The 275,754-nt window shown below is 40.2% G+C and overlaps 1 protein-coding gene across 2 annotated transcripts; it reads left to right on the top strand.

Annotated features, from left to right (window-relative positions):
- On the top strand, nt 88,208–269,619 carry LRP2 (LDL receptor related protein 2). Of its 2 annotated transcripts, XM_018064156.1 has the most exons (79): nt 88,209–88,453; nt 123,163–123,270; nt 125,296–125,418; nt 128,364–128,480; nt 140,046–140,156; nt 140,461–140,574; nt 141,296–141,415; nt 142,521–142,673; nt 143,953–144,072; nt 148,317–148,445; nt 150,016–150,185; nt 151,179–151,402; nt 153,144–153,350; nt 155,123–155,325; nt 157,388–157,528; nt 158,895–159,098; nt 167,723–167,915; nt 169,442–169,567; nt 170,607–170,737; nt 172,916–173,050; nt 173,420–173,701; nt 174,648–174,890; nt 175,922–176,041; nt 176,644–176,760; nt 178,772–179,149; nt 180,296–180,544; nt 181,625–181,833; nt 182,714–182,898; nt 183,900–184,128; nt 184,759–184,933; nt 186,534–186,656; nt 191,252–191,418; nt 192,142–192,285; nt 195,382–195,491; nt 197,746–197,923; nt 199,923–200,136; nt 200,917–201,153; nt 202,165–202,353; nt 203,330–204,250; nt 204,384–204,549; nt 204,922–205,080; nt 206,147–206,433; nt 207,389–207,592; nt 208,167–208,406; nt 211,321–211,446; nt 212,533–212,652; nt 215,255–215,386; nt 222,856–223,063; nt 223,702–223,997; nt 225,614–226,130; nt 228,912–229,064; nt 229,573–229,743; nt 231,017–231,243; nt 232,505–232,682; nt 233,726–233,922; nt 234,826–235,071; nt 235,910–236,038; nt 236,944–237,063; nt 237,640–237,756; nt 238,320–238,436; nt 239,285–239,422; nt 241,813–241,935; nt 243,367–243,495; nt 246,623–246,754; nt 247,642–247,773; nt 249,388–249,531; nt 251,037–251,202; nt 252,778–252,906; nt 254,156–254,376; nt 255,271–255,447; nt 256,937–257,056; nt 258,573–258,663; nt 259,553–259,620; nt 259,806–259,923; nt 260,415–260,541; nt 262,016–262,123; nt 263,502–263,606; nt 267,885–267,956; nt 268,129–269,619. In XM_018064156.1, exons 1-79 carry the CDS (start codon nt 88,375–88,377, stop codon nt 268,288–268,290), a joined length of 13,950 nt encoding a protein of 4,649 aa, XP_017919645.1. In that variant the 5' UTR covers nt 88,209–88,374; the 3' UTR covers nt 268,291–269,619. The 2 variants fall into 2 exon arrangements, with proteins under 2 accessions (XP_017919654.1, XP_017919645.1); XM_018064165.1 differs by lacking the exon at nt 263,502–263,606 and having other exon boundaries at nt 88,208–88,453.

The raw sequence follows: 275,754 nt of genomic DNA, 5'->3' as shown, positions 1-275,754 counted from the left end.
TGGCCGTCTGCTGGTTAAGACTTTGCGCTTCCAGTACTGAGGGCCCCGGGTCTGATCCCTGATCGGAGACCTATTAATAAGATGTTGCAAGCTACAGGACGTGGCAAAAAAAAAAAAACAACTTTTTTTTTTTTTTTTTTACTCACCTGTAAACATGTGCTACATTTAATGAAAAAGCAAGGATAACGTAGAAAGTCTGAGAGCCCTGGAAGATTATTCCCAGATCTTAAAACTTAAGCAATAAAACCCCAACATTTGCACAGGTGGATGTCAGAATTGTTATATGCCCGTCCTTCACTTGTACCTTCCGCTCTAACCCCCTGTTGAAGTGGAATGTCTCTGTTCTCCTCTGACTGCCCCACCGTTGTATGATGGGAGTCTTGGGAGCGCTGGTGTCTTAAGTTTCACAGGTCACCAAGGGGAATTGTGCTTCAAGGAAATGTACTTAATGGCTTATAGCCAGGAGCTTCATTTATTGTTATTGTCGTTCAGTCCATGAGTCCTGTCTGTGTCTTTGTGACCCCATGGACTGCAGCATTCCAGGCTTCACTGTCCTTCATTATCTTCCTTAGTTGCGCAAACGTATGTCCATTGAGTTGGTGATGCCATCCAACCATCTTTGTTCTGTCACCCTCTTCTCCTTTTGTCTTCAATTTTTCCCAGCATCAGGGTCTTTTCTAATGAGTCGACTCTTCACGTCAGGTGGCCAAAGTATTGGAGCTTCAGCTTCGGCATCAGTCCTTCCTGTGAATATTCAGGAGCTTCATTTGCTCAGATGTAAATGATTTCGAGGATGAGATCCTGGATTTTTCTTTCTTTTTTTTTTTTTCACTTTACAATACTGTATTGGTTTTGCCATACATTGACATGAATCCGCCACAGGTGTACATGAGTTCCCAACCCTGAACCCCCCTCCCACCACCCTCCCCATATCATCTCTCTGGGTGATCCCAGTGCATCAGCCCCAAGCATCCTGTATCCCACATCAAACCTAGACTAGCGATTCGTTTCTTACATGATAGTATACATGTTTCAGTGCCATTCTCTCAAATCATCCCACCCTCTCCCTCTCCCGCAGAGTCCAAAAGTGTGTTCTTTACATCTGTGTCTCTTTTGCTGTCTCGCATACAGGGTTATCATTACCATCTTTCTAAATTCCCTATATATGTGTTAGTATACTGTTTTTTTTTCTTTCTGGCTTACTTCACTTTGTATAATCGGCTCCAGTTTCATCCACCTCATTAGAACAGATTCAAATGTATTCTTTTTAATGGCTGAGTAATACTCCATTGTGTATATGTACCACAGCTTTCTTATCCATTTGTCTGCTGATGGACATCTAGGTTGCTTCCCTGTCCTGGCTATTATAAACAGTGCTGCGATGAACATTGGAGTACATGTGTCTCTTTCAATTCTGGTTTCCTCGGTGTGTATGCCCAGCAGTGGGGTTGCTGGGTCATAAGGCAGTTATATTTGCAGTTTTTTAAGGAATCTCCACACTGTTCTCCATAGTGGCTGTACTAGTTTGCATTCCCACCAACAGTGTAAGAGGGTTCCCTTTTCTCCACACCCTCTCCAGCATTTATTGCTTGTAGACTTTTGGATCGCAGCCATTCTGACTGGTGTGAAATGGTACCTCATTGTGGTCTTGATTTGCATTTCTCTGATAATGAGTGACGTTGGGCATCTTTTCATGTGTTTGTTAGCCATCCGTATGTCTTCTTTGGAGAAATGTCTATTTAGTTCTTTGGCCCATTTTTTTTATTGGGTCATTTATTTTTCTGGAATTGAGCTGTAGGAGTTGCTTGTATATTTTTGAGATTAGTTGTTTGTCAGTTGTTTCATTTGCTATTATTTTCTCCCATTCTGAAGGCTGTCTTTTCACCTTGCTTATAGTTTCCTTTGTTGTGCAGAAGCTTTTAATTTTAATTAGATCCCATTTGTTTATTTTTGCTTTTATTTCCAGTATTCTGGGAGGTGGATCATAGAGGGAGATCCTGGGTTTTGAACTGATGCTGTAATGTGATGAGAGAGAAACCCTGGGAAGGAGAGAACATTTTTTGTTGTTGTTGTCTTTTGTTTTCCTTTGCGAGAGGCATGAATTGTTGAGGGCCATAGGCATAGTCCCAGGTGGCCTCTAAGATTCCCACTCCTGGTATACATACCTTATGTAATCCCTCCCCCTTGAATGTGGAAGAACGCATGAATATGAAAGGGTATCAGTTCTATGGTTAGACTGATGTAGCAAAGATGAAAGAGTTTTGCAGACGCAATTAATGCTCTTTGAATTAGGAAAAAGGGACACTGTCCTTGGTGGGCCTGAACTTATCAGGTGAGCCCTGAAACTAGATTTTCTTGCTGGCTTTAATGAAATAGTCTCCAAGTTGTGATAAATCTACATAGCTAGGAGCTGAGGGCCACCTTTAAGAGCTAAGAGCCAGCAAGAAAACAGTAACTCCTGTCATCCACCCACAAGGAACCAATTCTGCCAAGGAACCTGAATAAGCCCCGAAGAGGTCCCCAAACCTCAGATGAGATCACATCCCTGCTGACATATGATTTCAGGTAAGACCCTGAGAAATAACTCTGCCAAGATTCTTGACCCACAGAAAACACTGTGAAACATTATGTTTGTATTGTTTTAAACATCTAGGGTGGTGACAGTTTATTATAGCACTATTAAATTAATACACTGACATCTCAGTAGGACCTTTGAAATGAAGTTTGAAATGACTATTTTTTGGTCCTTTTAACTGGACCCTCATATTCTTTGTTTCCCAGACTCTTTTTTTCTCCTGCCTTCATAAGTAAAGTTTCTTTTGTGTGTTTTTACGTTTAAAATCAATTTTATTGAGATATCATTTACATATAATAAAATGTACCTATTTTAAGTGTACTCTTTGATGAATTTTGACAAGTGTATGCATCCATGTAACCACTTCCATTATGAAGCTACAGACCATTTCCATCACCCTGAAAAGTTTTTTCTTGCCCTTTTGAAATTAACTTCAAATCCTGGAAACAAGTTGTTTGCTTTCTATCACAGCAGATTTTTTTTCATTATTTTTGTTTTGGTTAAAAAATATAGATATAGATATAGATATTAACTTCTTATTGGTTATATCTCTGAAAATATTTTCTCCCATTTCATAGATTGTCTTTTTGGTTTTTGGATGGTTTCTTTTACTGTGCACGAGCTTTTAAGTCTAATTAGGTCCCATTTGTTTATTTTTGCTTTTGGAGACAGATTCACAAAAATATTGCTATGATTTATGTCGATCAGTATAAATGATAGGAGTTTTAGGAGTTTTATTGTTTCTGGTCTTAAATTTAGATCTTTAATCCATTTTGAGTTTATTTTTGTATATGGTGTTAGAGAACGTTCTAATTTCATTCTTTTACACGCAGCTGTACAGTTTTCCCAGTGCTACTTATTGAAGAGACTTATGTTTCTCCATTGTATAGTCTTGCCTTCTTTGTTGTAGATTAATTGGCTGCAGTGTGAGTTTACTTCTGGGCTCTCTATTCTGTTTTGTTGATCTATGTGTCTGTTTTTATAATAGTACTATACTGTTTTGATAACTGTGGCTTTGTAGTATAGTCTGAAGTCAGGGAGTGTGATTTTTCCAACTCTGTTGTTCTTTCTCAAGATTATTTGGCTATTCAGTGTCTTTCATGTTTCCATACAAATTTTAAAATTATTTGTTCTAGTTCTGTGTAAAATGTCATCGTTATTTTGATATGGATTGCACTGAATTGGTAGATTGCCTTGGGCAGTATCTAGCACCATTTGTTGGACCACTCTTGCCTCCCTGCTCCTTTTAAAAATACCTATTAAGGCCTTAGGGGGAAATGTGTAACATTAGAGCCTAGTGAAACAATGAATATTCTGGATAGCAAAGGAGCACAGAAGAGTCAAAACAAGAATAAAAAACTAGTTGTTATCCGTATGTCACTGAGTCATCTCTTCTCCCTACTCCACCCATCTCCTTTTAAAAATGGTTGCCTTTATTAATGTTGAAAGTTCATGGGTAATAAAAAGAAATTTTCCTCTGAGGCAGGGATACCCAACCTTCAGGATCTAATGTCTGATGATCTGAGGTAGAGCTGAAGTAACAGTGATAGAAATAAAATGCACAATAAATGCAATGTGGTTGAATCATCCTGAAACCTCCCCCCACTCCTGATCCATGGAAAAATTGTTTTCCACAAAACTGGTCCCTGGTGCCAAAAAGGATGGGGACCACTGCTCTAAGGTGTCAGCTTTCATCTTCATTGAGTGTCTACAGTATTTTAGATGTCCTAAGATGTTGTCTTTTCTTTTGTAAAGAAAAGATACAACTTATTAGGAAGATATTCACTAAGCCAAAATATACTTTATAATCTTAAGATTTAAAAAATCTAAAATCTAGATTTTACATAGCATAAAAATATGCTTCAGTGCAAACATTTTACTCTTTGTTCAGTTAAATAGCAATTGATGTTATTGAAATATATTCCTATCTTGAAGCAAAATTATTGCACTTAGCAACAACTTTCCAAGTACAACTACTAGAAAATTGATCTTAAGCAAAAAGGCTTTAAGGAGAGGAATAATTATATTTGTCCTATTCCAAGTGTTTGATTTATTCCTTAACTCTGCCTTTTCCTTAATTTCTGTGTGAAGACAATTATTAGATACATGTCACAAGTTCCTGAGCAGTGTTTATTATGCTGCTGCTGCTGCTGCTGCTAAGTCACTTCAGTCGTGTCCGACTCTGTGCAACCCCATAGACGGCCTCCTACCAGGCTCCTCTGTCCCTGGGATTCTCCAGGCAAGAACGCTGGAGTGGGTTGCCATTTCCTTCTCCAATGCATGAAAGTGAAAAGTGAAAGTAAAGTTGCTCAGTCGTGTCCAACTCTCATTGACCTCATAGACTGCAGCCTGCCAGACTCCTCCGTCCGTGGGATCTTCCAGGCAAGAGTACTGGAGTGGGGTGCCATTGCCGTCTCCATTAATTTACTTTAAAATATAGAGGAGCTATAAGAGAGTTTTAATGTTACTATATAACATTTTATTTTAAAATATTTAATCTGTATACTGAAATGTTGAATTTATGGACTCCTTTGTTCTTTGTTGAGCAAGGATTTTCTTATCATAAAGAAGTTATGGAGTCCACTTCAGATTTCAAGCTTATGCAAAATAAAGTGAAACATTATGGCTTATATACAAGATGTTCTGTAGGATGTTTTCCTAGGCATCATAAAGAATGCATTATTAAATGATGTTTTATTCTGTCACTGAAAAGGATAACGCTGCTCATGTAACCTAGTGAAACACAAAAATTCTCAATTTGTGACTAGACTCATGAGCAATTAATCTATGCCATTAGGAATAGTATGCTATCCTCAAAAAAAGTTCATTTTCTTAAGGTATCACATCCAAACTATATGCATTCTTGCTCGATTGGATTGAGCTGATGTTTTGTATATGAGTTTGGCAGCGGATTATGCGAAGTGGGTGAATCCCAGTTTTGATGGGGACGGCAAAGGTTAGTGGGGCGTGAGAGGAAGGCTATGTACCCATCACCTCATGTCTTCCTACTGAGACGCCTAGATTTCTTTGTAATAGCTTTGGCCCCTGTGTTTTGACGGTAGTCATGGGAGAAATCAGGTCACTTTTCTTCTCAATGACAACAGCTCCACTGGTCTCCAGTCAGATCAAATTAGAAACAAACTGATGACTCCTAAGTGTATCACTCTGGTTACATTTACCTTACTTCAGTGTCTCTTCCCTAAACTTTAAAAGACTTCAGTATCATTATTGCTGCTGCTGCTGCTAAGTCACTTCAGTCATGTCCGACTCTGTGCGACCCCATAGACGGCAACCCACCAGGCTCCCCCATCCATGGGATTCTGAAGGCAAGAACACTGGAGTGGGTTGCCATTTCCTTCTCCAGTGCATGAAAGTGAAAAGTGAAAGTGAAGTCGCTCAGTCGTGTCCGACTCTTCATGACCCCAACAAAGCCAGGTTACCCCAGAACTCTAATGTTATATTGCGTTATTTGCCAATGGTCAGGAATTCTGAACTACTGAATTCTTGATTCCCAATATGTGTTCATGCTTTTCTTTTTTCTTTTTTCTTCATGATTTTCTTTATGCTGTTCTCTGCCTGGATAGAACCACCTCCCTAATCTAAACCTATTAGACTATCAAGTTATACTCCTGAATTTGTATATATATTACTTCAAACCTCCACTAAAAAATGTGCAAGCTTTTGCGTATTGGTCATCATTGACAAAATGATTGACATTTCTGTGACAATAACCATACCAACAGTAAGTCAGTCATTTATATGTATATTATATTATCATAATATCCATTACACTCAACACATTGTATGTCCTTGATCTAAGTTGATCTACATCATGGCTCCTGTGTATCTTCTGTATAAAAAAGGACAAAGAAAATGTAATTATTTATATTTCATTATTAGTCATTTTTATAAAACCTTTTACAAACAATTTAAACTCATACCTGCAAAGTAAATCTACTGTGATGCCCAAAATTATTTTAATAGTATGCCATTAATAGTACTAGTAACACATTTGGAAGGTTATTATTTTGTTTTACAGTATGATTTATATACTCAAATTGAGGTTCAGTGCTCAATGGGCTGATAAAATTGCAACTCCTCACAGCATTAAACATAAACATTATGAATGGAATGGATTTAATCATTATTGTTCTTTCATGCAAATCTAAAATACAAAAACAATCTGATGATATTGAACTATTTACAGTACATTAACCACTGGGTTAAATTTTAAAGATTAAAGACGTTATAGAAAGAAGAAAATAGTTATTGTCTATTTCTTAGAATTTCTATTATCTGCTGATTGCAACATAACTAGTAAAGCTTAGAAAATCCATTTTAACAGCTATAATATTATCTGTACTAATAAAAAAGCAAATAGTACTAAAAATATTTTCCAGAGGCTCTCAGGTTATATACTTTTAGAATGTTCATAATGTGAGGGGAGGAGGAAAGTGAGGGAGAGAAGGGGTGAGGCCTGGAGGTAGGCTGAAGTGGAAATGGCAGTTTTAGTATAATGGCAGAAGGTAATTTGAATGGCATGGACATCTAACTCTGTATTTTAAGTTACCTGTAGAATTGTGAAGTAAACACCATTCATCTCCAACACAAAGCCTTTGTGGGAATGTTTTCTCCCCTGTAGAAATTAGAAAGTGGTGCTAAATTTCATGGTTCAGAACAGGGTCAGGGAGGTGTGCAAATACAACAATGCATAATGTGAACCCCTTAGTTCAGGGAAAGTGAAAGCTCAGAGCTGTTGGTAACTGTGAGAAGATATCCCTCTGGGATATCAGACATCTTGGGTACATGGTTGGATATTGCAGAAAACCTGGAGTAATGTTTTAGCCAGTCTTATCTCAATGTTATAGGCAAGGTGATACAGCTGACATCTGAGGTTCATATAGATTAATACCTATTTTCATATATGAGTATAATGATATCTTGGAAATTCAATGAAGAGGTAGGATGGTCTTTCCCCTTATAGTTATTCTCATAGGTGTCATATTCTAGCTATAGTGATTCTTTGGTCTGTAAGACGTTTGCTTGTTTTTTTCCCTTACTTGGCTGCCCCACATGGCTTGCAGGGTCTCAATTCCATGACCAGGGATTGAATCTGGGCCATGGCAGTAGAAGTGCCAAGTCCTAACCACCAGACCACTAGGGAACTCCCCTGGTCTGTAAGGCAGTATTCTCTTCTTCACATACTTGCTGCTTGCATCAGCTGGGAATGGCAAAGATTAGGACTTGGACTCCTTGCGAGTGCCCTGGGAGTTCCTATTTATCTTTTCCAATAGCATTTGCCATATAACACTATCTTGCATTCAGTGCAGTATTATTTTTCAGTTAATTAACATATTTATTCAGCTTTGTGAAAAAAAATAGCCAAAAATTCTATCCATATGACATTAGAGGGAAACATAAATTCACACTTTACCATCTTGACATTGAGAGACTTTGATGTTATATAATCACATATAACACAATGTGTCATTTATAGTTCACTTTTCTTTCATTTGACATTATTTAGATCTTAGGTACTTCAACATCTGATGTATATCGGTGCCTCATCCTGGATTTGCCAAAAGAGGCCTGTAGAGCAGTTTAGACATAGGCACTTTCTACCTAACTAAGCCTTAATATCCTTGGTAGAAAAAACATTAAAATTTATACTTGTGAAATGAACATTCAGATTTAAAAGTACCATTAAAGTGTGTTGGTGGGAGTCAGGGGTTTTGAAAATAAGTGAAAGTAAAGAATGACTAATCGGGAAAGATCTTCAAAAGATCCTTTATGAGAGAATTTCTTCATACTTAGGCGGGAACAGGAGATAATAGAGTAAAAAGTTGCAAACTCCTCCACAGAACTCACACTCTCTCTTTGAGAACACCTCTATTTTTTTTTTAATTAGTAAAAATGGCAAAAATGATTGCTCCAACATCATAAAACAATACAGAAAGGTAGAGAATGAAGAGTAAAAGTACTTCTTCATCTGCCCTCTTTCTTCCAATAGCACTTTTCGTCCCCAAAGTAACCATTGTTAATAGTTTGGTCTATTTCCTCCCAAAACTCTTTTATATATTCCTGAATATTCTTACACATACATATCCCTAAACTGAGGCAAGTATATAGATAAAGAGAAGGGGTCATACTGCATATACTGTTCTCTGTGTAGGTATCAAATCAGAGGGAATATAGATATCAACCTGACTTATTACTAGTAATGTCAACCTTGATCACTAGGTAAGGTGGTATCTGGCCCAGGTTTCTCCACAGCAAAGCTACTATTTTTCCATGCTGTCTTCTTTGGAAGTGAGTTGCTAAGTCCAGCCCACACTTAAGGGAAAGAGAAGTAAGGTCCATATCCTGGAGGAAAGTGTTGTTAGTTGCTCAGTCATGTCTGACTCTTTGTGATCCCATGGGCTGTAGCCTGCCAAGCTCCTCTGTCCATGGAATTCTCCAGGCAAGAATACTGGAGTGGATTGCCATTTCCTTCTCCAGAGGATCTTTCCAACCCAGGGATCTAACCTCAGTCTCCAGCACTGCAGGCAGATTCTTTCCTGATGGAGCCACCGGGAAGCTCCTATCCTGGAAGAGGAAGTATCTAAATATATTACTTGGAATTCTGTAAGAAAGATTTTCCTTCTATTCCATTTATTTGATTAGCCAATAATTTATATGTGTCAATATGGACACATGGATACTTAATTTATTCTTTGGAGTATTAACAATCCTGTAGAGGTTTATTTTGTTGCTCAAATTCACATGCATTTAAGTTCATTCACTGTCTCACTCACTCTCTCTCACTTTCTTCAAAGATATATTTAAAAGAGGAGCAGTCATAATAGGATTCTATTTATGGTTTTAGCTCCTTACTCATTCCTTTCTCAGTGAGTCACTGGTTTTTAATGTCTGCCTCCTAATGGAGTGAGAGTCAGGTGGATGATGAGCTGTGTGTGAGGCCACAATCTAGGCTGAGCGGAGGCAGCTTAGTGAGGGAGGGATTGGAGCTCTGTGTTCCTTACCAGCTCATACCAAACACCTATTATTGACAATATTAGTGACTTTTGGACCCTTCAGCACTGTCCATTCCTAATCAAAAGTCAGAAATAACCAGGTTCCCAGAATTAACTAGGATTAATTTATAAAAAATTCCTCTCTCAAAGACTGGACTGGAGTAACCAGTGAGTTATATGTTTTTACTGGTTTGGATGAAATTGAAAAATTGACTAAAAAGGAATCTACAAGTTTTGGCAAAAATTACCATCGCTTTCTTTAATTAGATTAATTATAATGTTTATTTTAAAAGCATTTTTAAAAAAGACAAATTCAACTCAGGCCATATTTGATTTTTATTTATTTTTTATTTTTCTATGTTTGATTTTTAGATGACCAAGGGATTGTAAATTTTTTTTAATGTACATCTTTATCTCAGGTAAGAATAGGCCTTATTGGGCCTTGCTTGGTGGTGTAGTGGTTAAAAACTCAAGACTTGGGAACTAAGATCCTGCATGCCATGCATAGTGCCGCCAAAAAAAAAGAAGAAAAGAAGAAGCCTTATCAGCCTCTCATGTTTTCAAGTGAAACACTTTCACTGCAGTTCAAGACTATGCGTGTGTGCATGCTCAGTCATGTCTGATTCTGCAACTCTGTGGACTGTGTCAGGCTTCTCTGTCCATGGGATTTCCCAGGCAAGAAAACTGGAGTGGGTTGCCATTTCCTCCTCTTTGGGTTGCAAAGAGTCAGACACAACTGAGCAACTTTCACTTTCATAGTTGATTTACAATGTTGTGTTAGTTTTAGGTATACAGCTCATTGATTCAGTTTTTGGGATTCTTTACCATTATAGGGTATTATAAGATATTTAGTATAGTTTCTTGTACTACAAAGTACATCCTTGTTGGTTATCTTTTCAAAACTGTATTTTAATTGAATCCATGTTTGGGAATGTATTTCAGATAACTATTGAGCAGTGTTTATTTATTTATTTATTTGTTTATTTTTGGCTGTGCTGAATCTTCATTGCTACATATGGGCTTTCTCCTGTTGTGGTGACGGGGTCTGCTCACTGTAAGGGGGCTTCTCAACGTGGTGGCTCCTCTTGTGTGGCTCTCAGGCTCTAGAGCACGGGCTCAGTATTTGTGGCAGAGCGGCTTAGTTATTCCACGGCCTGTGGGATCCTCCCTGGCCAGGGATTGAACCCAAGCCTCCTGCTGTTTTCTAAGTTTATCGTCAACCTCTTTCTTCGGATTATCTCTGAACTTGGATAATTATCAGGTTCCTTTCAGTTGAGATTATAAGAAAGTTAACAGTCACTATTTCATGCCCACTTAGGAGACCTGCCTTGGAGGTTTGAGTTGGGATTGTCTAGCGTAATTCATGGATCATGGGGTGTGTAGAAAATGAAAATTCACTTGGTCATGGAGGGATCTCTGAGAAAATCTGAAAAAAATGTTCCATAACAGCTGAAACTAAGGCACGACCAGAGGTTGTGTGACTGCCAACTGAACATTGGCTCTCAAACTCAGCTATCTATAACTCTGGAGTCTTTAAAATTCCTAAGATCCAAGCTGGACCCTGGACAAATGGAGTGAGAATCTCTGGGGACACAGCTCAGGCATCAGTGGTTTTTAAAGCTCCTCGTGTGATTCCAACGTATAACCAGGGTTGGGAATTCCTGCAACAGAGGGATGCCCTAGGTAGTTACAGAATAGCTGGGTACTTGGAGAATGATGAAACAGAGGGTTCAAATGTGTAGTCACAGTGGCAGGTGTTCAAAATTGTAGGTAGTCCACTGTTAAAATGAGCTTCTATTTAAATGATCAATCCCGAACAGCAGCACTAATGTTATAAACAGCAGGGATTTATTTGCTTATCACTATTAATTCTCCAGAATGATCCCGTGGAGGCAAGCAGGCAATTATACAGATAAAGAGATAATGCAAGTTACTAAGAAAACTTAAAATTCAAGTTTCAGATGTTGTCTGGCACGTGAACAGGGTGGCACCACCAATGTGCTCACTGCACCAGGCCAGGACCGGCTGAGATTCCACATCCTGCAGCACTACCAGATCAGCTCAGGCTACAGGCCGCCTCAGCCACCTTTTAAACTGGCAAGAATAGAGGGTAAGCATGATCAAGGTCAAGGACTTTAAATCCAGGCAAATCTGGATTCTAATAACAGTTACTACTTATATAGGGTTTTCCATATGCCAGACACTGTACTAAGTGCTTTAGGTATTAACTTATTTGAATCTTACAATCTCTCTAGAAGGTAGGTATTAGCATCCGTTCCTTACAGAGGTGACCTGAAGCACAGAGAGTTTAAGGAACTTGTCTGAGGTCTTACAGGTAGTGTGTTACAGAATTCAGGATTTGAACCCAGAAAGGGTGGCTCTTGAGTCTGTACTTTTATCTGTTACTCAACACTTCTGCATACCAGGGAGGCAGCCTGCCTTCGGTATGTTATTGAGTCTCGCTGTCTCATTTTAATACTTATGTTACAGGATTGTTGGGAGGAAAACAGCTGGTATCATGCTTGGCACAGTTTTCTTTCTGTTGATGTTATTCTCCACTGCCAGGCAGGTTATTGTCAGCTCCTTCTGCCCTGTGGGCCTGGGTGGAGAACTTATATGTTTACTTAATGATTAACTAAGAGAGACTAGCAGAGCTTTGCAGTTAATTTTTCTCGTCTCTACTTCAGAATACAAGATAATAGATACTAGTATTGTACCCAAACAAATTCCACATTCTCGCAGACCACACTTAAGGCGTAATGATTTCATTTTTGCACCTTGTTTTATGTTCCTGGATATGTTTCAGTGTCTCCTGGTTTACAGTCTGTGGGAACTTGAATCGCATTTGTATCCTGCTGTTGTGTGAATCATGGTGCTGTTCAGGCCTACTTTTTTTTCAGGTCTCCTTTTGCTTTTCTGTGTATTCATTCTATTGATTTTTGAGAGTTTGATATTGAAACTCCAACTAAAAATCTTAATTTCTCTGCTTAAAAAATCATTGTAATATATAGTGAAACTATATGTAACTTTGTTCTGTATTTTCCAAGCCTCCTGTAAATATGGTATCATACTTTCATAATTTAAAAAATAAAAACTAAAGAGAAAAAAAGAACTAATGATTTCAGAAGATGATTAATTTCAGCCACTTTTGTCCTGAGTAAAATCAGCTTCACTACAACTTGGCTGTCCAGTTTAGCTAAGTTAAGAAATCCACTCCGCCTTCTCCTGCCACCGAGGGAGTCATTACGTATTGGGCACTACTCTTTAAACACTTTTCTGGAAGCAGAAATCCAAAAATCCAGTCTTGGTAGTTGAAGTGGAGACGAAAGAATTGCTTTCCTTTGCCATTTAAAAAGTTTACATGTTATGGCGCCATTTACATGAAATTTCCAGAATAAGGGAATCCGCAGAGACAGAAAGGAGAAAGACTGAGAATGGGGAGTGACTGCTAGTGGGTGTGGGTTTCTTTTTGATATGAAAACAATGTTCTGAAATTAGATAGTGATAATGATGGCACAATTCTGTGAACATACAGAAAAAGAAACTGACTTGTACAATTTAAATGAGTGAATTTCACAGCATGTAAGTATCTTAAAAATGCTGTTATAAAACAAAATCATTCATGTGAATGGTGTTCACTTTGTCTCGTATGCCTTCAGTGGTGCCGAGAAGGAGGAAGGCACCAGCTAGATGGATGTTTTACAGATGACTGCTGCTCACCTTAGCAGTGATAGATGGATAGCACTGCTCACAGAATGTAGGATTTTGAGGACAGTTTTCAGGTTGAGTAACTGAGAGGCTATTTGGGGTGACCAAGTTCTCTGCAGGGATTCTAAGCCAAATTCCTAATCTACTGCTATCCTAAGCAAAGCCTGATTATCCAGAGCTATGATGAGAGTGATCAGGTATGTCCAAACCTCTTGCATATTGTGATTTGCATGGTACCTATCACATGGTCATTAAATCTGTGATAAATGAATAAATGAGTGAGACTCCCTAAAAGCTGGCTTAAAACTCAACATTTAAAAAGCGAAGATCATGGCATCTGGGGAAACAATGGAAACAGTGACAGACTTTATTCTCTTGGGCTCCAAAATCACTGCAGATGGTGACTGCAGCCATGAAATTAAAAGACTCTTGCTCCTTGGAAGAAGAGCTATGACCAACTTAGACAGCATATTGAAAAGCAGAGATATTACTTTGTCCACAAAGGTCTGTCTAGTCAAAGCTGTGGTTTTTCCAGTAGTCATGTATGGATGTGAGAGTTGGACCATAAAGAAAGCTGAGCACCAAAGAATTGATGTGTTTGAACTGTGGTGTTGGAGAAGGCTCTTGAGAGTCCCTTGGACTGCAAGGAGATCAAACCTCTCAATACTAAATGAAATCAGTCCTGAATATTTATTGGAAGGACTGATACTGAAGCTGAAGCTCCAATACTTTGGCCACCTGATGCAAAGAACTGACTCATTGGAAATGACCCTGATGCTGGGAAAGATTGGAGGCGGGAGGAGAAGGGGATGACAGAGTATGAGATGGTTGGATGGCATCACCAACTTCATAGACATGAGTTTGAGTAAACTCGGAGAGTTGGTGATGGAGAGGGAAGCCTGGTGTGCTTCAGTCCATGAGGTCGAAAAGAGCTGGACATGACTGAGCGACTGAACTACTGAACTGATGGATCCTTTGGGTTGGAGTTAAGTCTCTGAACACAAATAGTTCTTTTTTTTTTTAACACCTGGGACAACTGCAGTGTGCTCTGAATTATATTGATACAGTATTTAGAACATCTATACACAATGAATTATATTAATATATTTACCTTCTGAAAGACTTCAGGATACAAAAATAATGCCCTATCCCTCTCTCTCCTCAGTACTTAGGCATTACTTAGTCTTTTAAAAAAATTGTTTTAATTGAAGTATAGTTGATTTACAATGTTGTGTTACAATGGTTGTTTCAGGTGTACAGCAAAGTGATTCAGCTATACATATACATACAGACATATATGTGTGTGTATACGCACACACACATAGTCTTTTTCAGATTCTTTTCCATTATAGGTTATAATAAGATAAAGAATATAGTTCCATGTGCTATACAATAGGACCTTGTTTATTTATTTTTATATATAGTTGTGTATATCTGTTAATCCCAAGTCCCTAATTTATCTCTTCCCTCCTTTCCCTTTGGTACTCATGTGTTTTTTGAGTCTGTGAGTCTGTTTATGCTTTGTAACCAGGTTACTTTGTATTTTTTAGATTCCACATATAAGTATAATATCATATGATTAAAAGGAGGTGAGGGTGTGGGTGTGGGTGGATGGGTTGCGGGGAAATGATTCTATTAAACTATTCCTTAGAGCAATAGTGACACCCTGTGGTAAATTCATATTATAGGCTATAGTATACAGTGGATGGGTGTGGGTTCCCTACTTGTCTACTTGAAGGCAGAAAGTACTGTCAACCAAACTAATCAGACTTCAAATTAAATGAGAATGTACTGAGTGCCTCCTATGTACAGGAACTATGCCAGTGCCTTCATAGATATTATTTCTTTCTAGTATTCATCCAGATGACCAGATGCTAAACTAATTTTATATATATCTGTGTTTCAGCTGGCTAAGTGGTAAAGATCTACCTGCCAATTCTGGAGATGTGAGTTTGATCCCTGAGTTGGGAAGATCCCCTGGTGAAGGAAATGGCAACCCACTCAAGTATTCTTGCCTGGGAAATCCCATGGACAGAGGAGCCTGGTGGGCTATTGCCCATGGGGTGGCAAAAGAATTGGATACAATTTAGCAATCCAGAACTCCTAAAATTGTGTGGAAAATATGTGTATATGTATTTCTAGGGAAATGGACTCTTACCTTTAGTAATACACTCCCATGGGTTCCTTGCTCCCATAACACTTGACATTGCTCCCTTAGAGCATGTCTCTAACAATGCCATTATGATATCTTTGAACTAGCTTCATCAATCTCTTTTTCTTTGTAAGCTGCCATTTCTTCCAGCAAACCGTGCTCACCCTAGGCTTAAAAGCCAACTTAAAAAAACTTCAAAGAAAAAGGGAAAGAGAGGCAGAAAGAAAAAAGGCAAGAAGAATAAGGCTAGATAGCAGCACAACAGTGTAGAGTGAAAAGAGCCCTGGAATCTGTCAGTTTCAAATCCGTCACTTCTGCCCATTTGAGCTTAGCCACGTTAGTTATTCTTTGAGTCTTAATTTCTTCATCTGCAAAATGGAGAGAATAATGTCAGAGAATTATTCTAAGAATCAATAGATGGCGACAAGTTTTTAGTAACAATTAAATGTATAATCCATGAGAGAAAAAAGTGATAAAATGAACTTTATTAAAATTTAAAACTTCTGTTGTGCAAAAGAGACTAAGATAATGAAAAGATTCTGGTGGTCCAGAGGTTAGGACTCAGCTCTTTCACTGCCATGGCCCCAAGTTTTTATCCCTAGTTGGGGAACTAAGATCCCACAAGCTGCGCGGAGTGATCAAAAAACAAAAAGCCCCAGACTGAGAGAAAATACTTGCAAAACAGATGTCTAATAAAGGATTTGTATTCAAAATATATAGAGAATCCACTGAGAAAACTTATGCTTTTAAATTTGAAAGTGATAATCTATTATACAAACATACATTTTTATTTATAACACATATTTTTCTGATTATAAAATAGTGCAATCGGCATAGAAAACATAAAAATGAGTGAAAAGGATAAAGAAAAAAAGTTAGTGTATCCTATATCTCAGCAATAACAATTGTTAACATTTTGATGTTTTTCTTTCCTTTTTTGCAAAGCATTCATGCATATATTCATGTGGTATTATTAGTTAACTGATGTTTAAAGTTATCCTGTTTGTTCCACCTGTGGGCAAGAGGGGTCTGGATTTCTATGGAGAGGAGGAGTGCCTTTCCAACACAGAAGTATAGAGTGTCCAATCCTGGTTTATTGGGTGACATCAGCTGAGCTCTGGAGCTGCATCCGGGTCAGGGTTGAGAAAAGGTAGATGTTCTCCTCAGGTATGTGCTTACTGCCTCTTCTGTCTCTGAACAGATGCAGTCTGTGTTTGAGTGTGCATGTGTGAGCATGCACACACAGGGAAAGGAAGAAGGTAGAGAGGGCAGGGCTGACCCTGAGTGCTTGCCCTGCTGGCTGCTCATGGGCTAGGATGGTTTCAGAAAGCCCCTTCTCAAGGACTTTTTCCTTGAGAGCATTTCTGTCGAGGGATAATATAAATACAGAAGTGTGCAAGTCATAAGTATACAACTAGAATTTTTAAAAAAATGTCGATGCACCGAGATCTAGAAATACAACCAGCACCCCAGAACTCCTCCTAGTATTCTCTCTTCCAGGGATTATCTGCCACGTAATTGACCTGACTTCTAATACCATAGGTCATTTTTGTCTGCCAAACAGATTTTTTTGATTCTTTAATGGATTCATAAAGGGAACTATTGTATCTTCATAAACACTCCGAAAAGAGTAAAGTTGCACTAATGTCGATAATTTGGAACCAGAGTTTCGCTAAGGCAAGGAAGCCAATCAGATGATAGGCCGGTGGCCTCTGATGCGGGAAGATATCACAGCCTTGTTTACTAGGCTATCACGGAGCCTGTCTAACCTGTGCCTGATCTACTGCTTTCAGTCTTTCTCTTCCAATTTCAGATGGTACCAGTACCATCCAGCTGCCCTGACTCATGCCCTGCCAGACAAAACTAACCCCCATAGCCTTCCTCTTGTCCTAATCCTTGGCAGCTTGATATCTGCTAAGCCTGCTATTTTGCCCAGTATGACTTTAACCAGGCATTCTTGCTCCTCCTTTTAGGAGAATTTGGAAAGATCTAGGCCTAGGTAATACTGGAGAAGGAAATGGCACCCCACTCCACTGTTCTTGCCTGGAGAATCCCAGAGACGGGGGAGCCTGGTGGGCTGCCGTCTATGGGGTCACACAGAGTTGGACATGACTGAAGCGACTTAGCAGCAGCAGCAGCAGGCCCAGATAATACAGACTGAGAAAACAAAAGAGTAAAATATAAAGAGTAAGTTCAAAGAATTGAAAAGAACAGGAAAGAATAGAGGCATTTTTTTTCTTTTGTTAAATTTTATGACATAAAACTTGCTAGAAGTCGCCTGTTTGTTCTCTGTGCAGGTTTAGTTTTTGTTTGTTTGTTTGTTTGCTTGTTTTTACATGTTCTGCACATCTTCCCTGTTGCTGGTTGGAAATCATTACAACATCCTGGAAGTCTGTTTTGGGACCGTTGGTGTGAGCAGGAGGCCACAGAGATTTTGTGAGCACTCTGTATGTAATGTACAATGTAATGAGTTGTAGGGAGTTGGAGATACAAACTGGGTGATGGTGAGTTACAATACCCTTTATAATTTAGAATAAAGAACGTGAGTTTGGAGAGACCTTAGAGATTAAAGAGATTAATCCTTTACTCAGTGAAGTAGTCCCTTTGACAAAAACCTTGATAGATGATTATTTAACATCTGCCTAAACATTTTCAATGATTTCCAGTGACAAGAAGCTCACTGTTTTTCTAGGCAAGTCATTTTATTTATTCCCATCTTGAACTATCATAAAGCTTCTCTGTATAATGATTTGAGGTCTCCCTTCTTGCAACTGCTTCCTAGGGAACCCAGTTATTTCCTCAGGAGTAATAAAGAATTAGATTTAGTAATCTAGTGGGCAGTTTTCCTATGGTGAGAGAGTTACCATGTCATTCCTTCCGGTTTTCAAGTTAAATATCTCAGTTCTTTCCACCATCCCGTAGCCATCTTGGTCTCCTTCCTCAAGACGGTGTTAATTTTATCAATGTCCAACTAGAACAGAATACCACAGACGTGGTCAGATCAGTGTAGGGTCTAATGGGTCTATACGTTTCTCTGATTTGTATTCAATTCTCCCATTAATGTAGCCAAAGCTGGGTTTTTTGTTTGTTGGCTGGTTGGTCTGGTGTTGGTCCTCAAGTCACACTTCTGGCATATATTGAGCTGTAATCAATAAAAATGGTCATATCTTATTTTTTAAATTTATATAGTTAAAAAATTAGCATACAGTGAAACTAACATTTTCTGTGAACAGTTCTGTGACCCTTACACATGTATAGATTTGTGTAAGCACCATCACACTCAAGATACAGAACAATTTCACCCCCACCCCACCCCTAATTTCCTCCTATTACACCTTTGTAATCACACCCTCCTCTCGCTCCTAAGCCCTGGAAAGTACTAGTCTGTTTTCCATCAGTTATAGTTTTGTCTTCAAGAATGCAGTATAAGCAGAATCATTCAGTATATAACTTTTAGACTGGGTTTTTTCACTCATTAAACTGCCTTTGTGACTCATTCAGTTTGTTGCATGTATCATTGGTTCGTTCCTTGGTGCTGAATAGTATTACATTGTATGACTGTACCATTGTTTGTTTATCTATTCACCGGTATGAAGATATTTAGTTGTTTCCAGTTTTGGACAATTTTTATAGAGTTACTATAACCGATCATGTACTAGTTTCTATCATAGGTAGTTTTCATTTCTCCTAAATACTGAGATGTGGGATTGTTGAGAAACACCTTTAAAAAAAACCCATGAAAACCTTCAAATGGCTTTCCAGATTAGTTGCACCATTTTGCTTTTCCATCAGTGATATTTGAGAGTTGCAGTCGTTCTGCATACATGCCAGCACCTGGTATTGTCAGTATGTAAAATTTTTTAGCCATTCTAATATATGTTTACTGATATTTCATTCTAGTGTTAATTTACATTTCCCTATCAAGGCAAATTGGAAGTGGTCAAACGAGATGGCAAGGGTGAACGTCGACATTCTAGGAATCAGCAAACTAAAATGGACTGGAATGGGTGAATTTAACTCAGATGACCATTATATCTACTACTGCGGGCAGGAATCCTGAAGAAGAAATGGAGTAGCCATCATGGTCAACAAAAGAGTCCGAAATGCAGTACTTGGATGCAATCTCAAAAACGACAGAATGATCTCCGTTCGTCTCCAAGGCAAACCATTCAATATCACAGTTATCCAAGTCTATGCCCCGAGCAGTAACACTGAAGAAACTGAAGTTGAATGGTTTTATGAAGACCTACAAGACCTTTTAGAACTGACACCCCAAAAAGATGTCCTTTTCATTATAGGGGACTGGAATGCAAAAGTAGGAAGTCAAGAAACACCTGGAGTAACAGGCAAATTTGGCCTTGGAATGCAGAATGAAGCAGGGCAAAGACTAATAGAGTTTTGCCAAGAAAATACACTGGTCATAGCAAACACCCTCTTCCAACAACACAAGAGAAGACTCTACACATGGACATCACCAGATGGTCAACACTGAAATCAGATTGATTATATTCTTTGCAGCCAAAGATGGAGAAGCTGTATGCAGTCAACAAAACAAGACCAGGAGCTGACTGTGGCTCAGATCATGAACTCCTTATTACCAAATTCAGACTCAAATTGAAGAAAATAGGGAAAACCGCTAGACCATTCAGGTATGACCTAAACCAAATCCTTTATGATTATACAGTGGAAGTGAGAAATAGATTTAAGGGCCTAGATCTGATAGATAGAGTTCCTGATGAACTATGGAATGAGATTCATGACATTGTACAGGAGACAGGGATCAAGACCGTCCCCATGGAAAAGAAATGCAAATAAGCAAAATGGCTGTCTGGGGAGGCCTTACAAATAGCTGTGAAAAGAAGACAGGCAAAAAGCAAAGGAGAAAAGGAAAGATATAAGCATCTGAATGCAGAGTTCCAAAGAATAGCAAGAAGAGATATGAAAGCCTTCTTCAGCGATCAATGCAAAGAGATAGAGGAAAACAATAGAATGGGAAAGACTAGAGATCTCTTCAAGAAAATTAGAGATACCAAGGGAACATTTCATGCAAAGATGGGCTCGATAAAGGACAGAAATGGTATGGACCTAACAGAAGCAGAAGATATTAAGAAGAGGTGGCAAGAATAAACGGAAGAACTATACAAAAAAGATCTTCACAACCCAGATAATCATGATGATGTGATCACTAATCTAGAGCCAGACATCTTGGAAAGTGAAGTCAAGTGGGCCTTAGAAAGCATCAGTATGAACAAAGCTAGTGGAGGTGATGGAATTCCAGTTGAGCTATTTCAAATCCTGAAATATGATGCTGTGAAAGTGCTGCCCTCAATATGCCAGCAAAGTTGGAAAACTCAGCAGTGGCCACAGGACTGGAAAAGGTCAGTTTTCATTCCAATTCCAAAGAAAGGCAATGCAAAAGAATGCTCAAACTACCGCACAATTGCACTCATCTCACGCGCTAACAAAGTAATGCTCAAAATTCTCCAAGCCAGGCTTTAGCAATACGTGAACCATGAACTTCCTGATGTTCAAGCTGGTTTTAGAAAAGGCAGAGGAACCAGAGATCAAATTGCCAACATCTGCTGAATCATGGAAAAAGCAAGAGAGTTCCAGAAAAACACCTATTTCTGCTTTATTGACTATGCCAAAGCCTTTGACTGTGTGGATCACAACAAAGTGTGGAAAATTCTGAAAGAGATGGGAATACCAGACCACCTGACCTGCCTCTTGAGAAATCTGTATGCAGGTCAGGAAGCAACAGTTAGAACTGGACATGGAACAACAGACTGGTTCCAAATAGGAAAAGGAGTACGTCAAGGCTGTATATTGTCACCCTGCTTATTTATCTTATATGCAGAGTACATCATGAAAAACGCTGGACTGGAAGAAACATAGGCTGGAATCAAGATTGCCGGGAGAAATATCAATAACCTCAGATATGCAGATGACACCACCCTTATGGCAGAAAGTGAAGAGGAACTAAAAAGCCTCTTGATGAAAGTGAAAGAGGAGAGTGAAAAAGTTGGCTTAAAGCTCAACATTCAGAAAACGAAGATCATGGCATCCGGTCCCATCACTCCATGGGAAATAGATGGGGAAACAGTGGAAACAGTGTCAGACTTTATTTTTGGGGGCTCCAAAATCAGTGCAGATGGTGATTGCAGCCATGAAATTAAAAGACGCTTACTCCTTGGAAGAAAAGTTATGACCAACCTAGATAGTACATTCAAAAGCAGAGACATTACTTTGCCGACTAAGGTCCGTCTAGTCAGGGCTGTGGTTTTTCCTGTGGTCATGTATGAATGTGAGAGTTGGACTGTGAAGAAAGCTGAGCGCCAAAGAATTGATGCTTTTGAACTGTTTTGTTGGAGAAGACTCTTGAGAGTCCCTTGGACTGCAAGGAGATCCAACCAATCCATTCTGAAGGAGATCAGTCCTGGGTGTTCTTTGGAAAGACTGATGCTAAAGCTGAAACTCCAATACTTTGGCCACCTCATGTGAAGAGTTGACTCATTGGAAAGACTCTGATGCTGGGAGGGCTTGGAGGCAGGAGGAGAAGGGGACGACAGAGGATGAGATGGCTGGATGGCATCACGGACTCGATGGACGTGAGTTTGGGTGAACTCTGGGAGCTGGTGATGGACAGGGAGGAGTGCTGCGATTCATGGGGTCGCAGAGTCGGAGACAACTGAGTGACTGAACTGAACTGAATGACTAAAATGTTAGACTATACTAATTTGCCTTCTGTATATCCTTTCTAGTGAAATGTCAGCTCACATTTATTTTTTTTCAATTTTTAATTAAGTAGTTTTATTATTGAATTTTGAGAATTAAAAATATCTATATCTCTCTATCTCGATATGTATTTATAAATATATGGACTTCCCTGGTGGCACAGTAGATAAGAATCTGCCTGCCAATGCAGGGGACACGGGTTTGATTCCTGGTCTGGGAAGATCCCACATGCTGCAGAGCAACTAAACCCGTGTGCCACAGTTACAGGGCCTGGGCTCAAGAGCCTGAGAGCCACAACTACTGAGCCTCAGAACCTAGAGCCTGTGCTCCCCAAGAGAAGCCACTGCAATGAGAAGCCTCCGTACTGCATCTAGAGAATCAGCCCGTGCACAGCAACAAATAAATGCAACCCAACACAGCCAGAAATAAATAAATAAATACAGCAATGTGTGCATGTCAATGAATAAATAAATATAGCGGTATGTACATGTCAATCTCAGGCAAGAGTTTAAAAAATTAAAAAAATATATATATATATTCTAGACACAAGTTCTTTATCAAACGTATAACTTGCAAGTAATTTCCCCCAATCTGAAGGTTGTTTTTCATTCTCTTCACAGTGAATATCTTTTATAGAGGAAAAGTTTTTAACTTGGATGAAGTTCAATTTATCAGATTTTTTCCTTCTAGAGATTGTGTTTTTGGTGTCATTCATGTCCAAGAACTCTGCCTAAACCCAGGTCATGAAACTTTTCATTTGTCTCCTTCTAACTATTGTATAGTTTTGTTTTTTTACAGTTAGGTCTATAACATACTTTGATTAATTTTTGTATATGATTTAAGATATGGGTTGTTGTTGGTTTTTTTTTGGATGCCCAATTGTTCAAACACCATTTATTGAAAAACATCATCCTTTCTCCATTGAAATGTGTTTCCATCTTTGTCAAAATTAATATATGTGTGATTTTATTTCTGGACTTCATTCTATTCTGTTAATTTATGTCTATTCCTTTGCTAATAATATACTCTCTTGATTATTGTAGCTTTGTAGTAAAACATAAAATAGAGTAGTGTGATTCCTCCAAATTTAAATCTCTTTTTTAAAAGTACTATGGCTATTCTACTTCCTTGGCTTTCCCATATATTTCCTATATTTATGATAAAATCCTGCTAGGGGAATTCCCTGGAGGCCTAGTGGTTAGGACTGCAGCAGGTACAGGCTAGATCTCTGGTCGAGAAACGAAGATCCCACTTGCTATGTGATACGAACCAAAAGAAAAAAATCCTGCTAGAATTATGATTGGAATTGCATTAAAAATTTTTTGAAAAAGATAGTTGATGTAAGATCAGTTGACATCTTTACTGTGTCAAGTCTCCCAATCCTTGAATGTAGTATGTATCTCCATTTATTTATCTATTTTAAACCAGTGTTTTGAGGTTTACATCATATAGTTCTTACAAACATTTTGTAAGATTTATACCTAGATACTTCATTTTTTGGAGCTACTGTAAGTGGTAATGTGTTTTAAATTTCAGTATTCAATTGTTTATTGCTCCCAAATGAAAATATGATTGGTGTTTTTCTTTCGGTTTTGTAGCCTGTGATCCTGCTAATCTGGGAGGTTTTTTGTCAACTCCCTTGGGATTTGCTACACATTGTCTGTGAAACAGTTCTATTTTTTCTTCAAATCTGTATTCATTTTATAGTTTTTCTTGCTTTATTTCACTTGTTAAGCATTCTACTATGATGTTGAATTGGTGTGGCGAGAGTGAATATCCTTGTCACGTTTCTGACCTTAGAGGGAACACATTCAGTATTTTATCAGTTAGTATGATGTTAGCTGTAGGTTTATTTGTTTTGAGGGTGCCTTTCTCAATAGGTTGAGAAAGAACTCATCTGTTTCTAATTTGTGGAGACTTTTTATCTGGGATGGAAGTTGAATTTATCAAATGTTTTTTCTATATCAATTGAGATGATCATGTGGCTTAAAAAAATTTTTTTAGGCTATTGATATGATGGACACATTTCTTTTTTCCTAATATAAATCGTTATATAATTACCCATAAATACTGCTTCCACTGTATCCCACAGTTTGTTGTATGTTAGTATTTTGTTTCATTCAATTAAAAATATTTTCTATTTTCATTGTCTTTGAATATATACCCAAAGAGTGGAATTGCTAGATCAGAGGGTAGTTTTATTTTCAGTCTTTTGAGGAACCTCCACACTGTTCTCCATAGAGGCTGCACCAATTTACATTCCTACTAACAGGGTATAGGGTTCCCTTTTCTCCACATCTTCGCCAACATTTGTCATTTGTGGTCTTTTTGATGAGAGCTGTCATATCTTTTTGCAAAGTAAATTACTTCATGTTAGGAAGTAATAGTAACCTCCTCTCCTTTTGTGCATTGTTTGAATTCACTGGTGGCACAGCTGATAAAGAATCCACCTGCAATGTGGGAGACCTGGGTTCGATCCCTGGGTTGGGAAGATCCCCTGGAGAAGAGAAAGGCTACCCACTCCAGCATTCTGACCTGGAGAAGTCCATGGACTGTATAGTCCTCGGGGTCCCAAAGAGTCGGACATGACTGAGCAACTTTCACTTTCAAACTTTGTCATGTAGGCATTGACCCATGTCCTTTCTGTCCATTGTATTTCATGGATTTGTTGTGCTCCGTTGCTTCAGTCGTGTCCGACTCTTTGCTACCCCAAGGACTGTAGTTGCCAGGCTCCTCTGTCCATGGAATTTTCCAGGCTAGAATACTGAAATGGGTTTTCATTTTCTTCTCCAGAGGATCTTCCCTACCCAGGGATCGAACTGGTGTCTCCTGAGTCTCCAGCACTGCAGGTGGATTCTTTACCACCTGAGCCACTGGGGAAGCCTCTTTGTTGTTTTAATGTGTACAGTTGTAATTAATCCCTTATTTTGTTGTATCTTCAACCAATTTATTCTTTAAAATATTGACTAGGTTAAGACTAAGAAAAGAACTTTGTAAGAATATTATAAAAGACCTATAGGTTTATTCATTTATCTGTTTCATTTTATTAAATGCCTACTACCATATACCAGGTACTTTCTAATGTCCTGGGTACATGGAGAAAAAATAAAATCTGTGGACAGAGATTCAGAAAACAATGTGCTCTGATACATCAGTGGATAAACTTAACTAAGTCAATGCAGATTTTTTGAACCTGAGTCAGGTTTTTGGTGCACAGAGAAGACATCAGTTCAGTTCAGTTGCTCAGTTGTGCCCAACTCTTTGCGACCCCATGAATCGCAGCACACCAGGCCTCCCTGTCCATCACCAACTCCCGGAGTTCACTCAGACTCATGTCCATCGAGTCAGTGATGCCATCCAGCCATCTCATCCTCTGTTGTCCCCTTCTCCTCCTGCCCCCAATCCCTCCCAGCATCAGGGTCCTTTCCAATGAGTCAGCTCTTCGCATGAGGTGGCCAAAGTACTGGAGTTTCAGCTTTAGCATCATTCCTTCCAAAGAAATCCCAGGGTTGATCTCCTTCAGAATGGACTGGTTGGATCTCCTTGCAGTCCAGGGGACTCTCAAGAGTCTTCTCCATCACCACAGTTCGAAAGCATCAATTCTTCAGTGCTCTGCCTTCTTCACAGTCCAACTCTCACATCCATACATGACCACTGGAAAAACCATAGCCTTGACTAGACGGACCTCAGTCGGCAAAGCAATGTCGCTGCTTTTGAATATATTGTCGAGGTTGGTCATAACTTTTCTTCCAAGGAGTAAGCGTCTTTTAATTTCATGGCTGCAGTCACCATCTGCAGTGATTTTGCAGCCCCCCAAAATAAAAGTCTGACACTGTTTCCACTGTTTCCCCATCTATTTCCCATGAAGTGATGGGACTGGATGCCATGATGTTCATTTCCTGAATGTTGAGCTTTAAGCTAACTTTTAATGACAATCCCTTCCATCTTAAAGTTGTCAATCTTATCTATCCTATCACATTGCTTTGATTTCTCCATTTTGCCTACAAGACTATCATGAAAACCCTTTGACACATGACTTTCTGAAATCCCTAACTTATATCAGATATCTATCTCTGATCTACCAATATAGACATCTTATCAGAAAAAAAAGAAGATAAATTTGTGAGCCTTGCTCCAGTTTCTTTTCTAAATGCTAATCAACTCCTTTAATCCACTTTATATTTTCTGGAGCTTGACATCAGCTAATGGACAGAATCTAGAGCCCAGTTTTTCCCTTTCAGAAAGCAAGCTGAAGACTTCCCTGGTGGTCCAGTCAATGCAGAGGGCCGGGATTTGATCCCTTGTCAGAGAACTAGATTCTATATGCTGCAGCTAAGAGTTTGCATGCCACAACTGAAGATCCCGTGTGCTACAACTAAGACCTGGTAAAACCAAATAAATAAATGAATAAAATTTTAAAAAAGCCAAGCTGTTTGTCTATATTAATTCCTCTCTACCAACCTAAAAGTCATCCAACGTCATCCAACGATGGACCATCCTCTGTTTTCTATGATCAGACTCTAACTCCTCCTTTTCCTGTGGTTATATTTTCACTTACTTCTCTTAGAAGCTTTCTGGAGGGAGGAGATGGGTAATCACCATCAGAGCAATTGATCTTTAGAGAGAGTGGAGGAGAGCGAGCCCAGAAGATGATGAATCCTGGTGCTGTTGTCTGTGCTTAGGCCTTAATTTGGAAGGCACCTTTGCTCATCACTATATCACCAGTGCTAGGCCTTATTTTGAATGTAGATGTTTGGAATTAGAGTGATATTCACTGGTGGTATATTCATTACTATAAATCAGTGATATTCACTAGTGGTTAGTGATATTCATTCACACTCTTGATTTGACAGTATTTCAAGGATAGGAACGGAGAAGACAATGGCACCCCACTCCAGTACTCTTGCCTGGAAAATCCCATGGATGGAGGAGCCTGGTAGGCTGCAGTCCATGGGGTCGCTGAGGGTCGGACACGACTGAGCGACTTCACTTTCACTTTTCACTTTCACGCACTGGAGAAGGAAATGGCAACCCACTCCAGTGTTCTTGCCTGGAGAATCCCAGGGGCGGGGGAGCCTGGTGGGCTGCCGTCTATGGGGTCACACAGAGTCGGACACGACTGAAGCGACTTAGCAGCAGCAGCAGCAGCAGCAGCAAGGGTAGGACAAGTGGATGCATATGGCATTATTAGCAGAAAGGATTTATTTCAAGACACAGAATGATTTAGCAGACATTATTTACATTTTCAAAATATGATTGTGCCTGTTCCTATTATGGGCACTTTCTCAGCACCCCTGAAATCCAGGTAACACTAATTTTGGAAAAGTAGTTACTGTTAAAGCCAAAAGCTCTTCTTTTCACCTCTCATAATGATAGCATGATAATTTGTATACAGGAGACCTGATTAATACCTTCTACTGTTGGAGTCCAGTAAATCTTGTGATCCAGTCTCTTCCATGACAAATATAACTATTGCCTTACTACCAGATACTTTAAAACAACACAAACAACAGCAATAAGAGCAAGAGAAGCAGCGACAAAACTGCTCTTGCAAAATCCTGATTCAACATCTAAGTTGCACAGATTCAATACTTCCAAATAATTGCCTTACGCTGCCCCCCTCCTCTTGCTCTCTCATTTCCCAATACAGAACTTTCCCACTAAAATCAATCATTCTTTGTCTTGGCTCTTATTTTCCTATGTACGGGAGTTAGAATGATTCTAGACAGTTAATTAGCCATAAATTGTTCTCTAAAACATAGAACATGTCAGCTGCTTTTGTAAACCTCCTATGTTCCATTTTCCTTCAGTGCTTTTTAAAAAAATAAACCTAATTGTATTAATGCAGTGGCATATTTATTACTCACCTTTTCACTCTTTATGCTGATCCCTGGCTGCCCATGGGGTCCTTTGAATTGACCAAAACCACAATCCCCTTTGTAAGAAACCACAATCCCACATTTACTCTAACAATGGGAACCCATAGCCATGTGTTGCTTCAACGTGGGTCACCAGGAGCACATCAAAGCAAAAGCTGTGACTTGCTTGGGTCCCTCTTGAGTTTTCACTTTCCCAGCTTCAGAGGCACAGGAGTGACTTTAAAAAAAAAAAAGACTGCCCCCCTCATTCTCATTATGTGTTTTAGGAGGGAAAATGGAAAATCTTATTAAAAAGAAAAAGATATCTCTTTTCTCCACTCAGACCAGAATTTTTCTGAACATGTCCCAGGACAAGAAAAGAATAGAGAAGGAGAATGACTAGATATGAGAATTGAGCTGTCAAGCTCCCTGGAAAGCAGGAGTTATGTGAAAGATGTGAATTTTGCCACATGTTAGGTTAAAGTGAAAGTCTCTCAGTTATGTCCAACTCTTTGTGACCCCATGGAATTTTCCAGGCCAGAATACTGGAGTGGGTAGCCACTCCCTTCTCCAGGGGATCTTCCCAACCCAGAGATCAAACCCAGGTCTCCCGCATTGCAGGCAGATTCTTTACCAGCAGAGACACCAGTGAAGCCCAAGAATACTGGAGTGGGTAGCCTATCCCTTTTCCAGTGGATCTTCCCAATCCAGGTATTGAACCAGGGTCTCCTGCATGGCAGGCAGATTCTTTTTAGGTAGTTTGTTCATTTATCTTTCCATCCCTCCCTCCATCCATCCATCCATTCATCCATCCATCCATTCATCCATCCATCTGTCCCTTAGAGATGTTAGAATCAGAGACCATGATCTCAAACACCTTCAGAGTATGAACAAGGTTTAAAGACTGAAAGATGGGAATGTGGGTGAACTGGAAAACACACATCTCATCTTAAAGAAGGAGTTAAAGCCTTAGCATTTAGGAAGAATACAACTGCAGTGTGAACTGAATTCAGTCAAATGTAAACTGAATTTTCAAGAAAAGCAGGAAACCCAAGTTTTTATAAAAAAATCTTCCAACTTCTTTCCTTGATTTGTACATCTTTTTTAAATAACTCTTTTGAACTTTTTATTTTATGCTGGAATATAGTTGATTAATAGTGTTGTGATAATTTCAGGTAAACAGCAAAGGGGGTTGACCATACATATACATGTATCCATTAAAAATCCTCCAACTTTTAAATGTTGAAATCAGCTATCTCATAATCTTAAAATCACTGTACAAAATTCTGAATTTAACTAGCACTTCAAGACATCCAAAGCTCCACTGTCCTTTTGATGTTTAGAGACGAAAGAGGTCAGAAGTGATTATGCTACAAAGCATATATATTAAATATTTTGTAATAACCTATAATAGAAAATCTGAAAAAAATATGCATCTATATCTGTTTCTGAATCACTTTGCTGTACACCTGAAACTAGCTCAGAATTATAAGTCAGTTATAGTTCGATTTAAAAAAGAACAGAAAATTAATATTGTAGCTATAATAAAGAAAAATATCCTGAATTCAAAAAAAAGTTTTTGCTCTGTCTTTGATTCTAATTTCCCAGTTGTTCCCTCATCAGGAGCAATTTCCATTACCAGTTTGTTTTTTTTTTAAATACTTACTTGTTTATTATTTGGGCTTCCCAGGTGGCTCAGTGGTAAAGAATCCACCTGCCAATGCAGGAAACGCAGGTTCAATCCCTGGATGGGGAGGATCCCCTGGAGAAGGAAATGTTAACCCACTCCAATATTCTTGCTTGGGAATCCCCTGGACAGAGGAACCTGGTGGGCTGCAGTTCATGGGATTGCGAAAGAACTGGACAAGACTCAGCAACTAAACAACAACAACATTTTTTATTTATTTGGCTTTGCTGGATCTTAGTTGCAGCAGGTGGGATCTACTTCCCCTACCAGGGATGGAACTCAGGCCTCTTGCATTGGGAATGTGGAGTCTTAGCCCCTGAACCACCAGGGAAAGTCTCATCAGTTTCCTATGTATGTTCCAAGATATATCCTATATGCATATATATATTCTTTAAAAACAAGCACAACAATAAAGGGATAAACATTGTTTTGCATTTTATTTTCCCATTTACGACTTTTGGATATTACTTTTAATCAATATGTATTGGTTAAATATATATTAATATTTTATAAATATGATTAAATGTTTTATATGTATCATATATAAAAACTCATTATTTCCTTGCTATGTAGTACTTTATTATATGGTAGTACCATAATTTATTTAATTCTCCTGAGTGATTTTAGTATTTTTTTCTATTCAAGCAAAATCATGAATGTCCTTGTATATGAGTCTTTGAATATAAATAAAAGCGTAACAGTAGAATAAAAGTTTAGATGTGAAATCGCCAGGTGAAAGAGTATATGCATTTAAGTTTTGACATATTTTACTTACTTTATTTCAAAGAGATTGCCGACCTACGGCACTTCCCACGTGGGCTACCTGTAACAGTGTAGTCTTGCTGACAACACAATGTATTATCAGATTTTTAAACTTTTCATTTGATAATTCCATTGATATTTTCACTTTTATTTCTTATCTATGAGCAAGGGCGAACATCTTTTGAAAATCACTTGCTTTCCTTTTTTCAGTTATTCATTAAACATTTATTGACCATGTACAGTATGCTATGCATTGTGCGAGGTACTGAAAATCTGAACCAAATACACACAATTTGTGATTCATGGAATAGATTGTCTACTAGGGGTGACAGCCATGAAACAACTAATTACAGAAATAACTATTTGAGTACTGTTGTGATGAGGGTATGGTGTTCAGAGGGTGTGTAACAGGGCGCCTATCCTGGTCTAGGAGGATAAGGGGAACTTCTGGGAGAATTAAATTGAGACTGGAAGAAGGACAGGAGTTAACAGGATGCTAATAGTAACATCACAATGCCTTGGTCTCCCTCTCCTGACCCTCCCAGGCACTGGGGAGTGACTGCACTTTCTTTTTATTTCAGACTCAGGCCCACCTAAGAGGTAAGCAGAGAACAGAACAGGAAAACAAACCTGAATTAGTTTATTTTCATTATTCTGGTGAAAAGTGTGGTGGCTGAAATCACTGACCAAATTTTATCATTTTGAAATAAGTGTTATATATATATTTTTTTCCTGCTGTGCCATTTGGGATTTTAGTTCTCCAACCAGAGATCAAACCTGTGCTCCCTGCATTGGGAGTGCAGAATCTTAACCATTGAACAGTGAGGGAAGTCCCTGAAAGACTTGATAATTTTAATATCCTATTTGTTAGTCAAAAATCAAGAGATAAAATAATTGAGATTGTTTGGGATATTTGACAGAATGACAAGTTTTGCACCCCCTCCAAATCTTGGACTGGTTACCAAAAATTGGATTCCTTTACCTAAACTTAATTCTGTCTAACAATTGTTAAATCATGAAAGTTTGCTAAAAAGATCTTTTCTCAATTATAGCCATTTATAATATTGAGACCTTGACAATAAAATTTCATATTAAAAAAAAAGAAATTAGCAGTCAGCAAATAACTTGGGGAAAGACTACTTGGAATTCATGTGACCTCAGCCTAGACCTCATTGTGTCACCTTGTTATCATAATATCGTCTTATTTTAATCCTGTCTGAAACTATCTGAGGTTGGTATTATTGGGAATTTGCTCATGGTTCCGTAGTTAGGACTCTGCGCTTCCACTGCTAAGGGCACAGTTCTGATCCCTGGTTGGGGAACTAAGATCCCCTATCCCATATATTGTGTTGCATGGACCAAAAAAATGAGAATGGCATTATACTGATAAGATTCAGGTTGCTTTCTATATTTGAGCTGTTGGTACCCTCATACTGTAAAGTCTGTATGGTTGTGATAATTCCATAGGCATAATTCAAAGATATTGTAGGTTTGGCTCCAGACCACCACAGTAATGCAAATATCACAATAAAATGAGTCACACAAAGTTTTTGGTTTCCCAGTGCATATAAAAATTATGTTTACTTTTCTATAAAATCTAGTCTCAGTTCAGTTCAGTCACTCAGTCGTGTCCGACTCTTTGCGACCCCATGAATCGCAGCACGCCAGGCCTCCCTGTTCATCACCAACTCCCGGAGTTTACTCAGACTCACGTCCATCGAGTTCGTGATGCCATCCAGCCATCTCATCCTCTGTCGTCCCCTTCTCCTCCTGCCCCCAATCCCTCCCAGCATCAGAGTCTTTTCCAATGAGTCAGCTCTTTGCATGAGGTGGCCAAAGGACTGGAGTTTCAGCTTCAGCATCACTCCTTCCAAAGAAATCCCAGGGCTGATCTTCAGAATGGACTGGTTGGATCTCCTTGCAGTCCAAGGGACCCTCAAGAGTCTTCTCCAACACCACAGTTCAAAAGCATCAATTCTTCGGCACTCAGCCTTCTTCACAGTCCAACTCTCACATCCATACATGTCTACTAGTGTGCAATAATATTATGCCAAAAAATATGTATATACCTTAATTAAAAGATAACATTGTTAAAAAATGCTAACCATCATTTAGGCTTCCAGCAAGTCATAATCTGCTGGTGGAGGGCCTTATCTCAGTGTTGATGGCTGCTGACCGGTCAGGGTGGTGGCTGAGGATTGGGGCAGCCGTGGTAATTTCTTAAAACAGCAATGCCATTTGCCACATTGGCTGACTCTTCCTTTCAGGAACGATTTCTCTGTAGCATGCAGTGCTGTTTGATGGCATTTTACCACAGTAGAACTTTAAAAATTGGGAGTCGATCCTCTCAAACTCTGCTGCTGTTTATCAGCTAAGTTTATGTACATTCTGGATCCTTTGTTGTTATTTCAATAGTCTTCACAGCCTCTTTACCAGGGGTAGATTCCATTTTCAGAAACCACTTTGCTCATCCATAAGAAGCAATTCCCCATCCTTTAAACTTTTATCATGAGGTTGCAGCATTACAGCCACATCTTCAGGCTTCATTTCTAATTCTAGTTTTCTTCCTTTCCCCATCATATCTGCAATTACTTCCTTCACTGTAGTCTTGAACTCCTCAAAGTCATCTATGAGGGTTGGAATCAACTTCTTCCAAATTCCTGTGTATGTTAAGATTTTGACCTCTTGATACGAATTGTGGATGTTCTTAATGGTGCCTAGAATGGTGAATACTTTCTAGAAGGTTTTTGGTTTACTTTTCCCAGATAAATCAGAAAAATCTCTTATCTATCACAGCTTATAGCCTTATGAAATATACTTAAATAATGACTTGAAAGTCAAAACTACTTCTTGATTCATGGGCTTCAGAATGGGTGTTTTTTTTTTTCTGTGCAGTAGGACCCAACTGTGGGCTTAAAATAGTCAGTAAACCCACAGTAAAGCTGTCATCCATGCTTTGTTGTTCCGTTTATAGAGCAGAGGCAGAGTAGATTTAGCATAGCTCTTTTTTAAACAATTTTTATTTATTTATTTATATATTTTGTTGTGCCACGCTGCATGTGGGATCTTAGCTTTCTGACCAGGGATTGAACCCATGCCTTCTGCACTAGAACTTGACATCTTAACCACTGGACCACTTGGGAAGTCCCTAGCATGGTTCTTAAGGGCCCTAGAATTTTCTGAAAAGTAAATGAATGTTGACTTCAACTTAAAGTCACCAGCTGCATTAGCCCCTAACTAGGGAGCCTGTCCTTGAGGCTTTGAAGCTTGACATTGTCTTTTCTCTGGCTGTGGAAGTCCTAGATGACCTCTTCTTCCAATATGAGGCTGTTTCTCCCACACAGAAAATTCCTGATTAAGAGTAGCCAACATCAGTAATTATCTCAGCTAGATCTTCTGGATAACTTGCTGCATAACTTGATAACTTCTATATCAGCACTTGCTGCTTCACCTTGTACTCTTATGTCAGGGGGATGGCATCTTTCCTTAAACCTCATGAACCAACTCTGCTAGTTTCAAACTTTTCTTCTGCAGCTTCTTCGCCTCTCCATCTTCACTGAATTGAAGTAAGTTAGGGCCTTGATCTGGATTAGGCTTTGCTTTAAAGGAATGTCGTGGTTGGTTTGATCTTCTGTCCAAACCACTAAAACTTTTTCCATATCAGCAATAAGGCTGTTTCACTCTCTCATCATTCATGTGTTTACTGAAGCAGCCCTTATAAGTACCTTCAAGAACTTTTCCTTTGCAGTCTCAACCTAGCTAACTGGTACAAGAGAGCTAGCTTTTGGCCTTTTCTTTTTTCTTTTGACATGCCTTCTCTCTTAAGTGTAATCATTTCTAGCTTTTGATTAAAGTGAAAGACTCTCCTTTTCACTTGAATACTTAGAAACCATTGTAGGGTTATTGGCCTAAATTTTAATATTTTGTCTCAGGGAGCAGAGAGGCCTGAGGGGAGAGAGGACAGAGACAGAGAGACAGAGAACGGCCAGTTGGTGGAGCAGTCAGCACACACACAACATATTGATCAAGTTTGCTGTCTTACATGGGCGTGGCTTGTAGCACCCCTGAAACAATTGTAATGTCACAGATCACTGTAACAAATATAATAATAATGAAAAATTTGAAATATTGTGAAAATTACCAAAATGTGTCACAAAGACATGAAGTGAGCAAATGCTGATGGAAAAATAGCTCTGTTTGACTTGCTGGAGGCAGAATTGCCACAAACCTTCAATTTGTAAAAAATAAAATCTTCGAAGCACAATAAAATGAGGTAAGCCTGTTAGTAGCTTCTGGAAGAGTAGTTGGTTAGTTTTGTAGGGTCATAAAGTCAATAGCCTTATGATAACCACATGGGGGAGCTCAACCTTTCTTAACAGTTACCTTAGAAAATCACATTCTTTGTTTTTGTTTGCATATTTATTTATTGCAATTACTTTTTATTTTTATCAATCACCCACAAAATTAAAAATATTCAGTTGGTGTTACCTCCCTTCTCTGCAACTTTTAGTCTTATTCCCTAGAACCACTATTTTTTTTAGCTGTTTTCACAAGTATTTGGCTCTCTGTTTCTAAATGTGGACTTAAGACTATTGTATCTTGATTTAACAACTTTAGATAGTATATTATATATGTTCTGTTATGGTAGATGTGGATTTACAGTCAAGCACTCTAACCACCAGGCTACACCAAGCTCCCCCCCACCATCTCCCATCCCATCCCCCTCCCACCCCTGCCCTTGCCACACAGACACACAGCAGTTGTGTAATTAGAATGCTTTCAAGTGAGAATTACAGAAAACCTTGATTCTACTGGCTTAATAAGGGAATTTGTTATCTCCACTTAAGTCTGAAAATTGTGTTTTTCAAGGTTGCACAAAAGGTTGCACAATTCAGTGAAGCATTGAAACCTGAGAGCTTTTGTTCTTTGCTCTGCTGTCCTTGAGGTGTTGACTTTATCTTCAGGTTGACTGCCCTCATGATTGATAGATGGTAGAAGCATATTTATTTGTCTTTTCCACATGTCCAGAGGAACATGGACAGGGCAGTGTCTTTGTCCTTCTGTTTAAGAAGCCTCTCAACAGAATCAGATCTATGTTTCTTCCTAAAACTATCACAATTAAAGGCATTGGGACTAACTAGATTTACCCTTTAGGACTGGTGTTGGGATCAGCCTCCCCTTAAGCACATTGCCAAACAGAAAATGGTAGATACTAGAACAAAGTCTAGGTGGAGGAAGGTGGGAGATGGAGGGAAGGGATGTTGGAGAGGCAGTAACACTCTGCCATAATAATAGAATTATGTCATAATTTTTGGTTCAATTGATAGTCATGCATAGATCATATATTATTCACTTCTGGGCCAAATAATGTTTTATGGTTTAATTTATGTGCTTTTATTGTTGTCATGCTTGCTTTTCTGAAGTTGATGATTATAATATTCATTTTACTTATATACTTTTCAGTACTCCTCCTTATTTTTTTCCTATGAGATTTGTCCAACTCCCCTCAATACTTTCCCAAATGCTGAGCAAGTCAGATAGTTTATTAACTTCATACCTTTTTCTGGGAGCTTATCTCCAGGAAGCTCCCTGGGGATCACTCTGGACTGGTTGTTCTCTAGGTCAGTTGTCAAACTGTGGTTATTCTGTAACTCATTCTTAAATTTGACATTCTGTTTTGGAGATCCACAAATTTTCTTTTTCTTGATTCATTTGGTTATTTTTCTGAATTCTTATTAGCTTTCTAAGGAAGGAAGTTTGTATAACTTTTGTGTATCTGTAAATGCTTTTCGTTTACTCTAAACCTTGACCAGGTATAAAATTCTAACTTGAATTTCTTGCCTGGGGCACAGGTCATGAAATCCTTATTGCAAAATTCAGACTTAAATTGAAGAAAGTGGGGAGAACTACTAGGCCATTCAGGTATGACCTAAATCAAATCCCTTAGATTATACAGTGGAAGTGACAAATAGACTCAAGATTAGATCTGATAGACAGAGTGCCTGAAGAACTATGGACGGAGGTTCGTAACATTGTGCACGAGGAGGGGATCAAAACTATCCCTAAGAAAAAGAAATGAAAAAAGCAAAAATGGTTGTCTGAGAAGGCCTTACAAATAGCTTACACAAGAAGAGAAGCAAAAGGCACTGGAGGAAAGAAAAGATATACCCATGTGAATGCAGAGTTCTAAAGAATAGCAAGGAGAGATAAGAAAGCCTTCCTAAGTGAACAATGCAAAGAAATTGAGGAAAACAATAGAATGGGAAAAACTAGAAATCTCTTCAAGAAAATTAGAGATTTCAAGGGAATATTTCATGCAAAGATGAGCACAATAAAGGACAGAAATCGTATGGACCTAACAGAAGCAGAAGATATGAAGAAGAGGTGGTAAGAATACACAGAAGAACTATATAAAAAAGATCTTAATGACCCGGATAACCACAATGGTATGATCACTCACCTATAGCCAGATATCTTGGAGTGTGAAGTCAAGTGGGCCTTAGGAAGCAACACTAGGAACAAAGCTAGTGGAGGTGATGGAATTCCAGTTGAGCTCTTTCAAATCCTAAAAGATGATGCTGTGAAAGTGCTGCGCTCAATATGCCAGCAAATTTGGAAAATTCAACAGTGGCCATAGGACTGGAAAAGGTCAAAATTTATTCCAATCCCAAAGAAGGGCAGTGTCAAAGAATATTCAAACTACTGCACAATTGCATTCATTTCACATGCTAGCAAAGTAATGCTCAAAATCCTCCAAGCTAGGCTTCAACAGTATGTGAATCAAGAACTTCCAGATGTTCAAGCTGGGTTTAGAAAAGGCAGGGGAACCAGAGATCAAATTGCCAACATCCATTGGATCATAGAAAAACCAAGAGAATTCCAGAAAAAAATCTACATCTCCTTCATTGACTATGCCAAAGCCTTTGACTGTGTGGATCACAACAAACTGTGGAAAATTCTTAAAGAGATGGGAATACCAGATCATGTTACCTGCCTCCTGAGCAATCTGTATGCAGGTCAAGAAGCAAGAGTTAGAACTGAACCAGTTAGACTGGTTCAGTATTGAGAAAGGAGTACATCAAGGCTGTATATTGTCACCCTGTTTATTTAACTTATACACAGAGTATATCATGCGAAATGCTGGGATGGATGCAACACAAGCTGGAATCACTATTTCTCCAACACAAGCTGGAGAAATATCAATAACCTCAAATATGCAGATGATACCATCCTTATGGCAGAAAGTGAAGAAGAACTAGAGAGCCTCTTGATGAAGGTGAAAGAGGAGAGTGAAAAAGCTGGCTTAAAACAACATTCAAAAAATGAAGATCATGGCATCCAGTCCCATCACTTCATGGCAAATAGATGGGGAAATAATGAAAACAGTGACAGACTTTATTTTCTTGGGCTCCAAAATCACTGTGGGCAGGGACTGCAGCCTTGAAGTTAAAACGCTTGCTCTTGAGATTAACTTGCTCCTTGGAAGAAAAGCTATGACCAACCTCAGTTCAGTTCGGTTCAGTTGCTCAGTCATGTCTGACTCTTTGCGACCCCCTCAATCACAGCACGCCAGGCCTCCCTGTCCATCACCAACTCCCAGAGTTCGCTCAAACTCACGACCATCAAGTCAGTGATGCCATCCAGCCATCTCATCCTCTGTTGTCCCCTTCTCCTCCTGCCCCCAATCCCTCCCAGCATCAGAGTCCCAATGAGTCAACTCTTCGCATGAGGTGGCCAAAGTACTGGAGTTTCAGCTTCAGCATCATTCCTTCCAAAGAAATCCCAGGACTGATCTCCTTCAGAATGGACTGGTTGGATCTCCTTACAGTCCAAGGGACTCTCAAGAGTCTTCTCTAACACCACAGTTCAAAAGCATCAATTCTTTGGCGCTCAGCTTTCTTCACAGTCCAACTCTCACATCCATACATGACCACTGGAAAAACCATAGCCTTGAGTAGATGGACCTTAGTCGGCAAAGTAATGTCCCTGCTTTTAAATATGCTATCTAGGTTGGTCATCAATTTTCTTCCAAGGAGCAAGCGTCTTTTAATTTCATGGCTGCAGTCACCATCTGCAGTGATTTTGGAGCTCAAAAAAATAAAGTCTGATACTGTTTCCACTGTTTCCCCATCTATTTCCCATGAAGTGATGGGACCAGATGCCATGATGTTCATTTTCTGAATGTTGAGCTTTAAGCCAACTTTTTCACTCTCCTCTTTCACTTTCATCAAGAGGCTTTCTAGTTCCTCTTCACTTTCTGCCTTAAGGGTGGTGTCATCTGCATAACTGAGGTTATTGATATTTCTCCCGGCAATCTTGATTCCAGCTTGTGCTTCTTCCAGCCCAGCGTTTCTCATGATGTACTCTAGATGCATATTAAAAAGCAGAGACATTACTTTGCTGACAAAGGTCCATCTAGTCAAAGCTATGGTTTTTCTAGTAGTTGTGTATGGATGTGAGAGTTGAACCATAAAGAAAGCCGAACGTCAAAGAATTGATGCTTTTGAACTGTGGTGTTGGAGAAGACTCTTGAGAGTCCCTTGGACTGCAAGGAGATCCAACCAGTCAGTCCTAAAGGAAATCAGTCATGAATATTCACTGGAAGGATTGATGCTTAAGCTGAAGTTCCAGTACTTTGGCCATCTGATGGGAAGAGCTGATTCATTAAAAAAGACCCTGATGCTGGGGAAGATTGAAGGCAGGAGGAGAAGGGGATGAAAGGATGAGATGGTTGTATGGCATCACCGACTCAATGAACATGAGTTTGAGCAAGCTCTGGGAGATGGTGAAGGAATGGGAAGCTTGGCTTGCTGCAGTCCATGGGGTCGCAAAGAGTCAGACACGACTGAGTGACTGAACAACAGCAACAATAACAACTATAAAAACAACAACAAGGTCATTACTGAGAAGTTCAAGTCATTCTCATTCCTGTTCACTTGTGTGTGATCTTTTATTCTCTCTTCTGAAGACTTAAAGGATTTTCATGTTATTCCAAATGATCAGTAACTATAGGATGCTGTCCTTGGAGTGAGACATCTGAAATTAATAGTCCTAATCATTTGGTGAGTCTTTTAAAGCTATAGATTTGGGTCCTTCAGCTCCACTGAAAAGTGAAGTGAAGTGAAAGTTGCTCAGTCATGTCCAACTCTTTGTGACCCCATGGACTGTGGCCCACCAGGCTCCTGTCAGTGGAATTCCCCAGGCCAGAATACTGGAGTGGGTAGCCTTTCCCTTCTCCAGGGAATCTTTCAACCTGAGGGATCAAAATCAGATCTCCTGCATTGCAGGCGGATTCTTTACCAGCTAGCCACCAGGGAAGCCCTGAGCTCTGCTAGTTATCTTGAATTATTTCTTAGATTATCACTCTTTAATTTTTTTTCTTTTCTTCTCTTTCTGGCACTTAGAATGATCAGATTCCATAATCTGGACTAATATTCTGATTTTCTTATCTTTTGTATTTTTCATCTTTCCCTTATTCCCCTGATCTCTTTTTTTCATACTTTCTGGGAAGACTATTTTCCAACCTTTCTATTTAATTACAACTTTTTCAGTGTATAGATTTTAAGAGCTCTTTCTTGTTCCTGGATTACTTGTTTTTGATGCATTGTTTTTAAGGATACCTTCTAGCTAAGGTTATTCTCTTTGTAAGTTTTTATCTCTTCCCTGTATTGTTTATCCCCTTTTCCCTTTCCACTCCTTGAATTTTTCTGTTGTTTCTCCCTTTCTTTTCATGCTTGCTTGTTGTGAATTCTCTCTTCCATGTTGTTGTCTTCCAGAAATAGCTGTTTAAAATCTGATAGAGCATTCAGTTATATTTAAGGATGGAATCCCAAGCAGTTGGTTGGAAGTTTGTTTGTAGCCACTTCTCCTATGGAATCTTTCATGATTCCTCTAACCTCTGCGCTTTTAGTCTTTTAATCCCCAAAGCACTCTGAATCTCTCTTATGGCATTCACTTTCTGCTTTATATCAGTTACCTCTAACCTAGTCTTATACATGTAAACTCTTCTATGAGATATGGATTCATTCTCCTGGGATAAGTTGCATTAAACCAGCCTGGATAACTTTGGAACATTTTCTTTCTTCTATTTCACTGTCAATGCTATTTATTATTGTCAATTCTTGTTAATCAGGAACATGGTTGAAATTCCTGGACTAACTCTGCACAATCTGGGAAAAACAGCCATAGAATTGTTTGACAAATTTAATAAGTAAAAATTATCTATCAGTATTTTAGTTTTGTATTTTCACTGATTTGTGGGCAGCATAGTTATCCTCCAAGGTGTCGGGTCTGTCAGTCATCAGGGAGATGATACCCCAAGAACTCACAAAGAATAGCTTGGTAAAACCTGGAGTGATTTGTAAACATCTACTGAATCAAAGAGTGATGTGTAATAAATGACTCTCAACTCAAACTAAAGTGTGATTAGAAAAGGAATATTTATTTTAAAGATGGTGAAGGGCTTCCAAGAAGTATAGTGAAAGTGAATACGTTTTTGTCAACTTCCTTAGCAATAGTCATTGTTTAATTAACTATCAAGAATATATAGTTTTTAAGAAGATAATTATTTTAGTGTTAATAGATTATATATTTTACATCTCTGTTATGAACTAAAAAGAACATTTACCTTGAAACATTGCCATATAATTATATATCATGAAACAATTGCTAGTGTGCAAAATGATGATTTTAAAAAAATCAAGTGAACTGATATAAAAGAGTTGATGCAAAGCTTACTAAAATTTCTGAAAGGTGTAAAAATTGAAAGCTTAATTTATGTTGATGGTGAACAAGTCACAGTTTGTTTCCCTTTGCAAGTAAACAAAAAAAAGTTGACTCTGACAATTTTCCTAAATCTTAAGTGTAACAGAGATTTGTTTGCTTAGTTAATTCCCTGAAGGGCTTCCCAGGTGGCACTTGCTAGTTACTCAGTCATGTCCAACTCTTTGTGACCCCATGAACTATAGCCTGCCAGGCTACTCTCTTCATGGGGTTTTCCAGGCAAGAATACTAGAGTGGGTTGCCATTCCCTTCTCTGAGGGGATCTTCCCAAACCAGGGGTTGAACCCAGGTCTCCTGCATTGAAGGCAGATTCTTTACTATCTGAGCCACCAAGAACCTGCCTGCCAATGCATGAGACATAATAGACTCGAGTTTAATCCCAGAGTTGGCAAGATCCCCTGGAGGAGGGCATGGCAACCCACTCCAGTATTCTTGAGAAGATGAATTCTCCTTATTCTGGAGAATCCCACAGATAGAGGAGCCGACAGATAGAGGATGTGGCAGGCTACATCTATAGGTCACACGGGTTGAACACAACTGAAATGACTTAGCATGCAAGCACGGACAATTCCCTGAAATCTGTGGTGAGTGAGTATGTATGTTTCTGTGCTTGTGTGTGTACTTGGCTTGGTGAAGTGGTAGAAGGGGAAGAAAGCAGGGTGCTTGATCCCAGAGAAGACTTACCTTTGCCTGATAACCCCAAATGGGAAAATAATGGCAAAAAGTAGAGGCGTACTTAGAACATTAATGTGGGTACTAAAAGAATGGTGAAAAAAGGTATGGTAGTTTTAAGAATTGGCTGCTATTTCTTTGACATGCCTCCCAGCAAGGAGTATATACCCTCTCCCTTTGACTCTCGGCTGGCTTCTGACCCCCTCAATAACCCATAGATGGAGCAGAAGTGATGCCGCGTGCCTCCTGAGGCAAGGCGAGAAAGGTGATATAGATTCAGCTTTTGGAACCCTGAGCCACCATGTAAGTTCCCATACTGCCATACTGAGAGAAAATTCATATCACACAAGAGGCCATGTGTAGGTGCTCAGAACCAGTAAGGGTCTCAGCTGATAGGCGGTGTCACCTATTAGACATTTGAGTGAATATACCTCCAGATGATTCCAGCACATCTCTTCCTCCCATGCCATAATCAATGCCAGCTGTTGAATCTTCCCGACTGAAGCCTCAAGTGTCACAGAGCAGAGACAAGTCATATTTGCTGTGCCCTGTTAAAATTTCTGATCCACAGAATTCACAAGCATAATGAAATGGTTGTTGTGAGCCTCTAAGTTTTAGGGTAATTTGCTACGTGGCAATAGTGATAAAAAAGAAGGGACAAAAGGGAGTAGATTAGTCAGGTTCTAGGGGAAGAAAGCTGGGTTGTGAGATGACTGTGCTGAACAGAAGCGAATTTTCTAAACACACAGGTAGATCGTGAGTGAGCCTCAGGTGACAGCCCTTAACTGTTCTGGTATCACCCTAGGAATTCTTCAGATATAGTAACAAACACAAGGATGTAATAGAATTAAAATACTAACGTTTTCTTATTATTTTTTTTTTCCTAAGAGGTAAGAAACGGATTTATTCAGATACAGAGGGACGCACACTCCAGAGTGCGGGCCACCGCAGAGGGCAAGTGCGCCCGTCCTCTTATTCTGGGCAGTCTTTCATGAGTTCCTCCAGCTTCGATGGAATATTGCTGGGTGGCACAGTCCCCTTTCCTAGTACTCTTGGTGACACCTGAAGTATGTTATTAATAATACTGACATGAAGTTGTGTTAAGAAGATTAGTAAAAGTAACTACATCAAACATTAGAAGTTAACTTCACATAGAACGTGCGTGACTACAAACTCTACACCGTGGATCTAATTTGCAAATATTCGATAATACCACTTAACTCCTCTTGTAGGGGGTAGCTAAGCCCCTGAGCACATTTAGTCTGTGCTCAGTCATCTTGCATTTCCTGAAATGTGGGGCAAGCAGCAAATCTTCGAGTTCAAACCCAGGTGAGCTATTGTCTCTCTTCACCATTGCCCCCACCTCCTCTGTCTGTTTTTTGGCTGTGAATATTTTTACCTCTTGCTTCTGATCATCTTCAGTGATACAGACCAAGCAGTAGCCATCGACTGTTGAAATTATTCTCTGTATAACTTTCTGAGGCTGCAGAGCCATGGGTGCACAAACTTCTTTAAATATGTTTATTTGGCTGCGCTGGGTCTTAGTGGCGGCACACAGGATCTTTGGTTTTCTTTCAACATGCACATCTTTTAGTTGCAGCGTGTGAACTCCAAGCTGCGGCATATGGGAGCTAGTTCCCTGACTAGGGTTCTAACCTGGGCCCCCTGTACTGGGAGCTCAGAGTCTTAGTCACTGGACCACCAGGGAAGTCCCTACACAAACATTTTTTGATATTGATGGGGGAGAGGAAACCTGAAGTTTTTGCAGATGGTTGCCAACTTGTTTATCCCTTCACTGTATTGCTTTCCTTTCTTGGCCAAAGAGTTGCTCTTGTTTCCATTGGGTTCTTTGGGGGAAGAAAAACAGGAGTCCTGTTTTTCAGGACTCTCTTATGACATGCATGTATTGTACTGAGGGTAAATAAGAATCAAGCTGGACCAACATTTAATGATAACTTAGTGTGAGTGAAGTCGCTCAGTCGTGTCCGACTCTTTGCGACCCCGTGGACTGTAGCCTACCAGGCTTCTCCGTCCATGGGATTCTCCAGGCAAAAATACTGGAGTGGGTTACCATTTCCTTCTCCAGGGGATCTTCCTGACCCAGGGATCGAACCGGGGTCTCCCGCACTGGAGGCAGACGCTTTAACCTCTGAGCCACCAGGGAAGCCCATTAAATGAGTTAAAATTGAACTTTCTTTTATTCTCCGTAACTGAACCTATGTTGTTGATGAGTCCTTATTCCCTCTGATAGTAGAAAACACTTGTAATGGGATCTATAAATGAAAATTTAAGCTAAGATCCTAAGATGACAAATGCCAGCTGTCGGAGTGGATTGTGAGGATTTGTAAAATTTCAAGGGAAATTTCTAAATCTTTTTCATATCCCAGTTCTAAAGGATAGGGTTGGAGATGGGAAGAGAGGATTGGATGGAGGATGTCTTTGAAGAGAGCTCTGTTGTGAGCCCTCCCTGCCTCCTTGCTGTTCAACTAAATCTGGTGGGAAAAGTTCCTCAGGAATCTTGCTATGAGATTCATGTAGCTGAAGGTGGGGTGAGGCAGAGTGTAGCCCTGTGAACTGAGGTCTGACTTTTGAGGGAAAAATGTAAAAGACAGGAATGTGGGCTATCCAGCCGATCCAAGGTGGGAGCAAAGGATGTGTTTGTGTGTTTTCTCAATCAGATGTGATCATTGGGAGAAAAGACAGGCCTGAGGCTCCCTGAGGCCTGAGGCCAGGGAGGCCTGGTGTGCTGCAGTCCGTGGGGTCGAAGAGTCACGACTGAGTGACTGAACTGAATTGAGGTTCTTTGAAATCCCAAGCCTGGACTGAACGATGGGAACCCAAGGGAAAGAATGGACTGTGGAATGTCAGGGGGAGCAACTAGCAGGGTGGGGGGTGGGAGAGATGCATCCACTAGGACCAGAAACAAAATAGAATGTTCCCAGTGAGGATTTCTAGAGTCCTAAAAGGGACCATACAGTTAAAGCCAGCTTTAAACATCTATCGGATCAGAGGGCAAGGACCATTTCATGACAGTTTCAATTAGCTAATAACTTTCCTGTTCTCCCTCCCTGCTCCCCTTTTCCTTCTCTCCTCCTGCTTTGACCCTTGAGAAGTTGAATAACACATAGCAAAAGAAGACATAGGTGAGAAGGAGTAAAAGCTTAGGGTGGAGAAATGAAATCATATTCCAGTCGTTGGTTGACTTACCTACAAAGACCTCAATTGGAAGAGAGGAGAAGTTAAATTTAATGTTTTGGTAGTTACTTGAGATTGCATAGTTTCTTATTTCTCGTGAGACTTTGTTTGCAATTCAATGTGACCATTTGGGGTTTTATCACCTAAGAATGACCAGAAAAGTCTAGGACTACCTGAATTTCATTCTGGGTGAAAGGAGGAGGGAACCAAGGAGCAGACTCTTCACTTGCAATTTTTACTTCCCATCTTGTGCCAACCTAGAAAGATCTTGTATCCTTTTAGGGTTAAAAAGATGCCCTTTCTTTCAATATGGAACCATTGCTATGGGTATCACAAAATTCTCTGATTAGTCTTTTAGGTTTTAGCTGAAATCTTGCAAGTCAAGTCCTGTTGCATTTCAAAACAAGTTAATCACTATTTTCTCAAGGACTTGTAACTCAGGCCCTTTGCTTTTGTTTTCAGACTGTCTCTTCTGTGAGCTGAGGGAGCAACTTAATTAGTTTCCTTATTCTAGGCTAGGTAGATAGGTAGCCTCAGGGAAACTAGGAATTGCTACCAGTTAGGCTGCAGTCCATGGGGTCGCTGAGGGTCAGACAAGACTGACCGACTTCACTTTCACTTTTCACTTTCATGCATTGGAGAAGGAAACGGTAACCCACTTCAGTGTTCTTGCCTGGAGAATCCCAGGGACGGGGAGCCTGGTGGGCTGCCGTCTATGGGGTCGCACAGAGTCGGACACGACTGAAGCGACTTAGCAGCAGCAGCAGCAGCAGCAGCAGCAGCAGCAGGAAACCAAAATTGCATTTGTTTACTATTTAAAAAAATGTTATCCTGCCTCACACCAATATTAGTCAGGCCCATGGCATGTAGTTCCACTGGTCTCCATTTGGCTTATAACGTACTAAGGTAGGGGCTTCCCAGGTGGGCTCAGCAGTAGAGAATCTGCCTGCAAAAGTGGAGAGGCAAGTTTGATCCCTGGGTCAGGAAGATTTTCTGGAGGAGGAAATGGCAACCCATTTCAGTATTCTTGCCTGGAAAAGTCCCATGAACAGAGGAGCCTTGTGAGCTACAGTCCATGGGGTCACAAAGAGTCAGACTATACGGACCTCTGTTGGCAAAGTCATGTTTTTACTTTTTAATACTCTGTCTAGGTTTGTCATAGCTTTCCTTCCAAGGAGCAAGCATCTTAATTTCGTGGCTGCAGTCACCATCTGCAGCAATTTGGGAGCCCTAGAAAATAAAGTCTGTCACTGTTTGCACTTTTTCCCCATCTATTTGCCATGAAGTGATGGGACCAGAAGGTCGGCGGTACCATGTGATGTTTCTGAGTTATACAAGCAGGTGTAGAAATATCAGTTGAAATATCAGGTATAGAAATACCATTTCAGCAATTGTGGTGACTCATTTCAGTTCAGTTCAGTTGCTCAGTCGTGTCCGACTGTTCATGACCCCATGAACTGCCACACACCAAGCTTCCCTGTCCATTACCAACTCCCGGAGTTCACCCAAACTCATGTCCATTGAGTCAGTGATGCCATCCAACCATCTCATCCTCTGTCTTCCCCTTCTCCTCCTGCCCTCAATCTTTCCCAGTATCAGGAAATTTCCAATTCAGGTGACCAAAGTATTGGAGTTTCAGCTTCAACATCAGTCCTTCCAATGAACACCCAGGACTGATCTCCTTTAGGATGGACTGATTGGATCTCCTTGCAGTCCAAGGGACTCTCAAGAGTCTTCTCCAACACCACAGTTCAAAAACATCAACTCTTCGGCACTCAGCTTTCTTTATAGTCCAAGTCTCACATCCATACATGACTACTGGAAAAACCATAGCCTTGACTAGACGGATCTTTGCAGACAAATTAATGAGTTTAAACCAACTTTTTCACTCTCTTCTTTCACTTTCAGGAATTATTGCTTCCTTCAATTTGTGGATTTGTGAGATCTCAGCTGGTAAAGCAAAATAAAGTAAAATCAAAGTCAAATGGCACTAGAGGAGGTGCTAGGGAAAGACCTTTATTATTGGTCAATATGATATGGCAATTTTAAATCTCACCTCAACTTGCAACGTTGTATGTTAGAGTCATCATTATCTGAGTTATGGGGCCAGAAGCTCTTTTCATATTCAGTTCCACAAATCTTACCCTTGTGGTTAAAAAAAGAAAAAGAGTGAAGTTTAGGTACAGATGGAATAATATCTCAAATAAAGTTTTGGACTGCCGTTCCCCAAGGAACATGGAAGAACACGATTCAGTCAGTATTCTGGAATCAACTATATGCTCCACATAGTATAGTATTTGCTTTTATTCTTGAAGATGGGGTAACATTTTAATGACTAGAAACTGGGAAAATCTTATTGGCCACACTCCTTGCAAGATCTTTGGTAATTTGTACCATTCTTCCAGGCTATTCATTTATGGTCACTTATTGGTTGATTCCTTAAACTCAATTTGTTATAAATACAGATACTATATTTATATCTTTGTGCTTCAGTGAAAAACAATACATTCTCTAGGGGATATCCTTCCATGTTTTCTGGTTTTGTTTTTATGAGCTTTTCACAATTCTATAAATTATTAAAAATTGATTGTAGTGTAAAACAGTTCTTGTCTATAGACATGCAAATTCTATCCTGTCTAGTAGAGGTGCAGTTGACTATTCTCTCCCACTGCAGAAAAAGCTAGTTTTGCCTCTGTTTGCATGTTCTTTTCACCATTTCTTTACTCCATGGAAATTTGTGCTTTTTCACTTCTTTGAATTGGTTGTAACACCTCCTCACTTTCCCCATAGAGTTAAATAAAATCTTTAACACATTCATTTTCATAACTGTATGAGATGATTTTACCTTAAAAATTATCTTTTGACAATGTATTGTCAAAAATTTTAGTGTCTGGCAATCCAATGGTGATTATTGCAGCAGAGATTTGATATGGAACAATAAGTTTGAAATCATTTATCTTGGAAAATCGGTGGCTTTGGAGATTATGCTGTGTAGCCTGTTATTTATGGGCAACAGATAAAAAGGCAAGGAATGTGGATGTTTGGGGCAAGAGAATTCTGATGACTGTGAAACTCCCTCTGGTCACCTTTCCATTACTGAACCAGAATGAAGGCACCAAAAAATCAACATCAAATTACAGCAGGCAAGGCCACCCATACATCTCTCTACTTCAGGGCATCCGGAAGTTCTTTTCTGATAATATCAGTGGAGATCATCTCCTAGAAGCTTAGAAAAATGTAAAGGCTGGTTTCTGTATTTAACTAGGAGACTTCTGATGTTTTCTGATGGCAAATTAAAAAAAAATCAGAGTGGTTCCCTGGCATGAAAATCTTCTCCAAACACAGAATATTATTATAGCAGCAAGTCATGAAAAAGGTCTGACATAGGTTGACATCCATGACCTTGTCAACATTGATGGGAACTTGTGTGGAAACCAACTGTTGTCCTCTTTGAAGTCTGAAGGTTTGAGTAGACTCTAGCTGCTTTGCTAGGGCGCTGACACTGATTTGTTCTGATCTCTCCCCTTTAAGATTCTCTTACCAATTTGGCTGCTGCACAAGTGCTTCCAGGGGCATGTGCTACCATTCCTCACAAATACAGTCGCACACTTGGCTTTATAGTTTTTGACACAGAAGAAAACAATGCCAACTAAAGTGTAGCATAGTCTCTTGTTGAAGTATAAACACATTCTAAGGAGGTGTGTTTTCCCCATCTATTGGCCTCATCTATCAACTCCACTTTTGATACTACTTGGTCAGTCCTCGGACAGGAAGGGAGAAAGTGTCATGCGTGGTCACCTTAAAGTCTAATTAGAGCAGAGATGTCACATAAGCCTGACACTTTCTTGGTGATGAGAAGAGAGTTACCCCCATCTAACCTTGATAATAATTATTTAAATAATTGTTGCACAGTTGCTTCATATGAAACACATTCATGTTTCATTTGTTAATCTGGAAGTTGAAGCCACTTTGTAAGAGCCTTGTGCCTATCTTCTGCTACGGCTCCAAATTTTGATTAAATGATTCCTAAATTTACATGATTGGGATCATCACTGAAGTTCCTACGTTGGAGGTGGCTTTGTTTACCACCTCAGTTTCCATAACTGTAAAGTGGAATAGTAATCACCACTTCATAGATTGCTTTAAGTGTTTAAAATATTGTATGTAAACTACCCAGATAGTAGGCCCATAATATGGAATCTACTCTAAACTGGTTAAGACGTAAGTCCCAGTAAAGGACAAAAGCTCCAGCCAGGTGAGCCAAGACAGATGCTGTCTGAAGGACTCCCATGACTTGGGTCAGGGAGAGGTCAGATAGATCCTGGCTACTTGAAATTCCAGGGCTCATGCCTAGCAGAGTACACCTGGTCTACAGGCTGAAGGGCCTGAGGCTGCTGATAAGGACTGGCTCAAAACAGGCCTAGGACTGAGGCTACCTCCTATGGAGGTCAGAGGACAAAAAGGGCATTCGGAGAAGGCAGAAAATGTCGGTACTCTTTGTTGGTAAGATTCACTTGTGATCTAGTGGAGTGGTCTTTGGTCTTTTCTCTAAGGAGACCTGATCTTTTGGGAGGATACTGAATTCTCGAATGTGTGTGGGGGAGTTATATGCCTTGCAGTTTTACTGTTGCAGGAGGAGAGGACATTAGCAAGCATGACATTTATTCATAGAATCCTTCCACTAACCTGTATTATTACATGCGATTCTGCCGCAAATGTGAATATTGTCACTTTTGCTTAGTACATGAGGAAAAGAATGTAGAGAGTAATCAGATGACTGGGCCATGTTACATTTGGGACTAGAATCTAGATAGCCTTTCTCCTAGGCCAGAGCATTTCCCATTTGTATAGGTTTAAAACTAAAATGTGTTGAAGAGATTTTCGGTACTGATAGTAGGGCTTATTTTCCTCTGTGACTTGTGGGATATTTTAAAAATTTGTTTCTAATTGAAGGATAATTGCTTTACAATGTTGTATTGGTTTCTGCCATATATAAACATGAAACAGCCATAAGTATGCATATATCCCCCGCCTCCTGAACCTCCTTCCCAACCCCCACCCCACCCCATCCCTCTAGGTTGTCACAAAGCACCTGGCTGAGCATCTTGCACTATATAGCAATTGCCCACTAGTTTCACTAATAGCTTAGTTGGTAAAGAATCCATCTGCAATGTAGGAGACTCTGGTTCAATTCCTGGGTCGGGAAGATCTCCTGGAGAAGGGATAGGCTACCCACTCCAGTATTCTTGGGCTTCCCTTGTGGCTCAGCTGGTAAAGAATCCGCCTGCAAATGCGGGAGACCTGGGTTCGATCCCTGGGTTGGGAAGATCCCCTGGAGAAGGGAAAGCCTACCACTCCAGTATTCTTGCCTGGAGAATTTCATGGACTGTAAAGTCCACGGGGTCACAAAGAGTCGGACACGACTGGGCAGCTTTCACTTTCATCTGTCTTACATATGGTAACTTACAGGTTTCAGTGCTACTCTCTCAGTTCCTTCCACCCTTTTCTTGCCCCTGCTGGGACCCACAAGTCTGTTCTCTGTGTCTGCGTCTCTATTTCTGCCCTGTAAATCGACTTGTGGGATTTTTAAAGCTGTACAACAGCATATGGGTAACTTTAAATTGTACCTCTATGTAGATGACACACGGAATAAAATTTTATGGCAGAATTTACGTACCCAGTCCCAGGGAAACCTTGCCCAACTGTGCACGTTTTGACATAGCAAACAGTTCCATAAACGGGATGGTTCTGGATTTGTCTGACGCTAGCTGTGTGGCTTTAGGCAAGTTTCCTAGTCTTTAAAAAGACTTGTCATTCTGTGCTCTTCCCTGGTGGCTCAGACGGATTTATTGCAAAGAATCCATCTGCAATGCAGGAGGTCTGGTTTGATCCCTGGGTCATGAAGATCCTTTTGAGGAGGAAATGGCAATCCACTCCAGTATTTTTGCCTGGGAAATTCCATGGACAGAGGAGCCTGGTGGGCTACAGTCCACGGGGTCACAAAGAATCAGACACAACTGAGCAACTAACACACACACACAGTCATTTTAGCCTTAGTGTCTTAAGTGATCTGTGAAGAGTTCCTTCAGCTCTGAGTAATAATGATACTGTGCTCCAAACACTGTGTGTTACAGATGGTATCATTTGTGGGTATCGCCCTCCTTTGATAGCAGAGGACCCTGATGCTCAAAGAGATGAACAGATTTGCCAAGGTCGCAAATGGAAGACCAGTTTTCAGTGCAGGACGGGAACCTCAAAGTCCTTGCTGTTCTCCTGTGCCAGGTCACCCATCAGTTTGTCTCTCTTTACTGGTGAGAAGTCAAAGAATTGTCAGGGTAGCAGCCTCTAGCATGGAGGTTCCCCCTCAGGCATGCATAGGATACCTATTGAGGAACACGGAAGAATGTCTCCACTTTGATTTACATTTTTCTCATACTTGAAGCTTTTCTATTTTGGGGGTGTATTTTTAAAATGTGTATGATGTATAAATACATTGATTTACACACATCACACATGGAGGTTTGTGGGGTAGTCAGTAAACTTGTTTTTTCTCTGCAAGAAAAAAATTTTAGAGAGCCCTGATTGTCAATCTAATTTTAATTTTTCATTAAAAAGTTATTGTGAAAATAAATAGGCCATAAAAATATTGTCTAATAGAAACGCAGTTGCAGATAGTTCTAATTTGGATTATTTGACCTTTTAGATTATTTATACTTTTAGATTATCTGGGGCCACTATTTTACATCAGAGCAGATGCCAGAAGGCTGATTGAAGCAGAGATGTCTGCTTTGTGTGCTTTGTGTGGGTATTATTTGACTTTCTATTTTTTTTTTTTCCTTTTGGCCTCACTGCTCAGCATGTGGGATCTTAGCTCTCTAACTATGGACTGAACCTGTGACCCCTGCAGTGGCGTCCTACCCACTGGATCACTGGGGAAGCCCCTACTTGACTTTCATAATCTTGCTTTTATTATAGTAGTAATAATAGCTGCTGTTTATATATCTGTGCCAGGTATAGTCATAAGAATTTAAAGTTGTACCTTATTTAATCCTCACCATGGCTCTGTAAGTCAGGAATAATAGTTCCATTTTATAGAGAAGAAAATTGAAATTTAGTAAAGTGCTGAGACTTGCTCCAGATTACCCATTTAGAGGTTGGACTTTGATTTTTCTGACTCCATAATTCACTTCTTTCTTGTTTGGTAATCTCTGTTAAACAGGTTAGATATATTTGCTAAAATATTAATTTTATAAAAATCAAGATTTTTTTGTTTCTCCTTTAGAGTCATTAAAATGGATCCTACAATACACATCTCATCTAAACCTTAACAAAAAATTTCCAAAGTACTCATATAAGAGATCATTCTAAAAAATTATATATTTTATTTCTTTTTCTACTCCTTAAATAGAGATAAAACTAACTCTGAAAGGGTTACGTAATTAGCATATTTTATGAACAACTATATCACTCTCAAGATTCTAAAAATATTAAATATTGAATTATTAGAAATAACTTAAAATAGGTAATTTTTCTGTTTGATATAGGAAGAGTTAAGGCTGTAAATTATTTTATTGTCTTAAGGTTTGCTACATAATTTTAATTTGTCCCATTAGTTTCTATCAGAAATTGAATACATTGTTTTGTCAACAGAAGGCAAATTACTTTCTAATGTTAGGTTAACAAAAAGCAAACAAAGATACAGAAAAAAAATCTATTAATTATGTGTGAAGTAATATTTACTAATTTAATCTGGCTTTGTAAGATATAATTCACTTTCAGTGAACAAGTCATAGACTTCAGTAATACTCAATGGAGATTTTGGAAAATGGCAAATCACATAGAAAAGAATTTCAGGGATAAAGAAAATTAAATTTGGCCACTGGGTGTCCATGTTGATCCATATTCACTAGTAGTTAGGGCAAGAGAAATGAATCTTTTAAGTGACTTCAGCTTTTCTTTGTAGTTCTCTTTCCAGAGAGTTAAAGGAATGCTTTTATTTAATAACTAATCCAGTAACACATTTTCTCTTTCAAAGTCTTTGTGATTTCTTTCACCACCATGAAGAATCTTCATAAAATCCGAAGAGAAAAACAGACTTAAAAAAAGCACCAAAAGAACCCCTTTAACAAAAATGGAATCTTTTGGGGGCTAAGCTGTGTCTTGACTGACTGTGTAAGACAGCCCTGGGTCACTTTATTTCTGCACACTACTCTCACCATATAAAATTTCTAAGTCTTATAGGTCATATATTGGTCTGGAAAATATAGTTTCTTAGTGAAATGGTGCATTTTTTTTCATTATTACTTTTCCAAACTTGGAAAAAAGTAGAACTACAAAAGATATATAGTGTGAGGGAGACATATCGCCCCCACAATTGCCTTACATTTGCCTCTTTCTAATGTATCCTAGGAGTACATCAAGGCTGTGTATTGTCACCCTGCTTATTTAACTTCTATGCAGAGTACATCATGAGAAATGCTGGGCTAGATGAAGCACAGGCTGGAATCAAGACTGCCTGGAGAAATATTAATAACTTTGGATACGCAGATGACACCACCGTCATGGCAGAAAACGAAGAGGAACTAAAGAGCCTCTTGATGACAGTGAAAGAGGAGAGTGAAAAAACTGACTTAAAACTCAACATTCAGGAAAGTAAGATCATGGCATCCAGTCCCATCACTTCATGGGAAATAGGTGGGGAAAGAGTGGAAACAGTGACAGATATTATTTTCTTGGGCTCCAAAATCACTGCAGATGGTAACTGCAGCCATGAAATTAAAAGATGCTTGCTCCTTGGAAGAAAAGCTATGACCAACTTAGACAGCATATTAAAAAGCAGAGACATTACTTTGCTGACAAAGATTCATCTAGTCAAAGCTATGGTTTTTCCAGTAGTCATGTATGGATGTGACAGTTGGACCATAAAGAAGGCTGAACACTGAAGAACTGATACTTTGAACTGTAGTTTTAGAGAAGACTCCTGAGAGTCCGTTGGACTACAAGGAGATGGATATAAATCAGTCCTGAATATTCGTTGGAAGGACTAACACTGAAGCTGAAGCTCCGCTACTCTGGCCACCTGATGAGAAGAACTGACTCATTGAAAAAGACCAAAATGCTGGAAAAATTGAAGGCAGGAGGAGAAGGAGATGACAGAGATGAGATGGTTGGATGGCATCACCAACTTGATAGACATCAATTTGAGCACGGTCCAGGAGTTGGTGATGGACAGGGAGGCCTGGCATGCTTCAGTCCATGGGGTTGCAAAGAGTCGGACATGACTGAATGACTGAACTGAACTGACTTGAATGTATCCTAGAATCTGGATATACTCTATACATACATAAACACTTTCTGTATATATCTCCTTCCATTTGCGGTACACAAGATACAAAATACATGCGGGTGCACAAAATACATGCCATTCTGAAACTTAAAAAAAAGTTATTAGTGTACCTTGGAAGTTGCTTCAGGTTAGTTAATATAGGTCTGCCTCATTCTGAATTGAGACCATACTTTTTAAAAGATGGGGCTTCCCTGGTGGCTCAGATGGTAGAAAATTCACTTGCAGTGCAGGAGACCAGAGTTTGAGCCTTGGATCGGGAAGATTCCCTGGAGAAGGGAATAGCTACCCACTCCAGTATTCTTATCTGGAGAATTATGGGCAGAGGAGCCTGGCGGGTTACAGTCCATGGGGTTGCAGAGTCAGACATGACTGATTGATTAACACTTTTACTTTTCAAAAAAAAAAAAAATAGTAACCAGTGCTCTGATGTTCTCATCTCTTAGGATTTAAAAGTGGCGCTGAAGGCAAGAATCTGGTTGGATGTGCCAATCCAGATTAGAGGAAATGGAACGCAGAAAAGTTCGAAACCCTTACCTCGGATGGTCTGCAAGTCTTTGATGCCCCTTTTCCTCCTCCTCCTTCCAAACCCCTCCAACAATCCTGAACAGAACTCTGACTTCTGTTATCTTACACTCCCTGATAAGTCTTTTTAGAAGCTGATGGTCTACTTATGCCAAGCCACATCCATATGATGGTCCTCAAGACACACCATAGCAGAAGAAAAGATAACATAAAATTAAATAAAGCTAGATATTTGCAAATAACATTTTTAAAAGCCCTCTCATTTGCATTAAAACAATGGAGCTTGATTTCATTCATCTCTGAACTGCTGAACTAGACTGAGCATTTTCATCTTCTCAAATTTAGTAGTTTGACTTAAGTCTGTTATCCTGTAAACAGGGTTATCCAAAATGAGTCTCTATAATTATGGTGGGTTGCTGTGGCCCCAGATTTACCCTTTCATTAAGTTAGACTGACATTGAAACCATTCTGGACAAAGTGTCAGTAATATTTCCAAAACCAGTGGAATCGAGATGTGTTGAGATAGAGCCTTAACAGGTAGTCGATGATTCCTGACTTTCTGGCCTTGCTGTACTCAGTTCTTAGGTTTCAATATCCCCTCCCATCCCAAGCTCCTTGGGAGACTGTCTCTAGGTTTTGAATTCATTTGGTTTTGAGCACTTTCAGTCTTGTTCCGTATCCCTTGGGATCATTAGAGTACCCTGGGAGTTAAGTACTGGAGCGTACTTTTTTACCAAGCTGTGTTCTCTTTCTCAGTACAGGTCCCTTGGTTGGTAAAAGGACCTTTGAAAGGACTCAGGGCTTCCATAAATGGTATAAAACTGGCCTATTTGGAGCAACGCTGTTGCTTTGCCCTCTAAGAATTAGGACACATGGTCGGCTCTTGTGTCCAGAGGGGACTATTGGATGTTTAAGGCCCTGGAGAAGGAAATGGCAACCTACTCCAGTATTCTGCCTGGAGAATCCCAGGGACGGGGGAGCCTGGTGGGCTGCTGTCTATGGGGTCGCACAGAGTCGGACATGACTGAAGTGACTTAGCAGCAGCAGTAGCAAGGCCCTGTTAGGATGTTCAGAGGCTGCCCTTGATTTGCAGCTAAAGTCTCTAGTGGCCTCCAAAGCATCCGTTACACCTTGACTGGGAATAACTTTAAGTCAAGGCAGCCCAGTAGGTTGATAAGCAGGCTTCCGGAGCAGTGTTTCAATGCATCTTTAAACTTTGCTACTGTTTAACTTATCAGACCTTGAAAGCATTAACACAGCTTCTGAAAGAGTCTAGCATAAATGAGGAGGGCCAGAGGTGCCAGCAGCACAGAGTGGCTCTCAGGTCCCCACCACCAGTGATGCAGAAGAATGAGTTTCCTTTCTGGATTGCTCAGGGGAACTTTGGTCTCTAGCTTCTACTTCTGCCTTCAGCTGGTAACTGCTGCCAAAACCAGGGTCAGATTAGCCTTTTGGAAAGACAAGTATGAGAATTAGTGTCATTTCTTACATGCCTCTGGGCTAGGTGGTAACAGTTTGTTCATCTGTGAAATAAAAAATGATAATTGCACTGTCCGTGGAAGCAATGGGATGTTTGTAAAGAATTTGGCACAACTCAACAAATAGAGGTCACTGGCATTAAGAAAGTTGCTTTAGTAGTTACCTGAACAGGGTAATTTTAGTTGTTCCTTGTCTAAAAGAGGACCTGCCCTCCTGATGTGATGCATAACGTTTTATAACTAAAAATTCACTTTGGGGGCTTCCCTTGTGGCTCAGGATCCCTGGTGGTGAGCAGGGTCCTGGGCAAACGGGTCCTGGGCAAACCAGCCCTTTTCGGAGGGAGTAAAGGAGGGAAGAGAGGCCCAAAAAGGCCACTGATGTGAGGGAAAGAGGTCCTCATAGCCCGTGGGAAGATCCCTGGGGATAGATGCCTCCCCCACCTTTGAATGGCCTTGTTCTTTCAGCTTTTGGTGGAAAGATCTCTGGCCTGGAGACCATCTCTAGTCCTCATTTGCTTTATGACCTTGGGCGAGTCACTACTTCTCTCTGGGCCCCAGTTATCCCTAAAACTTCCACCAATGCTAAAACTCTTTAATTTTCCAGAAAAGCTTGTGCAGTTACAAGACTGGTCGATCTACTCAGGCCACTTAGCCGAGGTGACCGGACTTGAGTGAGCCTTTCTTCAGTCATGGGTGGAATGAGGCGACCTATTTATTGAGCCACTTGTATTCCTTTATCATCAGTTGCAAATTGCATGACTCAAGGCTCATTAATGTTTTTCTAAAATTATCATGGGATTCCTGTCCTAATTCCTGGCTGTCTTTAAAAATTAGAGATGGGGTGAATGCTGAGTTTGTAGGATCGTCTCCAGTCTCGTTACTACTGAGGCTGTCTTTCCTTTGATCCAGATGGTGTGGTGGCTCGATTCTCCCAGTGCCTGGCTGAGTTTTGGACGTGGTTAAGAACCAACTGGTTGAGGTTCAAAGCAGACAAGATGGATGTGATGCTGGTAGGCAGGGGCATACTCGGAGATTAAGGGACGGAAAGTCCAAACTCACTCAAGTATATAAATGTCACATTACTCTTCCAGTGTTTGAGAACACTGGGCCAGTAATTTCTAGAGTTTGGATGAGATAAAAAAATCATGTCAACAATATAAAAACTATCAAAATAACAATTTGTGATAATTTGATAAAATGGAGCCACTGGATAAAGCTGTATGTAAAAATTACAAACAGGAAAACCAGAACTGTTCTTTGCAGAACCAAAAGGCTATATACATGTTTTGGGGTAGTGTTAATAAAAATCAAACTGAGAAAAAGATGACCCAAATTGTCGCATAGATGGGGGACTTCCACAGTAATACATTACTGCTTTGTAATTTACATGCTGCCTGCTACAGTAAAGGTAAAACTCAATTTATCTAAAACTTCATTTTTAAAAATAGGTGAAGTTTTTTGACATTTAGGTATTCTCAGTCTAATTAGTAGTTACCCATACATTTTTACCTGCATATCATGTGCAGGCTGTCACTTTTAAATAAAAGTTTAAGGAAATAGTCTCAAAAGGGACTCTGAAAATTTTTAGATACAGAATTTGGTTTTAGGGTTTTGAATGTACTATATTAATCTATTTCATTCAAACAGCCCAGAGTCTAAATTGTTGCAAATATTTTCTTGATGCATTTTGAGAGGTACTTTTTTTAAATTTCATAACATGTGTATATAGTATTCCTTATATCTGAATCAGATATTGGTCCTGAAAGGTTATATTTCTTAGGTACACGTAAATTACCAGGTTTATTTATTGGTTAGTTTGAGGTACTGGTTGAAGAAAAAATGAGACCTTAAAATGCTTTTATTAAAAGCAAAATAGTAACTTTGAGGAGTTTGTGTGTGTGTATATGTGTATTGCAGCATCTATAAAATTGTTAAATAACTTTTAAAATGGAATATGAAGTAAATTGCTTAAAAATAGTTTCCCAATATAATAGCAATTTTGAATAACTTAATGTGGTAAAAGTTAATGTAAGTTTGCCTGAAAATAAGGAAGCCTTTAGATGGGGAATGGGAGCTAAAAAGGCATTTATTCAGGCTTTGTAGTGATTTTTGTTTCATTTTGGGACATTAGTCACAAATCTCACATATAATTAGAATTAACCACACCTTTTTGCTTAACTGTAAACATTTTACAGAACTACCTGACAGAATTCTAACAGAACTACCATTTTGGATATCGCAATAGTAAGGACTATAAACTATAATAACTTTAAACAGCTCATACGTAAGGGTGAATTTTCTCACGCCTTCAACTCTGTAACGTTCCCTTTTCTGCTCCTCTAGTATCAGTTCAGTTCAGTTCAGTCGCTCAGTTGTGTCTGACTCTTGGCGACCCCATGAATCGAAGCACGCCAGGCCTCCCTGTCCATCACCATCTCCCGGAGTTCACCCAAACTCATGTCCATCGAGTCAGTGATGCCATCCAGCCATCTCATCCTCTGTCATCCCCTTTTCCTCCTGCCCCCAGTCCCTCCCAGCATCAGAGTCTTTTCTAATGAGTCAACTCTTCGCATGAGGTGGCCAAAGTACTGGAGTTTCAGCTTTAGCATCATTTCTTCCAAAGAACACCCAGGACTGATCTCCTTACGAAAGGTTTATTTTTTGGTAACCCAAGTATAAATATGGAGTGTATTTGGATACAAAGAAGATACCTATTGAATTAATCCAAAGTGCTGAAGAACTCAGGGTAAGGGACGACAATAACAAGGAGGTAGATTCTAATAAAAAGAAGAATGTTCCAAACATTAGAGGTTTTTTTGGAGAACAGCCTTTTTATGAGACACTGAGTGCATTGGAGGTGTTTAAGCATAGGCAGGAAAGCCTGGTAGTGGGGAACCAGAATGAGGGATTCCTGCCTAGACAGTTTAGGGACTGACTAAAGACCTCTATGGTCCCATCCAACAGTAAAATTCTGTGACTAATAAATTAACTAATTCATACATATTTGATATTGAAGAGGTATACAAGAGTTTTGAGAAAGACTTTGCGTTCTTTAAGACCCAGGTTTGATCCATGGGTTGGGAAGATCCCCTAGAGAAGGAAATGCCAGCCCACTCCAATACTTTTGCCTGGAGAATCCCATGGACAGAGGAGCCTGGTGGGCTACAGCCCAGGGGTTGCAGAGAGTTGGACACGACTGAGCGACTAACACATGACATGTGACTGGTGGCTCGGTGGTAGAGAATCCACCTGCCAGTGCAGGAGACATGGGTTTGATCCCTGATCCGGGAAGATCTCACATGCTGCCGAGCAATTTAGCCTGTGCACCACAACTGTTGAACCTGTGCTCCAGAGCCTGGCAGCTGCGACTACTGAAGCCCGTGCACCTTGGAGTCCAAGTGCTCAGCAACAAGAGAAGCCTCTGCAATGAGAAGCCTGTACATCACAACCAGAGAGTGGCTCCCACTCACTGCAACTAGTGAAGAGCCTGTGCAGCAACAAAGACCCAGTACAGCCAAAAAATTACTTTTAAAAATCAAAATGTCTTGGTAAGTGGAAACACTTCCGTGAGAGAGGACATGGAAAACTGGCAGCCATTTACACGTTAGTCAGAGTAAACTAATCTTATTTTGATAGGGAGTGATAGGGGCACTGGGTCCTTTGGAGAAGAGAAAAGATTTCCCACTGAGTAGAGGCAAAGCAAAGATTATTAAGGCTCTGGTCCCTACAGACAAACTTCTTCGACTTTAGAGTTATATGCAGAGTTCCTCTATTTGCTTGATGTCTGTGCCCCTTTGAAGAGAAATGTCATCGAGTGATCTACGCCTATTTAGTCTCATGGTTCCCTCGCTCCATTATTAATCACTCATTAACCTATTTGCTGAACTTAGAGCAAGACTGGAAACAGTGTGGGAGCATGGAGCCCAGATCTGCTCTCATTAGCACAGGTATAATGTCATAATATTTGTCTTTGAAGGAATATAATAGGTGTTATGCTGCTGCTAAGTCGCTGCAGTCGTGTCCGACTCTGTGCGACCCCATAGACGGCAGCCCACCAGGCTTCCCCGTCCCTGGGATTCTCCAGGCAAGAACAGTGGAGTGCGTTGCCATTTCCTTCTCCAATGCGTGAAAGTGAAGTCACTGAGTCGTGTCTGACTCTTAGCGACCCCATGGACTGCAGCCTACGGGCTCCTCCACTCATGGGATTTTCCAGGCAAGAGTACTGGAGTGGGGTGCCATTGCCTTCTCCAATAAGCATTATATATATACATATATATATATATACACATATACACACACACATATACATATATGTACACAAACTCTCTCCCTCTGTCTCTATATATGTGTTAGTCACTCAGTTTTGTCTGACTCTGCAACCCTATAGACTGTAGCCCAACCAGGCTTCTCTGTCCATGGAATTCTCCAAGAAAGAATACTGGAGTGGGTTGCCTTGCCCTTCCCAATCCAGGAATCAAACCCGGGTCTCCTACATTGCAGGCAGATTCTTTAATGCCTGAGCCACAGGAAGGCCCCCTTTTGTTCCAATATGGTGCTTATTGAATAATATTCAACATAGCTGAGTTGTCAAACAATAAATGCCTGGGATAGCAGATAGGTAAGACCAATACATATCTGCAGATTTTATCTGGAGCTAATTACTTAGGAAAGACACAGTTCAATTGCATGAATATTTATACTTCCTAAAATGAACCTATCTGATTAGAAGTCAGAATAGGAAGTTACCCTTGGGGGAAGTGACCGAAAGCGTTAAAGGGGAGCTTTCTGTGATGTTGATAACGTTATATTTCTTGGTCTGGTGCTGACTACATGAATTAACTTATGAAAAATTCATCTAACTGTATACTTAATGATTTTGGTGTGTTTTTTATTCTTTAATTTAAAAAAGTTTACTTAGAAGAATATAGATTGTCTAGTTACCATCTATATGAAAGACCTTTGGGTGCTATATTTTATACTTTCATTAAAGTAAAAATTGAAGCAAGTAGTGGGAAGGCAGAGGTGCAATGACTGTATTTAATCCTCCACTGTTGTTCTTTTATTGTCTCCTGGAAGTCCATGCATGCTTGCTCAGTCGTGTCTGACTCTTTGCAATCCCATGGACTGCAGCCCACCAGGTTCCTCTTTCCATGGGATTTTCCAGGCAAGAATACTGGAATGGGTTGCCTTTTCCTCCTCCAGAGGATCTTCCCAACCCAGGGATAAAACCCAAGCCTCCTGAGTCTCTACATAGGCCGGTGAATTCTTTCACCACTGAGCTACCTAGGAGGCCAAAAGAGCTAAATTTATTTAAGAAACGTAACAGATAAAAATCTACCTCTTGGGCATCTTTTGACTAAATTGCATTGGAAGATACAGCAGGTTTGTAGGTTTATGATTATTACCATGAGCCACAGGTTAGAAATGTTTATCGTCTTTTTAAGTGCACTTCTCTGATTGTCTTTCCACCCCCTCAGTAAAGGACATGACAATTCCTCATCCGATCCTTGCAAGGACATCGCTTACGGATGGAGGAGGGCCAGAGGTGCTAGATGTAAAACCCTGAGTTGAGCAGAGCTCTTTGAGGTGTTCAGCACGTTTCTCTGCTTCTGCTCCTCACAGTGAGAAGGCTTGTACAGGGCAGGTCCAAGCATATTTTTCTTGAAATGAATGTTAGCATAGAAGGGAGTGGGAATTAATGGGTTTTTATCAAGAAATAGGAGGAGGAGGCGGCTGAATGCTATTGATGTGGAGCTGACTATGGCCTGCCACTTATTTCTCATCCTTTGATCTTTTGCCATGATTTCCACCTTTAAAAGTTTTAATTAAGGCTTTGCCATGGAAAATATGGCAACCTTATGGGCCCACTGGAGTATGTTCAATCCCCGAAGTTTTATAAATTTTACCATCTAAATTAATTGTAGGCAACCTGGGACATTTTATATTTAAAAATAATTATCAGTTTTCTAGAAATGTAATGACAATTATCTCCAGGTTCTGTGTTCTCATGCGTTAGCTACATTTTTGTTAATATGACAACTCGCTGTATGATGATTTTTTTTTTCATCCAGAGTTGCTAAAACATTCTTTTGAAATGTAGTGGGAATTCCCTCAATTTCACTTTCCTTTTTTTGGTTGAAATAAAAAACATTAATTTAAAAAATATACATGTCAGCTTTAGCAACGAAAACTGTTCTTATATCACTTGAAACATTCAAAAATGGCAAGAACCTTGTCAACATTTTAATTTGGTTCATATAATCATTTGCCCCCTTTGGCTCCCTATATTTTTTCAGTTTTCTCCAGGTATGACTGACAAAAAAATAATAAGATATTTAAACTGTGCAATCTAATGATTCGATACATGTATACATTGTGAAACCTATATGCAGGTCAGGAAGCAACAGTTAGAACTGGACATGGAACAACAGACTGGTTCCAAATAGGAAAAGGAGTACGTCAAGGCTATATATTGTCACCCTGCTTATTTAACTTATATGCAGAGTACATCATGAGAAACACTGGGCTGGAAGAAGCACAAGCTGGAATCAAGATTGCTGGGAGAAATATCAATAACCTCAGTTATGCAGATGACACCACCCTTATGGCAGAAAGTGAAGAGGAACTAAAAAGCCTCTTGATGAAAGTGAAAGAGGAGAGTGAGAAAGCTGGCTTAAAGCTCAACATTCACAAAATGAAGATCATGGCATCTGGTCCCATCACTTCATGGGAAATAGATGGGGAAACAGTGGAAACAGTGTCAGACTTTATTTTTTTGGGCTCCAAAATCACTGCAGATGGTGATTTCAGCCATGAAATTAAAAGACACTTACTCCTTGGAAAGAAAGTTATGACCAACCTAGATAGCATATTCAAAAGCAGAGACATTACTTTGTCTACAAAGGTCCGTCTAGTCAAGGCTATGGTTTCTCCAGTGGTCATGTATGGATGTGAGAGTTGGACTGTGAAGAAAGCTGAGCGCCGAAGAATTGATGCTTTTGAACTGTGGTGTTGGAGAAGACTCTTGAGAGTCCCTTGGACTGCAAGGAGATCCAACCAGTCCATCCTAAAGGAGATCAGTCCTGGGTGTTCTTTGGAAGGAATGATGCTAAAGCTGAAACTCTAATACTTTGGCCACCTCATGCGAAGAGTTGATTCATTGGAAAAGACTCTGATGCTGGGAAATATTGGGGGCAGGAGGAGAAAGGGATGACAGAGGATGAGATGGCTGGATGGCATTACCAACTCGATGGACATGAGTCTGAGTGAACTCCGGGAGTTGGTGATGGACAGGGAGGCCTGGTATGCTGCGATTCATGGGGTCGCAAAGAGTCGGACACAACTGAGTGACTGAACTGAACTGAACTGATGCATTGTGAAAAAATGCATACACTGCATTAATTAACACATCCATCCTCTCTCTCTCTCTCTCTTTTTTTTTTTTTGTGAGAACATCTAAGTTTTACTCTCTTAGCAGATTTCAGTTACACACTAAAGGGATCATGTTACACATTGGATCATTTGATCCTCTGACCTCATTCATGTTATAACTGAAAATTTTAATCTTTTTATCAGTCTTTCCTTATTTCACTTTTCTATTCTTTGTTTCTCTGAATTTGACTTTTTTTTTTTTAAGATTGCACGTGTAAATGATACCATGCAGTATACTCATCCTCTAACTGGCTGATTTCATTTAGCACACTATTTAGTTCCCTATTTAAAGTGTGCTAAAACTCCTTGGTCTCAGCTCTGTGCATCTCAAAGTCAGTCCAAAGCCATTTATGAGTAAATAAAAACAGATTAAAGTTCAAAGAGTAAACATCTTGACTTAGTGCTATTTAAAGTTCAGATTTTACAAAATGTAGTTTGCCATATAGTTCAGCAGTCCCACTTATGGTCTGTTCATTATGTATCAAGCTCCAAGTCAGGCATTACACAACACAATGACATTCAAAGTTGCATTTGGATAGAAGTGGTGTGAATCTTCCTCAGTTTGAGAATGAAACAGTTGTATCAGACAGAAACTCACCAGAAAATGGTCTCTGAGATTTGTTTTGTGCTGCATATTCACTCTTTTGATCTTTCCATCTTTCAATATGTTATTTGAAAGCCATGTCTTTAGAAATGCAGTGATGCATTCAAAATAAATTAAATGACAAAGCTGCAAACACAGCCACTATTTTAAAAATTATATGTAGCTGAGAGGAGAAAACAAAAACACACAAGTGAAACACTGTAGTTGCTATTGTGAAAGACTGATGTAAGTGAAATTAAGACACAGGTATTGACTCAGTACTTATTTTGAGACCCAGATATTAAATGAGTAAATTTTTTCCATTGACTGATATCAGGAAACTTCTTTTTAAAAAATGCCATGCTTAGGAGGACTTCCATTGAAAAGATTCCGACGCTACTATTCCTGCCTGCAGCCACATTCCAATCCTATCTCTAGTTCAGAGATCTGAGAGTCTGAGTTAAAGAGATTTTACTTAAAGAGATTTTACAAAATTATAATTTTTTTTTCTTTTCACTGTAACTCAACCTGAGGGCTTTTCATCTAAGCTGTCATTCCTGGGGGAAAACAAAGACCTACCTTCAAACCTGGTAATACTTCCTTGGCTGACTGCAGATAACAGTATTTTTGCCATAAAGTTAACTTTGATTAGTTTAAAATTACTCCAGTGAATTTGTTGTCAAAGGAGATATAATATCTTTGCATAAATTTCATATCTTTATTTTCAATAATTGGCATATAGCACTTTTACATATTTACCCTTGTTGTCAAGGAATGAAGTCTGATTTAAGATCACCAAAGGTTGTTTTCATGGTATATATGTGTAAGTGAGATTCTGATTAATTAATGAACTGACTGTTCTTTTTCCCTACCATGGACTTATGGGCATGCTCTTCTCTTATTTTGTTGTCTAGAGAGTCATTTACTTGTACCTAAATTAACTAACATCTATAGGAAATCAGAAGATAAGAGTATTATATGAGTCTCTCTTTTCTCCCCTAATAGTGGCTCATATAGTTTAGCCTGCTTAATGCAGTCCTGTGTAGCCATGCCATGCTAAGTCACTTTAGTCATGTCCGACTCTGTGAGACCCTATGGACTGTAGCCTGTCAGGTTCCTCTGTCCATGGGATTCTCCAGGCAAGAATACTGGAGTGGCTTGCCATGCCCTCCTCCAGGGGATCTTCCCAACCCAGGGATCAAACTCGCATCTCTTAGGTCGCTTGCTTTGGCAGATGGATTCTTTACCACTAGTGCCACTGGGAAGCTCCTCTGTCCATGGAATTCCCCAGGCAAGAATACTGGAGTGGGTAGCCATTCCCTTCTCCAGGGGATCTTCCCAACCCAGGGATAGAACCCATGTTTCCTGCATTGCAGTCAAATTCTTTACTGTCTGAGCTACCAGGGAAGCCTGGTCCCATCTAGTGTTCTTTCAAAAATAGATATGTTTATAGGGACTTCCCTGGTGATCTAGTGGTTAGGACTTGGCCCTTTCCCTGCAGAGGCCTGAGTTTGATCCCTGACTGGGGAGCTAAGATAAGACCCCACAAACTGCACAGTGTGGCCAAAAAACAAAAACCGGGTACATTTAAACATACAGTTATAAATAAGTAGTGATTACTTGGAATGTAGTGTACCACATGATAAATACAATTAACACTGCTGTTATATATGAAAGGTGTTGTGAATTCTCATCACAAGGAAAAATATTTTTTTATATTTTTTAAATTTTATTTCAATATGAAATGAGTGTTCACCAAACTTTCTGTTTAATCATTTAATCATCTCATGATGTAAGTCAAATCATTACACTGTACACCTTAAATGTATACAGTGCTATATGTCAATTATATCACAATAAAACTGGAAGAAAAAAACATTTGATGACATTTGATGACATTCAGAGGGCAGACAGACTGAAACCACAATCACAGACAACTAGCCAATCTGATCACATGGACCACAGTCTTGTCTAACTCAATGAAACTAAGCCATGCCATGTTGGGCCACCCAAGACGAATGGATGGGTCATGGTGAAGAGGTGTGACAGAATGTGGTCCACTGGAGAAGGGAATGGCAAACCACTTCAGTATTCTTGCCTTGAAAACTGCATGAACAGTATGAAAAGGCAAAAAGATAGGACACTGAAAGATGAACTCCCCAGGTCAGTAGGTGCCCAGTATGCTACTGGAGATCAGTGGAGAGATAACTCCAGAAAGAATGAAGGGATGCAGCCAACGCAAAAACAACACCCAGTTGTGGATGTGACTGGTGATAGAAGCAAGGTCCGATCCTATAAAGAGCAATATTGCATAGGAACTTGGAATGTTAGGTCCATGAATCAAGGCAAATTGGAAGTGGTCAAACAGGAGATGGCGAGAATGAACGTCAACATTCTAGGAATCAGCGAACTAAGATGGACTAGAATGGGTGAATTTAACTCAGATGACCATTATATCTACTACTGCGGGCAGGAATCCCTCAGAAGAAATGGAGTAGCCATCATGGTCAACAAAAGAGTCTGAGATGCAGTACTTGGATGCAATCTCAAAAGTGACAGAATGATCTCTGTTTCCAAGGCAAACCATTCAGTATCACAGTAATCCAAGTCTATGCCCTGAGCTGTAATGCTGAAGAAGCTGAAGTTGAACGGTTCTATGAAGACTTACAAGACCTTTTAGAACTAACACTTAAAAAAGATGTCCTTTTCATTACAGGACCTGGAATGCAAAAGTAGGAAGTCAAGAAACACATGGAACAACAGGCAAAATTGGCCTTGGAGTACAGAATGAAGCGGGGCAAAGGCTAATAGAGTTTTCCCAAGAGAACGCACTGGTCATAGCAAACACCCTATTCCAACAACACAAGAGAAGATCTACACATGGACATCACCAGATGGTCAACACTGAAATCAGATTGATTATATTCTTTGTAGCCAAAGATGGAGAAGCTCTATACAGTCAGTAAAAACAAGACTGGGAGCTGACTGTGGCTCAGATCATGAACTCCTTATTGCCAAATTCAAGCTTAAATCAAAGAAAGTAGGGAAAACAACTAGACCATTCAGGTATGACCTAAATCAAATCCCTTATGATTATACACTGGAAGTGAGAAATAGATTTAAGGGACTAGATCTGATAGACAGAGTGCCTAATGAACTATGGATGGAGATTCATGACATTGTACAGGAGACAGGGATCAAGACCATCCCCAAGAAAAAGAAATGCGAAAAAGCAAAATGGCTGTCTGAGGAGACCTTACAAATAGCTGTGAAAAGAAGAGAAAAGCAAAGAAGAAAAGGAAAGATATACCCATCTGAATGCAGAGTTCCAAAGAATAGCAAGGAGAGATAAGAAAGCCTTCCTCAGCGATCAATGCAAGGAAATAGAGGAAAACAATTGAATGGGAAAGATTAGAGATCTCTTCAAGAAAATTAAAGATACCAAGGGAATATTTCATGCAAAGATAGGCTCAATAAAGGACAGAAATGGTATGGACCTAACAGAAGCAGAAGATATTAAGAAGAGGTTGCAAGAATACACAGAACTGTACAAAAAAGACCTTCATGACCCAGATAATCACGATGTTGTGATCACTCTCCTAGAGCCAGACATCCTGGAATGTGAAGTCAAGTGGGCCTTAGGAAGCATCACTATGAACAAAGCTAATGGAGGTGATGGAATTCCAGTTGAGCTATTCAAATCCTGAAAGATGATGCTGTGAAAGTGCTGCACTCAATATGCCGGCAAATTTGGAAAACTCAGCAGTGGCCACAGGACTGAAAAAGGTCAGTTTTCATTCCAATCCCAAAGAAAAGCAATGCCAAAGAATGCTCAAACCACTGTACAATTGCACTCATCTCACATGCTAGTAAAGTAATGCTCAAAATTCTCCAAGCGAAGCTTCAGCAATACGTGAACCGTGAACTTCCTGATGTTCAAGCTGGTTTTAGAAAAGGCAGAGGAACCAAAGATCAAACTGCCAACCTCTGCTGGATCATTGAAAAAGCCAGAGAGTTCCAGAAAAACATCTATTTCTGCTTTATTGACTATGCCAAAGCCTTTGACTGTGTGGATCACAAGAAACTGTGGAAAATTCTTCAAGAGATGGGAATACCAGACCACCTGACATGCCTCTTGAAAGTGAAAGTGAAAGTGAAGTCACTCAGTCGTGTCCAACTCTTTGAGACCCCATGGACTGTAGCCTATCAGGATCCTCCGTTATGGGATTTTCCAGGCAAGAGTGCTGGAGTAGATTGCCATTTCTTTCTCCAGGGGATCTTCCTGACCCAGGAATCGAAGCCAGGTCTCCCACATCGCAGGCAGATGCTTTACCATCGGAGCCACCAGGGAAGCCTGACCTGCCTCTTGAGAAACCTGTATGCAGGTCAGGAGCAACAGTTAGAACTGGACATGGAACAACAGACTGGTTCCAAACAGGAAAAAGAGTACGTCAAGGCTGTATATTGTCACCCCGCTTATTTAACTTCTATGCAGAGTCATCATGAGAAACGCTGGGCTGGAAGAAGCACAAGCTGGAATCAAGATTGCTGGGAGAAATATCAATAACCTTAGATATGCAGATGACACACTTTAGATATGCAGATGACACCACCCTTATGGCAGAAAGTGAAGAGGAACTAAAAAGCCTCTTGATGAAAGTGAAAGAGGAGAGTGAAAAAGCTGGCTTAAAGCTCAACATTCAGAAAACGAAGATCATGGCATCTGGTCCCATCACTTCATGGGAAATAGATGGGGAAACAGTGGAAACAGTGTCAGGCTTTATTTTAGGGGGCTCCAAAATCACTGCAGATGGTGATTGCAGCCATGAAATTAAAAGACACTCACTCCTTGGAAGGAAAGTTATGACCAGCCTAGACAGCATATTCAAAAGCAGAGACATTACTTTGTCTACAAAGGTCCGTCTAGTCAAGGCTACGGTTTTTCCAGTGGTCATGTATGGATGTGAGAGTTGGACTATAAAGAAAGCTGAGCACCGAAGAATTGATGCGTTTGAACTATGGTGTTGGAGAAGACTCTTGAGAGTCCCGTGGACTGCAAGGAAATCCAATCAGTCCATCCTAAAGGAGATCAGTCCTGGGTGTTCATTGGAAGGACTGATGTTGAAGCTGAAACTCCAATCCTTTGGCCACCTGATGAGAAGAGCTGACTCATTGGAAAAGACCTTGATGCTGAGAGGGATTGGGGGCAGGAGGAGAAGGGGATGACAGAGGATGAGATGGTTGGATAGCATCACTGACTCAATGTACATGAGTTTGGGTAAACTCTGGAAGTTGGTGGTGGACAGGGAGGCCCCGGTGTGCTTTGGTTCATGTGGTTGCAAAAAGTTGGACATGACTGAGTGACTGAACTGAACTGAACTGAACTGATGACATTCAAATGCCAACATTTGAAAATTGTTTGTAATGAAAACCCAGATTTCTGGCTTCTGTTACAAAATTAGGCACTGAGAATAACAGGACTAACTTGCAGAACAATAGTTGGCTGTATAACGTTTCTAGGGTTATCTATAACAATATGAGAAACATTTGAAGCGCACTTTGTACTTTACACAGTATGTCTCATTAGATCATATCAATAGCCTCTGAAATGGATGTTATTAACATTCCCTCTTTATGGGAGAATAAAGCAATCTATAAGAGGTATGATTTTTTCCATAACATCTTGCCACATTGTTTTAATTTTAAAAATGTATTTATTTATTCGCTATGCCGGGTCTTAATTGTGGCATGTGGTATCTAGTTCCCCGGGCAGGGCTCGAACCTGGGCCCTTGCATTGGGAGCTCGGAGCCTTAGCCTCTGGACCACCAGGGAAGTCTCTGTTTTAATTTTTGAAATAAAATTGAATCTGTTTCAGAATTCTTGTTTGCCGAGGTCAGTAAACAACTCAAAATAAAGCACTCACCTTGGCTTGCAAGTACTCTGGTCTTGTGGACAGGATGGGAGGGCTGGGTCTTTCAACTATGGTGGTCGCTATTATCAGTCTACTCCTCCCGCTACATGGTGCCCTGTAACACCCAGCCCATTCACTGTTCCGCTCCGGGTAGACGACATCCTTTCCCAGGGTCCTCTCTAACTTTTGCAGGCTTGGCCGTGGACAGCCGCATTCCTTTTCCCAAGGCTGTGGCCCTCCACAGGTATCCCTGTACCTTTCGACATTCAGGTTCCCTGTGGGGAAGCTAGTGGAGGCTTCCCTTCCTCAGAGCTCCACCCCTATCCTCTCCCTGTCTTTCAGGGATCCAGCAATGCTTGGGGGCCCAGGCAAACCCTCTCCTTTACTTGCATGGGCTGAGCCTTCCTGAAAGGAAGCTTAGGAAGCTTGTTATCTTTCCTGAGGCAAATGAACCCCAAACTTGGACCATAGGGGCCTGGCTGTATTTTTTGAATGGGAAATAGGAAAGGAACATTTGTTTTCTTTTTTGTTGATGAATTCACAGCAGCCCCCCAAACACTAATTATTTATAGTCCATGCTGGAGCAGTACTAGAAAGCTTTCAAAGCAAGTGAGACTTGCTTTCTGGGGGTTTCTCTTTTCATCAGAATTAACCCATTGCCATTTCATAGGTCCAAATAAAATAAAAACTGATAGCTTCACTGAACACATCTGAAATTGGACACTCTAGTAGGTCTTTGATAGTAGTATCAGTAGTGTTAGATGCTCAGTCGGGTCCGACTCTTAGACTCCACAGACTGTAGCCTGCCAGGCTCCTCTGTCCATGGGATTCTCCAGGCAAGAACACTGGAGTAGATTGCCATTCCCTTCTCCAGGAGACCTTCCCAACCCAGGGATCAAACCCAGGTCTCCTGCATTACAAGCAGATTCTTTACCGTCTGAGCTACAGGGAAGATCAGGTCTTTGATAAGTGAAGATAAAACTTCAGTCTTTAGTGAAGGTCCTTTGAAACAGCTGATTTCTCATGGACAATTCTTCAACAGTACCCCATTCCCCATCTTTTTGGCTTTGTTTTTATGAGACATTTTGAGTACTAAGAGTTAGTGCTTTTTCCACTGATTCTTGTTCTGATAGTCACATACCTAGTTCTTGGGCCAAAAGAGTATCTTTAGATCTGAGGAGAACCCTGGACAATCTAAGGGCTTCTTATGGCCTTGCTTTCAGCTGTGGAGACCTTAGCTGTAAATATAATAGCGTTCAGATGGTCTCTAGTTCTACCCTCCAGTAACAGATACTTCTAACAGTAGAGTTCTACCTGTTTATCTTTCCTGCAAATTAAAAAGATAGGCCTTTGTGAGGCTGAAGTTATTACATCTCATAAAGAACCACAGTGGACTCTGATGAATGATGGTAAGAAATGAACGTACACAGCAGTGAGGTTTATACTACATGGTGAAAAATGTGAGGTCATTAATTGCATGGACTCTGAGAAAGACTGAAGAAGAGAAGAGTGGTATCTTGATTTTCTAGAGGAACTTCTACCTTGTAGTTGTCCATAAAAATAACTGATACTTACTGAACATTAATTCTCACAAAAACTGTATGCTGTAAGCACCATTATTAGTCCCACTTTGCAGAGGAAGAGACTGAGTCCCAGGGACGTTCCAAGATAAGGTTGTGTTGCCAAGGTTACATAGCGACGGTGAGGGGAGTAGAGGGGAAGTATGAACTCAGGTAACGTAGCTGTCAATTATGATGGTTGCCCGTGTTAGGCTCATTGGCTTTATTATTGGAAGAATCTGAGGGGAACTTGCTAATAATACCATCTTTCTGTAATACCAGCAATGCTCCCCTGGTAAGTGCTGCCAGCCCTAAAGTTGGTTGGCAGTGTTGCCCAGCCAAGATTGCCCGTGAAACCTCTTATGCATTGAATGTGTACAAAGACAGCAGTAAGAGCTAAACATTTCCTTTTCTAACCTCCCCCAGGGTTTATCAGGTAAAACAGTTACCTTAATCATCTCAAGGTCCAAGGGTTGGAACTTTGCTTTATCCTAAAAGATGATTTGTAGGAAGTTCCCTAACTAAGAAAACACCTTGGCAAAAGGGTAAAAAATTGACTATTTAGTGACTCTCAATCCAGGAGGTTCAGGACTTTTGGATTACTGACAAAGTTCATCTACTTTGACAGTCATATAGGACTTTGAGGGACTAGCACATTTTTATTAACTGTCTATTAAGCCACCAGACATGCAAATGTAGACTCGACATACCAAAATACAGTCATAAAATGCTGGGGTGTTTTGGGTGTAGAGGGGCACATCTGAAGAATAAAATCATGCAAGTTTATGTCTGTTTTATTCAAAACACCAATAGTATGACTATGACCAATCTAATCCAAATATCTTCTACTTGTCAGGCTATATAATTTTTTAACACGCTTTGCTCAGTAGTTTGTGCAGTGTACTGAATTCCAGATGAGAGTGTGGAGTAAGATTTAAAGTATTACTGTATTTAAAATTTGATGTTTGTGATTATTAATGATTTTTAGCATGTAATTAAGAAGAAGCAAAAAAAAAAAAAAAAAAAAGAAGAAGAAGCAACCACTAGGTTATTCATATTCTTTGCTCCCAATAATTCTTTTTGACTGTGGCATTGAAGTGTCTTATCCCCTAAGCTATCTCTTTCTAATACCCTTTCTCTTCTAACTGAGTTCAGTTCAGTTCAGTTCAGTTCAGTCACTCAGTCGTGTCCAACTCTTTGCAATACCATGAATCACAGCATGCCAGGCCTCCCTGTCCATCACCAACTCCTGGAGTTCACTCAAACTCATGTCCATCGAGTCAGTGATGCCATACAGCCATCCCATCCTCTCTCGTCCCCTTTTCCTCCTGCCCTCAATCCCTCCCAGCATCAGAGTCTTTTCCAATGAGTCAACTCTTCACATGAGGTGGCCAAAGTATTGGAGTTTCAGCTTCAGCATCATTCCTTCCAAAGAACACCCAGGACTGATCTCCTTCAGAATGGACTGGTTGGATCTCCTTGCAGTCCAAGGGACTCTCAAGAGTCTTCTCCAACACCACAGTTCAAAAGCATCAATTCTTTGGCGCTCAGCTTTCTTCACAGTCTAACTCTCACATCCATACATGACCACTGGAAAAACCGTAGCCTTGACTAGACAGATCTTTGTTGGCAAAGTAATGTCTCTGCTTTTTAATATGCTATCTAGGTTGGTCATAACTCTCCTTCCCTAGGAGTAAGCGTCTTTTAATTTCATGGCTGCAGTCACCAACTGCAGTGATTTTGGAGCCCCCCAAAATAAAGTCTGATACTGTTTCCCCACCTGTTTCCCGTGAAGCGATGGGACCAGATGCCATGATCTTCGTTTTCTGAATGTTGAGCTTTAAGCCAACTTTTTCACTCTCCTCTTTCACTTTCATCAAGAGGCTCTTTAGTTCCTCTTCACTTTCTGCCTTAAGGGTGGTGTCATCTGCATAACTGAGGTTATTGATATTTCTCCCGGCAATCTTGATTCCAGCTTGTGCTTCTTCCAGCCCAGCGTTTCTCATGATGTACTCTGCATATAAGTTGAATAAGCAGGGTGACAATATACAGCCTTGATGTACTCCTTTTCCTATTTGGAACCAGTCTGTTGTTCCATGTCCCGTTCTAACTGTTGCTTCCTGACCTGTATATAGATAATTATCCAATTATTGATTGAAATAACCATACGAACAAGAAAGATAATGGAAGTCTCCCCATGATTGGTGAATGAAGACGGGAGACCAAGTGAAAATCTGCCAACTCTGAGGACACAGAGGCAAAAGCACTCAGGTATGGAAGATATACTTGTCTTCATTCACCCTCTGGAGTGGGCTATGCTGGAAGAAGAAAAAAATTGCAAATTTCTCTTCTAAAACTTCTGTTATAAAGTACCTCCAATTTTTCCAGTTTGAGAAATAGTAATGGTTTTATTAGAAGGAGTCACATAAGTAGTAAATTGGTTTTTAAAGAATGATTTTTGAAGCTACTAGTTCAACAGGTTTCTGTCATTTTACCCACAGTTATCACACTCAGTAATCAGAAGGCAGCTGGATCAATGTCCCTCTGCTACTCACCAAACATTGTTAATGGTAGGTTGTATTTTTATTTTTACTGTAATTTTAAAACCTTTTCTATTTAGCATTATTTGCCTTTCAGATTGTGGTATTTCTAGGTTTAAGTATTATTTTATGAGACTGTCACCTTTATGTTGATAGAACATACAAGTTCTGAAGAACATAGGTACATTTTTATTTCTACTGTTGATGATATATCATCCAAATGTTGTCTTGCAATATATTCAAGTATAACAAGTTATTCTTCTTGTGACATATTTGTTACTAAAGAAGTTCCTGTAACAATAGGGTGCCCTGCAATCATTAGGTAGAACATACTCTGCTTTCAGCTAAAATAACTTGTATCTGTCAGTGGAGCTTGATAACTTAACAGTCCTTTATTTTTGCTTGAGTTTTGTGGTGATTCTAACCAATGTGATTAAAAAATTCTGTAATGAAATATATCAACTTTTAGAAGAACTGAGTAACAGTAAGTTGGTATTTTTCAAATGACTAGTGCATAATTTTACAAAATCAATTCAAAAGTGTAAGGTAGACCAACAGACTTTAATATAACCAAAGATGAAAATTTCACTAATATGGTTTCAGATTCATTATTTGTAATTGACCTTTAAGAAACTACAACTTGTTGAGTTTTGGTGGAGCATCAGAGAATAGTCACAAGTATATAAAAATATATTAAAATTTTTTAATTATAAAAGAACCATTTAAAGGCATTGGAGAGCACTGAGATGTTCAACAACTTGAGAGACTGAGATATAAAAAAGAAAGAAAACATTGAGGTAAGCCCCCAAATCTACTGCTTTTCTTCTCAAGGCATTTCCACTTTGTAAGTTGCACTGAACTAAAAGGTCTAATGTAAAGTGGATGCTAAGATGTTAAAGATCACCCAGAGCTTTGGTAATATGATGGTGCTGATGAGGTAAATACCGGAGTTCATATCTCATATATTTCCATTGAGATACCCGAGGGGCTGCACCCTAGCAGTAGGACAGAGCAGCACCAGCTCAGCTCTCAAGAAGACTTAAATCTCGTCTTGAGACACCTCAGTCTAACTGGATCAAGGATTCACCCCTATTCTAACTGCCTACTTGAAGGAAATAAATCCCCTTTGGAGAAGATTTCATCATCTACAGCCTGCACAATGTTTCATAGTCAATATAAAGTATTCAATTAAAATTTGCCAGCCACACCAGGAGCTAGAATGGAAAGAGACTGAAGACAAAAATATAATTAATTAAAAACAAATCCAAAGTTGGTTCTTTGAAAAGACCAACAAAATTGATAACTGACAAGGATAAAAGTGTTAGTCACTCAGTCGTGTCTGACTCTTTGTGACCCCATGGACTGTAGCCCTCCAGGCTCTTCTGTCCATGGAATTCTCCAGGCAAGAATACTGGAGTGGGTTGCCATGCCCTTCTCCAGGGGATCTTCCCAACCCAGGGATCGAACCCAGGTCTCCTGCATTGCAGGCAGATTCTTTACAGTCTGAACCACCAGGGAAGCCCCATGCAGTAATGAAGAGAGAGATCATATAACAAATCATGCAGATTCTAAAAAGATGATAAGAGGATGTAATGAACAAGTTTATGCCAGTATGTTTAAAATTTTGAATTAAATGGAAAGATTCCTGGAAAAGCACAAATTGCTAACACCAACATGAGGGAAAAACAGAAAAATCAACCTCTTGGTGGCATGCTGATTACAATGGAGCTTTTCATATGAAGGGAGAAATGATTTGTCCTTCCTAGAATCAACAGATCCTCTGAGTTTCTTTTCCTTTCCCAAACTGCCCCACCAACACTATAATTATGATGATCTATTAAATTCTCATTTAAATGATCAGCTCAATAACAAAACTATGGGATTGGGGTACTGTCAGCTAAGATGTAGTATGTGCAGATAGATGATACTCCGTCCCCAAGGAGAGGAAGAAAAACTGGTGTCTCTCACCATTATCTCAAGAATTTGCTAAATGACAGAAATGTAATTAAGCTCTGCTGGTTTAGAGGAACAAGACCCTCTAAACCAGCAGAGCTTAATTACAGTAACGATTCCACTAAGGGACACAATAAAAGTACCACAAAACATTAGGTATGACAACTGCCTGGGCACTTGGCTCCTCATCCAGGCTTCACCTCACCTTATACTGGAAGAATTATGCTCCAGGAATCTTCTGCAGCATGCCTTTTACTTTTTGCCCTGGAGCTTCTCCATTGCTGCAGACATTGGCTGGCTCAGCAAGCATACATGCAGATTACAGGTTAAAGGGAAAGTAATGCCCATGAATATAACTTTTTACCAACAGCAACTGGAAGCTGATAGAGAAATACTTCTGCTTGGGAGTCAGGTGGATAATTCTGAAAAGCCTTTCCTACTCTGTTTAGAAGGCTCTGGGAGAACTAAATGCCAGACATCACAGTGGTCACATTGGTATAGCACCTGTTTATAGCTTTCCTCCTTGAAGTTATTTCTCAAATAAATGACTTGCACTCAAGTGTTTGTTTCAAGACTCTTCTTTCAGGGAAAGTACAAGCTTAGGTGAAGCTGATCATACTGGATTCAAGTTGTAGGTCTAATAACTGTGTGACATTTGGAAAATCACTTAACTTCTCTGGGCTTAGCTTCCTTTTCTGGATAGTAGGAGTGATTATAGTAACTACTTCATTGAGTTGCTGTGATAAAATAACCTGATGTTCCTAAAGCACTTTGAACTGTGTTTAGCATGTAGTAAACACTACATAAATGTTAGCTATAACTTGCTCAAGGATCATTTTTTTCCAATGAGGTACTCAACTTTTTATTAATTTCTAGGAACCTTTCTATATTATTAAATAATGTTTTTGGTCATGGGTGTGAATTTTCCAATTTGTCTTTAAATTGTTTATTGTGTTATTGTGTTTTTCACTAACAAAATCACTTGATTTTTATAGGTAAAACTATTCCTATAGTTTTACTATAGGTGTCAATTCTTTCCATTCTATCTTCATGTTTTATAATATTAGGCTTCCCCATTCTATTATTATAAAAATAAAATGTAATAAAAATAATTTCTCCAGGCAACTCATTCAAAACAAGGTGTGTCAGTATTTGCATGCTAGTTAGCTGGAACTTTGCTTGATGTCAGCAAGTTTTCATATGCATGTAAGATTCTTTCATGCTCACTCACTCAATCGTGTCCCATTCTGTGTGACCCCATGGACTGCAGCACGCTAGGCTCCTCTGTCCATGGGAGAATAGAATAGCAGAGTGGATTGCCATTTCCTTCTCCGGGGGATCTTCCTGACCCAGGGGTTGAACTCCTGTCTCCTGCATCCCGTGCATTGGCAGGCGGATTCTTTACCACTCTTAAATAATTTCTGACACACATTGAATATTCAGAAAATTTTAGTTACTAATTTTATTCTTTTTAAAAAATGTGTTCATAAAACAAAATAAAGAGGAGATCTTGACTGATTATAGGACTGAGTCAGAGATTTTAGAAGCTGAACCTGAAGAATCTTGTGGGGGCTGAAAAGTAAGGAAGTGCTCAAAACAAACAAACAAAAAAACCCCAAACCCCATGATGAGAGTATGTTAAAGGGACACAGGAATGAAATGAAAGAGTTCCAAGAGACCAAACAACCTAGAACAGTTTGAGCAATAAAATAATACAGTATTGGATTATGATCCAAACTATAAAATAAATATCCATAATTCCATAGTGATATAAATAAATAATTGAGTGAAGAAATAATTAGGTTGGCTTTACCCCAATACAAAATGGCTTTGGTGCTAAAAAAATTTAAAAAACAAAAAAGTACATAACTAGGGACAAACAGATAAATGCATTCATGCAGAAGAATTCCCTTACTTTGCCCTTAAAGAAGTGGAGTGTGGGATATGCATAAATACTTCCTTCTAAAGAGGACAGGATGAAAATCAGGGAAAGGAGAGATTGCTGTATAGTAACATGACAAACATGACTTCAGCCAGATGGTCAAAATTAACATCAGCATAAGTCATGTTGACAGTACGTACTGTTGATATGGTGTGAGGATTATGGCTGTTTACCTCTGTCATCTTGCCCCCGTGAAACCCTAGTCAAATAATGAAAAAAAAATTAGACAAATCTTAATTGAGGGGCATTGTACAAAGCATCTGACTAGTACTCTTCAGAGCTGTCAAAGTCACCCAAACCAAAAATAATGTCTGAAAAACTGTCCCAGCCAATGGGTGTTTAAGGAGACCTGATGACTAAGTATAATGTAACCCTAGATGGGATCCTGGAATAGAAAGAGGGCATTAGGTAAAAGAAAATCCAAAAAAGTATGGACTTTGGTTCCTAAATCAATATCAATAATGGCTCATTGATTGTTACAAATGCACCATACTAATCTAAGTTGTTTATAATAAAAAAAATTAGACAAATACGCTAATATGCATATTATAATACAAATATGCATTTTATAATATGCTAAAATGGTTGTAGGATGTATGGGAGCTCTCTGTACTATCTTTGCAATTTTTATGTAAATCTATTCTACAATTAAAAAGTTTATTTTAAAAAGACTTTGAGAAATACAAAGTTTATTGGAGGAGTTATGACCGTAATCAAAGACCTAACTACCACGAAGTGAAAATGTTAATGAAGGTGAGTGTCTGATAGAATAGGATTACAGGAAAGAAAGAGAAGCTCTGAGAAAGAAAGAGGTGATTTTCTCACAAAAGAGAAAATATTTGAGCTGAGGCTTGAGGAGAAAATAGCAGTTGGTCAACTGGAGAGAAGAGAGAAATTAAGTACTTTCCTCGTTCAGTTTGCATCTACTTAAACATTGCTGAAGCATAAGAACTGAGATGCATATTCTGCACTTTGAAATACTTCTTAGCATGCCCCATCTTAATGTCTGTTTCTCTTGACTGAACTCTTATAGTCCTTTGCCTATGGCATTGTCCAGTTACTAAGAAGATGATACTAGCAGAAGTAGGTTTTAGATGAATTTTTGATTCTGTTCTTGATCTAAAGGCCTGAATTCTATCTTCAAGCTTTAGTTGCTACAGACCTTTTGATTGCACTTTCAGTTTCTCATCCTTGAACTAGTGAAATTTGAGAGCAGATGATTCTTTGTTATGAGATGGGAGAGAGGATAAGGTGGAAGGAAAGGTTTGTCCTGTTCCTTGTAGGATGTTGAGCAACATCCCTCGTTTCTACCCACTAGATGACAGTACAACTTCCAGTTACAGCAACTAAGTGAAGAAAGTGAAATTATCAGTTGCTCAATCATGTCCAACTCTTTGTGACCCCATGGACTGTAGCCCTCCAGGCTCCTCTGGCCATGGAATTCTCCAGACAAGAATACTGGAGATGGTTGCCATTCCCTTCTCCAGGGGATCTTCCTGACCCAGGGATTGAACCTAGGTCTCCCACAATGCCAGGTAGATTCTTTGCCATCTGAGTCAGCAGGGAAGCCACAGCAACCAAAAAGATCTGCAAATATTGCCAACTTCTCAGGTGTCACTAGCGGTAAAGAATCCACCTGCTAATTCAGGAGATGCCAGAGATGCTGGTTTGATCCTTGGGTCATGAAGATCCTTTGGAGTGAGAAATGACAACCCACTGCAGTATTCTTGCCTGGAAAATTCCATGGACAGAGGAGTCTGGTGGATTAGTCTGTGGGTCTGCAAAGAGCTGGACATGACTGAGTAACTAAGCACACACCCCTGGGACATTAGAGAAATAATGCTCATTTTATAACTCAGATTGCAACTTTAATTGTAGGCCTTCAAGGCAAGGATAGCTAGAGAGGTTAAAACTCTGATATACCTTGAGGATGCTTCTAATAGCATGCAAGATCTCAAGATCTCTTCAGAGTAAGTTGCATCTTATACTGTTTTATTTCATTTGTTCACTTATTTAATCTGCATACATTTATTGATTGGCTTGCCATGTATCAGATCCCAAGTCAAGTTCTGAGAATTTGGTGTTGACTAAGACAAAGCTTTGGATACCTGATGCGAAGAACTGACTCATTGGAAAAGACGCTGATGTTGGGAAAGACTGAAGGCAGGAGGAAAAGGCAACGACACAGGATGAGATGGTTGAATGGCATTTCCAGCTTGATGAATATGAAGTCTGAGCAAGCTCCAGCAGATAGTGAAGGACAGGGAAGCCTGGTGTGCTGCAGTTCATGGGGTTGCAAAGAGTTGGACATGACTGAGCAACTGAACAACAACAGGCTATAAAGGAGTTGGATTGTCTTCAGTTCAGTTCAGTCGCTGTCATGTCCAATTCTGTGACCCTACGGACTGTTGCATGCCAGGCTTCCTGACCTTCACTATATCCTGGAGCTTGCTCAAACTCATGTCCATCAAGTCGGTGATGCCATCTACCATCTCTTTTCCAATGAGTTGGCTCTTTGCATCAGGTGAACAAATTACTGGAGCTTCAGCTTCAGTATCAGACATTCCAATAGATATTCAGGGTTGATTTCCTTTAGGTTCGACTGGTTTGATCTCCTTGTAATCCAAGGGACTCTCAAGAGTCCCTTAATAGGGAACCTGGCTGAATTCTGAAGCAGGTCTCCAAGCAAAGTTGTTTATGGAAGACTGGAATTATGTCTAATGGTGATACTGAGATAGTTGTCCTACTTGATTTCACCTGAAGCATGATGCATGGATCCTGACTTTATATAGGCTCTTTCTTCATGCAGGTAGTACTCCTTATCACAGACCTCTCTGTGGCCCTCCAGCCCTTTCATAACCCCTGAGATTAGAGATGCACCTTGGGAATTGTATTGGTCTTGGGTTTATTCAAAAGCAGAGACATTACTTTGCCGACTAAGGTCCGTCTAGTCAAGGCTATGGTTTTTCCAGTGGTCATGTATGGATGTGAGAGTTGGACTGTGAAGAAGGCTGAGCACTGAAGAATTGATGCTTTTGAACTGTGGTGTTGGAGAAGACTCTTGAGAGTCCCTTGGTCTGCAAGGAGATCCAACCAGTCCATTCTGAATGAGATCAGCCCTGGGATTTCTTTGGAAGGAATGATGCTAAAGCTGAAACTCCAGTACTTTGGCCACCTCATGCAAAGAGTTGACTCATTGGAAAAGACTCTGATGCTGGGAGGGATTAGGGGCAGGAGGAGAAGGGGACGACCGAGGATGAGATGGCTGGATGGCATCACGGACTCGATGGACGTGAATCTGAGTGAACTCCGGGAGTTGGTGATAGCTAGGGAGGCCTGGCGTGCTGCGATTCATGGGGTCACAAAAAGTCGGACACGACTGAGCGACTGAACTGAACTGAACTGGTCTCTCAAGAGTCATTATCCAGGCAGCTGTTTTCACTGACCTTTTTCTATGGAAATTGCTCCTGAGAGAGAGGAATTTGAAAGTGGGAGGCTAACCAAGTTGACCCTGTTACTGTATTTCTAGCCCTCCTCACGATGCACTATCAAGTACCTCTGCACATACTCTTGACTGGCGCTTGTGGTACCACCACCATCTGAACATGTATGCCTGCCTTAGGCCCACCTGATTCTCAGGGCTTCCAGCCATCCTGTCTTTAAATCCTAAATTTTTCAGGCAAATCCTAATTCTATTGAATTTTTTTTTTAAATCAGTGAGACTCATTAGATTCTCAACTGTTTCTTTAAACCTCTGCCAAGATGTTCCCTATGACTGTATTTTCAAAGAAAGAGGATTGCCTTGTCATATTATACCTGGTATCTCTGTTTTTGGTTTAGAAGACATGGCTGCTGCCTTAGTTGTCCTTTTAGGTCTTGCTGTGGCTTTTCCAGGCCTGGTTACCCACAAGGAAAAGTGTTGGCTCAGGACTGCTTATGGCTCATGGCTCAGGATGCAGTTCTGAGACTGGCAAATAAAAAGTTGGAAAAAACAAATGAACGATGTCCTTTCTTTGTGAGTGGCAGTTATTATTACATCAGAAGCATACTGGAACTGCTTGATTGGTGAGATACCTGTGGTGTCTTTTTGGCACTTTTGTATGGTTTTGGTCTGGCTCTGTTTTACAGAGGGCAGAAATCCATTCAAGCTTCCTCAGGGAAAAGGAGGATGATTTTAAGGGTAATCTAGGTTAGGAACTAGACCTGGAGTGCTGTCAGGAATTTAGATAGCCCCGTGAAACTCTGCCTTATCCCCCTTAGGCGCCTTAATCTCACCCTCAAGGGTGGGAAAGCAGACAGTGTGTTTGCGAAACCAGGTGGAAGCCAGTGTGGCTATGGACAGATTGTCACATGAGGGTCACGAGATAGCCAGTGGCCAGATCATTCAAGAGCTTGTAGCAATGCAAAAATCTTTGAATTTTATTCAGTGAGAATGGGGAAACTATTGAAGTGTTAAGACCAAGTGATTGATACAGTCTTGTGGAATTCGCTCAGTCGTGTCCAATTCTTTGCGATGCCCTGGACTATACAGTCCGTGGAATTCTCTAGGCCAGAATACTGGAGTGGGTAGCCTTTCCCTTCTCCAGGGGATCTTCCTAACCCAGGGATCGAACCTAGGTCTGCCGCATTGGAGGCAGATTCTTTATCAGCTGAGCCACAGTGGAAGCTGGTATGGTCTGGATGACTGCAAAAAATTACTCTGGCATCAGAGTGAAAAAATTTGAGGAGGCTGAGGGAATACAACAAGTGTTGTGTCAAAGAGCTGGGCTGGGGAAATCAAGAGCGCTATGAGGGGGTATTGAAGAGTCTCCTAAGGCAGTAGGGGTAGTTAGGGAAGGCTTCCTGGAAGAAGAGATATTTCAGATGAGACTGGAAATTTGAGAAAGTCGAGTAAGACCTAACCAGATGAAGGGAAGGATTGGTAGGAGAATAATACTTTAGACAGAGGGAATAGTAGGAGCAAATCCTGGGAGACAAGAGAGGAATTGTCCTTGTGGAATTTCTGACTTGATGCAAAGTTTTTAAAACTTGAAAAAAAATCATTTGAATATAATTTTAAGCTCACAGAAATGTTGCAGTAGTGCAAGAGACATTGCCCTTTGCCCATGTGCTCACTTTCTCTCTTCCTAATTTATAAATTTTGAAATTATGTTTCTGGATGTATTTATATTTTGTCTGTGTCTCTCAGGTGGGATCTTACTTCCCAGACCAGGGATTGAATCCCAGCCCCAGCAGGGAAGGTGCAGGGTCTGAAACATTGGACCACAAGGAATTTCCATTTCTGAACCCTTAAATATTTTAGGATATGTTCCCTATAAACAAGGACATTATCTTTTACAACCAATATGAGACATTATAGGATATTATTATTCAATCTATAGCCCACGTTAAAATGCCTCTGATTTTCCCAATAATGTCCTTTGGAGCTATTTCCCCTGCTCGTCCAAGTCCAACCCAAGCCTGTGCATTGCACTTAATTGTCTTATCTCTAAAAATCCCCTCAGCTTACAGTATGTGCCTGTTTGGATTCTTCTGATGCTTTCTCATGACTGTTGTGCATTTGTGTAGGTATACCCTGTGGTATCTGCTTTGTTTACCCTATGTCTAGCTTCTGTAATCTTGATGCATCTGCCCTTGCCTGCATTTGCTGGATACACCTTGTCCTAATAATATACGTGAGTCACCTTGCCTTGATCTCCTGCCTCCTCCAGAGTTGGGGGTGGGGGACGGTGTTATGTTCAAATACGAGGACATTATGTTCAAATACTAACTATACTATCCTAAACCTGCTTACTGGCCTGTCTATTCCCTGTTCCTTCCTGTGGAAACAGTAAAGGTGCTTGCCCCCAGTTCCCTCCTTTTGCTCTCGGAGTGATGACTTTGGCGGTTGCCTGGATGGGTTCCAATGTCCTGACCTGTATTCCCTCTTCTGGGATCTGTGAGTATAATAAACTGTCTTTTCAATGGCTCTCTCCTGATCTGTTGACCTTAACATACCTAAGTAATGGTAGCTTAGATGGTAAAGAATCTGCCTACAATGTAGGCAACCAGGGTTCGATTCCTGAGTCAGGAAGAGCCCCTGGAGAAAGGAATGGCAATCCACTCCAGTATTCTGCCTGGAGAATTCCATGAACAAAGGAGCCTGGTGGGCTATAGTCCATGGGGTCACAAAGAGTTGGACATGACTGAGTGACGAACACACAACACATACACGTTAAAACACCTGCCAGGTTCTAAACTTGTTACTATTACTCTAATTAATAAGTAGTTTATGGAGAGATACTTCAAACTTTTTTGACTGAGATGCATAACAAGAAATATATTTTACATTGTGGAATGTCTGTTTCACAAGAGTTTGTGAAACAACACATATCCTCTCCATATGAAAGTTATTTTAATTTCTATTCTGCTCTGTTTTATTTGAAAATAATTCTTGTCTGACCTACTACGTTGATTTCATAACCCTCTAATAGTTAATTACCTTTGTCTGAAAGCACTAGTCTGGTGGAAGTATCACTCTGATCATCTGCTTCCATTCCCATCTGCTTCCATTCCCATCTGCTTCCATTCCCATCTGTGCAATGGAAAATAGATGTGACAGGGCAGACTGATAGCAAGGACTCCATTATAAGGATCTAGCCATAATTCAGGTGAGAGAGTTGTGTTATTGGCAACGAGATTGAGAAAAATGATTGATTTGAGAAGAAGTGATTGGATTGAGGAACTTGTATATGGAGTACAGAAGAGAAAGGGGTCAAAAAGAACAATTTCTCGGACTTCCCTGGTGGTCCAGTGGCTAGCACTGCAAGCTCCCAATGCAGGGGGCCCAAGTTTGATCCCTGGTTGGAGGAACTAGATCTCAGAAGCCACAACTAAAAAGATCCCACATGGTGCAATTAAGACCTATCACAGCAAAATAAAAATAAATATTTTTTAAAAATGACAATTTTAGCCTTGGCCTGTGGGGTGGATGGTGGTGCCCCTTACTGAGATAAGAAACACTAAAGGTTTATAGTTCAGGCTCCATCATGCTGTTTGAACTCTTATGGACATTGGATTGGAACTGTCCAGTGAACAGTTAGCTCTGTGGCACCAAGAGGCAAATCTGGGTTAGATTATTAGCAAGCTGTACTCAAGAAGTTTTTCCACTCCCTGTCCACTACAGGAAGCAGAAGTTAAGTCAGAATAGTAACAAATGCTTTGAAAATATTTCCAGTAGTTTGGCACTGAGATGCATAAAAAATAAAGTAAAAAATATACTTAGGAAATCAATGAATACAAATTTAGTAGAATAAATCTCACTTTTCAGCACTTTCCTCTCTTTTGGTTAATGGCACTGTAAAGTCCTCTTTGTACAGATGTAGAGAGAGATGTGGAACATAAAGAAATTTTGCATTATATAGAAACTTGTGTTCTATGAACCAGTGCTGCCATAAATCAAAAATGAGCTAGCCTGCGCTTTCCCGGATGCTAGTCCTTAGTTTTAATCCCCCAAATCTAACACCAGGCATTCTCAGGTATAGATACCGAGATAAAAACTGGCGCACGGTGCAGGCTGTAAAAAGATGTCTGGTTTTAAGTGGCATGAGTTTGGTATTGCACTGAAAAATTGGGGTTTTCTAGTGGGAAAGAGTGTAGATGTGCGAGTTTACATACAGTGTTGGGATTGATAGGCTGTGTTTCATTATTGGTCCCTCATCCTCTATCCCCACCTCTTCATCTGCTCCCCTCCCTCCAGTCCTCCCTCCATTCTTCCCCTCTTCTCTGGCGTTTTTCTGGGATTAACGGCGGGGTCGGCCCTATACACAAACGCAGCTGGTTCGTACGGTCAGCCTGAGCCCTGCTGTGCAACCACGTCAGGAATTCCAGTAAGTTGGCAACACTGCAGCACAAAGACAACAACAATGAGGGAAACCCTTCAGTGCAGAAAGGAATGTTTGGGGCCCGCGCTGCTACACAGAGAAAGGACACAAACACCGCCCCCACGCCCGCCCCCTCGCCCCCGATCGCGCCTGCGCTCCCTCTCCCGCACCTCCAGCACCCCACGCGCGCCCAGGGCTGGACGCAGCCCCTCCGGCGCCCCGGGAGCCCCCACCCGCGCACCGCCTGGGGCGCGCGCCTCCCCAGCGCCCGCAGCGGCTCTTTGTAATTGTAGTGCGGGGACGCTCATTGACTATGCAGGGCGGCCCCGGCGGGCGTCGGAGTGCTCTGACCCCGGCGCGGTCTCGTACCATCGCCCCGGCCGCCCGGAACCGGCATAAATCACCCACCGAGACTAAAATGCAGCTTCTCGCCCCCTCGCCGCCTCCCTCCTCCCGCTCGCCTCGTCCCCCTGACTTCCCAGCCCCCCATGCCCTTCGGGTCCCCAATCCTGCCTCCTCCGCGGCGCCGCCCAGCGCCAGAGGCTGCGCAGGGAGGCAAATAGCGTCCCAGTGACTTCGGTCGGAGCCGAGAACTCTGATTCCCAGTTCTTGAGAAGAAAGCTGCTAAATCTCTCCCGCCCCTGCTCGCACCTTCCTCTTTTTTAAGTCAAAGTTTTCTCTATCTGGGTCTATTTCTCTCGTCTTGTCTTTCAAAAGTAATATCTATTTCCCCTTCCTCTTCCGCTCAAATCTTCACCAGCCACTAAGTCCTGGACTGTTTGGGGTCAGTAGAGTTCCACAGAGTCTCTCAAGATCCAGGTTCGGGGAGAAGGGGTGGCAGTATCTGGGTCGGGGACTACGTGGGTGCTGGGCTGTCGTCTTGACGGCCATGGCTCCTCCGAGAGAAAGGGCTCCTGACTGAAAGGGCTCCAGGACCAGGGCCTGGCTCCGGGGTAAGGAAATTCCGGGGTGACCCTTGGCCTAGAAACGGTTCCTTCTCACATAGGGCTCCACGTGGCCAGGAAAGAGGTTGCACGGATCCTCCTTTCTGTGGGCACTGGAGCCACGTATCGGCTGAGGACGATGCTCAAGTTTCTCTCACAGTGCTCTTTGGGGCTCCCTCCTCCAGGCCCCGCCAGCCTGGCTAACGCTGCCCCCAAAGAAAGGAGTGGCGGGATTCTCTGAACCCTTTTAGTTTCTCCCTCACATGAAACGGCACCTGCACCGTCGAGAAGACGTTCATTCTTTCAGTTTTGCTTCAAAATGATCAGATTTGTAAGAAGCACGACCTGGCCGTGACACCTGTAGACGTGGTGCGTAAGAAAATCTAAACAAGGATCCGACGCGCCCCCATCACCCCAACATTGATCTAACTCCCCCCGTAACTCGTGAAAACATAGCGCACGCCATCTCAGCGCCCAGCTCTACAGGGGAAACCCGGGTGTCTGAGGGAGCTTGAGGATTGTAGACTAGAGAATAAAATAGCCACAAGTCTCGATCGAGCAAGCTCTCCATTCCTTTTTCCCCTTCCCTCCTCCTCCTTCCCTTATTTTCCCTTTTCAAAACCTGTATAGGTGGCCGACATCCTTGTGGACCGCCTAGCCTACTTCTGTGAGGAGACCAATCCTGCCCGCGTGTGATTGTGTCAGTGTAAGTGTGTGACGGTGAGGAGCGTGTGTGCGCGTATGAATGAGTGTACCTGGGAAGTGTGCGTGCACGTGTGAGCGGGTGCGTGTGCGCGCGCGGCTGTGTCTGTAGGAGTGCATGCGTGAGAGTGCACCCGTGTGTTCGGGTCCCGACTCCTCTCGAAGCTGCAAAGTGCAGGGGGCGGGCCGGGCGGCAGGGGGCCTGCCCCGCGGGATTCCCGCAGGCTAGTTCCGGGGCGGGCGGGTCTAAAGGGCTTTATGCATGGTCTGGAGGGTGGGGACTGGCGCCGGTAGAAAACGCGATTCTTCGGGCGCGGGTCCCAGCTTTCTGCCACTAGAAGCCCGCAGAGGTGCGGCCCTGAAAGAGCGCTCCCCAGTGGAGGCGCTGCAGTGCCGAGTGCGACGCGCGCCCACCTCCCGGGGAAGGAACGGCGAGGCCGGGGACCCGGACAGTCGCTGGGATGGAGCGCTGGGCGGCGGCGGCAGCGAGCACGCTGCTGCTGGCTTTCGCCGCCTGCCTGGCGCCGGCCAGTGGCGGAGGTAAGCGCCCACCGGTCCGAGCTCCGCGCCGAGTGCGGGACTTCCCTGGCTGCGGCAGGGTCGGGTCCGCGGGCGAGCGGAGGGGGCTGCGGCCGGCAGAGGCCAGGAGCGGGAGGCGGCCGGACAGCTCCCTGTGGGGCACTCAGGTTGCCCTGCGTGGGGCCAGCAGGAGCGCACCTCCTTCGCCCGCCCCGGCAGTGAGCTGTCCCAAACTTGAGAAAGCAGCCCCTGCGGTTTCGGTGACAGCACACCCCACAAGGACCCCGCCTTTGTTCCCACGGAGGTTTGTCCCAACCCTCCTGGAAGGTCCTTTGCTGCTCTCCCTGTGAGTCCGCAGCCTGCTCCCCGCGCTGGTTTCTTCTCTCCGGGGCCAAGCGGTCTTCCGCGCTGCTCGCTGCGCAGTTTTCCACCTGCAGCGCCCCGCCCGGGAATCCCTTCGCGCGCCCAGGCTGCGGGCTCGAGCACCCCGCCTTTCCGCAGCAGCGAAACTTGGTCTCGCGGTGACCCCCAAGAGACCGCATCTCGATAAAGATCATTCACTAGCCGAGATAAGGTCGGGAGGTGGGATTGGCCGAGAGAGCGGCTGATACGCTGCAGCATTTTCTTGAAGGTTTTCCCTTTCCAGCCGGGAAGTGGAGGCTTTTGTGTTGATGAATGGGGCTCGTCTGCGCGGCCAGAGTTTTGAGGGCTCGAATGGAGAAAGTTTCTGCGATGAAGCGCTGTAAACTTCTCTCAAGTTGTCGGGAGAGTTTTAGTTTTTCACAGGAACGGAGGCGAGGGGAAGAGGAGGAGGGAGTAGTGGAGAGAATAAAAAGAGTAAGACGGGAGGAGGAGAGAAGACAAGTAGAGAGTAAAAGGGAGAGAAGGAGGGGAAAGAGAGAGATCGGGGGCTGGGGTCGGGGAGAAGGAGAGAGAGAGAGGAAGCTAGGGATGAATGGGAGAGGCGAGGAGGCAGGGGAACAAGCGAGCTCTCTCCCTGGCTTTGCGTTGCTAGGTAGCAGCGAAGAGCTGCGTGTGACCGACCACCAGACAGACAGAGCGGACGCTGCTGCCTCCAAGGGGACTAATCTGTCTGTGGGGACGGGAGACCACCCTCTCCCCCACCACCCCTTCCTCCCGCTTCTTCCTTCTCGGACAACTTAATTGCCCTACAATGAAAATGAAGCCCCTATTGTTGTAGGATTAACCAAAGCAATACATTGATTTTCCTGGATCACATATTAGGGTTGAAGAGTGGGGACTGCAGAAGCCCCCATTTATGGCAGAGAGAGGGGATGGGCCAGTGGCATGTATTCAAATGGTTAATCTGCTTTCTTTCCTCAATTCTTAGAGTAAGCTCCTTAGAGGGAATCAACTAAGTAATTATACAGCAACTCCTAGCAGTACACATTGCAGACTTCCTGGGAAGAAGTTTGGAAACGCCAACAAACCTCACTGGTCGTGTAAAAATCTTTGAAAAAGGAGGGGAGGCAGGAAGAGAACGTTAATAATTATAACTTTGAAAACCTTTTCTCAGGGTTGGTAACAGAGAAAGAGAATTTATTATTATTGTGGAGGGTTTGTCCTAATTACAGCCACAAGTTTTTCTATGTTCTTGTCAGTGCCTGGCAAAAGGAAACCTTGTCTGGATTAAACTGGGATACATCTGGGTTGTCCACATACAACCCAAACAGATGTTTTCATCGCTGTGTTAATGCTTAGTCATCAAATAACCTGTACTTACTCTTCTTGGTAGTTTAGACCCATCCATCTTTCATTCTATAATAATAATCACATAATAATAATATGTATAGTATATATCATATACTTTTATGTGGCAGGCCCTGTTCTAAGTATTTTACACTTGTTGAAATTTAGTCTTTTATCATGCCCCTTTTTAAGTAAGCACTCTTACTGTTTCTATTTTACAGATGGGAAGTGAAGGCATAGACCAGTTAACTTCCCTAAGGTCATATGGCTAGAAAATCACTGTGAGACAATTGCCAGAGATTCTGATTCCAGAGGCTTTAACTAAACTGTTCTAGTATATGGCTCTTTGGTACTAGAAATGTCATACCCCCTTAGTTACTGTCCACGTGTGAAGTTACTAAAGAAGCCAAGGGACTTTTTGCAAGCACTGTAGAATTTGCTTGCTGCTCATAACTGGATATTTCCAGAAACTCTTTGCATGTTTCTATCCTCACTCTTAGTCTTCCCAATTGATCATTTTTACATACATGTCCTCTGAATATTGTCAACCTGGGGCTTTAACATTTCTAGATTCCTGTTGTATTAATTTTTGACTTAGATGAAGAAGTATGATGACATTGTAAATGCCCTTATTTTAGCATAAAATATTTTAGGTAAGATCACCCTGTAAACTTCATCTCATTAGAAACTGGAAAGTGTTTTGCAATTAGTCTTTTAAAAAATGTTGCATATCTGTGGCTAGAAATTATTTGCACTGCCCTCTCTTTTGCATAATGCTTTTTAAAAAATACTGGAGGGCCTGAAGCAATGGCTTCACCTCATTCTAGCTGTGTGACCTTGGGGAAGTCCTTTAACTTTGCATGGCTCAGATTGCTTATCTGTAAAACTGGTATGATAATGGGAGAATCTATTCTGTGACATTTTATGAACATAAGTGGTAAGTGTGCCTTAGCCTGGTGTAAGGCATTGTGGACAATGATCATGAACTAATAGCTCTTTTTATTACTTTGATTCACAATACCTTTTCTTGCTTACTGATCATATTTCTAATTTCAAAATGCACATGAGAATATCTTTAAGTATTTTCCACCTAACATTTCTCTGAAGAATTCCCAGATTCCAGGATGTGATTTGAAGTTTTTCAGAAAATGTTATGGTTTCTCAGGACAATGATATTCTTTCATCCAATAGAAGTTTGATTGTGCCCTTAATAGGATCAGGTTTTATGACAATTACATCTTTGGGTGCAGTTTATATGCTTAGAATTGTTGTGTGGCCAGTAGCAAACAGGCAACATTTTGGTTCTATTACGTCTCTATTATCTGTTGCTGCTTTTATTTCACAGCAGTTGGCTTTTCTTTCTCTTAGTGAAGTTCTTCCTTGCCAGTCTTTGGGGCTTCTGCTTAAACTTCCTGTCCCTGCCCTATTTTAATATAAACTTTTATAACCTTTAGATATATATCATTTGGACTGCTTGGCACTATTTTATAGCTAAGTAACTAAACCCTGGTGGAGAAGGAAATGGCAACCTACTCCAGTGTTCTTGCCTGGAGAATCCCAGGGACGGGGGAGCCTGGTGGGCTGCTGTCTATGGGGTTGCACAGAGTCGGACATGACTGAAGTGACTTAGCAGCAACTAAAGCCTGGAGGGAGACTGAAAGGAGTGAAAGGGTGGGGATTAAGTGCCTTACCTAAAGGGCATTGATAGAGCCAGGGTCTGAACTGGAGACTCCTCATTCTTCTACAAGACCTTTTTTAGATGCATGTCCTCTAAAAGTCCCCACATTGAGATCTCTAGATTCCTTTTGTGTTGATCCTGAATTATCAGTTGAGGCAAAGTATGATGAAAAGATGATCTTGGGTGAATCTTTAGTTGGGTGGGTTACCTGTCTCAAGCCTTTGCTGAATCTTATGATAGATTGATATAACCATGTGTTTTTAGCTTGATCCAGACCTCCCAAAGTCTGTGCCTCTGGATCCATTTTTTAAAAATTGTGAACCATCAGAGTACATTTCTGAAGAGCTGATAAAACTCAGATATTAATAGTTATAGTCTATTAATTTTGTGATCTTGAGGAATTAAAAAAATCATTACACTGTGGCAATCCACAAACATTTATTAATAAGCATCTACAGTGTGCTAGTAAGACAGCAGTATCAATAAAACAGAAAGGTTAAGGATGATGAGAACTGAAAAGAGGAGTCTAGATTCCACAGTTAAAATGGGGGGCAACTTTGTGTTTAAGATTCTGAGATAGTCATTTTCTAGTTCCTAATAACTCTGGCTAGGATTTCACCAATATTAGATTTGACACATTCCAGCCTCAGTATTTTGGGCTGCTTTTAGAATGATCAGATTGGTAGATGTTTTGAAATGTCAGAGATATTTCTTTGATGTTTCCCATGTTTATAAAGGGCCCGTACAAATGTTCCCTAATTGATTTCTTGACCATCTTAGCATCGTGAGACAAAGTAGGAAAAGTGTAAATTTGGGGATTAGAGGATGTGGATTTGAAAGTTGCCTCTGCCGTTTTCTATCTGGGAGATTCATTACAACATACTCAACTGCTCTAGGTTGGTTTTATCTATAAAATGGGCACATGTTTACCTCATAGGGTAGTTATGCCAGTTAACTGAAAAGAGTGTGAAATGCTTTTTAGACTGTGAGGTCTCATGTATTTCTATCTATCATGAGTGCCCTTTTCAAGAATTTAACTTTTTCTAAACTTGCGGAGAAGATATTGTATCTTGGTATCAACCCCCGCCCCCTTTTTAGTACAAGGGACCTTTAAATGATTTTCTTGTGCATCTTTGACACAGTGCTTTATTGGCTATAGCAACTTTACACATTAGTCTGAATTCTCATATTTGTAAATGACAGAAAACTCAGTTAAACTGCTTGAAGCCAAAAGGAAGGAGTATTGAAATATATAGTTGAAAGATAGAACTGTTAGGTTGAATCATATGGGATTGTTGTTTTCCTAGGTCAGAAGCAGTCAAATTTGGCAATTTGGTTCAACCTAGTATAGTTGGGCCGGAGAAGGCAATGGCACCCCACTCCAGTACTCTTGCCTGGAAAATTCCATGGACGGAGGAGCCTGGTAGGCTGCGGTCCATGGGGTCGCTAAGAGTCGGACACGACTGAGCGACTTCACTTTCACTTTTCACTTTCATGCATTGGAGAAGGACATGGCAACCCACTCTAGTGTTCTTGCCTGGAGAATCCCAGGGACGGGGGAGCCTGGTGGGCTGCCGTCTGCGGGGTCGCACAGGGTCGGACACGACTTAGCAGCAGCAGCAGTATAGTTGGGCGCTCAGGCTACTCCATGTTGATTGGTTTCTCTGTCTCCTGGTTCTGAGATGACTGTATTCTCTAGCGTGTTCTTCTCTGGTGCCACATCCTTTAATGTTATGTCCGATGGGAAAAAAAAAAGTTTTGTTTTAATTATACTCTGCAAAAGTCTCAATTGCATTTCAGGGACTCCTCTTATGTCATAAGCTCATTGGAGAACCAGTCACTATATCCAGGGATATGAAATGTGCCTCTGGCTTAGACTTGAGTCACATGCTTGATCTCTGAAGTCACAGACTGAAGTCTAGACCCCAGAGGGAAAATGAGGTAAGGCCCTCAGGAGAATGGTGAATAGATGTGGAGTTGCAGAAACAACAGATATCTGGAACACCTTATCAGATAAAACCAGTTTTCCATTTTGTGTATGAAGACAGACTTGAAATTTCTTAAGAGTAGGGGATCCTGGGATAACTCAATAATTGAAGAGGTAAAAGTCTTGCAAATATTAAAGCAAGACACTTACATGGTGTTGTGTTCTTGTGATCATGTGGCAACTAGAAGGTTGTTTTGTAGCCTAAGGGATTCTTATTTGGAGCTTGACTTTGTGATGGACTGGAATGTTCTGGAAAATGATCTGAGAGATCAAAGTATGGAAACTCTTGAGTCCTTTGTAAGATTTCATTTTTCAGCAAGTCCTAGGCCTTTGTCCCTTTTCCAACTTACTTCATTTGTTTTTATTCCTAAAATGTCCCTTTTCCAGACACTAGAGCTAAGAGAAAGGAGAGAATAGCTGTGAGAAAGAGCTAGAGAGAAAGGAGAGAAGAAGGGTTTGGAGACATATGAAGATGCTTCAAAGGAGACAATGCACTTTGGTGCTCATCTAAGAATCCTTAGCATATACCCTAGGGAACTTCTTCTAGCGACAGTGGAACAGGTATCTTTCACACTTCACTGGGTTAATTCAGAAATGCTAAACATTTGCCCTCTATGCCAGTGGTTACTTTGCTGGTCTTTAAGTGTTATTTCTAATATCTCGGTATCATGTACTAAGAAACTGGAAACATCAGTTTTCAGAAAATTTAAAAGTCTCTCCAAGAATATAACAGATTAGACAATGTGAGGTTTCACGTTAAAATCTCTATGCTTTTGGTCATTAGCCCTCAGGTCATGCCTTGACCCCCAGTGTTATTGGAAATAGTGAGAAATGAATGAAAGAAGGAAATGTAATTACCACTCTGTGTGTTGGAAAGTTAAGTCACTGTTATTATGGATACAATGGCTTGTTTATTGTCCAGATCTTGAGATTCCAAGTTTGGAAGCAATACTAGAGGTCTCCTTTAAGTTTATATATCATTAGCCTCATGAAGATCAGCAACTTTGAAAATAAGCCTTTACTCACTGATTCACATTAATAGCATATCTACTTTTGAGTGCCCAGTGGGTATCGAGGAAACCCCTAAAAGAGGAAGAAGACCACGGCTACACTTCTGTTCTGCTGGACTTCCTTGGATTCTCATATAAAAACATCCTGTGTTATGGTGTCAGAGACTTGCTTGTCATTTTGAGCTCAGTTCTTTGATTGTTATTCTCATTAACAAGGAGATTTTCTTCGCAAAAGGTAAAAAATCGAAACTCATTTATTTTGATAAGGAAATCCTTAAGGAAAGTTGAATTTAGGGATGGAAATAGCTGAAATATGTCAATCTTACCTACCTGTTACTGTCACTAAAGGGAAGGAGAAAATGCTAGTGTGTACTTCCACACTGGTTTGATTTTGATGTGGGAAGGCTGTGGAGGATACTTTTTGTTGTTAAGAAACAGAAAACCCACCTCCAATTGGCTTAAACAATTAAGGGTATTTATTGACTCATGTAAGCAAAAACTTCTGAGGCAGAGTGGGATTCAGGTAAGGTGCATTCAGGGCTCCAGTTCTCTTTCTTTGTGTTCTTCTTGACTCTACTCCCCTCTGGGTTTCAGCTTTGTTTTCAGGCTGGCTTCCCATATTGTTATATTAGAGCTGCCAGGGCAAATGGAGCTACATGTTTTCTTGATCCTATCTAGGGACAACTTTGAGATTTCAGCTGTGTTCTCAAAAGTATTACTTCATCACAATTTATAGACTGTGATAATCTCTAGGGTCCCTACATGGAAATAAGCTAGATTCTTAAGCTTGGCATATCATAAAAATTACCTGGGGAACTTTAAATATCTATTCTTAGGCCAAAACTCACACATACTATATCAGGAGTATGGAATCTGCATTTTAAGTAATTCTGAGAGTCAGATGATTTGGAAACAACTGATCTGGGTAACCTGTCTCATGTTTAGTTTTGTAAACTGAAACTAACTTGCCGTGGCAAATTCCTTCCACTAGCAGTGAAGAGTACTCCAGTTATATCTACTCTTTCTTTTGGATGGGGATGTTACAACGTAGCTACGGTAACAAGGAAAACTACTCATTTACATCCAAGGGTGATATGAAGTACTGCCCCCATTTCTGGCAGTCTCCTTTCCTGGCCAATATGACAGTCCCTCCCTGCAGCCACTGTTTGTGTCTTAATTGGATTCTTTGCTTTCTCTGCTTTTTCCTTGGACACCCTTGATGTCCTTCCTCCCACTGTTAAGAATCTGAGATTCTTTGAGCTGACCCAAGTCAGGAATTCATCTCAAGAGCATCCCCTGGCAGAGCTCATTGGCATCTATCCCATTATGGCATTGGGAGTTATTAGAAAATCTTATTGCCCAACTCTTTGTTGATCCCGCTGGGACTTAGAGTCCATTGATCCTGCCACCTCTTCACTGTCCCTCAAATCCTTCAGTTATTTACCTCCTTAGCTGATATGGCCCATCGTTAGCATCACTTCCTTGCCTCCACCCTCAGCAGTCTGATCCTCTTTTCTCAGGCCTCCAACACCACCTGCTCAAACAACATTGCTTCTTATAGATATGAAAACAGAAGCAATCAACAGCAGGATGCAAATTCTCATAACTCAACCATCATCATTTGCACCTCAGCCTGTATATGGAGAAGGCAATGGCACCCCACTCCAGTACTCCTGCCTGGAAAATCCCATGGATGGAGGAGCCTGGTAGGCTGCAGTCCGTGGGGTCGCTGAGGGTCGGACACGACTGAGCGACTTCACTTTCACTTTTCACTTTCATGCACTGGAGAAGGAAATGGCAACCCACTCCGGTGTTCTTGCCTGGAGAATCCCAGGGACGGGGGAGCCTGGTGGGCTGCCGTCTACGGGGTTGCACAGAGTCGGACACGACTGAAGTGACTTAGCAGCAGCAGCAGCCTGTATATTTTGTCTTCCCTCCTGTTCCTCGGGACAAACTCTCCATGCTGTGTAGTCCAGCCAGTTCACTCACGTTCTAGATCATACTCTGTCTCACCTTTCACCATTTGTCTCCTCTCATCAAATCTTCATTTTCCCCACATTCCCTTCTTGCTGTCACCTATTTCCCCTGTACCTTGGCAAAATTCCGTGGCAGATTTATCTTTATCCACTGTAATTTTGCTCAGTTTTTCTCATATCCATGCCTGTCAAGTGTTTTTTCCCCACCACCCTTGACCAAGGTGTTTCTTTGGCCAGGGTCACTGGTGACTTCCATTTTGTTAAATCCAAAGACCCATTCTCAGCTCTCATCTTGTTTAGCTAACTAGCAACACGCACACAGTGTATCCTGCCTTCCACCATGAAATAGTTTGGCTTCCGAGAAACTGCATTCTCCTGGCTTCCTTCCTTCCTTGTTGGCCTCCCCTTGTTCCCTCATGCTTCCTTCCATCCACCTTTCTGATTACTTTTCATCTCTATCTGCATTGCTTTGGGCTCATTCTGTCTTGTGCACTGACAACTTATACATTTAGGACGATAATCCAGGCCCTACCCTAAGCTCTAGTCCTGTATGTCCAACTGCTTATTTGATAACCTGGTTGTACAAGAGTCATTTCAGACTTACATCCAAAATCTGAACTCCCGATCTCCACTAATGCCCCAAACCTGCTTTATCCACTGATTTCCCCGTCTTAGAAAGTGACTACTCCATCTTTGCTTAGACTCCAAACTTTGGACTCTTTCTTTTTATACCTTACATCCAACCCATCAGAAAATCCCATCATTTCAATCATCAGAATATATGTAGAATCCAAACAGTTTTGAAACTGGTAACTGGTCTTTACCACTGCTGTGTTGATCCGGGTCATGATCACCTATTACCTGGATTATTGCAATGCCTTCCCTAACTGATCAGCGGGTGCTCTTCGGTCCCCCTCCTGTCAACCCTCAGCCCCCTTTAAAAACCAGTTGGATCTTGTCACTCCTCTACTCAAAAGCACCAAAGGCTTCTGTCACGCATGAAGTGGATTTTTCAGAAACAGATGCTGAGATGGACTTTGGAGTGCGAGATGTTAATGAGGATCAGTGTCTGTGGAGGGAAGGGGAGGAAGCGGGAACAGGCAGAGGAAGAAACTGAGGTGGGTAAGGCCTCGATTGACCCAGTGGGGAGTTCTGGAGCTGCAGCTGGCAAGAAGAATGTTCTGTGTCAGGCTGAATTGGCTTTCCTCAGTTGCTGGATGTGGCCTACCCTAGCAAGGTACCTTTCTATTGATACAACTGAGGTGGACCTTGGAGGAGTTGAGTGTAGGCAGAGAGTCCTTCCTTGCAGCTGGCCCTTCCTTGAAGGGGAGTCTCGGTGGTGCATCTCTGCATCTCCCTGGCTACCATTGCTCCCCAGCTCATACAGAGTCAGAGTCCAGGTGGACCCTAACTGTTAGCTTGGACGTCCCCTGAACTGTCTCCTCTCCTGCCGCTCACAGTGCAACAGTTATTGTTCAGTTGCTCAGTCGAGTCCAGCTCTTGGTGACCTCATGGACTGAAGGACGCCAGGCTTCCCTGTCCTTCACCATCTCCTGGAGGTTGCTCAAACTAGTGTACGTTGAGTCGGTGATGCCATCCAACCATCTCGTCCTCTGTTGTCCCCTTCTCCTGCCTTCAATCTTTCCCAGCATCAGGATCTTTTCTAATGAATCAGCTCTTTGCACCCAGTGGCAAAGTATTAGAGCTTCAGCTTTAGCATTAGTCCTTCAAATGAGTATTCAGGGTTTATTTTCTTTAGGACTGCCTGGTTTGATATCCTTGCAGTCCAAGAGACTCTCAAAGAGTCTTCTCCAGCACCACAGTTGGAAAGCATCAATTCTTTGGCACACAACCTTCTTTATAATCCACCTCTCACATATGTACACGACAACTGGAAAAGCCATAGCTTTGACTAGATGGACCTTTGTCGGCAAAGTAACGTCTGTGCTTTTTAATACACTGTCTAGGTACAATGGTATTCTTGCTTTATTCCCAACATAGTGAGCACATTAAGGCCTTCGTACTTGTTTCCTCTCTTCTTGAACACTCTTGCCTCAGACTGTGCATGACCTGCCCCTCGCCTTGTACAGGTCATTGCTTATAGGTCACTTTCTTAGTGTTGATTTCTCATATTCTTTGCTCTTTCTTCATTGCACTTATCACCCTCTGACGTAATGGACATTGTTTTGTTGTTGTTTATTTACTTTGTTTCTCTTTTCTAAGATATAAATTCCAGGACCGCAGACATTTTTGTCTCTTATTCATTGTCCTATTCCTAGTACCAAGAATTGGGCTAACTAAATAAATCTAACTTGAATGAACGATGGATAGATGCCACCATGGGTACTAAAACTAAGAAGGGCAGCCTCCGCTCATCACTATGTCCCTGGTATTGCCAGCCGTTAATTCCGCCAGGCTCCTGGAGGCCCCATCAAGGTTCTGATGGAGGAAAAAAGAAAATTGCTGTCTCTATCAAAACAAGTGGCTTAGCAACGCTATTTCTTTCCATTTGACTCTCCCCCTTCCTCCGCCTCACTGCCCCCCAACTGCTGATGACTCCCAACACATTTGATTGTAGCGTATTCTGCATCGGCCTTTTTAACTTCCACCCCAGACACTTGGCTACTCTGTGAGAATCCCCTGTACATACAGAATGGGTCATTCTGCTATTTTAAGGACAGATTTGATACAGTAGCTTTTACAAAAAGATAAGCCAAAGTTTTTAGACTTTATGTTAGTGGACTGTCACTCTGTGTTTAAACAGAACACAAAAGAAATCTGTCTGAGACCACGGCCCAGTGAAAACAGCCTTGATCAGACAAAAGGCCCTCTGAAGAGGGGAGTGGTTTCCCAAGTCGGGGAGGCGGCGTGGACTGGGGAGGAAAGAACATCACATGTCAAGTCAGGACATTCATGGGTCTTGTTCCTGATGAATGAAGAAAAAATGGGCCCAGTTGAAGAGGGCCAGACTGCTGAAAACTGCCCATGGCTGCTCGTCCCTGGGTGCAGTCTTTCTCACTTTAGACCCTTTTTTAAAATCGAAACAAGTAATTTATTTGGCTATGCCTGGTCTTCGTGGTGGCATGTGGGATCCAGTTCCCTAACCAGGGATTGAACCCAGGCACCCTGCATTGGGAGCACAGAGTCTCAGCCACAGGACCACCAGTGAAGTCCCTAGACCCCATTCTTTTGATGGCTTTGTAATGCAAGCATGACCGAGTAGTTCAGAGGCAGAGGAATGACTCAGTGACATGCATGTCAGTTGTTGGCATACAGATGGTATTTAAAGTCATGAGATAGGATGAGACTACCAAAGCGACGCAAATAGAGATGAAAAGTAATCAGAAAGGTGGATGGGAGTAAGCATGAGGGAACAAGGAGAGGCCAGCAAGGAAGGAAGGAAACCAGGAGAGTGAGGAAGTTGGGAGAATGACCTGAAATAATTATTGCTAAAATTTTTGAGTGTTTTCTATGTGCCTGATACAGTCCTAAGTGTTTACAGGTGTAACTTTACCCACTTCTTTATTAATAACAGTTTGAATTCTATGCATAAAGAACTAAGGCAGGGACTTCCCTGGTTAAGACTTGGTGCTTCCAATGCAAAGGGTACAGGTTTGATCCCTGACTGGGGAACTAAGGTCCCACATGCCTTGCAGCAAAAAAAAAAATAAATAGATAAATAAAACAGAAGAAACAAGACAAAGATAGGGTAGGTAGTTTGCCCATTGCCATCTAATTAGTAAGTGGTGAAACCAAGATTTGACCCCAGAGTGCTTATTCTTTTGTGTTATCACTGGGTAGATAGGATCAAGTGAAAGATAGTGCCTCTGTGTCCATCAAAGCCTCATTTAATGGCATATATTATGATCAGGTGACCTCATTTCAGAAGCTGGTACCTTTGCAACTCAACTCTTGGACATTTTTGTGCTATTTTTGCATTCATTCCTTGTTGATGGAGGCCATATCATGTTTTGACATCAAGCAACTGGAAACAACAGAGGATAGATTCCTGCCACATGGGCCTGTCCAAAGCAGCTTACCCTGAAAGAGTACATTTCCATTGTAACCCAGTTTTCCCTCTGTTCTTTTTAGGTACTGGCTGATTCCTGCTTGCTGACTTTCTCCTCTGCTACCCTTCCGTTATCTAAGAATGTCTTTTCTATAATTACACATCTTTTAATTCAAAAGACCCTTTGACTATCAGAGAGAGTTCTATTTTAACTTCCTTTTAGGGATGGCAGTGCAGATATTGAAAGTTGTCTGTTGCTTCCTACTTGATGGAAAAATTCCTACTAAGTTCCCTCATTCAAAGTCCTAGAAGAAAGTAATGAACAACCAAGTGAGAACTGAGACTCTTGGCAGCCAAAAAGGTTGTTCCTGGAGAGATGGGGAAGGCATTTGCATATGGTTGGAAGGGCTGGAATGTCTCTTGGCTCCAAAGTGTCTCTCACCCTGGCCAGAGATGTCTGCCATTAGCACGAGTTCTTTAGAGGAATACATTCTTCCCCTTGAAACTCTGGTTAAAGTGCAGAAATGTTTATCCTTGTCTGGCCAAGTAGTTAGCTGAGATAATAATGCACAGAAAACATTCCTGAGTGAGGTTCAGAGAGAAGGAGATGCAAAGTTGATGGTTTGATAGGGGGTGGGGACGAAAGAAAGGAAGAAGGTATTTGAAGGTGAGAGTCTTGGAAGGGAGCTGACTTCATCTCCTAATTAATTGTTTTGCTTAAATCAGCTTTTCTAGATAACAGAGATGTTATTGCTTGTACTTTTTCCTTAGGATGACATTATGGGGAGTTTCTGCTGTAAATCTGTTCAATTGACATCAAAGATTGAATGTCTTACTTTCTAAGGCTTCCCTGGTGGTGCAGAGGTTAAAGTGTCTGCCTGCAACGTGGGAGGCCTGGGTTTGATCCCTGGGTCGGGAAGATCCCCTGGAGAAGGAAATGGCAACCCACTCCAGTATTCTTGCCTGGAGACTCCCATGGATGGAGGAGCTTGGTGGGCTACAGTCCACGGGTCACAAAGAGTCGGGCACGACTGAGCAACTTTACTTTCTCCTTCCTCTAATTAGCTTAGTAGAAATAAGATTGTTAGAACAAAAGGAAAGGTTGACCCTAAAAGCAACAAAGTCGCAGCGCTCTATCAGTCATTACTTAGGGATTCATTGGCATCAGGTAAGGTTGAGAGGAAGCTTTTGGATTTAGTGTAAATGGAAGTTACAATTTTTCTCGACCATAATGATGACTATTAATAGGAAATCCAGTTTTATTCCTTAGTATGCAATAAAACAACAGTTTTCATGTGGATAAGGTAAAAGCCACACATTTCTTAAGTCAGTTGCTAAATGGTTAACTTTTATGTACCACCTCTTTGAATTATTTTTCTAGTTCACTTCTGACATAAAAATTTACTTCTTCCCTAATATTTGGTGCAGTGAGGTGTTGAAAGAATTTGCTAAGTAATCACTGGAAGCTGAGATTCTAGTGAAAAACAAAATGCATGGTTTAAAAATTGAACGTACTAACTGGGAGAGAGCAAAGATTAGATGCTTCTTTCTGTAAATAATTAAACCCAGCAGGGCAGACAAGAGAGAACATGGGGCTTGAGCTAAGAAGGATGCATAGGGTATTGAACACTTTCACTTCCCTGTGAGGGCAATCAAAGAGGTCTTTAATAGTTGTTGCTGATTGTGAATATGTGCAACAAAATCCTTAATCCAGATTTACTTCTCAAGCATTTTGCTGTGATTGAAGGAATGAGAAAGGGAAGAGAAGAGGAACTGTTTGATTGAGGCCCTTTAGCGCTCTTTCTCTCTAGGAGGCCAAGTGTGGTTTGTCCCAGTGACCTGGGACTTTGGTTCCCTTCAGGACCACCACCTAGCACTGGGGGTGCACGGGTAGATCAAAGACAATTGGTTTTGCTTTTTCTTCCCGAGAAGCAGTGGATCTATGAATTGAGAGCTGGATTAACACAAGACACATAGGATGGATTCTTTCTGATTTTCTCTTTCAGAGTTGGTTTCCTTACACTTTCCACACCGTCTCCACTTTTTTGAGGTGGTTGGTCTTAATTTTTTTATCTGTAAAAAAAGAGAAAAAGATTTTACAGTTTTCCTGTGGGTAAACTTGAATATTAGCCTTAATGAAGAGCTTTATCATTTAAATTAATGTAGACTTAAATTGTGCATGTATCATTTTATAAATTTTCATACATGTATATATTTGTGTAACCAGCACCATGACTGGGATTAGAACAGTTCAATAGCCCCCAACCCCCTCGATTCCCGTATGCTATTGCTGTAGTTACACTCTCCAAATAAAGTTTCTCAGTTCTTTTTTTTTTTTGAAATCTCACTTTCCCATATGAAATCCTCAATTTCTGCCTTTCATTTGTTCATTTTAATGCAAGAAGTATTTCTAACTCATTTTTGAAGTAATTCAAAATGACATGGGTGAATGGTGAGGTTGCAAGCTTGGTTTCCCCCTATTACATGGAGGAAAAAACTCTGGAAAGATAGCTCTTTTCAGTATACTCTTTCAGTATAGCCATATAGGAAAAAAGTTGGCCTAAACTTGGCTTGTCGCTAGATTGGAATCCGCAAAGAAAACACACTCAAGAAGTCTCCCTTGAAGCAGAGGACAGAGGTTTATTTTATATTTAACGATTTACCCCTTGACACCTGGGAAATGATTAGTTGATGTTTTCAAAGAAGATTAAGTCAGTGTGGTTAATTAACTGTGGTAATCAGGTGACTTAACTTAATTAACTCCTTGTTAACAATTTCCATCAATTTTGTAAATAAATGACTGAATCAGTAAATTATACTCAAGATTAAAGGCTATATTTCCTGATTTATTTTATTGATGACAAATTAGAGAATTTTCTCATCTCATTCTCTTCCTGCCATCCTTACAAATGAGAACTAGCTGGTTATAGTTTGAGAGGAATGCACCAGAGTAACTTTTAATGTATGGCTTTAAGGAAAAGTCAGGTGAAAGGACACTTGAAAAGATTTAGGGGAATGAAACTTAACCAGCATATACATAGCAACATTAAGGGAGGATGGGGGTAGCAAGTAATGATAAAACTCACTTTAGGATAAGCTTTTAACTATGAAGTCTTTAATGTTTTGTTTTCTTTTTTCTAAGTGAAAAATGAATGAGTGATACAACAATTTGTTTTTTAGCTAGAAATAAATTTGAGTGGATATTTAGATATTCTAAATGGAGAAGGAAATGGCAACCCACTCCAGTATTCTTGCCTGGAGAATCCCATGGACGGAGGAGCTTGGTGGGCTACAGTCCACGGGTCGCAAAGAGTCGGACATGACTGAGCGACTTCACTTTCACTTTAGATATTCTATTGAGAAGGAACTTACCAAAATGTTGGGATGTAGTGATTGCATTAGTCAGTAAAGCTCGACTGCAGGTTTAAAGTGCCATACAAATATACAACTAAAATGTTTTTATTTTTAGAACCTTTATAGTTGAAAATTCTCTTCCTTACTTACATGATTATGTCTTGGTCTCCAAACAATGAGCTGAACATAACCAAACTGTCCCCCATCCCACTGCAGTTTCTGAAAGGCATTGAACACTCAGGGGATTTGCATTTGTAGGACAGGTGATAGAGGGTTATTTAGGATTCCTTCCAGAAGGAATATTTGGCATCTTGAATAATGTATGAGAAGTGAGAATATATTTATGAATTTGCAAAAATTCAGTGCTAACATCAATCAGATTTTATAAGGAGAAAATTCCTACAGTTTCCTTGAAGGCAGCCTAAATTTTGGGAATGAGCTGAAGCCACTGATATAAATTTACATTTCTGGCCGCTGAGCAAAATGTTGGGCTCTTTCCACTATTATGGAAGCTCTCTGGTCCCGCCCCCTGCCCCCTTCTCCACCCACCCAAGGATCCTCAGTCTGAAGGGTCTCCTCTGGACACAGTTCACCTGTGGTTGAACCCTGTCTGGTGCTGGAACACTGCCTGGTGGTAAGTTCCAGAGATGTACCTCTAGGCTGCTTGACCTCTCTGAGCTTCAGTTTCCTGGACTACTTAGTGATTTCTACTCCACAGGTTCCTGAGAATATTTAAAGGACATTATGAGCATGCAGGGTCCGGCACTTGGTGAGCATTCAGTAAACCTTTGGCCCCACAGGGAACCTGGTGCTAAATCATTCATAGTTGACCAGCTCTTGCTTAGGTCAGTGCAGCAGAGCAGCCACCATGCTGTGTCTTTTGAAATAAAGGAACCACTTGTCACATTCTCTATCCATAGAACTTGTTGGGGGAAAAATATTAAAAAAAAATTTTTTTATAAGGAGAGGGAAGTCAAGGAAGCATTAGAAGACAGGCATTGTACCTTGCCTTTATACCTCCAAGAACATTTATTTGGGCTTTCCCCTCTAGGGCTTGAAATCACAGACCCAAAATGTCATGTTACATAGTATTTCAAACTTCTCAGTGGGCTCAGTGTTTCCATTTTGTGTGTCTTGTACCTACTTCCTGTAAATCTGGTCCTCTGCAGAGTTGACTGGTGATGTCTTTGTAACTGTGAGAACAAGAGTGGTGGACGCATGGGTCTAAGTAGAGCTCAGATGTGCCCTCTGGTCAAGGAGAAAGATTTTCAGAGGGAGGAGTGTGTTCAAACATGAACCCTTGGCTTTTAAGCAGACCGTGTAAGGATCATAAATAGTGATTTTCCCCCCTCTTTTAATAGTTTCTTATTCTGTAAAAATAGACAATGGTCCATTGCTGCTGCTGCTGCTAAGTCGCCTCGGTCGTGTCCGACTCTGTGCGACCCCATAGACGGCAGCCCACCAGGCTTCCCCGTCCCTAGGATTCTCCAGGCAAGAACACTGGAGTGGGTTGCCATTCCCTTCTCCAATGCATGAAAGTGAAAAGTGAAAGTGAAAGCGCTCAGTCGCGTCCGACTCTGTGCGACCCGTTACTGCTCCATAAATGCCGGGTGAGTTGAATTGACAACAAGGAACCACTCAGTGGCTTTAGAGGTTGCCAAGATCTTACAAAAATTTTTTTTTCTTTACATCAAAGGAAACCTGCTTCAAGTACTCTCTTGGTAATTTGAAGTCATGTGTCAGTGACTTAGGGTGAAGCGTGTGTTTCTTCTCGGTCATGCCCTATACATTTCTGCCTCTGTGCCAGTTCCAGTTTGTTCCTTCTGCCAGGGACACCCTTCCCTCAGACCCACATGTCGAAGCTTAAATGCACCTTCCTCCACAGGGCTTTTCTTGGTCTCCAGTGAATGTTATCTGAGCCTCTCTCACAACACTTATCATCACACCATGAATTAAACTTATTTATGCATTTTATCTCTTTCTCTAGCACAGGACCACTGATGCTAAGAGTTATGCTTGCCTCCTCTGGTATCCTCTGTCTGGCACAGAGCCATGTGTAAGCAGGAAACTCAAGAGATCTTTTAGTGGAAAGTTCTCTGAGTTATAGTAAAGCACCTCTGTCCTCCAGGGTGGGTGACAGGCATGCTCTACTGCAGACTGCTGTTGCAGAGAGGATTGTGTTTGGCTTTGTTTCTCCCTTACATAACCAGCAGTAGGAGGCTGACTTGGTACTTCCATGGTATCATCAGGGACCTACGTACCTATCTTCCTGCTCCACCAGCCTCTGCAGGTGGCTTCCATCCCTAAGGTCACCTCAATGTCCAAAGTAGTGCCTATAGCCATGGCTACCGCTGCTCTATGTTAGGTGTGGAAATGGAGGAGGAAAAAGAAGGGCGTGCTCTCTCTCTTTAAAAGAGACTTCCCAGAAGTCCTGCACAACCCTGTTGCTTACATTTCATCTCATTGGTTAAAACTTGCTCCAGTGACCACACTTAGCTGAAGTCTGGGAAATATAGCCTTTTGGCCGAATACACTGTTCACCTGAATAAAACTGGGATTCTGTGTCTGAAGGAGGAAGAGGAATGAGCGTTGTGGTAGGCTATTGTGGTCCTGGCCGTGGACAGTCAGGTGACCCTGGGCATTTGCTCTACTTCGAGGACCACACTTTTGTTAAGATACTTGAACTGGATTTGGAGGATAGATGCAAGGAGGGTGAGAGAACTGGAAGCATGTTTTAGGAGAAATGATAGAAAAACTTGATGTTTCTTTCGGAGAAGAAAAGAATCAGAGGAACAACGGTTAGCTCTCTCTTCAAATATTCAAAGGACCATCATATGGAAGAAGGATAAAGCCTTTTTTTTTTTTTTTTTTTTTTTGTGGTTATGCTTCATGGCATTTGGGATCTTAGTTCCCTGATCACGGTTGGAACCTATTACCCCTGCCGTGGAAGTGTGGTGTCCTAACCACTGGACCGCCAGGGAGATCCCCTGGAGAGGTTTCCCAAGGAAGTCCCTAAAGCCTATTTCTAATGATTCTAAGGGGTAAGAAGGGAGTTGTAGGCACATAGGATGCACCAAAAGAAAGCTGGGGTTTTGAACCCAGGTGTAGACTTTAGGGGTTTCTCTCTAGAGTCTTTACGGTTTCTTTTAACCTTTGACCTTATTGAAATATATACTATATATATGCATCTGTGAGTCTGATTTTGCAGTTAGAAATAGTTCTTGTTCAGAATCCCCTTTTCTCAGTGGTTGCTGTAATGGTGCTACTGCATCGCAGTTTACATTTTGAAAAGCTCAGGACTCGTTTGCTTTACGCTTGATCTTTTTCAAAATGTCATTGACAGTCAGAAACAATTTCCACATGCAGGCTGAAATGAGAATTCTTAGACTATAGATACTAATCTCAGGGCTTAATAATTGCATATTGTTTAACTTAGTAATTCAGTAAATATTGTCACCAGCAACTTCTTTGGACTAAGATATCTGTGCTTAGGTGACTGGTTAATGTTATTAGTTAAACGTGAATTCTTTTAAATTATTACAAAACGTTTTAAACCCGAGAAATGTAATTGCTGCAATGTCTTTTAAAAAAATTGGGATATAGTTGCTCCATGAAAATAGAGACATTGTCAAGCAAAGAAATAAACTTAGAAGAGTTAATTTATCTTACGAAATAGATTTATTTTTGAAAGTGCATAGATTTCAATCTGAAAACTTGCCTATCTTTGTAAATTAAGTTCTGTTGTTCTAATTCAGTTTTATTTTGAATATATATACGTTCTTTTGTGAACCTCGGATATAAGAAATACTTAGTTAAGGAGAGAGTGTAATTTTTAAAAGGCTTCCCAGGTGGCACAGTAGTAAAGAATCCACCTGCCAATGTAGGAGACACAAGAGATGTGGGTTTGATCCCTGGATTGCGAAGACTCCCTGGAGTTGGAAATGGCAACGCACTCTAGTGTTCTTGCCTGAAAAATTCCATGGACAGAGGAGCCTGGCGGGTATATCCAGGGGATCACAAACAGACTAACTGAGCACACACACGTGTACTTTCAAATAGAAGTGACAATTTAATAATATGATATGAAATTTCTGTATTAAATCAGCTTTTTGGAGGGTATAAACTATGATTCTAATTAGGGTAATTTAGAACTGGGTTGCAGATTATGAACACAGAAGTGCTAGAGTATAAGCAAATATGTATGGAGCAAACAAACACTGAAAAATTCAAAGGGAGACCATATATAGAGTTTAAAGGGTCAGAAGACACCTGCTTAAAAATAGTAGCCATGGCTAACTTTTGTGGACCATGTCCTTATGTGCCAGGCCCATACTTTTTTAAAATTTATTTAATTATTATTTTTTTCAGGCCCATACTTTAAAAAAAATTTATTTTTTTTTTTTGTCAGGTTCTTAGTTGCCTCATTGTGGCATTCAGGTTTGGTTACCTCGGAGCATGTGGGGTCTTTGTTCTCCAGCCAGGGATCCAAGCCTGCGTCCCCTGCACTGTTAGGCAGATTCCTAACCACTGGACTGCCAGGAAAGTCCCAGGCCCATACTTCTTACCCTGTCTTCATTTTAACTTTAAGAGTAGGAGCTCTTATTCTCATTTTTAGATGAGGAAACTGAGGCATAGAAATTAAGTAACATGCTCATGTACCATAGTGTTAGTAAGAGGTGGAGCTAGAGGTTTGAACCCAGGTGTGGATGTCAGGGGTTTCTCTCTGGAAAGTCACTGGGTTTCTAATCTTCCTTCTTCTCTCCCTTTCCTCATCCCACTCCTCCCGCCCCCATTTTAGAGCAATATATCAAGCACACAGTCATCTGGTTATTCAGACTTTGTCTTTTAAACTTCTGTCGAAAAGCTGTTGGCTTTTACACATGCTGGGTCGAATGGAAGATGGGAAAAGTAGACTCCTCTACTTGAGATGCATTCCTACAGGTGTAGTGGAAGGTATACCTTCAGGAAAGTGTATCAGCTCCATTCCTTAACAGCAAGCTTTGAAACACTGGGCTTCTGTGTATATGTGTGTGTGTGTGTGTGTGTGTGTGTGTGTGTGTGTACACACAGATATACACATACACATCGGGTGGAGTTGGTAAATCTTACATTTCCAATGGAAAGAAATCTTTGAGTTACAAACAGTAGAGCAAGGGGTTTTGGTTTATAAAAGAACCAAAGCTACAGTATTTCAGTAAATCATATTCATTACTTGATTCTCTTGGGTTTTGGCATCATTCATTTTAAGGCCTTTTTCTAAATCTCAGATTAATCTAAAACACAATACAGTGATTCAGAGATGTTACCAGTTCTCCTGGGAAACCCTTGGACTGTATTTTTGATGGCCTGTGCTTTTATGGAAAAATGCTATCTCAGTGCTGATGACATTTCTGGTATCAGCAAAGATAGCTGACCATGTACCACATTTGGAGTCTTATTAAGATCCTAAAATCTGTGTCATCATTCTGGTGAAGAAGATATTTGGGCACTGAAAGTGAAAGTGTTAGTCGCTCAATCGTGTCCGACTCTTTGGGATCCCATGGACTGCAGCCCACCAGGCTCCTCTGTCCATGGGATTCTCCAGGCAAGAATATTGGAGTGGGTTGCCATTTCCTTCTCCAGGGGATCTTCCTGATCCAGGGATGGATCCTGGGTCTCCTGCATTGAAGGCAGATTCTTTACTGTCTGAGCTACCAGGGAAGCCTAAAATGCCACAATTAGAAATTTCACTTCTTTGAGGGCTTCCTGTTTTCTGCTGAAAGTACCAGTATCTACAGAAAGCTTTAAAACTCACTTAAACTTTGCTGTAAGTTCACTTAGGCGCAGGTTTTGAGGCTCAGAACACTTTGGCCACGTCATGGGGATCTAAAGCGAAGAGAAGGAAAGGGTTTTTAGACTTGGGTGGGGGAAATGAAGCAGAGGTGGGACTCTAACTAGATAAGGCCTTAATCGCCTCATTCCTGGACTATCAGAGGAACCTTTTAGGGTTAAGTTGCTTGTGTTGAGTGCTCTTAAACAGTGAACATACTCTTATTCAGGGAAGAACTGGCCTCACTTAGTCCTGGCAGGAATGGGCTGGTTGTATGGGCTTGACTGAGGACAGCCAAATTGTCCTGGACTTTCTGTCTTTGCTGTTGTGTCCTGACAGTTGTTATTCTGTTTCCTCAAGCATACAAATGGGTGTTCTGCCAGAGCCTCAACACATGCTGTTGGATTGAGTTGAGTTTGGAGTGCTTGCTGTATGAGGTGGAGACTATTTCGGAGGGTGATGAGAATTGTGTTCCATTACCAGGAAAGCCTGGGGCTGGGGTCATGGCAACGATGGGGTACTTTATTCCTCCTTTTGGAAGGGTTGGACCAGAGAGAAGGTAATAACTGAAGATGATAAAGTTTTCCTTTGGATATATTGCAAGTCATAAATCACATATGATTTTAGTCAAAGAATATGTACATTTGTAGCATTTTTATATTGTGTAAGTGAACATTTAGAGAATTCAGATACCGAGTATCTTAAGCATTCTAAGGAAGAATTTGGAATTTCATGTTTTTGAACCTAGGCCCTGGAGAATTTATGAACTTTCTCAATGAAAAGCTTTTTAGCTTAGCTTCAGTTGATTAAAATCCTGAATTTCTTTTATGTCCTCAGTTCTATGCCATATGTTGAGGGAAGTGCTGAGGTCAAGGGGAATACTTTTATGACCATAAAAACGTTGCTGTGTCCAAGTTAATATAATGATTTAAAATCCACTCTGGGAAAGCCTCTATATTTATCATCAAATTTTTTTGTGTGTGTTGAAATTATACACTTATGGGAGTTTGCATAAAAACTCCAGAGGCTCACCTGAGATTGAGTGATTTGAAATAGATGAAGAATAAAAATGTTTATTGTAGGAAAATGCATTGAGAATAAAATAGAAAACCAGTGGCAAGCTTGGTTTTGGCCCCAGCTTGACCTGTGTTTCCTAGGATAAATCCGGATTTTCAGTCTTGTCCTTGATCTCAGACTGGGCCAGTGGCTACTTTGTTCATGGGCAGGCAACCAACCACCTTGCTCTAAATGCTGAGCTTCTCACAAGCAAGGGGGCTCAGGCTCTGGGAGTTTTCTCTCAATTAGTTAGGGGAACAGACAGGTCTTATCTAGTGAAGGCACTGGTTCCTGAATATTTTACTTTGTAGGCTGTTAGAATATTTGAGATGGATGAGAAGTGGGTATGCCCAGGAGGGAGTCACCCTTCACAGAGGGACTGCTGTCCTTCAGGCTTTGTACTTGTGGTTTACAGGGACCTCTTTAATCCTCATCAGAACTTGGTTTTGCAGGTCAGAAATTTTGCAGGTAAGGTAACAGCATGAAAAAAGTGTGAAAGTGTTAGTCAATTGTGTCCAACTCTTTTCAATCCCATGGACTATAGCCTTCCAGGCTCCTTTGTCCATAGAATCTCCAGGCAAGAACACTGGAGTGGGTTGACATTTCCTTCTCCAGGGGATCTTCCTGACCAGGGGATCAAACCTGTGTCTTCTGCTTCAGCAGGAAGATTCTTTAGCACTGAGCCACCTGGGAAACCCAGGGAACTCCATATCAGAGTTTAAATCCATGTTCACCAACCTAAGTCAGTTAAGCAAGAAATCCTTACCGACTAAAAATTTAATAGTGAATAAAACAGAATTCCAGCCTTCATGGAACTTTTTGAATGATATGGGAACAGTAGTCTGTGCTACCCATGTGTCTTGGATCTTAGTCTGGTGTTTTCTCTATCACTATCTTATTTTAGCCCTAATTGAAAAATCTGACTTTCTTACTAAATTTAATTAAAACTGTCTTTAAATAATAGCTGTATTTGGAATCTCAACTTATTCATTCATTGTCTAAGTCAGCACTGTATAATTCTAGATGTCTAATTTTCAGAATTAAGATGATAATTAAAAACTCCATTCTTGACCAAAATTCCTAATACCAGTTTATTTTCTTGTAGTTTTTTAAAAAGTGTAATACAGGCAAAATTCCAATAAGCAATAGTTTTAATTTTTTGTGTCAGAGATTTTGTTGTATGTACTTCCTAGTATAGTTTATTACTGAAACCATTATTTTTTTCCATCATTAAAATTCTAAGTTCTATTTTATTGCATGGTTAACACTTTATTATGAAAATAGGTTCTTACGGTCATTACTTATTGATACTTAAATACAGATTAGGTGAAATCTTAGGAAACATATGTTACCTTTTTCTTCCTGCTTTTGACCATCACTGCAGATAAACTTATAATTTTATTTAAGCTTCTCTTAATATTGGGGAATTATAAGTTCACTGTATTTAGTCAGAAACCCAAATACTATTTCATTACACATGGATATTAGTGGGTGATAATATAATATTGTTGATTCTGTGTCAACAAGCTATTGAGTTTCACATTATAACATGAGGTGATGACATTTATGGAGCCTGGAAGTGATTTGGAGACCCATAAATGCTATTTAAGCCCAGGCATAACAAACCAGGGCCAAAGGACTCCTGGTTTAACAGATAGCCTGCTGGTGAGGCATGTCCTGAAGTTCTATTTGTTCAGTCTGCTAAAATCACTGTAGTAGAGGAGACACAGGACATTTTATATCATTCTACCATGAAAGTCTTTGCAAATGTAATAGATCCTATTTTATGGCTCCCCAAGTTACCAAATACACCTTTACCTTTGACTCTGCAGAGAAACTAACTTCATGCATAAGTTAGCAAATCGCTTATAATAAAAATTACACATTTTTAAAAACCTTTTTGTATTGAGGAATAACCGATTAACAATGTTGTGATCGTTTCAGGTGAACAGCAAGGGACTCAGGATTCGGAAACATGTATCCATTACCCCTCAAACTTTCCTGTGATCCAGCATGTACTATAACATTGAGCAGAGATCCATGTGCTATAACAATTACACATTTTGATTTGTGGAATCAGATCTTCTCTTGTGGCTTCCTTTTCCCCCTATTTTTTTTTGTAGGGGCGGGTACGGAGTACTCCAGAGTAATGCTGCACATAAACAGTTTGTATAATATGGGTCGAGGTCAGGGGAAGGGGGGAGTTCCATCGTTTATTGAATTAGCAGAGAATGACCCAGACACATAAAGAGGCTCCCAGGGGTTTGAGGTTGGCTTCTAAAGAGTCTTTTGGACTCTCAAGAGAGTCAATATGGAAGGTAATTGTTCCATTGGTAGTTAGATTGGAAGGAAAATGGCAGGATCCATTATAAAAGTACACAAATCATCATGATCTCAAGGCTTTATTAATCTTTTGGAAATCAGCTTCACCCACATTATTCTAATGCATCTCATATCATTTGTTTATTGATTTGGTTACTAGGAGGTTCTGTGCTAGGCTCTGGGATTACAGAGGTGTTTATTCCCGCTTTTAGGAGCTCACACTTTAGAATAATGTGCTGTTCTTGATAGAATCATAATAAATTCCTATCACCTTGGTATCACTCTTCTTTTGGTCTCTTATTCTCATTTACTTTTTCTGTCCTTTATTTTTCATATATATATCAGGTCATGGTGGGAGAATTTTGAGCTTCTTATAAAACCCTTTCTGATGGACATGGGGAGAGGGTGAGATGTATGGAAAGAGTAACATGGAAGCTTACATTACCATATGTAAAATAGATAGCCAAGGAGAATTTGCTGTATGGCTCAGGAAACTCAAAGAGGGGTTCTATATCAACCTAGAGGGGTGGGATGGGAAGGGAGGTGGGAGGGAGGTTTAAAAGGGAGGGAATATGTGTATACCTGTGGCTGATTCATGTTGAGGTTTGACAGAAAACAACAAAATTCTGTAAAGAAATAATCCTTCAATAAAAAAAATAAATTAAAAAGAAACAAAAAAAACCCTTTCTGAGATATAAGGTGACTAGAAGGGAAAAAAGGTCAGTGTTTGTGTAAACACTATAGTAAGCCCCACCATAAGCCTCACAATGATCAATATTTCTGGCCAGAGTTGTCATTAGACTTGCTTATTGATGTGTAAGCATTGGTTGCTTCAGAGTAAATTTCATGCATATATATACAATTATATATATTATACATAATATATATACAACTATACCTAATCTCCACTTTCTGAAAATGTACAGATTTCAAGTGAGAGCTCAGAGTTCCTAGCATGAAATTTGTGACCTATAAACCCACTTAGCAGTTACAAACCGGTCCAGCCTGGATTTGGGCCACTGTTAAAGAAGAATGAGTTACCATTTTGTACCACTGAGGTTAGGGTACAATACTAGGTCTCATTTTATTTAGCATTTGGACACTGATATTGGTTGACTTTGGTATCTCTCCTTTCCTCCCCCTCTCTCTTCCAATTTTTCTTCCCCTCTTCTCTTTCTTCCTCTATTTCTGCTTTTATCCCTTTTCATGTCTTGAGAGCATATTGGTGTAACTATTGTGAACAGTCAAGAACTAAATAGCATAGCGTAAGGGACTAAGTACAGCAAAGGGTTTGTTAAATAAAAACAAGGAAAAAGTGTACAGCACAAAAGAATATAGCCATTATTTTGTAATAAAGTGAAGTGAAGTCGCTCAGTCATGTCCAGCTCTTTGTGACCCCAGGGACTGTAGCCTGCCAGGCTCCTCAGTCCATGGGATTTTCCAGGCAAGAATACTAGAGTGGGTTGCTGGATTTTCCAGGCAAGAATACTGGAGTGGGTTGCCGTTTCTTCTCCAGGGGGTCTTCCTGACCCAGGGATCGAACCTGGCTCTCCCAGCATTGTAGGCAGACGCTTTACCGTCTGAGCTACTAGGAATTCCCATGTTTTGTAGTAACTTTATTTATTTATTGGTTGAGCTGGGTTTTTGTTGCTGCGTGCGGGCTTTCTCTAGTTGCAGAGAGCAGGGCCTATTCTTCCCTGTGGTGCTCGGGCTTCTCACTGCAGTGGCGTCTCTTGTTGTGGAGCATGGGCTCTCGGGCATGTGGGCTGCAGTAGTTGTGGCACTTGGGCTTACTGTGGCGCACGGGCTTAGTTGCTTCATGGCATGTTGGATCTTCCTGGATCTGGGATAAAACCTGGGTCCCCTACACTGGCAGGTGGATTCTTATCCATAGTACCATCAGGGAAGTCCTCTAATAACTTTAAGTGGAGTATAAGCTATACAAATATTGATTCACTATATTGAACACCTGAAACAGTATTGTCGGTCAATTATACTTAAAGTTAATAATAAAAGTTAAAAAAAAATAAGATCAGAATAAGAAAGTATTTGTGTGATTCAGTCCAGAAGACCTGTTTTGTAGTTACAAATGATTTCCCCTGTGACTGTAGAGAATCACCAAATCCATCAACTGGGGGTCAATTTCTTCTTCTCCTGCTATTGTCCTAACTTCCGGTTTCAAGCCATTGATCATTTGATAACCTGTGATCTCATTTACTTAAGATGACCAAAACAGCAATGACGCCTGTATCTTTACCACACGTGTATTGATTTGACTTATGGTTCAACACTTGGGACTGATTCATGAGAGAAACCCTGGTTTGGTGCTATTTATAAACTCTGCATTCGGCGTGAGAGTGGGTCTATCACACCCTATAAAAGCCTTAAGCAGGAAAGCAGTTTGCCTGGATCTGTGTAGTCCCTTATTTCTCAGAAGTGTGTGATTTTCCTTTTTAGTTTTTTATTCCATTGAACTATCTCCCCATTAATTTAGATTGCTAATCAATAAGCCAGGTAGGAATACCTTGGGCAGCTGGGGTTGGAAATCAGCTCTTAAATGGGGGTGATTTATAGTTTTTGTACAAGTCATGTTAAGACATGGTGTTGAAGGAGGCTGGACTCTTTCCTGATGGAGCTGGATTCACTGGGTTCTTATTAACCAGAGCAGGGGACTATCTTCTTTGGTTTGGATAGTGTTCTTTTAGCATCCTATACATGTAGCTCTTTGGCTATCAGATAACCAGTTAGTTCCTTGGTGGGGATTGGGGACAAAGTTCTTGGGCTTAGTTTTCTCCCAGGTGGAGTATGCGTCCCTCTGTAGGAACCTCAGTGACTCAGCTGCTAAAGAAAACAGCATGGATTATATGAGAAAATACAGGAAAGACTAAAACAAACACAGTTTCAGTGTTTGGTACTGGCTGGCAGGAAGTTTTCACTGCTGAGTGTGCTTGGTCAAAATAGCCTCTTTTGAATGTTTTAGGCACTCAGGTGATTGTCAATTAATATCTTTCTTTCTTTCTTTATAAGTGTGGCAGGGTGAGGAGAGGGTGTTTGAGAAAAGTATATATACATATATATTTTGTTCTGATAATTACACAGATGGGAAAAGGTTGCACCAGAAGCAGGTGTGTTTCTGACTTTGCTTTTCACAGCAGTGATCCTTTCCATTAGTGAAGAACAACTGCCTGAGGACTTAAGGTTTTGGCTTGTTTTTTTTTTGTTTTTGTTTTTTCCTGTGACTCCCCTCACCCTTGGATGGGTAAGTCTGTGGACTCCTGATAGAGCACTCCAGGGTGAAACAGGCTTTCCTGGAACTGGGATTCTTTATCACACTCCCATGGAAGTTCATTTCAACGTGCTGGTACTAGTAGCTGGGGCATGATATTGTCCAACCCCAGGCCCTCTTATTGATGGGTGAATGGGAGTATGATTACCAATAAAGAAATTTTATTATCTTTAGGAGGGAAGAATTTATTATAGGGGTTTTCTTAGATGATCTCTTTCATGTGGGGTAAGACATTTTGAGCTCTGAACGTCCAAGCCGCTTAGATGTTCTAAGTTGTTCTCCACCGGGGGTGGTACCACCACTCTCAAGGGTGTTTGGACATGCATGTTACATCACAGGGGATGGGCACTCTTGTCATTCCACTTGTAAGGGGCCATCTACTGTCATGGGAGGAATAGCTCAGTTAGAAAAGGTGGAAATGTAACTTCCCACTTCCCAGAATTGAGAGGCTTCTCTGATAGTGTATCATGTTATTCTGCTGCCTTTTGATCATTGAAAAGACACTTTAAAAATTACTAAATCTTTTAGCAGTCTTTGCAACCTGCTATCTCACAAGGACTGGCTGAATTCCACATGCTGGATGCTCAGACACATCCATTCAGCTTGGAAAAGACAGAACACTAGGAGGCCTTGGGTGGTACCTGTGGAAACTGCTGGCCATCTGCCAGGCATTGAATCAGTTGTGGGGCAACTGGAAGGGCTGCAGGGTGAGCCCCATGCCTACCGGAGCCTTTGAGTTAACCACCCACTGCCTTGCTCATTAAGCTCTTGCTCTGGGCAAGGTTCTGAGGAGCCCAAGGCCTTCTCATGGCCAAATCTGTATCTTCATTCAGATTTGCATCCACCCAGAGAGCCTTTTAGTTTTAATAGTTACTGAAGTGAAAGTGAAAGTGTTCAATTGTGTCCGACTCTTTGTGACCCCATGGACTGTAGCCCACCAGGCTCCTTTGTCCATGGAATTCTCCAGGCAAGAATACTGGAATGGGATGCCATTCCCTTCTCCAGGGTATCTTCCTGACCCAGGGATCAAACCCAGGTCTCCTGCATGGCAGGCAGATTCTTTACAGTCTGAGCCAGCAGGGAAGCCCAATAGAGTTACTTGCAGTAAAGATTTCTTAGTTTTCTCACTCTCAACCCACTTGACCATGTCACTCTGTTCTTGACATTCAAGGCCCTTTCTTCTCCATCACCCAGCGTCGTTGTCCCCCATGTTTGAAGAGGTTCCTGTGCTTGGGCTTTGGAGGCCTGCTCATTAGACTTCAACCAAGCTGGGCCTCCTTCAAGTTGTTTGGACCCTATACAAAGGCTGGTCTCTCCGACATCCACCCAAGTCCTGGTCTTTCACACAGGCCCAGTGCAGTCTTTTCTCCTTCAAGAAGCCTTCTTTCATCACACCATCTTATGGTGTTCATTTTTTTCCTCCGTGAGACCAGTTGGTTCTTACTATCTCTGATGCTTATTTGGAACCAAATCATCTACTGTCATATGGTACAGCTCTGGGGTCATACTACCTGCTGTGTGAATCCCTGCTTCTCCATCTACCAGTTGTGAGATTTGGTCAAGCCTCAGTTTTCTCATCTATGAAATGGGGCTATTAATACTATCTCATAGTATTATAGCAGTATTATCTCATAGTTGTGAGGATAAGTAAGATCATCTGTGGGAAACACTTAAAATACTGCTGGCACTTAATAAGTAAATTATGAGTAATTGAAAACTGTCATTTGTTTTGTGGGATGTGAGATGAAGAGTAGAATATAGGTCCTGGGTCTGAATCATTTTCTGCAAAAAAATTCATTTTCTGCGTCTGTGGGAATTTGACTGATGTCTCTGAGGTGCACGTTCTCCTACTAAGGAAATAGAACTCTCACTTCATCTATTTCTAAAATAATCTAATGGATGTGTATAAAGATTTTTATATCATCTATATCATCATTTTTATATCATCAGTACATAGTAGGTACTTAACAAATAGCAGCTATTGTTGTTATATGGTTATGTAATTTATAATGCATAAATAACTTTTGTTCCCAATAAATTTATAAACTCTATATAAGAAAGATCATAGCTTATCATTCTTTGTTTCTTTCACAAACCTTAAACAAAGTCTTGCACACAGTGGGTATAATTTTTTTTGTGGCTTTTTTGAATCTGACATCATATTCTTTTGGTCTTTTTTTAAAAAAGAAACTGCATTTAAATAATGTGTGTACATGATCACTCGTCAACTGGCTTTGTGGTTTTCCCGCAAAGCCCTTGACTTTTTGAAATATACTTTTTGCTTTGTTTTTCATTGTTAAAAAGACTTTATTACAATATTACTTCAGTTTTATGTTCTGGTTTTTTGGTCGTGAGGCATGTGGAATCTTAACTCCCTGATCAGGAATCAAACCCATACCCCTCTCCACTGGAAGATGAAATCTTAACCACTGCACCACCAAGGGAAGTCCCTTGAAATATCCTTTTAATACCAATATTGTTTCCTTCTATCAAAACGTCAGGGCTCTGAAACAATTTGAGGAAGCAGTCAACTCAATTTGTTTGTAAACTGGATTTAAAAAAAAGTAATTCTGGCCACTTATTTGGCGGCCTGTTCTGAAAGCCAGGCAGCTAAAATGCTGCACGTGAGTAGTAGTGTTAATAGGTTAGTTTGCTGTACCTGTCTTGCTTCAGTTCCATCAGTTGAGTTGGCTGTTCCACTAGTTGACATTAGGCAGGGCAAGGTCACCAGACAATTTGTTACCCTTGGGTATCACGGTTGCAGTGTCAAGTTTGGAAATTAGCAAGTGACTTTAAATCTTCCAAAGGGGACAGGCCTTGTTGCTATGCATAAGGTGTGAAAATTGTAGTAAACCATCACCAGTTTATAAACATCACAAATATGTTTGTCTGCACCAAAGGAGTAAAAGTAAATACCAAAAAAGTAAAGTAAAAATTATGGGTGAATTGAGGAGTGTATTTGAGTTCAGGGAAGGTAGGATTATTAAAATGCCACATAGTGTTAAATGCTTTTAAAAAGAGCGCATGTACCTCCTCAGGTAGACCAAAAGTGCCTGGATAGAACAGCATGTGTTAGAGGATCGAGTAGGAAAATAGGATTTGCCATAGAAATTACCTTACTCTGTTAACTTTGGACAATGTTCCATTGACTACAACTTGCCCTTTTCTTCTAAGAAGAGAATTCATGAGAGGAAAAAGAAACTGTTATAGGGAAAGAGCAAACAAATGAAACATTAATATGGTAATATTTTTCTCTTTCTTTTAAAACGTTTAGATAGTCCTCCTATTTCAGATTAAACCAGGTTTCATTTTTCTTTATATAGATTTAAGATAGTAAGTTTCAATTAAAAGACATTGTTTGCCTTGATGGTTTTATGAATCTCTTGTCTGTAATGATCCCAACAGACTGAATTTTACAAAGAGAAATCCTCATTTCCTGGTAAATATATGTTTACTGTCTCATGTGCCCAGCACTGTGCTTAGAGGCTGTGAAGGATACAGAAGTGGTGCTCTCAGTTCTGTGCTGTGCCCTTTTGGGAAAAACAAACTTCTTTCATCCTTGAGGCATTATCTGTTACTCTAGTATCTTATCTTAACACATTCTTAGCCCAACACTTAAACCAGGAAACTCTATGGCTATTTATGAAGAAAGGATTACTCCTGTTTTTCTCCAGCTTGGAGCTCTGTAAGGTTAAAAAACAGGTTATTCCTATGTCCACTGTAATTTTTCTTGAAGAGATTGAAACTTTAAAAATTTCCCTGCATTGCTTTTTAAAAAAATTTTTTAAATTGAAGTATATTTGATTTGTAATGTGTTAATTTCTACTGTATAGCAAAGTGATTCAGTTATATATATATATACACACACATTCTTTCTTTTCATATATATTTCATATATACACATTCATATTCTTTTCCATTATGTTTATCACAGTACATATTCCCTTTGTAATATTAATAGAATGGGTGACAGTTTTCTAACAATAGTGGAGCATTTGGTTGATAAGTTATCACCCAGCAATGACAGAGTACCCATTTGCTTTTCTTGAGAGGTGTTTCCAAATAATAGTCATTTGGGACTTATAACAGACATGGAAGTTGACATTGAAAAGATGAACTTGGTGAATTATCATGAATCTATTGTTATAAGAATTATCTATAAGTTGAGTGAATTGGGCTTCATATATTTAGATGATTGAGTTTTTGGGAGGTCAAATGTGAAAAATACGAACTAGAAAGGGTTACTTAATTGCAAAACTTCCCCTATCAATTAAAAAAATTTTTAATGTGTGATATTTAACAATTGCCTTTTAAGTGCTTAAGAAATTAATCTTGTGTATCTATTTTGTATTTTTTCATGATATGCTTAACTTCATATTTAGCAAAAACAAAGAACAACCTCAACATTTGACCTGTAATAAAAGTTGCTTAAATGAAAAGAGAAAAAAGGTTGATTAAGAAATAACTATGTATATATATATGTGTGTGTGTTTAAAACAGGCAGTACTGAGAATTTGCTTCAGTATGCTCAGTTTCTAAGTGTATGATTTTTCTAGCAATAGGAAACTCTTTGTAAGTCGACTGACCTTTAGACAGCTACACTTTTTCAACCAGAAATTATTAGATACTAAGGGAAACAAATGTATTGAATTTACAAATGTATTATGTTGGATTGCTAACAATAGACCTAATTGATAAAAGTGATTTAATATATGTTGTGTTAATAGCTAAACCTCCAAAGCCTCTAATCTCTCATGGAAATATTGCTTTGTAGAACAAAATCCAATGAGAAGTTCTGGGATTCCAGAGTGAATTTGTACATTCCTTAGGGGCATTTTTGCAAGGGAGGTTGTTGTGTTTTAAAGGTAGTTGATAAGAGACCTGCACCACCAACCCCAGACCTGCACCACCAACCACCATCATGCATTAGTCTATAGAAGGTATTTGGGTGTACGTATTCCTGTACCACTCGGTACCACCATTTAGTCAAGGAAAGTTTCTGACCATTTGCAGCATACATTATAAATCAGGATGTCACTACCAGACAATCAGATTTGAACATTCCATGAACAAAGTAGCCTATATCCCCTAGGAATAGATCACTTAACTATGTTTATGTCATGCTGTTGATATGCCTGCCTTTACACAAGACAGGATAGCACGTTGCTTATTTATTTTGGGAGTAGGTAATTGATCTGTATATTTACTTAATTTCAGGTAAGTTAGTCAAACATTGAAATGGATAATTTAGCATGATTGCTTAAATGCCTGGGGAAAGTATAATTATTCTTCCAACCCCCCAAATTATTCCTCTACCACCAAGGGCTTGTGAAAGAATAATTTTGAGTCTTCTCCAAGTTGGGCTGATGTTGGCTGCTCTCTTACAAAAAAACACAATAATGATACAGCACATAATGTATGGAGAGGTCGCTGGTCAGGTATTTGGGAAAACTCTGAGGACCTCCAACTGCCAGATCAGTCCCCCAGGGAGAAGTAGAAAAACTGCAGGATATACTGGTTGAATTTAATTAATTTCTTTAAGTTATATTCTCTTTCTGGTATCACCAGGGGTATCACTGCCACTTGGAAATGTGGCAACTTTGATGCCAAGTTTGTGTACTCAAGATTGGCTGCAGAGATTTTTTTGTTTTTTGGCCTTTGTTTATTGCCGGAGAAGAGCTGTACCTGACATCTTACAAATAAGTTACAAACAAAAAGCCAAGATGTTGGTCTGTATCTAAGAACAAAGAACCATAAATTGCTGTACATGATTTAGTAATAAAAAGGGACTTAAAAAAACTGTAGCGTGTGAAACTGAAAAAAAAAAGCACTATCACACATATGAAAAAGTTACTCATGACGTTATTAATCAGCGATAGCTACCCTTAGCATTCTGGTCTTTTCTGTGCTTTTTTTCTTTTATGTATACTTTTGGTAAAATTTTGTTCCTTTGTCTTTGTTACATTATATTACAAATATTTCTCCAAATCATTTAGTTCCTCATAACTATTTTAATGAGTTCCTAATGTGATATATAGATATAGATACATGAAAATTTAATCATTTTCACATTGGATATTTAGGAGGCTTGCAATTTCATTTATCATAAATAATACTAAGATGAAAATCTCCACACATAAATTTTTAAATTCTCTGCCTCGTTCCTTAAGGGATAAAAAAAGACCTAGAAGCTTGTTAAAGTGTAGAAGTAAAAGTATTAAATTAAATTAAAGAAGTATTTAAATTAAAGAATAAGTGCTTTTAAAAAGCAGGATAACTGTTGTCAAATTGCTTTCCAGATTCCTTACATCAAGGTGCCTTCTAGTTAGCTGTGTGTAAAAATGACCTTCCTGCAAACCCCAAAACAGAATATAATCATAAAAATGTTTTCCTAATTGTATATATAAGTAATTTACATCCTTTGATTACTAATTAGTGGGATACTTTTTTATTTCATCAAAAATTTGTATTTCTTTGGAATATCTGTGTGGATAACTTTTTAAACTGGCTTTCTCTGGCTTGTGGGATTACAGGATGTCGCAGTAATGAGTTCCTGTGCCAACCTGGGCTGTGTATTACTGCGTCCTGGCGGTGTGATGGGACTCGAGACTGCCCAAATGGCGCGGATGAAATTGGCTGCCGTAAGTGAAGAGGGGCGGGGCTCAGCGCTGTTCTGAGTGACAGAAGTGATTTCAGCTGTAACAAAGACAGAGTTGTGACTTTAATAGTTTGTACTGAGCTCCAATCTTCAGCGTTAAAGTAGCATTAAAATTCAGACCCTTTTGAGGAAGAGGTTCCATTCACATCAGTTTGTGTCTTATCCAAACACCTTGGTACGAAACCAACTTTCTGAGTTGTTTTCTGAAGCATTAAAGCATATAAGCATATAAGCGATTTCATATTATTCAATCCGCAAATTTTGTGCATGAACAAGAACAAAAAAATAATGTCTGTACTGCTGTGATTTGTAATTCAGGGAGTCTGTTTTCACAAACAGGATGTAGTAGGATGTGGAGGAACTTGTGTGAATTACTGTAAAGAGGTCATAGAAGTGGCTAGTGCGGCTTATATTCTTAAAAATTTCAGTTAAAAACATGATATAGACACCAACTTTAACTTTTTAACTTACAAGTAATTATGAAAATCATTTTCCACGTTATTTCTTCGTTTATTTCTATCCATAATATTCTGAAGTAGGCTTCAGATGAGGAAACTGAGGCATAAAGAAGCTGTTATTTACTGAAGGCTTCCTGCTTGCTGTACTAATCCTAACCCTTATATCCATTTTTCTCCCACCTCACCATAGGAGATCTATCACACGATTGCAGTTTCATCCATTTTGATAGGTGAATAGGCGATGATTATAATCCAAAAACCAAGAAGGCAGGTGAAAATTTGAGTTGTTTGCCATCCTTTGGCACAACAGAACAAACTTTGGTGTATTGTTTGGATGACAGTGCACTTTGAGAATGGGAGAAGTGTGGGGCATAGGTGTTCGAGGTACTTCTCAAATTTTCATGCAGTAATGGATCACCTTGAGAGCTTGTTAAAGTGTAGGTTTTAATTCCACATGCTTGAGGTGGGGTTTGAGAAGCATTCTGGAAGCTCCCAGGGGATGCTGACGTTGCTAGTCTGGAAACCACACTTTGAGTAAGGGAGTAGTTCTATTTGTAGAGACATGATCATGTGTTATCTATTTGCCTCCTGGGCTTACTGAGTTCATTTTAGGGTAAACACTAGGAGCAGAAAGTTAAGAGTGTATTCTGATATAAAGGAATAACAGTTACACCAACAGATTTGTCAATGTCCCAATGATAATAGCAACATACCAATGACAATCGTGATTGCAACTAATTTGCATGGCACTTTCACATATGATGGGCGGAAGCATCATATGGATCAGAAGGTGAAGGATCTGCCTGCAATTCAGAAGACCTGGGTTTGATCCCTGGGTCAGGAAGATCCCCTGGAGAAGGGAATGGCAACCCACTTCAGATTTCTTGACTGGAGAAGTCTATGAACAGAGGAGCCTGGAAGGCTGCAGTCCATGGGGTAGCAGAAAGTCAGACATGACTGAGCAGCCAACACTTCACATACATTACTCATCTTATTTTTTATAGCAGTGTGAGAAAAGTATAGACCCCATTTTATGATGCATACATTGAGATTCAGAGAACCTGCTCAAGATTTTAAAGCAAATAAATTGTGGAAATAATAAAATGATTTGATTTGGGGGTCTTATTTTCCAAATCTCATGGATTTTGCAATTTATCCTCATGCTTTACTATTGTTATTACAATACAAAACACTTCAAATAATGTAATAATTATAAACTAATGGTTGATTTTATTAAAATTAAAAATGTAATTAAAATTGAAATTTAATATTGTTTTGGTCATAACTTTGTATGTGTGTTTTTGTATGTATGTATGCTATTTGTTTTATTCTCTGGAATTTTGTATCTCTTTGGATCATCATTTGTTGTGATACCATTGAGATTATTTGACAGTGAACACTGGCTAAGGTCCACAGACTCTAAGGTTTTTTAATATTTGCCATCAAATATATTGAGCAGTAGTTGACATACTTCCTTTAAAAGGAGTATTGCTTGTTGGTATAATAGGGTGGATGTTTGACACAATGAGTTCTTTTCTGGTTTATTTTAGCCACCAGTAGTTGCCATTCCAACCAGTTCCTGTGTCCGAATGAACAGCTCTGTATCCCTGAGAGCTGGGTATGTGATGGGGAAGATGACTGCAATGATGGTGCAGATGAACGTCGGCATTGCCGTAAGTGCTTGTAGAGGAGTCTTGCTTTGGCCCTTTGGCCGCCTTAAATTCTAACCTTTACAAATACAAAATACAATGAAATGATTCTTTGTAAATGAAAGAAGTTGAACCTTGAAGGACAAGGAAACCTGTGCCAGCCATCTCACCCAGGGGTTGGATGATACTTAAAGTGTGAATGTGCTAAAGATTTATCAATACATCCCTGTGATTTAGATTCCCAGCGTTTAATTCAGGTTATGTTACACTTAAGAGCGAAACAAAACACTTTTTGGTGTCTATATTTGAGGGTCTTCATTTGTCTGGCAGTTGGATGTTTTGGCTGCAAAGAATGAAAAAATGTAACTCAAAAAATTTAAACAAAAAGGGAATTTATTATCCACACAACAAATATAAATGTAGCATTGTTCCAGGATTGACTGGAAGATAATGGAAAATCTCAGTTCCTTGAATTAATAACATCATCCAATTTTCTTCTAATGTTCTGCCCTCCTGTCTTTTTAGTCTGTTGGCTTTTCATGATTGCATGAAAGCTGTAGAAGTCCTGAATTTTACATTCCTATAATTCACATTTCAATATCTAGAAGAGAAAGCATCAACATCTTGATGGATTGAGATGGAGAGAAGATACAAGGCTGTAATGAACCTCTAGCTCTTGACCTCAGGTGTCCCCTGGAACTATCCAGCTCTGATTACTGTGTAGCATTCATCTTTGAACTTTCCCAAATTCTGTTTCATTACATGCACATCCCACAGATCAGTGGCCATCTATCATCACTCTGTGTTGGTTTTGAGATAACCATGATCCTGTTGGCATTTTCGCATAGTCATTGCCCGCAAACATCACAGAAGAAACAGATGTTTTGATGAGTACTTCATGTGACAGCTTGTTTAGTTGTTAGGTGACTAGCAGTGGAGATGCTATGAGCTTCAGTGGGTTCTGGGTGTATTTATTAAAAAAATGGAATTTAGTCCAGGAATTTTGAGGCCAGCGCGGAGTATGAACTCTTCTCAGTTGGGCCACTAGATGCCTTCTTTTGAGGAAAGTAATGGAAATTCTCAATACTCATGAGTTTGACTTTGGTGTAAAGTTAAACGTAGACTGTATTAAACAATCTGTTAGGGCTTGTCAGTGCTGGTCATGTGGTCTGCCATCCAGCAACAAAGAGATGGTGGTCCTTGGGACAAAGGGGTTAAGAAGAAACCAGTGAAATATGTATAACTGTGAACGGTGGTGGTGTGGTGGTGACAGATTGCAGTCGTGAGGAAGGTACAGACAGGAGCTGCTCAAGGCCAAATGGGAGCATGGCATATCTAAATCAGGTCCAGCTATGAGTCAGGACTTAAGGTGGATTAGCAAAATAGGAGTGGGAAAATGGTTCAGCAGCACTGAAAGGAGGAAGGAAGCATACCAGGGATAATGGGGAGCAGGAAGAAACCCTCGTTTCTAGGAAATCTGTCTGGGCTCTGATATTCTCTGACTGGCCTCTCAAAGGTCCTAGAGGAAAAGGATGACCTCCGTGCTTGGTTGTGACGCTCCCGAGAGCAGTGACTATGCTTTGGTCAGCTTCTATCCCTAAGGCTTGCTATTCTGTGTCACAGGTAGTAAGTTCTTGATAAGTGGACACTGAATGAATGAGTGACTGGTTATTTATCTTTTGGCTTCATGTGCCGTTTAGTTCCATTTCCCCTTGCTGCTGGCACAGAGTAGGAAGAAAGCTGAGCTGTAGGTTGTGATGCAATGTGTGGTGGATGACCTGTTGCTAATACTGCATAGAGGGGATGGGAACTGCCAAGGGCCACGGCTCAGGGAGATTCTATAATTTGTAAGCGGTGCTCCACACTATTTTAAATGGGTATGGATTTCATAAGGTAACTCTTACATTTAAAATTTTGTATTGTGTTTTCATCACATATTTCCCCCAGATGCTTCTCTTTTTATGTGGATAATTTTAAAAAGTCCCATCATATTTCCTGCATCAAACTCACAGAATAGAATTCACATGAAACAACCATTCATTCGATTTTGTCCGATTTATCCAGAGACAAATTTGATAAGCTACTGATGTTCTGCCTTCACCTACCATAATCACCTACCATTTAAGCCAGCTTAAATGTCTGTTTATAAAACTGACATATTCAGTGTAGAAAGCTTATAAAATAAGTCTTCTCTAAGACTCTAAAGAAAAACATCACTTACATTTCTGATATTCAGAAATAATTACTGTTCACCCTTTGGCATATTTCCTTCTGAGGGGAATTTTTGTTGTTGTTCAGTCGCTAAGTTGTGTCCGACTCTTTGTGATCCTATGGACTGTAGCATGCCAGGCTTCCTTATCCTTCACTATCTCCTTGAGTTTTCTCTAACTCATGTCCATTGAATCAATGATTCTATCGAACCATCTCATCCTCTGTTGCTCCTTTCTTCCCCTGCCTTCAGTTTTTCCCAGCATTGGGGCCTTTTCCAATGAGTCGGCTCCTTTGCATCAGGTGGCCAAAGTCCTGGAGCCTTAGCTTCAGTATCAGTCCTTCCAGTAAATATTCAGGGTGGATTTCCTTTAGGATTGACTGGTTTGATCTCCTTGCAAGGGGGACCTTGATTAATACCTATACTTGCAAAATTCTTATTTCATCCATCCTTTTTACTGTGTAGGTTTTCAAGCTATATTGTATTCTCAATACATGTTGAGAATATAATTGTCTACACTCACAAACTTGAGTGTTTTGGGTATTTTGATAGTATGCTTGTCCTAACACCCTTGCTTTCACATTGTAAGATGTCTCCCTTAGGGTAGCCAGGTACTCTACCTGGTGACCCTATGAATTTTATGCTCAGTGGTGTATGGGTTACTTGCCTTTACTTTTAAATTTCCTCATTCATATTTGTTAATGTTGTCACATTTGTTAATTGATTTGTGTTCTTCAGTAATTTCTTTTTCCTTTCACAGCTGGGATAACATGCTCCAGCCGTCAGTTTACCTGTGAGAATGGTGAATGTATCCCCGGGGAGTTCAGATGCGACCATTCCACAGACTGCTTAGATGGAACCGATGAGAAAAACTGCCGTGAGTTTCTTAAAGCCTTTGCCCTGTATTTAGTTTCGCCTTTGTCCCTTTGGCATTTTAATCAATTTGTTGATGGATAAAAATGCCTACAATATGCCTCTTGTTATTGAAATCTCTTGGCAGATTCTTTTGTGGATTAGAGGTGATGTTCTGATAGGAGTCTATTTTTAGCAAGACATTCCGAGTGTGTCCTGCCTTAGCACATTAAGTTTCTGTATGTCTTGAAGTAAGAAACTTTTAACTTTATTTTTTCGGCTTGTTTTTCTTTCTTTCTTTCTTTCTTTTTAACATAAACTTTAACATAGAGTCATAAAAAGTTGGTGAGTACAAAACCCAGTCTGATCAATTTTAACTTTTATTACATTACAATGGTGAGCTAGGTCAAATGTCTTTGGCCAATAAGAGTTTTTCCTTTCCTGTGGACTCAGTGTCCAGCTTACCTTTGGAAATGTGTTACATGTTGAAAATGGCTTTCTGTAATGGAAGAATGCATCAGTTTGTAACTGATCGCCACAAGATAAAGCCTACAAATCGCAGTGTTCTGCATATAATGAATGTTTAATTATTACCATAAGCAAAATAAGAAAGTGAAATCATGTGCATGATTTACTTCTTGCAAATGAGTGAAGAGTAATCTGCCTCTTTTGAGATTTATGTAGAATTTTTAGAATACGAGAATATACTAGTTATTCTGTCGTGTCCTTCCTCTAGTCCATCTAACTGTCTTTAGTCTCAGACATACCCATTTTCTCTCAAAGCCTTTATAAGGCTATCATTTCATACATTTTTCCAGAGCTTCCTTGAGTTTTTATGTCTTTTCTCCTGACATTCCTTCTGGTAGACTGCATTTTAAACTTCAAGGAGTTATTTAATATTTCGTATTTTAATAATCAGTGGATAGATTTTGCACCTTAGAAATCTTGATCATAAACTTTTTGGTTATTGTGTCTTCACCTAAAAATTTAAGTTTTAGTCTATTCTCCTGAGGCAAGTCTTCAATTATTTGCCCATTTTGATATGATTTTAGTTCTCTGGACTGTCCCTAAGTTCTTTCCTTTGGTAGACTGTATGAGAAGCGTACACTTTCCAATATGGCACCATGCCTGGAGTGGGAGCTGACATAAACTGGTTATGAGCACAGTGTTTGTATTTACTGTACAAACTGTGCTCTTGATGGAAGAAATACTGGTGTGTATGCCAGATCCATGCTTCAGCCTATCATCACACAGGACAATAAACAAAACAAAAAACTTCTCCAGTGCTTTCTTCGCTTGTAGGTTACTTTGCTTTCAGAGGAGGCTCTGCTATTTGTCTTTATGTCTCTATTTCCTAGCAGTTTCTGGTGAAGTTCTGTTGTAATTTCCAACTTACATGTTTTCTTTTGAAAGAGATTATGTTGCTTCTATTTCGGATCTTCTTTAACTTGAGAAAATTTATGTAAAATTTAGACTTAATTTGATACTGGCAGTTTTAGAGACAGCGGTGTATGTCTGGAGGTCACAAATGTAAGTCCAGAATCAAGGGCTCCCCTTTGAGTACTTTGTAAAGCAAACAATAAATCCTTTATGGTGGCAAGTGAAGAAAATATTTTTCATTAAGCATAGAGACAAATCATACATTATATTTTGCTGTATTGTGTAAACTTCAAAGTGTTATGTAAATTCCAGTGGTTACTCTTATTAGGCCGCTCACAGAGAACAATAGCACCAGTATTACAGTACTGTCTTATGAATAAAGTAACTGAACCAGCAAGGACAGAGTGGCTTGTTCAAGGGTAAGTGGTGTGTGGCAGGGCTAGAGCTCAGCTTGTCCTCTGGTCCAAGTCTGGTGATTGGTGTTCATGAAGGACTTTATTTACAGAAGGAGGAAGTCCTACCTTGTGCAAGAACAAAATGGGTGATCTGTGCCACCGGCCTGCATCTTTATCCCTTATTTACGAATGGATAAAAAATGAATGCTTTATGGCAAATGCAGTGGGACTTGCGGAAATGCTATTTTAGGCAAAATAAAAGGCAGCCAAAACAGACTATTTGGACTTATTCCATGTGAACACCCTGCAGCCAAGTCTCAAGTCACCAATACAACTGCCTCATGACTTTGCCAATGGGCCTTCTGGAAAAAAAGCTGGCAGGGTTCAGGTAGCTCTTGTAGGAATGAAGGAAAGGAAGTGAGTTTTGTAAAATGTCTGGGCTGGAGTTCATAATCAAGATTTTGTTTATATGTTATTTAAGTACATACAAATAATTGTCGAACTAGAGTTAAAGCTCATTGTTTCTGGAATCATACAAGTCATGAATCCTTCAGGGTTCATGGCCCTAAAGTGAATCTCACCACGTAAGGGGGTTTTGCAATGAGACTTCTTTCTTCCTATTTTTCTCTACCTTGTTTATTTATTGCTACATGTTATTTAAGGACTAGTATAAAAGAAATTTAACAAAGCAGAGGAAATGAAAAAAGAATCTTCCTACTTCCTTGTTAGTGCCTTGGTCTCCTGGCCATAGCCAGGTTCGTATAAGAAGGAAAGGAATGACCTGGATCAAAGTGTTTAATAAGTGCCAGCATGCAGGGGCAGGATTGGCCTTACTTTATTTTTCCTCTTTGTTTGGAGATCCTGTGGGAAGTGAGAGGGCATCAGCCACTATCTTATTCAGTTTTCACATCAGTACTACAAGGTACTTTACAGAGATCCTTAAAGATCATCAAGAAGTAAGGGTGGATGAACCAAGATATTAACCTAGGTCTAAATCCTGTGCCCATGCCCTTGGAATATTTGTCTTTGTATAAGATGTTTACAGAACATTTTTCCTCCAGATTACATAGCTATTTTATTATTAAAATGATACATTAAAAGCTTTTTATTATGGAAAGTTTTAAACATAATCAAAAGCAGAGTGATCGCATCAGCTTATAGCTAATTTTGTCTTAGCAGTTCTCAGATCAGTTTTGTCTTTAGGTAATTCCATATCTAATAGCTAACATTCAAGGAAAGACTAAAACGTAATGCTGTCAGCTCTGTGTGTGTACTCCATCATGTATGACTCTTTGTGACCCGTGGACTGTAGCCCACCAGGCTCCTCCATCCATGTCCATGGGATTTCTCAGGCAAGATACTGGAGTGGGTTGCCATTTCCTACTGCAGGGGATCTTCCCGAACCAGTGATAGAACGCACGTTTCCCACATCTCCTGCATTGGCAGGCAGAGTCTTTACCACTGCACCACCTGGGAAGCAAGTAATCAGATATCCATCCAGTTTTAAAAAGTTCTCCAAGTGGCTTATTATTTTTTATTTGAAATAAAAACCCAAAGAAAATTTATGTTTTCTTTAGACAAGTCAGTTAGCAACTGACTTTTCCTGGAGTTTCCTATATTTTTATTTTTTGCTCATTGCACTTTCTAATGTTTTTAAACTGCCCCAGAACTGTACTTCCTGAAAATTCGTAGTTAGATCTAAAGTAAGTTTCTTTAGTCTTAAAAATAATGACATTCGGGTCCAATAATTATGGTGGGGAGCTGTCTCGTGCATTGTAAAATGGCTCTCAGTATCCCTCTAGTGGCCTGTGTCCACTAGAAGCCAGTAGCACCTCCCAACTGTGAGAACCAGAAGTGTTTCCAAACAGTGTCAATCGTCCTCTGGGAGCAGAATTCCTTCCCCTGCTCTATCTGAAGACAGCACTATCTAGAAACTTGTACAGTGGCAAGGATGTGTATGTCTGTATGTGGGTAAGGGCAACAGCGCTTTGTATATAAAGGTATGTATTTCCATCAGAAGGCACCTGATGTCTAACTGTCCCTTTGTGAGGTTAGCAGCCATTGATGGTCATGTTAAGATCCATTTAGTCATAGGGGTACATAGCTATTTTAAACATCACTTCAAATATATAGCAGCTGTTGATTAGTTATTTTAAATTAGAATGTTTCCACATGATGAAGGATTAAGTGAGGCTTTGCCAGAAATCATTTTTGTGATACTTTGTTCTATTGTTTCTGCAGTCATGATGCATAGGAAAATTGCTCATGTACAGACAGAATCAGTTTATGAATATGGCTTTGTCTGTTTCTCAGGAATAATATTGTCTGTAGGAATGAGTGTTCTAGGCACTAGAAACACTTAAATATAGTGATGGATGTTGGAAGATTGCCAAGAAGGACTTATTTCTTTTCCCCAAATATTTGAAAGGATCAGGAAACTTGACTCTGTAGTTCATAGTCCTGTCAGCTCAGACCCCTAGGGATATAGTTCTTACTCCTTCAAACTTTTAAGGTCAAGATTTTGAGCTGTGTCCATTCCAGGCACTCTTTTCACAGAACAAAGAGTGGTGTATAAAGGTCCACTCAGGGAGGCAGGGAGAAGGGAGGGGAAAGAATGAGTGAGATGATGAGGAAGGCAAGGGTATGAAGGTCCCAATTAAAAGGGTTATCCTTGAAATAAATTGTAATAAGAAATAAATAAGTGAGTAAAATAAATAAATTTATAATAAATTTCTTATTATATCTGATCTTTTTGTCTGCTGTATTCCTATATGCACAAGTCACAGATATTTATGGTTATTCTGCTGTTTGGGAACTTTCTGAATTGTGTGTGTTTGTGTGTGTGTGTGTGCACGCGTGCGCTTGTGTGCGCACGTATGTGTATAGCTGTGAAATAGGTAAAAGTTCATTTTCCCTAAATTATTTTGCTCTTCAAGCTGGCCACCTGTAAAGTGGCACTTTCTATTAAACAGCTTATTAATTGTTATTTTTTAAGGAACAGAGATTCGAAACTGCCATCTATGTTGCTTTTAATGAGATTAGCATCAAGGGAAACCCAGTCACTCAGAGTCCAAGATAAGCATCAGAACAGTGCAGCAATTATGGGTCATTCAATCATGGGTCATGCACTGACTTTTGGTTGTTCAAAAATAGTATAATTTTTTTCTGGTGAAGTAAACAGATTATTTCATTTTTATCAAGTGCCATATTAGCATGCTTTTGGTGTAAAACTAGTGCTAATTATCATTGGTTTGCAGTCTTCTCTTTTGTTACTTAGGAATGCCAAAGAAAGGGTCAAATCCCTGTTACAATGAAGGCTTTCTTGCTGGTAATCAGCAGTGTTTGGTCTCCCTGCCACTGGGGTGGCTTTGTCTCTGACGTTTTATTTCCATTGACGTTCTGTTCTTTAGAATTTTGTATACTTTGGGCTTCCCACGTGGCTCAGTGGTAGAGAATCCAGCTGCCAATATAGGAGACACAAGAAACATGATTCAGTCCCTCGGTGGGGAAGATCCCAGGTGTAGGAAATGGCAGCCCACTCCAGTCGCAAAGAGTTGAACATGACTGAGCAACTGAACACATACCTTACTCTAACTGCTGAAATGCCAACTGGGGGCATAATTGAGGGTGGGTAGTGAAACAGAGAGGAGAAATCAATGGCACCCCACTCCAGTATTCTTGCCTGGAAAATCCCATGGACAGAGGAGCCTGGTAGGCTGCAGGCCATGGGGTCGCTAAGAGTCGGGCACGACTGAGCGACTTCACTTTCAGTTTTCACTTTCATGCATTGGAGAAGGCAATGGCAGCCCACTCCAGTGTTCTTGCCTGGAGAATCCCAGGGACAGAGGAGCCTAGTGGGCTGCCATCTATGGGGTCGCACAGAGTCGGACACGACTGAAGCGACTTAGCAGCAGCAGCAGCAGAGGTGAAGCAGAGAGATAAGTCATTCTGTGAACAGTGATACCTGGTGACAGACATGTTCATCAAATTCAGCCTTGCTCTTACTGTTTTCTCTACTTCAGGCGAGAAGGAAGAAGCAGAGAGATGGAGCCTTTTTTTTTTTTTTAATGATTCTCACAGTTTGAGATAGGATTCAGAACCCTGATTTCTTGTGGAAAGAGATCTTGCAAGCACATTATAAATATCTCTCATCTCTTAAAAGATGTTGAGATCTGTTTCAGCTGTTACATATAGAGTTGTGTTTAATAACTGTCTCCATTTCCTCTTTCTTCTTGGAACTCACTGAAAACTGTCCATCTCCATTCTCCCCAAAACATTCTTTTTAAAAAAAAAAATTTGTTTATTTTTTAATTGAAGGATAATTGCTTTACAGAATTTTGTTTTCTGTCAAACCTCAACATGAATCAGCCATAGGTATACATATGTACATATGTATACAAAAACATTCTTGAAAATGTCACCAATGACCTCCATTTTGCTAAACCCAATGGTTCTTGTTTGAACATCACCTTATCAGAGAGCTACTCCTCACTGTCACTCTTTCTCATTTATTTTAATGTCTGTCCTACTCTCCTAAATAAATAAATAAAGTTCTATGAGAGCGAAGATTTTATGAAGTTCATCACTTTCTCTCTAGTACTTTGCATGCATACGAAGTCATTCAGTTGTGTCTGACTTTTTGCAACCCCGTGGACTGTAGCCCACTAGATTCCTCTGTGCATGGAATTCTCCAGGCAAGAATACTGATCTCTCTTCTCCAGAAGATCTTCCCAACCCAGGAAATGGGTCTCCTGCATTGCAGGTGGATTCTTTATCATCTGAGCCACCATGAAATATTTAAAAAAAAGCTGTGCTACTTATAATTTCACTTATAATCTCTTTATCCAATTCTTATCATGGTGTCTAGGAAGATGGATTTCAATAAATATATGTTGCATTATTCCTTGGGACATTTGAGGCACAATTTTCCATTCTGTTTCTCAGTTATTCCAACCCCAGTGCTCATGTGAGATTTTTATTATTTAAAAAATTCCTACTCTGTCAGTCTTATCTCTTTTGCAGATTTCAGTGATAGCTCTGTGTATGAGAAGAAGGTACTGCAGATCCAAAATCTTTGGAGCAGCCCTCTTGGGTGCTTTTTAAAACTTAGGTCTGAGATCAATTCACCACGAACTGAAACCAGGTAGGGATTTAGGGTTTAGGACCTATTAGCTTAAAGGGATGGTGGTAAAGAAACTAGGTAAGTTGATGTCTTCCCTTTTTTTGCTTCAGGTTCCTAAAAAGCTGCTCAGACTAAACTTGATGTTAGCCCAATTTTAGTAGCCCTTGGGAAGATCATATTTGCTTTCTCTTTCCAAGGTACTGAATTGCTATTTCCATTTTATAAATATTACTATATGTATGCTTTTCATTGAAAGATGCTTCTAATTATTTTTGCAAAGAGGCAGGAAATGCTTCTCTGTTGCCCACTTGCACTCCCTTGTCCATGGTGACTTACTTCAGGGACTGGATTAAACTGACACAGGAGGTGGGAGGGGGCCAGGGAGGGGAGTAGGCTGGTCTTCTGCCACTTTGTGGTCTGTTTTCGGTTTTTTGACGTAGACTATTTTTTAAAAAATTTTTAATTTTATATTCCAGTATAGCTGGGTAACAATGTTGTGATAGTTTCAGGTGGACAGTGAAGGGACTCACTCATACGTATACATGTATCCATTCTCCCATAAAGTCCCTAATGTGGACCATTTTTCAAGTCTTTATTGAATTGGTTACAGTATTGCTTCTGTTTTAGGTTTTGGTTTTTTGGCCATGAGACATAGAAATCTTAGCTCCCTACCAGGGATCAAACACACGCCCCCTGAGCTGGAAGGCAAAGTCTTAACCACTAGACCGCAAGGGAAGTCACGTGGTCTGCTTTTTTGGTATGGACTCTCTTGTTTGTCCTGGTACTCTTGAAAAGCTGTTTCTTAGCGTAGGGTTTCCTGGAATCCCTAGATGATATCAGATTGAAGTCCTTAGTAGAATATAAAATAATCTGATGAAATTTATATTTGACCTCACTTCTCCAGACTTACCAAAGTGAAATGAGAAACTAAATGGGGAAAAGAAAAAAACACACAAACTTTTTTCTTAGGTTTTCTTCTCTTTCTTTTCATATGATTTTTAAAAATCTCTTCCTTTCATTCAGTTTCATTCTTTTCCCTATAAATTCCTCTTCCTATTACTCTGAAGTCTGTAAGTGCTAGAAGTACCTATTATAGTGGTTAGGAATATGCACTGTGGGGCCAGGTTGACTGAATTTGAATTCTAATTCTCCAGCTTACCAGTCATATGACTTTTTTTCAAATTGTTCAACCTCCTTATACCTCAGAGAGGCACAGATACAAGATCTATGAAATGGGAATAATAGTAGTAACTACCTCATTGGGATGTTACAAGGACAAAATAAGTTCATATGTATTGAGTACTTGAACAGGCTTCTGGCACATCATTTTCAATACGTGTTTTTGATGATTATTGTTGTTTTTGCTTATTTAACTCTGGGGATAGTACTTTTACTAAATGCTGGCAGTCAAACTAGTAAACTATTTCTGGCAAATCATTACTCTGACTGGATTATCCTGCCTTGGAACTGAACTAACAAAGTTACTTATAAAGGATGACTCTAGGACCTTGGAAAATCCCAGGTGCTATTCAGGACTTATTTCTTGTTTTCCTTTTAATCTTGGCTTGAGCATCATAATATACCTTTAAGATATCTTCTCTTTCTTTAGAATCAGTTTGTCTTCTTGGCTATTTTGTCAAATTCTGAGAATAGAATGTATTTAGAACCTTTCTATGAAGATAATGAAGAGTAGTGCCTAATATCTGTGTCTTACTCTGCTGTGGATGATTTTCATTCAGGAAAGTCAGTGAGTTTCTCAAACCACGTCTTCCTCCTTGATTATGCAAATAGAGATATAGCATGGAAATTTCTTGCTCCAAGCCAGATCATTAGCAGAGAAAACACTTAAAACACCGTCAAGTACCAATCCTACATGTATATTTGGAGGCAGCTCCCAATTTCGAGGAGCAAACCTGGACATGAATCATTTTGAAAATTGGAGAAAGGAAGGGAGATGAAAGAGGATGCATTTTTTGACACTTGGAATGAAGTATGAACAGCTTTCTTGTCTCTGACCAAGCTGATAATAAATCTGTCAATCAGCTGAGGATTTGCCCTGCACACCTTCTGGTCTCTGCTGTGCCTGACTAAATGTACGGGGACACCCATAGGAAGGACTGCACGGAGCCAAAACACAAAATATAAAAACACGGAGCCAAAACACAAAAAATGCAAGAAAAAATATTTGCATTTTTTGTATCAGGTCAACTTCAGTAGTCTGGGGCTTAGTTAATAGGTACTTGTCAATCTTTCCATTAAAACAAAACTTACAAGGATGATATTCTCCGGTATTCTTATACAGTATCTTCTCTCTTACTACCCTTCTCCTTTACTGGAAGTCCTGTAGGACATTTCAACTACATGATGGATTTGTCCCATGGGAAAAAGTTTACAGGGTTAGGCTCAGACTCCATCCAAGCAAATAAACCAAAAAGTTAGACTTCAGAGAGATACATTATCACCAAGTATTGTGACTTCCTGTTTTCTGGGGTAGACTGAAACTTAGTAATACTGTTAGCAGTAGAAATCTTTAAAGGAAATAGAATTTGCTCATTTCTTAACTTTGCTCAGTGTACAACTTGGACCTTTTCCCTCTGAGGGGTATTCAAAGAGGGAAAAGCTTTTAGAAACAGTTTGCCAAATCTTCTGTATATTTTGTGTTTTGGCTCCGTGCAGTCCTTCCTATGGGTATCCCTGTACATTTAGTCAGGCACAGCAGAGACCAGAAGGTGTGCAGGGCAAATCCTCAGCTGACTGACAGATTTACTATCAGCTTGGTCAGAGACAAGAAAGCTGTTCATACTTCATTCCAAGTGTCAAACTACTGACCTCTAACCTTAACAATATGGTTGACATATCAGCTTGATGACATCAAGCTGGCCTTGTTGTTTGTGGTGCTGATGTATCGTGTCAGCAAACTTTAGTTATATTAGTGGATACTAGTTTTCAGTGTGGGAATGGCCCTCAGAAAGGATGGGGAGAACAAGAGATCTGCCCAGGATATTGGCCTCAGTTCCTTCATATCTACAATAATCACCTTAAATGAAAGAGTCACAGTCCATGCCCACATAAAATTTCTTCCTGATAGATATCTCCGTTATTGTAAAGAGGTTGGGTTTTCTAAGATTTCCTTTCTGCTTGCTGCTCTCTGAATAGCCTAGATGGCATACTACTATCCAGTGCAAGGGGGAAAGGAATCACTTGCTGGACTCAGCTGGCTTCTAGGCATCTCTTGAAGGGAGAATGAATAAACTGAGCTATGTGACCCTTTGAAGATGCATTTGGGATGTGTGCCATCCTTATGATGAAAAGACAGCAATAACCCTAAACACTAACTGGTTCTTGGTTGATTAAACAAATAAAATTTGCAAAGAAATTAAATTTTATCAGTTATTAAATGCCTCCCATTTTAGTATACAGTTGTTTGTGTGCAACTTGGCAATTGAAGTATTTATAGACACTTAATAGACTAGTTTTGAGCTTCTGGAGGTGAGAATATTTGTGCTTACTCTTTTACTGTGGAACATCAGGAAGTGGGACTGCTGTCTGATCTTGGAGATGAACCCTTTTCTTACTGAAAAAGAAATTAGAGGAGAATCTGAGAATCACTATGAAAACAAGCTTTAATGAAACAAAAAATAGACCAAGAAAGATATCATACTTGTGAGAGGGAGACTCTTAAAAGACCATAAAGGGCAGAAGTTCACACTATTTTTAAAACCTTTTCAACCTAAAAAGTTCAGCTGTGATAACTCTGGTACTCCCAAGCATTTCTTGAGCGCAATGGGTAAATGACCTAGTCTCTGTACTGAATGATGGGGATCTGAGTAAGACAGGATCCTTGATCTCAGAGGATTTCATAATGTCATGGGGGAAACAGATAATCCGTGAATAGAATGGAGCCTATAGTGAGGGGGTCATGAGATATGTTCCAAGTCTGGGGAAGCACAAGGGAGGGGCTGATAGTACCTTTTTCCTTCAAGGGAACATCCTGATTTTTCCACTGAGAGAAAACCAGGGCTAAAAAGCATTTGGCTAATGGCAGTGAAGTGATCGTCAGTACATAATATGGTAACAATGATTTGGGCTTGTAGCTCATATTGTGCTTTTGTAGAGCACATTATGCTTTTCAGAGTGCTTTACTAGACATTGTCTTTTGGAGGTTCCTGTATGTGTGGATGAGAAAATGGTGACACAGAAAAGATGAATAATTCAAGTAAGAGTAAATAGGTGTGGAGTGGCACCCCAGGTCCCAGGTTTCCTGGCTTCTTGGCCTGTTTTCTTTCTTTGACCCTGCAGCCAAAGAACCAGCCCTTCATCTCCCGAACCATGTGTGATGGTACGTTGCTTTCCTGGGGTGTTATTTATATTATGTAAAAGAATGTTCATTTTGACAAGTTAAAATTTCTTCTCATTCTTCGGCTTGGAGTTCACAAGTCACTTTAGAGCCCAGTTCCCTGGGCTTCCATTCCCCCCTACTATGCCCTCTCAAAGCACTCTGTACTTACAACATTAAGCACATAGTCCAGTTTGTAATTTGCTGTTTGTGTCATTCTTAGGTTATCCAAATAATGTCTCTTTTGTTTACCAATATATGTTCAGCAGTTAGTGTCTAGGATATGGTAGTCATTCAAGAAGCGATTGCTAAGCAACATCTTCATTTAAGATTTGTGTGCTATTTCCATTCTTTCAGGATACCCAGTATGTGAGCAGCTAACTTGTGCCAGCGGAGCCTGCTATAACACCAGTCAGAGATGTAATGGGCAGGTTGATTGCAGAGATGCCTCTGATGAACGCAACTGCAGTAAGTAATATGCTGAAGCTGGTTTACTGGCCAGTTATGCACATTTCTTCTTAAGTTTTGTTCAGTGAATTCATGTTGGTGGCTTGAAAGTCAGCCGTGGTGGAGTATTTTACACTGTGGAAATTGGCAGGTAGAATAAGTGAGGACTTTTATGTTCCTGGAGAACTGGTTATTAAACATTTACCAGCACATTGCTGCGTGGTAAGAATCTTTTGAAACTTGAGATAGACTCTTCCTATGAAATTAAGTGGCTACAGTGAAATTGAAATTCTCTTTTCTTTTCCCTTTTAACCTTGTGTCCCAGCTCACCTATGCTCGCGCACTGAGTTTCAGTGTGGCAGTGGGCAGTGCATTCCTAGAACCTACGTCTGTGACCACGAAATTGACTGTGAAGATGGCAGTGATGAACGTTCTTGCAGTACGGTGACTTCCTCATTTTGGGGCATGCTGTTAGGAATGCTCTTGTCTTTGTATCCCCCCCCCCCCCCCCACTGATGTATTATTCTTTTCAAATGAAAGAGTCACCTCTGGCAGAGGAGGCCAGAATATCATTTAGGGCCCATGGCATGAGCCTCAGCAGTGTTGCTGAACTTAGACTCCTTTACCTTCCAAAGACATGTGCAGAGTTGAAGTGTTGCTCCTGGACAGTTTGCATTCTTTTCTTAGACCATAAAGATATAGGGCATATTGTATTACTGGATTTCCTTTCTGGCACCTGGGCTTATTTCAGTGCTAAACTGAGAGGAATGTGATATCATGGAATGAGTTACTCAGAATCATTGAGTCCTAGACAGCAATTACCGTGCTTGTGGTCAAGTGAGAGAATGTCGGCCATTGGCATTTCTGTAGCATCTTTGTCAGTCTGTATTCTTTGCTCTGTGTCCATTTATAGCTATCTTGTTTTTCATCTTGACGCACTTGATTTTCATGTCCTGAACCCAAAGCTACTGTTTTCTTCTCCCCCTTCTCTCTTCTTCTCTTTCTCTTTTTTTTTTTTTTTTGTTCATTTTTGTCAAGATAGTTAAGGGACTAAATGGGCGTAGAAATTTCAGTTTCTTGGAGCTCAGTTTAGGTGGCAGGGTGAGCACTTTGATTTCTTTGTATCTTTGGAGTGTAGCTGTCATTTTATTTTTTTCCAGGTGCTTATCGGACCTGCAAAGGCAACGAATTCACTTGCCCTAACGGCGTCTGCATTGCACAGAGTTGGGTTTGTGATGGAGACGGTGACTGTGCAGATAACGCTGATGAAGATGGGTGCGGTAAGGAGGGGAAGAGCTTCTGATTGGAAAGTATTTTCCAATTTTCAAGCAAGCGTTTTCCAGGTCTTGCTTTTCCTACTTTCCTTCTTAGAAATTATCTGTGTGACATGCAAGTTTCCAGATTGGCTGGACTGACAGGGTATTTTGGGTGAGGAAGAGTGATTCCCCCAGCTTTTTCTAAAAGACACAGAATTCAAATATAGCATAAATTGTAATCCTTTCCTAACAGTAAGGCCAAATAGATAGGACAGTCTCTCCCCCTTTACAGTCCTATCTGAGGTTTTCTTTTTAAGACTTTTATCTTAATTAGATTTATCTATATAAAAGAAGTAGTCTGGGGAAGGAGCGAAAATAAGGGAAAATGTGATTTGTCTTAAGACCTTACAACCATGAAGAACAACTGAGCTGAAGATTGGTAGATGTAGGAGAGGCCACTATTGGGAGAAGTGAGAAGGAAATTGCCAGTGATATTCATCCCCTTCACGGGGCAGTTATCAGCAGTACCTCCAACAGCTTGGAAACTGCTAACACCCACACATAAAGCAAGTTACCTTTATGATTCTAGCCCAGATATATTAATAATGTTGCTTGTTCTGGTTGGGAGCATCCATTGGTTTCATGTTTCAGTATTGCAAGAAGTTGTGTTCCAACTTCTGGGTTATAATCTTTCTTGTACTGTTGACAATTTACTAAAGAAACAGAACAAAACCAACCAAAAATCACACATACACACATACACAAACTCAGGAATCCTGGCATTAGATAGCTCTAGTTCTATTGTTCATAATTTAATAACTGAATGTTATCCTACAGGTTATTCATATAGTTTGTTGATAACTCAGGCCCATTTCTGCTTCTTACTCTTATAATTTGGCTGGGAGTTGCCTCCCCTAGAAAGACTGGAACCTAAATAATAACATTTACCATTCTTTAGAATCTCAATAAAAGGTCAGTTGTAGCACGAGAAACTACTTGTTTATTGTGAAATATCGGTCATTTGTAGGTTTCTTGTTTACCTGATCTCTATCCCCTCTTAACCATGTATTGAAAAATGGCTGGCTCTGCCTCTTATGTGGCCTATTGTAACTCTCTTTTTACCCCACAGAAAGCAAAATTAATCGTACCTTTGAATGTTACCCAAATGAATGGGCCTGTCCAAAGTCTGGAAAATGCATCCCAATTTCTAAAGTTTGTGATGGGACTTTAGATTGTCCAGGAGGAGAAGACGAAAGCAATATCACTGCAGGACAACAGTGTGGTGAGTATAGAAATTTATCTGGACATCTTTCAGATAATGGTGTCTCTGTTTTTCTATAACAGATTGCCATATATAGAGAGTATCAGTTGGTGTTTGCAGAATGAACAATTCCAAGACTTAGCAGCTCTAACCAACAAGCATTTGTTGTTTCTCACAGTCCTGTGGGTTGGCAACATTATTCTTTTGGCCTGAACCAGCTCACTCACATCTCAGGATGCTCCAGCAAAAGCATGGCTAGTCCAGGCGTGTTTGCCTGGTCGTGGAAAGGGCAAACCCCAGTGAACAAGCTCTTCTAAGCCTCAACTTATGTCATGTTTCCTGAGTGTTCTATTGGCCAAAAGAAGTCACACTGATCCCAGATTTAATGGACTGAAGAAATAGACTCCATTTCTTGATGGGAGGAGTTTATAAATATCTGTGACTCTTTCTTCCCCTCCCCCCGCATCTCCTTCCCAGGAAGAATGGTTTTAATGGTGATTGTGATTACTCTAAAAGTATTCTGGAGATTTTATTCCCTGGATTATACCTGGAAGAAGTGTTGCTGGCTTTACTCAAAAACTTCTGGTTTCAGGGATCTATACTTGGAGTTACCCACTCCCCTACCCCCACTCCGTAGCCGTAGAATATTTCCCCACTATAAGCCATCACTTCTGTGGACAGCTGGCTGTCCTGTAGGAAAATGCAATTAATGGCCTTGATTTCTCTCTGAATTATCTTGTAGTTGCCTGGCAGTGACTGTGAACTATAACCCGAAAGTTTTGGTGATTTCTTTTCCATGAAAAAAAGAGGCTTCTTTTTTATCCCCCCCATTTCTTTGGGAGCCCTTTTAAATAGTCCTAGTGCAAAAGTTAGAAAACAAAAATTAGTTGAAGCTAGCTTGGATTAATTAGCTTTTTAAGTTAAAAGTTTACTGTTTAGTGTTCAGTGGCTTGGAAATTGGAAATATCCTTCTATTCTTTCTAGATAGAAGAAATAGATATCTAGATAGATATCTTTCTATTTAGATATCCTAATATCTTTCTAGACACAAAGATAGACTTTTGACCAGATTTTTTTCATGAACAGCACTTCTGATGCCTTGTGCTTACACTTAGTTATAATGAATTTTAAAAAATATGTCCTGAGTTTTTATTGCATCATACTGCAGGCTTGAATGGGGACAGATTTTCTGTGTTACTGCATACTTACTGAGCTTTTACTTTGGAAAGTTCTTACTTCTTATAAATCAGCCTTGTCCAGAGATCACCTTTCATTTCAGAAAGTCTTCTTCTCTGTTTAGATGTGAATCTGTGTCCGTCCTTGGGATGTGAATACCAATGCCACAAGTCACCAGGTGGAGGGATGTGTTACTGCCCCCCAGGTTTTATTGTCAACCAAAATAGAACCAATAACTGCGTCGGTAAGTGACAGTCTTTCATCACAGTACTTACAGCGCTGCGGGCACTCCCTTTAACATCAAGGAGTTCGTATTTGTGGAGAGGAGAATCTGTTAACAAAGAGCAACACAGTCTTCACTGAAAACCTGGCCAATATGAAGTTTTAACTCTGAGAAGCTTTTGTGAGGTGCCCATGGCAAAAGAGTGGTTGGATGATGAGTGAGTAAACTAGCTACTTGTATGTCTGTCCAGTACCTAATGATGGAGCTTGTTCTTTTGATACATTGTGTATTGCTGTTTTATATATTTGGAAGCAGAATGATATAGCCATACTTGTTAAATACAGTTGGCCCTCCCTATCTGTGAATTCTTCAATCTCCAGTTCAGTCAACTGGGGAATCAAAAAAAGAAGGGGAGTAGGGTGGGACAGAAAGTTCCCAAAAGCAAAACTTGAACTTTCTGTGTGCAAGCAGCTATTTACATAGCACTTAGGGCTCCAAGCTTTCACTGCCAAGGGCCAGGGTTCCCTGGTCAGGGAACTAAGGTCCCACAAGGCATGTGGTGTGGGCAAAAATGAATAAATGAATAAATAAAATAAACAAGCACAACAGAAACACTCTGGTTTACAAACTCTGGAGAAAGTCTATTTCCTGAGTTTCTGACACGGAAACCTTGCTTACGCTCTCTTCTGTAAGTGTGAGACTGCTCGGGCTGTCTGACGCTTGTCAGGCTCCTCCTCCCCCTATACTGCCACCCAGCTGCCAACCTGATTTCCAGTCTTAGTTCTCCAGGCCTTTCCCCTTTCTCTTACTGGAAAAGGAATTCCTGTAGAGATACCGGAAGCCACATCCTCAGTGTTACATTTGTTTTTCTCTCTTTTTCCTCTCAATCCTAAAGAGAAATTTGGGCTGGGCTGCCTTGTAGTTGGAACTCAGTAGGCCATGAAATGTTTTCAGGAAAAGGGATTTGCTCTTTAAGAATCCCTGGTTCATTCTTGTGATACCTTGCAACCTATTCTTTAGTCTCTCCACAACCCCCCCTCCGCCCCCCCGCCCTCCTTCTAGAGCCACATTTTCTAACATGTTTTGCAACATCTTTTCTAATACTTAAGCCTGTGATGAGGTTTGAGTTGTAGGTCAGAGAGAGGTCCAGGCTGCTTCAATTTTTTGCATCCTTTAAGAGATGAAAAGCTTTTCATAACAAGATTTTTACATTTAAATCTATTAATGAACGTAACAGAATTTTGCAGTATTATGCTGTACACAGGATCATTTCAGAATTCAAGAACACATTTGGTTCTACTACTACTGGATACTTGGGCACTAATTCTAATTCTAATTCTAAGGTCCACAAACATCTTTCAGTCCTTTTATGACGTACCTAGACTTTAGTATAGATGACCTCTTTTGGATACAAGCTCAAAAGTCTGCAATTTTGAGTTTTGTGAATGTGAGGCCCTCTGCTACCTGCAGAGACTTTCGCTGTGACCTTTCTTGTCCTTTAAGAATGTACCTTTGCCTCTGAGTTTTGAAGCTGGATTAACGTTTATTTCACATTTCTTTTCAAGAAGACTATATTTTGCTTTCTTGGTAAAGAGAACCTATTAGTTTCAATACATGCCATTATGAAACCAGTTACACTCACTTCAGCTGAGCTTTTAGAGAATTGTTTAGGTCTGCTCTTTCAAGCATTTCAGTTGAACAAACACCCTCTGTATGCCTGTAATCCTCTGCATGCCTGAGTTACCACTGAAGCTTCAGGTGTTGGAAACCCATGCAATGTTTATCAGCTTAGCCATGGCTCCTCAGGGGATGCCTCAGTGATTGTTAAGAATAAAATGGAATAATCATGACAGGAAATCTTTCCTTCTACCATTCTCTGCTCCTGGTAGTCTTGACCTAGCTGTGGAGACTCTTAAGGCGAGCCACCAGAGCAATTTACTGGACTATTGTTTTTGATTGACAAGGACGTGCTGTTTGTTGAGGGAATGACATCGTGGTGCAGCCTTAGGGCAGGAAGGTCATTTAGCATGGTGGGATTGCACACAGCCAGCTGGATCAGAGGGTATCCGAGCAGGATTTTTTATTTTTTTAATTACTCTCAAAGCAGTATTTGTTGGTAAGAGGGGACAAAGTAAAAAAGGAAAGTAGATGAAGGTGACTTGGGCTGGGAAGGAGGATTTTGAAGCAGCATTTTATTGTTTTGTAGTTTCCATTACCTTTTCTACTCTCTTTAAAATCCTCAGGTCTCCCTTTCATTTTTCTTGTCTTTCTTTTGGCTGACAATGGATGGATATTAATTAGCCTTTATTCTTCTTTGTAATGATGAACAGAATCTTACTCAGTCTTTAAAAGTGACAGTGTTTATTTACTCATTTAAACCTGTACAGTACTTGTAACCCAGATGGTAGGAAGGGCATTTGCACCCAAGAATTCCTAGTTATGACTTCTCCACCCTCTTTTTGACATGAGAACTCCTGTTTCCAGGGTAACTCCAGATCCTTAGACATAGTCATAGTGTCTTGGATTCAGAATGAGGTCATGATACCCTGGGAGTTTGAGGGCGAATGTCCTGTACATTCCTACTGAAGCAAAGCCTCACGTGGTGTTTTCTCAGAAAGGAAGTGAGGGCACAGAAGAAATAGATCAAATGTTGGCTTTTGGTCTATACCCACATGTCCTTTTACCTTGTCATGTCCAAATTGGATTAATTTTTTCTTTGTCACTGTCCTGGGGATGAAAGATGTGCTGGTCTGTGTTGTTATACTTGATCTGGAGGGAAAACGGGAACCATTATCTTGATCCCAGGACTTTCTTGGTCTTTTTTTTTTAATTAAAATTTTTTTCTTTTTTAGATTTTGACTGTGCTGGGTCTTCGTTGTGGCACATGGGCTTTCTGTCTAGTTAATGGCACTCGGGGGCTTCTCTAGTTGTGGAGCCTGGGCTCTAGAGTGCAAGGGCTCAGTAGCTGTGGGATCTTAGTTCCCCCACCAGGCATCAAACCCATGTCCCTTGCACTGGAAGGCAGATTCTTAACCACTGGATCGCCAGGAAATTCCTTCTTGGTCTTTCTTGTTGGGGAGTCACAGGATGGTGGGGCATGCAGCAGGCGTGGTAGAATTCAACTCACAGCTTTGCAAATGTTCTCAGATCCCAGAAATTCTAGAGAACCCCAGACCTGTGAGTCTCAGGAGTTATAATTTACTTGAGAATTTTCTGAAGCCCTAGGGGATAGGAGCCTGTTGATTTAGGCTGTGGACCTCATTCTGCAAAGAAAGAGAGCAGGGCGAAAGAGGGTGAAGAGTGAGTATGAACTTCAAGGGTCAAATGAAATATTTGGCACCAGTTACCCAAGGATAGGACAATTTCTGTGCCCTTTAAGCTTTATAATCTTAAAGAAAGACATGTGTGTTTTTCTTCCCTGCCCCCATGTTGTATTGCTTATGTGTCAATTATATGGAAAGTCTTTTTACTATTTGATAGAACTGGGACTACTTGGCCATTGAACAGAGCTCTATTGTGTAATGGATTTTCAACAACTACATATTAAATGAATGAATAATGCTAATGAGTAAGCAGAAGAGAATGTATTTTTCATGACTTAAAAATGATTTTAATTTTGGTGATGACTTTTGACATCAGAGAAAAGGATAAACAGACCTTTCCAGATGCTTTATTTCATACTTTATTTGTGTCTCATTGAGCAGTGGGATATAAGGCAGTTCTTTCTGCAGTGATGGAGATGTCTGTGTCCTCCAGTATGGTAACCACTAATCACATGTGGCTGTCAGCATTTGAAATGTGGCAAGTGTGACTGAGAAATTGCATTATTAAGTTTATTTCAATTTAGTTCACCTAAATATAACTTAGAGAAGCTGCAGAGAGCTAGTGTCTACCACATTGGAAAGCACAATTTTAAAAGGATACATTTATACAAAAATTTTATATTTTTTTAATTAAAATTAAAATTTTGTATTATAGCAAAATTTTGTATCAGGTATTTTGTAAACCATCATTAGTAAATGAAATGCAAAGGCAATGAGTCCAAGCAGTGTTGTGCATCACCTGCAATGTTATCCTTTATGTAGATTTTAAAGAACTTGTGTTTTTCCTTAGTATGACAATGCCTATGGCCTGCCTCCCCAGGGGGTACTTTCTTAGGCAGTTGCATCACCAGATTCCTGTATAGCTTGTCCAAGATTTTTTTCAGAAAGTGCTCAACCCATGTTGTTCAACATGATTATAACTGGTTGTTTCCTATGTGGCAGATTTTGATGATTGCCAGATATGGGGAGTTTGTGACCAGATATGTGAAGACCGAGTTGGCCATCACCGGTGTCACTGTGTAGAGGGGTATGTCTTGGAGCGCCAGAAGCACTGCAGAGCTAATTCTTCTTGTGAGTAAATTAAAGACGCGCGTGTTTCTGAACAGTAAACGTCTATCCTCTTTGCATAGCAGAAGTCAAAAGAAATATCAGCATTAAGGCAGATGGCGGGTTTGATTACCACAAATCAGATGTGGCCCCTGCTGTTGGAAGAATGGGTCAACATTAATTTCGTGCTGTTAGGGACCAACTTGTGGATTAATCGTGGTTGGGTTTTTAAAATTTTATTGATTGCTTGTTCACTTTGGGCCTGAAATAGTATATCATCTACCACATAAATTTTATGAGTACATTTGACCTATTTTTAGTTAATGTACCTACCACAGGGTGACAAATATCAATAGGCACTGTTTATGCAAAATTTTTTTAGAGGTGGTTCAAAATGGACCTGCTAAATTTGGATTTCAGCTTGTGAAAATGCCTTCATTATAAGAATACTGTGGTATAGAAAAGTCAGGAAAATTTTTGTCACTGTGGATTTCTGGGTAATAAAATCTTGACTTCACTCTCTTTTCCCAGTTATTATTTTTTTCCCACACCTGTTTAAACTGCCGTTAGTATCTTTCTGAAACTGATTTGCCCATCTATGAGTGGACTATTTTCTAGTTGTTTTTGTGTAGAAAATACCTGATATGCTGTGGACTAACTTTAGTTACTTATTTATTTTTAAGCAGGTGCATACTCATATTTTCAAAAATTTCACATTATTGAGAAGTTATATGACCACCTCCCCACCCCCTATTACCCATTCCACTCTGCCCAGTTTCCCACTTCGCCTCTCCTATGGATAATCACTGTTTATTTTAATTCTAGAGATTATTAAATGCATAATTAAGAATATGCAAATATAGGCATTTAACTCTATTTTTACATTTATGGTAGTGAACTATACATACAGTTCTTCATTTTGCTAATGTTGCATACTATATTTTTAAGGGCTTACCATATCAATATGGAGATCTCTACTTAAATTTTGTTTTATTTTTATCTGAAGTATAGTTGGTTTCCAGTGTTTCAGGTCTACAGTGTTTATAAGTGGCAGAATCCGTTTTTTGGATGTATATAATTTATCTAACTAGTCCTTTAGTGATGAACTTTTATATTATTTCTTATCCTTTGACATTAGCAAATCAGACTTCAATGAATAACTGTATTCATTTTGCATTCTTGTAAGTATATGCGTGTAGCAGGTTTGGATCCACCATTGCCATGTTTTTCACATGGGGTGGTTTCCCATAAATCTTTAAAATGGGTTTTGTGTTTTACACAATCTTAAGTTGCACCTGGGGAAAGGTGCCCGTATCATCAAAGATACCTCAGTGTCATCGAACCAGCATTTAGGACACTTGAGTTCTTGACAGACTCTGTTCCTAACTTACTGTGATTTTGGACATTTCATTAAACCTCTTTGTGCCTTAATTTGCCCACCTGTAAAATGGGTAAAATGATATGTATTTCTACATACACATTCTGATATGTATTTTCTGAAGGTTTAAAACCAAATAAGAAAACATAGTTGTAAGTTGCTTCATCATCTCTGTTCACTTGAAGGACTGACAATGCCTTCCTTCTTCACATTTAGTTGGTGAGGCCTTTGTGATCTTCTCTGATGGTCGGGATTTGCTAAAGGGTAGCATTCATGGAAACAACTTTCAGATTCTGGCAGAGTCTCAAAATCGTGGATTGGCTGTGGGTGTGGATTTTCACTATCGGCTACGCAGAGTCTTTTGGACTGACATTGTGCAAAATAAGGTAAATAGAAATTTCTGGAGTATAGCTTGGGACCTGATAGAACTCCAAGCACTAAGTGTTGATAGTTTTTCATTTTGGGAGGAGTAGGGAGGGAAGTTCCTTTGTTTTCTAACAAAAAAGGCCCTTGAGATATTTTATGTTAATCAGCACCTTTTACAGCTATAGTATTACATGTGACCTATTAAACAAAGCAGTCTATTATATGGATTAGCCTTGAGCAACTTTTAATTTTATTCGAAATGGAGTCCAAAAGCCTAATTAAAAGAAATAGTAGACATTCTTTCACAACTGGATAGATATTTGGTAGTAATTTTTGAAACTTGATCATTTAAAATGTAAAAACTATTCTGCTTTCCTGGATGATAAAAATCAGATTTTACCTGCATCTTCTAAATGGAACTGTAATTGAGCATTGGGTAACAAATATTGACAGTATTTTGTTCAACAGCCAAAATTTCATTATGCTCTCTTATTTGGAAAATGTGATGGATCTGATTTCAACTTTGAGTAATGCAACGGAGATTTTTAAAACATAAATTTTAGAGATTCTTAAAGAGTTAAAGATATTTTATTTCTTCTTACATTTCCTTGTACGATTAATAAAATTTTAATTCGGTTAATGGATAAATTCCATAAATTTTCCAAAAATTGAAACTTTGGATTATTAGTAGGTCTGATTTAATAACAGCTAGCAATCAAAACAAACCATTTCCACCTGTGCCACCAAAAATCCACATTGAATTGAACTTTCACTAACTACTTAAGAATTAGAGATGCAGGCTTTTAAAAAAAAACTCAACTTTTTGTATACGCCTCACATGCTTTTAACAAAATGCCCCACCACCTCCTATTAACCCATGATGTAAAATAAAATGTCTCTAGTAAATTTTTTTTTAGTTCAAATGACTGATTTCTACACCAAAGATAAGTCCCTGGAAAACTCTCCCAACTAGTTATGCTTAAGAGGTTTAATAATTTTGGTTTTTCTTTCAGGTTTTTTCAGTTGACATCTCTGGTTCACGTATCAGAGAAGTTCTCGGTGTTTCTATCGAAGACCCAGAGAATCTGGCTGTGGATTGGGTAAATAATAAACTTTATATTGTGGAGACCAGAGTCAACTGCATAGATGTGGTAAATTTGGATGGAAGCCATCGGATTACCCTTATAAGTGAACATTTGGGACATCCTAGAGGAATTGCTGTGGACCCAACTGTTGGGTAAGTTATTTGCAAACATACTGATTTCAGCATTTTTTGAGTTTCATTTCTCCCCTTTAGATAAAACATCCATTGGCATAGTTGAAGATTCTTTATGCTCTGTACTGTAGAATCCTTGTTTATTTCATATCTCTTTTCATAGCAGCTTTAAAGGGGTTAGCTAAATATAATCCAATTTGAGGATGTGCAGTCCAAATATACCTACCAATGTCCTAAATATATGTAATGTTATTGGGGTATGAATTTTATGCTTAGTGTTTGCCATGTTTTCCTGGCTGAGAGATTGAATTCTTTCTTCTGACTCACTCTAATAGTATTGTCACAACTAAACCATTATTAATGTGATCACTCTTAAGTTGTGAAGTTGTTTTAAGCAGTAGATAGATCTAAAACCACTAGGTGGTGTTTTGGAGGGCTTTGAAGAACCCCAGTTCTTTATGCCTCAGTACAGAAAGAATTTAGCAAGAGGCAAAGTGATAGATAAGTGATTTATTAGCATAGGATGTTAGTGTTGCCCTGCCCCGAGTACTTAGTGGGTTACATTTTTATAATCAAAGGAAGAGAGAGGAGGTGGACAAGACCACCTTCTTTTTCATTCTTTGAGTCTTTGGTCATTAATTCCTCCTATTTGTTGGGTGGGAGAGTTTTTGAGATGTATCTAGGATCATCATGGCACTATGGAAAAAAATCAGATCTTAGTACGAGTGTCTTTCACTTTGAAATATCACCTTTCCCTAAATTAGTATTTTTGTACACACAAAGAACATGCCCTAGGTGTCATTAACTTGTTGACGTCACTGGGCAGGTTGTAGGCCTTATTTTCCATGATTGTTTTGCTGTTTTGAGGCATGTCTCATGCTTCTGTCGCATGGTTTTGTTGGTAAGCACACCAGTCTGGCTTTGATATGATGCCACTTGCTCTGCTTTATAAGTCAAGCAAACCCACATTGTTTGATGATTTTTCCACTACTTTCTTGAGTGCTCTTTAACTTACTGTGGTCTCCCAAAGCCTCCCTAAAGTTCCTTCTCTATCTGCAATCCCTAATGGAGTTTCTAAGCTAACAGTCTGAAGACTCTACCCTGTCCCTACCAGACCTATCCCTTTTAGTGATTTCCTGTTAGAGACCAGTGTTGAGATGTCAGTGTTTTCTCCAGGTATAAATTAAAATTTTCCTGATCTTCACATTTAAGACCAGTTATGTAGAGACTAGCTTTTGCCTAGATTTTCACAGTTGGGTCTTAGAAGTGTTGGATGAACTTGAGGCCGCTTAAGTGCTGGTGATTATTCATTTTTATTTCATGATCTGTCCTTCCTTGAAAATGACGTATATGATGTCTAGACTGTGCCTTAGAATGAGGAATTAAGGAGGGAAATGGCTTGATAGATTTTTTTCCTGGTAGCAGTTTTGCTGGCTGTAAATAGAGAAGTGAAAGATGGGGTCAGGGAACAGGGGAGGAAAATTAAGAAGGTTAGAAGGTAGATAAGGTTTTTTTTTTTTTTGCCTGCGAATTGTGCATTTTCATAGTTGCTATTTGGAGTTTTCAAACCCCCGCCTCCACAATTGGTCCTCACAGTCTCTGATTTTTAATCCTTTAAAATTTCTCTTTTGTTTTAAACCTCCATGGTTCTCTTATCAGCTAGAAGAGATTTCCATTGATCCAAACACACAATCTCAAAAGATATTTACTAAGTAAACTTGTAAAATAGCTGATTCTCTCATCTTTTGTTTTTCTTTTGTAGTTATTTATTTTTCTCAGATTGGCAGAATGTTTTTGGAGTACCGAGGATAGAAAGAGCTTACATGGATGGCTCCAACCGTAAAGACTTGGTAACAACAAAGCTGGGATGGCCTGGTGGGATAACCCTGGATTTGGTATCAAAGCGTGTTTACTGGGTTGACTCCCGATTTGATTACATTGAGACTGTAACTTACGATGGACTTAAAAGGTAAGAAGTTTGTTTTTTTTTTAATACACCTTTATAAGTTTGGGAGAAGTACGTAAAATTTATGGGGAGGGATACTGAAGAACTAGAATTAAAAAACTGCTTTGTTGGTTGACATAACTTGAATGATCTTTGTGTTGATATTTGCATGATGTGACCTGCGTGATGTGACTTGTTCCATGTTAACACTCAAATTTGATTTCTCTTCTCCAAACCCTCCCCCACTCCCAGATGAAGCACATTATTTTCTTGAAGTCCTGGGTTCATTTTTCTGGGTCCCTTAGGGTTTGTTTCGGAGAAGGCAATGGCACCCCACTCCAGTACTCTTGCCTGGAAAATCCCATGGATGGAGGAGCCTGGTAGGCTGCAGTCCATGGGGGTCACTAAGAGTCGGACATAACTGAAGCGACTTAGCAGTAGGGTTTGTTTCCAAAGATCATTTTATAGTTTAGTTTTCTATTTTCCCCCTAGTAAATAAGTTTAACATTATCTGGTGGGAATTAACTGGATTATACTGCTCTTATATATTTTTCAAACCTTAAAGAGAAATTCTGACTTTTTACCTGATATCCTTCAAAGGCATTTAAACAACATTTGAATGCAGACTATGGCATACTTTTTTCCTTCATCTTCTTAGTCAGATTAGAGTTGGCCATAGATTAATTTAATTGTTAACTATTTTACATCCTCTTCTTTTAAGTGTTTTCAAAAACTGGTTAAAACAGCCTTTAACTTTTGACCAAGAAAAATTACTCATGTCAATTTGATTTTTCCAAATGACTTGATCTTATTTTCTCAATTAAAAGACCATGATACTTCTGTTTCTCCTTTATTTGTAAGGATGGTATCACAGTTTGCCACAGTCTCTATTTGTTTAAATGAAGAGATTGAGTATTAAGGTTATGACTTTTTATTACTGAACTGGTTCTCAAAGTGAGAATATGAATTAACCTAATGACAAAAATAGTCATATAAATCAGATGACTGAGAAATTGCCTACCTTTTTTCTCGTTCATGAACCATCCTCCACCTCACTTTGTGCGGCCTCAGTGAATGACTGATTCCGTAGATGTAGTCATGGCAGCAATGTTGATTTCTTCCCCTTGTCCGGCACTTCTTACCTCTCTTGTCTTCCATTTAAACAGTTCTGGGCACTCTGTCTCCACTATCATGTGATTAGCTGACAGTTTAATCAAGCAAAGGCATGTCAGTGGTAGCCCTGTGCTTTCTGCTCTCTAGTGACATCAGAAATAGGTGTGTGTTTGCCATGTGTTGAATTTTCCAACTTGCTGTCTTGTTCCCTAGTGGCTGAGAAATTGTCAGTGGTGCAGTGTTGTGAGTGAAGTGAGTGTTGAAGGCATTTTCTACCAGATTTCCCATCCCTTGTTACACTCTTTCCCCTAGGAATTTCAAAATGATGTTTCACATCTTAGCCCTTTTATATGTGGGGCAACCTTAAAAGAATGAAGAACAGGTGGGAAAGCAGTAATTTCTCAAAAAATTTAGCTAGGGCAGGGACTGTTCTATAAGTGCCAAGGCTCTTTTCTAAGAGGCAACATGGAAGTCCTTCTAGCAAGTATTGACAGCAATACACCTGCATCTTATAATGTATCTTGACTATATATTCTATAGTAGTAGCTAGCAACTTTTTTTTTTTGAGACTTCCCTGGTGGCTCAGATGGTAAAGCGACTGCCTACAGTGCGGGAGACCCGGGTTCAATGTGAACTAATTCCACCTTTAATCAAAACTGTATGGTGTATCTCTTTTGTAACAGGATGACAGTAATTCATGGAGGTGCAGACATTCCTCATCCCTTTTCAATAAGCTTGTTTGAAGGACAGTTGTTCTTCACTGATTGGACAAAGATGGCTGTATTGAAGGCAAACAAGTTCAAGGAGACTAACCCCAGACTGTACTACCGCTCTTCCCTGAAGCCGTTTGGAGTGACTGTTTACCATGGCCTCAGGCAGCCCGATGGTAGGCTCCCCCCAACAGAGGAAAAACCCTGCTTGGTACAGGCCTTGGTTAGAAAGGTCTTCTCAAAGTTCTCATGAGATTTGGGAGGTGTTCTCAAATGTTTGATGGATTATCTAGAGAGTTAAACTAGCTGAAATTAGCTTTGCAGGTCATGGGTATTTTAGAGAAGTTGATGTATTTCAGAATTAAAATGCCCAGTCTACAAAGAACATAGAGATGTGTTTAACAGACATTTATTGGCATATGCAGTGTACCAGATCCTGTCTACAGGCTGGAGAAAGAGCAGCAAATACACCAAATACACTAAAATTACCCATCCTTTGTCTACTGGGAGCAATCTCCTAATTCAACTTTCTAATATTACAGTCAAAGAAGTCAGACCCAGACGGAAATGACATGCCTAAGTGGCCATTTTATTTGGGTAGTGCCAGGGCTTTTTTTTTTTTTCTTCTTCTTCCTTGTATGACACCTGTTTAGCATTGGGTTTGGTGTCTCTCAGGATAGTCACTAATCAAAGAAATGAAATATTTTGATTCAGACACTGTTAAGTCTTATGTTATTTTATAATAAGTTTTGTTTCAAGGTTTTAAACTGACATGACTGGACTGTGTCCATAGCTCTTTTCTGCATTTGCTTATGCATCAGAGGAAAAAAAAAAACACAAACTAGGCTACGTTGGAAGAAAGCTTAATATCAGTGAACAGTAATTCAGAGAAAGAAAGATTTAACTTTAAATCTCTAATGCTAAGTGATGAGTCTGGCTTTCTGGAGAAAGACTATAAAGTAATTAGGCTGATTTAAAAACCCAAACAAACCAACCTCTAGAACTGATAGTTTCGGATGACTACCCTTCCTACATAAACAAACACTTCATTGGAAAATATGTACTATATATATATAATATATATATAAAGTATATATAATATAGATTATATATAATCTATATATATAATATAGATTATATATTATATATATCTATATGAAAGTGTATACTATATTAGAAAATATCTATTTGGAATGATCAAATTTGGAAAATATATACTATATATATAAAGTATACATATACACTTTTTATATATATAGTGTATATATATAATATATATAATATATATTATATATATATGAAAGTATATACTATATTAGAAAATATCTATTTGGAATGATCAAATTTGGAAAATATATACTATATATATATAAAGTATACATATATACTTTATATATATATAGTATATATATATATGAAAGTATATACTATATTAGAAAATATCTATTTGGAATGATCAATTCATGGCTACTAAACTCACATCTGCCCTTGACCAAAAGTATAACCCAGTTTCATCATCTAAATTATATTATTTGCCTCAGTGTAATACCTGCCTGTGTTTCTCAAAATGAATCTACTTGAGAAGGAAAAGAGACTATTTTAAAGAGTAAGTTAAAGGATAAGAAAACAATTTCAAAAGCAGACATTTTTAACTTTGACAGCCTTGCGTACTATGAACTTTCTAAAGTCATTGCCTTGAGAATTGTTTTTAGATGTATAGACTGGTTTGTGTTTCAGACATGTAGGGTTTTGGAATTAGATCTGGATTTGAATATTAGTTTAGTTGTTTAACAACTAAATAATCTTGAGCAAGTTGTCAAACCTTTTGGAACTTCGGTTTCCTTTTCTGTAAAATTGAGATAATAATGTTTACCTCTTAGAATCTTTGGTGGTAAATTGTCTCACAAAGTAAGTATCCAGGGAGGTTATTTGGGGGAAGTCAAATTTTAATCACTGATGCTAGCAGACAAAGTGATACAGTTACTGGGAGGATAAGAACCCTCAAGGCTATTCAATTTCAATTTTTTGTGTGCGTGTGGCCACTATCAGTTTAAGAGTAGATTCAAGAGCAGCAATGGGATTGGGAGCAGTTAAATGGATGTGTACAGTAATAACCAGTAGTGATGTCTCCAAGGAGTTGCAAACCCATTTCACCCATAGGTTGCAAAATGGCTTCGCATGTCTTGGATAAATAAGCATTTCTAATTGAGATTTAACAGTGCACATTTTTCCTTCCAGCAAGAAATCCATGTGCACATGAAAATGGGGGCTGTCAGCACATCTGTGTCCTCAGCCACAGAACATTCAATGGTGGTTTGGGTTACCGTTGCAAGTGTAGGCTTGGCTACATTCCGGATTGGGATGACTATCACTGTGTTGGTAAGATCACTTTTGGACTATCTTTCTGACAGTCAGCACAGGGCTGTTCGTGCACTGCTTTGGGACTGGGCCAGCTCCCTGTAGCACTTCTTCACAGCGAATAAGCTTTTGGTAGCCCGTGGGCATCTTCCTTTGTAGGCACCATTCCTTTTGTACAAAGAACGTGTTTGAAGATGTAAATTTCCATCATTTGGGACACATTCAGGGTTTCCTTGGGTGACTGTCATTCCTGAAATCACTTTCTTTCTTTAAACTATGCTCTTGAAATTCATAGAATTTAATTTTGAACCTTTTACTCTACCGCATGTATACCTTTAGATGTTAGTCTTAACCCTAGTGGGAAGCACTTGCCATCACTTTTATTGACTTCTTTTAGCTCACCACTTTGCCAGTCAGGTAATCACATCTTGATCCCACCTCGCTTTACTGCTATATTCCAAACTAAACTCCTAAGTGTTGGGGTAGCTCATTTCTTCATCTGGTGTTTACTCCTCAGTTCAGATTTTCTCTCTATATCTGCTTCTATGCTCTGGTTTTCATTCGTGCCTTAAATGCATAGTCTTCTTCTTTGATCACCTACACATCCACTCACATTAAAATAACGCTACCTCGTTTTCATCTGATGATGAAATGCACTCCTACAATATTTGTTTCTCTCATTTATTGTCCCTTTGACAACTCTCCTTTTTAATTAGTGCTTTTGACACATTCTTACTCCCTGCTGTTACTTCTGGATTAGTATGTAAATTCTCTTATTTTAACTTGAACAAATTTGTTCACTTTGTAGGTCATCCTAGATTCAGATAAAAATCACCCTCACTGCAAAAACCATGTTCTCCTTTTTGATTTCCTGGCCCATTGTCTCTGCCTTCTTCTTTGATTTTACACATCATTTCTTCTTTCCTGTTTCCTTTATTCCTCTCCTCCCTTTCTGCTTTCCTTCCTTTGTTTCTTTCTAAATAATTCACCTGGTTGCTGTTAATCTTCTTTTTTGCTGGTCTTCGCATCTCCTAAAGTGCAGTAGGATTCTTGATATAGATCTCTACACAAAAGTTAATGTAACTTGAGAATTTTGATGCACTCATTATTCAGTTAATACCAATTTGGAAATTCAGCATATGGACACCGTGTGTTATATAAGTTTAATCCTAAGAATAAATTTCTCAGGGAGTAGTAAGATTGTAATACTTACTGCCTTTATAGTATTTTCCTTCTTTCCATTATTTCCGACTATGTTTTTTACTTATTTTTTGTACTTATTTCAGAATTATCAGATGTGACTTAGGGGGGTAAAAGTAATTTCTCTGGAACTGGGAGAAGGTAAGAACCATGCTGTGGTTGACTGCGTGTGTCCTTCTTTCTACAGCTGCTGAACGGTTTCTGCTCTTTTCATCTAATCTGGTTGTTCGTGGCATCCCACTCACCCTCTCTCACCAGACGGATGTCATCCTTCCAGTGGCAGGATCTTCTTCCGTCTTCCTTGGGATTGATTTTGATGCCCGCGAGAAGGCTATCTTTTTTTCAGATACGAAGAAAAACATTATTTATAGACAAAAGCTTGATGGTACAGGTAAGAATGGTTTTAAAGTTTTTTTTTTTTTCTCTCTTGTTCTGTCTGTTTTCAAAAATAATACAAATCATTTGCCCTGTAAAACTTTTGCATTCACTTCTTAAGCAGGATATTTTACTAAGCTTGCTAAATATTTTTAAATAGGGAAATCTGTAAATTAGGTCTAAGTGAACACTTCCTTTATTTTCAAAATAAGTTACAAATGAGAATGCATTTTAAAACATTTATTGATGTAATTGGACAGCTACAAATATTGCCATATTGATACTTCATAAAAGGAGGGTTAAATGTATGAAAGCTGTTAATGGGTTAATTGACTAGAGGCTGTTCCCTTTTCAAGCTGCCAAATTGAGCTAATGGAATGATCTCTGTCTAGGGTTGCTACACTACCTAAATGGAATAAGAATATTTATTTTTACAATAAATGATTTATATGTAAATATAGATTTACTGTAAGTTTCTAGTTAATTGGAATTCTGTTAAAATCTTCATAATCCTCACAGAAAGATAAATTATAGTCAGTCAGACCTTATCAGTTGGGTACTATCATGATCCAGTACTTTGATTTTACCATCCACTAATGGGTCGAAAACTGAAGTCTGAAAAAAAAGAGTAGCCAGAATAACATAGCAACTAAGAGGGCCAGCTCAGGAGCCCACTGCTTAGTTTCAAAACCTGACTTCTCACATTTCTTAGTTGTATAATCTTGGGAATGTTACTGTGAAATAGGAATAATAATAAAGGCACTACATAACTCAATGTTTTTGATAGGATTTTAGATTAATGCATTTAAAACACCTAGAATGATGCCTGGAATATATTAAATATTTTCAGTAAATGTTAGCTAGATAGTTGGATAGCATCACTGACTCAATGGACATGAGTTTGAGCAAACTCTGGGAAATAGTGAAGGCCAGGGAAACCTGGTGTGCTGCAATTCATGGAGTCACAAAGAGTTGGACATGACTTAGCAACTGAAGAACGACAAAAGCTATTATTGTAGCTGTTATCAATGAAAAACTCTATTACTCTGCTCCACCCTGCCCAACTCAGACTTGCTCACTAGAGGTAATTCCTTACCATTCTTTTATCCCCATGTTTCTAAATACTTACACTTACTAATACTTATACTGTTACTAATACTTACTAATACAATTATTAGTAAGTATTAGTAATTAGTAAGTTACTAATACTTACTAATGTTTATACTGTTACTGAGTCCAAGCTCATACAACTCACTGCAAGGCAGGCTAGTAAACCTAGAGATAAGTTGTTCCAGCCAGGAATAGCAACTTTATTTGGAAAGCCAACAGACCAAGAAATTGGTGGACTAGTATCCCAAAAAACCATCTTACCCAAGTTAGAATTCAGGCCTCTTTTATATTAAAAGCAGAGAGGATTTGGCTGGTGAATCTTTTGTCCTTGGAGCTATCCATGTAATCTGTTTACCATGTTGCTATAAACTACCAACAAAGCAAAAGCTGTTCTCTGTTCTGCAACTTTTTATCTCTACAGAAAGAAAGTAGAAAGTATTAGTCACTCAGTCATGTCTGACTCTGAGACCCCATAGACTGTAGCCCACTAGACTCCACTGTCCAAGAAATTCTCCAGACAAGAATACTGGAGTGGGTTGCCATTCCCTTCTCCAGGTATCTTCCTGACCCAGGGATCAAACCCACGTCTCCTGAATCACAGACAGATTCTTTACCACTAGAGCCCCCTGGGAAGCCTTTTATCTGTGTGTGTGTATTCAGTCACTCAGTCTTGTCCAACTCTTTGCGACCCCATGAACTCTGTCCAAGGAATTCTCCAGAAAAGAAGAGTGGAATGGGTTGCTATTTCCTACTCTAGGGTTTTATCTCTACATAAAAGGAAAATATATACCTTTAAATGTCACAGCCTTGAGAATGGGCTATCCTGTGTATTTTATCCCACAGGCAACATTCCTTTACAAAAGGTGCCGAGCCTGCACAACTAACCACAGGCAGCAGAGAACAAAGGTTAGAGCTAAAGGAATAGATGCAATATGGAATCAGGGTTATTCTTCTCTGTTGCAGTACCTTTTCTTGATTTGTCATTTTAGACATTTGTTTTCCTTGTTACAGATAAGGAATCAACTCTCCTTTTCCCTCCTCTTCTCCCTAAAAAGCTAGAACGTAATTTTTTGTTCACTGCTGAATCAAGTAGTCTTTCATAATGACATTTCTTGAACAATGTTGATCCTCCCCGCCCACCCCCCAAGTTTAACAATTGCTCCGTCTTAATTTGCTTAGTTTCTTCTGTAGCTATTATATTTTCCCCAAACAGATTTATTAAGTGCTTATCTGTGTATCTACATATTTATCAAATGCAAAATCTGATTTTTTTTCCCCCTGTATAGCTGTATAGTTGAATCTGGCACACAACTCTTCTGACCTCCATCTGCTGTTTATCTCTACTGGTTTTCCTATTTCTGGCAAGCCATTTATTTCTCTTTCCAGACTTATTCCCATACTTTGCTGAAACACGTTATATCATAGCTTTGAATGGGTAGGGTGGCATATAATTTGAGTCTGAATCTACTTTTATTTTGTACTGCAATTCAATCATTTGACAAGGTGTTGGGTGAAAGCAGTTTTACCTTAGAAATTTGAAGACACTGATGCACTCTCTTCTAGTAGCCCATGTTGGAAGGCCTATGCCGTCAGCAGTAGCCTTTCAGTGTATATGACCTTTCTGGGGGGAGAGTCTTTTTGTTTCTTTTTGGAAGCTTTTAGAATCTTTTGGTGATCCTTTTCATCTTGAGATTTCTCTCCTATTCTGGGAGTTTTCTTGCCCCTGCTTTTTCTATGCAAGCATGTTAGGTTACTCATCTGTTTTCTTATCTTTTCTTTCCTAGTTTTCATCTCTATCATTTCGTTCTACTTTCAGTGAGACTTTTTTTTGGCATTTTAGTTTTAGTCTATCAGATATTTAATTTTCAGTGTTGAAGAGCTCCTTCTTGCTCTCTGATTATCTCTTTTTAAAAATAAAGCCTTGGACTTCCCTGGTGGTTCAGTGGCTAGAACTCCATGCTCCCAAAGCAGGGGGCTCAGATGTGATCCCTGGTCAAGGAACCAGACCCCACATTCCTCAACTAAGACCCAGTGCAAATAAATAAATTAATTAATTGAAAAATAAATTTAATCTTTTCTTAGTCTATGAAGGTATTAATTACATTAAATGATTAATTTTTCTCTTTCCATTTCCTTTGGGTTGCTTTTTCTTTTGGGTTTGTTTTCAGATGTCCTTTTTATGAAGGAAACTCAAGTTTCTTTGAGCCTTGTTTGATAGTAAGAGCAAAGCTATAAAGTGGTGGCCAGAATGGTCCTCATCAGTTGGTTATCAAGCAGCCTTTTTGTTGAGAAGTTTCCAAATATCAGTATCAGCAAATCCTTTCTGGAGATAGTCAATTTCTCCTTCTCCCTGTTGGGGTGAGGAGTAAGAGGGGGAAGCTGGTATCTGTGTTCTGGGAGCAGTGCAGATGAGAGGGGTGGAGGCCCCTTCAGTCCGGTGTTCGCAGGCAGAATCCTCCTGTGTTCAGTTCTGCGCACATCCCAATCCTCTGTCATGCCACACGTCCTCAGCCCGCAGCCTCTCTGCTTGAGTTGCCCCCGAGGGAAAAAATTCTCAGATCTCTTAGAGGGGGCAGAGGAGAGGAGTGTCTCAGATGCTCGGGGTCTTGGGTTCAGCTGTTCCCTGTACCACCTGTTTGATTTATTTATTGGCTGCGGTGAGTCTTCACTGTTGCATGTGGGCTTTCTCTTGTTGCAGCGAGCAAGGGCTACTCTTGCTTGTGATGCGTGGGCTTCTCATTGCGGTAGCGTCTCTTGCTCCAGCACACAAGCTCTAGGTGTGCAGGCTTCAGTATTTGCTGCCCTTGGGCTCTAGAGTGTTGGCTCAGGAGTTGTGGCGCATGGGCATAGTTGCTCCATGGCTTGTGGGATCTTCCCTGACCAGGGCTCAAACCGGTGTCCCTTGCATTACAAGGCAGATTCTTAACCACTGGACCACCAGGCAAGCCTCTCTACCGGGGTAGTTACTCACCCCTGCCTTTTTCAGAATCTGCTGCCTCTGCATGCAGGTAAGCTGAGGCTTCTGCATGTGTGGGTGTTGGTGCTCACCTCTGCTGGTATATCTCACCTTTTATTTAGTTAGCTATCCCTTCTCCAGTTTCTTCCTCTTCATCTGTTCTTCTACTGGAAGGAAGAGGAGATAAACTTGTGGTTAATCTGTTATTTTGAACCAGAAGACCTTTTTCCTGGGGACTGGAATTACATCTGCAGAGCTACTGCTCACAGGCTGTCTCCCGTAGGTGCCTCCACGGGTCAGCTTCCTATAGTTTTGGCAACTGCAGTTCTCATCATGGTTTTCTTTCTTCTTTTTTAAAAAAAAATAAACTTCAAGTCCACATGCTGAGAAAATTGCCTTTTAAAATAGTGGTTAAACTCTTTGCACTTTGGTTAGGGAGATATTATGTTTGCTGTTTTTCCCAGTGAGAAGTGAAATTCAAAGAGTTTATGTGCAAAAACTGTTCGAAGTCAAATTGAAGTCAGTATGGGCTGACCCTCAGGGAACGTGCCCCATCAGTGACCCTTTCTCTTCTTCAACTTTTTTTGTTCTATTGACTTATCCTCATCAGATATGCTGAAGTCTCTCTCATCCTAAAAATCCTTCCACCCACCCTCTATTTCATGTTCCTCTTTGATTGCAGTCTTCTGTCCTCAAGTTTGTGGACAAGCACCTTGAAAGTTTGGTGTACATTTTTAAGCCCTACTTCCATATCTACATTTCTCACCTCTTTGCACTATGTCACTTTCTTGAAACCAATCTTATCCTAGTCATCTCCAGTCACTTTGTTATAAACTTTCAGCTCTTATCTTTGGCACCTTAGTCATTTTCTTAAATGTTTTTTCCCCTTGAAAACAAACACACTCCTGAATTTCCTTCTGTTTCTTGACCATTATTTCTACTGTTCCTTAAACATTTATTCTTTCAGTTCAGTTTAGTTCAGTCGCTCAGTCCTGCCTGACTCTTTGCAACGCCATGAACCGCAGCATGCCAGGCCTCCCTGTCCATCACCAGCTCCCAGAGTCCACACAACCCATGTCCATTGAGTCAGTGATGCCATCCAATGATCTCATCCTCTGTCGTCCCCTTCTCCTCCTGCCCTCAATCTTTTCCAGCATCAGGGTCGTTTCAAATGAGTCAGCTGTTCGCATCAGGTGGCCAAAGTATTGGAGTTTCAGCTTCAACATCAGTTCTACCAATGAACACCCAGTACTGATCTGCTTTAGGATGGACTGGTTGGATCTCCTTGCAGTCCAAGGGACTCTTAAGAGTCTTCTCCAACACCACGGTTCAAAAGCATCAATTCTTCAGCGCTCAGCTTTCTTTATACTCCACCTCTCACCTCCATACATGACCACTGGAAAAACCATAGCTTTGACTAGATGGACCTTTGTTGACAAAGTAATGTCTCTGCTTTTGAATATGCTGTCTAGGTTGGTCATAACTTTCCTTCCAAGGAAAGTGTCTTTTAATTTCATGGCTGCAATCACCATCTGCAGGGATTTTGGAGCCCCCCAAAATAAAATCTGACATTGTTTCCACTATTTCTCCATCTATTTGCCTGAAGTGATGGGACCAGATGCCATGATCTTCGTTTTCTGAATGTTGAGCTTTAAGCCAGCTTTCTCACTCTCCTCTTTCAGTTTCATCAAGAGGCTCTTTAGTTCTTCTTCACTTTCTGCCATAAGGATGGTGTCATCTGCATATGTGAGGTTACTGATATTTCTCCCGGCAATCTTGATTCCAGCTTGTGCTTCCTCCAGCCCAGCATTTCTCATGATGTACTCTGCATATAATTTAAATAAGCAGGGTGACAATATACAGCCTTGACGTACACCTTTTCCTATTTGGAACCAGTCTGTTGTTCCATGTCCAGTTAGTTCTAACTGTTGCTCCTGACCTGCATACAGGTTTCTCAAGAGGCAGGTCAGGTGGTCTGGGATTCCCATCTCTTGAAGAATTTTCCACAGTTTCTTGTGATCCACACAGTCAAAGGCTTTGGCGTAGTCAATAAAGCAGAAATAGATGTTTTTCTGGAATTCTCTTGCTTTTTTGATGATCCAGCGGATGTTGGTGATTTGATCTCTGGTTCCTCTGCCTTTTATAAAACCGCCTTGAACTTCTGGAAGTTCATGGTTCACATATTGCTGAAGCCTAGCTTGGAGAATTTTAAGCATTACTTTACTAACATGTGAGATGAGTACAATTTTGCAGTAGTTTGAGCATTCTTTGGCATTGCCTTTCTTTGGGATTAGAATGAAAACTGACCTTTTCCAGTCCTGTGGCCACTGCTGAGTTTTCCAAATTTGCTGGCATATTGAGTGCAGCACTTTCACAGCATCATTGTCCAGTATTTGAAATAGCTCAACTGAATTCCATCACCTCCGCTAGTTTTGTTTTTTCTTTATCTGTCCTATATGCAATTGTGATCTCTAGTGTTCAACATGGGTCCTCTCTTCTAATTGTGCGTTTTCTTCCACATAATTCTGCACCTTCTGTGTCTTTCATTACCATCTAATGTATTAAGTATAAATTAGTGTAGGGAAACATATGATAGGCCATTTCCTGAGTGCTTTTCCTCCTAACCTGGAGAATGAAGGGAAAGGTCAGGGAAGGATTTTTGCAGAAAGTGCTAAAAGTCTCAAACCAAGCCCACATTCTGGTGTTCACATCCATTGCACCAATTGCCTCTTGGATACTTCTCCTGGATATCCCACAGACCACCTGAAAACCAGTGTGTCTAAATATTCACCATTCTTCCTCCTCTCCAGACCTCCTGCCGCAAGGGAAAGGTGTTACCTCTTACCTGCTGCCCCACCCTCCCCAAATCTGGTGGTCACCCAAACTTCTTCCTTTCGTTTAGCCTCTATCATTAACTTGTTAACCTCTAGCCATGCTTCTGAACATGTGGAATCCTCAGGGTCTCTCCTTCCCACTTCCACATCTTTTCTACAGCCCTTCATTCACCACTTCCTTTGGGAAACCTCTCCGTAGGACTTCGCTGGTGGTCCAGTGGTTAACGCTTTGCTTCCACTTCATGGGGCATTGGTTAAATCCGTGGTTAGGGACTTATGATCCTGCATGCCATGTGGTTGGGTCAAGATAAGTAAATAAATAAAAGCAAAACACCTCTCTACACCTATTGTCATTGTTCAGTTGCTAAGTCGTGTCTGACTCTTTGCAACCCCATGGATTGCAGCACACCAGGCTACCCTTTCTTTCACCATCTCCTGGAGTTTGCTCATATTCATGTCAGTGATGCTGGTTAACCATCTCACCCTCCTGTACTTCCTGCCATAATTTCCGTACCATCCTGTGCATACCTCTATCACAGCAGCCGGTATTCTTCTATTGCTTTCCCTCTTGCCCTAATTGCCTCCCCTCACCTCTCCTACTTCATTATAGATATCTTGAAGACAGTGTCCACATTTCTGTCAAGATGCTTCAATTTTATATGACTCTGTTTCCGCATGTGGAAAGTAGAGATAACAGTAATTCCTGCTCTTGAGCTATTGTGAGGATGGATGAATTCATGTAAAGTACTTGGGCTCCTTTCAGGCTCATGAAGTGAAGCGAAGTGAAGTCGCTCAGTTGTGTCTGACTCTTTGTGACCCCATGGATTGTAGCCTACTAGGCTCCTCCATCCATGGGAATTTCCAGGCAAGAATACTGAAGTGGGTTGCCATTTCCTTCTCTAGGAGATCTTCCTGACCCAGGATTGAACCCTGGTCTCCCGCATTGTAGGCAGACTCTTTACTGTCTGAGCCATCAGGGAAGTGGTGGCTCATAGTAAGTGCTCAGTATAAGCTGCTGTTAGTAATACTATTAGCAATATCATGTTTCCTCAATGTCTAGTATGGTGTCTAGCACACAGAGGACTTAATAAATGGAAAAAAGACTAGACTTGTTCCGTCAAAAGAAAGAGGTGTGATTGTTTACTCTGATTCACTTTTTTTTTTTTTTAAGAAAAAGGAGGGGGAAAGGCATAAAAATTCCCAAAGGAAAAAGGGGTCTTTGTTTCTCCTCATACCCAGTTCTGATTTCCTTTCTGGCTGCTGGGCTTTCCCCAACTTGGCAACTTTGTGGCTATGAAAGGATTGTTGATGAGAAGGTTGGGCGGGAATGCCTCACAGATACCCCCAGTCGTACCTGGCAGTGTCAGCTTATCAGTGCTGTCTGTGGGTGGTGGTTGTGAGCATGTGAACTCAGGTATCTCTTCTTCAGATGTTCTGTACTGAGAAATTTTTTCTGAAAGGTTGAACAAGGGAGTAAATCCAGGCCATGCCACTGCTGGTTCTGCTTAACAGAATCATATCTATTCTTTGAGATCCAGACGTTTGGAGATGAGTAGATTCTAGGTTTATCTCATGTGTTGCTTTGCAGTTTACAGTTGCTTTATTTTCTTTTTTTAAAGAATTTCATGTTATTGAAATATTCTTTGCATGCTCACACAAAGTTTAAATATGCAGTGATAGGAAAATGTATATCATATAAAATATGCTTACTTTAAATCATGTCCATATTTTAATTTACAGGAAGAGAAATTATCACAGCTAACAGGGTGCCAGGTGTTCAGAGTTTGAGTTTTGATTGGATTTCGAGGAATCTCTATTGGACAGATTCTTCTTATAGGAGTGTCAGTGTCATAAAGCTAGCTGATAAATCAAGACGTACAATCATCCAGAATTTAAATAATCCACGGTCAATCGTAGTTCATCCTACTGCTGGGTAAGTATGTTCATGTTTTCTTAAGAAAACAAGTGATGCCATAGGTATTTGACCAATTTAGTAAATACAAGATTGAACCATGTAAATTGAAATCACCTTAGATTGTATCCTTTTAGCATATGCTGAAATTATCACTTTACCTCCTTTCAAACACTTTCTCCTAAGTTTAGGCTTTCCCAGCCTTCCCCGAACTGTGTATTTTTCATAGTCACATAGGACCAAACAGTGAGTCACAGATTCTGTGGAGAAGGAATGAATATGCAGCAGAATTATCAGGAAAGGCTCAAATTCCTTCCCAGCTTTAATGCATTGATGCAAAGCTTACCAAAGCTTTCTAAATCGTTCAGTAGTTTTCAGAACGAAAAGTCTTTCAGACCACGAAGTGTTTAACCACTGCATTGTTGATGGAGTCAGGCAGGAAAAGACAGAGCATTTCACATCATCCCTTCTAGTTCTTACCTTTTTTATTTAAATATGTTTGATAGTTTGATAGCGTACCATAAAGTCTAAAGCCAGGTAGTTATGTTTTAATTGAGTAATAAAAAAGTGATAACTGGTAACTTGCTAAAGCCTGATTGAGGGTACATAGCAAACACTTTACATAGTGCATAATCTCATCTAATCCAAAAGCTGGTTTGTGAGTGAGTATATACAAGACCTGTTTTGGACCTCAGAAAGATAAAGTAACTTGCTCAAGGACCCACAGCTATTAAGCAACAGTTAGTATTAAAATTCCAGACCTATCTGACTGCAAAGCCTGTGTGTCTAACATATTTTAAAACTGACGATGGTATTGATAAGAAGTTTCATTGCCCGATAGAGAGTTAAATGTTGATTTTCTAGTGAATTTATCTTAAGCTAAGTCTTTGGCAGTGGATTTTAAAAAGGCGTTAAATTCCTTTCCTAATCAGTCATTCATTTAAAACAATATGAAGTCACATTTCAGAAAGTTACCTTTTGGAAAAGACTCATTTTAGTTCTTAAGGCTCACATGAAACAGAAGAGCTTTCCTCCCCTATACTTATATTTTTGCTACCCTTCGAAATTAAAAAAAAAAAAGCATAAAAAAGATGTCTTGGGTAAGACATCTTGGGTACATTGATTTGGGTGCATTTTTAATCAGGAATGAAATGCTTTGTTGCAAATTCCTTGTGGAAGATGATTGAAGAGTCATCTAGTGGATCCTGGATGTTTAATCTAGAAAGAAAATGAGAGAATATAAAATCTGTTTTTGCTTTTGTTTTGCTCATCATTTATTTTATTTCAAGGACATTTAGTATTAATAATCTGAATTGTGTCTTTTTAAAGAACCTACTTGGTGACAATAGTCCTGAAGTCTATCACAATGGTTCTCTGCCCTGGATGCTCATTTTAATGCTATTTGTATTTTCTATATATTTTTTTAATATAAACCCTACAGAATACTAGTTTGCAGCAATTCTCTGGAGAATCTGTGTTTGTGTTAGATCTAAGTTATGTAGTTTGTGTCAATGTTAACATCTTTGATTTATTAACTCCTTTTCTAGGTATATATTCTTCTCGGTTTGGTACCGTCCTGCTAAAATCCTGAGAGCATGGGCTGATGGATCTAACATTTTACCTATAGTAAACACTACTCTTGGGTGGCCCAGTGGGCTGTCCATTGATTGGAGGTAAGTAGGAATCATCCCAAATTGCTGCTAAGGGAGACATATTGTAGTTGGCCAGCTTCTGCTGGGATGAAAATGTATGCATTAAAATGAATATTCTGAAAATTGTTAGATGAAGCAGAATAGGGCAAGACTCAGGGAAACAGAAGAAGGATTTGATGAAGTACTGGTCATGTGTAATTTTTACAGGGGCCATCTTGAGGATAGGAAATCTTTGGTGTCAACAAATATATATTTGCCTGTATGTACTATGGGAGGATTTTAGAATATCGGATTTTAAATTTTAAGATATTGATCTGTCAAGGAATATAGGAAAAGGTGGAGAAGGAAATGGCAACCCACTCCAGTGTTCTTGCCTGGAGAATCCCAGGGACGGGGGAGCCTGGTGGGCTGCCGTCTATGGGGTTGCACAGAGTCGGACACGACTGAAGCGACTTAGCAGCAGCAGCAGCAACAGGGTAAATGAGCTTAGATATGTCAAATACAAAAGCAGTTCATAGGAGGGAAAATAGGAAGAGATGTGTTTAACCTTTCAAACATAAGTCACTAACAGTATTTTTCCTAAATGTGAATTTAATAAGGCAAAAACTAAAATTCTTAACTTGAAGATAACATTTCAGGTTTTCTAAGACATTTGAAAATCACTTCATGAAAGTTGCTTTGTTTTTCTGGGGAACATAAGACTATTAAACTTTGCTTAATGAATGAATTGCTGTTGTTTAGCTGCTAAGTCGTGTATGACTCTTCTGCGACCCCACGGACTGTCCAGCTCTGAGTTGTGTCCAACTCTTTCCACCCCATGGACTGTAGCCCACCAGGTTCCTCTGTCCATGGGATTTCCCAGGCAAGAATACTGGCCTGGGTTGCCATTTCCTTCTTCAGGGAGTCTTCCTGACCCAGGGATCGAACCCATGTCTCCTACAATGCAGGCGGATTCTTTACTGCTGTTCCACCAGGGAAGCCCCTGATTTGAATGCCCTTAGTATAAGGTGTGCTTTTTTAGTTTCTGAATAACCAATAACCAAGTATTTTGTTATTCTAGTTCTTCACGATTGTATTGGATAGATGCCTTTTTTGATAAAATTGAGCACAGTACCTTTGATGGTTCAGACAGAAAAGCCCTGACCAATATACCTCAGTTGACAAATCCATTTGGACTTGCTGTCTCTCAAGGTATGTTTTGAAGCAAAAGTGTTTTATTTATACTGTGCAAGCTGTATAAAACTCATCCTCATTTGGCAATCTCATAATTCCAGAAAAACTGGTCACTCATGAAATGGTGCTCTTATGTCTAAATAAAACATTTGGTTTGTTGATGAAATATTAATTTTTTTCTGTTTGAGACATTTTTATATAACAGTGCATCTGTTTTCTTCCTCCCATCTCCCCTCTTGTGAGTATAGGCATGTTCTTGTGGGTTCAGTTGCTGGGAATAAGAATCTAGCCTGGCACCACGAAACAGGTGGTTTGCTTATTCTTGATAGTAGAGGTTCTGTGAATGATTGTGTAGCATGTGCCAGGCCAAGAGAGTGGAGAAACTAAAATCTACCCTGGTTCTGCTTGAAAAACCATAATTAATCTAGTTAGAGAGGTGCCATTTTGTGATCCACCAAAGCCCCTACACTTATGCTAGTTGTGTCTCAGGTTGAGACTTCCTGCATGCGTGCTAAGTCACTCAGTTTGACTCACAAAGTATCTGACTCTTTGCGACTCTATGGACTATAGCCCTCCAGGCTCCTCAGTCCATGGAATTCTCCAGGGAAGAATACAGCAGTGGTTGCCATGCCCTCCGCCCAGGGGATCTTCCCGACCCAGGGATTGAACCCACGTCTCCTGCATTGCAGGTGAATTCTTTTCCATTGAGACACCAGGGAAGTCCTGAAATTTTGTACTGTGAATAACTATCATACTGCTTTAAAAAAAAAGTGGACATTGACTATAATTCAAAGACTTTCTCATACACATGTAGTATGGAATGAATAACTAGTAAATATATTCCATATTCCCCCCCTGTTTTCTGTGGAGGAGTGCATGTTATTTTAAAATATTTTAAGTGCTCTTGTGAGATTTTTGAGTCAGTTATAAATATGCAGCCGCCCTCTCCCCAGCCTGTGCATTCTTTTCCCCTTTCTACTAATGCTGTCCGACACATCCTATTTGTTCTCACATAGGAACAGTATAAACATGTTAAATTTTCTCTGCCGTTTGCTGGAATATTTTGCAATTAAATGAAAATGCAGTTTTTATTTAATTGCTGGTTTGCAGTTTGATTGCCAGTTAGGCTAAATATGATTTAGTGAGTCCAATGACTGATTAGTCATTGATTAGACCATAGATAAGGAAAACTGATTTTATGATAAAATTTGTGACATCTTAGTCATTTTCTGGTGAGTTGGAATTTTTAGTTGGTTATTGCTTTTTCCGTTGGAAAACTCTATTGAAATATGCATTTATTTCCCAGCTTTAGTATCTTAGGTAAAAAGAACACAATTGAATTTTTGATGTTTAAAATCTTGTATGGCCTCTTCCATTTTCAGCTTTGTGGAGCATTATTGTCTTTTAAGGTGTAGGAACACTTATGTGGATAAAATTTTATTAATCCCTAAACATGCACTAACATTTCCTTCTTGAACTATGTCTATGCTTTGCCTTCTCAAAGCTCATTTTGAAATTTGAGAGTCAAATTTAAAAAAAAAAGTTCTCATTAAACATGGGATATAAAATGTTTGACCTGGAAGAGAACTTAGAGATGAATTTTACTAGAAACATGAGCCCCCACACAGTGAAGATCACTCAGCAGTTTAGTGCTCAAGCTAGGATAAGAACTCAGTCTCCTGAGGCATCATCTCATATTGTATAAAAGAATCCTGAGATTAAAAAAATTTTTACCCATAGAAGTCTAAGCCCAATTACTATTAAGTACCATCACAATATTCCATATTCCAATATTCTTCCCTGAATCTGAACACTACTATTATTAAAAATATAGGCTTCTTCTAGGTAAAATCTCTCTCAGATATCTATACTAGCAACTCTTTCTACTGTTTTTATTCCCTAGCACTCTGGTGTCAGCAAGTATTCTTCCAACTCTATTGTTTTATTAAAGGTCCTTAGCTTCAGAGGCTCAAAAGTCAACAAATAAATTTTTTCTTTAAGAAAAAAAAAAATATATATATATATAAGCTTCTAAAGAGTCATTTCTAGAATTGCAAGTTATGGAAAACAGAAACATATTTATTTAAACAGATACTTATGAAAGAAGCTTCCCACATTTAGAAGAAGCATTACAAACATATTGCATTTTCCCAGGTGAGCTGTGGCAAATAAACTTATCACCATATTTCTTCTTAGACTATATATATGTTACTGATTGGAGACGTGGTATTATTCGATTCGGGAAATACAATACTGGACAATCGGTTATTCTCCGAAGTGGTGTTGGTTCTGTAATGCGTGCGAAAGTATATGATTCTAGAGTCCAGACAGGTGAGTAATGTTGCCAGGTTGTTTTGTATGGATGTATTTAATACGATGGCTCCTTTTACCTTTAAATACTTCTTATTTACTATAACTCCTGATAGTTTTGTCTTCCTGTCACTGAGATAATTTTAATGTGTAAGAATTTCTATTCAACTCTACTAACTTTAAGCATATGGGAGGAAAAACACATTTCAGCACTTCTCTGTATTTAAATTGAATGTGTCATTTGGCTTGTTCCTTTCCAAGAAGAAGTCAGTTTCTAATATTGGGTCTGACAAGTATTCTTTTCCATTCATTTTTCATCACAAACCAAACCTGTGATCAACCTAAGAGGAATGCGCTTAACTCCCCTGTTTGGGGGCATTGCTTTTTCAGGGTCTAATGCCTGTAACCGACCCACCAATCCAAATGGCGACTGCAGCCACTTCTGCTTCCCAGTGCCGAGTTCCCAGCGGGTGTGTGGTTGCCCCTACGGAATGAGTCTGGCTTCTGACCATTTGACATGTGTGGAGAACGCCTCCCAAGAGCCGCCGGTGGAGCAGTGTGGCCCTCTTTCCTTCTCCTGTCACAACGGCAGATGCGTGCCCCTTCGGTATCGCTGTGATGGATTTGATGACTGTCTTGATAACAGTGATGAGGTTCAATGTACCACATCTAGTAAGTAGCTTATACATTAGTGATATGTCCTATGATCTATATGGAGAGAGGTGCGCTTTAAAAAAAAGGCTTAGGTTATCTCTATAGGAAAAAAGGAATATGTACTCTAAAGGGTTTTAGAAAGCTAGACGATGAATATTATGCATAGATAATGTTACAGATGATTTCTAGCATTATTTGGACTATCCTCAATAAAATTTTTTTCTGACATTGGATGGACATGCAGAATCACTGCATCTTGGCCTCTCCTACCCCAAATAAACGGGATCTAATCTATAGTACTGGAGAGAATGGTATCATGGAATAAATGTTTGCAAAAATGGCTTTTGAAAATCTCATGTACTGTATTCCTTTTTCCTCCTGTAGGTGTAAAATGGATTATGGGTGAAATGGTGATTTTAACCTTTATAATCTTTTGATGGTAATCCAATTTATAATAAATACTATTGTGATCTCAGAAATTTCTATCAAGGAGACATTAGTAGAAATGACATTTGAAAATAAAAGTGCTCGTTTGTACATTTTTGAAATTTCTAAAGGTTTATTTTGTTTTGTTTTATTTTGCACTTTTCTTTTTTAAAAGTGCAGATTTTTACATAAATGTTTTATCAATTTCAAATGAGCCATATGATGAGAGGAAGCATAGCTTAGAAGCAAAGGATGGGCCTTACAGTCGTCACAACTAGAGTTTTGGTCTTGGGCAGATGCCTAAGCCTCTCAAAGCCTCAATTTCCTCATCTGTAAAAATGCAGATAATTATATGTGCCTGGCAGTATCCTTGTGAAGATTCAGAGAGAAAAGAAATATGTAAATAATAGTTGCCAAATAAACATCAGCAAAGGATGATGACTTTCACATTTTGTATAATGCTCCCATTGAAAGGTAAGATCTCATTTAAAAGGCTGTAAAAACCAATGTCTTTAGCACCAATTTGTTTCTATTGTAGATGCTACCTGTTCACCTTTAGCATTTGAGTGTAAACGCGAAGGACACTGCATTCCCTCAATGTGGCGATGTGATGGAGAGAATGACTGTCTGGATGGCAGCGACGAGCAGAACTGCCCCACTCGAGCACCCACTTCCTGCCGTGCTAATCAGTTCACCTGTGACAATAACTTCTGTATCCCAAGGAGCTGGGTCTGTGACACAGATAATGATTGTAGGGATGGATCAGATGAAAAGTCATGCAGTAAGTTTTGAACTGATTTCTCTTGGCTGGTCAGCCTATTAAATAGATTTGAACCATGAGTAGGCCTTGAGTACTTTCCTTGAATGCTCATATAATTTTCATTGTATCTTAGCCACTTCTGTTCCATCTGCCAACCAGTGTATTAATAGGCTGTAAAAGCAAAGACATGGGAAGTCTTGCTAAATATTTTCTATGGAAGCAAAACAAGGACTGTCTTTGATATCTAACTAATATCCCGATGGAAACTGGAAAATAAAAATCCCACTGAACAAACTTCAGATATTTAAAACAATTCCACTTTCTAAATCATATAAACATACCCAGATGTTTAGCTACTGGTTTTTCTTGTAATTTATACAGGCAAAAAGACAATAGAATAAAAAGGCAAAGAACATTTCAATTTCATTAAATCTTACCCACCTGCACAGAGGGGGTACAGAGTTCCCTGGACTAAGTTCTGTTTTGGTTGCATGATTTGGCTAGTCCCTTTTTTTTCAGGACTAGATAAGCTTTAAGATCCCCTCTAGCTTTCACATTCTGTGAGACTATATTATGATTCCTGTTTTGGGTCGTGGAGGCAGCCCGTCTGACCCTAAGGCTATGTCTCTTCAGCCAGCTAGGGTCCTGGTTTTGAGGATAGTTCTGCTTAGACTTTGGATTAAATTCAGTTGTCATGATCCAGTTAAATCCAGTTATCATGTCATCTTGTCTTGTGGGCTGGATTTCGTTGCTTAGCTGTGCAGAAGAGTCTTGGACTTCATAGTATTCATGAAGTGTAGTCCAAAGCAAGGCCATGATGCTTATCTTCTACGTATGGTCTGTTTTTCAAAGTATCCTCACAGTTTCTGACTCTGACCTATATTATTTCTGTTCCTCTCTCCAAGAACACGATCTGCCTGACGTGCAGGAATTTTGAGCACACATACAACTGAGATAATTTATGTATTTCCTAAGCATTGTACAGTTTGGCTCTGGTATACATTGGACAAGAAATAAACTATTAACTTGGTTTTGTTTTTGGATGACATTAGATTATACACAGACATGTTCACCTACTCAGTTTCAATGCCCTGGTCACCGATGTATTGCCCTATCTTTTGTCTGTGATGGGACCAAGGACTGTGCTGATGGGTCTGATGAGACTGGTTGTAGTAAGTACACTGTTTTTCTTTTTTAATTAATTAACTAATTGCTTAATTAATCCACTGAGGTTATAAGTCCATAACTGATTTATATGTTTCAGGTGTACAACATACTAATTAACATTTAAAGATTAAATTCATTTATAATTGTAAAATATCAGCTATATTCCCTTTGTTGTATAATATATTCCTGTAGCTTATTCCTATCTTGCCCCTGTCTCCTTCCTTCTGCCCACTGTTAACCACTTGCTTGTTTTCTATGTCTGTGAGTCTGTTTCTTTTTGGTTATTTTCATTAGTTTGTTTTAGTTTTTAGATTCCACATATAAGTGACATTATATGGTATTTGTCTTTTTCTTTATGACTAAGTCCATCCACGTTGTTGCAGATGGCAAAATTTCATTCTTTTTTATGGCTGAGTGGTGCTCCATTGTGTGTGTAAATATATATATCTCACATTTTCTTTATCTATTCCTCTGTTTATGGACAAATAAGCTGCTTACCTATCTTGGCTATTGTAATAATGGTTTATTTTTATTCATGATGTTTAGAAAAATTTCGATGTTCAATTGTTCCTTGGGTTAATTTCTAATATTTTTCTCTCATTTTCAGTAATTAACTGCACTGCTTCTCAATTCACATGTGTTAGTAATGGTCAGTGTATTAGCAAGACATATCGTTGTGATGGTGTTTTTGACTGCGATGACCACTCTGATGAGACAGATTGTCGTAAGTACCATATACCTAGCATGTTTCAGGTGACAGGGTCATTTCTTATTTACCAGGATTGCTCTTACCACAGATTTTCTCTTAGATAAGCTAGAGGGAAGGCAGCCTAATTAACAAAACATTGTCCAAGGACCACAGTATTGATTGTATAAGAAAATCAAATCGACATCACCAAATAGGGATAAATTGTGAATCAAGTAGTTGTAAATGGGCACTTTCAAATTGTCTTTTGAGTAGGTTAAATATTTCTCAGGTATTTTTCTTTTCAGTATTACCTGGGGCATTCAAAATTAGTGGGTTTCAATGAGGTTTGCCATATATAAAGATATTTTAATGGTTTCTTTAAATCTCAATAGGGAGGTCACATCAAGCAAATCATTTGTTTAGTATCTGCTAACATGTTTTCTGTGGTCTTTGTTCTGGGAGTCTGATAGGAAGTAAGAAACAAAGCAAGGCAGATAATTATAAGGGCTTTGTAGAAATGATACAGATAAAATTCAGTGAAGGTTCTGAGAAAAGACATTTTTTGAGGGTTCAAGGAGGACTTCATGGACTATAAATCTGATGGACCTTATAAACTTCACAGGCTGTAGACCTAATAATGGAAAAGATTTGTTATTGCCATTTTTATATTAAACAAGGTGAGGTGGATCATAAAAAGTAGGTTTCTATCAATTCTCCTCCCTAATCAGAAAACAGGGTTTCCCTGATGGCTCAGTGGTACAGAATCCACCTGCCAATGCAGGAGATGAGGGTTTGATCCCTAGGTCCAGAAGATCCCTGGAGAAGGAAATGGCAACCCACTCCACTATTCTTGCCTAGAGAATCCCGTGGACCATGGAGCCTGGTGGGTTATAGTCCCTGGGGTTGCAAAGAACCCAGGACACGACTGAGCGACTATAACAACAATCAGAAAAGCATGGTTTAAATCTATGGATAAAAGAAAATATAAATGCTTACATACTTAATAAGTGTGTACAACACCCAGAAATTCTTAATCACCGAAGTTTCTGTTTCACATTGAAAGCATGGAATTCTTCTCAGGTGATCTGAGGTTGAAGTGCGATTGCCTCTAGCTTTCTATTACCTTACAAGGTCCCTGGGAGAGAGTTTGGGTTTACTCCTGTGAGATAGGCAAGCATTCAATAAGAACTGCTTGATGAATAGTGGAAAGTTTGCAAAGAATGGAAGATTTACAGTCATCTTGGCTTCATCATCATCAGTTCAGTCACTCAGTCATGTCCGACTCTTTGCGACCACATGAACTGCAGCACACCAGGCCTTCTTGTCCATCATCAACTCCCGGCTGCTGCTGCTGCTGCTAAGTCGCTTCAGTCATGTCCGACTCTGTACGACCCCATAGACGGCAGCCCACCAGGTTCCCCCATCCCTGGGATTCTCTAGGCAAGAACACTGGAGTGGGTTGCCATTTCCGTCTTCAATGCATGAAAGTGAAAAGTGAAAGTGAAGTCGCTTAGTCATGTCCAACTTTTTGCAACTCCATGGACTACAGCCTACCAGGCTCCTCCATCCATGGGATTTTCCAGGCAAGAGTACTGGAGTGGGTTGCCATTTCCTTCTCCAATTTGCATGTTACTCCAGGTATTTCTTGACTTTCTACTTGGCTTCATTTAGTATAATTCATTTGAGGGAAAGTGATAACATCCAATTATATGAAATACATGAATTCCATGTCACCATAGCTGTTTAACCTCTATTAAATTCTCTGATGATTTTTTATTATTTAATCCAAAGTTAGAAACACAGGAAATATAATTTTCTTTTGACTCAGGGACTTCTTCCATTGTACATCCGTTTTTTTGTTATCAGATCCATTAATCAGATCAGACAGAGAAGACAACCATATATTTAGATGTTAATATTACATTTGTCATAATCATTATTAGAAACTCGCCATTGATCCAAAGTGATTTCTTCTGAACCTAGGAGTTATGTAAAAGGGATTATGGATCACATTCACAAACGCATTTTCCCCATGCTGTTCTCTTAGCAACCAGGCCTCCTGGTATGTGCCACCAAGATGAATTCCAGTGCCAAGAAGATGGGATCTGCATTCCGAAGACCTGGGAGTGTGATGGACATGAGGACTGCCTCCAGGGATCTGATGAGCACAATGGCTGTCCCCCCAAAACCTGCCATCCATCTCATTTCGTCTGTCAAAATGGAAACTGCATCTATAGAAGTTGGCTCTGTGATGGGGACAATGATTGCGGAGACATGAGCGATGAGAAGGACTGCCCTACTCAGCCCTTTCAGTGTCCCAGTTGGCAGTGGCAATGCCCCGGCCATAGCATCTGTGTGAATCTGAGTGCGGTGTGTGATGGTGTCCCTGACTGCCCCGGTGGGACAGATGAGTCCCCACTTTGCAGTAAGTCTCCTGACCACAGTTTGCTGGCCATGAACTCAACCTGAGCAGTGGCCAGCTATGTGTCATCATTGTCACAATCACCATGTAGTTCTTGAGGAAGGAATCTCAGTTCTCTGAATTTCAACCTGTGTAGGGATAGGCCTCATGGAATTCAAATAAATCATTACTGGATAGTATTTCTCATTTAATCCTTTGCACCCAGTTCTGTGTTTTTACTTCATTAGATCATCAAATTAAATTTGGTTCTGTTGGGTAATGGGCTCATAAGTTTTTCTAACTTTCAGATTTCCTAATTTCAATCAGAACTTGCCACAAAACAAATAAAGTCCAGGGATTTGTGTTTGCTGTGATTAAAATCCTATGATTGGCATATCATCCTAATTACTGTCCTTTCTTTCTTTGCTCTTTAATCAATGCTCACTCTCAGATGAACCCCAGCCAGGTATGACTGCAAAGTGTTTTAGATTCTTATGATTTTATTTGCATTGCGTTTGTGGTGAAAATGTCCTAATCATTTTGACTTACTTCCCCTTCTGGTACACGTTTCATACCATGACTCTTATGTAAGAGTACACATGGCAGTAGAGGGTATTTGCATCTACAGGCAGATAACTATCTTGGGTGCCTTGGGCATAGTCATGTTAGCCCTGAAAGTGAGGATAATGGTATGTTAGTGTATCTATGCCCTCTAGTCTTTCAGTTGTCTTTCCCCTTTGTAAACCTTTTAACTCTGTTCTTCAATGGCAAAGTCTTATCTTCCATATCTATGTAGGTAGAAGAATGACAGAGAACAAATGGGAAGTAATTTAGGTCTCTTTGCATGCTTTACCAATGACAGTTATTTTCTTCATATTCAGTTTATATTTCCTCCACGTTTCTCTCATTGCACTAAATGGAGTTTTATTAGAAGGTTGTAGTGAAGAAAGTGGTCCAAGTCCAGTGGATGTGAAAGATGGTAAATCCTTAAGCAAGTCAGAGCCCTGGACTTCGTATGGACCTCATCCATGTGGATTCTGCTCATAGCTCATGCTTGGGTATTGTGTTGAGGGTGATGTGAGACTGTATGACATGTAATATAACAGAGTGAACCAAAGAAGCAAAGATTCCTGACTTTTCCCCTTTGTGATTTCTTTTTCTTTATTCTAGACCAGAATAGCTGCTCAGATTCCAATGGTGGTTGTACTCACCAGTGTATTCAAGGGCCTTATGGGGCCCAATGCCAGTGTCCATTGGGATACCTGCTTGGCAATGACTCTAAGACCTGCGAAGACATAGATGAATGTCGTACTCCAGGCTTTTGTAGCCAGTACTGTTACAACATGAGAGGTTCTTTCCGGTGCTGGTGTGATTCAGAATACAGGCTAGACGCTGACCAGAGGACTTGTAAAGTTACAGGTAATGAAAAGTGAACTAACTCCAGCTAATTTAACAGGCATACTCCAGACACCATCTTTGTATAATGCCTAATGAGTTAAATTCAACCAGTATTAATTCTGGGCTTCCCAGAGGGTGCAGTGGTAAAGAATCTGCCTGCCAATGCAGGAAGATGTAAGAAACGCAGGTTCAATACCTGACTCAGGAAGATCCCCTGGAATTGGAAATGGCAACCCACTCCAGTATTCTTGCCTGGCAAATTCCATGGACAGAGGAGCCTGACGGGCTACAGTCCATGGGGTGGCAAAGAGTTGGACACGACTGAGCACAGCACACACATAGTATTAATTCAGCTTCTGTGACATGAAAGTGTTTGTACTATGTGTTAGGGTATTGATGTGGCTGCTTTAAATGTGACCAAATAAATAATACTAAAACCAAAGAGGCAGTTTCTTATCTTCAGGTAGGAGTCTGGAGGGTAGAGGGTTCGGGGGTAAAAACTGATGTACCTTCCATCCAGGAATCCAGTGATCTTGCTCCAGAGTTTGCCAGCTCCCAGGAAGTATGAAAGGGGTGAGCAGCTTCCTTTTAAGGATGATACCAGGAATTTGACACATCATTTGTGTTTGCATTTTATTGATGGAAATTTAGTCATATATTCTCTCCAAATTGAAATGGAAATGGAGAAACACCTCTAACTCTTAGGTCCTGTGCTTTGCTAAAACTTAGCATAATTTATTACTAAAAAGGAAGAAGAGAGAGGACATGGGAATGATTAGAAATCTCTGCCACAGCTGAATGCAGAGTACAAAATCAGCAAGTACAAAAGTAACTATAGTAACAGGAAGAATGCAAGAATAGTTCACTCCAGGTTGATAGATAAACACTGAAGTGTAATTCAAGGATGAAATTTTGAAAGCTTACTTTCAGTACTTGTGAAAATCAGCTATTAAGGTAACATCATTCTTATAGGAGTTTTTGTTTGTTTTTCCCCATTACTCTAGTTTGGAATGGCATCTTCTTTCTTTTATCAAAGGTATTGCATCAAATATTGTTGTTTCTCCCATAATCGTTGACACTTCGTATTTTCTTCTTGGACAGAATCTCAAAGTCTGTTACTGGTGGCGAGTCAGAGCCAGCTTGTTGCTGGCAATATGACCCAGAAGGGGTATTTTGTCTACCCGGTTATCCAGCACGGTTCTCACATTGTGGCTGTTGATTTTGACTCAGTCAGTGGTCGTATCTTTTGGTCTGATGGAACTCAGGGTAAAATCTGGAGTGCGTTTCAAAATGGAACAGATAGAAAACTAGTAAGTACATAAGTACATGTCTACTGGCCTTTGATCTGACTAGTTCCCCAGTCTCAGGTCTATTTGCTGTTAATCACCAGTGAGAGAAGGTCCTACCTTATCTTAAGTGGTTCTCATGTCTCCCTCTGGGCTATTCATACTTAAAAGCCCTGGATGTTCCTGACTCCTATCTGATGGGATCTGAAGGGAGAGACTTGAATCTGAATACCAGGCTATATGATACAGAGACCTCATTGCATCTTGGAAGTCCCTTCTGCATTTTTTTTTTCCTAGTGGGTAAAAAACAAGGGAGACACAGGGGAGGTTGCCTTTCTTTCTTTTGTCTTTTAAAATTATTTTTTTAATTTGTTATTTCTTTTCTATCGTGGTTTATTATATAGGATAGTGAATATAGTTCCCTGTGCTATATAATAGGACCTTGTAATTGAAGTTGCTTTTCTTAGCTTTAATTCAGTTATGTTTCTTGATCAGTATCCCAGAGTTTCAGTTTCTTCATCCTTGGTGGTTATGTTTCCTCTGCCCCTTAGAACTTTATTTTGTAATTGTTGGCTCTCAATCAATAAAGGCATTACTTTTGCCATGAGAACACTGTAAAGTTTCATAGGGTGGCCAACTTAGCAAATGGATACAGTTTTTGTTTAATTGAAAAAATTCTGAAATCAAAACTCCACACTAATCCAACAATAGAGTATTCAATTCTGCACAATCTTGTAGCTTTTCCCTAGAAAACCCTACTGTTTCTACATGGGAAGACCACATTTTCTAGTCCTCACATGAAAGCATAAGACAAGTTAGATGATGCCTTATTCTGAATTTTCATTTTATTTCTATGTTTGGATTATTTCTTGAGAGGTCACTTATTATTCACTTTCGTCTTTAGGTACTTGACAGTGGTGTCAGCATGACTGGAGATATTGCAGTCGATTGGATAGGACGCAATCTTTACTGGACAGACATTTCCCTGCGAACAATTGAAGTCGCGAAACTGGATGGGAGCCGCAGGACTGTGCTGCTTAGTGAAAACATAACAAATCTAGGGGGACTAGTAGTAGATCCCAGAGCTACGTAAGACATTTTTTTTTTCTTAAATATCATGTTGCCTTAACATTGTATGAGAAGAAATAACAGTAATGTGATATGGCTAATACTCATATCACAGCATTTTAAATGATCCCTTGTTTAGACGTCTCTATATAAATGTTAGCCATACAGCTAGTTGTTGCTGTCTTCCTTTATCTGAGTAGCCTTCATAAAGTACACAAGAGCCATCGATTGTTCACTTAAATGAAAGATCACGTTACTTCTTAGCTTGCAAGTATATGATGAAGTCTCTAACAAATGCCAACAGTAAAACACTTCATATTTACACAACCAAAAGCCAGGTTTTCTTGCTTCAGTTTCATATTGTTTACTACAACTTCCTTTTAGATCATGTAAGGAGATTTTTGCCTCCTGGCCCTAAAGGAAAGAAGAAATTCTCTCATGCTTAGAAATCTTTGAGGGCTTCTTTCCTTGAATTTCCTTAGATTGTCTTCTGCAGGAAGATGGGTTAGGCAAATTATGTTCAATGCAGTGTAGACGTGCTAAATATTGTACAGTATTACACACCAGTGAAATTTATGATGAATCTGATGATGAATAACGACTTTCTTAAAAATGACAGGGTAGATAAACAAGGACAGATAGACTTTTCTAGATCAATTGTATGTGGATTGTATGGAAACACAAATCAGCATGGAGACACTTCAGTGTGTCCCACTGTACTGCATGTTTTATGAATGTTATAAAAACACCCAGATGGCTTGTGATTGTGTTATGATTGCAGTTTTACTTTGTGACATAGTAAGCTCTTGCATATACTCTAAACTGAAGATGTGTTATTTTAAGCAGAGCATAAACATGATATTCTATTATTTATTTATTTTTATTTCATTATTTTTTTATTTTACTTTACAATACTGTATTGGCTTTGCCATACACCCACATGAATATTCTACTATTTAAAATGACAATTAGTTTCCATGTAGAAACATGTCCTGTCTGATTGGTAACTCGTTTCTTTTCAGTGACCGCGTGATGTTCTGGTCTGACTGGGGCAGTCACCCTCGCATTGAGCGAGCTAGCATGGATGGCAGTCAGCGCACCGTCATTGTGCAAGAGAAGATCTACTGGCCCAATGGATTAGCTCTCGACTACCCCAATAGGCTACTCTATTTCATGGATGGCTATCTTGATTTCATAGACTTTTGTCACTACGACGGAAGCAACCGGAGGCAGGTGATAGCCAGTGATTTGGTAAGTTGGTAGCAAAGAAAGGAAATTAAAGTAAGATCATGGTTTAGTAGGAAGGATATGGAGTAAAAGAAAAGTAAGAAATTCACTTCTGTGTCATAGACATCCAGAAAATATCAACAGGAAGGAGGGCCGGTCCATCTTTTTTCACAGAAAATCATTATTCCTGTTCATGGTCTAGGAAGGATTAATAGCTTGCGTGATTTAGTTGCTCTGTTATTTAGCTGATGCCAATCTGTTGTTTCCATGTAAATAATGATTTAATTATATGTAAATTCCTCAATGAAATCATAGTTTGTTGCATATTTTGTATTTTTATTCAGGAAATTATGGTGAATTTATTTTCACAAGTTAAATACAAAAATGAAGAAAAAATATATTTTACTAAAGAGCTTTTGAATCCTTCAGAGTAAAGATGAAGGCTAAATGACAAAGGTCCATGAAAGTATTTTTGATTTGTCAGTGGGATATAGGTCAAGAAGTATATTTTTTTCTATCTCTTGAGCAAGGATTTGGCTATGTCTTTATTAAGTGAAATGCTAAAGGAAACCATCTTCTTGGGTAGGTATCCCTTCCTACTTTGTTCATCTTAGTTTTTATGTCTAGGTCTCACTGTTCTCTTCTGCTTCACAGATCCTGCGCCATCCTTATTCCCTATGTCTCTTTGAAGATACTGTGTACTGGAGTGACCGTGCTACTCATGAGGTTATGAAAGCCAATAAGTGGCATGGGGGGAACCAGTCAGTGGTGATGACTCTTCACCAGCCTCTTGGCATTGTTGTGGTTCATCCTGCAAAACAGCCAGTTTGTAAGTGATAGACATATCTTTCCTGGGTATAGCTTGGAAAACATTGAGTCTGGGAATGTAAAATGTGAAATTTTGCAGACTCATTTGTTTGGACAGTGTATTTCCATGATTTTTATTTTGTCATGGAAAACACAAATCTTTTTTGTCTCTACATACTCAAAGTCTCCCTGATTTTTTTCTCTCACTTGCTCTTGCCACCCTGGGCTTCACTGGACTTCCTTTCGGTGCAGAAGCATATCAGGCTTCTTCCCATCGCTGAATGTCTGCACTGGCTCTTCCCTCTGCCCTGGGGTGCTCCTTGCCCAGATCTCTGAGGTGCTCCTTCTGCTACTCTCAGATGGTCCTTGGTGCCTTCATTCTCTCAGATGGCTCTTGACCATCCTATCGAAAATGGCTCTCTCTTTCATAATTCTTTTGTTCTTTGTTTTCACATTCTGAAGTCACACAATTTATGAGTTTAGTTCTGGTTCCCTTTGTCATAATAACGGCCTCATGTTCACAGTATTCCCAGTCTCCTGCATTGGCAGTTAGGTTCTTTACCACTAGCACCACCTTGAAAGCCTGTTTGGCTTTACTAGGTTTTGAGTGAACGAATGGATTACTGTGTCTAACAAAGCGTATGTAGTGAGATTATATAAGATCTAGAGAATATCCTGTCAGCACAGGATGCACACCAAATCTCTTTACTTCAAGGAATAGAAACACAACACAAAGATGTCACCAATTAAAAAAGAAAGATTATTACCGAACCAGAACTTTCACAACAGTAGGTAAGGTCACATAGAGAACACAACTTGGTTTCATTTAACGTAAAAAGATCTTTTGGGGGTCAGCCAAGGAGACATCCTATGTAGCATCAAATTTCTACTTCTAAGCTCTGGGTTACTCAGGGGCTGTTTGTTCATAATCCATTTACAGACTGGATTGATCTGTGACCTTGGGTAAGTCATTCTTCTCTCTTAAGCCTCTTAAGAACCTTATGTTGAAAGGTGATGTTGGGGAAGGATGAAGTAGTTAAGGGCAAAAACCGAACTAGCCAAGGTAACTTATATATTTGGGTGTCCAAATATTGGAGACTTCTGGAATTACATTTTTTAATTGAGATATAATTGACAAATGACATTGCATTTGTTTTAGGTGTGCAACATAATAATTGGATATTTATATATATAGTGAAATGATCAATGCGAGATTAGTGAACATCCATCACCACATATTTTTCTGTGATTAGAACTTTTAGGATCAACTCTTTAGTCTTCATGCTGTACATTACATCCACAAGACTTCTTTATGTTGTAACTGGAAGTTTCCACCTTTTGACCACCTTCACACTTTTTTGCTACCTTGCATTCCCTGCTTCTGGCAAGCACCAATCTGTTTTTCATTTTTTAATTTAGATTTCATATGAAAATGATATCATTATACCCTCCAGGTCTGTCTATGTTGTTGCAAATGGAGTATTTTCCTCTTTTTTTGGTGGCTGATTAATATTTGATTATATGCATGTTTATATACACACTGTCTTCTTTGTCCATTCATTCTGTTCACTTTAATGTGGGCAGTTCTCCATTCACCTGGTTTTCTTCTCTTTGTATTACAGCCTCAAATCCATGCAGCAATACCCGATGCAGCCATCTGTGCCTGCTTTCCTCAAAGAGTCTTTACTCCTGTGCTTGTCCTTCCGGGTGGAGTCTTGCTCGTGATGCTGTGACTTGCGTGAGAGGTAGAGTATGTCCTTTAAGTACACTCTGAAGGTGGAACTTGCCATCGAACTCTAAGGCACTTGCTGATGGAGTGTGTGCTGTTTCCTCTGATCAGCAGGTATCTGTGGGGTGTGTGCCGTACGGGGTGAGTTAATTGAGCACCATAAACAAAAATTGATTTACAATCAACCATATACAGAAACTCCATTACAAATGAGTTGTAATTGAAACATAGTTTCTATATATGGAGCCAATATTATGTGTGCCTGTGGTTCAGCATTCTTTAACCTCAAACTTTTTCTTACCTGGTTATAGGCAGGCAAGCTGTGATAATGGGAAGTTCCAAATTCTGCATTTAGAAATAAAAATCGTGGATATTTGTGGATAGTTATCTCATTTTAAAAAATATTTATTTTTATTTATTTGTTTGGCTGTACTGGGCTAGCTGTGGCACATGGGAGTTTTTAGCTGTGGCATGTGAACTCTGCAGCATGTGAACTCACAGTTGCATGGCATGTGGGATCTAGGTTCCTGACCTGGGATCAGACCTGGACTCCTGCATCGAGTGTGTGGAGTCTTAACCTTGGACCACAAGGAAAGTGCCTCCTTATTTCATTTTTTATTCTCATAACCAGTAGTCAATAAAGAGTGTTACAGTATGGGTGTTCTGACTCCAGTTTCAGTACCTTTACTATTTATTATTTTAAGGTGCTCTACAAATGAAACTTTTCTTTGTATGAAATACTTTGAGTGATTATTTGAGCAATTTATTCTTCATCTCATCCTAGGTATCTCACTGGGTTGATTGAAGAGTATGTGACTATTATACTAAGTACTTTAGGGATCAAGAAAGGAAGGATAAGATATAGTCAATCCACAAAGGGAATTTCTAAGAAATCATTTTCCTTTGCTTAAAGAAATCTAAAGAGGTAGTATAAACAAGTTTCTTTCATTACTCAGTGAAGAGGAGTAAACATATTTTCATACTGATAAAAATGGCTGTGGACAAGTTAAAAGTAAATGTTTAATGGTGAAAAATTCCTAAATTAAGAGAAAAGTAGTCTTAATCCTAGAGAAAAATTTAGTTCTCAAAAGGAAAATATATTCCTGAATCCAGGAAATGTATGGTGTTTACAGGATATACAGATGCAAGGTTACTGAAAATTTAATTCCATCAGCATGTAATATTTTGCAGTGATACTTTTGTGATGAAAGATTTTAATTATTGGTAGTGCTTACAAAGGGATTGGCATTTGCAATGTTTCTTCAGAGATTTATTCTGAACCTAATCCTTGTTGACATTGTTTAATTTAGTGTGTCCTCAGAGTCTTTCAGCAGAAGATTAAACGGGGCTATAGACATTCTTTGTATAAAACATTCTTTCACCACGGAAAGATTGTTGAACTGTGCATTGGGGATTGGTGTCATCTACATTACTATCTGATAGTGATTGATAAGTGTCAACCCTAAAAAATACCTTTTCTTATTTCACAAATAATTCCACTAGTGGTTTCCCATGGACTGATTTTTACTGAGGTGGAACTTTTTCAACATTTTCCAACAGGCTTCTGAGCACCAGTTGGGTTACTGAGTGCTAATACATGTGAACTAAAAAAAAAAATAAATAAATTGCTTTTTTTTCAACAAGAAGCTTAGAAGACAACATTTATAGATGAAAATAGTTTATTTAAATATTTGATCACCTTTAAAATTTTGTCTGTCCAATGTCTAGAATATCTTTGAAAGTTCTTGTATAAGATTAAGTGAAAAAGCACAGATTGTTTAATATTGGCTATATATTCATAAAATCATGCATTAAAAAAATCTGGAGGACAGGATACACAAATGTCAATAGTGCTTACTGTTGGGAAGGGAGATTATGGAGTACTTCTAGTTTTTCCTAATTTTATGTTATAAAATTTTAATGGGAGAGCTTTCTCTATATAAAATAGCTTTTTTATTATTTATCAAATATGTTCTTCAAGTGCCAAAAAGCCCCCCAAACTCAAACCATCTTCCCAGCACCCCCTAATATTAAGAGCTGCACATCCAAAATAGGGTTGTATAAGGTCTGACTCTGGGAGGAACTATGCTTGGCAGTCATAAATGCCACCTCTAATGACAGCGTAAATTTTTCATTCCCGACGGTTGTCTTTTCACTTCTTTGCTCTGCTAACACTAGTCTTAATTCTTAATAAGATAATGACATGAAAAATAAAAGTGAGGACACTTTCTTTTCTCCTGATCTCCTTTCCAGCCAACCCTGGATGCTGCTGTGCCTACTCTTTCATGGCCATGGTCCATATCCTCTGTCTGGCCCCCCAGAGTCCAAGTTCCTTGAGGATAAACCCGATTCCTTCACATACGCCCATGGCACACAGTGTCACTCAGGGAATGTTGAATGGATGACAAGTCTTTCAGTATCATTTTTTGTTTATTTTCCATTCATGTGTTTTTCGCATGTTTATGCCTTCATTGATATGGAGAGTTATAAAATTAGTCCTTTTTTCTTTGCCACAGAGCACTTTTCATGCACCTTCCTATGCCACCTGCTGTCTTGCTGGTCACTTCTGCCAGTGCAGTGTTAAACGATACCCCACCTCTAATCTATGGCCCGCAAATGCTCATTGGTTGTAAACCCTCTCAAACACACCCACAGTAAACAGACGGAGGTGCTGAGACCTATCCCTAGGGAGGAGAATTGGCTGAAGGAGTAGCACCAGAGGAAGAGCTTATTAGAGGAGGAGTCCGGGAGGCCCATGTTTGGTGGATAAGAGATGAAGATTTTTCAGCCTTAAACAGTGCTTTAGTTAACAATTCTTCCAATTAAGCAAAAGAAAAATTACCCTAAAAAGAGCAGAATCAGATTTTGAGTAAGTAAAAATTCCCCTGTGAAATTGAGAAATATTTCTTATTTCTCTGAACTAATGAACATTTATAATATAGAATTAATTAATCATTAAATATGATCTCAGAATAATTTCAGGGTACATTTGAAACTCATAATTTTTAATTTCTGTATTTAAATCAAATGTATTCCGGAGTGATTTGATATTCAATAAATAGTACCCAGCGTGTACTTTTTGCAGAACAGTGATTAAGAACATAGGTTTTAGATTCCAAGTGACCTTGGTTATTTTACAACAACAACAAAAGGCTTTAGGGAGAGAAATTAAATGAATAAGAATTTGTTTGCTGCATATTGTATAGCATGCATTCTCAATAAATGAGGATTGCTATTTTGATTATTGCAGTTGTTCAGAAAAGAGGAAAAGCAGCTGAGCGAGGCAAGGTTTGGGAGTTAATCTCACTGCATTGTTTCCTGCAAGAGTTGCATAGCTGTGGGAGGCTCCTTGGCCTCAGTTGTTTTTGAAAACAGCATTGCTAGTTGCTGTGAAAGACTAAATGCTATATATTGTAGTACTTTTCAGGAATAGTTGCAAATTTCAAATCTGTACTAGGTTAATCAATTGAGTCAATTCATTTCTCAGTAATGGAAATGTCAGGTACAAGGAAAAGCTAATCGGATGTAAAAGAAAGTAAAGAAAAAATTGTCAAAATAATCCTGCTGAAGATGCAAAGCTTCCCAAATGATCAAAATAATGCAAACACCATTTTTAGCCCGTGAAGATTATGCAGTAATTAATCATTTTATACTTTGTCTTAATAGGTGATGTCTTAATAACACAAACTCACATTTCAAAGTTTTCCTTTTCTCACAGAGGAATGATAAAAAAAACCCTACTCATGAACTTTATTAGTTTTTTCATAATGGGCCTACAGTCTGGAGAAGATGATCTCTGAGAAAGGGACCTCATTATCTATTAAAGAGCCTACATAAAGTGACAGTTTAAATAAGATATTATGAAGATGTTTAAATTGCAATGTATAGATACTTTTGAGAACTTCAGAAGACACTCTACATATTTACTTATCTGTGCATCCATTTATTCATGTATGGGGTCATTCAGTTAGCAAATATTTATTAGACAACTATTCCAAGCTCTGGGGACATAATAGTAAGTAAATTGAAGGGGGTCACTGCCCTTTGGGAGTTAGAATCTAATGCAGAAGATAGACATTAGTCAAACAATAATTGGTACAGTTATAAATTAGATTTACTTAGTAATTAGACCCTTTCATAAACACTAGGCAACACTTTGTAGTATTATTTTCTAAAAATACTTGAAACTAATGAACTGCCATTCACCAAGAAGAGACTACAAATTATCTTTTGCCCCAAAATGTGAAAATCCAACTCTCCCTTGCCTGAGTCATTCTGCATCTAGAAATGGAAGAACTTCTTGTCTGTGACTATCCAAACATGGATAGTTTAGCAGTGTGAGTAAGGAATTAATGAAGTTTAAGGTAAATACTGATCCACCTTGGGTGATTCCAGAAGTCTTTTATGTGAAATTGGTGATCTGGTGACCCAACTACCCACTGAAACCCAATGGAAAAACCTGACTTTTCTGGTGAAGTATCTATCATGCATTATAATTATTGCCATGATCCTTCGGTGGCATTTTATCCTATCAAATGGTAATAATCCTTTGCCTCTGTTAGTCTAAATATCTGGGATATAATTTTGAGTGATATTCTGTTATTTTCACAGATGATCAAGCATTCCTAATAGTTGTAAGAAACAGTATAATTTTTGGAATTTCCCTTAATCCTGACGTGAAGACCTTTGATGGTATGGTGCCCATATCAGGGGTACGCAATGGTTATGATGTTGCAGTTGATTACTCAGAGCAATTCATCTATTGGCTTGAAAATCCAGTAAGTTTCGAATAACATTCCAAGTATGTAGCTTGTTCTTGAAGAGTCTACCTTCGCGGAGGCCTTCTTGCATTTTTCCTTGTGGGTGTCAGGGTGGGAATGACCCAGACAGAAATTAGTTTAACACTAAGCCTTTTTAAATTCAGTGAGGGACGTCAATGGGAAGTTGGCCTGGAGCAAAGACCCAATAATAAAGACGTTTAAGCTCTTGGGTGCATTTATTCATTCATCAAGTATTAAGTGACTACTACTTTCCCTGCAGTGAACTGGCTGCTTCCAACTGCAGAGTACATGCCAAGAGGAAGCAGTAACCAAGTTTGCTCTTGAGCTTTAATCTAGCGGAAGATATGAGACCAACATAAGAATGATCTTCACTTAAGACCAAAGGCAATAATTCCCTAAGGGAATTTCAGGAAAACATCTGATGTGGCTGCTGTGGCCTTCACTCAGAATCTTTGTCTCTAGGAGAAAAGAGAATATTCCTCCAACTTCCTTCCCACTGGGACTCTTTCTTTACCTATTAGGGAAGAAACCTGTGAGATGTGGGAAGGGGCAAGGAGAACATGAATGGTTCAGTGTTGCTGACGTTAGTGTTTTACACAGTGAGCCCAACCAATGGCGCTGGCACTTTGCATTTCTTCCACTCATGAAGTATTTTAAAGCCACTGCAGTGAAGAAGCTGTGACCTTGAAACAGCTCACCATTCCTTGTCTTTCTCACCAGGGTGAAATTCACAGAGTGAAGACAGATGGAACCAACAGGACAGTGTTTGCTCCTCTGTCAAGTTTGGGGGCTTCTGCGAGCCTGGCCTTAGACTGGCTATCAAGAAACCTTTATTTTACCGATCACGTGACTCGGTCAATTAAGGTAGTAATTCAGTAAAACTATTGACACAAACACTGGTTTCTGATTCATGTAAAATTTCAGGAAATGCTGTCATATGGAGGAAGAAAAAGGGAAATTAGTAATAGTTCTCTGAAGACAAGGAGAAACCTAAAAGCTGAAGCTTTCTACTGGGCTATTTTGTCCCCATCTGAGTATCAATGGCAGCCTGTTAATAATTTAATAAGTAACAATTTATTAAAATGTACACAAAGATAAATAAAAATTATGTAACGAATTCAGTGTAAAGGGAAGCTTATAGTAAGCAAGGCCCATTTTCATCATCTTTCCCCATCAAGTATCCAATGCTATTTCAGTTCTAAGCCAAATTTATAGATTGCCATTGTTCTAAGATGGAAATCTATGACTCTAACAGTGAAACAGAAAGTAGAAACTTGATTCTAATTCCTTTGATGCTTTCCGTAGTGAGATAAGTGTTCTTTTCACTCTAATTCCCAGAAGAAATTCTATAGGGGCACAAGTATGAAATCACATGAAGTAACTCAGAGGTAACTTGACTAGTGTAGGTTTACTGCAGTCTGGGATGAGGTTAAGACATGTGAGGGATTATTAATTCAGAGTGAGAATGAGAATTCCTAATGCAAAGGGGCAGTCTTGGGAATGTGACAGTAAGGTGACAGTCCACTGCTCTGGATGAGGCGTCAGTTAGTCAGTCGGTTCTCTTTGGGACATTCAGAAAGACTGATGTTAACAATGAGGAAGCTGCACAGTAGCCTTCCTCAGTAGCCTCCAGTAGCCATCCAAACCTTACAACATTGCTGAGGGCCGACATGAGCAGTAAACGGTCACAGTGACAGGGATATTCACCGTATGTACTCAGTATCCTAATCTCAAGCCAAGTAGAATCAGCAGCTCCTAACATGAAGGGAAACTTGGAGGCTTATCTGGTTCAAGCTCTTCATTTGGTAAGAATGTTAAGCCCACAGAAGTCAGCTTCACTCCCCTGATTCTGGGAGGTGGGATGGGAAGGGGTGGGTGGTCTGATTTTGCCTTGTTATAAACCACAAGTTCAGCAGTCCATCCTGCTTCAACCCCCTTGGACAGTAACAGAAGGTATTTTGCACAACTTCAACTAAAAATATCACTGGCCCAAGACAAGGCAATATATACTGCCCAAGACCTTTAGTACCAAACTCACATTCTCTAGAGGCCACTCAGTACAAAACTGTCTTCTTTCCAAATGGCAATTAATCTGCTCCTGTTTTGTAAAGAGGGTCTTCTCTTGTGGACTGATAGTCTTTCAAGAGCAGGGCACTTGTCTCCTCCATTGGGGTTAGATAGCACCAGTTGAAGAACTGAGTATGTGCGTGTGCGTGTGTGTGTGTTGGTGAGGCTACTTTAACCATGGAAACTTAAATTGTGCCCCAAATGCAGCAGGGTCCAGAGGAAAGAAAGCTTGCTTTGGAGTCCTGGCTTCGAGTCTGGCTTGTTTGCTCATTCGTCCATTCATTCAACAAACACTAGTAAATGCTTTCCATGGATCAGTGCCATGGTTGTGTGTATGTTCAGTCGCTCAGTCATGTCTGACTAAAGATCCCATACAGTCCCAGGACTGTAGCCTCAGGCTCCTCTGTCCATGGAATGTTCTAGTCAAGCATACGGGAGGGGGTTGCCATTTCCTTCTCCAGAGTATCTTCCTGACCCAGGGATTGAACCCTGATCTCCTGCATTGCTGGCAGAGTCTTGACTGAGCTACAAGAGTCGGAGTAACTCATGTTGGATCCCAGCTTTTCCACTAGGGGTAGCTGTGTGCTCACTCACTGAAAGCAATTTTGTGACTGAAAAGTGAAACATACAGAAAGGCTGTCTGGGAGAGAGCTTCAGCTATTCCAAAAAACCAAGGAGACTTTCCTTTGAACCAAAGACATCCTTAGGAAAAGGAGAGAAATTGTAGCCGAAAGAGGCAAATTGAAAAACTTCTTTTTAATCCAAATAGGAGAAAAAGCTGTTACACAGCAGAGAGAAAAATAGAGTGAGAGAGAGAAGGATGTGTGTGTTTGTGTGTGAAAGAGTGAGGGAGGGAGAAAGATGTATATAGATAGAAAGGCAAAGATAGAAACAAACATTAATCAGTTTGTATTGAAATACGATTTTATTGAAAAGACTTTGTGCAAATCAAGAGGCGTTTTCTTATTTCTTACGAGTGTTTCTCACCTCAGACTGTCTCAAGTGCATACTAAAATAGCCTTGTTTCTATAGGAAACTGCTTCTGGTCCAGCATGCATATCTCTCAGTGGTGTTTCACAGTGGTATAACACTGTAGTTACAACAATTCAAGCAAGATTGCTTAAAAACATAACAATAGGAAAACCACAAATCCTCTCTAGGCCTCTTCTTTATTACCTTATATGGGCATAATAATGGCATCCATCTCATAAAGTCACTGTGAGGATTAAATCCGATAGTGTTTAATATAATGCCTGCTATATAGTGGGTTCCCATAAACAGGTCAATAAAAAACATTGACTTTAGTTGTGCCGGGTGCTGTGCAAAGCACTTTACATGAATTGTCCCATGTTGCTGGGACCTCTATGCAGAAGGGACCATTATCTTCCACATTTGACTAACATAGTTCAGTGAGGTGAATTTACTTGCTTCAGGTCCTATAGTCAGTCATGTAGGATCTGGCAGGGCTGGCACTGGCACACAGGCCATTAACGTGGCACAGAACTCACTCAAGTGAATGAGATGGTTTGCTCAACTGTGTTTGCAGTGATGGACCACTGGGTGCTCTGGTCCAGTCATCAGGGCACAGGAGACCTGTGGGGCTCCCTTTGGACGGTTCTCATCTTTTTCTGAAGGCATTTTGTAGTTTCACCCAGGCAGTGATCCGCATAAATAGCTTCTCCTGAATTTTTAGATAAATTGCAGACAGAAATTTGAGAGGTGATGTCATTTTCTTACTCCCATTTTCTATTGAGCTGATTTTTCTCATAGCTCTGAGATGCCATTAGGGATTATCTACCATGAAAACCCTCTCATTCACCCCAATCATAGTTTGAATTTGTTGTGTGTTTCAGTTTTCCTTCATCTTAGCTTTCTTATTTTCCTCTTATACAGGTTGTGACACTTGGAGGAGATGTCAGTTACGGGAAAACCCTGATTACCAATGATGGCACGAGTCTTGGAGTTGGTTTGCCAGTTGGCATAACTGTCGATCCTATTAATGGGTGAGTGTTCATTCAGAAATAGCATATGTCTTCTATATAGCAGCACTTTTGTTAGTATTATGATCTGATAAAATAGAAGATTTCAAACATAGGACCTCTTCTGATTTCATATGCCAGCATTTGAAAAATATAGATCCCAGGCCTTCTCTGGTAGCTCAGTGGTAAAGACTCCGCCTGCCAGTGTGGGAGATGTGGGTTTGATCCCTGATCTAGGAGGATCCCACGTGCCACAGAGCAGCTACACCTGTGTGCCACAACAATGGAGCCTTTGCTCTAGAGCCTGGGGGCCTCAACTACTGAAGCCCGCCTGCCCTAGAGCCTGCACTCTGCAGCAAGAGAAGCCACTGCAATGAGAAGCCTGTGTACCACAGCTGCAGACTAGCCCCTGCTCACCCCAACTAGAGTAAAGCACGCATGCAGCAAAGCCCCAGCATGGCCAGAAAAAGAGAAACAAATTATATAAACAAGAAGGAGAAGGAAATGGCAACCCACCCCAGTATTCTTGCCTGGAGGATCCCATGGACAGAGGAACTTGGCTGGCTACAGTTCATGGGGTCGCAAGAGTCAGATACGACTTGGTGACTAAACCACCACCACCATATAAAAAGAAAATATAGATCTCGGTACAAAAGAAATAACTGTTAAGTTATATGTGATATGCATCTTTCAAATTAATAACCCTGTATTTCAAACAGGCAAGAATTTCAGGCATTTTAAAATAGAGTGAACAATTATATATTTTGACTTTGAATGAATGTGGAAAGCTTGAAATAGACCTTGAAGGGTGAGAAGACCACCAGTAGATGGAGGATGGCTTGCAGCTGAGAAGTGGTACTTGAGGCCAAAGAGCAGTGGAGGCCCAGAAGCATGGTGGTACTTAGCATGATTGTGTAGAGGGCGGGAACCAGAGACTTCGAGTAAGGGACAGTTGACTAGGTGGGAGAGATACAGCAGCTAAAGCCACTTGGAGATGAATCAGGGAGGGGCTAATTAATGTCATGCTAAGGAGTTGTACTGTATTTTTTTTTTTTTTTGAGGAATAAGGAGCCAGCAGGAAATTTGGAGGAAAGGAATGATAGAACCTAATCTGTATTTTAGAAAGATTAACCAGGATTGGAGTGGAAAGAGTCAGGGGAAAAAGAAAATGTTTAGCTAGTGAAGAGAGTTCTTAGCTAAGGTTAAGTAACTTAAATTTTTAGTGAACTCAAAATTCATAAGAGTTTTGTGACTTTGTCCAGAAAACTTTTCAGCAACCTGGAATGGGAGAGGAGAGAGAGAATAATGACAGGTACTTAACGGTGAGCAGTTAGCAAGTAAAGGAGATCTAAGAGTACTGTTAAAACAGTTAAAATGGTATGAGGTCCAGGCATAGAGGGATTGAAGGTTTGAGAGCTCAGATGAATTTTAAGGGCAGAGGATAGGTTCAATGGAAGAAGTAAACTAGGAGAAAGGAAGAGATGGAAGAGTTTGGTTGAATTTCAGAGTTTGAAAACTTAGAGGTAAAGAAGTTTAGAATTGAAGAGTAGGTTCATGGGAAGGGTATATTGGATTAATGGTGAAAGAAAGATGCCAATAAAGATGATTGGAATTAGGGGTTTGAGGAATCGTAGAAGAGTTTGAGAGGGCTGTCTGGTGAAGCAGGAGGTGAGTTTGAAAGGAATGAAAACTTCTAGAAAACTCATGTCTAGAAGTTATGTCCTCAGTGGAAGTGGAAAGCAACCTTCACATAGTTTAATGAAATTGGTAATTCTGTGTGCTGATTAGGATTCATGTGTATACAATGCATTTTCCATCATGAAAATTGGAAAATTAAGTAGCTTATCTTGTGGTAATAGATTTGGAAAAGAAATAAAGAAGGCTGAGAGGTGATCAGGGAGGTACCTGAATACTTTTGCATTAGCTCTTTCTTTTCTGGTGTGCTTAGCAGTATGTGAGTCTGGAACTGACGGTTGATACAGGCTTTTTAGTCCATGAACTTCCTGTGTGACCAAGCTAAAGGATTGTCCATCAGTGGAAAATGGTGTCCTGTGTCAGATTTCATTTTAAGTGGCCTCTCTCCCAGTAATAACTGGGAAGTATACAGACATTAGAGAATACTAGTTATGAACTCCTCCACGCTGTATGTAACAGGATATTGATATTTCAGACTTCCTCCATTGAATGGTGTGCCTCCTGAGGACAAGAAAGATTTGTTTTTCATTTAAATATATAGTGAAAATGTTTCACTAAATACCTTTATTTTTCATGGTTGTAGGAAACTGTACTGGTCAGACCGAGGAACCAACAATGGCCTTCCCCCTAAGATTGCCAGTGCCAACATGGATGGCAAATCTCCAAGAACTCTCTTTACTGGGAGCCTTGAAAATGTGGCATTCATCACCCTTGATATTGAGGAGCAGAAACTCTACTGGGCAGTCAGCAGCACGGGAGTGGTATGTGCCCCATTCTAGTCTGTTGGTCTTCGTTGCGGCACTTGGGTAGTTGACATCCATTGTTCTGAGTTGTCTGGCAGTGGTTCTCAAACAATCTCGGCCACTTTGGGGGGCTTCCCAGGTGGCACTAGTTGTAAAGAACCCACCTACCAGTGCAGGAGACGTGGAAGAGATGTGGGTTCGATCTCTGGGTTGGGAAGATCTGGAGAGGGCATGGCGACCCACTCCAGTATTCTTGCCTAGAGAAACCCTTGGGCAGAGGAGCCTGGCAGGCTACAAGTCCATAACATCACAACTGAAGCGACTTAGCATGCACGCACATGCACCAGAGGACTTATTGCCCTTTCTCTCCATAACTTCTTTCCTTGAAGTCCAGTTCTTTACAGAATATTATTTTTTCCCTTTTTCTTTCTTTTTCTTCAAGATAAATTCCATTTCTCATTCCACATTTGTCCTCTAAGAGCCTTTTCTTTTTAAACAGAAAGCTTCTGAGCTCAATAGACATCTGTTCACAGATGCCTGTTATTTTCTGGTAGTTGTAATGTGTGAGGTCTCCCTTTCTTGGTCATTTTAAACTTCAAGATGAAGTTCATTATAATCTGCAATAAAAAATAGGAAGTATACAATTTCATTCATTCACCGAAATAACACTTGATCTTTACTATTGTGCTTATGTAGCCGATCTGGAACTAGGCACAAAGAAGGTACTCAGTAATAATTATTGATCAGCTACAGTATTGTTTTGGTTGTTGAATGTGTGCTAGTTGCTTCCTTGCTTTAGAGAACAGGAGTGATTTCAGGTCTGTTTATGACGTAGACGCTTTTCAAAAAGTGGTCCAGTAGATTTGATTTTCAGTTCATGATAGCTTGACGAGGACTTATCTCACTCTTAATATGTGATTATAATGAAGAAATGTAGTGATGTGTGTGAAAGCCCTTTACAGAAGTACTTGCCACATGCTGTGATTTCTGCATACAAGTTAGGATGTCCCAGACCAGACTACCCAGCAGCTCCCAGTTCCTGTTTCCACATCTGCTCTGCTCTCCGCAATCTGTGAGCTGGTTGGTGGTGTGACTTCCATCCTTTCTCCTAGGCTAGAACCCTCATATTCCTCCTTCACTCTATTCAATCATCACAAAAATCCTGGCAGTTTGTCCCTGAGCATCTTCTCTCACTCAAGTCCAGCCTTTTCTGCCACCTGCCATTCTGAACCACTTCTCTCTAGCTATCTCGGTAATGAAACTGCTTTCATGATGGAGGCATGTGGTCTTCATAAAACTACAAGGAACCCTGAGCCCTGGCCCAGATAAGTAGCTCCAGATTCCTGAGCCAAGTGTGGTCAGCTCATCTGGTCCCAGTTACTCCCTCAGCAGCTCTCCTCAGAGATTATCTCCCTTGTGCTGCACCCTTCTGGAATTTCTGTTGGTTTCCAGGACATAGCCTGCTCTTGTAACTGCTGGATTCCCTTGTCAAGAGAGGCAGGGAGTGACACCCATTTGTCTCTCTCGCCAGCAGTTCAGATCCTGACACAGAGGAAGATCAAACCAGCTATGTCTATAATTTTTTTTTCTTCCAGAGCAGACTGCTTATCACTTCCTGTTAGGAACTTCATTCTTGAGTTCTTCTCTAGTTCACCAGAGTCATTTTGAGGCTGACTTATTACTATGCTGATTTAATAGTGCTGTCTTGCTGTCTTCTGTGTGTGTTGAGTACGTTTCCTATCTCCATTGCAGAAATGGTTGGTGAAGATGTTAAACTCAGGGCCAGTTAGCATACAGTATCCTTGACCAGAATTTCACATGCAGGGATTAGTTCCCTATTTTTCACTATGCCATCTGAGAAGGTTGACTGGCTTACTTGGCTTCCCTTTCCAGGGAAACACCCCTGGAAAGGATGGAATGCTATCTACGTGTGAAACATTATTAAGTGAATATTAGTTTTAAACATTTGCCTCATTTCACCATGAATCAGTCAATAGCAAAAATTCTAACCTTTCAGATTGAAAGAGGAAATGTGGACGGAACAAATCGAATGATCCTGGTAAACCATCTTTCATACCCCTGGGGACTTGCTGTCCATGGCCCCTTCCTTTATTACTCCGATGAAGAATATGAGGTCATTGAAAGAGTTGACAAGGCTACGGGGGCCAACAAAATAGTCTTGAGAAATAATCTCCCAGATCTCAGGGGCCTTAAAATTTACCAAAGCCATGGTGAGTATTTGTCACTGAAGCATACGTTCATATGTGTTCAATGAATATATCTATGCACTTACATGTCTGCATACAACCCCACCACACACAGAAACCTGTGTGCATACAGAAATAGAAATTATCTATTAATTTTAATAGATAAAATTAATATTAATTTTAATATTAAAGCCATGCTTTAAAACTATTAATATTAAAGCTATTAATAAAGCTAATATTAAAGCTATTAGTATTAAGCCATGCTTAATATTTTTAAAATATTTTTAAAATATTAAGAGATTTAAAATATTTTTAAAAATATTAATATTTAAAAAAATATTTTTTTATTTTGAAATATCTGGCCTAAGATTACCAAGTAATTTGTTTGTTGTCCTATAACCTAGGTTTGTTACTTGATATTTTATTGCATATTCAAAAAAACTTCAAGTATTCTTACTTAATATACATTAAATCAAATATCCATCATGTTTGATCATATAATTAAAATTGATAGAATTTTAAATGGTAGCACATAGGTTATTCTTCTAACTCTTGAATGATTGGTGGAAGAAAAACAATTGGTGCTCCATTCTCTACTATGATATAACATAAACTGTTACATGGTTGTGGTCCTATTTTAAACCTCTGTGTGTCAGTTCTAGAAGGACTAGGCTCTCCAGTATTGTTCTTAGGTTAACTCAGATTCCATATTTTGTTATTGACTTTTATAATGACCCCAGAATTTGACACTGAGTGGCAAATAGATGGGGTGAAAAGTTACAAACTAATTGTGATTTCATTTAGGCTCTGAATCCTCAAATGGCTGCAGCAACAACATGAATGTCTGTCAGCAAATTTGCCTGCCTGTACCAGGAAGACTGTTCTCCTGTGCCTGCGCCACCGGATTTAAACTGAATCCTGATCAGCGGACCTGCTCTCCATATAATTCTTTCATTGTTGTTTCCACGCTGAGGACAATCAGGGGCTTTAGCTTGCAATTGTCAGACCATTCAGAAGCCATGGTGCCAGTGGCAGGCCCAGGTACGTTCCTCCAATACAAGTAACATTTGACTCTATGTGATGCCATGTTGAAGTCCTTGGTGCCATATAGCATTTCTGCATGTTTGGATTCAGCATGTAAGGAAGCATGTTTATTCTGCTTGATAACCGTATTCACATGTGCTCATGATTGATCTCTGCTTTCCTATGTCTAAAAAGTCATCCAAGTTACCATCTTGTAAATATATTATACAGTCAGCAAGTTTTTCATCCAGCTCTGCATTTTGAAAAATATCAAATGCAGAAAAGTTGAAAAGTGTAGTGAACACCGTTATACTTGCTAGGTTCAACCATTGTTAACATTTTGATACGACTGATACTTAAGTTTGATCACGAAATCTCTGCCTTTTTGCCCCTCTACAATTTATATGAAATTTTTGGGTTTATACTTTGATACCCTATGAATATCTTTTCCCCCAAGCATCTTTTATTCATTGGTTTTTGTCTTTGTCTGAAATGACGATTTAATTGGGAATTGCAAAATGGTTCTTTTTCTTGTTGTATCATTCCTTCTACATTCATTCTTCTCTCCTTTTTATTATCACATACACTCAAGTTTTTATTTCTTTAGTTCAGTGTAAAATCATTTCGCATAATTGTTCTTTTGATGCGCCAATTGATCCATTTTGTCTGGGAAGAGCCTCTCATATTGCTGTCTGTATTCTTTTGACACGATTCCATTAGTGTTTGAATGCTTCCTTGCTTCCTGGCCTAATAAATATGTTCCAGCCTTATCTTATACCTTCCCTTCCCAAACCTATGCTTAACCATTTCTCCCAGAAATGGGAGTACTCTTTATAGTGGGAAGAAGAAACTAAGATCTGGGGGTAGTTGTGCTCATTGCATCCGGGAAATAAATAGTTTCATTTCATAATCGGGGCGTGGTTTGAGCAAAGGGGATTTGGAATGAGGGTTAGAGAGGAAAGGCAAACATTTTTAAAAGTTCTAGTTCAAGCTAGAGCATAGTTTAACGATCTTTCTTTAATGTTCCAGGGCGAAACGCACTGCATGTGGATGTGGACGTATCCTCTGGCTTTATTTATTGGTGTGATTTTAACATCTCTGTGACATCTAATAATGCAATCCGTAGAATCAAACCCGATGGGTCTAATTTTACAAACATCGTTACAGATGGGATAGGAGTAAACGGAATCCGGGGTATTGCAGTGGATTGGGTAGCAGGTGGGTAAGCTGTATCGTGATTTTATTGAAAAGCTTTTTGTGTTTGCATTTCTGTCATCTTATTTATACTGTAAAGTTTAACATACATGTGGCAGATCTATTTTCCTAGATGTTTATTGAGATTATTTAAGATAAGTTGAATTGAGTTTTTAGAATAAATGTAACAGCCTTGTGCCTGTTAACGATAGTGTTTCAGTTGACAGATTCATTATAGATGATCTCATTATAGATTATTTACTGAGTTGTTGGCAAAATGGAAAGAAATATTTAATTATGTGGACTTATTTCACCCTTAAAGGAACATCTATTTTCTAAATTAGAAATGTCTAAATTTTCAAAGAGAAAGGAATGTCAAAATATAATATAAACCATAAAATGGCATTTATTTTATTTTATTTTATTTTTTTCTTTTTTCAATCATTTATTTTAAAGCTGAGCAATTTTAGTTGCTGAATTCTTAGTTGCTTCCTTGTGTTATTTATGATACCTTTGATTATTAGGTACTTTGTTGTAGTTAATTGAAATGCCTGACCCAATATTATATTAACTTTTCTATACTGATTTATATACTTAATTTTGAATTACCATCCAGTTTTTAATGATACATTGAAAAACAACAGTCTAGGGGCCAAATGTAGCCCGTGCTACGTGGTTTTGTTGGAACACAGCCATGCCCATTCATTTATGTATTGTAAACTATCTTCCCACCATACTTTTTGCTCTAGCATTTTCTTTGTTCTGTAATGCCCAAATTCTGGTGACTTTAGAAGGTCCACGGGATGAAAACATCTACACTAGTTAGAAACAACCTATTTAGTCCCTAAGAAGAAATATTTATTTTTCAAAGCCTAAACTGAGATATTTATCCTCCTGGGAAAGACAACATTTACTGGCTCAAACCTCTGTCTTACAAGAGCTATCTTCTTCTTTTTTCTTGGTTTGCCATTAATCAGCATGCTCTCTCATTTTCCTGCAGGAAATCTTTATTTCACCAATGCTTTTAGATCTGAAACACTGATAGAAGTTCTAAGGATCAATACCACCCACCGCCACATTCTCCTTAAAACCATAGTGGATATGCCCAGAGACATTGTTGTGGACCCCAAGAATCGATATCTCTTCTGGTCTGACTATGGACAGAACCCAAAGATTGAACGGTCTTTTCTTGACTGTACCAATCGAACTGTGCTTGTATCAGACATCACTGCCACACCACGGGGCTTGGCATTGGATCACAGCAGTAACTACATTTATTGGGTTGATGACGCTGTGGATTTAATTGCAAGGATCAGCATTGAGGGAGGGGAGTCTGAAGTGATTCGTTTCGGCAGTCATTACCCAGCTCCTTATGCTATCACTGTATTTGGAAATTCTATCATATGGGTAGACAGGAATTTAAAGAAAATCCTCCAAGCCAGCAAGGAACCAAATAGAGCAGATCGACCAACAGTGATAAGGGACAATATTGATTGGCTAAGAGATGTGACCATCTTTGACCAGAGTGTCCAGCCTCGGTCACCAGCAGAGGTCAACAACAACCCTTGCTTGGGAAATAATGGAGGATGCACCCATTTCTGCTTTGCTCTGCCTAAATCACAAACCCCTAAATGTGACTGTGCCTTTGGGACCCTGCAAGCTGATGGCAAGAGCTGTGCCATTTCATCAGAAAATTTCCTCATCTTTGCCTTGGATGATTCCTTGAGGAGCTTACGTTTTGACCCCAAAGACTATAGCCAACCTTTCCCAGCAATAAGTGTGGAAAAAATGGCTGTGGCCCTAGACTATGACAGCATAGATAACAGAATCTACTTCACACAACTTTTGCCATCTGGAAAAGGCCAGATTTCCTATATTAACCTGAATTCAAGGAGCAGTCCTCCCACTGTTGTTGTTTCAGGTAAGTGCACTCTAAGTGTAGCTAATCTTGGAAGGAGATGCAATGGGATCAACACGCATGGATGACCCAGGGATTCTAAAATGCTTGTTGAGATTCTGACTTCTTTTTGTGTGTTTGTTGGTTCTATGTCCAGGCATAGGGAGTCCTGAGGGCATTGCCTTTGACTGGGTCAATAAAAGAATTTATTACAGTGACTACACCAATCAGATGATTAAGTCCATTGCCACAGATGGGTCTAGACATGCTGTGATAGCCCAAGTTCCAAAGCCAAGAGGAATTGTGTTAGATCCTTGCCAAGGGTATGTCATGATTGCTTATTTCTGGAGGGAGTGGGGTCTGAAATTATCTTATGTTAATAGAGAGCCAGTGTTTCGTGGACTTGTAATACTGTAGAACAGATTAAGGGGTGAAAGAGCATGAGTGACCTTACTTGGGAAGGAACTCTGGTTGGTGCTCCTAGGAAGTTTGGCCGCATACTAGGGAATTAATGCCCTGACTCAGTAAATCCCTGTTGGACAACTTGTATGGGTGGGAATGGAGTAAGCTTCCATTTGCTCTATTGGTGTCAAATATAACTGTTATATTTGCAGTTAAAGAATGCTGCTGTCTTTCTTAAGTAAAAAGAAGTGTGAGTTCCTTGTGGTGAATTACGACTCCTTTTGGATCACTAGGTACATGTATTGGACCGACTGGGGTACCAATGCCAAAATCGAGACTGCCACAATGGGTGGATACTCCCGAAGAAGCTTGGTGGACAGGGGCCTGGTCTGGCCCAACGGGCTCACTATGGACTATGAACAAAACCTTCTCTACTGGGCAGATGCTAATCTGTACGTGTCTTTGGTTATTCTTGTGGGTATTGATGAGATTTCTTCCTCCCTGTTCGAAAGAAGAGGGATATGCATAATATGGTGAAATGCTGGTGAATATACCTGTGAAGATTGATCTCTATCATGAGACTGAGTAATTATGAACTGAAAGACACCTAAAGATGCATTACTGGACAGGTTAATTTCAACTATGGTTATAAATATAATCATTCAGTTTATAATCATGTAACTACCTCAGAAAATGAATGACTTTAAATGTACACTGATAGTAACTTTTCTCTGGGTTTTAACATTCAGTGTCTTGTAAAAGCATTTTCCTTCAGTCTTTGTCTTTTGATCATCTTCTCAAAAAACAAATTACTTCTTGTGCCAGCTTCTTCTCAGTCCATTTCACAATATTTTCTGTATAAACTTCTGTCAGCTCTAATTTTTGCATGTAACTCTCCAATCACTTCTGAAATTACACATATTCCCATCATCCTAATGATTGAAGATATGAGATGATTTTGTTTATTATGGCTGGTATCTGCATGTTGGGAATCTTAAACTTTCCTTGCTTATTTTCTTATGATTTTGGTCTCATGATGCTGAGCACCTAAGAATTTTATTTTCTCACTTGAAATAAAGCAGGGATGTTTTGTGTCAAAATTAGAAAGATATCTCAAAGTCAATGACAAATGGAAAAACTTATTAAGCGGGTGGGAAGGGAAAAGTAATTCACATTTTATTGAGTGACTACTATGTGCCAGACACCAAGACAGGTATTATTTCCAAGCAAGAGGTGTATTATTTCACAATACTCCCCACTGTTCTTTTCTTTTTCCTGTTTCATTTAGTAGGATTACTTGTGGATTATATTAATATTTGGATATCATTTATATAGGCCATTGTTTAATAAGGAGATGAAGTTCTCCCATTACCAGAAGAAACATTTCTTGCTGCCATACGGTTCACTTGAAAGGAAAGTTGGAGGCTTGTGTAATTGCGCTGAGGCATTGGGTGCCAGTTGAGGACCTTAATCCTTCTGGAGTCTAATATTTTTTTTCTTTTTCCATCTTCATTTTAGGGAGAAGATTGAGCGCATGGATCTAGAGCGCTATCTGCGGGAGGTCATTGTCAGCAGAGCCAACAGTCCTTTTGGCTTGGCTCTTTATGGCCAGTATATTTACTGGACTGACATGCTCACTCAGAAAATTTATCGAGCTAACAAAGTTGATGGGTCAGATCAGACTGCAGTGACCATGACCCTTCCCTTTCGGCCTAAGGGTATTTGTGCTGTTGTGAAGGGCCAACAACAATGTCAAAGTCCTTGTGATCGGTTTAATGGGGGCTGTAGCCATATTTGTGCACCAGGTAAATACTTTGGCCACCTCTTGCGAAGAGTTGACTCATTGGAAAAGACCCTGATGCTGGGAGGGATTGGGGGCAGGAGGAGAAGGAGATGACAGAGGATGAGATGGCTGGATGGCATCACTGACTCGATGCACATGGGTTTGGGTGAACTCTGGGAGTTGGTGATGGACAGGGAGGCCTGGCATGCTGCAATTTGTGGGGTCGCAAAGAGTCAGACACGACTGAGCAACTGAACTGAACTGAACTGAACCGAAGGCACTGGGCGCAAAGATAGAATCATGGAGAGTGATAATAATGATGACCACTAGTAAGGAAGGCTGAGGGAATATTCAGCTCCAGCACGAACAAAGATTCTCTTTGTTTTCAGAGGAATTTCTAAAATAGATTTCAGGGTTTGTATGTTGAGAAGAAGACTGAAGGTTTTTTTTTTTTTCCTTTCCTATTCCATATGGAGCCTTCTTACAATGACATTTTTAAATCAAGCTTGATGGAGGTAGAAAGAAATATGCAGGTTTGGCTGCTGCATATCATGTCTTGAATAGAAATTTCATCAATGAACTAATGTTCCTCGTTAAAGGATTTAATACTTTCACTTAGGAGGTACTATTTATGGTTGAATAAACAGAGTGTGCTTCAGAAGTGTGTTTTATAAAGAACAATAAATTCATAAGAGGATGTGCCTTTTGAGACTATTGCTGTGCAGATTTTGCTGAGAATCACTGTTAATGTTTCAGTGAAGATAAGAAATAGTGGTTTAAAGATTAGGGTGAATTAGCCACATTCATTAGAAATTGGTGGTTGTTCACATTGATGAAAACATAACATAGAGCAGAGTTTCCATGTTTTAGAGTGTGTTTAGTAATATAGAAGCTGTTGCCAGTGCTCTTCAGGGGGAGAAAATATCAGTGTTTGCTACAGAAATATTTTGCTTTTTTCTGGGCTTACCTTTCTTCAGGTCCAAATGGCCCTGAGTGCCAGTGTCCGCATGAGGGCCGCTGGTACCTGGCCAACAACAATAAGTACTGCATCCAGGATAACGGTACCCGGTGTGACAGTTCCAAGTTCACCTGCCTCAGTGGGAAGTGCATCCCTGACCAGCTGCAATGTAATGACATCGATGACTGTGGTGACAGCAGTGATGAGCTGGAAACTCTCTGTGGTGAGCTGGACTCTTGGAACTTTTGAAGTTCATGGTGTACCTTGTGTTTGTTCCTTTTACAAGTGAAGAACATGTACCCTGAGAATCTAGACTGCACTTTGCTTAAATCACGCAACAGCTGATACATGCGCTGTGAAGTAGTGTTCGATGCTTTATTAGGAAGCACCTCTGAAGTGCACCTAAGAAGGAGCAGAGATGCTGCATGCATGTCTGGGGAGCTCTGGGAAAATTACTTAACTTCTCTGAGCTTCAGTCCCATGAAAGCATTGTGTTTGCATGCTTTCATGAAGCTGAGATAAACTTATACATTGAGATGGTGGAGGAATGGAGTGACTTTGCCATTTGCGTCAAATCCTCCATTTGCTTAAAAAAAAGTATACAACATATTTGCTTAATTTAACTAATTTAAAGTTTGAGCTCACTTTGCATGCAGTACATGTGGCAGCTTTTGCCTTGGAAGGTCAACCCAAAGTGTCTTATTTTACTTGATTGTATCTTTTTAGAAAACGGGATGATGCTTTAATCTGCGAGCTTCTTCAATGTTGTTTTAAATATTTTGTTCCCCTCCTCTTAGCGTTTCACAGCTGCCCTTCAACAAGCTTCACCTGTGCCAATGGGCGATGTGTCCCATACAGTGATCGCTGTGATCACTACAATGACTGTGGCGACAACAGTGATGAGGCAGGCTGCCGTTTCAGGGCTTGTAACAAAACAGAATTTACTTGCAGTAACGGAAGGTGCATCCTTTCTGAATTAGTCTGCGATGGGATAGACAACTGCCACGATGGCAATGCTTCAGATGAGAAAAATTGCTGTAAGTTCATCTTACGTTCTTAATGGGCTTTGGAGCCTTGAACTCTCAGAGCCTGGGAGATGTAAAGACGATGCCTTTCTGATAAAAAAACTGACAGTATTCGTCTAAAACGTACATTTCATTTTACATGCCTACTAGTGATTTTTAAAAATAATTCGACCTAATATTTGATTTATTCATACAATCTTTGACTACTTTCCCCTTCTATATTTTATCTTTGGTTTGTGTTTCTGATTATTGTGAAGCTTTACCAATGATTACTGACAAAATTAATTGATTAATGTGTGTGGTTAATGTTTGTTATGCACAAAGCTGTGTAGCACAGTGTTGACTGAAATGATTTGGTAAATTGCTTTTTAGTGAGTTGCTTTTCCCACATTTCCGGAACTTACAGTTTAGCATCTTGAGAAAACAGTAGCACAGAGTATGAGCAAAAATGCATTTTCAGTTCGGGTACATCGACATGCTCTTCTGTCTTTGTATGTGGTTATACACAATATTTATTTGGGTGTGGCAGTATTATTGCCTGGATAATCCTATAGACAGAGGAGCCTGGTGGGCTACAGTCCATGGGGTCACAAAGATCCAGACATGACTGGATGACATCCAGAGCATGCACCCATGCTTTTTTGTTGTTCTTTTTTTTAACAAGTGGTCAATATGTTTCATCCATGTCCTCCAACTGTTTTCCTGAGTATTTTAAAGCAACTTCCAGAAACACATGTCAATGATAAAGACATTTGTTTTCAAATTTAAAAAATGTTTTTAAAAGTTTAATTGGAGGATAATCTGCTTTACAATGTTATGTTGGTTTCTGCCATACAACAAGGTAAATCAGCCATTAAGTATACATATACCCCTTCCTTGAGCCTCCCTCCCTTCCCACCTCATCTCATCCCTCTAGATCTTCACAAAGTACTAGGCTGAGCTCCCACTAGTTATCTGTTTTATACATGGTAATATACATTTTGAAAAACAGCTACTATTCTAGCATTATGCTCAACAAAATCAACAATACTTACTTAATGTCCTCTAGTACTAAGTCCATATTCAAATTTTATCACTTAGCCCCAAAATGTCAACAGTTCATCTGTTCACATCAGGATTCAAAGTCTACACATTGATTTAGGCTGGAATTGAGACCTAGACCTTTGATTACATTAGACTTAGTTCTTTGGGCAAGAACACTTCATAGGTGGAGCTGTCTATTTCTTGTATCACATCATGAAGCACATAATGCTTGATTGTTCCACTTTAAGTGAGGACGATATTAATTTTGAAGTCAGTTTGAATCTTCCCTTTAGGAAGTTCCCATCAATCTTTCACCCAGTGGTTTTTAACCATGGATGGTTGTTCCATGAATTTATTATTACTTTAAGGATTACAAATCAGATATTAAAAATTTTTACTATTCCATCCACATTTATTAGCTCAGGTTCTCTAAAGAAGAAATTTCCTTTATCAGCTATTTTGTTACTCTGAAATACAATTCTGCGGAGGAAATGTTTGATTCTTTCTTTCTCTTTTCAGTTTTCAGAGTAGTAAGTTGGTGACCGATGAGCATTAAGCTTTGGCTTTGTTTTGTTTTTACTATTGTATTAAACTCATGGATTTTTACATATTTGAGTTTTAATGAGATGAAATAATTTATAGCTTTTGGTGCTTAATTGTCCTATTTTTGGCAGCGGGAATCCTGCTAAGTTGGGTCCTTTTTTATTTTGACTTGATCCTATTCAATCTTCCATAGTGCATTTCAGACTTGTGCATTTCTTGTCTCAGACCTGGAATTTCTCTCATTCCTTTTGTGTGTGGTATTTAAAAATTACTGGGACTTCCCTCGAAGTCCAGTGGTTAAGACTTCCGACACAGAGGGTATGGATTCCGTCTCTAGTTGGGGAACAAAGATCCCACATACCTCATGGCCGAAAGACCAACACATAAAACAGAAGCAATATTGTAATTTAATAGACTTTTAAAAAAATTAAAATTACCACAGTGTTGGGTTACCTATTCCTATTTGGCCTTTATTGCTTCTAGGCCTTTTTAGTGGACAGAACTAGGAAATGCAGTTCTAAAGGGAAAAAAATGATATTGGTATTTTCCATTTTAATTTAAGATAAACAGGTTTTTACCTTTTAGATTTTATAATCACATCTCTTACACTTAAAATCTTAGTTTGTAATAGGTGACATAGTCACTTATTTGCTTTATTTTATAATACTTTCAAAGTAACCATACAAATGTAATTAAACATTTTATGTCCTTCTTGTTCTTAGATTATTTCCCGCTAGAAATATGCAGTCATTTGTTACTATTTCCAAATGTTGGAAATTGCTTTTCTTTATGCATTTTTGTTTCGTTGTGTTCATTTATAAAAAAATCATGTGCCTGGATTCATAGTCATATAAAAATTGTATGACAAGGTACACTCACAGACGTCCTTCATGCTTGCCCTCTCCACACTGTTCCCTCCATACTATTCTCAATCTGTTCAGAGGAGTGACAGTTTTCGTTAGTTTATCTTTGCATTTTTGTTTTAAATGTAAGCATTTCTTTCTTGCTGGACACACACAGTTACACAAAAGATAGCCTAGTGTTGTGCTTTCCTGCTGTTAATGCATCCTGGAGGTCATGCCATCTTTCCTTATCAATATATAGAGATCTTCATTCATGTTACTCCATTGTATGGAGAGTGAGGAGAGTGGGAAGTCTTGCTGATGCTATTAAATAATGAAAACAGGAAATGCTCTTTTTACTAAAGACTATATGGCATCACATAACTGTCATGAATTATGCCTCTCTGGTAGCTTCCCTTCTGCTGGTTTGATTGTGCAGTAGATCGGTTAGCATGGACATATATGATGTACATGTGATGAATATGTTCCAAATTGTTTATCTGGTTGTCTTTTTCAAGCTGAACGCACGTGCCATCCTGGATACACAAAATGTACGAATTCAACGATTTGTATTCCACGTTCTTTCTTGTGTGATGGAGACGATGATTGTGGAGATATGAGTGATGAAAACCCCATTTTCTGTGGTAAGATAAACCTCTTTTTGTGGTTCCAGGCATGCATGTCTTGAGCTCATAAAGACACATGCCTTGTGTGTTTCAGCTAATTTCAATTTGTCCTCTCAAGTTGACCTTGTAAATAGATACAGTAGGCAGTTATTTAGGATGTAATTGGAGGGGCGTAAGAAATCCCTTCTCTCTGTTCCGTGACTGGATGCCTGACTCCAAATATTTCTTCCAGGGATCAACTGTAATGCATAACCTCCTATAATTAAAGGTCTTTTGTCTTCAGGAACTACAGGCAGAATTTGCAAAATAAGCCCTCATATTTATTCTCAATACATTTATAATAGCCATTAGTAACTGAAAGAATTTTTGTCTTTTTCATATGTTTGACTTTCAGAAACCTTAATTTCATATTTAGCTGTTTGGTTCAATCAAATAATTTCTTATATTTATAGCTCAAATTCTTAAGTTTGATAACTTTGAAACTATTAGTGTAAATAGATGCATCCTTTAAGAATTTAGTAATGGTCACCAGGCCAGGTTACAATCCAAGAATAGGAGTCAGTTGTAAAAACAGCAACAAGAGGAAATAGAAAATCTAGAAAACACATCAGACCATAACCTCAGGTTATATGAGAAAAGTTTACGCATAGGCAGAATCATTTACTCAAATAAGTTACAAGGATGAATAAGAGCAAAACTTTGATAATTCTCTAGAATCATGGTCTATTATGGCTTAAAAGGTTGTGTGTAGGGTGATTTGGTTATTTTTTCTTTTCAGTAGAATTTATTTTGTGTTATGGCAGAAAACATAGAACCATGTTTTATTTTATCTATAATTTGATTTCATGTATCAAAAAATAGTCTTTCTGGTATTTCTAATAAGTGCAATTCATTTTCTGAATCTCTGGAACTTAGGAAAAAAATTCTAGGACACTGGAAAGTATTGCTCTCCCATGTTCTTTCCTCTGGCTGGAAAACTTCTATAAAAACTCAGGCCTCAGTCTTCCTGTCTTGGCAACTCCTACCCAGTTCAGAGATATAGGCAGGTTATTAGGAACAAGCTTGTGTGTTGCTCATGGATTTTATCTTCTTTACCTACTGCAGCCACTAGGTCGTGTAAGAGCGATGAGTTCCATTGCACCTCTGGGCCCTGTATTCCTGCACGTTGGTATTGTGATCATGAAAAAGACTGTTCTGACGGCTCTGACGAACCTCCCACTTGTGGTAAGACAGTGAGCCAGCATTAAAAGCACTGTGATGCAGCTGGCACCCCTCTTCCAACTACTTCAAATGTAAACTATGGTTCTGGCTGGGGAATGTTTGCACTCCTTGCTGATACCCCTCAGCAGATATTCATTAAAAGCCTGGTCATGTAGGGCACTGGGTGGATTGTTGGGCAGGATATGGAAGTTGCTGATTGATGCAGACAAAAAGTTGCACCTACCAACAGTTGGTGATGCACCTACTGCCTGCCTGGTTTGTGGAACTCAGTTAACTGTAATTGACTCTGAATTGGAATTTCTGAATTTGGGTGAGTTCTCACCCATAAGACTATGGGAGGATCTAAAGGTTATTGAGAGCATGATGTACATGCTGAGGGGGCAGGTGAGGGGCACACATTTCTTCCTGCTCTGTGTACCAGCTGAGGGGTTAGGGTCCCAAGGCCATCTGAGTCTCCTGAGATGTTCCAAGGACCTAGTTATATTCTTGGAGGCAGTTGTCTGTTGCTTGTGTTTGAAGGCTGCTGTTTACCTTTGCAAATCCAAATCTGTATCTATGCATAATTTTTTTAACATCATTGTAAAAATATGAATGTACAGTCTTCTATATTGCTTTTTTTAGGGGGTCTGGCAGTATTGTTGTATGTGGCCATGCTTGTCTTGTCTTTTTTTTTTTTTTAAAGATTTTTTTGACATTGACCATTAAAAAAGTTTTTATTGAATTTGTTACAGTATTGCTTCTGTTATATGTTTTCTTTTTTCTTGGCCATGAGGAATGTGGGATCTTAGCTCCCTGCCCAGGTATCGAACCCACACCCTCTGAATTGGAAGGTGAAGTCTTGATCACTGGGCCGCCAGGGAAGTCTGTCATGCTTGTCTTTATAAAGTTTCATTAAAATACAGCTGCGTTATAGTATCAAGTAGTTGTGAGAAAGAACATATGGCCTGAAGCTTAAATATGTATATACTGTCTGGTTAAGAGAGACTTCTCTAACCCATGTTGTCATCTTCATCCTCTTGATTAATGGCTGTGTGATATTCCATTGAGTGGCTATATGATCATTGAGTTAACTGCCTCTATTTTAAGTATTTAGATTGCTTTATTTTTTCTGGTATTATAAATATCACTGTAGTAAGTACCATCACTTTTTTTGAAGGGGTATTTTCTTGAGACCATTAGCCTAGTTTTGCAGCTGAATTCAGGCTATTTTCTATTCCTGTTTTCCCTTGGGCTCAAATTCTGTGGCTAATAGAGAGTGGTATTAGAAGCTCCTTGACAATTTCTTTTTCCTCAACACTAAAAGTTTTGTAGAAAACAAAGGTCACACAGAGTTTTAAGGAGCTGTAAGAGAAATAGTAACTGTTGGGTGAGTAGAAAGGTCTTAGAGATTATTTTAAATATACGAACTATTGGTTCAGATATATGAAGAATAAATAGTTTCCAAACTTCTCCATGGGAACCAAAGTCATTATCAATTAGTATTATCAATTAGTACCAACTATCTGACATATTTAAATAGAAGTAAAAACACAATCTAATATTAATGGATTTTCATAATATACAGAGGTATTTTTTTCTTCTAGTTTTATTGAGATTGACATATAGAACTGTGTAAATTTAAAGTGTAGAACATAATGATTTACATACATCATGAAACAATTATCACAGTAAGTTTAGTGAACATCCAATACACAGATATTATTTTAAAGAAATAATAAGATGTATATAAAAGAATGAAATCCCATTCTTTCACCCTCTTACAATCCCCTCACCTCCAGACATAACTGCTATTAAGTGTGAATTCTTTATCTATATATCCTGACAAATAGGGAATTTACTATATATATATATCTTTCTGCTGTCCCCCTCCCACTTTTTTTTTTATCCTAACAATATCTTATCAGTTAGAAAATACTCCTCTCCCTCTTGAACCTCCCTGCCATCTCCCTCCCCACCCCACCCCTCTAGGTTATTACAGAGCTTCTGTTTGAGTTTTCTGAGTTATACAGCAAATTCCCATTGGCTGTCTCTTTTATATGTGGTAATAGAAAACAACAAAATTCTGTAAAGCATTGTCCTTCAATTAAAAAATAAATTAATAAAAACAGAAAATACTCCTCCATCTTATCTTTGTACTGCTGAATAGTGCTGTAAAGTGTAGATGTTTCATGTGTTTTTATCCCTTTCCCAACTGCTGAGCATTTAGCTTGTTTCCATTTTTTCCTTGTAAGATGTAATGCTGGAATGAACATCCTGTGTATGTGGGAAGGCTCGATCTCTGGGAGTAGGTTTCCTGTGTTAAACCTTTCAAAGGCTGTATCGATATATACTCCATTCTTACCAGCTCATGGAAGTTCACATTTTCTCTTTACTGTTATCATTGTGCTGTATTTTAATAGTTAAAATTAAATATTCTTTTGCCTTAGGCTAATTTTGAGGGATCTCTGGGATTCTGGGCATATGACAACTTGATTTGTTAACATGTGGGATATGATTAAAGAATTCTAATTGGTGTTCTAGGAAGCCTTTGTTATAGTGTGTTTCTCTCAGGATTCCTGACTGCACATGATTCTTCTCACCAAGAGTGCTTTTTTTTTTTCCCCAGAGTTTTCTCAGTCAACATGCGCCAGTGATTATTTCAAGTGTGACAATAACAGGTGCATCCCAACGATGTGGGTCTGTGATGGTGATAATGACTGTGGAGACATGAGTGATGAGGATGAAAGACACAGCTGCAGTAAGTGCAAACAATTAATTCCTCTATAGAGTCACATTTCAGGGAAACAGTAGCTTTATTTTTCTGTCTTTGGAGAGTATGGTTGTCACACAGGTTCTTCTTTTTTGAAAGTACACAGATAGAATGTTATCTTTATTTTTCTGCTCAGGAATGTTTTATATTCTCTACATAAATGCTTTTAAATGATGAAAAATGATTTTAATGTTTCTTTTTGTGTTGCATTTAGGTAATGGAAATAGTGTCCTACATTTCTAGAACAGATAAAGAGAGCTCAGTTGGCCACTGAGTTAGCAGCTTTAATACTGTTGCAATTAATTGTGCCTCTAGTTTTATCCATTACCCTAGAGTTGTTAAGGGGGGTGGGACAGGGGTCATTCTTTAAGTGAATTATGGAACAGATTATGAAACAACATTTCCCATTACCAGCAGAGCATAGAACTCTAAATTCAGGTGTCTTAGAGTATCTTTCCTTGGTAGGATAATAAAAACAATGACTCAATGATCTTTGCATTTGATTGTTACCTCATATGTCCATGACTTTGGTGATGGCCCCTGTTTCTCCATATCCTCTATGAAATGGGTTGGCAGCTGCCCAAATCTAGACTGTAGTGTGTACTTTTCTCCCATATCTCTTCTTCAAGACCCCCTTCCTTTTGTCTCCTCTTCACCCTCAGATAAAATATCTCTATTCTATTCTGCAGAGTTTCATGATTACATGTTAGCATTTTAGCTCTTTCCTAAAGTGTCATGGTTTCTGTCAACTCTTTTTTTTAAAAATTTAAATTTATTTATTTTAATTGAAGGCTAATTACTTTACAATATTGTATTGGTTTTGCCATACATCAACACCACCACGGGTGTACACGTGCTCGCCATCCTGAACCACCCCTCCCCCCCCCACCTCCTTCCCCGTACCATCCCTCTGGGTCATCCCAGTGCACCAGCCCCAAGCATCCTGTATCCTGCATCCAATCTGGACTGGCGATTCATTTCATATATGATATTATACATGTTTCAATGCCATTCTCCCAAATCATCCCCCCTCTCCCTCTCCCACAGAGTCCAAAAGACTGTTCTATACATCTGTGTCTCTTTTGCTGTCTCACATACAGGGTTATCATTACCATCTTTCTAAATTCCATATATATGCGTTGGTATACTGTATTGGCGGAGAAGGCGATGGCACCCCACTCCAGTACTCTTGCCTGGAAAATCCCATGGACGGAGGAGCCTGGTGGGCTGCAGTCCATGGGGTCGCTAAGAGTTGGGCCCAACTGAGCGACTTCACTTTCACTTTACTTTCATGCATTGGAGAAGGAAATGGCAACCCACTCCAGTGTTCTTGCCTGGAGAATCCCAGGGACGGGGGAGCCTGGTGGGCTGCCATCTATGGGGTCGCATAGAGTCGGACACGACTGAAGCGACTTAGCAGCAGCAGCAGCAGCATACTGTATTGGTGTTTTTCTTTCTGGCTTACTTCACTCTGTATAATCGGCTCCAGTTTCATCCACCTCATTTGAACTGATTCAAATGCATTCTTTTTAATGGCTGAGTGATACTTCATTGTTTATATGTACCACAGCTTTCTTATCCATTCATCTGCTGATGGACATCTAGGTTGCTTCCATGTCCTGGCTATTATAAACAGTGCTGCGATGAACATTGGGATACACGTGTCTATTTCAATTCTGGTTTCCTCAGTGTGTATGCCCAGCAGTGGGATTGCTGGGTCATAAGGCAGTTCTATTTCCAGTTTTTTAAGGAATCTCCATTCTGTTCTTCATAGTGGCTGTACTAGTTTGCATTCCCACCAGCAATGTAAGAGGGTTCCCTTTTCTCCACACCCTCTCCAGCATTTATTGCTTGTAGACTTTTGGATCACAGCCATTCTGACTGGCATGAAATGGTACTTCATTGTGGTTTTGATTTGCATTTCTCTGATAATGAGTGATATTGAGCATCTTTTCATGTGTGTGTTAGCCATCTATATGTCTCCTTTGGAAAAATGTCTATTTAGTTCTTTGGCCCATTTTTTGATTGGGTCGTTTATTTTTCTGGAATTGAGCTGCAGGAGTTGCTTGTATATTTTTGAGATTAGTTGTTTGTCAGTTGCTTCATTTGCTATTATTTTCTCCCCTTCTGAAGGATGTCTTTTCACCTTGCTTATAGTTTCCTATGTTGTGCAGAAGCTTTTAATTTTAATTAGGTTCCATTTGTTTATTTCTTCTTGTATTTCCAATATTCTGGGAGGTGGGCCATAGAGGATCCTGCTGTGATTTATATGGGACAGTGTTTTGCCTTTGTTCTCCTCTAGCAGTTTTATAGTTTATGGTCTTATGTTTAGATCTTTAATCCATTTTGAGTTTATTTTTGTGTATGGTGTTAGGAAGTGTTCTAGTTTCATTCTTTTACAAGTGGTTGACCAGTTTTTCCAGCACCACTTGTTAAAGAGATTGTCTTTAATCTATATTATATTCTTGCCTCCTTTGTCAAAGATAAGGTGTCCATAGGTGTGTGGATTTATCTCTGGGCTTTCTATTTTGTTCCACTGATCTATATTTCTGTCTTTGTGCCAGTACCATACTGTCTTGATGACTGTGGCTTTGTAGTACAGCCTGAAGTCAGGCAGGTTGATTCCTCCAGTTCCACTCTTCTTTCTCAAGATTGCTTTGGCTATTCAAGGTTTTTTGTATTTCAATACAAATTGTGAAATTATTTGTTCTAGCTCTGTGAAAAATACTATTGGTAGCTTGATAGGGATTGCATTGAATCTATGGATTGCTTTGGGTAGTATACTCATGTTCACTATATTGATTCTTCCGATCCATGAACATAGTATATTTCTCCATCTATTAGTGTCCTTTTTGATTTCTTTCACCAGTGTTTTATAGTTTTCTATATATAGGTCTTTTGTTTCTTTAGGGAGATATATTCTTAATTATTTTATTCTTTTTGTTGCAATGGTGAATGAAATTGTTTCCTTAATTTCTCTTTCTATTTTCTCATTAGTGTATAGGAATGCAAGGGATTTCTGTGTGTTGATTTTATATCCTGCAACTTTACTATGTTCATTAATTAGCTCTAGTAGTTTTCTGGTGGAGTCTTTAGGGTTTTCTATGTAGAGGATCATGTCATCTGTAAACAGTGAGAGTTTTACTTCTTCTTTTCCAATTTGGATTCCTCTTATTTCTTTTTCTGCTCTGATTGCTGTGGTCAAAACTTCCAAAACTACGTTGAATACTAGTGGTGAGAGTGGGCACCCTTGTCTTGTTCCTGACTTTAGGAGAAATGCTTTCAGTTTTTCACCATTGAGGATAATGTTTGCTATGGGTTTGTCATATATAGCTTTTATTATGTTGAGGTATGTTCCTTTTATTCCTGCTTTCTGGAGAGTTTTTATCATAAATGGATGTTGAATTTTGTCCAAGGCTTTCTCTGCGTATATTGAGATAATCATATGACTTTTATTTTTCAGTTTGCTAATGTGGTGTATTACATTGATTGATTTGCAGATATTGAAGAATCCTTGCATCCCTGGGATAAAGCCCACTTGGTCAAGGTGTATGATCTTTTTAATGTGTTGTTGGATTCTGATTGCTAGAATTTTGTTAAGGATTTTTGCATCTATGTTCATCAGTGATATTGGCCTATAGTTTTCTTTTTTGTGGCATTTTTGTCAGGTTTTGGTATTAGGGTGATGGTGGCCTCATAGAATGAGTTTGGGAGTTTACCCTCCTCTGCAATTTTCTGGAAGAGTCTGAGTAGGATAGGTGTTAGTTCTTCTCTAAATTTTTGGTAGAATTCAGCTATGAAGCCGTCTGGACCTGGGCTTTTGTTTGCTGGAAGATTTCTAATTACAGTTTCAATTTCCATGCTTGTGATGGGTCTGTTAAGATTTTCTAATTCTTCCTGGTTCAGTTTTGGAAAGTTGTACTTTTCTAAGAATTTGTCCATTTCTTCCACGTTGTCCATTTTATTGGCATATAATTGCTGATAGTAGTCTCTTATGACCCTTTGTATTTCTGTGTTGTCTGTTGTGATCTCTCCATTTTCATTTCTAATTTTATTGGTTTGATTTTTCTCCCTTTGTTTCGTGATGAGTCTGGCTAATGGTTTGTCAATTTTATTTATACTTTCAAAGAACCATCTTTTGGCTTTGTTGATTTTTGCTATGGTCTCTTTTGTTTCTTTTGCATTTATTTCTGCCCTAATTTTTAAGATTTATTCCCGCCCTAATTTTTAAGATTTATTTCCTTCTACTAACCCTGGGGTTCTTCATTTCTTCCTTCTCTAGTTGCTTTAGGTGTACAGTTAGGTTATTTGTTTGACTTTTTTCTTGTTTCTTGAGGTATGCCTGTATTGCTATGAACTTTCCCCTTAGCACTGCTTTTACAGTATCCCACAGGTTTTGGGTTGTTGTGTTTTCATTGTCATTCATTTCTATGCATATTTTGATTTCTTTTTTGATTTCTTCTGTGATTTGTTGGTTATTCAACAGCGTGTTGTTCAGCCTTCATATGTTGAAATTTTTAATAGTTTTTCTCCTGTAATTGAGATCTAATCTTACTGCATTGTGGTCAGAAAAGATGCTTGAAATGATGTCAATTTTTTTGAATTTACCAAGGCTAGATTTATGGCCCAGGATGTGATCTATCCTGGAGAAGGTTCCGTGTGCGCTTGAGAAAAAGGTGAAATTCATTGTTTTGGGGTGAAATGTCCTATAGATATCAATTAGGTCTAACTGGTCTATTGTAGCATTTAAAGTTTCTGTTCTTTGTTAATTTTCTGTTTAATTGATCTGTCCATAGGTGTGAGTGGGGTATTAAAGTCTCCCACTATTATTGTGTTATTGTTAATTTCCCCTTTCATACTTGTTAGCATTTGTCTTACATATTGCGGTGCTCCTATGTTGGGTGCATATATATTTATAATTGTTATCTCTTCTTCTTGGATTGATCCTTTGATCATTATGTAGTGTCCTTCTTTGTCTCTTCACAGCCTTTGTTTTAAAGTCTATTTTATCTGATATGAGTATTGCTACTCCTGCTTTCTTTTGGTCTCTATTTGCACGGAATATCTTTTTCCAGCCCTTCACTTTCAGTCTGTATGTGTCCCGTGTTTTGAGGTGGGTCTCTTGTAGACAACATATATAGGGGTCTGGTGTTTGTATCCATTCAGCCAGTCTTTGTCTTTTGGTTGGGGCATTCAATCTTTTTACGTTTAAGGTAATTATTGATAAGTATGATCCCATTGCCGTTTACTTTATTGTTTTGGGTTCAAGTTTATACACCTTTTTCGTGTTTCCTGTCTGGAGAAGATCCTTTAGCATTTGTTGGAGAGCTGGTTTGGTGGTGCTGAATTCTCTCAGCTTTTGCTTGTCTGTAAAGCTTTTGATTTCTCCTTCATATTTGAATGAGATCCTTGCTGGGTACAGTAATCTGGGCTGTAGGTTATTTTCTTTTATCACTTTAAGTATGTCTTGCCATTCTCTCTGGGCCTGAAGAGTTTCTATTGAAAGATCAGCTGTTATCCTTATGGGAATTGCCTTATGTGTTATTTGTTGTTTTTCCCCTGCTCCTTTTAATATTTGTTCTTTGTGTTTAATCTTTGTTAATTTGATTAATATGTGTCTTGGGGTGTTTCACCTTGGGTTTATTCTATTTGGGACTCTCTGGGTTTCTTGGACTTGGGTGATTATTTCCTTCCCCATTTTAGGGAAGTTTTCAACTATTATCTCCTCAAGTATTTTCTCATGGTCTTTCTTTTTGTCTTCTTCTTCTGGGACTCCTATGATTCAAATGTTGGGGCGTTTAATATGGAGGTCTCTGAGATTGTCCTCATTTCTTTTAATTCGTTTTTCTTTTTTCCTCTCTGATTCATTAATTTCTACCATTCTATCTTCTACTTCACTAATCCTATCTTCTGCCTCTGTTATTTTACTATTTGTTGCCTCCAGAGTGTTTTTGATCTCATTTATTGCATTATTCATTATATATTGACTCTTTTTTATTTCTTCTAGGTCCTTGTTAAACCTTTCTTGCATCTTCTCAATCCTTGTTTCCAGGCTATTTATCTGTGATTCCATTTTGATTTCAAGGTTTTGGATCATTTTCACTATCATTATTCGGATTTCTTTATCAGGTAGATTCCCTATCTCTTCCTCTTTTGTTTGGTTTGGTGGACATTTATCCTGTTCCTTTACTTGCTGGGTATTCCTCTGTCTCTTCATCTTGTTTATATTGTTGAGTTTGGGGTGGTCTTTCTGTACTCTGGCAGTTTGTGGAGTTTTCTTTATTGTGGAGTCTCCTCGCTGTGGGTGAGGTTGTACGGGAGGCTTGTCAAGGTTTCTTGGTTAGGGAAGCTTGTGTTCTGGTGGGTGGAGCTGGATTTCTTCTCTCTGGAGTGCAATGAAGTGTCCAGTAATGATTTATGAGCTGTCAATGGGTTTGGAGTAACTTTGGGCAGCATATTGAAGCTCAGGGCTGTGTTCCTGTGTTGCTGGAGAATTTGTGTGGTATGTCTTACTCTGGAACTTGTTGGCCCTTAGTTGGTGCTTGGTTTCAGTGTAGGTATGGAGGCGTTTGACGAGCTCCTGTCAATTAATGTTCCCTGGAGTCAGGAGTTCTTTGGTGTTCTCAGGATTTGGACTTAAGCCTCCTGCTTCTGGTTTTCAGTCTTATTTTTACAGTAGTCTCAAGACTTCTCCTTCTAGCGTCTTGAATTTGGTGACAAGATGGCTTCTGCAGTTAGAAAACAGCATCCATTATTCTAGGGGGAGGAGAGCTGCCAGCATGAGTTGCAAAAGTTGTGCTTCACCTTCGCCCAGAGTTCAAAGCGCCAGCACTCTGGCCCAATTGCAGGCTGGCTGCCCTCTCTTGCCCTGCTCCCGCCTTCCCCACCCTCTCGGCCCTACACCATGTCAGGAATCCAGGCAGGCACCGAGCTAGGAGCTGACCTCTGTTGACTCTTATTAACAAGTACTCTTCCTATATATCTAGGAAAGAAGCACTAGCTTTTTAGAAAATTCTGTGATTTTTTGCTGTCTAGTTAACCATTGTGAGTTTCACTTTTCTCGTAAAACTGGTGTAAAAATGCCTATCTCACATTGTGTTTGTGTGATTATACTTTATAAAATAAAAATAATTACCAAATGTATGGGATTTTTAGTATCCAATTAATAAAATGCAAGTAGTTTTCTATATCCCTAAGGGAAAAATATGACCTTACATTAATTTTATGGAAATTAAATTATGAGGTGTTTATCTTTACTTTTTACTTCTGAAAAAAATTCAAGATTGAAAGCATTTAAAATGAAAATTTGGGAGAGTAATTTGTCTTCCTATTTTCCCTTCATTTCCTTTCATCCCTTAGACTATTATGTAATGTAAAGCAAGATAAATATTGATTCAAAATGAACTTGACTGCTGGGATGAGTTCTCATATGATTCCTGATTCTCTTTGTGCTTTAGCTTCTGAAAATCGCAACTGCTCAAGTTCTGAGTTTGCCTGTGCAGTTGGTGTGCGTCCACACAGAGGGTGTATCCCTGAATCATGGGTTTGTGATGGTGAAGCAGATTGCCTTGATGCCTCTGATGAGCACCAGAATTGCACCAGGAGATCCTGCTTTGGAACGGAGTTCGTCTGTAACAATGGCTTGTGTATCCCCAACCACTTCAGGTGAATTGGGGATTAAAAAACTTATTAACAAACCTTAAATGTCCATGAGGCAGGGCTGGGGCCCATGATACTTTTCATGGCCTCTGAAAGTGTTTGGACTTCTTTTAAAATCAAAAGAAAAAAAATAAAGAGAACTTCAAAGAAAGTATTTACATACTAAATAATAATATATATGCCTTTATACCAATGTAGTCCTTAAATATAATTTTAAATATTTTTATGAAGGAAGGGGCCCATGAAAGCAGAAGTGCCTGGGGTCCATGAAGGTCATAACGTGACCTTGCACAGAGGATCAGAGAGATGAGTGAAGTGGGCTTAGTAGAAGAAAATTCTTTCTTGAGGCAGCTGACGCTCAGGGTTTGCCACCTGGAATAGAGGCATGGGCGTAAGAAATACTTCATTCAATTCTTTCTGCTATAAGAAAAGTAGCAGTGTGAGCAGGATGATAAATGGGACTGCATGCTGTGGCTCAGGGTCAGCCTGACAACAGAGAGAGGCAGGTGAGGCGGACTGTGGGCGTGTGCTCCAGCTAAGAGACACAGACACCAGTCAGCATCATGTGTTTGGAGAGAAATTGGGGATCTGGATTTTCACCTGAAATATTCTGATTTTAAGTGGTACTGGGTCTCATGACACAGGTGTGACCGGAACAATGACTGTGGTGACTACAGTGATGAGCGGGGCTGTGTGTACCCTACCTGCGGCGAGAACCTTTTTACGTGTCAGAACGGACTCTGCATTAATAAGGCCTATGTCTGTGATGGGGACAATGACTGTAGAGATAACTCTGATGAGCTGGAGCACCTCTGTCACACCCCAGAAACCACATGTCCCCCTCATCAGTTCAGGTGTGACAATGGGAACTGCATTGAGATGGTGAAAGTCTGTAACCACTTCCCTGACTGCTTAGACAGCAGTGATGAGAAAGGATGTGGTGAGTATAATGGAAAATTAGGGAAAAGGAAATGAGGGGGACTGAACGTGGATTCTCAGCCCTTTCTGACTTAGTAGGACCTTTCATTTGGTTCTCTAAGTAGCACACTGCCAGAAAATTACTGTTGTTTGTCTATGAAGAAGCAAGGATTTCTTGGTCAATAAGGTCAGTCACACACATTTTTCGACTAATCATCAGTTAGTCATTCATTATAGAGAATAGGAGATAAACAAATTAAGGCCATCTATCTAAGAGCAGACAGTGGTGATCATGCAATGACTTGTTGCTTTAACTGCCCCTCCTACATTCCTTAATCTGTTCTTAATTTTCATCCTCAGGTGACTAAAGGGGAAGGTTTAACTGGAAGTCCCCCTCCCACCCCGCCCCTAACCCCACCCTGGTTGTACTAGTTGTTAAAACCATTGGTGAAGGATCAAGGAAGGAAGTTGAGTAAGAGTGACTTTTGAATAATGTAGGGCCTTTAGAAATCCCTTTTTATGTCCCTGTTTATTTGTCTTTTTTAGCATGATTCATTAAGAACTTCAGTTCAGTTCAGTTCAGTTCAGTCGCGTCCTACTCTTTGCGACCCCATGAATCGCAGCACGCCAGGCCTCCCTGGCCGTCACTAACTCCTGGAGTTCACTCAGACTCACGTCCATCGAGTCAGTGATGCCATCCAGCCATCTCATCCTCTGTCGTCCCCTTCTCCTCCTGCCCCCAATCTCTCCCAGCATCAGAGTCTTTTCCAATGAGTCAACTCTTCGCATGAGGTGGCCAAAGTACTGGAGTTTCAGCTTTAGCATCATTCCTTCCAAAGAAATCCCAGGGCTGATCTTGTTCAGAATGGACTGGTTGGATCTCCTTGCAGTCCAAGGGACTCTCAAGAGTCTTCTCCAACACCACAGCTCAGCCTTCTTCACAGTCCAACTCTCACATCCATACATGACCACAGGAAAAACCAACCAGAGCCTTGACTAGACGTACCTTTGTTGGCAAAGTAATGTCTCTGCTTTTGAATATGCTATCTAGGTTGGTCATAACTTTTCTTCCAAGGAGTAAGCATCTTTTAATTTCATGGGTGCAGTCACCATCTACAGTGATTTTGGACCCCCAAAAATAGTCTGACACTGTTTCCCCATCTATTTCCCATGAAGTGATGGGACCAGATGCCATGATCTTCGTTTTCTGAATGTTGAGCTTTAAGCCAACTTTTATCACTCTCCACTTTCACTTTCATCAAGAGGCTTTTTAGTTCCTCTTCACTTTCTGCCATAAGGGTGGTGTTATCTGCATATGTGAGGTTATTGATATTTCTTCCGGCAGTCTTGATTCCAGCTTGTGTTTCTTCCAGTCCAGCGTTTCTCATGATGTACTCTGCATATAAGTTAAATAAGCAGAGTGACAATATACAGCCTTGACGTACTCCTTTTCCTGTTTGGAACCAGTCTGTTGTTCCATGTCCAGTTCTAACTGTTGCTTAAGAACTTGGCTCTGTCCAAACCCAACCAAAAAAAAAGAACTGCATCTGTCCAGCGGGAAGGCTGACTTTTTTGACCATTATGGTGGGTCCATTACTGACAACTTAGGTTCTCTGATAACTGTCTTTTACCTTACAGGCATTAATGAGTGCAATGACCCTACGCTCAGTGGTTGTAACCAAAACTGCACAGATACCTTAACCAGTTTCTATTGTTCTTGTAACCCTGGTTACAAGCTGTTGTCTGACAAGAGGACTTGTGTTGATATTGATGAATGCAAGGAGACACCCTTCATCTGTAGCCAAAAGTGTGAGAACTTACCTGGCACTTACATCTGCAAATGTGCCCCAGGCTACATCCGTGAGCCAGACGGAAAGACCTGCCGGCAGAACAGCAACATCGAGCCTGATCTCATTTTTAGCAACCGTTACTATTTGAGAAATCTAACTATCTATGACAATTTATACTCCCTCATCTTGCAAGGATTGGGTAACGTTGTGGCATTGGATTTTGACCGAGTAGAAAAGAGATTGTACTGGCTTGATATAGAGAATAAAGTCATTGAGAGAATGTTTGTGAATAAGACAAACAGGGAGACAGTCCTAAAGCACAATCTACCAGGTGCGGAAAGTCTGGCTGTCGACTGGGTTACCAGGTAAGAAAAAAGCTATTTAAAAGTTAACAAGTTTTTATTTTTTCAAAAGTGTTCTAGCCAGGCTTTCATCTTAATAGGGAATTGATCTTTCCCACTTGGGTTACCAGGTAGAAACATTTTAATGCTTCTGCATGTTTTGTTTTTGTTGTTGCTGTTTTCTGGTGTGTACCTAATAATCAAATGGGATACCACAGAATCTAAAATCTAGTGATTTTTAAGAATTTATGATAATGAATTTTATGGGAGGGCACATCACAAAGGAAGAAAGAGCTCTGTTATTACTGGAGGTATGTGAAGGGATGATTCATGCTTTGGTTGGTTCAGTCATTTAAAGCTGTTGCCTAAGTGCGATGCTATTCTAGGGACTGGGGTTTGGAGGTAAACAAGACAGACACAGCCCCTGCTTTCCTGGAATTCACAGGCTACTTAACAATGCTAGTCATTCCCAACTTGGGCTGGTTATAAATTAAAGAATGGCTAACTTGAAACTCTGAGCATCTTTATGGTAGACAGTGGTATTTTAATTCAACTCTACCAGTTCAATCACTCTTCTCACATCTCTATTGAATCAGACACTTAGCTTTGTGGTTGACAGGAAGCTGCATGCACTTAGGCTGCAAATATTATTGCTTTGGTCACCCCAGACACACAGAGGATGCTTCCACATCTTTTCTCTTTTATCGTCTTAAGAATAAAGATGGGGGATGGAGAATTGACTTCCTAGTTCTAGTTGAATAATAGCCTGCCTGCTCCAAAACTGCCTGTAGAATAATCAATAAAATATTGATGTGAATACAAATATTTTATATATAATGACTCTGTGGGGTGTCAAAAAGCATAGCAACTAATGATTTGCAGGAACAGAACTAACTGTGGTACCTCTTCTTATCTTGTCCTTTGCTTCAATGCAGGGAAAGATAGATAATATTTTAACCTTGATATTGTCATTCAGCCCTCTCTCCCCAAAACTGGTAGGATGGTATTTTCCCCTGGACTTTAGCTGCTTTCCTCTTGTTCTAGGCATGTGCTTGACCAGGGGAAAGAATTAGATACATGTGTGGTAGTCAGGAAGACGGAGCGAAAAAGTCTAGGGTGATTGTAGGATAAAATATCTTATGACTGAAGCATTTCCTCAGATGTTCAAGAAAGATTCCAACCAGATTAAACATTCCTTAAAACACAAGGCAGAATAGAACCTAGTCACATTTAGGCTTAGAGGGGGCAGTCCTAAGATACAATTACTTGGAAATTTGAACTAATCTTCCCAGTATCAATAAAGATGTCCACAATAAGCTCAAAGATGTTTGGTTCCCAAAGCCCTTAAACTTGATATACTAGTTTTTCAAGCACAATGCAAAATTTCACAGTGGAAAATTGGACTGGCTGTCAGTCCTCTTAATTTTTCCCTGTATGGGGATGGAGTGTCTTCTCCATATTCTGTTCACATGTCAGTGTTTTGATTGTTGAATAAAGAGGAATTAGTGAGTTGGCAGTGAGCTCCACAGAGTAGAGTGCCCTATGGTATAGCCAGTCTTGAATTAATTCCTGCTCTAGCTCTTACTAACCTCTGGGTCTCAGCAGCCTTATCAAGAAAACAAGAGTAACAGTAGAACTTACTCTGGCAGTTGTTGTGATCTTAGCCCAGGGCCTGGCACTGAATATGAGCGTGTTCAGTCTCTAAGTTGTATCCTGCTCTTTGCAACCCTATAGCCCACCAGTCTCCTATGTCTTGGGATTTTGCTGGTAAGTATACTGGATTGAGTTTTCATTTCCTCCTCCAGTGGATCTTCCAGACCCAGGGATCAAACCCAAGTCTCCTGTGTCTCCTGCATTGGCAGGAAGATTCTTTACCACTGAGTCCCCCGGGAAACCTGGCATTGAATAGATAGTTACTATTATTGTTGCTGTTATTACCCTCTACAGTGATAGAATCCAAAATTGTAGCCATCTCAGTCATCAGTACTCACCCAAGTGAGCAAGGCTTGTACATTTTTGCATACTCCTTTCCTCATCCGCAAGCCTAAGATGGTACTACTGTCCTGACAGTTACTCCGACACCTAGTATGATTGGATCGTGTTTACCTCTGGCAAGGAGACGTTGAAGCTTTTGGTAGAGAAATCATTTCAGTGGAAATTGACTATCAGACATTCTAGGAGTATTGAACTTTGGAAGCTTATGGATACTTTAAGACTGGTGATTTGATTAAATGAAATTTGGCACAGGTTAAGAAAGTCATTTTGCCAGCCTAGTGGGACAAGGCCAGGGAGGTGTCAAGTTTTTCTTTATCTTAAGGATGCCAGCATTCAGAGTTCCCTTTTGCAGTCTCAAGGCTGCACTTGAGACAAGTTTCCTTGACTCCACATATAAACTGTAATTCACGATACTTATTGATTGCTCTCATTTCTGCTTCCTTGCTCCTGTGAAGCCTGGATCATTACCTGGAAAGATGCCTTTTGCTATATGAAGCAAGTAAAGCCAAAATCCTTCTGTGGCCCCACAATTCTCTACTGTAAGGTGACATCCCCTTGAAAACTCAAGGAAAACTCAATCCAGTATACTTACCAGCAAAATCCCAAGACAGAGGAGACTGGTGGGCTATAGTCCATAGGGTTGCAAAGCACACAGTATTGCGTCTTTTTTTGCTTCATTGCAGGAAGGTCAACTGTTTTCCTCTTGTCATTTTTTGCATGGGGGAAAAGTGCTTGGATAGGACATTGTGTGGCTAAATGTACATTGTTTTACAAGTAAAATGGCTCTAACTCTTGCCTCTCCGTTTGCAGAAAGCTCTATTGGGTGGATTCCTACCTGCATTGCCTTTCTGTCTCTGACCTCAGTGGTCGATACCGCCGCAAGTTGGCTGAGCACTGTGTTGATGCCAACAACACCTTCTGCTTTGAGAATCCTAGAGGACTTGTACTTCACCCTCAATATGGGTATTGTCTTCCTGTAATCTCAGGCTCTTCTTTTACGCCCTTCTTCCACCTCTGTTACCAAAAAGGCTGTTCACGTAGTGATCTCAAGGCCAGTATCTTGCTGGAATTTGTCTTCTCCTTTTTCTACCTGGTAAATGGCTTAGTATAATGGCTAGAAGCACGACTTGTTCAAATAATATTCATATGCTATTTTCTTTGCCATGATACATCACTTCACTTATAAAGGTACATATTTTGGCTGCATGCAAGTAAATCATGGTTAAGAAAACAACAACTCACCTTTTTTGGACTTTCCATGTCAAATATACTGAAATCTCTAGTTTATCATGTTCATTCCTGAGACTTTCCTACACATTATCCCCTTTTAGATTCCTTCCTGTTAGTTCTCTTTCCTGTATGAAATGCTCTGTAGGATGTAAATTCTGTTTCTCTAATTGGAGAAAGCTTGTGTCTTTGCCACTGAGTTCCTCTGGCTTCAGGGACTGACATGTTGTGTTTGCTCCAACAGGCACGTCTACTGGGCAGACTGGGGTGACCGAGCATACGTTGGGAGAGTAGGCATGGACGGAACCCATAAGTCTCTGATCATCTCTACCAAGATCGTGTGGCCCAATGGCCTCACCATTGACTACACCAATGATCTACTCTACTGGGCAGATGCCCACCTGGGTTACATTGAGTACGTACATAGAAAAGAATAAAGCAAACTGTGTAACTCTTCATTTCAAGCACCAGGGTTTGTGTTGCCAGGGCATTATTCCTAGGCAGCTTCTAATTGGCCTGTTTGTTAAAAGTCACTCTGAGGTCGCTTCTAACTAAAGTGCCTATAGGCAGCTCGCCGAGCTCTGAGACATGGTACAAGAGAAAGAGTGTGAACTTTGAAGCCATCCGGATCACAGTTTTGTCTTGGTGCTTTTACTTCTTACACTCCTAAAAAAGCAGCTAGCAATCTCTCCACTATGGTAGTCAGCCTAGTGCTCAACTCATCTTAATTTCCTTATCCCTTTACTCTGCCCTTCCCTTCCAAATATATGATAAATAGACTTGGAAACATTATACTGTTCAATGAAGAATACTCCTTGTAAAAAAGGTCATGCAAATTTTTGGCCAAGCAATATGTGTTTATTTCGGAGACATTGCTAATTATGGCGTAGTTAGACGATGGTGATGTCTTCTGGGTATTTATGAATTCGTACCCAGATACACAGCTTATTGCATGCAAAAAACAAGATCTTTAAAAATTGTGGCATTCTGTTAAATTTATCTTGAAAAAAATTTCACTTGAGAAAAAATACTCATAAAAGTGTCTGAGTTCTCTATGTAGAGATCATGCAAGAAGTGAAAGAGAAGAGATCAAGACTGCTTTCTGGTTTATGAATTTTTAAAAAAGAAACAGATAATGACTATGTTCTGGTCATTTGTCTGCAGTTTTAGCAACAGAGATCCAGAAGATTGACCTCTGGTTTTCCTATGCCTTCTTTAAGTTTTCATAAATTAAGATATTTTGGAAAATTTCCTGACATCCCATGGCTAATGTTATCAACTTTGTAGTTGCTAGATCATTCCACCTCTTGTGGGAGTTTTAGGGTCTGTGCCCAGATTTTTAAATATTAAAGTAACAGTGAAGTGAAAGTCACTCAGTCATGTCCGACTCTTTGTGACCCCATGGACTAAACAGTCCATGAAATTCTCCAGGCCAGAATACTGGAGTGGGTAGCCATTCCCTTCTCCAGGGGATCTTCCCAACTCAGGGATCAAACTCAGGTCTCCCACATTGCAGGTGGATTCTTTACCATCTGAGCCACCAGGGAAGCCCCAAAGTAACAATATTCTGATATAATTTCCTAGCCAGATTCCATGATATTCATTGATTTGTTAGCTTCTCCATCCTTAAAGGCATTAGAGGAGAGGCATGATCTTCACTGAGTCACTCTTTCTTCCTTTGATCCTAGGTACTCTGATTTGGACGGCCGCCATCGGCACACGGTATACGAAACTGGCACACTGTCTCACCCCTTTGCTATTACTATTTTTGAAGACACCATTTATTGGACAGATTGGAATACAAAGACAGTTGAAAAGGGAAACAAATACAATGGGTCAAATAGAGTGGTGCTGTTGAACGTAACACACAGGCCGTATGACATCCATGTCTATCATCCTTACAGGCAGCCAATTGGTGAGTAGTTGATTCAGAAGTTTTTGCACAGTTACTTTAGGGTCTTGTGCATGCTGCTCTTATTTTTTTTTTTTTTCATTTTTTAAATCATTAATATAATTTATACTGGAAATGATGTTACTTGTTAATGTTTTCTATGAAACAAATGTTGAGAGTTGAGGGGATGGAAATTAAAGGTATAGAGTTTATTCCCCTGTTTCTGGAAAAGGCTGCTGATGATTCTTTTTTCATAGAACCTGCTATATTCTTAAAGATCTTGGTTTTTTTTTTTTTTAAATAAGAATCAACAGTTATTGTATGTTGCCTTGACATTTCAGTCCTACTTAAGAAAGCACCTTTGAAAAATAAGGACTTTCCTGTATAACCATAATAAATTGTAATACCTAAGAGATGTATTATAATCACATGGATGTATTTATAAAAATCATTTCTTTACTAAGATCGATCTACTCAAATGATCAAAAGAAATGCTTCAGGGAAAGTTACAGTAACCATAAAATATAATTTATTAAATGGCTATTTGCATTTGATATCTAGCCAAGTTCTGGAATATTCTTTGGGGATAGAGTACATTTTGTGGGCCTGCTAGGTCATGTTGTCTTAAACTTGGAAGTTAGGAAACATAGCATAAACATATGATAAACTTGGAAGTTAGGATATATGAGAACTGGCAAACTATTTTTTACTGGAAGGTAATATTCTTCATATTATTTAGCAGAAGTTCCAATTCATCTTTATCTCTGAATGGCAGCCCAGAAAATTAATATAGATGTTGCTCAGTTTATCTGTCAACTTGATTCTGGGCCGAGTTGCCTGTTGCCTTCTGTTGCCTGTATTCTTAGGAGGAGAGAATATAGCATCTGTTGGAAAGTAAAACTTTAACTTACGTTCTGGGTGCATGGAGGTAAGCTAAACCTCCCACTTGCTGTCCAAGAACGTTCTTTTTTAATGGAATGTGGGATCTAGTTCCTTAAACAAGAATCAAACCTGTGCCCTCTGCACTGGGAGTGTGGAGTCCTAACCTCTGGACCACCAGGGAACTTTGAGAGATCTTTTCTAGCAGTGAGGAAGCCTCACTTCTGCACATAAATCAGTTTATGGTATCAGCAACAGGGTTGTTAACACAGCTCTACCATATGTCTTCTTTATGAACTTTTTGAAAAAGCATGTATCTAGGGTAATGACGAGTTTTGTGTGGCAGGTAATCAGCTCTTCCATGCTTTAAATGAATGAATATATGTTTTCTCCCTTCTTTCACTAGTGGCTAATCCCTGTGGTACGAACAATGGCGGCTGTTCTCATCTCTGCCTCATTAACGAAGGAGGTGTTGGATTCACTTGCGAGTGTCCAGATAACTTCTATACCGTCCAGCGTGGTCACAACACCCAGTGCCTGCCCATGTGCTCTAGCACCCAATTCCTGTGTGCCAACAGCGAAATGTAAGGCTCGCTCCTGCCTCTCTCCACTGCCTCTGCAGCCTTTGGATACACAGTGAACTTCAAGGCCCCTGGGGATGAGAGTTTTCTAATGAACAAGATTTTGACTAATTAACATGGCTCATTTAGGATACACCAAGACTGTCTCCAACTGTCCAACTTCAGTCTGAAGTCTCCAGCTTCAGATAATTTCTTCCATGAAAGGAGGCATTTTGGGAACCAAATAGTTACACCCAGGCATGCAAATTTTCATATCTGTAACAAGGAAGCAAACTGTGTGTGTTTTATTTCTAATGAATTGCCCAAAGTCTCAGGGTCAAGAATGTACATAGGTGTACACTGAGAAACAGCCCTTAGCAATGATAGAATTTCCCCATCTTTTTCAAACACATGCTGGCCTAGCTCCTCAGTTAACTATGCTAGAGGATCAAGGGCCACACAAATCTATTTTTGATCATTTGTATTTGTTATAAAACATGGTCACAGATTATTTCCCTCACAGTGGGTACAGCCCTGGATGAGTAGGGGTTCAGAGTCAGAGAGTGAGATTAAGAGGAGGTGTTATGCAAACCATAGCATCTAAGTTTCAGTGCCAGATTATTTTGATGATTGAGTAAAGAATCCTAGATTAAGAATCTAGCATACCCCATCACGATGTAGACTCTCAACAAATGGTAGTGCCTCCAGCTTCCCAGCCCGTAGCCTAATGTCATCTCTCCCTCTGACTGATAGCTCTAACCAGCCTTCTGGTACCCAGAACGCACACTTCACTGTTGGCTGTGGCAGGAATTTGGTCATGATGCTCAAAGCACTTTTTCAGCATGTGGTGGGTCTTAACACACCTGTTCTATCTAACCTAGTTATGTTTTCTCTGAAGATTATGCCACAGTAACCAGGGTTGAATCGATCCTCTTCTTGGGCCATGATAAAACGCTCACATATCATTGCTTGAAATTCAGCTTTGCCTTCTTCTCTCTGGACGGTCATTGCCTGCTCCTCTAACTGCCTGTTGCTTTGCTAAGAGAAGTGCTGTTTCCTTTGTGCAGGTGTATTCCTATCTGGTGGAAATGTGATGGGCGGAGAGACTGCTTGGATGGTTCTGATGAACCTGTCACTTGCCCGCAGCGCTTCTGCGCATTAGGAATGTTCCAGTGCACCGATGGCAACTGCACCAGCTCACACTCCCTATGCAATCTGCGTCGGGACTGCCCTGATGGGTCGGATGAAGACCCTGTGCTTTGTGGTGAGTGGAATCCCTCTCTACGTTCTTTGCCCACTTCTGGAGTTGATCATGTACAATCATGGTTCTGTGGGGGTTTTCTGAATGTCAAATCAAAATCTGGTCCAAAATCCTGGGGGAGGAAAAAGACAACTCAGAGTCCATCCCACATCTGTAAGTTGTCTATATTGGTGGTTTTTTGCTGTGTACTGTATATAGAGTCTTCTTTAAGAGCTAATATTGAGGGTGAAATCAGGGATTCCCGCATTTCAAACAGGGACTCTCAGTTGTGATATTTATTTATGTCTCCAGTTTTAAAAAGCACCCTCTCAAAAAACAAACAAGCAAACAAAAAAAAAACAAAAAACCTCCACTAAAACCCAAAAAACACTGGGATAACCCAGAGAGATGATATGGGGAGAGAGGTGGGACGGGGGTTCAGGATTGGGAATTCATGTACACCCATGGCAGATTCATGTCAATGTATGGCAAAACCAATACAGTATTGTAAAGTAAAATTTTAAAAAAATAAATAAAATTTTAAAAATATAAATAAATAAAACCCCCAAAACAACCCTCCAAACCAAAAGTAGCACATCAACAGTAGCAACAAACACAAAGTTTGAAAACCGTTGTCCATTAGAGCAACAGGTACCAGAGAAAGTGAATTTAGTAGGCTGTCAATCCTCATCCTTTAATGTTACATGCAAGAAAAAGATCTTTAAGAATGTAAGAGACGGTAATAGTCAAAGGACTATCTGCCCGTGTAGCGTTCCTGGTTAATAATGAGTGCATTAGGCCACAGGTCCTCTAAAAGGAAAGTATAGTGGAGTTCTACAGGATCCATTAGTGTAAGTTACGGGCTTTAGTGTAAATTAGAAATTCCTGAAGGCTTCCAAACTGATAACCAAATGCCACCGCTTGCAGAGCATCACCAGTGTGAGCCCTACGAATGGCAGTGCGCCAACAAACGGTGCATTCCGGAATCCTGGCAGTGTGACATGGAGGACGACTGTGACGATAACTCGGACGAAGACAGCTCCCACTGCGCCAACAGGACCTGCCGGCCCGGCTACTTCAAGTGTGCCAACGGCCACTGCATCCCTCAGACGTGGAAGTGTGACGTAGACAACGACTGCGGAGACTACTCAGACGAGCCCTTGCAGGAATGCTGTGAGTTCTGTGTGCAGGTCTGGCCTGAGAGCAGCTCTGTGTGGCTGGAGAGAGTACATGGCCCCTGCTGTAGCCCTGTGGCATGCACCCTCTTTGCTCTCCCCAAGAATGCAGAGAAGAGCCGCACGCTCAGCCTGCAGCTTGAACCACATCCCTGGGTCTCAAATGGAGGATTCCTGGTCTCTGCCCACGGGATGTCTAACTACAGAATATGATAAAAGAACTTACATTTTTATCTTGCACCTTCTGTTTTGAGCCTCAGAGAAAGCTAGTGAGAGACAGCGAAGGTGAATGAGGGACCTGAACCTCATGTGAAGTGATTTTTTTTAACTTCAAACCCAGTAAAAAAATGTACCAGCATACCTTTTCCCTCATCCCACCCCATTCCCTCCGCCCCCAACAGTCTGACCACAACATAAATGAGTGGTAATGATGTGTTGAGAAAACCTAAGGTCTCTGTCTTTCTACTCTGAGGGAACAAATCACACCTAAAGGAGACACAGGCTTCCCAGGTGACTCAGTGGTGAAGAACCCACCTGCCAGTGCAAGAGAGGCGGGTTCAATCCCTGGGCTGGGGAGATCCCCTGGAGTAGGAACTGGCAACCCACTCCAGTATTCTTGCCTGGAAAATTCCATGGACAGAGAAGCCTGGTGGACTACAGTCCATGGGGCTGCAGAGAGTCAGCCACATGACTGAGCAACTAAGCACAAAAGAGACACAGTTGCCAAAAAGACAGAGTCTGCTTGGTTGATAACATGGTCACTGTGGAAAGGTGTCTTTGGTTTCCTGGCTGGACCACGACTTCAGTTCTTACTTTGCTCCCTCCTGTCTTTTCAGTGGGCCCCTCCTATCGCTGTGATAACTATACAGAATTCAGCTGTAAAACAAACTACCGCTGCATCCCGAAGTGGGCCGTGTGCAATGGTGTCAACGACTGCAGGGACAACAGTGATGAGCAGGACTGTGGTAGGAGGGGTGGCAGTGGAGGGGGGAGCGGGGAGCAACTTACCAGGAGGGGAGGCTGGATTTCCCGTGTCATACTTCCTTTGTTTGCCTCTAATAACATGTTGCATTTCATAGCAATTTTATAGGGATCCCAGCATTTTACAGGGGTACTGGGAGGTTCATTTATATCATCTTAAATGAAATCTTTCCCAAAATGTGAAGCTATTAGGAATTTGTGTAATTTCTCACAAATGGGAAAGTCTTATTTACATTTGACAAGTTTGTCTTGTCTTACAGATTGATTGAAATGGATGGGAGGGAGGAGGCAGAGAAAAGATTTGATATGTATCTTTAAAAAGGATATTTCAAAATCAGAATATTTCTTATTTGGAGGTTTTGATATTTCCAATGTCTCTCTGACCTTCCACATCTTTTGTGTTTGGCAATATAGAAAGAATCTATGAACAAAAGGCCAAATGAATTAATGGAATTTTCCAAGATTAGGCATATTCTCTAGCTGAAAAACAGTGTGTGTTGTGTTTAGTTGGAAGAGAGGTAGGAAAGATAATGAGTTATTTTAATAACACTGAATTTAATCACCTAGAGACAATGTAATGGACATGTTTTGTTTGCTGGCAGCATCACTTAATTTTCCATTTCAGGCCTTTGTTGCAAATTACAAGCCAGGGACCAAATCATTTTTTGAACTGTTTCTACAAAAGAGAATGGATTTAGTTTCAAATAGTAGGATAGGTTCAGTTTAGCCTAAAGAGGAGTATTGGCAGTGAATGTGGCTGGCATTCCTCTTTCTGGGAGTTTCGAGGCTATGGTAGCATAAGCGTCAGACCATCTCAAGAGAGCCAGTACTACTTTGGCATTCCTTGACCATGGGCTTCTGAAGTATTTGCAATGACTGTGATTTGCAGAGTCGATGACATGCAAACCTTCTGGGGAATTTCGGTGTACAAATCACCGCTGCATCCCTCTTCGCTGGAGATGTGACGGGCAAAATGACTGTGGAGACCGCTCCGACGAGGAAAACTGTGGTGAGTGTTCGAGGTCCTTCTTTCCCATGTGCCAGTGGAGTGGTGATGTCTGCTCTTTGTAACTCAGTTGTCAATGCCATTCATTCTCAAAGGGTAGGATGATGGCTGTCTGATTTCTTGCTTTCTGACTGGTACATTTCTACTTTTTATCTTCTTCTTAGCAGATTGTAATCACGCTCTAGGAAAAGAATATTTACCCAAGTATATCTTTGTCTGTTAATTTATTTACACTCAACAACATCTTTTTTTTTTTTTCAAAAAGAACTTGAGGTGACTTACATCATTGCCTTATGATATGTATCAATTTCAGATTAACTAATATGAAATATACTCTAACTTTTGTCTCCCTTTGGAAATGAGAAAGTATGGGCTGTGGAGAGAATCAGGGTGCTGGTTTCACCTGCAATTATAACTGACTAAAAACAGACTTACAATTGAAGTGAAAAGTCTATTTTTGTAGGTTGGATGGTCTGGGACTTGGGGCACAGGAGGGGGTTGGGCACAGAGGACACTTAGGCCAGTCCACTGTGTGTGATTCCTGGTGCCCTCTAATGGCCATGTGGCTTTCCTTTTCAGCCCCCCGGAAATGCACAGAGAGCGAGTTTCGATGTGATGATCAGAGCTGTATTCCTTCCCGATGGGTCTGTGACCAAACCAATGACTGTGGGGACAACTCAGATGAGCGGGACTGCGGTAACTGTTACAGCAATTTGAGGGGCTTCCCACAGAGTCTCGTACTAGGATCAGCACATTGACGGGGAGTAGGGAATTTGGTATTCTTTCTTGGGAAATCCCATGGATAGAGGAGCCTGGTGAGCTACAGTCCATAGGGTCACAAAGAGTTGGACATCCCTTAGCCATGAAACAACAGGGACTTCCAATGTGTGTTTGTAAGGTTTTATAGAGTAAGATGACTTTTGTGTATTTTAGGTAATATATAAACCTTAGCATTATAGTACCTTCTTCTCTGTACTTTCTATGCTTTATGATTACCTTAGAACATTCTAGATCAATAATAGGGGAAAATCCCAAGAGAGTTTTAAAAATCTCATTTTAACTAGAGGAGAGATTGGTACTTCCATCTCCATATCTTGAATAGAGAGTTTATTCACTCACTAACCACAAGTTGTGGGTTTGTTGTGAGCCAGTCACTGGGTATGGATAGGAATGTGATAGAATACTTACTACCCTCCACAGAGCTAAAACTTGTCTGAGAATTCCAAGGCACCTTGGAAATAACATTCTTTCCTTTTCAGAGATGATGACCTGCCGTCCTGGATATTTTCAATGTGATAGTGGGCACTGTATTTCTGAACATTTGAAGTGCAATGGGTTGGCTGACTGTCACGATGCCTCTGATGAAGCCAATTGTCGTAAGTTTCTAGACAGTTGGTATGGTTATGGCTGTTTAGACCCATTAGCCACGACTTCTTAGATTGAAAGGTCATAGATATTTTCTATACAGCATTCATTGATAATTATCAATTTACGTGGGGCTTGAGTCAACATGTCTGTATATTTCACAATAGTTATTCAAGTACATTTCACTAATAATATTTCAAATATTATTTATATAGAGAGAATATATTATGTCTGTGCTAATGAAAGTATTTATATGTCATCAACTACTCTACAAATCATTAATTGGATAAAAACTTGGCAGGAAAAGAATATTCAAGCAGTGAATAAATGGGTATTCAACCATATTGAAGTTTCAGCATTAAGCATTTTCTGAATTGTAATAAAGGCATATAAAACTGTTTGAAAGTATAAAGCCTATATGATCATTTGTATTTTAGTCTTTTTGAACCACTGAATAAATATTAACTATTGATGCTTATCTATGATGGATTTTGTTGATCATGGGTTTGCCACATCTTAAAACCTTGGTTTCCCAGAGACCTTAAATGTATGATAGGAAAAGCCAGTGCTGGCACCACTGAAAAGTTTCACTTACCTGAAAAAGAAAAAACCCAATGCTGTCCATAGAATGACTCATGTCATTAAATACTGGGCTTAGTCAATTACCGTTAAGAAACATTCTATTAGAATTTCAAGACGGTTTAAGGCTGCAGTACTTGTGGTTAAATCAGGAAAGAGCAGGCTATAATGGAACGCTTACTATTAGGAGAATTCTTTCTATAAAAGGAGAAATAGCCAGCTAGCTTTCCAAAAAGTATCTTTTTCTAATAATTTGAATATGTCTCCTCCCCACCCACAGCCACCCGCTTTCCCAATGGTGCATACTGCCCAGCTACTATGTTTGAATGTAAAAATCATGTTTGTATCCATTCATCTTGGAAATGTGATGGTGATAATGACTGTGGTGATGGTTCCGATGAAGAACTCCATCTGTGCTGTAAGTGAGAGATTGAGGGGTGGTGTTGTCAATGTTTCTTATGTGGAGCATAAGTGGGAGGACATTTGTACAATTTTTGTGTATTGGACACATGATCTGATTAGTGCACTTTCCTTGGCCTTCCTGCTTAGTTCTCTACTTGGAACATGAGAAAGTTGGGCAGACATCCATAGTTTTAAACATTTTTGTGGCCTTTGAAAACAGTGGCCTCAAAAGAAATTGTTGGAAAACCAATATGCATAACTAAAGGCGGGTCTGTTGTGGTCAAAGTCTGAGTTAGGGTGGAGTGTGTCTCTCTCCTGCTCCACCCCACTTTCAGAGTACTTCTGCCAAACCCCTGCAGCTTCACGGAACACCTTTAGGAAATATTAAAACCACTTAATGTTTAAACTCACTTCACTTTACATCATAATTCAAGCCCATCTAATTCCTTTCTGTTGTATGATGCATATTTATTTTTTAAACCAGTCAATCTCAATGTGGGTACCCATCCGAATCTCTTGGGGAAAGGTGCTTTGGAAGCACATGCTCTGGTCCCATTAGACCTATCAAATGTCCAAGGACATTTTGGGTCTGGGCAAAAATATATTGAAAAAGCTCCTTAGGTTTTGATTTGGTCTCTTGGTTGAGAACTACTGCATTTTAGCAAAGTAAATGAACATAAGTTTGTTTTGATCATTTTGCTCCATGCCTTGAGTCATTGGAGATCTCAGGCGTCATCTCTATTACTAAGAGAGTCAGTGTTGCCTGGGGACCTGTTAGAAACACAGATTCATGGGCCCATCCCATGTCTACCCAATCAGAATCCCTGGCAGTGGAGGCCAGCAATCTCTGCATTAGTAAGCTGCCCACCCACCTCCCCAATCCCTCCCTCACCCACCATGTGATTCAGGTGCAAGCCAAGGTTAAGAATGTCATGTAAGTAGAAGCCCTCCATTCCTCTTGAAACTCTTAATTCTTAGTCTCATTTAGCTGTAATTCGCTTCTGAGATTCTCATCACCTCTTCCATTCAATTTCCTAGATTCCTCACTATTCATTCTAGCCCTCACTATTCATTTTTAGGATTTGACTCTAGAAAATAATAAATCAGAATAGTCCTTCCATCAAGAGAATTTAATTATATTATATAATTAAAATATAAATTACATTATATTTTCCCAGTGGCATCCCAATATTTCCCTTGCCCCATCTTTTCTTCTAAGGAACTAACAGTAGTTGGTTTTGTTTTTCACTTGAAGAGTCTTGAAAAAGAGCTTAAACATGTGTAACTGTCAAATAAAAAATCCTGGAAAAGTTGTTTCCCACTATAAGATAAAGTGCCCATAGTTAGTAAGATTAAACTTTGGGGAGACAGAGACACAGCTACGTGAAAAAGTGATCAGCGCTGTTTTATAATGTTACATTTTCCTCTCACCACAAATAATCCTTGTGAAGTTCTATTAACAATACTTCCAAGAGCCAACTTTTGCAGCTGTTCTTTTTTTCCCCTCAACCTCATCTCTCCTCTTGCTTCCTGTGTGTGGTACCAAGGCAGAAGGAAAATTAAACAGCCCATGTCGTCCATGGGAAAGAGGAAGACACCTGTGTGTTGAATTCTGAATTCCTGGTACATGTATAGAGGACCGTGTCCCTGTTCTAACCAAGGGCCCTGGGTTTTACCTGTGAGTTCTTCACAGGGGCATGAGCATCAGCCAGGGATCTAACTCTGGGTAGAAGAATGAATCTGTGTTTGCTTTGAGATGTCAACTTTGAATGTAATAGGTGAGGAAATTGAGGAAGGAAATTCCATCATGGTGCAGAACTTTAATGAAAAGACTTCATTCTCTGGACTGTAGTCAGAGGGACACACAGTGAGCTCCTGGCTGTTAGGATGAGAGTTCATGTATAGTCCTGCTGGTCTCCAACCTCCTGGCCACTGTTGTCCTCCTCACTCTAGCTCCAGCCACAGAGATCTTCTATTCAGGTCCAGAAGCCTGCCATCTTCTTCCTGACCCAGACTCTTCCCATGTGAAGCCTCTTCCGACCCCTCCTCCCCTAGATCTATATCAGATCTTCCCAGTAGATGCTTTCATAGCATGTTTCCTTTGGTGCTCTTACCACCATTGTAGTTGAATAGTTAACTTGTGAAGTTGGTTTCTCTGCTAGAATAAAAGTCCCATGAGGATAAGGACTGTGTCTTTCTTTTTCCCAGTTGAACCTGGTGCACAGCGCAGCACCAGGGTGTCAACAAGACACTCAAGATGAGTTTGTCGATTGGTTAAACTAATAAACCAATAAGGGGTGAACCAAGCAAGCCCAAGCCTGGTGCTGGCAACAGGAGTGTTTTTAGATACTGACCCTTATGTTCTACTCTTAACGTAGACTCTTGCTTTTCCATCTTGTGCTCTAGTAAATGTTGCCTGTGACTCACCATACCGTTTCCGGTGTGACAACAATCGCTGCATTTATCGTCATGAGGTGTGCAACCAGGAGGATGACTGTGGAGATGGAAGTGATGAGAAAGAGGAGCTCTGTAAGCAAAAGTCAAAAGGGGGAAGGGAAAAAGAAAGGCCCCCAGTTGTCTGCAGTCCGCAAAATGCACCTCGGGGATTTCAGTCTGTTCTATAGAGGCTTGAGCTGTGCGTATGACTGCAGATCTCCATGGACATTAATGTTTGCAAGACTCGCTAAACACACAGTGCTCAGATGCAGCCCTTCCCCCATTCTTCCTATTTCATTTGAACCAGATGTTGGAAAGTTCCTTAAGGAAGTGAGAACAAATACTAAATAGTGGTTTGAGTCCCACTTGAAAAACTAATGGTTTATCTCTTTTCAAAGATGAGGTTCGGTCACTCTTCAGCCTAGAGCTTCTGGGGATGGGAACTTCTCAATGTCCCGCTGAGAAGCTCATGTTAAGGCTGCACTAGTGTTCACAGGGCTTAGCTAATATCCTTCTTTAAAGTGAAAATGCATTTCCCAGAAGAGAAAAATGATAGATTATTTTAAGAGATAAATGGCTGCATTTAATATTTTAGGTATTGAGAAATCTTTTCCATTTTGAGATCGTTTTTCATCTATCCATTGAAGGAAAGAGCTGATTAATTTTCTGGGCAATTTATTTTACCTAGAAAAAGTCAGTCAGGAAGTTTATTTATCCTAAGTCCAATTACTTTTTTTCCAAAAAGGATATTATCTGGGGAAATTTGGATAAATGCTTTTCTAGTCTCTATTCCTGATATTGATGTGGCCTTAGAATGCTTACTGCCAGTTGCCATCCTGTGTCAGGCAGGCTTTGATACTATCACCATGTTCACATTTGTACCCTCCCTCTCCTTCCCCTTTTTGGGACAGAGATGAGCCAATGGTTATAACATTGTTAATATGTTTGTTTGAAGCATAATACAAAAAAATGGAAACCTAGAAATAAAACTTTTTTAAAAAATTGGGGCAGGATTACATCTTTTCGTCTTCTGTTTCCACTTCCTCTGTTAATCCTGCCAGACATTTGTAGGATGTGATCAAATCCCAGAGTGGAAAAAAGGGATAGGAAGCTAAAATTCCTCCCAAGGAGGAATTGTTAGAGGAATCACTGCTAGGCATCACAGTAGACGAACTGCAACATTTCAGCGGCTTACACCAGCAGAGGCCTGAAGTTTGGTGAAGGTCAGGCAGCCCCCTTCATCCTGTATTAAGCCATCCGGAACACATAGTCTTCAAGGTTGCTGAGGTGGGAGAAGAGAGAAATGGAGGAGACAGTTTCCTTACTTCCTAGGCCTGGAAGTGACAGGTGTCCATTATGCTCATAGTCCATTGGCTGGATCTGGCCCCAAGCTAACTGCAGGGGAGACCAGGCATTGTAGGGAAGCACCAGCTTATTTGTGAGGAACGCTGTCTCTGCCACAGAAGGAAGCATCTTGTTTCGCAGAAGAGAATGTTTTGACTTGAGCTTATTCTTAAATTACAGGTGTGGAACCGACTCCCAGACCTTGTACCCCGGATGAATTTAAGTGTAGCAATGGGCGTTGCATTCCGCAGCACCGGGTGTGTGATCATGTTAATGACTGTGGTGACAATTTCGATGAGACGGGATGCAGTAAGTAAATAATTATTTTTGTACTTCATGGTAGTAACTCAGGTTACCTTGCTGAAAAACTTGCAATAACATAAAGTAAATGGTAACCACATTGGTCTTTAGTTTACATGTTGTGTTTCTTTATTGAACACTTTTTCTATACCAGACATTGTGCTGAATACTGCATGGACTATTTCATTTTATCCATGTAACAATCCTGTGAGTTAGGTATTGTTTGTCTCTCTGTCACTCTCTTTTAAACAAATGAGGAAACCACCCTACGGGTTAAATAAATTGGCTGTGTCTTCCTGTCATTAAGAAATTGAGTCAGGATTTGAACTCTGGTCTCCTAACTGCAAGGCACATCCTCTTCCCAGTTCACTAGGTAGCTGTCAGCACCTTTAAGCTATTTATTTTGTTTCTAAGTTTGCACTTTTTTTTTCGTCTTAAGCCGAATGCAGTATCTTTGGCACAGAGGGGAAGAGTAGTTGGTAAGAATGGAAATGTCAGGACATTCTTAGTGGTCCAGTGGTTAAGACTGTGCTCCCAATGCAGGGGGCCTGGTTCAATCCCTGGTTGGGGAACTAGAACCCACATGCTACAACTAAAGATCCCATACACTGCAACTAAGACCTGGCACTGCCAACAAATTTAAAATATATATTTTTAAAAGAATCGAAATGTCACAGGGGACCTTGGAAGGAGCACAGATTTTTGAGAGAGGATTTTTGTATAGGAAAAGTATGATGTACACAAACAAGGGATGATTCTAGCTTAACAGGAAGTGAATGTTGGAATGGCATGCTAATAATTTGCCCAGGGATGGGGGAGCCTGGTGGGCTGCCATCTTTGGGGTCGCAGAGTCGGACACGACTGAAGTGACTTAGCAGCAGCAGCAGCAGCAGTCCTGTATAGTGTTTGTGAAATGCTTTCACATACATTCTTTTTTTATATGTATAATTTTTATCTATTTATGTATTTTTGGCTGCACTAGGTCTTCATTTCTGTGCGGGGGCTTTCCTCTAGTTGTAGGGAGAGGGGGCTGCTATTCATTGCAGTGTGTGGGCTTCTTGTTGCAGGGGTTTCTCTTATTGCGGAGCACAAGCTGTAGGGTGTGTGGACTTCACTAGTTGAAGCTTCCGGGCTAGCACACAGGCTCAGTAGTTGGTTGTGGAGTGTGGGCTTAGTTTCTCCACGGTATGTGGGATCCTCCCTGACCAGGGATTGAACCTGTGTTTCTTGCATTAGCAAATGTGTTCTGCGCCACTGAGCCACCAGGGAAGCCCCACATATATTCTTGAGTTTGTTACTCAAATTAGCCCCAGGGGATTACTCTGTGTGAAGTCACACAGAGTGTCAGGGGCAGAATTGGAACAGTCCTGGGACTGCAGACTGGAAGAACTGGCTCCCACTTCCTCTGCCACTAGCTGTGCCACTTAGAGTACATACTAACATTGCCAGGCCTCAATTTCTCTTTAGGAAAAGGAGGGAGTTCTTCAAAGCCTACAAGTCTGGACGTGGTAACATTAGTTAGCTCCGCATGCTTCCAACTTCCTGGGCGTTAGTAGCCTTTTTCTGAGGCCCCTCAAGGATTTCCTGGCAAATTTTTCTCCTGTGTGGGCTACAAAGGAAGATGAAGAACCAACCATATTTAGTTGATTTACCATTTGTCTCACACACTTTCTCAATAGGCTTGGAGTTTTTGACATAATAATGTGGCTGAAATTAAATATTTAAAAGGCATAAACATGAGGGAATTTGCAGAACCAAAAGGTTGATTTGGGTTCTGATGCTTGGAGACTAACTGATAATGTGAATGGTTCCAGAACTTTGGGGTATTTCCAAGTTAGGCTTGGATCAGGCATTGGTTTCTTTTGCAGTTGCCCATGCAAATTAAAAGGCTTAAAATCAGCCACAGTACCTTTTCTTTTTAAGGTAACTTCCTTGCTGAGGAATTGTTTATTTATATTTTTGATTGTGCTGGGTCTTCATTTTTGCAGCGATCAGGGGCTACTGTTTTGGAGTGTGGGCTCTAGGCTCGGAGGCTTCAGTAGTTGCCGCTCAAAGGCTCTAGAGCACGGGCTCAGTGGTTGTGGAGCAGAGGCTTGGTTGCTCCATGGCATGTGGGATCTTCCCGGACCAGAAATCAAACTGGTGTCTCCTACACTGCAAGGCAGGTTCTTCACCATAGTACTTTTAATTCAAATGACATTGAGTTAAAAGCAGGGTTTATTTAAGGGAACTAGGTAGCCCAGGCATTAATGTGGTATGGAAGCAACATTTCTTTTCAGATATTAAGCGGATCTGTGATGGAATTCAGTCTTACTGCACTGGGCTACTTTGACGAAGATACAGAATTCTCATTTAAATACCAGTTCTTGGGTGCTGCTCATCTGCTTGCTTTCCTTTTCATTTCCCTTTCTCCTCCTCCTTTTCTTTTAAACAGGATCAATGCCTTCTATTTATATGTGTGTGTATATATATGCCATATATACATGTATACACACATGATATATATATATATATATATATATAATTTGGGCTTCCCAGGTGGCCCTAGTGGTAAAGAACCTGCCTGCCAATGCAGAAGATGTAAGGGATGTGAGTTTGATCCCTGGGTCAGGAAGAGCCCCTGAGGAGGGCATGGCAACCTACTTCAGTATTCTTACCTGGAGAATCCCATGGACAGAGGAGCCTGATGGGCTACGGTCCATAGGGTCACAAGGAATCAGGCAGTACTGAAGTGACTTAGCATGCATGCACACAAATATTATTTATATATTGATATCATTGTATAAGAGTAAGATAGTGGAGCAAGTGGTGACAGTTGTAAAGAGTCCCTGGCTTTTTGATTCTGTCCAGAAATGGATGCTTGGAGGGTGATCTTGGCAGTGCTGAGTATAATCAGAAAATTGCCTCAAGGATCTAACATTACATATACTTGTACAAATGGAATTCAGGGCATTGGCAGATACACCTGTAGAGAGGTCTCTGGTACTCAGCAAAGCTTATGGAAAGGGGTCATCTCAAGACTTTCTGTTCTCTGATGGCCATCTGTAGGTGTTTTTCTGATAGGCCACTTGAGTGTTCACTTGTGCTTCATCTGCTTTGTACCTTTCATTTGTAATGGTGGGATTTTGCATTTCAGATAGAGGAAAAGACAGATCATGTGCTGAAAGTCTGTGTGAACACAACTGTACCCAGTTACCTGAAGGAGGATTCATCTGCTCCTGTAGACCTGGATTCAAACCCAACAGTATTGACAGAAACCTCTGTGAAGGTAGAGTATATTTCCTCCAGTTCCTATTAGGAGAACCGTGTACTCTCCACTCATTCCCTTTTATTAAACATGGTTTAATTCCCTGCATGGGGCTAAGCTCATGCCAGTTGAGTTTTTTCCGTGCTGTCTCACCAGTGTCTGGCATAGCACTGGGTGATAGTTCATCTTCAGTAATGTCTGTGAAATTGATGTGATGAATGAAGGCTTGGGTTATGTGGCTCCTTATTGTATCAGTATGTGAGATCAAAATTTCTTTTTAACAAGCACAAGTCTGCCTTTCTTCAGACAATACCTATTTATTACACCCTTCCTTATGTCAGACTTATGTAAATGAGTTCTAAGATGGGGCGCTTACCAAGATGGTAAATATCAAGTAGGATTTTAGGTGTATTTGATCATTTGAATTTACTGTTCCTATTTCATGATGTACCATACTCAGATGATTAGAATAGTTCTTTTGAGGGCTGATGCCTAAGAACTCAATTGAAAAAGACAAATCAGCGTCGCCCCTTCCTAGAACCAGTTAGCAGGAGGGAAGTGGTACCAAATACCAGTGGCACAACAGCTGCTTCCCCAAAAGAAAAATCTTGTTCTGCTGAGTCAGACTGCTTCTGTTTAAATCTGGTCTTTGGGACTTTGGGTTCAATTACAGTCCACATCTGAGGGAGTCATTTTGGAAGATCAAATGAGGGGAAAACCTGAAATGCATGTGAAATAGTATCTGAAGTTTGGTCAGTGTTCTGCAGATGTTGGCATCATGACTTGTGTTCATCTGCACTTTTCTCATCCTTATTGCTTGTGAATATGGATTTAAACAGAAGCAGGATCTCTAAGGAAGGGATGGGCTCTAAGCAGATATTGCCCACTTGGTTTTATTTTGCCTGCAGACATCAATGAATGTACGCAGTTCGGGAGTTGTCCTCAGATCTGCCATAACACCAAAGGAAGTTATGAGTGTTCCTGCGCCGAAGGGTTCACATCTCTGAGTGACAGATACGGAGAACGGTGTGCGGCTGATGGTATGATGCATTGACGGGGGATTAACTGACTTTCGAAGACTCCAAGCCGAGGGCTACAATATACCAGGAAATAAACTTTTGAGTCCTGTTTTTTAAATTCACCAGCTACTTCTCTTCCAACACGCAACCCACTCTCTTCTCCTCTCCCCTGCCAAATCAAAACAATAACCACAACCCCCAACAAATACATAGGCACTGAAACAAGAGTCAAGTGTTATTATTCTGGATTTAGCCTCTGGTCCACCTGGATAAAAACTTCAAAAAGTGGACAAGATATCCCTCTCCAGAGGATTCAGACAACAAATGCCTCTGTGTAGGATGGTGGTCAGAAAGCCTTCCACTCCACTGAGGTCAAGTTTGAGGTCCAGTAATCCAAAATAGGTCACAAAACACATCCCATTCAATGGGTCATAGTCAGTTGGGGCAGATCAGGAACACTCTGTTGACAAACCTTTTTTTTTATTGTTCATGGACTACTGATCACAGACAGAAAGAGTCTGGCTTATTTACGACTTCAATCATTAGCTCTGCATTTTTGGTTAATGCCAGTATCTGTGAATCAGGCCTGAGTAAAAGCAGAAATAGAGACTACATAAAAATGGCAAAAGAAAAAGTCAGAAGTATCACAGTCCAGAGTTCTGACATAAATCAGCATATCTCAGTTAAGGAGTCTTTATAATCTTATGGATTTGAATTTAAAGTTTGTAATTGAGTTTAAGGACTTGATAAGAAGGTGACATTTTTATTTTGCATATTAAGGGTAAAATGGCTGTTCAATTTCTTTGTACAAATTGAGTTTTTGTACAAAGCATACATTTGACTAGCATACTTAAATATTTTACCCTCTAAGCATTTTTGACTCTGAATGCAAACTAGGCATTTGAACAGTTGGTGTGGTAATTAAGCAGCAAATTAGAAAATCTTCAACTCTTTTAACCAAAGAGATGACTGAAATGAGAAATTGATGTAGAACATTATATCAAGATAAAGGAAATACATAAAATGAACTTTTAAAAGTTACTTAAATTGGGTTTGATTGACATTATGCAAGTAAATTAAAAAAAATTCTAGACAGTGTATCTTGGAATAGTCACCATTTACATAGCTGCTTTAACTGAAAAAAGAAGAAAATAAGAACAAGCTGGTTTTTTGTCATTAGCTAGAAGCGAAACTAGGTCATGGAGCTGATTACCTGCTGAAAGAATCATTAAAATCTGTCAGTAAAGAATGAGAAATGAAGACTTCTGGGTAAACTTTTAGTAAGACTCTGTATATTGAATTTCTTCTGTGAGACTGAATGTCTACAATCTTATTTGTTTTATTGTCAGTGAAAAAACAATCAGTGAAAAAGAGGTAACTATCTAGGGATCTCAGTCTTTACTTTGCTTTAAACTGTTACCTAAAGATAAAGAACTGATTATATCCCTAACAGAAATGGAGACAAGAATGTCACAGATTTTGCAATCCAGTTTATGGTCAGCTCCCCTGATTAGCAGAGTTCAGTTCCTAGAAAAATGTGTGTGTGTGTTTAAGGACAGGGAAGATATCTGCTGTTTTATATCCAAAATTCAGGTAGAATTCAAATAGATTAATCAGCCCTTCTTTTGTTTCCAGGCAGTCCTCCTTTGCTGCTACTGCCTGAAAATGTGAGAATTCGAAAATACAACCTCTCATCGCTTCAGTTCTCAGAGTACCTTGAAGACCAGGAGCGCATTCAGGCTATGGATTACGACTGGGATCCGGAGGGCACAGGCCTCAGTGAGTATGGACCCTGGCATCTGCCACCGATATCAGCTGAGTCCACTGCGTGATAAGGTGTTGAACTTTGGGGAATGGATTTTTAATGAGCGAGTGTTGCTGCCTGAGTGGAAGAGGACGCTCTTCCCACCCGGCATGCTCCAGACCGCTTAGCGTGGCCGTGTGCCCAGCCTGTTTCCCAACTTCTCACTGAACCTTCTCCCATCTCTGGGGACTGTTCTTTCAGGACTGCCTCACATCCCTTTGTTCACTGTCTCCTTGTCTTTGCTCTTGCCAAGACTGTTCTTCCCCACCGCTGTATGGTTGGAACATTTCTACTCAAAGACCCAGTTCAAAGTCACCTCCCTTCTGGTAAATCTTTGATAGTCTCGGTTCTATGAACCTGTAGCATCTTATCCACATTGGATTGAGTTTACAGCTAGTTGTCAACACATCTTTCTCCCTACACCTTAACCACGTGCTCTTTGGAGACAGAGATTGAATCAAATTCATCTCCACATGCCTGGCATCTGACCCAGCATCTAGTTTAGTGTATGCGGTGCGTGTTGATGAAGGAAAAATAAGTGATGCTTACTGCTGAGTCTCTTATGGTTCTGTATGGCATGCGGAAGATGGTTGTTGGGCAGGAAAACGTATATTGTATGTCTGTCTCCCTTGTCTACTGGCTTTATGACCTTAAATAATTGTAACAACTCTCTGGATCTCTATTTCTTATCTGTAAAATAAGAGCAGTAATCTTGCTCAGCCTGGCTCCCTCTGAGAGTTGTTTTGAAAGTCAAATGAGATGATAGATATGAACATGCTTCGCAAACTAACTATGTAAGATTTATTTCACATTTCATCATACAGGGCAGTAAACTTTTCAAGAATGGGTCCTACCTAGGGAAGTGTGTGCCCTGAAAGGCACAGTCTTCCTATGCTTTTAAAAAGAAAATTTTATTTTTTTTGGCCACAGTATGTGACATGTGGGATCTTAGTTCCCTGACCAGGGATTGAACCCCTGTTCGCCTTCGTGGAAGGTGGAGTCTTAATTGCTGGACCATAGGAAATTCCCTTCCTGTGCTGTTTAAAGTGCCTGCTATCCAATATCTTTTAGTATATACATAAAATAAGACTTCTCTTCTACACAGCTTCCTTATTGCCAGTATGGACTTAAACTGTTAACAATTTGCCACTAGTTAATCTATATATTCTTTTTTTGAAACTAGAACATGATCTTAATGAGGGTAAACAGGCTCTTGGCTGAAATATATTTTAATGAATTACCGTTAAATAGAGATGACTAATTATCAGTAGGTTATCATTGAAGCTTTTATAGCTAGTATCTCAAGTATGATAGATTTTGAGGTTTGATCATAGTGGTTTCATTGAACTATTAGTATTACAGGAACACTGAGGAGGCAGAGACATGAATGAATGACCAGTACTTCACCTGATTAGACTCCAGTTCTTCCCTTCCCTGATGCTGGTTACACGCGCCTGATCTCTGTGTCTCACCTCCGCAGGTGTTGTATATTACACTGTGCTGGGGGAGCGCTCTAATTCCGGTGCTATCAAACGTGCCTACATTCCCAACTTTGAATCTGGAAACAATAATCCCGTGATGGAAATTAACCTGGACCTGAAATACATAGTGCAGCCTGATGGGCTAGCAGTGGACTGGGTTGGAAGGTAAGTTTAGCTTCATTTTCTTCTGCCTATTCTACTTTTCTGGCCAGAGCTCCCCTCTCCTCAGCTTGGCATGTGAATTGAATTGACCCAGATTATGGGTGTACTCAGCCTCGGGGCAGCTGAGTGATACCTGGACTTACTCCCATCCCACCACCTCCCTCTGCTTACCCAGTGGGGTAATGGGGTAAACTTTATCACTTCCTGTTTTCTGTGTGCCTCAAAAATGTGAGGAAAGCCCCAAGGTCAAGATTTTATATTCTATCTAGGAGAGCATTTTTGTCAACAGAATTCTGGATTCCAAAATGAACTTTCAGAATGGCAGCACTGCTCATTTGGTGAAGAAAGGGACAGCCTGGCATTCTACCAGCAAAGCAGTTGAGATGAAACACTTTCCTTGATGCTGATTATTTTGAGGGGGAGCAGTCCACACGTTGTGTTCCTAGCAGGCTGTGTTGTCTGAACATAGTGGAAGTTTGACTTTCCTGTTTAAGGTTTGGGTTTGAGCTAATAGGGGTGCTCTTCTAGAACTTCAGGAACCAGAACCAGTTTAAATGATGTCTAAATAAGAACCTTAAGTGGGCTTATCATCCGATAGATTCAGGAGATGCAAACTGATGTGGAAGAAGCCTTCTTCAAGGAAGAGCCCTGGGTTGGAATAACATTTACGGGAAAGTGACTACGTTACAATCAGAACTCAATCATTTGTAGAACCATTATGTCCTTCTAATGAAGTAGTAGTGGAAAATGTTTGCTGCCCTCTGAGACAGCAGAGAGTCAGCTGTCGTATTAATTTTCACCTCTTCGCACACTTCTCTAGTGCTCCTGGAAGACTTGAGCATCTTTGCAGAAGTTAGGCAAGCCCCACTGTATCTGCAGGCTAACCGGAGACTCATTTCAGCAACTCCTATCAGGAAACAAGACCTCAGAGAGTCACGAATTGGCACCTCTAGAATTTAGCACCTCCTTCTGAAAACCAGCCTCACAATGGCAGATCTTTCTTCTTGTTTGAAGTTTTCCCTCTTTCTCAGCCTTAATGAATGAGTGAATTTAAGAAAGTACTGCAGCTCTTTCTGCTTGAGACTGACACCTGAAGCCTGAGGAATAAGGGCAGGGTGGCTTTGCTGAGTTTGGTATTTTGAGTGGCTGTTTCCACTCATCCTTGAAGCTGATGCCAGATTCCTAACGATTCTGGTGGATTCTTGGCTGAGGAAGAAGCTGACTCACAGGCAGTCAGAATGAAAGGCCCACAGAGCCTTACGACTCCTACCTAGAAGCAGTTGTCTCATAATCATGCCAGGTGTGAGGGTCACCATCATTACCAGTCCTGGCTGATACAGCTGCTTCACTAAATACCCCTTCACCCCACACCCCATCACTTATAACTTCCCTCAGATGTCCCCTGGCTGAAGAAACTGGGGCATTCCTGAGAGACAGAGGCTGTGCTCTCATCACTGGTGTCTGAGTAGCTGTCTTGCTGGCCAGAACTTCCAAACTAAATGCTCTGGTCTTCACACCTCTACCCTGGAAGTCCAATCTAGACTTTTCAGTTGTTTAACTTTGTCTCTCTAAATTCAGGCATATTTACTGGTCAGATGCCAGGAGGCAACGGATTGAAGTGGCTGAACTTGATGGAAGGTACAGAAAGTGGCTGATTTCCACTGAACTGGGTCAACCAGCTGCAATAGTTGTGAATCCCAAACTAGGGTAGGTACTCGAAGGAGTCCTTAATGTGCAATATTTTCCTCTGGGTTCTCAAAAAAATTATTTTCAATAATTTTCAATTATTCCCAATTGTACTGAAGTTGTCCTTGCACTTTTTTGAGTGGCAGCTATGACTGTTTTCAAGAACTATGATATGCCCTAAAGATCATTTAGGACCAAACAGGCTCCAGTAGACAGACACTGCGTATGGGGAAGGGTTTAGCCACATTTTTCGACACCGCGGTTTATCTAAAATCCACACATTTCTCAGTAGAATTTAGGGATTGAGCAACACCGGATGATTGGTTTAGACTCGAGATTGCAAAGTGGTGGCTGATGGGCTAAATATGGCCTGTATACTTATTGGACTTGAACTTCAGAGCTTTACGTAAATGTAGTTGGTAGCATTACATATTTAAAAGATGATTTATTTATTTATTGGCTGCATCAGGTCTTAGTTTCAGCACGTGGGCTCTTTGTTGCAATGTGAGCGTTTCTTTATAGTTGCAAGTCACAGGCTTAGCCCCTCCGAAGTATTTGGGATCTTAGTTCTCCAACCAGGGATGGAATCCAAGTCCCCTGCATTGGAAGGTGGGTTCTTAACCACTGGACCACCAGGAAAGTCCTGATAACATTAAAATTTTTTAAAAATGTTTGTATTTCTGGTTTGAAAAATCAGAATAACTGTTAACCGTATGTGGATATGCCTTCCTTGGTGCAGCATTGCCTGGAACTCTTAGGCTAGGGCTTGGCTTAATGTGGTGTTTGCCCATCACTCTGCATTCACAGCTGCCCGGCACCATCCATTTATCTTACTTGCCTGATCCTTTCTCGGTACTTAACGTGGTGCAATCCTTGGTTTACTCTGTTCTTCTACAATCAAATATTAATTGGATGCAAAAGAATACAGTTTCAAAGAGTTAGGATGAGGAAAGGAATCTTTTATTTTTTTTTCTCAGATACATTCCACACACAGGATCGTGCCTTCTTATACAGTGGGCATTCAAGAAACAGCCTTTGTGATTATATATATTGAAGGGTCTGAATATATATCCTAGGACAGGACTGTCCAGGTTGTATTTGGAATGTGCAGTTCTCATGAAGGAGAGCTCACAGATGCGCCAGCTCCCGCCTGTCTCTCCCTGTCCCGTGGAGATACAAAAGCAGCATCCTTTAGGACCCAGGCCTCTTTGAAAATCAGTTGGTTTTTCCACCTGATGAAATGCTGCCACTAGGAAACCTTCTGTTACAGGTTTATGTACTGGACTGACTGGGGCGAAAACCCTAAAATCGAGTCCGCTTGGATGGATGGGGAACGTCGGAAAGTCTTGGTTCAGGAGGATCTTGGTTGGCCAACAGGCCTCTGTATAGATTATATGAATGATGACCGGATCTACTGGAGTGACCTCAAGGACAACATTGTTGAAACCATCAAATATGATGGAACCGATAGGAGAATTGTGGTAACTTCAGGTTAGAAATTTCACTTTCAATTTCATATATTAATTAATGTGTTTCCAGTCTCTTTGCCCCCTTTTTCCCAAGAAGGAATCCTAATCTTAGGAGACGGTTTATATAGTTTCTTAGATACCATTCTGCCCAGCTCCCAGCTGCTGATTCAAATGCAAATGAACCTGTTAGGAGTTCTTTTTTGTATCATTAAAAAAAAAAAAAAACTGCTCTTGGCATCAGATGTTAAAATAACCATTTCTTGTTAGGTTGCCCTGATAGAGGTGATGATCCTATGTTACAGTGGTTATATCCAGGTCTAATTCCTTCTAGATACATTCGTTTTTAACATGCTAAATTGCTTTTTATGCAAGACTGGAAACATTTAGGAGAGTAGCATTTTGTTTTCTTGCCTAAATTCTACAGACCTGAAAAATCCAGCACTTATCAAGTTTTCCTGACAAGTGGTATCTTATGTTTAAGGAAAAAAATTTCTCTGCCATACAAATTGTTTTGAACACGTGTGTACCTGTGGTGGATTCATGTTGATGTATGGCAAAATCAATACAATATTGTAAAGTAATTAACCTCCAATTAAAATAAATAAATTTATATTAACAAAAGTAAAAATAAATAAATAAAAGTAAAATAAAATCAGCAACTTGAAAGTGAGCAAGTCCCCTATAATTGGTGTCAGCCTGTAGGCATTGGTCCAGTTTAATTTCTGTTATCTTGGTCTCCTGGCATGGCACACTTTCATGACCATGTGTACAGAGAGTCTATGGATGTTGCTGGAATTTTAAGGTGTTGCCTTAGCGATTGATCTGAGCAGCTTGACTTCCAACCTAGGAGTGGAGCTTGGGTATCTTCTTTTCGATAACCTTGTTTTGTTTTTGCTTTTTCCCTGTGGGTGAATAGCGGTGAACCCTTATAGTCTGGACATCTTTGAGAGCCAGTTATACTGGACATCTAAGGATAAGGGAGAAGTGTGGATCCAAGATAAATTTGGGCGAAACAAGAAAGAGAAATTGCTGACAGTGAACCCTTGGCTTACTCAAGTTCGAGTCTTCCATCAATGGAAATATAATCATTCAGGTAGTCACAAACCTTATTTCAAATCAATGGCTATAGTCTTTCTGGAAAATGGTGGTGGATAATAATAGCTGACCTCCCTGTGCCTGAAACATGTGTGTGTGTGTATTTTAATCATTTTGATGAGAGAAAGATAAAATTGGAGACAAAATGAAATGATGCAGATATGAAGTAAAAATCCTTCAGTCCTTGTTGTTGCTTGCAGTGTGGGAATGTCTTCTTAGGCCACAGAATCCAGGATGGGTTAGATCCCTGATAAATGTAAGTGGGGTTGACAAGTCACATAATAATAGGTTTCATGGACATCAGAAGTCTTACCCACTCTTAATTGCAAGGTCAGGCTAGTCAAGTCATCCTGAGCTAGGTAAGCCTTAGCTTAAAGCTTGAAGGATGCCTTTTTACATTCTCCCTTCTTCTTTTCTTAGTTCTGGGTCCTGCTTCTTCAGGTGGTGGTGGTTGTTGTTCTGTTGCTAAGTTGTGTCTAACTCTTTGTGGCCCCATGGACTGTACCCCGTCGGGCTCCTCTGGCCATGGGATTTCCCAGGGCAAGAATACTGGAGTGGGGTGCCATTTCCTTCTCAAAGAGATCTTCCCGACCCAGGGATCGAACCCATCTCCTGCATTGCAGGCAGAGCCAGGGGGATGTGTTCTAATTCATCCTTCATCATTGTGTGGAGTAACGTGAAAGGGAAAGGACATTTTTGAAGTGAGGAGAGGAACTAGAAATCTGCCCAAGTCACCCAAGCAGTAGATAAGCTTTAAACCCAGAGATGATTTTTAAACTCTATTCCATTCAACCCAAAGCTCAGCATTTTTCTATTCTGGTCCAGTTGTCAGTAAACCCAGCTCTGGCTTGAATTCTTTGGCTGTGTGTGAGCTCCATCCCAATTCGATTTAAGTCTGGATTTCTGTGACAGGGCCTCAGTAATTGTAATAAAGGCGATGCTGATAATCAGAGCTCTGAACTCCCTAGCCTTGCAAATAGTGAAACTGAAGCCCAGAAGAAAGACTTCTCTTTGGAGAGCAGGGGTGAAAAGTCACATCCACTGTGTGCTTTGGCTGCAATACACTTCTGGATCTGTCCAGATTTGGATATTGACGCCTCTTGATATGATAGTGGGGTCATACTCACCTTTTGAAATATCTCAGATTACTTAGTGCTGATGGACTTTTGCAGTCATGCAGTGAGCCAGACAGACACCCACCATCCGGACTTGCCAGGGCCATAGGGGAGATAGGCGATGCCACTAGAAAATGTGAGGGCCACAGAAGTGGGGTGGAGGGCACAGGGAGGGACAGTGCCGTGTTGGTGAGGTAGCAGGGAAGGGGAGTGTAAAGGGGGTGAGTTGTCAGGTGTCACGTGGCCTAAAGGTATCAGGCTGCTGCCTGAGCTCAGATGTCTCCTGGCCACAACTCAGCGGATGGACACGTCCCTGGCGGGAGCATTCATTCCCTCCTCAGCAACTAATCGCTGTTCTCATCTGCTTTCCAGTGCCCAACCGCTGTAAGAATGTCTGCAGCCACTTGTGCCTTCTGAGACCTAAGGGATACACCTGCGCCTGTCCCCAAGGCTCCAGATTTCTAGAAGGGAGCATCACAGTGTGTGATGCAGGTAGGGACGCTGCCTGGGTAGCCGTTGGGGCTGGGGGGAGCTCCTTTGGCCTCTTTAGTAGATTCCCTTACCTAGGCTTCACCTTTTTCAGGAGCCTGAAGAATCCCTGGGTACTGGTCTCTTGCAGAAGAGAATGGGGGTGGCTGGAAGGAAGGATGGGAGATCTGGGAACTATGAACAGAGCTGAGTGGGACTGAAGGGGCCAAACAGAACTTGTGTCCCTGTGATTTCTGAGAATTGTTTGCCAAAATCTGTAGAGATTTACATCCAGTGCCCCTAAATTGACTGTTAGGTTGTCTTATAAAGACATTTTGAAGAGCGACTTTTCTATAAGGCCTCATCCTCCTCAATCTGCCCCATACTGGATCCCAGTCACCCCAGAATCTATTCAGCCTTACTGGGAGTTCCTCAAAGTGGAGAACCAGGCTCCAGAGGTTGTGGGGTGATGCTTATCCTGTATGGAGGGGAGACACAGAGAAAGTTCACTCTTTTTCCCATTTGCTTATTTCAAAGTTCTGACAACTGAAAAAAGGCCACGTTTTAAAATGTACTTTATGCTGTTGACAGATGGAAGCTGAAATAAGTAAGCAGTGGTTTAATTCTCATCCCAAATGCTATAGATCACCTATTCTTGGCAAGACCTTTCTTCAGTGACTTTATTAAGGAATTAAAAAGTCATAGGTAGTAACTAGTTAGTGTCCCTAACTAGTATCCAGTGCTTGATAAGGATGATAGGAACATCATCCTGTTCACTAGCCGCCCATTTTATGGCTCACATTCTGGGGAAATGAAGAGCATAGCCATGTTCTGCCACCAGGGGGAGCAAGCAGTGAAGCAAGGCCCCACCTGTTGGCTCTTCCCAATTGGGCTGAAAAGTTGCAGGTTTAGAGAAAGAACTCAGCAAGTTACCGCCCCTTCTGCTCTCTCTATCCCCACTCTGTCCCAGTGCTGCTGGGGAAGTATTTGCAAGATTATGATTGTTAGCAAAGGTAATTTTGAAGGTCTTAAAAAATGAGATCTCCAGTCAGCTGTCTATCAAGTATCTATTGATCTGTATCTGTGTGTCTGTTTATTGATCAATGGATTGCTGATGCTTCAAAGTCTTTAGTGGATGTTTCAGGGTGTGCCTAAATTGAGCTCTTGATTTAACTGGGTTCGAAAAGAAGCATTCTGAAAACTTCAAATGAAATGTGAATGTCCTAAGAGATTTACCACAATGTTCTTTTTAACGATTAGTGTGTATTTTCAGGAGTCTAGTATCGCTCCACTATTTGGGGGGGGGGCTGCTATAAACTGCCTTTTTTCCCCCTATCAAGTATATGTTAGTTGCCAAGACCTTCTTGATAAAGGAATTCATCTGACTTAAGGGCAAGGTATCATTTTGATAGAGAGGATAATCAGCGGCCCCGCCCCATTCATTCCCTACTCCAGCTTAGGCTGAAACAAGTTTGCAGGTTGGGGAGGTGCTCTGCTGAGTGTGGCTAACTCACACATATGTGACTTTCTCTTTCTGCAGCCATTGTAGGTGCTGTCACCATGCCCCCTCCATGCAGGTGTATGAACGGAGGAAACTGCTATTTTGATGAGAATAACCTCCCCAAATGCAAGTAAGTCTGAATGTTGAGGCCTGAGCTGTAGGTCTTATCCCTCCTGGGGGGAAGTTGAGACCCTTAACAAAAAGCACGAAAGCCTTGTCAGTTTTCATATCATAAGCAGCTTGCCCTCCAGTGGGGGAGTCCACAGAGAACTAAGGCAGTACTTCTCAAAGTATCATGTGCGTTAGAATCACCTGGGGTTTTGGAAAAAAAATGCCCATCTCATTCACAGGGATCCTGCATTTCTAACTCCTGGGGGGAAAGAAAGTGAAAGTCTCTCCGTTGTGTCTGACTCTCTGCGACCCCATTGACTATACAGTCCATGGAATACTCTAGGCCAGAATACTGGAGTGGATAGCCTATCCCTTCTCCAGGGGATCTTCCAGACCCAGGAATCGAACCGGGGTCTCCTGCATTGCAGGCGGGTTCTTTACCAGCTGAGCTACCGGGGAAGCCCCTCTCCTGGGGGGATGCCACAGAATTGTGTGCCCCATTTTGGGGAGCAAGGAGTTAGAGAAATGACAACCCAATTTTCCTCCTCACCTGGAATTGCCAGTTTTAACTGGGAGAGCAGCCATTAGCAGAGCTGCTTCAGTTCCGAGCTCTCCAGAGGAAGACTGGGCTAAAGGTTTGGAAAGCAGAAAATTATCAGGAAAGGTCTTCACATGGTGCACAGAGATTTTCATGAAAGCATGTCCGAGGGAAGAACACGATGAAGGTTTCTGCGTTTACTCTCCAAGGAAGAATTCCATAGATTAGAGAAGACACCAATAGGTCAATTTGACGAGTCTGACTCCGTAGATGGCACAGCTGTTCCCTGTGAGAGTGAATTTCCATGATCAGATTATAGCCAAAACCTAAGGAAGCAACAGCTCATGAATGGTTCTTCCTTTCCTTTCAGGTGTTCTGGTGGCTACCTGGGAGAATATTGTGAAATGGGGCTTTCACAAGGCGTTCCTCCAGGAACAAGTAAGTTTTAAGGATAATGAGGGATCTGGGAGTGCATCATGCCCCCTCAGTTGAGTGCTGTCTATAATCTGTTTAACGCAGCTTTGGAAGAAGTAAAGGTTCTAGCCGCCAGCCCCTGCTGCTCAGCTAGGTCGCTCTTTTCCTTCTTCTCACGCTCATACATTTTCTTCTTCCCTCTTCGGCAGCGGCGTCCGTGCTGTTGACAATCATCTTGATCATCGTAATTGCCGCTTTAGCCGCTTTAGGATTTTTCCACTATCGGAAAACTGGCTCCATTTTGCCTTCTCTGCCCAAGCTGTCAAGGTCAGTTTCATTATGTGGAATGTTGATTTTAGAAATCTGGATGATCTGTAACCACATGAATAACTTAGTTCTTCTTTTTTAAGTTAAAAATCATCCTAGAGTGTTCACCTACTCTGCAGAAACAAAAGATGCTGAACTGAAAGCAGTCACTTCTTTGATTGCTTCTCTGAAGCCTGAGTACAAATCACATTTTAGAGTGTCAATGGTTGTGTCTACCAGGTTACACTGGAGAACAATGTCGGCTGTGTTGAGGGGCCAGACTTGCTTTCCCCTAGTGCCGGGCTGGCCCTCTCCTTGTTCTTAAGCATTCAGGAATGTGCTTGAACACTTCTGGGTGACCAAGGGAATTTATACCTGTACATGATGTGTAAATTCAAAAGTGGGATTCAAGCCTTTCAATTAAGTAAGAGTTAGCTAGGAAACTAGCTAGACAATTATTGCAAAAGGTTAAAAAAAAAATAACAAGACACTGTTTGATTATTTCTTTTCAGCTTAAGCCATCTTAAATCCTCTGAAAATGGAAATGGGGTGACCTTCAGATCAGGGGAAGATGTGAACATGGATATTGGAGTAACTGGTTTTGGGCCTGAGTCTGCTATTGACAGATCGCTGGCAATGGTGAGTGTGGTTACAAAATGGCTATTTGAAGGTTAACATTTTTACTGTTTTATCAAAGAAGTACTTAAGAACAATCTATTTATTTCTTTATTTGGGTGCATCTTGTCTTAGTTGCAGCATGCGGGATCTTCACTGTGGCACATGGACTGTCTAGTTGAGGCCCATGGGCTCAGTAGTTGAGGTACCTGGGCTTAGTTGCCCTGCTGCATGTGGATCTTAGTTCCCCAATTAGGGATTGAACCTATTCCTTGCCTCACAAGGTGGATTCTTAACTGCTGGACCACCTGGGAAGGCCCAAGAAACCCTTTTTATAAAGAATAAAATTCAGCTACTGAAAAAAAAAAAAAAAAAGAAATACAGTATGCCCCTCAGAAGAAAATCTTCACTCTACAAAGTTAGGAAACTCTGAGCTTGTTGCAGAAATGTGTCTAAAAACGTTCGTAATGAAACTGAAGTGAACCCCTGAGCTAAAAGTAAGTCACACTGTTGACCTGGAATCTTGCCCAGTTTTAAGTTTAATTGAAATCTTAAAACAATCTATGTTTGGGGGAAACAGGGGAGAGGGACCATGACATTATGTCTTTATTTGATGACTTTTTATATGTTAAAGGAAGAGGCAGGGAGATACATGTTGCCAAGTCTCATATATTTTCCCACCGATGTAATGTTGGGATAAACATGGTTTTTGAGTCGGTGAAGGTGAAGTTGCTCAGTCGTGTCTGACTCTTTGCGACCCCGTGGACTGTAGCCCTACCAGGCTTCTCCATCCATGGGATTCTCCAGGCAAGAATACTGGAGTGGGTTACCATTTCCTTCTCCAGGGGATCTTCCCGACCCAGGGATCGAACCCGGGCCTACTCACATTGGAGGCAGCCGCTTTAACCTCTGAGCCAGCAGGGAAGCCCTTAAGTCAGTGGTTGGTTCAAATCCCAGCTCTGCCAGCTTCTAAGTAAGTGATAGAAGCATGGAGCTTGAACTTTCTGTCCCCACCTGGAGAGTGATCCCTCCTGTGAGGACCAAACACTTTATGAGAGGACTAGGATCCATGCAGTGTTTACATTCGGTGATGGGAAGCCATTCTCAGTGTCTTGCCTCCCCGCCAAATCTTTCTTTCTTTTTCGTCCCTGCCTAAGAGCGCGGTGTTATCCATTCTTCTTTCCCCTTCTGCCTCTTCTCTTTGCTTCTCTTCCACCTCCCACCCTTCTGTGTCCAAAGCCAACCCCCAAGTGGCTTTGCCTTAAGGACCCATAGAGTGCTCAGAAATGGGAAGAGCGGTTTTGTTTCCCTGAGCTGATGAGTTAGGGCATTTATGTCGCAGTGTGTGCCGTATGGAGGTCTTGTGTCTCTGCTGGCTTTTCTTTTCTTCTTTTGGGGTCAGTTCGGCAAAGCACCTCACATACCTCCTGTAAGGAGTGCATCTTCTGCTGTGTGTGAACCAGGTTTGCATGGTATAATCCTTTTTTTCCTTCATCAGAATGAACATTTTGCCACAGACTTCGGGAAGCCGCCCATAATATTTGAGAACCCGACATACTCCTCCAAGGACGCTGCTATCACAGTGGCTCAGCCAACAACAGCCCCGGTGAGAAACCACAGTCCTTTCTGTCAGGTGCTGCTGCTGTTGAGTCTTGTTCTTTGGAATAATGTGCCTTTAGCATCCTCCCACACTTCCCTCCATGGAAGGAAGCACAGTGGTCCCTTCCTCAGCTTCATGCTCCGCAGTCACAGGACTGGCCCAAGGACAGAAGGCCTGAAAACAATCAGAATCTTGGGTGTTGGCCACCATTCTGGGGGTGCCAGCCAAGAGCAGTTTCATCCTGAGTGATAGAGCAAGAGGTCTGAGCGCATTCAATGGCGGACATGGTGCCTGGCAAACGCAGGTGCTTTGTAAATATCTGTGAGCTGAGTGAGTGGACAGTCCTCAGGCCGTTATGCAGAGGCCTGGGGGACTGGGCACACACTGTGTCTGGTCCTTACTGGTATCAGTTCAGTTCAGTTCAGTCACTCAGTCGTGTCCAACTCTTTGCGACCCCATGAATTGCAGCACGCCAGGCCTCCCTGTCCATCACCAACTCCCAGAGTTCACTCAGATTCATGTCCATCGAGTCCGTGATGCCATCCAGCCATCTCATCCTCTGTCGTCCCCTTCTCCTCCTGCCCCCAATCCCTCCCAGCATCAGAGTCTTTTCCAATGAATCAACTCTTTGCGTGAGGTGGCCAAGTACTAGAGTTTCAGCTTCAGCATCATTCCTTCCAAAGCAATCCCAGGGCTGATCTCCTTCAGAATGGACTGGTTGGATCTCCTTGCAGTCCAAGGGACTCTCAAGAGTCTTCTCCAACACCACAGTTCAAAAGCATCAATTCTTCGGCTCTCATGAGGGTATAATTTGAGGTGACTTCCCTGCTCGCCTTTCTTATACTTTTCTGGAAAATGCAGAGGTCTCTGAGGTTGGTAGACAGGTACCAAAACCTCCTTTGGTACGGTCCTATTACTCACTTATCTTTAAGAGGAACAGAGAGATAAATTAGACAGATGGATGGAGGGACGTTTCTTCATTAGGTCGGGATCAGTAGTCCCAATGCCACAGCCAGTGCCTGTCAGTTGTCAGTTAGCCTGTCTTCCTCTTGTCAGAACCACTAGAGCTCAACTGCTTTTGCATCAGGAGATATAGTACATTTTAGTATGACAGAAATAGAGTGTGACCAGTAATGAGTGGTCCCAAGAATATTCTATCTTGGGAGAATCAGGCATGAGATAGGCAGCTTAGTCATTGGCGCTCCTGATTTGGGGGAGATGAGAGTGATGTTTATTCCTGGACCACAGGGTTGTTTTCATACAATGAAAATGGTGCCTGATCATATTTGTAGGGGAGCAAGGTGGTAAGCAGAATCAAAGAGTTGATAAACTTTACAGCAAAAAATCTTTCAAACCTGAATAATGGCCTTCAATATGCACGCAGGTAACTGAATCTGGAACAGTGTATAACAAAAACTATGGAAGCCCCATAAACCCTGCTGAACTAGTTACAGACACAAAGCCAACTTCCTCAAGTGATGAAACTCAGGTAACAGTGACTGAATGATATGGGATTTGGGGAGGACGTTGGAATTGCTGGGTTTATTAATCCTAGGCCAACTAGAGAGACCGTGATAGGCTCACAGATCCCAAGATGTGTAGGCAATTAGTAAAGATGATTTTAAAAATAATAAGTTGAAAACATTCTACTGAGTAAAGCTACATTCTAACACTGAGTTGGGAATGATGTTGTGACACGGGAGACAAAGCAGGAAAGAAGGCTGGCATACTTCTGAACCCAGCCTCTTCAAATCAGAGGCCTTTAATTTGAGATAACAACTTAAAATGAATGAAGACCTCACTGTGTCAATGATACATATAGAGAACCTTTCCTTTCCTGTGCACTGCAGTTTTTCGGCTTTCCGAACTTTCTTTGTTCCCTTAATAATGCATGTTGCTTTTACTCTACTGTTGTTACCGACGTTCACCACTTGATGGCGCTAATCTACACTCGCTTGATCTTTCCATCTAACATCATTGTCCTCAATGTGCCAGGCACAGTGTTTAATACCGAAGAGTAAAAGAAAAAAAAACAAAACACTAGATGGAGCTTCTCTATCTTGTCTGCAGACCCTTTGAAATTTGTAAACTATGTGGTCTACAAAGAGAAATTCAAATTTGATACAAAGCTTTACATGAATGGATAATATATCATTAGTTGCTAAGTCACTTCAGTTGTGTCCGACTCTGTGCGACCCCATAGACGGCAGCCCACCAGGATCCCCCATCCCTGGGATTCTCCAGGCAAGAACAATGGAGTGGGTTGCCATTTCCTTCTCCAATGCATGAAAGTGAAAAGTGAAAGGGAAGTCGCTCAGTTGTGTCCGACTCTTCGCGACCCCATGGACTGCAGCCTACCAGGCTCCTCCATCCATGGGATTTTCCAGGCAAGAGTACTGGAGTAGGGTGCCATCGCTTTCTCCGTTAATAGACACATAGGAAGAAGCTATTTCAGATATAGCTGTTTGATTCTGGGCAACTATTTTACCTCTGGGCACTAGAGTCCTTACTATTACTCACTGGGAGCACTATTGGCATCTTGGGTTGGGCAGTCCTTTGTGGCACAAAACGATGCTACACATTGCTGGACATTCTAGTATTTCTGGCCCCTGTCCACCGAGTGCCAGTAGTTTCTCCAGAGCACTGTGATCCCTCCCCTCCCCTCAGCCCCTAAACATACACTCCCCATTGAAAACAGTAGGATCTGGGATGTTCTAAGGTTCTATGACTTTTGTGAAGTAATATAAAGGAACAAAAGCCCAAGGGTAGTTAGAAACCTTACCATTTTATAGAATAACCCCTGTTCTCAAATTGCAGAATCTATAAACAAAATTAGTGTCTGCAGAGTCATGTTTGATTCTCAGCACTTCACACTGGTTCCTGTTCTGCTCGTTCAGGTCAAAATAAAAGTTGAACTAAATTGATGCTAATGAGGAGAGCTTATAACAAAGGTGCCTTTGTCCACCTTTTTATCTTTCATTTGCTAATTTCTTCCTACACACACACACACACACACACGCACACACAAATCTAGTCTTAGGAATTTCCACTTTCATATTTTTGATATTTCATATTTTCAAAGGATTGCATATTTTTCTTTAAGCTACAGTGAGAAGTTTATTTTGCAGACTACTTTTCCACAGACACCAGAATACCTAAATGTCACGTGTTGGTTCCCCAAGTCTGACTCGGCCTCGCGGCAGTGTCAGATCTACATTCTGTTCTCAAGTCCAGTGATCCCCTTCTTTGGACAGAGCTCTCTCCCAGCTGAGCAGGAAGGGGAACGTGATGGGGATTCTGCAACCTCTGCCCTGCATGACAGTCATCAGAAACACTGAGAGCCTCTCTCAAGTAGAGCAGACCTTTATCAATTGCAGACCTTTTCTTTCTCCTCTCCATCTTTGCAATACACTGGCTCTTCTTACTTTTTTCTTTTTTTAATCAGTTGAGGCTGAGCTCTAAGGTCTGTCCTCCATGGTAAGTCCACGGATTTGTCTATAACCTTTGCCTCCTGGGAACTGAGATAACAGCCAGAGTGGCTTAAAGCAGTAGAAGCCCTTGGTTAGGATGACCTTAGGTTGACATTTATGTGCCAGAGAGGCTTACATTTTTCTCTTTCATCAATAAATCTGCTCAAAGAACTTGAAAAAACATGAACTCCTATGGTTTAGTTCTGTCATTTTCAAAAGTTGTGTTGACATGCATTGGACTTCCCAAGAAGATAACAATGAAAATCACCACTGTTTCTCTTGTTAGTAATTACTCAAGTCCATGAGGCCATTCCACACTGAAGCAATGAGTTTGGGCCTTCCTCATTAAGGATAGGTTTCTAGAGGCCGGGCTTTGACCTGAGTATCTCCATCTTCCTCTTGGTGGTGGCTGTGTGCTGAGTAGGTGCTCAGTTAAATGTGAGTGAATGCCTTCTTCTACTTCTGTATTCAAACGCTCTCTAGCCCTTCACATGTTGGCCCCTACTTTCAGAGAGCAGGAGGCACTTCACAAAGCACACGTGCTGCCTTAGCTGCCTGCAGGAGGGCGTGGTCTCTTTCCTGGTCTCCTGTGCTCTCCTCTCCTTCCAGCTGGCAGCCAGAACTGCAGCCAGCTCTCTACCATGGGCAGCGTTTCTGTAAGACAGGGGCCGTTCATCACAGTCCAGGGCGACTTCTCTCTGGGTTCTTTAGTTTTGAGGCCTCTGAATCCTAGAGGCATTGCCTGCTCCTCTACCTACAATTTAGTTCAGCGATTTTGCTGAGACCTCCTTTCCTCATCTGCAAAATAGATATAATCAGAGCCTTTGCCTTGCAGAGTCATTGGGAAGATTAAATCAGAAACGTGCAAGGCTCTTAGAATAGTCCCTGACACATAGTAAGCACTCAGTCAATGTTCAGTTTAGTTCAGTCACGCAGTCATGTCCAATTCTTTGCGACCCCATGAACCGCAGCGTGCCAAGCCTCCCTGTCCATCACCAACTCCCGGAGTCCACCCAAACTCATGTCCATTGAGTCAGTGATGCCATCCAATCATCTCATACTCTGTCATCCCCTTCTCCTCCTGCCCTCAATCTTTCCCAGCATCGGGGTCTTTTCAAATGAGTCAGCTCTTCACATCGGGTAGCCAAAGTAGTGGAGTTTCAGCTTCAACACCAGTCCTTCCAATTCTGAACACCCAGGACTGATCTCCTTGACTGGTTGGATCTCCTTGCAGTCCAAGGGACTCTCAAGAGTCTTCTCCAACACCACAGTTCAAAAGCATCAATTCTTCAGGACTCAGCTTTCTTTATAGTCCAACTCTCACATCCATACATGATTACTGGAAAAACCCCTTTGTTGGCAAAGTAATGTCTCTGCTTTTTAATATGTCTAGGCTGGTCATAACTTTCCTTCCAAGGAGTAAGCGTCTTTTAATTTCATGGCTGCAGTCACCATCTACAGTGATTTTGGATCCCCCCAAAATAAAGTCTGACACTGTTTCCACTGTTTCCCCATCTATTTCCCATGAAGTGATGGGCCTGGATGCCATGATCTTAGTTTCTGAATGTTGAGCTTTAAGCCAACTTTTTCACTCTCCTTTTTCACTTTCATCAAGAGGCTCTTTAGTTCTTCTTGCCGTAAGGGTGGTGTCATCTGCATATCGCTTTCCAAGTGGCTGCATTTTTGTGTTGTTTTGTGTTACTGTAGTTTATACTTTGGCTGTTAATTGTTGGTTTTATGTACTCTTTGTTCTGAGATCAGTTGGCATGAGGGATCTGAGTTCCCCGATCAGGGATCACACCCGAGCCCCTGCTTGGAGGCGCAGCGTCTTAACAGCTGGGCCGCCAGGGGAGCCCCTGTTAGTTGTTTTCGTTATCATCACAATGGCAGGAGGAAATGGTGGCAGGATACAGAATATAATGGAGTCGACCAAGGATCAATATGAGATGAGGGTTACAGTCTGGCTTGTCCCTTAAAGTTTCAGGCAGCCCCTGAAGAAATCTCTTGCCTGTCTCTGTCAAAACTTCCAGATTCTCAGGCACAGATTCTGTGAACTATACATTTCAGATCAAGCAAGTGTTTTGAAATTATTAGATGACAAGAGCCCAGAGTTTCAGTGACTCTTCAGGGCCCACCCATGGGAGAACTGAACAATTTCCTACACGGGCCAGGTCATGTGGTCCCAAGTTCCAAATTGCTTTTTCCCTCTGTAAGAAGAAATTTAAAAACCTAGGCTGGGAGGAAGAAACAAAAAATTCCATTAACGAAAGTTTTCTGTTTCCCTCTTTTTCGTTTAGCCAACAAAATGGAATATCTTCAAACGAAAACCGAGACAAAATACCAACTTTGAAAATCCATTCTATTCCGAGGTAATTGTTAACAATTTTTCTCAGCCCAGGCATTCTTTCTTAGCATTAACTTGCTAAATCAGGCATGCACTCAGATTATTCTGAGCAGATTGGCCACAATTTGTCTTCACACAAAGCCATTTTCCATCATGTTGGAAATAAGCGACAGATTCTTGTTTCTTTGTGGTTTTAGATGGAGAATGAACCAAAGGTCAGTGCTGCTGTGACCCCACCTCCATCACCTTCTCCTCCTGCTACGGTTTCTTGGAAAAAAGGCTCAACTCCAGGCTACAGTGCAACAGAAGACACATTTAAAGACACTGCAAATCTTGTTAGAGAAGACTCAGAGGCATAACTGTGCTGGCTATTTAGGGAATAATTAGAAACACACTTTTGCACATTTTTTTTTTTTTACAAACAGATGAAAAAAATTAACATTCAGTACTTTATTAAAAGAATATATTTTCCCCCCTGTACTCCTGTAGTTGGTACTGTTTGTGGAAACAATGCCTTGTGTGTCTTTTTTAACTCATCTCATATTTTTACAGCTAATTACCACCTTGTACTATATGTATATCTTTGCACTGAAACTCTCTGAAGGTAATGCTATAAATATATTGTACATTTGTAAATTTTGGAAAGATTATCACATCATTAAATTTGCTAATGAAAGTATCTGCTGAATTGGTTGGTGATCACTACATTCAATGATCCACTGAAGAAAGGAATTGACTCGGGGCCTTTAGCAATGTCAGAAGAGGCACCACCCTAAGACCCTATAGCATTATCAAGGAAGGGAATCCAGGCCCCACTCTTGGGTCTGTTTTCACTCATCAGCACTTAGTGTTCAGTTTGACCTGATGAATAGTATATCCCTAGAGATGCAGATGATACAGAAGGTTGAAAAAACTATTCAGTTCCATCCTTCTGCCTGTTGGCATTGTCCAATCAGAACTCTGGTTCCTATTATCTCCCTAGCTACCAAGTCAACATGTTTATGTTAATGTCTGAGAAAAAGCTCATGTCCTTAAGTCTAAGTATCCTGCAAAGAGTTTGTAATCTAGTCACATGAACTTTCATTTGATGGACCGTAGGGTGATCGACACCCTTTCCTGGCATCTCAGGTGGTCACCTACTCTAGAAACTGAATGAATGAAAAACAAATCTGTCTTCATAAAGGAAGGTGCAAAGCAAATACCAGCAGAGCAAAGCCTCAGCTGGATTTTGTGTTTCTCTGTGTGAAAATTTTCCTTATAACGACTATTTATTTTCTCAATTGAACATGAATAGAAAGGGAAACCATTCTTATTGAGCCTGGCTTAGATTCTTTAGCAAAATCGTACGTTTGTGTCAGAATGTATTGCAGGGTCTAGCCTTCCTCCTGAATCTAGACTCTAGTCTCCACAGCCGGAACTGTGGCAGGAATACAGTTTCCACACTAGGTAGCATTCCTGGTTCTCTGTGCTAATAATGCACGTTTTACAACAATGAATGAATGAGTGTATGAGTGGAGAGATGGATGAATGAAACATGTACTACTGATGATTTTATTCCCGAGTTCTCAAAATATTTTTTGCTCATATTTTGAGTGCTTATTGTAATTATTTTGAAATGTACTTTGATTAGAAAAGCGAATGGAAATGATGCTGCTGAAAAATTTCTAATAAAGGTGTATTTTATCAGACTTCTGCTGTGTGCTTTATAAATCCAGGGTATGAATTGGTTGTATTTTGCTGTGCGTGGAACTTGGGACTTTGAGGGCTAGGCATCAGGGAACCAGGATTTCCCGGGGTTCAAGAAGGGAGGAGAAGGAAGAGGAATCCACAGGTCATGTAGCCCCGAAACTGGCCTGGGGGGTGGGAGTGAACACAGGAGAATAAAGTGTAGGTTTCCACCTGAACTCTGGGCGGGCTGTCCCCTCAGTTGCCTTAAAGAATCATCCAATCCCCCTCCCCTTTCCTTCCTCACAACCTAAGACCCCAGCCAGTTTCCCACTTTGGATCTGATGGTGATGGGAAGGCAGCAGCAAGATCACAGCTGGAGAGGATTTTGTTCAGCTTGCCATTTGGGCTCCAATGGGGTGTGTGAGCCATACCAGCCCAAAGTCAGAGTCAAAGGGAGTTCAAAACGATTGTGATTTCCAGCTTTGGTATTTGTCTTGGGCCTTAAGCTCAATAAGAAATAATCTGGGGAATTTAAAAAATGAGAATTAATTTCCTGCTTAGCTTCATTTCTGGGGCTCCCTCGGAAGGACCTAGAAACCATGCTGCTGCATGTCTGTTCTCAGCCATGTGAGCTGGTACTTTGGCTGACCGTCAGTGGGTGGGTCATCCCTCCTTGGTTGGCTCTCCCAGCTGGGGTCCTGCCCCTGCTTTATTCTCTCCTGGTGAGAAGTTATGCCAGGCGTGTGTGTGGCGGGGGAGGGGGAGATTGGGAAACAGGGTGCTGTTTAGAGGATGGAAAAGCTGATGTGACTCAGTATCACATCACATGAAGCCAGGTCAATCCTAAAGGAAATCAACCCTGAATGTTCATTGGAGAGATTGATGCTGAAGCTTAAGTTCCAATACTTTGGCCACCTGATGTGAAGAGCTGACTCATTGGAAAAGACCCTGATCCTGGGAAAGATTGACGGCAGAAGGAGAAAGGGGTGACAGAGGATGAGATGGTTGAACGGCATCACTGACTCAATGGACATGAGTTAGAGGAAGCTCCAGGAGATAGCGAAAGACAAGGAAGCCTGGCGTGCTGCAGTCTATAGGTTCGCAAAGAGTCAGACATGACTTAGTGACTGAACAACAATCACATGAAGTGGAAACAATTTTACCAGCAGAAATGTGCTATGGCACAGTGTAAAATCACAACCACGAGAAGGTTTGTCCATGGGAAGCTGTTGGATCACACTGGTCATCTGTCCAGAGCTTCCCATTGATTTTTTTTTTTTTTTTTTTACTATCCCTTACTCACTCACTCACTTGCCTATGTTCTCACCAGCATTCAGTTGCAAACTCAAACTTAACTATGAGTTTAAGGAAAATGTGTGAGAGGACAGCTTTTAGTGGGGAATTCCATCCATTAATTCTTGGCTTTTTTTTTTTTTTTTTCCTGAATTAGGAAAAGATCACTAATATTTGATTTTTGAGATAGAGTACGTTAGGCTGGCTCAAAAATGAGAGCTAGTTAGGCCCTGGGGTGAGGGAGGGGTCTGAGGAAACTGGTTATAGATATACATTCTGGAAAGAGGCCTGGCCCCACAGCCTGGAGCCCTGGGTTGCCCTTGAACTCTCAGCCTCTTTTCAGTCTTCCCCTCTGCATTCATCAAAGTCAGAAGCCACAAGTCATACTGAAGATGACATATGATCATATGTTTCATCTTTTTTTAAAAATTCTAATTTTATCTTGGAGTATATTTGCTTTACAGTGAAAAGAATTTGGACATACATGGAAGGTGTCTAAAACCTGGGAGAGGAAGGCCATCTCTGGAGAGCATTGCCTCATGCCTCCAGTGGTCCTAACCGTGGCCATCTCAAGGTGAGGATCAACAAAAATCACTAGGCTTGTCAACTCCTGAAAGTTACCAGCTTTGTGGAGAACGTTTAATCCCATCAATTATGTGCCTCTTCCTGGAAGTGAATTCAGAATATTTTGTTTGAAAATCAACCGCGTGTCTGCATTCACTTTGTGTCCATAATATTCTGGAATAAACTACAGGAGACAAAGCAAACAGGTCTCCAGAAATTATCTGACATCACTGAGTCCACTAGCTAACAATATAGTCATCGAATGCCGTCCCATCTTATGCAGACTAGAGGAAGGGCTCATATTTCTGCTCCTCTGATCCCCCAATGATCGTCATTTGCTAACAGCACACTTTCCCAACCAATTACTTCCATCACAGGGGCTAGGCCATCTTCCTGCTGCTAATCACTGAGCCTCAGCTGCTGCTTCTGTGGAAAACAGAGAGGGAGGCTATGAGAGTTCAGTGCGAAAATACATCAATATGTAGAGAGTGTATGCAGCCCACTGCCTGGCACCAAGCCCTGAATCCCCAGTAGCCATGATTTTGATCATTATTAAATGGAAGAGAAGAGAAGAGTTTTTTTTTTTTTAATGAAGAAATGTACTTTGGGCTTCCCAGGTAGCACGAGTGGTAAAGAACCTGCCTGCCAATGCAGGGGACATGGGGTCAATCCCTGGTCTGGGAAGATCCCACAGGCTGCAGAGTGGCTAGGCCTGTGCACCACACCTACTGAGCCTGCGCTCTGGGGCCCAGGAACTGCAGCTACTGAACCCTGGGTACCCTAGACCCTGCGCTCAGCAGCAAGAGAAGACACTGCAAAGAGAAGTCCTTGCGCCGCAACCAGAGAGTAGCCCCTGTTCACCGCAACTGGAGGAAAGCCTACATGATGATGAAGACCCAGCAAGGCCAAAATGAGCAAATAAATAACATCAATTTTTAAAATATAAACGTATTTTTCAAATCTTTGTAGAATGCGATTTGTTTAATTAATTAATTACTTTTGGCCACACTACGCAGCACATGGCATCTTTGTTCCCTGACCAGGGATCGAACTTGTGCCTCCTGCAATGCAAGTGCAGAGGCCTAACTTGTAGACAGCCAGGAAGTTCTCCGGGAAATGTATCTTTACAAGCTCTTTGGGGATTTTAACATGAAGCCAAGGATAGAAGTACTAATCTAAATAGAAGCCGCTAATCTTTTTTCTAATGATGGATGTTATAGGGGTGGTCAAGATTTTCTCCGGGGGGGCGCCTGTGGAAGAATGCATAGATCTTGTATGTAATGAGGCTGGAGTGTAGATGATAAAATGTAGAGTCTCATTTTATTGTCATGCAAGAGTAATGGGAAGGCAGTAAAGAGCCCTGGGTGTGAAAGATGGGAATCCCGAGGCTGAGAAAGGGTGAGTTCATACTCCCATCACAGGCTGGGGAACATGGCCCAGGTTTTCCCGGTGCCCCATATCCAGGCTTTCGCTGAATTAAAGAACAGGTTGATGTAGGAATTTGATAGAACATATTTAAAGCCTATTCTTCTATCTCTTCCCATGTTTCCAGACTCCAGAGGACTTTAATTATGCTCTCTTAGTTTCCCTAAACTCTGCTGTGGCTGCGATTCCTCAAGAGGCCTTTTGGGGGCCAGGGAAGAGGAGATGAGAACATCCTGAGTGAGTCTTCTTGACATTAGAGACTTCTACCCCACGATGAGTGGGATACAGTCTATTTCCAAGAGTGCAACTGTATATTTATTGCTTCTAAGTTTTCATTTGTCGAGATTTTTTTTTTTTTTTGCAAATTTGAAATTTAAAGGATAAGCAATCTGCCGCTGTTTTCCAAATTTTCAAGGGACTGGATTCACTCAGTGGAGGTCAACGGAGATGCTACCATTTGCTGCACAGAAATGTTCCCCACATTATGGAGGTGGTGCTTGGACTCTGGGCTCAGGAAGTCCATTTATCTGTCATTGGCCTTCACTCAGGGCCTCTCGAAACAGACGACACTCATACGGGCAAGGAACCCCTCTCCTAGCGAAAGGGAACCTCTGAGTGGCCATGGGACCTTGGATCAGTTGTTTCACCTCCCAGATGGTTCGTAACTATCTAGAAAGTGAAGTGGTTGGACAAGTTTATTGCTAAGTTCTTTGGTTTTCAAGTTCAATGACTTCTCTCTACTTCAGTCTCAATTTGGAATTTGGTTCAATTCAAAATCACTGCCGCTGTTTCAGTAAGTTCTGAGCCTGTTACATCAACTTCAAAGAAGACAGCTTCAATTATAGCTTCTTAGTTTTTATCCTCAAATGCTGTCTCTCTCTAGGTGAGCTATCAAAGAGATACATTTTAGAAAATCTTTTCTTTTTCTGAAGTATCTGAAAGCCTGCCGATAAGTTTCAGGCCTGAAAGTTGCCACCAGGGATTTATTTTTGCAGGAAACTCCTGCAAACATCCTTTGTAGAGCCAAGGCCACGGGGTCTTTCATGGGATCCCAGGCCCACGGACTGTTTCCTAAGGTGTATGAAGGGACCCTAGTCAGAGAGTAAGGCTGGCTGGAGGACCAGGAAGTCACCTCTGACGAGCCACTGGCATCCCGCAGACTTTTGATGAGATGCGAGGCCCTTAAATGGGCTCTGGATGAAAGAACAGGTGAACCTAGAAGTAAAATAAATTAACTCTGATTTTCAATTCTTTTCATGTTAAACCTGAATTTGCTTTTTAATTGTGGTAAGATATATATAACGTAAAATTTTAAATTTGGATTTTTAGTCATCTATCTGACATCGGGAGCTGTTTTTTTTTTTTTTTTTTTCCCCAAGATGGCCTTAGAAGGCTTCCTGTAATGGCTTTGAAAATCACTGAGGCATGGTATTCCTTCTGATATTCTGACTGTGTCAGGGCCCATGAAAAGAGGTCAGAAACCAGAGCTCAGCTCAGTCCAGGCCAACAGGAAATGCCCTAGTCTCCTATGAGAGACATGGGAATTACTTCTCAGAAGGGGCTGGGCTGCGGTGTTCAGAGAGCAAAGCTACCACTTAATAAGCAAATCGCTGCCTTGGCTTATCTGGGAAGGTGAAGTAGAGTTGGAGCCAGGACTGTTTCCCTAACTAGCTGGCTGACCTTGTAAAACCTGTTGAGTTCCTCCAAATTTCTGTTTCTTAACTTTAAAAAAAAAAAAAAGAAGATAAATTCCATAGGGACACCAAGAAGACAGTATTTATTTATTCATTCTACAAATGTTGAACAAGCATCTACTAGGTACCATGGAATGGTACCAAATAGTAATAGCTAACATTTCCAGAGCACTTTATGTGAAGTATCTCATTTAATTCTGGAAGCCTTATACTGAAAGTACTATTTCACTATTTTACAGACCAGAAAACAGAGGGGTAGATAGACAGCTAAAACCACAGATAGCAAGCTGCTTTTTTATTTTTAATAAATAATTAGAAAATTATATTTTGGTAATTATAGTTATAAAATAATTCAGTGATTTTGTGTAAATGATAAAGCACAAAACAACAAGCTCTGGCACAAGATCATGACCTAGGAAAAATTTTCCTTTACTTCCTCCATTTTATTTCTGTAGATTGTTAGTGACCTGTACTGTCCAGCAATGACAACTGTGTGAAAGTGAAAGCGAAAGTCGCTCAGTCGTGTCCGACTCTGTGTGACCCCGTGGGCTACACGCTCCATGGAATTCTCCAGGCCAGAATACTGGAGTGGGTAGCCTTTCCCTTCTCCAGGGGATCTTCCCAACCCAGGGACTGAACCCAGGTCTCCTGCATTGCAGGCAGATTCTTTACCTGCTGAGCCACAAGGGAAGCCCAACAACTATAAGAACAGGTATTTACTGAAGGTTTCCTATGTTTCCAGGGCATTTTCTAAGCTCTTTCCAAGTGTTAACTCATATAATCCTCCCAGCAACTCTATGAAGTAGGTTATCATCCCCATTTTACAGATGAGGAAACTGAGCTAAGAGAGGTTAAATAACTTGCACAAAGTCTTAGAGGTATTACGTTGTTGGATCTGAGACCCTACCTCAGTCCAGCCCCTGAGTCCACACTCCACACCCCTGTGCCTCATTGAGTCGTCCCACAGGCTAGCAAGGAAATACCCTGCCCCACTCCACCCCCAGCTAAGTCCCTCTCGATCACCGTCCTACTCTGCGCTGACTGCCCAACAGCTTCTACTTTTAAAAACCTTTCCTAAAACCTGTCTAAACTACCAGTTCAAAGGGAGCCTTCAGTGACTCGTATGCTACTGGATTCAGGTCAATGCTTTCTGGCCCCTGTGGGTTAGTATTCTGGCTT

Source organism: Capra hircus, chromosome 2 (assembly GCF_001704415.2).
Source record: "Capra hircus breed San Clemente chromosome 2, ASM170441v1, whole genome shotgun sequence".
Classification (NCBI taxonomy): Eukaryota; Metazoa; Chordata; class Mammalia; order Artiodactyla; family Bovidae; genus Capra; species Capra hircus.
The sequence above is the reverse complement of the archived record's forward strand: the minus strand, read 5'-3'. Positions and strand labels throughout refer to the sequence as shown.

What these genes read in the sequence shown, in the direction of transcription:
- LRP2 (XM_018064156.1), top strand. Translation starts at nt 88,375, where the DNA reads ATGGAGCGCTGGGCGGCGGCGGCAGCGAGCACGCTGCTGCTGGCTTTC. An exon ending in AGATGAACGTCGGCATTGCC is followed by an intron (nt 125,419 to 128,363) that starts GTAAGTGCTTGT and finishes TTCCTTTCACAG; the next exon opens with CTGGGATAACATGCTCCAGC. An exon ending in TCTATTGGCTTGAAAATCCA is followed by an intron (nt 191,419 to 192,141) that starts GTAAGTTTCGAA and finishes CTTTCTCACCAG; the next exon opens with GGTGAAATTCACAGAGTGAA.